Source organism: Mastigoproctus giganteus, chromosome 5 (assembly GCF_048544385.1).
Source record: "Mastigoproctus giganteus isolate SK-2022 chromosome 5, ASM4854438v1, whole genome shotgun sequence".
Taxonomy (NCBI): domain Eukaryota; kingdom Metazoa; phylum Arthropoda; class Arachnida; order Uropygi; family Thelyphonidae; genus Mastigoproctus; species Mastigoproctus giganteus.
The window spans coordinates 227024324-227262947 of NC_143579.1; the positions used below are offsets into that span (position 1 = coordinate 227024324).

Here is a 238624-nt window from a genome sequence, read left to right on the forward strand (position 1 = left end):
ATTGAATTTTGGACTGATCCTGTTCGAGTTGTCGAGTTTGATCCCAGTTTAGGTCATTTGAGAGTACAGACAGGTTCGCACGACCAGTTTCGCAATAGATCCATCCATCACAATGTTCAATCGACAGGTAAAATTATAATTAAAAATATGCCTCTAAATTTTGTACATTTAAAACTTACAGTACTTTTTAATTTTTAATTAAAATTATTTTGAATATCCATTTCAAATTATTTAATAACATACTTCCCAAATAACGATAAGAAATAATTTATTTATTAAGGTTATAATTTAAATCTTGAGTAAAACGCGTTATTATTTTATATCTATTAATATTTTAATTTTAAATTTATTAAATAAATTTTAAATGTTTATTAATTTAAATTTTAATCTAATAAACTATAAAAGCATAAAATAAATTATTTTAAAATTAACCTAATTTAAATTAATTTAATTTATGTCAATTTTAATTAAATTCATTACAATTAGTTCAAACTTAAATTAACTGAACGTTAATATCGAAATTATAATAGGGTAATTTATAATTAGATTTAAAATTTATTAAATTAAAATGAAAAATTATTATTATTAAATTAAACTAAATTAAATTAAAATTTTTAATCAAATAAATTTTAAATTAAAATTAAAAATTATTATTTTATTTTAAAAATTATTATTTTATTTTAAAAATTATTTTGATTAATTTTAATTTATTAATTTAAAATATATTTTATATGGTAAGATTTTACGTTATTCACAATAAATAGATTTTATTGAATAATGTAGACGAAATAGAATTTATATAAATTATTTTTATATATATATAATTTTTATATATAATTTTTATATATAATAATATATAAATATATAAATAATATATTAATAATAAAATATATAAATAATAAATATATAAATTTATATATAATTTTTATCCCACAAAACAAAAATTCATCATGGAATGTGGGAACCTTTAGTGGTTTTTTTTTTGTAATATTTTTATTATTGATATTGTTAAAGGTAGTGTAATTAAATATAATTTAATTTTTGGCAGGATCCAACAAAACTCCATCTTCTGAAGTCACGATTAATAGAATCCAAGAACTGCCTGAAGCATTTCCATCAAAGGATTGACATTGTACATACACTAGCGCCATCCTTTGAGTTATTTATTTATTATTCCATCTCAGCAGAAATGTTTTTCAGAAATTGGAAAAAAAAAACCCGGAACTTTTGGTTTTCACGTCATCTATTCTATGAGAAGATTCTTTTTGTAATTTTTGTACAATAAATAAAAATTCTGAAATTTATGTTATTTACACAATTTTCCAAAAATTTGTTTTTAAATGACGTATTTTCATAATTTCTGAACCTATGAAATAAATGAATGATAGACAGCCTTAGCAGATCGAGATTTACTTGTTTTTAATCCTTTATACTTTTATCTTTCAAAAAATATTACACATTAATAAAATTAAACATTTATTTATCGTTATTTTATATTATTATTGAAATTGGATCAATTATTATTTTTCCCAAATAGAGTACAAAAATATGCACGGGTGCTGCCATCTATCGGAATATAACAATATTCCGTGTGGAAACCATTAATTAGCATTAGTAGAGGCATTTGATGCAAGAAAGCAAGCTTATGCAGCATCAGCCAAAAAAAAAAAAAAAAAAACCACTTCCACTTCACCCCTCTGTTCGTTCAAAATACCTGTCCAGCTGAGCCTTAAACTTATTTAGGCTATCAACCTCCACCACAAGGGATGGCAGTCTGTTCCACCAACCAACCACCCGCTGGCTAAAGGCAAATTTCCGCACGTCTATCCTACATCTGTCTTTCCTCAATTTGAATTTATGCCCTCTCAGGTGATTTTTCTGAGCTAGAGGAAGAATCCCATCAGCATTGAGCATGCTTAAACCATTCAAGGCTTTATACACCTCTATCAGATCACCTCGCTGGTGCCTAGTCTCCAGACACTGTAATTTGCAAAACTTAAGCCTTTCTTCGTAAGAGCACCCCTTTGTTCCATTCACTAATCTTGTTGCCCTTCTCTGTACTCGTTCCAGCAGCTCTACATCCTTCTTGAAATGAGGCCTCCAGACCTGTATACAGTACTCTAGGTGTGGCCTGACCATTGCCTTATACAATGGAATAATCACCTCCTTATCCCTGCTGGAAAAATTCCTGTATATCATTGACAATACTCCATGAGCTACTCTTGCAGCCCGTCTGCACTGCTCAGAGAACTTCATATCTGCCTGTACAACCACCCCCAAGTCCCTTTCATTCTCTACCACTGTCAGTGTAGTACCACAGAGTTGATACGTTGCTCTGGGGTTGCTGTTTCCCATGTGTAGTACTTTACATTTGTCAATGTTAAACTTCATTTGCCACCTCTCAGCCCATCTGCTCAACCTTTCCAGATCCTGTTGCAGCAGCATAGTGTCAGTAGTGTCCTTGACAACCCTGCCAACCTTTGTATCATCTGCAAACTTGGACATTAAGCTTGATATACCCTCATCAATATCATTTATAAATACAGAAAACAATAATGGACCCAACACTGAGCCCTGAGGGACTCCACTAATAACGTTAGTCCACGATGAGCAGTGTCCATTGATTACCACTCTCTGTCTTCTCCCCTTCAACCACCCCTTTATCCATAGCAGCAATTTGCCTCCAATGTCACACTGCTCCAATTTGTGTAGCAGTCTTCCATGTGCAACAGTATCAAAAGCCTTTCTAAGATCCAAGTATATAATATCAAAGTTATTCCCTGCATCCAGTTCTTTTGTGACTGCATCATAGTATCCAATCAAGTTGGTCAGGCAAGACTTCCCCTTAACAAAACCATGCTGTGTTTGAGCTATAACTGAAGTCTTGTCTAAATGATCCTGCAGTGCTTCTTTAACCAGTGCCTCCATTAATTTTCCTGGAACAGAAGTTAAGCTCACAGGTCTATAATTACTTGTGTCAGCCTTTGATCCTCCTTTGTGAATTGGGGTAACATTTGCACATTTCCAGTCTATGGGTACCTCCCCTCAGTCCAAGGAAGCTCTCATAATTATGGCTAAGGGTTTGCTTACTTCCTTTGCTGCCTCCTTTAATATAACTGGATAGATCCCATCCACCCCGGGTGCCTTTCTTGTGTTTATCTTCAACAGTTTCTCCTCCACTTTACTCCCAGTTATTTCAAGATTCCGTAGCTTACTGCTAGAGTTGAATACACCTCTGGCATTCCCCTCGCTGAATAACTCCTCATGTGTGAATGTCGATGCAAAATATTCATTTAGTTTGTTAGCTACCTGAGCAGGATCATCAACAGTTGACCCATCAATATCAAGTGGACCAATCTGATTCATCCCCTTCCTTCTAGAGTTTACATAAGTAAAGAACTCTTTGCTGTTTTTCTTTGCATCCCTTGCCAAGGATTTCTCGTAATCTGCCTTCGCCTGCCTAACCTCCTTTGTAACTTGGTTACAGATCAACTTGTATCTATCATAGGCTTCTGTGTCATGTGTTAATTTGTAAGTATCCCATGCATTTTTCTTCTCTGCTATATGCCTCATTAGTTCATCTGACATCCATTTTGGCCTAAACCTTGAACAATATTTCTTAGTTGGTATGTAAAGCCTAGTAGCTTCCAAGATAAGTTCTTTGAATGCTTCCCATTTTGAATTTGCTGTTGGTAACATCATCAGTTGGTCCCACTGTATAGAATTTAAATACTGTCTCAGTCCATCGTAGTCGCCTTTACGGAAGCAATAACCCTTCCCTTTACCCCTAATGGTAGTTACCTCTTTCAGTAAATCCCACTTCAGCACACTGTGATCACTGCCACCTAGTGGTTCATTTATCTGCAGATTCTTAATGCATGAAGAATCACTGCTGATAATCAAATCAAGAGTATTCCTCCCTCTAGTTGCCTCCCGAACATGCTGATGCAGAAAACAATCATCCAATAAATCCACAAAAGCCCTGCTAGTGTGTGAGCGACCAGCCCCCAAATTCCAGTCAATATCTGGGAAATTAAAATCCCCCATTATAAGACTCTCTGATGTAATGGCCCACTCTATTTCCCTGTACAGTTTCTTATTATACTCATCAGAGTCATTAGGCCTATAGCACACTCCTACTCTCAATTTTGATCTCCCAATGCTTATGTCACACCAAACTGACTCAAAACTGCACTGTCCAGCGATGTCGACTGGCTTCACTTCCTTGGTTTTTATGTGTTTCTTAACTAATAGCATAACCCCTCCCCCCTTCCTATCCTGTCTATCCTTTCTGTAGACGTTGTACTCCCCAAATTGCAGTTCTGCATCCCTTATATCTGTGTGACACCACGTCTCTGATATCCCAACAATATCTGCCTTCGATGTTTTGAGCAATACCTCAAATTCATCAAATTTATTTACTAAACTCCTAGCATTGGTGTACACGCAAGTATACCTGCACCTGTTTCTATTCTTAGCTACCCTAACACAACCCATGTCTAATGTCTAATATTAGTCTAATGTCTTTATTAATGTCTAATAAAGTATTATTGTAGATCACCTGACATTCTCTCACTGCAATAATAAGGATATTATGGCCCCCTCGTAGGTTTTCTGGAGGTTGGAGGGAGAAAAAAAGATGGTCTGGGAAGCAGTGGGTAACAGAATTAAATTTAAAGGAGTCATAATAATAAATAACAAAAATAAAGAAAATAATTCCGCATCTTATTGAAGGAAACTTTTCAACGCCAGCAAAGAAGGAAAAATATTACCATCGGAGGAAAATCCATGTCTCTTGAATACAGTACTCTCTTATGGCAAGAGGACACAGTCCATCAGCAGCAAGTACATAACCATCCCAAAAAGAGAATAAGAATACTTGGGAGCGTGAGGCAGAAGAAAGATTTCTCGGTATTCAAACTTTCAGTGGTCAGTACTAAGGGCAGCCGGAAGTCATCATACAAAGATACCATGGGCCAAAGCACTGAATAACTACGGCATGGACAGAAAGCCTCGTTCAGTCTATGGCATGGATCCAGAGAGATTTCATTCCTGGTTGGGCAAAAACTTTCATTAGAAATGTTTTCATTTAAATTTCTCTTATTGTTGCAATCCATTGTTGAACTCTAGAAGAAGCCTTTGGACGCTGATTTACAACAATTACCAAATAATTGTAAAAATGAACTTCAAAGAGATGCAATGCAAGTTTGACGCAAATTATGGCCGAGCTACAAAATTCTACCGTTTTCATCATCGAGCCTCTGAATTTATGGGAAGAAATTCTCGCAGCTGTTAGCAACCTTCTGAATTCTCCTGATAATAACGAACAAAGCCAAAGTAAAGATTCAGGACAAAGAGTCGAACAGGATATTCAAAATGTTCTGAATTTATATTACAAGTGGAAGCGTGAGATGCAAACTGACCTTTATGGCTTTTGGGGATACAACGAGAAATGGGAAATTTTAAAGAATGTGGGTTACTCTCTGGCTAAGGTCTGCTTTTGGAAGAATATTACTAACACGAGAATAGTCACTGAGGTTTTGGTATGCATGAGGGACTATAATCACTGTTTGAGTCTTCAACAACAAGAGATAGTTTATCCTAGACAGATTACGCAGATGTGGGCGTGGCCAGGACATGATGATCCTAAAGGGAGACCAATGCAGGATTCTCCGCTTTCCTATTTCCTCCGAGCAGCCAATTTGAACAGGCTGATGATTAGTAGTTACAGGTTTGTTGATGGTTTTTGTTTGGATACTGGACTATTTTATGATGTGTACACTCCATCATGCACTCTGCTTCTAGTGCTGAGATATGGAGCGAACATAATGTTTTCCGTTTTGGAGCACACAGACATTCGCGTGTGCAGATTCGTTTTCTATTGCATGGAAAAACTCATTTTAAACTCGCTGAAAGATGCCGAAGAGGTAGACGTCCACCATTTCCAGGAGAGAATCAAGTGTGCTCAAATAATTCTTCGGGCAGCCCCTCAACTCTCTCTTACTTCACTACAGAAGGCCACTAACCACGAAATCCAATATTACAGAGAGATATATCCTGACATGTGGGATATTTCCGGCCGACAGTTCCTTGATATAACATTTCCCTGGCTGCCATTGATGAAACAAAGATGTTTGAATCCATCCGAACTCGCCCATCTTTGTCGATTGAAAATTAGAAGTTGTCTCTACGGAAACTGGCAGCTTCCAGATGGTATACAAAGACTTCCCCTCCCTCGGTATCTTCGAAGATATCTTGATCTTCTGCAGGACTGAGGTCTGTTGGTTCTTTGCCATTTGGATAAATAATTTATTTATGTTAAGTGCGTCATCCAATTTTACCAATAAATCGGTTTCCCCGTGTAGTTCTCTGTAATATTGATTTGCAAATACTTTTGATTAGTTGATAGCAGATACTGGAACCATAAGGGGAAATTTATAAATTTTAGGCACCATAAACAAAGTATTCATACAAGGGACTCAGATAAAACAAATGTACACAGCCCTCACAAGGGGGTTCCAGAAAAAATGAAATAGTCAAGTGTTTTAAATATGCGTTTTAAAAGAGAAGTGTTTTAAATATGCCATACCGTAAAATTTATTCCAAATGGTTGATGTTAGTAGGTAGTTTTAGGCACATGGGCCACAACTTTGGCCATATTGCGCCGCGTATAACATGTCTATAAGCTGCATGGTTTGGTCGATTTGCTGTTTGATGGGATGGTAAACCATGCTACCCTCACCTGAACCAGACTAACTCAGCCACATTGTGAAAAAGACCAATAAAAATTCCTCGCGTCATTAGCGGGATTCGAACTCAGGTCTTTTCTGCCAACTGTGCTACCCACAAGGGCATTCCAAATGTAACCAATTACACCCCAACATCAGGAAGTGGTTCCTTATGTCACATTCTTGTTGAGAACCATGGTTCGTTCAAAGATCAAAGCAAAATTGGTCGACCTAGGCATGAATAACATACAAATCTGCAACTGCCGAGAACCTGAGATTGGGTTTAAAATTCTGTGCCCTCGCCCCTATACACAGTATAAAGGCACCAGCTAATAGTTTCACTGGGGACGTTAGACCTTATTGAAAAAAGAGACGTGTTACAAGCAAAACCATCAAGCTGATACCCTTGCAGTCGTTCGTGAGTAGCACAGTTGATATAATTATTGTCCTCCCCACACCGGTAGAAAAGACATGAGTTCGAACAGGGGCGGCTCGTCCATAGGCACTGCAGCCCCCAGCTATTTAAATCAGGATATACACAGTAAATGAAGTTATATGAAATTTTGTGAAAAAAATTGTGAAAATATTCATTGCAACGCAATGAATGTTTTTATCAACAGGACCTGCATATAGTATGCGCATTTAAAATGTGCATAATTACCATTACAAAAATGCACATTTTATTCACTGCTGTTCACACCAACTGAATCTGATGAGAAATGCAGCAAGTAGTACCAGAGATTCAAGAATATTCTTTTCGAACCTCATGTCGATACCAACGTTTTTCTCGAGATCACCACAGCGTCTGTCTATTCTCAGAAAGCATATGGACAGCAGTGTTGCCCGACCTTACCCTACAAGGTGGAACTTCAATATACGCCCGTGAACAGAGTTTATGAAAATTTTGAATCCTTAAAAAAGTGCATGGAGAAACTACAAACGACAGCAAACGCAGATAAGACGATTTCAGAAGCAACTGGAATTTTGCACATCTTGAGTAATTAAAAATTCGAGTTCTGGTTAGAACTTATCCATCAGATAAAGCCTCACGTAGAAGTTATTTATAATTAAATGCAATCTCGAGAAATTGAGGCAGTTAAAATACATGAATACATAGGAAACTTTAAAAATGCCATTATCAAAATCAGGAATTCAATGAACTGTGAAAATCGTTCAAAAACACTCATGAGTGAAGCGAAGGAAGAGAAAAACTTACGAAATTACAAGTTTTCTATAGCAGACATAAACTACATGATCTACACAATTATTGAAAATTAACTGACTGGCTGAAATTTATCTGAGAAAATAATCTAGCTGAAGTCAGTTGGTCTCAGGTGAAGGTAGTATAGTTTTTCTACAGTAAACTCAGGTGTTTCGTCCCCTTTTCTTTACTGATCATTCTCATTGCAACCCCAAGGTTGTGACGAAAGGTCCAAAACGATGTTTCATTTATGTGCAGAAGACGATCCGCCTCCTCATGGCAAGGACGGGAGCCAGCCAGATAATTTCCAGGTGACTTTTGATGGCTGGTTACTAAGAGACCAGGCACCACAAGAGCAAAATATGTCACTAAGCATACAAACCAACACAACGCACAGGACTAACGTTTTTCAGATATGCTCAACACAAAGCGGCTTGGAAGGAATCCTCAGGAGTGGTTGTAATGAAGCTAAATATACATTACATACAATGAACAACTGCTGGCTGGGCCAGCATGTATTTATACATGCTGTAAATATTTGGTTCTTCAGAATATCATAGATGGTATTTTTGGCATGTGAAATTCCAAGCTGGTACTACTCAGACTTTTCGGCGTACCATAAAATTTCTTTCCAAATGCCGGCATCTGTTGACCCACACATAATTATTACTGCTTGTAGCCGACCGGGCTAGCCAGGTAGGTAAAGTGCCTGCCTGGCAACCCAAAGGTCGCGGGTTCGAATCTCCCCTCGGGCTTGGATCACCGTAAAATGCAAAAACTTTGGGAGGTGCATTATGGCCACAGAAGCCGATGCGCCAACAACTAACAAAAAAAAAAAAAAAAAACTTGTAGACAGTCCATGAGACATAGGAAAAGGAAGCCCTACCATGTGCCGTGGTGGTCCTCAGAATTGACACAATTAAAATCATTGACGAAACAGGCAAGAAGAGATTTTCAGAAAGCGAAGAGGGACAGATCTCGTCCCACTTTGGAGGTTGTACTTTTGCAAAACAGACATAAACAAGTAGAAACTATCATCAGGAAATCCACAAGAGGAAAAAAAGCTTCGTGGGTGCAACTAGTGAGCACCCAGGGAAACAGTTCTCCCTGGGGGCTCGTCTACAGATTAATAACCAATAAAATTCCAACTGGTGAAGTGTTTGCCGCGATTACAACTGATGATCAAGAAACCATATCTTGGGTACCCACCATAAATAGGATCCTGGATGTTATTACTTATCAAGAAGAAGAAGTATGCACGGATCCAAAACAGATAGACATTAGAGTGAAAAACGCTTGTTATTCGGGCTCGCCTCTTGAACACCCTTTTGCCTTTGTGGAGATTGATATTGCTAACCAGTCCATGCGTTCGGGCAAATGTCCTGGACTTGATGGCATGGAAGTGGAAGTGCTCAAGCGCGTATGGAAAACGGTTCCTCTAGTTATTGCAACATTATTCAACTGTTGTCTTAATCAAGGTAATTTCCCTGCAATTTGGAAAGTTGCTAACTTAAAAAAATTCTTCTTAAAAATCTAAAGAAGCCAGAATCTGATCCGCTGTCATATAGGCCTATTGCCTTGTTCCCTGTTGTGGGCAAGGCTCTTGAAAAAGTTATTGTGAGTCGACTTCTCACTACCTATGTTAAGAAAGGACTTTCTTCGCCTGTAGAGTTCGTTTTTACAAAGGGTAGAGGAACCGAAGATGCCATTGCTTCGCTTTTACAGATACAGCGGGAAACTACGACTAAATATCTGCTCGGTCTCTTTGTGGACTTCAAAGGGGCCTTTGACACCCTTTGGTGGCAAAGTGCCCTGGAGAGGTTCCGGGAGGCCGAAGTGTCTTAACCCATATATCGGTTGCTGATGAGCTATTTTTTGCAGCGCTCGCTTGTTAAGTGTGGTTGCATTCAAGCGTCAAGAAAAGTTACCAGAGGATACCCACAGGGGTCTATTCTTGGGCTCCTGTGCTGGAACTTAGTATTCAACTCCTGGTTAAATAAACATTTTGATGCAACAACCATGATCTCATATGCAGACGACCTAACCATCATGGTCCAAGGAAACTCCAGGAAGTCTCTTGAAGATGTTGCCAACCGGGTACTGCAGGAGCTGTCTGTGTGGTCTGACGAGCATAAATTCCAGATATCTACAGGTAAAACGGCCCAAATGTTGCTTAAAGGCAGGTTAGACGGAGGCCGTTCCCCTCAAATAAAATATAAAGGACAAGCTATTAAATACAGTTCAACCACAAAATACTTGGGAATTATTCTGGATGATGGTTTGAGTTTTATACCCCATGCAAAATACATTAAAGAAAAATGCAAGTCATTATTATCTAGATTGAGACAAGTAACACGACAAGAGTGGGGCCTTAAAGGTCACTCACTAAGATTGTATTATAACTGTATATTCCTGTCCATTATCACATATGGTGCTGGCGCCTGGGGTTATAGGGCAACCAAGTGTGTCATTATCAAACAGCTATTGCAAGCACAGCGTGCTGCCCTTCTTATGTTATCCAGAGCTTGTAGGACAATTTCTACTCAGCTTTGCAGCTCCTGACAGGAAGGATGCCAATACAATATGAGGTCCGGTATAGATATTTGAGATACCACCTGAAAAAGGCACATCCTACTTCTCTTGATAACGTGGAACTTGACCTGAATGTTCCAATAACAACCGAAAAGGAAAGATTGCGCACTATGTATGTTAATAAGTGGCAGGCTGATTGGTCTGTATCGGAGACAGGAAAGGTGACAAGAGAGTATTTGCCGAATGTAAGGGAATTCAGGAAAAGGGAACTATTGTGGTTTGCTCCTGGACTATATGGAACATACCTTTTGTCAGGTCATGGCAGCCTCAATAGCAAGCTGTATAAACTTGGACTGTCTCTTTCCCCTCTTTGTCTCTGTAGAGGTGAAGAGGACGCAGATCATATCCTTTTGGAGTGCCACTATTATACCGACTTACGGAATGAACTACAACTCATTACTGGTTCCTATGACAGGGAGAATAAACATCTTCTGATCCAATCACAAGATGCATTTGAAGCTTTTAACTTATTTGCAACACGAGCATTTAAACGACGAGAGGAAACGAGAGATGCTGCCCTGAGATATCCTGAATCTGGATCAAGAGAAAGACTTGAACAAGGACTGAAATTATCTCTGAAGACTTGATCAAGGACTGACATTCTCTTTGCAGACTTTCATAGGAACTGCTATCTAGAAAGAATTGATTAATATATTGTATCTCAAAATTTCATAAAAGCTTCAACTGCTACTTCCTGCATTTTGTCTCACGAGGTGATACATCGTGATGGAAATTAAATCCTTATTGATTGGAGTGACGAACCTACTGTGTTAGAAATCGTAAATAGTGTATAGAGTACGTAGTTTGACTCTAGTGCTTCAGTTGGGCCATGCCATTGAATACCTATCTAACAATGAAATTAAGGATTGCTGCAACTACCGAACCTTCTCCTGGTCCGTTGTAGAGTTCTGATATGCCTTTGCTCCAAGAGGATCTATCAAACGATGGAAGTGCCAAAGAAATCTTCAACGTCGGAAGAGCTACCTTTCAAGCTGAAGGATCTATTGAGGATGCGCCTCGACATCTCCTAATCCTGCTCACAGGATAGGAATTGCTAATCCTTAATTAGGATAGGTTTGCACCACGACATGTGGTTCTACAAAGGCTGAAATTGCCTCCACCTCCTCCTTTTCTTTCTTTTTTTTTCTTTCTCTTTTATCTTTTCTCAATTTCTCTTAACTTCCTTTTATTACGGCGGGTCCCTTCTCTGACCCCCCGCTGCACTTCTTTCCTTCCCCACCACCCCTAACTTTTCCAGCTATTCCCATTTTCCTTTTCTCATAACTTTGTCTATCCTGGAACTTTGTTCCGGTATAGACTAGCATGAAGGTAGTAGATCCTGGCCGCCTCCACGTGGCGGGGATGGGGGGTGGGACGCTGTGACCAGGTGTTGCTGCTTCCCACCTGCTATGAGCCAGGTACCGGCCAACTACATAACAACAGAACACATCATAACATTTACACACCCAACACACTACATACAAATGGCCGATTCTGGCGTGAGCCTCAACACAAGGAGTACAATAGCGGCTAATGGGGGGGATCCCTGGGGTCCGCCACAATATCCCCTGACCCACGTAATCCCAGGGACGATCTATGGAATTCATATCCAGCGAATTCGGCGGCCAAGGTGGCACCTGGAAGAAACTTTCACATTTGGCGAAACACTCTCGAACAATACCGGCAGCGTTGCAGGGTGCATTATCCTGCTGGAACGCACCTGTGCCTTCCGCGAAGACAGTCATCGAGGAAGGGCAGTACCTGATCACCTACAATGGGTAGCTGATTTAAGTCCTGGTGAAGCAGCACAGAAGATTACATCGAAAAGGTCTCCAATTTACTAAAAGACATGTTTATTTACCAGGCTATAAAAAAAGAGCAAACCAGAAAAATTAAAAGAAAAGTAAAATATAAACTCGGTGCTCTGTTAGAAGAGAAGGAAACAAATGATCTGTACAAACAGCTAACTCCTACCACTCAGAACCTTCATATATGTTTGCTACCATAAAAGAACACAAAGATTTCCCATCCAGACCGATTATCAGTGGAATATTTCATCAGGAAAAGATGTCTCAGTTAGTAAAGCTATTATCTCGCCTTGTCCCAAAAGCAGTACCTCATACATAAAATCAAAGATGTGCAAAGGTTGGACATCATCAACATAACGCCAGAAGATATATTAGTATTCTTATATGCGAACTTGATGTTTGCCAGTGTTTCTCTGAGGAAGCAAAGTTTGTCTCATAGAAACGGTGGAAGATAAATTCCACAATGTTCAACGAAGACCTGTGTGTAGCAAAGATATTATCTCTTTGACCTACCAATTAGAGAGAGGCATACTTTATGTTAATATAGGTCTGCAAGGAAATCAATTTATCTGCATTCGATTTCAATCGCAGAGAAATTTTCTGCTCTGACTGAGGACAGAGCATCGACCAGAAAACTTCAAAACAGCTGCCCTGATGAAGTCTCAGATTTTTAAATATATAGCGAATTGATCTATTCTAGTGATAATATAAAATTTAAAGAGAGATTAGCAACTTAGGTAGGACAGTGGAGAAAGGTATTTGTCTCGAAGGCTGAGCCTTAGTGCCGAGTACTTAGCTTAGAGCTTGGCCTGAGTTCGAAAGCCGTGAGTCAATTAATCAATCAATTTTTATGGATTTTTTCTCAGCGTGGCTAGGTTAGTCAGTCTCAGGCGAAGGTCGCGTGGATTTTCTTAAGGAAACTCCGTTTTTTTCCACGCAAACTGCAAACCAACCGAAGAATATGCACAATGAATATACACTGGTGTTCAAAGAAAGTGCATCACCCCTTAAAATTGTAATTGTCGTCCGAATAACGTAAGTATATGGCAATATTTCTTACAGATTGCATCAGATAAGATTGACACGCGTAGGTGATGACGTAATATTGCATAAGCTATTACTTTCAGCTATATAAGCACGCTCTGCAAGAGTTGCAGTCATTCCTTGCTTGTGCCAGGATGGAGAGTTACATGCAGCGGACGTCACGAAGAAAGAGTTGCTTTAGGTGAGGAAGGATGTTCTTCCTGTCATATTGCTTATAGAGTGTCTCGTCATCAGTTGACAGTGAGTCAATTTATTTCCAAACTCAAGAATACTGGTTCTGCTGATAGGAAAAAAGGAACGGGACGCAAACTACGCCAAAACAGGACCACGTTTTGAAGGGCTTATGCCTTAAAAACCATCGCGAAAAAGGATTAGAAATGTGATATTCCTAGGTGATGCACTTTCTTTGAACACCAGTGTACACAATTTTGGTGCTTTGGCTCAAACATACATCTATCTGTATTATACGAAGCACATTCAGTTAGAGGATTATATCGTTATTGTAGAATAGCATTGTTTTTGAAGTCCCAATGTTAACAATGGTTATTGAAAGAATGAGCTTTAAAATACATCGAAGTGGCGGTTTAATTCTACACAAGCAAAGATGTCTGAAGTATCAGACTCCATCAGTTCCATTATAGAACCATTGAACTTATGGGAAGAAATTCTCTCGGCTCTTAAGGTACTTCTTAGATCTTCAGAAGACAGCGAACAAACTGAGAGCCGGTATGAAGAAGAAATCATTCGAAACATATTAGATTTGTATTACCAATTTAAGAATGAAATAAGTGAACACAATTCAACTGCGATACTCAACCACAGGGCGGCTTGCCTGATGAACTTGAGTTACTCTCTTGCTAAGGTGTGTTTCTGGAAGAATTTGAGAGATATGAGGCTCGTCGCTGAAGTTTTGTTATGCATGAGGGCATGCGATCGCTGCTGGGCTCTGCGGGAACAAGAGGTAGTGTATCCTATGGAAATCACACATCTGTGGGAATGGCCTGGGCACGACAATCCTAACGCCAGACCAGGGCAGGACTCTCCCCTCTCCTATTTTCTTCGAGCGGCTAATATCAGCAGGCTGATTATTAGTAACCATAGATTTGTTGATACCATGTCTTTAGAAATGTCTCTATTTTATTTCAGCGTTCAATCCAATACCCTCCTTTTGTTATTAAGGTACGGCGCTAGCATAAGAAGAGACGAATTCTGCTATAAGTTAGACCAGGAGGAAACTCGTATTTGTAGATTTATTTCATTTTGTATGGGAAAAATTATTTTGAATGAACTCAGTGATGCCGAAGAAGATGACATCATTAATTTCCATGACAGGATAAAGTGTGCTCAATTGATTCTTCGTACTGCTCCTCAGCTCTCCCTTTCGCCACTGAAAACTGTTGCCCGCGATGTGGTAGTGTCCCTTAGAGAGATGGGTCAGTTTATTTGGAATTTCTCTGCCAGACAGCTTCTTGATATAGCATTTCCCTGGCTGCCACTGCTGAAACAGCGATGTTTGAATCCATCAGAACTAGTCCATCTTTGTCGATTGAAAATCAGAAGATGTCTGTTTGAAAACTGGCAGCTTCCAGATGGCATTCAGAGACTTCCACTCCCTCGGTATCTTCAAAGATATCTTGATCTTATGAATGATTGAGGACTGTCCTGTTTCGATTAGGACAGACCATAACCCAAAATTAATTTATGTATTTTTATTGTATTAAAGAAAAATGGTGATTATAATGCCTTTATTTTTAAAAATATTCCTGAGTATTTTTTCTATGAACAAAAATTCCAAGGTTCACAAACAAATGTTAACTCAATATGGGAGGACTATATTAGTTAAAAAAGCTGTAGACGTGTTCAGAAGGTGATGGATGGACCAAAAGCTATTTGATAAGGAACCAGAATATCCTAAAACAGGATCACATATCATTGCCTCATATTTTAAATAAATGGAGGATTAACCTTAACAAGTGCTACCAAGGCAATGCATGGTAAACATGTAGTTCGTTCTACGTTCGTTTTGCACATGGAGAACAGAAATCCAGAACTTACAGCCATAACTAAATTACTTATAGCGTGATTTAAAAGTGGTTCAGTATGAAAAGAACTTAGGAGTTACGATTCAATCAGACACGGCACCCATGCAGTGTAAACAAGAAGCAAGGAAGGAAAACGGCGTCATGTCCATGATATATAGGACTTTCTCAACTAGGAAAAAAAGCGAATCAGATCGGACCATTGTGCACTGGATGAGGGAAAGTCTTAGACAACCCAGCTGATGATGGGGATGAATTGAATAGGTACTTTGCATCGGTCTTTACCGACAAAAGACCCTCCAAGCTGAGAAGAGACTGAGCCACATGAAATTAGTGATTTCGAAATTACAGATGATTGTTTATTTGAATAACATTTGAGCATAAAAGCAAGTAAGGGGCACATACTCTCTCGTTTCCTCTGTTCAATGAAGACCCTTGAGGTTTGCCAGCTTCCAGGTCCTGGGGAAGGTGCCAGAAAGGAGACAAGAGTTGAGGGCACTTTTGATGGCACGGGGGTCACTTTCCACTCCCTCTTCAGGACCTCCACCTCCAAGGCGTCATGCCCCAGGTATTTCCCATTCCTCATAGTGGCTATGGTTTGGCATATCTCCTCCAAGGTGAATGGCAGTTACCTGGGGGTCCTTGATATGCTCTGTTTTGTCGTCTCATTTCTTTTTGGTGTCATGTCTCTTCATGTTCCAGGTCTTGATAGGTGATCGTGTCCAGGATCACATTGATGTTTTCTGCCCAGCCATTTGTGGAGGTATTTACCTGGACATCCATGGTAGCATATATTTCCTGTGAGGGGATCTTGCTGTTGAGCAGTTTATAGACTAAACCCCATAGATCTGTGTTTCCTTTCGTTTGGATTAGCCTTTCCCAGGCTGCTTTTTTCTGTTGTATGGTTTGATGGTAGCGTCTTTTTGCCTGTCTGTACGTGTCTTGCAAGTTATTGAGTTCGTCTTGTGGCCTAGTTGGTACTCGTCGAGCTCTTTGATACTCCCTTCTTGTTGTCCTGCATTGTAGTTTCAATTAAGTGAGGGTCACCTTCCACCAAGGGACGTGATACTTTTTTTCTTTTTCTCAGCTTCATCGATGCTTTGCATGCTTTGGTGATCTTATCTTGTAATTACAGTATGTGTCGTTCTGTGTTCAGAGTTTGTAGGGCAGCTACTTGTTCCTCTGTTAATACCTCCTTTAGGGAGGTATCAAATTTCTCCCAGTTTGCTGTTTTTGTTTGGAATCTGTATTGATCCGTGTGGTCTGTTCTTGTACTCTTTGTCTGCTGAAGTACAGAGAAGGTTATGGCATTGTGGTCGCTTGGTGAGATTGCTGGTTGTACCTTCCAGTTTTGCACCTTCTGTCCCACAGATGGGGTAGCTAAGGAGACATCAATGTATGAGGTACCACGTGATGTGTACCTGCAGTCTGTGTGTGAGAATGATTTCTTCTATGGCCTGTCATTTTTCATCCGTTTGCGGTCTGTTCCAGAGGGTCGAGTTAGCGTTGACATCAGCCAGAATAAGCCCCCTTTTGTTCATAAGCTTGTTGAGTGGCACCTACAAGTAGTCCGCGTACGGCTGTATTGGATTAGCTGATTGTGAGTACTGGCAGTAGAGGGATATGACAAAGAGCTGGCCAAAACTGCCCTCCAGGCAGGCACAAGCAGCGTGCATCGTGCACAGCGAGGTGACCCTGGTTACTGTGATGGTGGGATCTGATATGACAATGGTAGCCCAGATCCATCTTCTGGCATTGCCGCCATGTCCCACTGTTATTGGGTTTGATTGGATTAGCCGATATGACTGGGGTATCCCCTTAACCAGGCCCTTGTATGAGTATGGCTCTTGAATTGCTGCAATGTGTGTGGTTTGCTCTATGATGGTTTTTGTTAGATCACTGGTGACAGCTATTGAGTGTTGGCAATTTAGTTGAAGAATTTTTAGGTTTTTGAGATTGCTCTCGTTTCCTCTTCTTGTGTTATTCTTATTAATTGGTGTGTCGTTCATAATCGGTTTTTGATCTGATGAATTCAACTGCTTTGGTATATTCTGGGCATTTGGGATCTTTAAAGTGATGATTATTATTTAGTTTCCTTTTAGTGCAGCTGGGACAGCTTGGTGGTTTTTCTTTGTCAGGACTATCCTGGGTGCCGTATCCCTCCTGCGCACAGTGGCCACATGTGCGGAATTCCTGAGTACACTGTGCTACCTGATAACCACATCCCAGGCAGTTAAAACAACTTGGGACCACAGTGTAGTCTTTAACCGCATGGGCTGTCCATTCAATGTAGACCCTCTTGGCGTTTGTGAGTGGCTTTCTTCTTATTTCCCCTCTTACTTGGAGGATCCAATTTACATTCGTTTTCTTTTCCTTGGGCCTAGTAGAAAAGTCAGGTTTAATTTGTAGCTTGACTTCCTTCTCTGTGTATCCATGATCCTTTAGGTTTTTGTGGTGCAGATCACTTATTATTTGCTCATATTTTATATCTTTATGAATGTCATAGATGGCCACTGTGGGGCCAAGTTTTTAGGGACCTCTGCTTGTAGCCCTGCCTGGTGCAGCTCCGGGCATTCTTTGATCTTTAGGTAGGTGGTAGACGTAACAGCGCCCAGCTCATGGTTGACTGAACCCAGGATATCCCAGCAGGACATCACCCAAAGCATGACACCGCTGCCACCGGTTTGTTTTCGTTCCACAGTGCATCCAGGTGCCATCACTTTCCCAGGTAAACGACGCACACGTACCCGGCCGTCCACATGGTGTAACAGGAAACGTGATTCATCGGACCAGACGACCTTCTTCCAATCACTCAAGGTCCAGTTTCGATTCTCGCGTGCCCATTGTAGGCGCTGTCGCCAGTGAACCGTGGTTATCATGGGCACTCGGAGCAGCCTGCGGCTATGCAGCCCCACTTTCAGCAGGGTTCGATGTACTGTGTGTTGTGACACATTATTCCCATCACCTACATTCCAAATACCAGTGAGTTGCGCCACAGTCGCCCTTCTGTTGCCACGTACCATCCATGAGAGCCTGCACTCACCTCGAGCATCGATGAGCCGTGGTCGTCCAACAACTCGCCGCCGGTTGATGAGTTTTCCCTCCTCAGACCACTTTTGGTAGATACTAACCACGGCTGACTGTGAGCATCCCACCAGCCGTGCCGTTTCGGATATGCTTTGACTGTCGTCTGACCATTACAATTTTGTCAAACTCACTGAAGTCTGCTGCCTTTCCCATCTGAAGAACAAGAGTAACACTCATTAACGGAGCTTAGTATCAGGTGTTTTTTATATATCTCGACCAGCGCACGCGCCGTAGTACACCTGCAGTTGTTTTGATTTGCATAACGACTCGCTGGTCGTGTTTTGGCTCATCGGTGTAGGTTTGCAAGGAAATCAATTCAAAATTTGTACGCTAGCTACACAGCTATTGTTCCAGTATTTCTTCAAATTGTTTATCCTTATCAACGAAAAATATTCAATTAAGCAATCCTTTCTTCTTTCAATGTTAGGACTTTTTATAAATCTTTACATTACATTCCTTATTCAATAACGGGTTACGATTTTTGGACTTTAGAAATTGAGACATTAAATGTCCCATAAACAGTTACTTTGAAGCAAACAGAATTCAAGTTGCAGTAAAAAAAAAAAAAAAAAACCTGTTAAAATTAAACCAAAAAGGAGCATATTTGGCGTTAAGGCGTTAGCACTCGCAATTGGACTTTGTAATCGAAATCAATAGTGAACAATTTAGGTCACATTGTGCCAGCGTTTTTTGTCTAACTAGAAACTAAACTATTATTGTATATTGTATTTTGTCTATAGAAGTGTTCGTTTCCAAGCACATTTGCATTTGTGTGGGCCAAAAACCCCCATAAATTCATGGAGAAACTTCTGCTTATATAGATACTGCAGAAGGATAGCGGTTATAGTCACGGTACTATTCACAGAGATGTAAAATAAGATAAGATAATCTTCACAGCTGTAATTTCTATGGGCAACCTCTTCATAAAGTCTTCAATATAGAGATGCTTAGAGAATAATAGTAGGTTATCCAAGTCCAATTTTCAGACACAAAGATACATATGACAGCAAATTCTCATATATCGAGGGATACATAAACTCCATTTTTTTTTTCTTTTAGCGTGAAACTTGACTTTCGTACACGCTGGGGGAAACACTCACTACAAACTAAGCCAATTTACGGCAGATTTGGGCAGTTTAAGAGTAGAGGTTGTATCAGTAAGTCAGGTCGCTCCAATCCACCGATGAAATAGGGGAATACATGTGAGGTCCTTCAGCGAAGATCGCAAAAGTCCACCACAACGCAACCACGAATTGAGTATGCTTCAAACAACAGTATTTGGAATGAATGGAGGGGTGAAATGGAAGCGTTTTTTTTTATATTTTTGGCTGATGCTGCATAAGCTTGCTTTCTTGCATCGTATGCCTCTACTAATGCTAACAGTTCATCTCTTCTCTGGAACTGTTTATAAGTTTCATTTATAAGAAACTACTTCACCACTGAAGCTACTTTTCATTAGAGAGGGAAAGTCAACCGCCACAATTGTGAGGCACTGAAAATCCATAACAAATCACCGAGCTTGATCGAAACTACTGCAAGGTTTTGGACTGTTTCAGATCAGAAAATTTAAGGCGCTTTCCTTTTTTATGGAAAAGATGATTAATGAGAATGTTTGTTTGAACACACTGGTTTCTGCCCCAACTTTGTTGTTGGTTAGTTATTTAATGGCACAAGGGTTGCTAAGGCCATATTGTGCCTCCCAACTTTGTGTAGACTCCACTGATTTCATCTAAAGTTTGCTTGTTGACTTTCACATGTACGTGCATATACAATTATATAGAACACATCTATAAAAAAAACTCCACTTGTGATGGATGGGACAAGGCACTGGTGGCACGAGGTACTCCTAGGTCTTCAGGCTTCTAGACTTACACTATGTACTTCTTTGTGGAGGTAGGCAAAGAATGCCGTGCGTTTTCCACCATTGGCAATACATATCCTGAGCTGAAATGTAGAATCACCGAGGTAGTAGCATCAATTGTCAGATACAGAGCTAAGAGTTTATGAAGAATAAGCTTGCTTTCTTGCATCATTTGCCCTACTAATACTAAGAAGGGCACTATCGATTCGACGTCTGCTGAGTGACTCATATCGAGGGCCTACGGAGGCCACAAGAAAGTTTTAAACTATTTCTTTTTTCGAATCATTCTGTACACGTTTCAAAAGATAGATGCATTGAGATTAAAAATCGTATAAGCTATATGACTAGAATTCATTGTTCAAAGATTGCAGAAAAATATACCATCTTGCAAGTGCTGTTTTTTTTTCCCCACGATGATCATGTAATAAAATTAAGCTGGTTTAGTAGACAGACCTAGTTGAACTAGATTTTCTTTGCAACCAATATAAGGAGTGTATCAATCTCAAATTAGAACTTGGTGCGCTGCAAAAATTTGAATCACCGAAGGACTCATCTTATGACCTGCCGAGTGATGCACCCATGATTCGGGTCCCAGAAAAGAAGTCAAGTGCAGACTGCTCTGGTCGAAGGTGATTTAGTTTTATTGGTTTTTTTGATTTGGTAGTTGTTGGCGCATTGGCTTCTGTGGCCATATTGCACCTCCCATGGTTTTTGCAGTACTTTGATCCAAGCCCGAGGCGGGAATCGAACCCGCGACCTTTGGGTTGCCGGGCAGGTACTTTACCCACTCGGCTAGCCCGGTCGGCCAGTTTTTTGGGAGACTTTATTTTCAGAGAAATGGGCAATAAAGCTCTGTTTTTGAATAATGGTATTTTTTGTAATAAAGATAGGTGGTCCAAACCAGTGTTTTGCCAGGAGCAACAATTGATGATGTTACTAACAGATTATCAGATTTTAAGGGAGGTAAAGAGAGTATTATTATTCATGTAGACTAATGATATTAAATGAATATGACCTGCCCATTTGTTGGATAAATACAGGACTATGCTGAAAAAATGCTGCATTAGGACAGAATGCGTGTGTGTGTTTGCAATTCTGCTTAGACACGATAGGTGAGATTATAGGCTGAAAGTCTTGTAGATTAACTCCAGACTTGAGAAAATCTGCAAGACTCTGGGGGAAATTTTTATCAGTGTGGCCCACAGTCTGAGGTTTTAGCGTCAAACGTCAACTACAAATCATTTTGTACTGAACGTTTTTCTAATTAACGAAGAAAAAGTCATTTGACATTTTCTTAGTTTACTAGAAATTTACTTAACAGCGCAAGCTAACTTGTAAAGTACTAGATAGATACAGTTCTATGACATGACATGCATTGTTATTTGTATGAAGTAAAACTAGTCATCTCAAAAAAAAAAAAAAAAAAGTGCAATTTTGTAGTTAATATTCTTTGTAGGTAGAAGGAATCTATTTTGTAGAGCTGGTATTCATTTGACCAAAGGGAGTGCAAGGAATTTTTGCCAGTACCATTGAGGATACCCTAAGGGTTAAAGTAAACTGCTAGTTAGAGGGGGAAAAGGGTAATTTAGATCCAAATTTCTTTTTTTTTTTTTTTTTTTTTTATGAAAACCCCAACACGAAAGGTATCAAAACCTATAGTACTTAGTACCGTGCATGGGTTGAAGGAGAAGTATGGGTGGAGGGGGATGCCGGAAACTTTGCTCTAGAGACTAAACATGGGTTTCACCACTTCAAGCCTCCAATAAGCAAAGTGGTGGTATTTCACCGGTTGATGAAAGTCATCTACCACCTTAGATATGGGTCAAATTATTCCTGGAACTTGCCTCAAGAATCCTTGTTTGTTACCGCAACAGCCAATGCCGTTAAGATGTTCTAAGGGTAGCAACGTTTCAAGTGAAATGGAAAATAAAGCTTAGGATAAAAACCTAAATAATTTCAAGGGGTATGTTAAGATAGTAAACTCTAATCTGATCTCACCATTCAACTTGCGTGTCTTTGGACCCTTTCAAGAAGCTCAATGTCTTTTTTCAGATAGTCTCCATACTTGAACACAGTATTCGAAATGTGGTCTTACAATTGCCTTATACAGTGGGATTATGACCTCCCTATCTCTACAGGATAGTGTTCAATAAACCATCAATAGGATTGCGGGTTGCTATTCCCCAAGTGTAAGACCTTGCATTTAGCAAGGTCTTACACTGCATAAGTAGATAACGAGGTAAGCAACAACAAGCTTCTTTTCCAGTATATTTAACCCTAGAACCCCACTGATAAATGAAAAGATATTAATACTGCTACTCCAGAAATCTTTTAATGATTCAGTCAAAAAAAACCCAGAAAACTATTTAGAGGTATAATTTTTTATTTAATAAGGATATTAAAGATGGAAACTGTGTACATATCTGAAGCTATTTGACATTGGTATCACACTGAAGGGTGTGATATTTTTGGTCAAAAACATTTTGCTCAAATCTGTCCACACCTTCTAATTCTCACAGCATCAAGCAAAATGCTACCCTAAGTGGTGGTTATTCCCTGCAGTCTTGATGGGCAGAAAGTGCACATTATGTCAGGGGGAAAAAGGATCAACAGCTGACATAATCCAGAAGTGATGAAACATCACTTCTGGATTTTTTTTCTGAGACATTATTGAAAAAAATCTTTTTATATAAAAAATAAGTTACAACTTTAAATATAATATATTAAAATTTCCAACATATCGATGCACCACTAACTGGAGAGAAAAGAATATCTATTAATAAAATATGATCATGCCATTGCATATGAAACAATGAAATATGAGAATACACGCATGATGATATGTTTGTTTAAATTGATGTATACCACTGCTGAACTATTTTATGACATCTAGTTTTCAATGGTTAAATATCCATCCATTATAAGCGGAAAGGGATATTTGTACAAGGAGAGACTCCAATTTTGTAAGTTACAAAGTACAATATAATCTTGCAGAGCTGGAAAGCTGGTGTAAATTTAAGGAGAAAATTGAATCTAATGCTTCGGTAGTGGCGGAGAGGACAATAGTCATCCATCATATTTTAAATCGTTGCCAATAATTAATGGTGCTTGAATTTGAAGGGGTGAAGCTCTCGGTACCTTCCTATCTTGAGCTAATTTATAGTTTCCACATGATTCAAGGTCAACCGGCAGTCATTCAACAGAGTAATTAGTGTGCAAACTGTGGTTGTTTTATTTGTGTGTAAGCAGATTTTGCTAAGTTGTGTTCTAAAAGAGAGTTGAGGCTTGAAGTGCTGAGGATGAAGATTATTATTACAGTGCATAAATAAATGTACACATAACAAATTGAATTCTGAAGATGGAGAGAATGATGTTGATACCGACAATACTGGATGTAGTGACCACAACTTTGATCTGCAACGGATCAAGGAATAAATGAAACAGTCAACTAGATGATGACAATGAAAGGTGAGAAGAAACAGCTTTATTTTAGTGGTGCTTTCAGATGCAGTCGACAAAATATATTATAGCTATGATTTCAAAGATAGTGGTATTGAAGCATGCTATTTCACAATAAGTGAATCAAATTGTTTATCCTTATCAATTAAAAATATTCAATTAAGCAATTCTTTCTTCTTTCAATGTTAGGACTTTTTATAAATCTTTACATTCATGACTATGGACTGTAATTATAATTGCATATGAATAAAAATCAGTTACATTCTAGCCTAAATTTCCTCATTTTGTTTTACCTGTGTGTTCCGTTTCTGCACTTTTACTGTAATAAAATATAATGCGGTTATCATGTCTCAAAAGAAGTATTTCTTCAAAATATATAGTACTCACATATTGGAACCCAATATCTTTCTCTTTGTTCAACATCAGGAAGTACTTAAAGATATTCTAACAATACTGATCATCAAATAATTCCATTATGAACATTCTATCATTGATAGAATATCACCATCAATGCTCAATACAAATATTCTATCAATTCTGAATGTTAGATGATTATTTACAGCAGTACTTTTTCTCCCAAGAACTTAAAAAAATTTGTTTACAGTGTTTCTAAATAGATTGCTAAGAACACGTATAATGATATTACAAAGAGAAAAAAATAAAACTTGCAAGTGTAAAAGGGAATTTTAAATTGGTGAACAATAGTCATTGTTCACCAATGACCATTTTCATTGAGCATCTTGAGGCTTATGTATCCTGAAAGTACTGTAAATTACTTTACTTAATGAGTTTTATAACCAGGTGAGACATGTAACAAAGCCAAATAATGGCAGCACACTAAACATAAATAAGTCTACATATTTTATTTGTATCATACACTGATTAAAAATTTCAAAATTTCAAAAACTGTACAGTCAATTATTTAAAACTGAAATTCCAAAAATGTTCCTTAGCATGGTAAATGAAAAGTCAAAATGACTATTTTTGTGACACCATGGAGTCTTTTGGCTAAGAATATATATAATGTTCATGAATAATTAAGAACAAGTATCCTATTAGTTTATCAAGTTTCTGTCTGAAAGGGTTACCCTATATAAACATACAAAAACAAACAAATTTATGCTGTTCAATATCTTCTGTAAGTATAATAACTTTCCTTGCAAAAATGAAGTTAACATTTTGATTCTCTTAATTAATACGTGCTCACTTATCAACTAACCCATGCAAACAAATGCAATGTCGGAATGGTTGGTTACTCACACACTAGCAGGGCTTTTGTGGATTTATTGGATGATTGTTTTCTACATCAGCATGTTCGGGAGGCAACTAGAGGGAGTAATACTCTTGATTTGATTATCAGCAGTGATTCTTCATGCATTAAGAATCTGCAGATAAATAAACCACCAGGTGGCAGTGATCACAGTGTGCTGAAGTGGGATTTACTCAAAGAGGTAACTACCATTAGGGGTAAAGGAAAGGGTTATTGCTTCCGTAAAGGCGACTACGATGGACTGAGACAGTATTTAAATTCTATACAGTGGGACCAACTGATGATGTTACCAACAGCAAATTCAAAATGGGAAGCATTCAAAGAACTTATCTTGGAAGCTACTAGGCTTTACATACCAACTAAGAAATATTGTTCAAGGTTTAGGCCAAAATGGATGTCAGATGAACTAATGAGGCATATGGCAGAGAAGAAAAATGCATGGGATACTTACAAATTAACACATGACACAGAAGCCTATGATAGATACAAGTTGATATGCAACCAAGTTACAAAGGAGGTTAGGCAGGCGAAGGCAGATTACGAGAAATCCTTGGCAAGGGATGCAAAGAAAAACAGCAAAGAGTTCTTTACTTATGTAAACTCTAGAAGGCAGGGGATGAATCAGATTGGTCCACTTGATATTGATGGGTCAACTGTTGATGATCCTGCTCAGGTAGCTAACAAACTAAATGAATATTTTGCATCGACATTCACACATGAGGAGATATTCAGCAAGGGGAAAGCCAGAGGTGTATTCAACTCTAGCAGTAAGCTACAGAATCTTGAAATAACTGGGAGTAAAGTGGAGGAGAAACTGTTGAAGATAAACACAAGAAAGGCACCCGGGGTGGATGGGATCTATCCAGTTATATTAAAGGAGGCAGCAAAGGAAGTAAGCAAACCCTTAGCCATAATTATGAGAGCTTCCTTGGACTCAGGGGAGGTACCCATAGACTGGAAATGTGCAAATGTGACCCCAATTCATATTCGAGGAGGATCAAAGGCTGACACAAGTAATTATAGACCTGTGAGCTTAACTTCTGTTCCAGGAAAATTAATGGAGGCACTGGTTAAAGAAGCACTGCAGGATCATTTAGACAAGACTTCAGTTATAGCTCAGACACAGCATGGTTTTGTTAAGGGGAAGTCTTGCCTGACCAACTTGATTGGATACTATGATGCAGTCACAAAAGAACTGGATGCAGGGAATAACTTTGATATTATATACTTGGATCTTAGAAAGGCTTTTGATACTGTTGCACATGGAAGACTGCTACACAAATTGGAGCAGTGTGACATTGGAGGCAAATTGCTGCTATGGATAAAGGGGTGGTTGAGGGGGAGAAGACAGAGAGTGGTAATCAATGGACACTGCTCATCGTGGACTAATGTTATTAGTGGAGTCCCTCAGGGCTCAGTGTTGGGTCCATTGTTGTTTTCTGTATTTATAAATGATATTGATGATGGTATATCAAGCTTAATGTCCAAGTTTGCAGACGATACAAAGGTTCGCAGGGTTGTCAAGGACACTACTGACACTATGCTGCTGCAACAGGATCTGGAAAGGTTGAGCAGATGGGCTGAGAGGTGGCAAATGAAGTTTAACATTGACAAATGTAAAGTACTACACATGGGAAACAGCAACCCCAGAGCAATGTATCAACTCTGTGGTACTACACTGACAGTGGTAGAGAATAAAAGGGACTTGGGGGTGGTTGTGCAGGCAGATATGAAGTTCTCTGAGCAGTGCAGACGGGCTGCAAGAGTAGCTCATGGAGTATTGTCAATGATATACAGGAATTTTTCCAGCAGGGATAAGGAGGTGATTATTCCATTGTATAAGGCAATGGTCAGGCCACACCTAGAGTACTGTATACAGGTTTGGAGGCCTCATTTCAAGAAGGATGTAGAGTTGCTGGAACGAGTACAGAGAAGGGCAACAAGATTAGTGAATGGAACAAAGGGGTGCTCTTACGAAGAAAGGCTTAAGTTTTGCAAATTACAGTGTCTGGAGACTAGGCACCAGCGAGGTGATCTGATAGAGGTGTATAAAGCCTTGAATGGTTTAAGCATGCTCAATGCTGATGGGATTCTTCCTCTAGCTCAGGAAAATCACCTGAGAGGGCATAAATTCAAATTGAGGAAAGACAGATGTAGGATAGACGTGCGGAAATTTGCCTTTAGCCAGCGGGTGGTTGGTTGGTGGAACAGACTTCCATCCCTTATGGTGGAGGTTGATAGCCTAAATAAGTTTAAGGCTCAGCTGGACAGGTATTTTGATCGAACAGAGGGATGAAGTGGAAGTGGGTTTTTTTTTTTTTTTTTTTTTTTTTGGCTGATGCTGCATAAGCTTGCTTTCTTGCATCAAATGCCTCTACTAATGCTAATGCTAAATGCTTACACTAACACAATGACCAACTGTAAATCTCATTTTTCACCATTTTGACAGTGCTCCAACATATTTAAAATGATGTAAAATTTTAAACAAGTAAAACAGTATTTCTTAATATGTTATATCTTAATGTGTCGAGAGAAGTACATTAAATTGTTGTTCACAATGTTAAATATTGAATAACACTAATCAAAATATGCTAATTGTTATCAAGTAAATTTTACTATGCACAAAGTATTACAATAAGTTAAACTCCCATACAACAGAACTAATAACTGATAATTAACAGATCTTGAAGGTAGGCTGTGGCTATGCAGCAGAGGTTGTGACATTTAAGTATAGATGGCTCCCAATCAACATGCACCAAAATGATAATCCATACCTTCAGTGTGGTTTATTGTCTTTGTAAGAAGAGAAGTCATATTACAATTGGTAATGATTATGACTTTTAGATATGCTGTGAACATAGTGATGTAGAGAATCTCATGCTGTACACATATTGGGTGTCTGAGTGCGGTGTTGTGGACCTACTAGATGTCTGGTGTTGACATTGCTGCAAGTTGGTAATTATCCACAGCAAGTCTTCTCCTAGCAACTGCTTCACTGTCCATAACCCCAATTTCTAATAGGATCAAATACCCACAACTCTAATTTTAAACTAGGAATATATACAGATATACAAAGCTTTTTGTTGTATGGTGTAGAGACATGGACAGTCATTTAAAACATTTAAAAGCATTTGAAATGTAGACATACAGAAGAATGTTAAAGATACCATGGACAGCAAGGCTGACCAATGAGAGTGTTCTGCAGAGAACTGGAAAAACCTGTGAATTGCTGAAGAACGTAAAGGTAAAAAAAAAACCAACAAACAAAAAAAAAAAAAAAAAAAAAACGGCATATCTTGGGTACCTAATGCGGAACAACAAATATGCAATCCCACGGTAATTATTGAGGGGAGAATAAAGGGAAGAAGAAAGCCTGGGAGAAGATGCACATAATGGCTAGATAACGTCAAGAATTAAATGGGACCAAACACCAAGCAGTTGTTCAGAGCTACCAGTGACTGAGAATTATTTGCAGCAGTGGTTGCCAATCTCCGTTAGGTGCTGGCACACTGAGAAGAAAAGAAGATAAGAAGCATTCCATTACATGCTCTGCAATGGAGAGATTCTCACACCAGTGCAATTTTCACATGAGTAGAAGAAAATTAGAAAATTAGAAGCTGAGAGAAAAATCACGTTTCCTATCAATGTACAGGCTAGATACCTGAGTCATAATAAGTTGGTCTGAATGTACTGCCTGTCTGTCTCACAGGTGATATCTATCTGTGCTCCTGAAAGATATTTCTATTGGCCATGTCTTCAGAGCTTTCCATCATGCAGGGTTACTGTATGATGGAAAACCTGCCATGCTTCAGCTATCAAATGCACATGGTGCCTTTAGTAGTTGAATTCTGGCAGACCATAATACAAGACCTGTAGCCTTTTAAAAATAGGATTCTGTAAGGGATATTTGATATTACAATAAAACATAACCATGGATAAGAAATGAAACAAGCATAGCTCTCTCTTCCATAATGTTCTAATGCATGTGTGTATTCTGGTGGTATTCATTTTGATAACTACTGAAATAGTGAATGAAATCTCATGACAGACCTGCATTATATTTTCTAAATCTCGCTGGATACATTCTGACATGGGCTGCCAACTTCATGTCACTATATCCCACAGGTAGTAACTTTTAAGTGACTCATTTTGTAGATGTTTTTGCTAGTCATTCCATAATAATGTTGTGACAATAAAGTTCCCGGACTGGTGCTGCTGCAGTCATGTTTGATGAGTTTGAAAATAAACAGAAGTGGTATGTTGTAGTTCAACCTTCCTCCAACACTCCAACAGATGTGGGTACAGATATTGTCCAGTAGGCTGACAAGTTGCAAGTAACAACCAGTTCCGTTAGTAGCATCAATGTTCAGTGTCACAATTTTGCAATGGAGCAACAAACGAATATCAAATTTTGCATTAAACTGGGAAAATTTGCAACAGAAATGTATGAAATGTTAAAAACTGTTTATAGTGATGAAACATTAAGTCATACTAGTGTGTCTGAATGACATAAGTGTTTCAAAGATAGATGTGAGGATGTTCACAATACCCAAGATGTGGACATTTGTCAACCTCTCAAAATGAGGACAGAGTTGAAAATTTCAGAAAATTGTGGTGAGATCATCATTTCTCTTCCATTTTCCTTTCAGTTATCACAAAGTCATTTAGCTTCTCATTAGAGTCTGATAAACATCCTCTTCCCTAAAGAATTCCTCATGTGTGAATGTAGATGCAAAATACCTATTCAATTTGTCTGCAACCTGAGCAGGGTCATCAATAGTTAACTTAAAGACATCAAGTGGCCAAATGTGATTCAACCTGTACCTTCTACTGTTAATATAAGCACAGAAGTCTTTGCTGTTTTTTTTTTTTTTTTTTGCATTCTCTGCCCCAGACTTTTCATAATCTCTATTAGCTTGCATAACCTCCTTTGTGACTTGATTACAGACTAATTTATATCTACCATATACTTCTGTATCACCTGATAATTTATGTACATCCTATGCACTTTTCTTCTCTACCATGTGTGTCAATAGTTCATCTGACATCCATTCAGGTGTAAGCCTTGAGCAGTAAACAAGGTCATTTCAAATACATTTCAAATAATATGTCTTTAAATGTACAAACTGTTTTGAAATCTTCCAATATGTTCTGCTATTGCTTATGTGTTTTCAATTAATAGATCTGAAAATTGTAAGAGGAGATCAGAACTGTTAGCCTCGGCTGGGTCTGAAATTGAAGAAATTTTCTGTAATTCAGAACCACAAATTGATGAAATTGAATAAAGTTAAAATAGATGCAGAAGATATTACTTCATCAAGGAAAAAAATGAGTGTTTTTTTTTTACAATTTTTTTCTTTAAATTTTTTAGTTTTCTTTTTTTTTACTTGATAATTTTATTCTAATGTTGGACAATTATGTCAACAAAAGAAGAAATTAATAGTTAAAACTATTTACATGCAAAGTTTTCATTTTTACAAACTTGTAAAATTTCATGAAAAAATTTACTCCACAGAACCAGCCCGCCCCCAGTGCAAAACTCAAATATCATTAAGTCTTAAATCTAAAGTCTAAAAGCTTAAGTCTAAAAGGCTTAAACTATGATAGTTGTTTCAATAACAATGAAAACTATTTACCAGCTGAAGAAGAAAAAAAATTATCATCTTATAATTCTCACAATCGGTTGGAAGCCAATCACAAGCCAATTATACGAATAACTATCCATGTGCACAAATAACTAGCCATGTGCAAAAACGGTTCAAATTATTATTTTACAGGAACTTTAATTATCTGCTCTCATGTTCCAGGAGAAAATAGATGTGCCATGTAAACAGCTTCGAGAACATATCTGTTTGTTTATGTTACAGTTCACTCTTCAAGAGTTTTGATGAAGGAGCATGGTATTAATTTTAATAAATAAATGAAATGGGGATACAGTCGGTCCTCGTATAACACGTGTTTACATTACACGAATTCGATCATACACGATTTATAAATAGGGGAACGTTATCTTATATAACACGAACCGAATTCGCTTATGCACGATTCGCCTTTGTGTTTACAAGAAATGGCAGTCGAACGCGGAATCACCCCAACTGAACGCAACACGATAGGAATGAAGAAGATTCTGAAAATGTATTTATATCAGTGAAGGGGAAACACATTTCACATAACACACAAATAACGTAAAAACCCACACAATTCCAGCTATCGATAATTTGCAATTGCAATTAGATCGAGTTTACGACCAGTTTATAACAGATTCCACTAGCAGAAACGCAACTGGAAATTGTTTTATGGTAGTAACCCCCAGAAATGTGCTTTAGTAAAACGTGGGGTGTTAACAGTGTATCTCGGCCTTTACGGTGTTGTTTATTCATTTGCTACACGTGCTCAGCTTTGTTTATGTGTATCAAGCGTGCCTCCTCGTTTTGTAATTGCGCTTTATTCCCTAAAAATTAGTAAAATACTTAAAAGGTGTGAAAAGGAAGCGTCCTGGCGAAGACACTGCAGATTCAGAGAGAAAAAAAAAAAAAAAAAGCAATATCGATAAACAGAGGCAGACTGGGTCAAAAATTCTTACCCGGGAAAATTTATAGTGGCCTCATACTACGGTTTATGGACAAAATCACACAGGCCTCCGGCCCACCGAGGTTTCCCCGGTAAAGCTTATGGCCAGTCCGCCTCTGTCGATAGAGAAAAAAATATGAAATTGTGAAACGCTTTGAGCGAAATGAAAGACCATATGATATTGCACGTGCTACAGACCTAAATGAGGCAACGCCGAAAATTACAAAGAATGCGGAGAAAATAAAAACAACTTTCATAGCAGGAACAACTCAAAGTGTAATTAAAATCGATTAGATTAAGACACAAAGAATTGGAAGAGATGGAACGGCTGTCATCTGTTTGGATAGAAAATCAAACAAAAAACAAGTTTGCTTACGATAGAAGCGAAAGCATTAGCAATATTTTATTATGTAATAAAATACGTAAGTATTTTATTACGACTATTTTATTTAATATAATAAATTTTTTACAAATAAAATACGTATTTTATTCGTAAAAAATACTTTTTTAGTATTAAAAAATACTAAAAATACTTTATTATAATATAATAAATAATAAAAAAATAAATATTTTTTATTATTTATTATATTATAATAAAAAAATATATTATTTTTTATTACGTATTTTAATCGTTATAAAATACGTAAGTATTTTTTAACGATTAAAATTACCCGATTATTTATTGTGTTTGGTAATGTTTTGGTTCCAAATGTGTGTTCAATCTTGGGTGGTCGGCACCTAACCCCACTTTTCCCATAGGGCCTGTTGTTTATATTGCACGATTTTGCATTGCACGAGGTTTTCTAGGAACACAACTATCGTGCTATACGAGGACAGACTGTACTTGTATAAAAAAATTTCTTAAAAAACAGCTATTGTAATTATGGATAGTACTGTTCACATTTTCTGGAAAAATGATTGAAAAATATTCATTATGCAGCCACATTATAAGCATCTTCTAAGTTGATTTTTTTATGAAATTTTAAAAATTTCATAAAAAAATAACTACAGCAGTCATGAAAAGAACATTTCATATTCAAAAGCTTTTACTGTTCCTGACCAACAAGAAAAAATTCAATGAGAAATACACCATTAATACTCCTTGCTGCATTACTGGATTTTAAAAATACATTGTACTAGCACCACTATACCTTTATGCTATATACATGCCAAAAATAATCTGACATCCAAGAATTTTGTAGTTAATTGACACCCCAATCTTTTTGTTCCTTATTTTAAGTGATGATAAAAATAAAAGGTACACAATTTTTCTTTGCTTCATGTTAAAAACATGTAAAAAAAAAAGTAAGAGAGAAAAGGAAGATTTGCATTACTAAGTACAAGTATAACTAATGCAATCTGAAATTCCTTACATCAGTTATTAACTTTCAAAGAAAAGAAGCTTGTGAAGAAATAAAAGAAATTCCTTACATCAGTTATTAACTTTCCAGAAGCTTGTGAAGAAATAAATGTCAGTTTTTAAAGTATTACTAAATAATTGTATTTTCAACAATCAGGTACATCAATATATGCAGTGAAAGAAAATCAGCATAAACAATGCTGATATGATTTCAAAATTTGACCAAAATTTGGGATATCACATAACATCTTGGGGTGTGGCACAACAGCCATTTTGGAAAAAAATCTCTGTATTAGTGATATCAAAATGATATTTTTCATTACAGTTCATATAGCATTGTTGACCAATAATAAAATGGCGAATGAAATATACTTATAAATGGCTACACTATATGCATTTAAAAAGTCATGTGTTCAATAAATTAAGGCTGTTGAACTTCATAGAGAACAATATTCGTTTTTGTAAAAAATACACAGACACTAAAATACACTTTTAAGAATAGTTTTATTGTGTTTTTTCTCTGCACAATGTTTTCAAAAATTTTCTACATATTATGCATATATCGATACATGCACATCTAACAGAAAACAATGTAACGTATTAATAAGCATTACTACTGGTCTGTTAAACTGGCTAGTAATGTCACATAAGTTTCCAGAATCACAATAAATTCTTGCACATATAACAGAAAACAATGTAACATATTAATAAGAATTACTACTGGTCTGTTAAACTGGCTAGTAATGTCACATAGGTTTCCAGAATCACAATAAATTCTATCTAATCAGGACTTTCCTAGTTTAAGGCTGAATGCACACTTTATTAAAGCTGATTAATCACTCTTCAAAGGCTTATAATGGACCAGTTCATCACATTAAGATTAAGACCAATTATTATATAATGTTGCTTTCTATCACCTACACGTGTGAGCAAGGACCTGGCAAAACTCTTAAAACACTGTGCTGAGCCTGTGAAATTATTACAGAACAAAGCTATTCTTAAAAACAATATCATAATGTGTGTGTATGAATTTTCAAGGTGATTTATTTATTTATTTTAATAATTTGAAATCTACATGAAATATGGTAATCTACAATGAAGCCAATGTATAAAAATCATTATGAAATTAAAATAAAAACATAACAAGAGATCAAATAAGAAGTATAATACATGCCACTTGTTTTAACATTTACATCACATCCCATTATGCACACCTGCTATTTACAACCAGAAATCTTCAATCTTTCTAGTCCTAGACATTTTCAGCTACCAGACTGCATATTCAACAGAACCATTGTTTCACAGATTTGAGGTGATGTGTTGATATTTGTTGTTATGCCAACTGTAAATGCTTTCTGCAGTAACAGAACAGCATGCTCTGTGAAAGAGTGAATATTATGATACAGTAATTGGATAAATACTTCAAACTTAATACAACTTTAAAATATTCTAAAAGAATTCTTGACTAAATGCTTATGAGTATGAAGGAGTTTGTTTATGCATGGGTAATGTACGCACATCATTTCTACTACTAACATTAACATGCATTAAAATTACTACTAAAGGTAATTTTAATGTATCATTTTAATTATGTCTCATATTGTGAATACCTTCACAATATGTTGCAATGGTATTGCACTACCTTGAATAAGTAACACTTAACCTATGGAGAAGACTATTGTTACTTATTCTCGGCGGATACAACCACCCAGACGTCACCGTTTAAAGGCTTTTTGGCCCCTTTTCGATGGGTGGGTACCCACTGATGCAATAGTGACAACCCAGTTATGAAATACACTAGAGTGCAAAACTTAAGGACCAGTCAGATTTTCACCTGTAGCTTCTCATAGGAGTGGCCTGGATATGGGAAAAGCATACCAAAGGAACCTCGTAAGGTACAGAAATCATGAAGGAAACAACATCAACACAACAACGGAAACAAATCGGCACAGAGGGACTTTATTCAAAAATGGCAACATAGCACTGGCTGCCATGATACAGATGCATCACTGCCAAAGATGGAACAAAGGGAAGAGGTGGTCCTCAGTGGGAGATATGGCCACCCCTAATGTCGATGCAGGCTTTGTACCACCTGTCCATACCTCTGTCAGCGCCATCTTCAGCCGGTGAACATTTTCTGGTGGGTATGAACGTGCCACTAGGCGTCTCCCCAGAGCAATATGTGTTCGATGGGATTTAGATCGGTGGAACGGGTAGACCAATGCATATGAACAATGTCTTCACTTTCCAAAACCTCTGGGCCAATGGCACCTGGAACAGATGCACATGGGGAAGGATTACCTCAGCAGAGTAGCATGCACCGGTTATAGTACCGCCTTCCAGTATCTAGAGTCGTCTATGTCCATCCAAGATAACACCTCGACCGCCATATTGATCCCTTTCAGTGATGTTTGCAGGGTGATACCATGTACCAACCTCTCGCCAGATTAGCTGACGTCCAGAATTACTGCTGAGACTGAATCGACTCTCATCAATAAAGAGTACCTTACCCCATTGCACTTCTGTCCAGTCCTTGTGTTCTATGCACCACTGTAAACATGTCTCCGATGGGCAGGTGTTAAAGGGACACAGCATACTGGCTGTCGAGAAAACAGTCCACCTTTGTGGAGTCGCCTGGTCACAGTAAAGCATGATATCCTGCGTCCTGTGCAGCTGGTTTGCAATGGATCGGCTGTCTGGTGTCAGTCCCTCTTGACCTGTAGGAGTATATAGGGTCATCATTGTGCGTTGTTTTTCATGGACAACCACCACTGGTCCTTCGAACAGCTGTACCTGTCGTTCTCAACCACGCATGTGAGATGATGCTATGGGTGATACCGAATTCTGCAGCCACACAGGGAAAAGTCATCCAGATGTTGTCTACTGGCCATTTCGTTGTCTGTAGCACTGTATGAAACCAATTGAATGTCTGTAACAATTGTGCTCACCATTCAGTAATTTGCATATAACTGCTGAACTGCTGCTTTTATCTGTTTATGTGAGCCGTCTCATCACAATTCAAATTTCTGCATGTGCACCACCTTTCTACTGAATGGCCACAGTTATGCAAATCGCCACAGGCTGTTTTGTTTGATTTTATGGTTGTAACCTTTAAAAATAGTGTTGGTCCTTAAGTTTTGCACACCAGTGTACAACTCCACAATATGAGAGATGCATGATGGTGCATTTGGTTTAATCTAAAAGATATTTCTTGACTAAATGCCTAAGGGTATGAAGGAGTTTGTTTATGCATGAGTAATACACACACATCATTTCTAATACCAAGGTAGTTTTAATTCATCGTTTTAATAAAAAATATTAATCTATTTTGACTGGAGACTTCTATATAAATCTCCAATAAGCTTGAATATACCTGTGAGGAAGCACAATATGGTTGCTTTCTATGCTGAATCTTAAATCAAATACATGTGACAAATGTTAGGGGAAAAAAGCAAAAAAAAAAAAAACTTTCTTCACTTTACAATATAATTTTATTATATTATTATTATAATATTATATATTATTATTATTATATTAACATATAACTAGGGTGCTTCGTCCCCTGCTCGCTGAGCTCACTTCTTTTCATAAAGTAAAATAAAATACTTACAGAAGCTTTCACACTGTGTGTGTCTCTTTCTCTGCTATGAATACATAAATACGTTACATATGGAAATCAAGAATGGCACTGCATGGTCATGTTAGATAAGCATAGCACATAACCACACTTAAACCACACTAAGTGTTAGCCCAAAACAAGCTTCTGTTATGTATTTGTTACGTATTACCACATTACCTGCATCTCTCTTCTCCCATTGGTTGAATAAATATCACTAAGAGGAAAATTACTTTAATGTATAGAAAAATATCACTTTATAGTATAACTTTTATATCATAATTCTCATCAAAGTTTCACTCTCATGCAAAATCAAAATAAACTTTCTAACCTTTAAATGATGGAAAACAATCCTGATAGTAATGGTTAAATCAATTCATAATTTCTCCTAATTACTTACAGAACTTACCCACTGATCAAATATGTAATAAAGCATAACTTTTCAATGAGACCCTCTGATCCTCAATAAAAAAAAAAAAATGAAAAATGATTTTTCGTGTTATATTTAAATGAAAGTTGGAAGGAAAGGAAATTATGACAATTAAAATTTCAAGAAATTGTGATATAACACCAGCAGTAAAATCATTCACTAAGTGAAATTTTATTATTAGATCATATTACCAGAATATGAAAAACACAACAAATAAAATGCCTGACCTAAAGACATTGCTCCTGAATAATTTATTAGTTTTATCACCTCCACAATGGTTTGGTTAATCATTCATTTGAACAAGTCTGAGTTCAAATTTCCTAAAGGACTTTTTATTCAAGTGTAGCTAGTCAGTCTCTGGCATGTTCACGAAGTATCTTGGTTTTTTTCATCCCAAAAAGCAACCTACATTCAGTCTGCCCACATCCAATTTCTAAAACTTCCTTATAGAGAAATTTTGATACAGAAAAATGACTGAATTTTTTGAACATTATAGGATAAGTACTATATTAAGAAAAATAAATGGTACACATGCAATCTGTTTAGTATGAGCATGTATCAAAAAATGCTCCCTAAGTGTTAGCCCAAAGCTGACAGAGCTTTCTACCCAGACATTTAAAAAATATCAGACAGTGATATTGAGGAACAGCTTACAAATAGTGACTTGTTCATCTACTCATTGTATTATGCACAGTAATCATTCAAAAGGCAACTACACTGAAGGAAAAGATCTGTGAAGAAGTGTAAATAGTTATTCATTATCTGTGGGTTAAAGACTCAATACTGACAAAACAGACAAGCAATTAGCAAATATTAGTATTAGCAGTGACAAATGATACAAAAAAAGCAAACTTATACAGCATCAGCCAAAAAAAAAAAACAACAAAAAAAAAAAACACTCCATCCATACACTCCAATAGTTTGTCTAGTTCTTCCTTGAATGTAGCTATCAACTTTCACAACAACAGATGGAAGTCTGTTCCAGCAATCAACCACCCACTGGCAAAAGGTCAACTTCTGCACATCTGTTCTGTAACCATACTTCCCCAATTTAAATTTATGTCTCCTCACATGTGTAGTCTGAGCAAGAGGAAGAATCCCATTAGCACTGAGCTTGCTCAATTCATTCAAAGCCTAAACACCTCAATCATGCTGCAAATGCCTAGTCTCCAGATGCTGCAGAACTGAAGCCTTTCTTGATAAGAGCACCCCTTTGTTTCCCTCGCCAATCTCATTGCCCTTCTCTGTACCTGTTCCAGCAACTCTATATACGTCCTAAAATGAGGTCACCACACCTGTATGCAGTTCTCAAGATGTGATCACAAGGATGTGGCCTTATCCAATGGGATAATACCTCTTAATGCTAATGCTAAAATCGACATCGCAAAGAATAATGCTAATGCTAATGCTTAATGTTGCTAGCAAAATTCCTATATATCAGGGGTGGCAGAAAAGTCGATTGCGGCTTTAATTTCGGTTTTTTTTTTTTTTTTAGGAGCATTAGCAACTAAGGCCATATTGCTCTGGGGATATGCAGTGGTCAATCCCTGACCTTTCCGCATCCTCCGTATTTGGTGGTCACAAGCCTTTAATTCTGGTTGATCATGACGAATTTTAAATAAATATAAAAAATAGATTAATCAAAATCTAAATGTTATTATTATTATGCACTCCACTGTATTACAAATCCGTTGAACCACATGACTACTCTTGTTGCCTGGCAACAAGAGTAGTCATGTGGTTCAACGGATTTGTAATAAGCGTATGCAGTGGTAAACTTCATATCTGACTGCATAATTACCCCCAGGTTGCTTTCATTTTCCACTAACCTGAGTGTAGTACCACATAGTTGGTACATCACTGTCAGATTACTGCTACCCATATGTAGTACTTTGCACTTTGTCAACGTTAAACTTCAATTGCCATCTTTCAGCTCATCTACCTAACTTTTCTAGATCCTGTTGCAATAGCATATCATCATATTAACCAACCTGCCAACCTTTGTATCATTTTCAAACTTGGACATTAAGCCTGATATGCCTTCATCAATATTTCATCATTAATACTTCATCATATTTCATAAATGGTTGATCATGAATGTGGAAGTAGCTGTACTTGAACATCCAACAATCTCGTCCTGCAAGCTGATGTAGCCATTTATGGAAATCATCATATGACTCTGAATGACTATCAAAAATAGTCTAGCTGCTCTTACGACACCATCTAGAATACTATACATGAAGATCTGAAAGCTCTACTGGAAAGTTTCTGTCCTCTGTGGCAGCTCAATTGGCAAACATTTACATCTGCTACTTGGAGAGGATTTGGTCGCATGACCAACTGAAGGAATTTCTGAAGCCCATGTGATCATATCCTCTCCAAGTAGCAGATGGAAGTGTTTCATGCCAATTGATGAAATGAGATGAGACAAAATGTCTCCTTTTTTGCATGGATTACAAGTAATAAGCAGCAAATAATATCTTAAGACATACTCTCTCTCTCTCTCTCTCTCTCTCTCTCTTGTAGTTACATTCAATTATGCATAATAAACAACTTAATGTTTATTTTAATATATTAATATATTGTTTGTCTATGTCAAAACTTTCAGTATCACACATTCATTACTGGCCCACTGATTAGAGATGATGGTAAAAACCACTTAGCAACAATGTTAACATGAATGAGAAATTTATTGAATTTCTCCACAGCACCATAATTATCTTTCTCATATTGACTAAACTTACATGTTAACTACCTATTCATAAATGTCTACTACAACAACACTAAAAGATCATTAATATTTTAAATGGGAGTTATGAAAATTCTGCACAGTGCACAATGTTAATAGTATCTGACTAAAAATTTCACTTGATTAATTAATTCAAGGGACCAAAATGTTCAAGGGACATTTTGGTCCCTTGAACTTTGAATTCTATCTGGAATTTAGAAAAAAAAAAAAAAAAAGTTATATAAAATCACCCAAGATAATGAAAAACCTCACTCAGGCCAGTAATGAATGTGTGATACTGAAAAATGTAGCTTCAATGGTCTTCAATAGTGAACAAGAAGTTTAACAAGTAAGAATGTGATAAAAAGTAAAGGATGATGAAAGTGAAGGATGATGAAACCAGAGTAATTTTCTAAATGAAACTGCTGCAATCTCCCATCTAATTATACACCAAATTTGGTGAGTCATCTATATTTGTGAACTGGCTGATTATTTTACAAAGAACTAACTAAGATCACCAATGAAAATCATATAAATAATAATAATGTCAGTGACATGTGTGCGGAGTGATAACAACTGTGTATTATATTATCATACAATCTAAACCTTCATACACAGATACAATGATATTAAAGATACACATATTACAGATATAAGAAATTAAACAATTCTCATTAAAGGTTTGATTTTTTTTACCTTGAGCAAGTAAAACAAATTCTGGTAAATGTTCCAATGCTGTTAAAACAACATCAAGGTGATCACTTTCTAAGCACTGTAAATATGCTGAGATGAAATGTTTGGAATTTCTGCAAGATAAAATGTAGTATTACAAAGCATTATTATATTACATCAAAAGAATGATTTAATAATATTATTAAGCAAGCTGCTATTTGATAACTATAAAAAATAAAACAGATAGAAACTACAAGAAATAATAGCAGAATATGATTTAGTGCTCAAAAACAATACCACTGTTACCTACATTTAAATGCAAGTTTTTCAAATGTACTAAGAGAGGAGGGGGGGGAAATGGGGAGATGATCTAAATGACCTCTCATTTTTAGTCCCTGTTATCTATCTAAAGATTGATAGACAGCAGTGAAAATATTCCAGGTTTTAATGCTATTACCACCATCTATGATGAAACTGAATGCCTCCTGGTAAAGGCTTATTATCAGACTCTATTTTTGCTAATCACAGAACCAAAGGGCTATTTATCCAATATGGCAACTCTCAATGATACTCTAAAGTCCTCTTCAAGTAATACATTCTTATTGGTGGTGCTTAATGTTCATATAACAAACAAATACATTCACCTAATTTCTATCTTTTTTTTTTTTTTTTTTGCTCTGTTCGTATTACTGTTTATCTGTATCTATCATAAAGTTAGCAGTTTAGTAATGTTTCCATCCGACAGAACCAATATCTTCAATTTACAACTGATTTGATAATAAAAATATGCCAAAAAGAGAAAAGAATATGCTCAATAGAGAAGTGAGGTGCAAAGCCTGCAACTGTCAGCATAGTTTAAAAATAAAGAGAAATATAGCTGTACATTTATTATTAACATTGACCACATGATGTAAGGAGGCCAGAGGCTTTTACTGCATTAGAAAAAAAAAAAAAAAAAAAACACACACACACACACACACACATGCCCACACCAACTTATGTCTTTCTTCTTTTCCCATAAGCAACAATCTAGCAATTATTTGAATATCCACATGCTGTCAGCCTCAATTACTCATAGAGGCAACTTATTCCAAAGATTAACAACTCACCAGTCAAAGGAAAACTTCCCAGAATTCAGTCTATAATTACGTTTCTATCAAGTTCTCCATGGCAGCTTGGTCAATACGATACATTACCACATGCCACTAGTAGAGGTGTCTGGTTTCAATTCCCATCAATGACCAGGAAAAATTTCTAAAGTCCTCTTCAATCATGGCTGTAGTTAGTTGATCTGAGGTGGAAGTAGTATGCCTTCCACAAGTTATACCAGGTTTTTCAGTCCACACAATGTGCGTCTGCACATTGTGTGGACCATGAATACACAAATTCTACAGTTATGAGCATGTGCTTGGGCCCACTAATATCAATACTTATTTTATTTTCCATCATAAAGTTATTATCTTTATGATGGAAAATAATTACTGTTTCTATTATTTTCCACAAGAATCAATACCTTTAATTTATAATTGATTTATAAAGACAATAATTCACTAAAAAGGAAGTGCAAATCTTGCAATTGACAGTGTTATTCACAAGCTGCCAGCCTCAAATACTTATGGAGGCAACTTATTCAAATGATTAACACTGGAAAAATTAAAACTTTCTATAATTCAGTCTACAGTTCCACTCCCACATACAGTTTGAATTTATGCCTCCTTGTTTTAGCATTACTTAAGACCATGAAAATTTTACTTTCATTCTTCCATCTCACTCCTCACAGCCTTATAAACCTCAATCTGGTTCCCTGCTAAAGAACCTAGTTAACAAGTTCTGTAGTCCACGTATTCAAAGTTTCTCCTCACACAGGCATCTTTAGCAACTTCACCAAGCCTACTGCCCATCTTTTTTTATGCTTTCAAGACGCTCAATGCCCTTTTCAGGTGTGGCTTCCATACCTAGACAAAAGTATTCCAAGTGCAGTCTTAAAATTGCTTTACACAGTATAATTATAATCACCTTGCCTTTGTACAATAAATCATTGACACTATGGGCCCTCCTATTTACCTGCCTGAACTGAAAAGAAAATTTAGTGCCTGTTTGTATTAACCCCGAAATCCCTTTCTTCCAACACTGTTTTTAATTCAGTTACTTTAAGTGTTAAGTTATTTTGGTACTGCTATTCCCTGAATGTAAAACTTTGAATTTTGAAACATTAAAACACGGTTGCCACTTATCAAAGTCATTCAGAAGTAGTGCTACTTAGCACTGGTCATCCCACATCCCTTCATCAGAGCCACTTAAGAAAATCTGAAACAGGACAGATCTAAGCAATGATCTCTGGATCCCACTTCTAACCCACTATGAAAAGTAAGCATTAATGACAACCTTTTTGCTCATGTGGCCATCCTGTAAGGATCTTACCCAGGATCCCAACACGAGACTAAGTCAATTGAACAATATTACAGTTATTTCCTCCACACTTCATAATAGTATCAGATCAGTTAAGCATGCTTTTCGATTTACAAAACTGTACTGTATACCTTTAGAAAACTATTTCTATCCAGACAACAGTGTATTTCATTCATTTTCATTGCCTCCACAATTTTCCCTATCAGACTAACCAGTCTCTAGTTGCCCATTTCATTTTTTGAACCATCTATATGGAGTGATGATATATTGGCACTACTCCAATCCAAGGAAATTGTCAGAGTCTAACAAATCCCTCATTTGTCCAAATCCATAATTTAAGGTGGCAAGTATGGTTCTGAACAACTGTTATTCATAAGTACTAAAAATTTCTCCAAAAAAATATTTTTTGACTTTGTAATGAGTAACTTAAACCCTAATTTGGTGTAAGCCAATCAGATATGGGATTAGCCTTAAAATAAAATAAAAAAAAAAAAAAAAGAAAAAGAAATATTTAGTCATTTTGTTTGCCCATCCCTTCTAATAATTTGTCCAAACCTTCTTTAAATTTATTTAAATTATACAGTTCCACACCAGTTGGAACATGCTTCCACCTGGTGTCGTGCAAGTGGGTAGTTTCTAAATGGATAGTGGCTGAGTAACACAATGTTTAAATTTTTCATTAAATTTTATTTAGCATACCATTTGTTTTCCGAAGTGTATCTGTAATATTATTTGGTTTGTATTTCTGTATTTCAACCTTAAATAAAAATCATTATTTATTCAATGATGTATATTTTAATATAACTAATCTTATTATTTTCACAAAGTTGTGATATTATTCACATACATCTGTCATTGCAAATACATATACATTTAACTAAGAATGAAATGTAGTGCTTACTGTACTAGTGAAGACCAAGTCAATTATTGATAATAAATCATTAGTTGTTTCCCAGCTATTGAGAATAAATATATGGAAATTTTTATATTTATTTGGGCAAGTTAAAAAAAAAAAAAATATATATATATATAATCGCAATTTCATTAAAGATTATTCAAAAAAAAATTGGGAGGAAAACCATCTTCATGGGATGGTAAGAACAGAGAGACAAGCACCAAACAAATTTAGGTGAGGACTTTCTCACCTAAATTTGTTTGGTGCTTTTCTTGAGAGAGCTGGCTGTGTGGCCTCAGATAAATCATAGGACTTGAGTCTATTTGTTATAAAACAGGATGTTAACAAATTGAGGTTTGCTATAGAAAAAACATAGCTACTTCACACATTGTATACTATTTTGTGAAGCTATAACATAATGAGTTGTCTCAGTATTATGCTACAAAAAAAGCACTTCCCATAATAGACACATGTCGCTTAATTTGCAATGCTGTGTTCCATCGAGGAGGACATTTTGAGGGACACATCACTATCTTATTAGTGGAAGGCCTGATATCCCATCTCAAAAGCACTTTACAATCCCAGCAATGATTCGACTAGAAAGACCAGGGATACCAACTTAATTTTAATTTGAAAGCAGTTTAAAAAAGTGGTACTGATGGGATGCCTGAACACCCATTAGGATGGCAATAGCCATTTAAACAAATACACACATTGTAAATATATTTTATCATACTTCTCTTGTGGGAAATGTTATTTATTTGTATAGTCTAATGGCCTGATTTTTTCCCCATGATTTAGACCAGTCCCACTGATTATTATCTTTGAAGTCATGAACACTGACGACCAGTGTGATATCCCAAACAATTCTGTCTTGCCATGGGAATTCAATGGAGCACAATCTTAACAGGTCACTAAATCATTCAGGGCTTTGAGGAAACACTGCAGAAACTTACCTTGGCCACATCAAGATTCTAATCATGATCAAACTGAATGGGCTACCACAATTATTAAAGCCCATGACATCAAATACAAAGGGTTATCCATCTTGGACTGTTAATCGGTTCCTGAATTTTGAAGCATAAGACAGATGAGAATAAAAAGGATGCTGATTTGTAAACAATGCTGTAGGAATATGCATCTATGAGACTATGGCAGTGCCAGATTATGTATTCACCTCCCTGCCACCATCTCTTTGAATGCTTCTCACCAGATAGAGAATTCACTCAGAGCCATAAAAATTCTTACAATGCTCCAGTGAGCATACATTGTTCACTTTAAAGTGGTTGGAGCAAAGTACAGTGTATAATTAAATTTATGGTGGTGGAAGTTTGTCAAGAAGATGAGGAGAATCTCTTGTGACTCACTGATAATTAACAATGAACTACAAAGAGTTTATCGATCCCCCAGTTCTTAGAATTAGTCTGAACACCAACCAATTTTTGTAACTTTCACATTATGTTGCAATGCTTGTAAACAATTAATGCAAGAAATTTTATCCAGTTTATAAAGTTGGGAGGACTGTCTTGTCCTCTTATGTATTTTTGCCCCAGTTCTTAGAATTCCCTGAACACCAAACAATTTTTGTAACTTTCACATTATGTTGCAATGCTTGTAAACAATTAATGCAAGAAATTTTATCCAGTTTATAAAGTTGGGAGGACTGTCTTGTCCTCTTATGTATTTTTGCAGCAGCAGGATTTAAATTTGCTAATTAACATAATGTCTTATAGTTCACAACAGAACAAACTTTGCCCTCATAAGCTGTCCTGGTATTGCCTTACTTTCAAACAAATGGCACTGCCAAAAGATTAATCTGCCATTTATTTAAAATAAATTACCTCATATCAAATGAAGAATAATCAGGCTGTCATACAGTCTCTCATCTTTTACACAAATGATCAATTAACGTTTTTGTGATATCACTTGCCTGAAAGTATTGCAGTACCAGGGCAACACATTGTAAAGGCAAAGCTTGTTCTGAAGTGAGCAATACACCATGGCATTAACTTAGCAGTTTAAAATCTTCACAGTTTCAAAAACACATGGAGGACAAAATTAGTATAATTTCAAAGTTCTAACTTTGTATAATTAATTTAAAAAATAAAGCAACTCTGAAGCTTAAACGTTTCATGTACTTTTATTATTTTATTGCATAAAAACAGTTAAATGAAATATAAAATATATACCATACAGGAAAGAGAACACAAAAAAATGGAGGTTACTTAACAACTTCATAAAGTTTGAGCACTATTACGAATGGTAAGCAGAACTATTGTAGATGTAACAAATATTTTTAAGTGTTATCGTGGATGACAGCAACTCAAAGAGCATTACTGCAAATGTTCCATATTCAAATCCTGCTATTCTCAAATCACAATATATTTTTATAGTGTTCTGGTATATACTAAAGAAAAATATACATTTAGGAGTAATTTCCATATTGTTTTGTATGAATTTCTCAATTTATTTTTGGATGTTTCATGCATAGTGATAAAATTTCAGAGATAAAATGATTTTATACCATAGTTATACACCAGAATGGTAACTAATAGTTTTACTATAAGTTAGGTATTTTTCATAATTGTTATTACATTTTTTATTAAAAAATAAATCATAAATGTATTCAAATAATACCTTGGGTTATTTTTTAGATGTTTTAGAACCAAAGTGAATGCAACAGAACGACATGTGGTATTATTATCTTGAATTAGCCTCTTCAAATCATCCTGAAATGGAGTATTTATAATTTAAAAATTGATTCTTTTTATATTACAAAATAAAATTATAAAAATGAAGTCTAGTAACTTTTAAGGTGTTTTTTTCTTTATTTCATTTTTAATCAGAGGATATTTAATTTTTAAAAATTCACATTTCCTTAACAAAATTAGTAGTACTTTTATTTCTAACTGCTGCTTATGATGGTTTCCAAAGGCTAGAAATATCTGAAATCAAACTTGGTAACAACTTAATACACAACAGCTTTTAATTTATTTCTAAACCAACCTTTTTTTTTTAATTTTATTTTTTTATTTATGCCTCATACAGATGTCTATCTATAAATGCACAGAACTTAGGACTCAGAGACAGTGCAAATTGGGAATTCCTGTGCACAAACATATTATATAATAAATCTGAAATGTTAAGAAAAACGTTCTATCACAGAATACCAAAATCATCAAAAATTTCCTTCAGTACTGGAGCAACTCATTTAACCCACTTGCAGTCATGTGGAATCACATACTAGTAGGAAAACTTTGTAGCAACTTTCACACATATTCAATATTACCTCTCAAATTTTTAAAGGTGAGACTAGCAAGAAATTAACCTGCAATGCACTGTTGTTGTTATTTGGTTTTTAGGAGCATTAGCAACTAAGGCCATATTGCTCCGGGGATATGCGGTGGTCATTCCCTGACCTTTCTGCATCCTCCGTATTTGGTGGTCACAGGCTCGAACTCCGGTCTAATCAAGAAGCGCGTGCTACGCACTGCTGCTCCTGCCCACCTGGCCACAGAGGTGCAAACAATGCACTGTGAGTTATTCTAGTGAATGGAATAGTTTTTGAGAAATGTCAGAGTGAACTAGTTAAAATAAAAAAAAAAAAATGGAGAGATAAAATGATTCTCCACATTACCAATAGGTATGAATAACAAGGAGTTTGTAAAGGTTATGCTCCACTGACAATAAAAGAGAGGAGAGCTCTGAATACAACTAACAACAACTAACAATGTGTATTTTGCTGTAATTAGAGAGTAGGGCTCACTAGCCTGATTCTGGAAATGCTGCATTAAATTATAGCATGTCTTCACAGTTGTGATTCTTCCATAGGTTACTGAGATTGATATGGAAGACCAGACAAATTTTCAAAAGTAATTGATCAGGTTTAGCATAAAAGCAATATATTTTATAACACTTTATTTTTACACATTTTTTCACTGATTTCAGTGGACTTTTCTCAGAAATTGTTCCCACTGGAACAATTTCTGAGAAAAGTCCACACACATACTATTGATTTTGAAGGACTTTCTTTTGTACATTAATCTTTACTAATTGATATTTCTGTCAGGTTTTCCTGTAAACATCTCTGATTCAATTTCAATGAAGGCAAGCTCATTCAAAAGCTCCCGAGCTATACCTGTCCTGTGGAAAACCTTTTTGAAAGTTATGTCCTAAACAGGCCAAACATAATTTCACAATTAAGTACTAGGTGTGCTAGAGAAATTAAAATGCACAATCAAACTGATTCTGATATAATACTGATGGAAGAGTGTAATGTAAGGATTGACACAGTTTGATTCTGGGTTTCATTAATGATTTTTTTCCTTCATATTTTATTCTATGAATATTTAATTACACAAATAAAAGAAACATTTATAATCTATATATATTTCATTTATGAAATAACTATATCACACTATTATTCACAGAGTGATAGTCATTGTAGATTTCATTTGTAGATTAAGGAAGACTTCTGCAGACACAGATATTAGAAAATAAATCTTTGATCAAAAAAGGTTAGGTGAGGCTACTAAAACTAGTGATTAGTAGCATAACTTCAGAATAGCAGGAATCTCCTCCCCAAGTGTCATCTCCAATTACAAAGGTTAACCACCTTGAAGCATTGCCCCATGTTTATTAAGAGATAATTGATTCTAGTGCATTCCCAGAACCACTATAATATAATTAAGTGAAATATATCCATGAACATCTTCAAGAAACGTCTGTTTGTGGGAATGAAAATCTCTGGGGAACCTTTCAACTCTGCCTGAGAATAGTTAGTTCATCTCCATGTGAAAAGGCCACTAAAAGTTCCTCTAGTAAATTAAAGAACTGAACCAAGACATTTCCAAATGGGTAATGGTTGGCAATGCCATTATACCATCATAGAGAATGTAACAGGATTTAGGGGAAGGTTATTAATTTCTTAAAAAATACAGCTAAACAGCAGATTGGTACCAGAAGGCAGAGATGTGAAGAAACATCTAGGCTAGCTAGTGTAATCGTACTTTAATTTAGATTATATCATAAAAGGAATAGGATTGCATATGGCAATAACAACTAATACTTTCCTCAAAGCTTTCACTAATTTTAACAGACTTTTCTGATAGGAATTACTCTGTAATGTTTATGCAAACCATGGCTAATAACTTGTTTTTAAAGTTTTGGAGACTACATAAATACAAATTTTTCCTTTGTGCTCCATTTATAGACATATGAAATTATGTATAACATTTTTTTGATGATATAGCAGTCAGTGCCAAAACTTTCACTTATAGTTCCTTTTACCTGCAGCTAACTGCAGGTAAAAGGAACTGTCACTTATTGACAGATTTTTCATTCCAACTGTGCAAAGCATGAACAATCTGGATTAATGGATTAATAATTTCATACTCACAATAAAGTATTCCAAGATTGTCGGTTTCTTGTGTGCAACATTTTCTAAATCTTGCAAAGCAGAGCAGATATCTTAAGAAAGGGGAGGAAAAAAAACTGTAAAAATATATACACACATACATAAAGACTCAATATATACTGTGCCTTTAACTGCAACTAAATTTAATGGATTAAATTTCTCTCTCATGCACTGGAACAGGCAGGGAATGGTAGGGGGAGAGAGTTTAATTTTCACAAACAAAAATAAAACAGATACTAAACTTTTACTATATTACTTATGAAACAAGCTATGAATATTACTCTTGTTATATATTGGTCTGTTATTTCTATACCTTCATAATTTCCTGCCATTCTTTGCATTAGAGGAGCTAACTGAGATGGAGTCCAAGTGGGAGCTATTGAAGCTGATACAATACTAGTTGAACATGTTTCCTTTTCAGTATCTTTCTCTTCAAGAGGCAATACCATTCCAGGTGCACCCCAGTGTGGCAGCGAGGTTCCTGCTAACAGTACTCTCAAACTTGATAAGTCAGGCATAGCAGCTGACAGTTCCCTAATATAATTACAGAAGAATTATTCAATTCATTCATTCAACTGATTATTTGGACAATCAATCCAAACATTATCATTACAGATTTTAGCAGTATATTTAGAATCTGAATTATAATTCTATTAAAAACAAAATAAATGGAAACTTTAATTTCCATTTTGTCACTTTAATGGAAGTGACTGTTTTAGAGACAATTCCAATCAATTTTCTTTATTTCTGGTGGAATAAGTATGTCAAGAAAAAAAGATAATGTTCTTTCGGGAATGTTCTCAGAATTAGTAAATTGAAGCCTGCTTTGACCTTTTATGCATTTCATGGACAGCAGAATTAACTGTTTTAACATTAATGAAGAATTCAGGATATATTCTCCATGGCGCCAAGATATATTCTATATTTACTCAAAACTAAGGCAATTACTGAATTTAGAACTTACTAAAAAAAAAAAAAAAAACTTGAATACATAACCTAAATCCATCATCTTGTTTGCCAAATGATGCAATTCAATTCAGTATCCAAAGACCAATTAATCTCTAACAGATTATTTGAAGAAACTATTACGGAATGGGTTTGATTTTTATAGCTTTACACTGAAGCTGGTTGTTCTGAGGGTGGAGGATTTCTTTGGCACACTAATTACTTTAGTTACAGTGCACCAGTTTATATGTTATCATTATAATGTATTATATCTGTGCAAGTGTGTGTTCATGAACTAAATTTCATCATGCAGGTTGAAAAATGTGGAATAACTCATGGACAAAAACCTCCAGAGTTTGCAACAGGATTCAAAACCAGGCCTCTACAAATGAGTGACAAACCCACTGTACTCTCATGGAGAACAATGGCTTGAGATGTTTAGAATAAGCAATAAGACAGTTAATGGAATGAGGTATTAACTGTCTTGTAACACAATACTGTCTTATCAGTACATTGTGTTTATAACTCTGTATATTCTATGGTTTGTTTACCTGTATACAGGATGAATAACCAATGCAACTCAAGAGAGACAAATTTGCTCACAGTGAAAAATGTGTCTAAAAGTTCCTCCCATCCTGATGGGAATCAAATTCAAACCTTATCATTATCAATAAAGTCTGGATTCATAAGGACCATATGGGTTTATCACTGGAATGATTTCTCTATGTTTTATTCATTTTAAATTTCAAAATTTTAATATCTATGGAACTGGCACAACCAACTCGGCTCAGTAAAGTTGGTAACAGAAAAGTCAAGACACACAATGTAACTTCAATGTAAAGCTATAAAAATCAAAACATGGGAACTAATGAAGTAACAATGTAACTATGAATCGGCATAAATCAGAACAATGTATATTGGGGTAGGCCTATATTAGTAATATCACTATCATGAGAAGAACACATTTTAGAGAAATTAAATTACTTAATAAAAAAAAACTTACTGAAACATTTCACTGTGCTGCTGAATAAATGCTCTTGCATTTTGCGCTTTAGCAACTAAGTACTGATGTAACAATAATAAGAACCGATTTAACAAAGAAACAGCATCTCTGCTTGGTGCACCATAAGTCTGCAAAGGGGAAAAAAAAGAAATTACATAGACAAATAGACAGAGTATTGTCAAATTATTTGAAACACTTATCCATAAGCAATTCTGTATATGTAAATAATGTCAGCAGTTATTTTGAGGTACACAGGTAATATAAGAAAACACATATCATGTGCTGAGTAACTGCCATTGTGCATACACGGATGACAGATGAACCATATTCTAATTCTGAGATTTTTTTCCCATTACATTTTCACAACATCTGCCCCAGAAATTTATTTATTTTTTATTTTCAGCTTGCTATACAGAGGAAATATAACTTAAAAAGTTCACTTTCTTTCTTTCTTTTTTATTCAGTGCTATAAATAGAGGTAATTTTAAAATAACCTCTATTTATACATGTGATGCTTATCTTGCAGTCAAAGCATTTCACTGAGTTCTGTACAAATGTTCAGTATTGCTTCATCAGAATGATTTTACAAAGATAGTCATCATATACATCTACTTTCTGCTTTCACATACATCAATATAGCAAACTGAAAGTGAGATTGTCTATCAGCTGCAATGATATTTTATACCACCAGCAGCTCACAGGACTTGTATTATATTCTTTTCAAAAACACCTCATGAATAATATACAAAGAAATACCCAACTCTAAATTGGCATGGGTAGTTGACTTCTTAAGACTGCATTAACATCTCAAGAATATAGTCAGAAGTTTCCTCAGAGGTTCCCAGCCATCCTATAGATTTATGTTTCTCAATGCTTCCAGTCCCTTTAAGTTGCTTATACTACTACTAGATATACTGTATTAACCTGATATGTATGCCTAAATTCCTGTTATGATGTGTATATTCATGGATCAATCTGCGCATTGTGCACCAAATTTGGATCATGGACTCAAATTAGCATACAACAAAATCCCATATTTTTGTTGAATTGCCACCATCTTGAAACTAACGAACTACACATCTAGCAGCAAAAGCTCATGACGTGTTGCATACGTTCATGAAACTGAGCAGGAGAGCTGCATTTATTTTTAGATAAAATATATCACAGGTCGGGATAGATATTTATATTCAGAATATCAGCAGTTTTGTTTTTTTTATAGAAACCTCCTATAAGCAAACATACATAACAAGACTTAGTTGGTATTCATCAACATCTGCACTACCACAGTAGTTTTTTTCACATAATCTAAATCTAGAAAAAGAAAATAAACAATACTAATTCAACTGGGGCCAAACCCACATAAACACTTACTTGGAAAAGTTCAATATAAGAGGACAATGTGTCTTCTAGAGCACTTTTATATTCACTTTTAAAGAGATAGGGTGGAAGAAGCTCCAAAAGTCCCATCACACGAACAAATAGAGTCATGTGGTTCCTCCCTTTAAATACTGGGAATTCAAGATGCACTCGACCCCGAAGAAGAGCTGCTAACATTGGAAGTTGTCTGTTGAACAATAAAATAGCATTGCTTTAGTCAAAATATTAATTTTTATAAGAACACAAAACTTACTTTTTTGTACATAGGTACACATATAGCATTAGCATTAGTAGAGGCATTTGATGCAAGAAAGCAAGCTATGCAGCATCAGCCAAAAAAAAAAAAAAAAAAAAACCCCACTTCCACTTCACCCCTCTGTTCGTTCAAAATACCTGTCCAGCTCAGCCTTAAACTTATTTAGGCTATCAACCTCCACTACAAGGGATGGAAGTCTGTTCCACCAACCAACCACCCGCTGGCTAAAGGCAATTTTCCGCACGTCTATCCTACATCTGTCTTTCCTCAATTTGAATTTATGCCCTCTCAGGTGATTATTCTGAGCTAGAGGAAGAATCCCATCAGCATTGAGCATGCTCAAACCATTCAAGGCTTTATACACCTCTATCAGATCACCTCGCTGGTGCCTAGTCTCCAGACACTGTAATTTGCAAAACTTAAGCCTTTCTTCTATGTGTATATATGTGCAGGAAATTACACATCTGTATTAATTGAAACTGAACTATTAGTTGCATTTTGTTAAAATCTGGCATAGCCAGTTGTAGTTCTCTGATTTATTCTGGGACATTCCATTACATACAAAAGAATAATACAGATATAGGAAGTAAATGCAAACATTCTGGAATGTCTTAAATAATCACCAAAAGGAACATTTATGGGCACACATAGTCAATAATAAGTTATGTTCCCCCAGTCAATTTGTGTTATTTTTGTTACATCAGTTGTTATACTGCATGTGTCAGGATGTTGTAATGCATACAACAAACAAGTATAAATTTTTTTTCTAATCTGAGAGACTTTCTCATAAACTTCTGATATTTGGTGCTTCCTTACTGGTTTAAGTTATTTTCAAACTGCCAAGCAGTAAGAAAACAAACTCAATTTAAAGAAAAGTGCACAATGTTTACTTCTCACAGCCTCTACAAAAGTGACATTCCTGCATGCCCTGACAGATAATTTGACTATGCAACCTCTGATATCCACTTCAAAAGTTTTGAAACTTTAACTCTAATAATATATTATCATACTTAATTTTTTTATGATAAATGTTTCTTACCTCATCATTAATATAGGATGGGTACTTGCCATTTTGCGACATGAGAGATCAAGATCATCCATCCTTTCTAAACATTGTTTAGAGCCATCAGTTGCAGCCAGAGATGTCAACAAAGTATGGGAGATGGCATCCAACTTAAAAAAAAAATAAAAAATAAAATAAATAAATAAATAAATATATATATATATATTATATATATATAATTAATATATGTCATACCTAATTTATTAATCTTGTTTTCACTGAAACCATTTCATCTACTGTTTACCTCTTTTCTATGTGACTCTTTAAACTTTTCTTTTAAAGAGTTACATTGAAAACCCATTTATATATATATTATAATGAGTAGTACGGTAGTTAATCATTAATATACTGAATTTATGGACTAGTGCTATTGCAGTGGCAATGGATACATTACATCCATAATGTTAGCATTAGCATTAGTAGAGGCATTTGATGCAAGAAAGAAAGCTTATGCAGCATCAGCCAAAAAAAAAAAAAAAAAAAAAAAACCCACTTCCACTTCACCCCTCTGTTCGTTCAAAATACCTGTCCAGCTGAGCCTTAAACTTATTTAGGCTATCAACCTCCACCACAAGGGATGGAAGTCTGTTCCACCAACCAACCACCCGCTGGCTAAAGGCAAATTTCCGCACGTCTATCCTACATCTGTCTTTCCTCAATTTGAATTTATGCCCTCTCAGGTGATTTTTCTGAGCTAGAGGAAGAATCCCATCAGCATTGAGCATGCTTAAACCATTCAAGGCTTTATACACCTCTATCAGATCACCTCGCTGGTGCCTAGTCTCCAGACACTGTAATTTGCAAAACTTAAGCCTTTCTTCGTAAGAGCTCCCCTTTGTTCCATTCACTAATCTTGTTGCCCTTCTCTGTACTCGTTCCAGCAGCTCTACATCCTTCTTGAAATGAGGCCTCCAGACCTGTATACAGTACTCTAGGTGTGGCCTGACCATTGCCTTATACAAGGGAATAATCACCTCCTTATCCCTGCTGGAAAAATTCCTGTATATCATTGACAATACTCCATGAGCTACTCTTGCAGCCCGTCTGCACTGCTCAGAGAACTTCACATCTGCCTGCACAACCACCCCCAAGTCCCTTTCATTCTCTACCACTGTCAGTGTAGTACCACAGAGTTGATACGTTGCTCTGGGGTTGCTGTTTCCCATGTGTAGTACTTTACATTTGTCAATGTTAAACTTCATTTGCCACCTCTCAGCCCATCTGCTCAACCTTTCCAGATCCTGTTGCAGCAGCATAGTGTCAGTAGTGTCCTTGACAACCCTGCCAACCTTTGTATCGTCTGCAAACTTGGACATTAAGCTTGATATACCCTCATCAATATCATTTATAAATACAGAAAACAATAATGGACCCAACACTGAGCCCTGAGGGACTCCACTAATAACATTAGTCCACGATGAGCAGTGTCCATTGATTACCACTCTTTGTCTTCTCCCCCTCAACCACCCCTTTATCCATAGCAGCAATTTGCCTCCAATGTCACACTGCTCCAATTTGTGTAGCAGTCTTCCATGTGCAACAGTATCAAAGGCCTTTCTAAGATCCAAGTATATAATATCAAAGTTATTCCCTGCATCCAGTTCTTTTGTGACTGCATCATAGTATCCAATCAAGTTGGTCAGGCAAGACTTCCCCTTAACAAAACCATGCTGTGTCTGAGCTATAACTGAAGTCTTGTCTAAATGATCCTGCAGTGCTTCTTTAACCAGTGCCTCCATTAATTTTCCTGGAACAGAAGTTAAGCTCACAGGTCTATAATTACTTGTGTCAGCCTTTGATCCTACTTTGTGAATTGGGGTCACATTTGCACATTTCCAGTCTATGAGTACCTCCCCTGAGTCCAAGGAAGCTCTCATAATTATGGCTAAGGGTTTGCTTACTTCCTTTGCTGCCTCCTTTAATATAACTGGATAGATCCCATCTACCCCGGGTGCCTTTCTTGTGTTTATCTTCAACAGTTTCTCCTCCACTTTACTCCCAGTTATTTCAAGATTCTGTAGCTTACTGCTAGAGTTGAATACACCTCTGGCATTCCCCTTGCTGAATAACTCCTCATGTGTGAATGTCGATGCAAAATATTCATTTAGTTTGTTAGCTACCTGAGCAGGATCATCAACAGTTGACCCATCAATATCAAGTGGACCAATCTGATTCATCCCCTTCCTTCTAGAGTTTACATAAGTAAAGAACTCTTTGCTGTTTTTCTTTGCATCCCTTGCCAAGGATTTCTCGTAATCTGCCTTCGCCTGCCTAACCTCCTTTGTAACTTGGTTGCATATCAACTTGTATCTATCATAGGCTTCTGTGTCATGTGTTAATTTGTAAGTATCCCATGCATTTTTCTTCTCTGCCATATGCCTCATTAGTTCATCTGACATCCATTTTGGCCTAAACCTTGAACAATATTTCTTAGTTGGTATGTAAAGCCTAGTAGCTTCCAAGATAAGTTCTTTGAATGCTTCCCATTTTGAATTTGCTGTTGGTAACATCATCAGTTGGTCCCACTGTATAGAATTTAAATACTGTCTCAGTCCATCGTAGTCGCCTTTACGGAAGCAATAACCCTTCCCTTTACCCCTAATGGTAGTTACCTCTTTCAGTAAATCCCACTTCAGCACACTGTGATCACTGCCACCTAGTGGTTCATTTATCTGCAGATTCTTAATGCATGAAGAATCACTGCTGATAATCAAATCAAGAGTATTACTCCCTCTAGTTGCCTCCCGAACAGGCTGATGTAGAAAACAATCATCCAATAAATCCACAAAAGCCCTGCTAGTGTGTGAGTAACCAGCCCCCAAATTCCAGTCAATATCTGGGAAATTAAAATTTCCCATTATAAGACTCTCTGATTTACTGGCCCACTCTATTTCCCTGTACAGTTCCTTATTATACTCATCAGAGTCATTAGGCCTATAGCACACTCCTACTCTCAATTTTGATCTCCCAATGCTTATGTCACACCAAACTGACTCGACACTGCCCTGTCCATCGATGTCGACTGGCTTCACTTCCTTGGTTTTTATGTGTTTCTTAACTAATAGCATAACCCCTCCCCCCTTCCTATCCTGTCTATCCTTTCTGTAGACATTGTACTCCCCAAATTGCAGTTTTGCATCCCTTATATCTGTGTGACACCACGTCTCTGATATCCCAACAATATCTGCCTTTGATGTTTTGAGCAATACCTCAAATTCATCAAATTTATTTACTAAACTCCTAGCATTGGTGTACACACAAGTATACCTGCACCTGTTTCTATTCTTAGCTACCCTAACACAACCCATGTGTTTACTTGTACCGCAATGGCTCCCAGCAGTCTCTGAAATACCATGCATCTTGTTTTTCAGGCTTCTGCTCATTCTAATAGAAGCAGTGCAAGAATCTCTTTCACCTCTGCCAGTGGCTACTGTCAATCTATTGGTCTTTGTCTCCCCCCCAAGCTAGCAGTTTTCCGACCCACCTAACACTGCCTCGATAGCATCAGCAAATATTCTTGCACCCTTTCTATTTAAGTGTATCCCATCCCTGTAGAAGCAATCTCTCCTGTTAACAAGTACAGTCCAGGCTGAAAAAAATTCTACCCCTTGAGCCTTGCACAATCTTTCCAGGGCCGAATTGATCGACAAGGCTCTCATCATATACTCCCTCCTATCGTGTCTGGGCAGAATTGCAGACACTTTCAAATTCAACCCTAATTCTCGGCTTTTGTTCAGCAGTGACCTGTACTTGTTAAGTAATTCTGCCGGTCTCCTACTCTTAATATTATTAGTGCCAACGTGTACAACTATATCACCTTTTGTGCCCTTAAAAGATGATATTCGCTCTACAACGTCATCAACCTTTGCCCCTGGCAGACATACCCTGGTCCTGTTCCACCTATCTTTTTTACAAAGCATGTTCCCCGTTTCCCTGACAATAGAGTCACCAACAACTACTAGTTCCTTCGGGACCAGCGCATTCTGCCTTGGGGGTTGTCTCTGTATTGTATATCGTATTAATATATTGTGAGGAAGGCTATAGCATGATAATCATATTACGATATATACCTAGACAGATCTATGGAAATGCACAGTATATATACAAAAGGAAAATATACATAACTTATTGTTATATACCCAGAATTCGGGTGACTTTGTCTAGGGTCAACCACCTAAACTGAAAGTAAAACAACGATAAGGGGCTCTCTGTGTCTGTAATGATCAATATGCATTATGGCAAAATCAATTTTGAGGTTGAATAACCAATAATATAATATATAATAGAATTTTGAATACTAAACTAAATTATAATTTTGAATTATATAAACTAAAATATATTTTAAGAAAGTTATTTTAAAATACTACATAATGCACATTGATCATTGCTGACCCGACAGAGAATGTGGGATGTTAGTTTAGAAATTAGAGTTAAAATAAAGGGCCATCACTTTCTAATGGTCATATACAGCGATAAGTTATGTATATTTTCCTTTTGTATATATACTATGCATTTTCCATAGATCCGTCTAGGTATATATTGTAATATGATTATAATACTATAACCTTCCTCACAATATATTAATGCAATATATATATATATATATATATATATATATATATATATACACGCACACACATGCACAGAAAGATTTTCATATGTGTATATATTGAAAACATTTAATTTTTCATAGCAATTGCCAATACTACTAATTTCGAAATCAATACTTTTATATCATCATTATCCAAATATGTGATGAAAGTATAAATTAGCCCGTCACTTGAACGCAAGGACTTTCCATTTTACATTAATAAAAAAATAAATATGCAAATAAAATGAATTTTAAATAAAACTTACTTTACTGAATGAAGACTGAGTGACATGCACCTTACTGAAGACAGCAGTTTCCCATGCTTCTGTCAATAAGCTGGGCACCTGAAGGTACATATGTAATAATAAGTGCCTCCCCATATTGCTCTTATTACTGAAAACAAAAGAGATCAGTATAAGTTTCAGTAACAGTAAAACAGCAATTATTAGATTAGATGGCCTGCTTTAGATAGAATATATCAATTAAATTACTCAAAAAAATTGCAATACAGTAGAGTCTCGATTATCCAAGGTAATATGGACCGAGGAAACCTTGGATAATCAAAAACTTGGATAACACGGTAGGTTTGGTAAATTATTATTAAATAAACAGGATTTGAATACATTAAGGTAATGATGTACAGTCTATTTTCAGGTTAGACCTACTTATTGAACATAATTACTTTTAAATTATACAATAAAACACTTTTAATTTTATTTACAACTGTTTTATTACAAAAATTACAAAATTTTAAAAAATATAGTACATGTATAAAAATTAAAAGTAATAGACAAGAAAAATGTATACTTACAGTCATTAGCACCACACCTTAATATCATATAAAAAATTTCTTAATGGGTTTCTGTTTCATAGAAGCTCCTCACCTTTTAGCTGCTATATTTTGTAGGCACCTAAGTAACAAAACATCAGATGTGGTATCCTCCTGCTGTACAATATAACATAATGCTGACTCAATAGCATTTAGACCTTCTCTCTGTGTGTGTGTCATTTTTTTTTTTAGTTTCTGTGCACTCTTCATCATCATCATAAAACTTACTTTACTGAATCATCCACTCTTTACTATCCTCTGCAGTAAGAGTGTCCAAAACAGTAAGCATACTTACAGTCATTAGCACTACACCTTAATATATATTGGTTAGTTCTAAAAGGGTTTCCTCTTTCATTTGCCATCTCATTCTTGTTGGTTTCATTTTGGGAGCATAAAATATTTTTCAAGGATTTAATAAGAGTAGATGCTTTAACATCATTCCGTGCTTCTGCCAACCAGTAAATAACATCCTTGATGGTTTTATTTTTTTAAGATTTTGAATAACACTGGTCCCTGTTTGACGCAGATTTTTTAAGAGATGTCACCTATAGTTGCGATTCAAAGTCTCCAAAACACCTTGATCTAGAGGTTGAAGAAGGGATGTCACATTAGGTGGCAAAAACAGAGCTCTGATATCACCAAAAACTAGTTCACTTTCATCTGAATAGGATGGAGCATTGTCTAAAATTAAAAGTGCTTCATAGGGAAGTTTCTTCTCAAAGATTTTTTTTGTGCTAGGCCAAATTCTTCATGAAACCATGTTTTAAACAAACTTGAATCCATCCATGCATGTTTTTTGATTTGCATAGTTAACAGGCAAATATTTTACATTTTTTGTTAAAGCTTGGGGGTTCTTTGACTTTCCAATGAGAGTTAGTTTAAGCTTATGCCCCAATGATGAATTTGAACATGCCAGTACCATCATTCTCTCCTTGCTTCATTTATAACCAGAGGCTAATTTTTATTTTCTAGCTGCAAGTGTTTTGGATGGGAGCATTTTATAATTCAGGCCCGTTTTGTCACAACTGTAAATTTGATTGAAATTCAAATTTTCTTCTTGAATAATTATTGCTAATTTAGCAGTAAATGTTGCTATTTCTTCCATAGTAGCTGATAATTATTTTTCTCCAGTGATGCACAGATTTTTAACTCCAAACCTTTTTCTTCTAATAATCTAACCAACCAATACTTACATTAAATTGTTCTTCCCTTTCATTAAAATGTTTATGAAATTCTAAGGCCTTAGCCTGTAAAATCAGTCCAGAAATCGGGCTTCCTTTGTCTCTCATCTGTGTGAACCACAAAAAAGAGCTTCAGATGTTTGTTCAAATTCTCCTTTCTTCATCGTTTTTCTATTCAAATATTCACTATTGCATAGAGATTCCCTTTGTGAACACTATTTTTCAATTTCTGCTCTCTGTCTCCTCCAGTCGCTTCACCAATACCTAAGTTACTAGCTACTTTTTTTTATTGTTTTCCTTGATCCAAGCGTTTGATTGCATTCAACTTCATATCTAAAGATACAACAACATGCTTCCGTTTTATAGTGCTTACACTAACCCTAATAACAAAGAAGAAACATGACAAATAAAAAAATTAGAGAGTAAAATTTTTAAATCCTTTTTATTAAATCTTGAATTAAATCTCTAAATCTTTTTTATTAAATCTTTAAAATTAGAGAGTAAAAAGTCACGAAATCAACAAATGTAAAAGATCAGCATGGTTCAACAGTCAACTGGTGTGAGTTTCTGCTCTTGTACTGAACTATGTACTCTTGTTTTGGATGACAAAGTATTACAACTTTTCGACAATTCACTTCAGATAATTCAGAACCTGAGTTAAACAAGTCTCGGTTAATCGGGACTCTACTGTACTGGAATTCATATCATTAAATACTTTTTTAAAATCCCTATTAAAAGGCCCATCCCATCATCATCTCAATTTAAAAATTAGCACTATTATATTTGATTACTTTAATCTTTCTCTGCCTTCCTATTATGATTTACATTCACATTTGCTTCAATATTTTAGTGTTGTTAATTTATACAAAATTATTACTTTCCTACCAGAGAAGATTCTACAGCTGGAAATCTCTTATCTCTGACCACCATCCCATCTCTTTGTTCTTACCTAACTTAAAAATTCAGAGCTCCCTTTTACTTGAAGTCAAGAATAACTGATCTTCCCACTGTAAAAAACTTTACTTTTCTCCAAAATTCTTGAATAATCCCACAGCAATAGAACTGCTTAATATTTTTTCCTGGCACATGCTAGCTTCAAGCCTTTTTGACCTTGTATTTTTAAAATGGTTGGCCTGCACTGTACTGCTACCTCTAAGATGACAAAATTACCAAATGTCAGCAGAATGAGGAATGAGTGCTGCCTTTTCTTAATAAGCAGACATGCTTTTGGGCAAAACAAAAAGTCCCTATTGACCAAAAGTTTCCTCTGTATAGTCATACCTGTGCAACTTTTGTCTCTTAAAAAAAAAAAAGGAAAATTTCCAAATTCTTGGAGTCCCACCTCCCCCTTCTGTAAAAAGATTTTGTACTCTTGAAGTGATTGCTCCTCTCTGCCTGATCTTTTTGCATGACTTGAATATGTAGGCAGGTTTGACAACCCTTCCTTTCATTGTAATCTATGTTTTCTCCTCTAATTCTTTCTGTGGGGGTCATATTTAAATTTTCCTTAATGCATGTGATCTCAATGGGATCATTAATAACACACTACTCTCTAATACTGCTAGGCCTGATAATATCCTCAAATTTGTTATAAAAATTGCTATGTTACAGTTTAGATTTTTTCCCCTTTTTTCCTTCAGTCTTGGCATGATCATTCTATCTTTCCCATTCCTAAAGTACCTAATCCTAAAATTGTTTCAAAGATCCATTCTGCCTCTTCTAACTCACAAATTCTATCTCCCCTTTTTCTCTCACATTTACTATGGAAAAAAGGGTATCTCTACTATCACTAACCTTCCAGAAACTACCTTTCTTGTATTTGATGCTATAAACTGTAAGGGACAAGTTGACCAAGTTTACCCTGATTTATGCTTTACATTTGATGCTGTTTGTCCATCAGTGCTCCTTTACGTACTGAAAAAAGTTTATGGAAATACAAGGCAATTTGTTCTTTTTCATACAGGATCCCTTCCTTTTACTGTAAAAGAAGGAGAGAATCTTGCATGAAAAAGAACACAAAAAAATTATTCCTTTTATTATTAAAAAAGAATCTAGGAATTTTGCATATGGCACTCTTTCTACCTTTCTCTTTTGTTACCTTAATTCCACCACTTCTGCTTATGCAAGTGCCTCTCATTGCTTATGCTGATGATATATTAAAATTTGGGCATCTCTGCCTCACAAGAGGAAGCACAGCCAAGCAATTCACATATTAACAATACTGCTGCTGTGGTTACTAATTATTTTAGCATTTTTGGCCTTCATACTAATCCCAATAAGTGTACACATATTTCTTTCTCCAAGAAACTCTCTCCTTTTAATCTTACCCCTTTCACTGAAACTCAGCTTGTTAAATCAATTCTGTGCTATGAAATCTAAGAGTACTCTTTGATGCTAAACTTATTTTTCATTCTCACATCACCTTCCTTAAAACTATCTCTGCATAATATGTGGGTATTGGGATAAGAGTTTGTTTGTGTCTCTAATCTGGTTATTGCACCCTCTGCTATATACAAGCCAATCTTCTTTCTGTTGTGTTATATACAGCTGAAATCTGGTCATCTGCTGTACCTTCTCATGTTAAGAGTCTCCTAAAAACTGGCAGTGAATGTACAATCCTCTCATACCACAATAACAGAAAATTTAAATTGGTCTCCACCCAAAACGTTGTTGTTACTTGGTTTTTAGGAGCATTAGCAATTAAGGCCATATTGCTCCGGGATATGTGGTGGTCATTCCCTGACCTTTCCGCATCCTCAGTATTTGGTGGTGACAGGCTCGAACCCCGGTCTAATCAAGAAGCGCGTGCTACGCACTGCTGATCCTTCCCACCTGGCTACGGAGGTGCCTTACAAGAAGTTGCTTCAGATAAAATCATTATGTGCAGTGGCAAAACTCCTCTTGAATACTTGGTAGGCCCTTTCTCCTTGATTGGTTGGCATATCCCCCCCCACCCAGGAGTGCTATGCAGAAGCTTCATTAATTCCTAATCAAATCTTTCTCTAATTCTATCAAAATGTTCTTTCTTTATCTCTCATTCAAACTGATTCAGCATCTTAATGTAGTCATACTGTTATTCTCAGAAGACTAGCAACACTACAAGAAAACTTGTTTGTTTGTTTGTTATTTAGTTTTTAGGAGCATTAGCAACTAAGGCCATATTGCTCCGGGATATGCGGTGGTCATTCCCTGACATTTCCGCATCCTCCGTATTTGGTGGTGACAGGCTCGAACCCCGGTCTAATCAAGAAGCGTGTGCTATGCACTGCTGCTCCTTCCCACCTGGCTACGGAGGTGCCTTATAAGAAAACTATCAAATGCCATATTATCTTCTAATCTGTAGCATTTTTTTTTTTTTCTTGTTTTTAATATTAGTATTGGCAAATTATGCAAGGAAGCAAACTTATTTAGCATCAGTCAACAAAAAAAACTGCTCATTTTCCCTATCCCCTCTAATAATTTGTTCACCCTGCCCATTTCCACCACACCGTATGGAAGTTTGAATAATCACACTCTGGATGAAAGTAAATTTCACATATCATCCTACAACCATTCTTTTTCAATTTAAATTTATTTAACCCTTATGTGTCTCATCCAAGAAAGAGTAAGGATGCCATCAGTATTTAGTTTGCTCAATACACTTAGTCTTAAATTTGTATCAGATAACTTTGCAGGTGGTTACTTTTCAGATGCTGAAATTTACAGAAATCAAGCCTTTCTTGGTAAGAGAACTAAAATATTTCAGGTAAGGATGTAAAAGATTCTCCATCAGCTTGGCAAAATAATAGCTGCCTTGACCATTAGCAAAATGGTCAAGGCAGCTATTAACAGTCTTTTGTTCAGCAACACTTCTGGAACTGACACGATACCTATCTTTATAATGAAATTTACTAGTCCTTTAATTTTCATTTGTGACTGCTAGCTTAACTTGTGCCTAGATCCCCCTCACCCCTTTGTGACACATTTGCACATCTTCTAATCTGAGAACCTCCCCTGAATCTGAGGATAATTTTCATAATTATGGCTAAAGGTTTGCTTACCTCTTTAACTGCTTCTTTTAACATAATTGGATAGATATTGCCAGACTCAGGTGCCTTATTCACTTCAACAAAGTGAATAAGGCACCTGGATACTATATATTTATTGTGTGTCAGCAATCTGAATTGGATCACCGATAGTTATGCTAACTTCCTAATTTAACTTATGAGGTGTGGATCCATTGAATCTTGTCAAAGCACTCATTAGTAGAATTTTAGCCACTGCAGTAAATTTTCTTGTACAGCTTGTGTCTTGTATTTACTGTACACAAACAACACATGGAAACTGAAATTCAGTGGAAAATCTTCAAATACTGGTTCTAGTACTGCTTCAACTAAATTCATAATTTTCTCTCCCAATGAGAAGAAAATGTGTATTGAAAACCAGCAATGCTCAAAAAGAATTCAACTTTTATTCCTACTGTTTACCAATGAAGTTCATGATTAAACAGAATTAGATATTCTATCAATTTATCAATAAAAACAATCAATTTTTGATTTTGCCTATTGAAATGAAGAGGGCAAGAATCTACGTTGATGCTGAATTTTTTTCTGCTTGTTTTCGATTGAGAAACAAGCCCTCTTAATTGTGCCATATCATTATGAAATATGTTGTATATACACGCATACACATGTGCATAGTGAGCAAAAATATATAACATCCAGTATCTTTTAGTTTTCACTGTGCAAAAATATATTACAAATCAATCGATCAAATAATTATTTTACACTTAAATACCCATCTATTTGTAGTTGTAGTTTAATTATGGATAATATATGCTCTCATTTATGTATCATACAAAAAAAAAAGTGCAAAAGTTTGAAACAGCATTTTACTATGAGTGAAGGTTGTAGAGCTATTTACAAAAAACATTAAAAATGACCAAAACTTTCATCTTTAACACTGGCAATCACAAATTCTGTTTGGCACAGAATTAACTAAAGTTTTACAATCTCATCAAAAGGGTTGTTGTCTGTGGACCCTTTTAAGAAGCTCAATGTCTTTTTTTAGGTGTGGTCTCCATATTTAGACATAGAATTCCAAGTGGGGTCTCACAAAAGCTTTTATCCTGTGCCTACAGCACAAAACACAACAACAAATGGAAATTGAAATTCAGTGGACAACCCTGAAACGTTGGTTTCAGTATATCTGTTACAGCAGGATTATGACCTCCCTATCTCTTTAAGCAAATATTTGGAAAAGTAAATTTTGATATTTTTATTACTTAAATCTTTACTTTTAGTTAAATTATGGTTTCAACTGGAAAAGGTATGCATAACATGTCACAGGAGAATTGTCACTGACAATTCACCTACAAATTATGGCCTTTATCCTTGTATTTACTGTCATACATATGCTGAATTTTCTTTAACTGACGGTGATTCATTTTTGTGTGCCAAAACAACAAAATAACTACAAGTAAAAAGGAACTACGAATAACTGTTAAATATAAAAATAAAGCATACCCTCATTCACAAATGAATGAATGGTTTTCTTTGTGGTTAGATTCATCAAGTATATGAATTAGACAGCTATAATATTCTGCAGTATAACTGATACTATTTATTTATAGAAAAGTTAATCATTTACCAATCCCTTGATCACAAGCACTTGAACTACAATCAATACAATTAGCTACAAAAGAAATGCTTATGTAACAAAAATTATACAATTGATCCTAATTTAAGTGATATTGTTAGGTAATTATTATTATGAAAATTCGAATTGCAATTTATCTCACCTTGAAGAATTAGCTGTAATGTCAAGCAAATGGTTTACTGCAGAAGACAACAGGGATCTATCTATACAGCAACACCTTAGCAATAAAGGTAATCGTGATTTTATTATTGGAATATCATCGATATCTAATATTCCTTGCTGGACAGACTTAGGTTCTACTTTATCTTTAAGGTCCAAATTCTTATTTTCAACAGCTTCATCTAGGATGTAATCAACCACACACCTGATTTGGCCTTCTTTCAAGGCTAAAACATCCTCTTCACTGTAATGCTATAAAATGAATCCACACAGTTAGATGAATGTACACTCACTAAAATAAAAAATATATAATAATTTTTTTTAACTAACTTCAATGATTTTAGATTCACAATTTAGTAATATAAATATCCCAGACTCATCCTTCTTAGTTCTAAAATAGATGGTACCAGCTGCTTCCCATTCAACATATATATATATTATATTGTTAAAAGCACGTATGCCTAACAAAAAAAAAAAAAAAAAAAAAGTATATGACATCCTCATCCATTATAACTTGTATCACTACCATAAAAGAATTTAAATTTAAAAATAGTAGTAGAGGAAAATTATGAAAGAAAGTAAGCTTATACAGCATCACAGACTGAACCCCGATCTAATCAAGAAGCGTGTGCTACGCACTGCTGCTCCTGTCCACCTGGCTATGGAGGCGCCACTTCTCAAGATGTGACCAGGAAGAACTGATGTGAAAGCATAACTGCATTGATTGTACAGGTTAATGACTCAGCAAAAAATACTGTCTCCATAAGAATTGCTTGTAAAAAACAGTATATCTTTAGTAATCACAGACAGGTCGCTGTGTACATTACTCTCATTCCAATAACAAATGTGAGTCAAAAGACCATTGCAGATGGAGGGCAAAGGGAAAACTAATATGTAATAAATAATATCAGTCATGCCATCTCACTCACACGAACATAAGTCATCTGAAGGATTGATGATAGTGTGTCTGCAACCATTAAAGGAGGAAGCAGATCTCTTATGACTTGATTCCACTCATTCTTCATAGGAACATGCTTAATGCCACCAGCTATCATCAAATTTCATACAATGTAGCACTTAAGGTTCTCACTCAGTTCTATAGAACTGATCTTTTCCAAAAGGACACTAGCTTGTCATATTGCATATATGCCTAACAAAATGTCATATAAATGAAAATATCATACAAGAGTTTGTGAATAACAGCATTCATATGTTTTAATAGCAATCTAGAGACTCGACCACTCTTACTGAGGCAGTCAGAAAATCATAAAGCATCAGTTTCAAGTTTGATGCCAAATGACAATGAATCTTTTACATAACATAAAAACATAAAATGGAAATATATTAAAACCTTTAATCAAGTGACAAAAATAAAATTTATAAAAACATAGGGGCATCTATTTGGTGCCTTTTATAATCTGTACAAGTCCAACTGGAGCAGTGATTATAAATACACATATACAGCTTAGGATAATGGAATGTGTATGTGAAGTAACTGGAGGAAAAGTGAGGGGAATGGGAAGTCATGTAAAGTTAGAAAATGAAAAAAGGAACTGTGAGGGAAGAAAAAGCGGACAGAAGAAAATGAAGAAAAAGGAAAAGGAACTACACCTTGAATATCCGTAGGTTAGAGTAACCTGTAGATCATTTGCTGATTACCGAAAATGGAGAGGGAAAGAGCAAAGGGAAGGAGGAATAAGATTCCTCCTTTCCTTTTCAAATTCAAATTTTCTCAAAATTTTTTCGAATTTTGGCATGTGGAAACATGTCATTTATTTAAAAAAAGACGTTTCCACATGCCAAATTTTAAAACTTCACATGCCAAACAGCATGTGAAGTTTTAAATTACATAAGTTGCTTCCTTCTTGAACATGAAAGCTGATATTCTCTCAAGGTAACTGTTAAGCCATCTTTAGAGAATATCAGGATTCATGTTGTCGTCTTTACTATGTGAAAACAATAATAAATCTTTTAAAAACAAGCAGCCTGAAACTACAAACAAATACTTAAATCAAGACTTTGTGGGGGATCACCACACAGGTGACCTGCCATGCTAATAGCAAACAAAAAGTGATGGGTCACCTGATAGGTTCTTGCACTCAATTATTCTGTGAAAACTGTAAAAATCACTTCAGAGATGACTGAAATAAAAGTTTGTGTCTATATTTAGGAAGGTAGAAAAATTTTCAGATTTTTAATTACTAATTAACAGTTAATATGAGATCATTATTTTTGAGGGTTACCTGTCAGATGACCCAACACCACTGCCAGCTTAAATATAGTTCTTTCTTTCAGTTAAAGTGCATGCTAATGATGACCTTTCTGCTGAAACCTACCAGTACTCTGTTTTCTCCTCTAATACCTTCTTTATGTTCTAAGCATAAGCACTATATGTATACCTACCACTCATTTCATTCTGCCTAGTTTTCATTAGTTAAATAAATTCAGATTATTTTTATCTGATTATGTAATCTGGAGTTCATTTTTAGTTAATTTTATGCATTACAGGGATGAGTGATGGTATTCTGAAAAATTAGCAGAGAAAATATATTTAATTAATTAAATTAAATTAAATATGCGGCTGAACTGTAAAAGTCATTCGCTGATTATAGAAAGCAATGCATGATACCATCCACTTCCTCAGCGGTCCAGATACACAGGAAGTATGATGTAGTGTTGTAATGTACACTTCTTTTTTCCTATAATCAGTAAACAACCTTCCAATAAATTCAGTATCGTTTTAAATATATATATATATATATATATATATATTCTCAGTTAACATGCCTTTCAATTACTAAAATAAGGAAGAAAAACTAGATCTCTAAAGATTAGCCACCCATCTGTCTACTTTAGTAGTGGACAGATGGGTGTGCTAATCAGGGAAAAAAAATTTCAGTCACTAAAAGTATGATATATATTTTTAAAGTTCTTATTCAAATATTTAAAATGTACATATTATAAACTCACCTTTGGAGTTTTCTTATCTCTACCTTGCCATATTTTAGGTATATGAATGCAAGCCCAGAGAAAATCAAGCACAGAGGTGGCATCATACCTGCGAGTACATAATGAATACAACTGTAAAAAATGTAGTTAATTAGAAATTAAACATATTCCACATATATAGGTGATTAAAAAATGTAAACATTTTATGTTTACTTTTTTTAATCGCCAGACGCATTTACATTTGAAAGCTTACAAGTTGCAGTTAGTGCAATTGAATAACAAATGCAAGCCATATGAGCTTTTTTGGGACTTTTAACAGAAAGCAGAAGAGATATTGTGGTAGCACAGCTTGTTTTCAGTGACAAAGCTACTTTTTGCTTGAGTGCTCAAACACCATAATATTCAGGTCAGGCATTAAAAATCTTCACTAAGTCACCAGTGAATGGGGCTCCCCAAAAATACTGTTTTGTGACATTTCACATGTGAAAATTTATGGTCTTTTTTTTCTTGATTTTTTTTTTTTAAATGGAAAAGATGATCAATTGGAACATTTATCTGGATGTGAGGAGTGTGTTGATTTTGTCTTCCAACATGCCTGTGCATCTCCTCACTTTCATAAGAATATGAGAATATCTCAATAGCACACCTCAGTAACAAACATGATGAAGTATTAAAAAAAAATTACACTTGGTGCCTAACCCTCCCCAAGTCTCCAAACTTAATCCAATGTGTTTTTCTGTGGGGCTAGGTAAAAAATAACAATTTGTTAATGCTAGGGTTTTTTTTTTTTTAAAAATGTAAATTTCCAGAAGGATGAGAAAAGAGAGGAAGGTGGGAGTCTGTGGGTCCTCTCCAGGAAAATTTTCAGAAAATCATGGTGCCAAATGCACCAAATTTTCAAATTTGGGGGGTTTTTACAAAATCTTTAACAATTAGTGTTGAATAATTTTATTTTTTCTGAGATCTCAAGAAAAATATTATTTTATCATTTTGGGCTTGTTATTTTTGCCGCTCATCCTGTATTCTTGCAGTGCATTTAATAAAGTCACCTTTTCCTTTATTTGATACATCAGTAATATTGCACTTATACAATAAACAATAAGCATTCTTATTCCCCAGTGATGCTTTTAAATAATGGCATCATAAGTGTTAATTTGACATTTCAAATTACAGAAGTATAGTAAATTTGACAAAAGTAATTTAACACGTATTCTTTATTTATTATTCAATGTTTTTATAAAGATTTTCACAGTAAAAGCATGTTACCATATTTCTTATTGTGATTTCTTTTTTTACTGATTATATCCCTGAATAAGCCTGATGACCCTGAATAAGCCATGGTTTTATTAAGTGTTTTAATAATGAATTAAGTACTGTGATTGAAAAATACATGTGAAGGAAGGTTGTTTGAGAAAACAGAAGTTTAAGGGATAAATGAGGAAGAAAAGTTGGTTTTGTGAGTTTGAAGTTAACAGTAAAAGGATGTTAACTGGTTGTGGCACATGTTCAGACTGGTTTGTAAGGGAGAGAGAGCAAGAGAGAGAGTTTTGAATAGAGTCTAGAAGCCCAAGAGAAGCTTTGGGTGCACCATTCCAGATGTGGGAATAATATTCTATGGTAGGGAAGACTTGAGATTTGCACAATGAGAAGTTGTTTAGAAGAAAAGTAATGCAGAGAGAAAAAGAAGCAATATTTGTGATGCTAATAGATCTAGAGATCTGAGTGTCTTTGAAGATAAGCATAGGAGCAGTAGACTCCTTTCAGCGAGGTATAAGATGTGATTGAGTTTTAAAAGGATTGAAATTAACTAAGTTATCTTTGCCCCATTGGAGAATTACCTTGCGATCAGCATTTAAGGAATTGGTGGTAGATATTCACAATCATAAAACTGTTTGTGCAGAGCAAGGTTTCTCAAACTTGAAGGTGGAATGCAATATGCTATCATCAAAATTTTAGTATTACAACTGGCAAAAACCAATATTAACACTAAAAACTTATTAGATTATATGGCATCCAAAAAAGCACCAATCAATGTATAAATATACAAAGCAGTTATACAAGCAAACAAAAAATATACCTCTCTAAAACTCATAATGTAACTATAATGAAATGCTGTTGTACTAAGTAAATAAAAATACTGTTTTAATCACTGACAAAGAACTCATCACACTGACTATTTTTAAATTACAGTCAGAAAAACCATAAATTCTGTGACAGTAATTAAAATTGGGGATATGATATTTCAGTCAATACATTCCTTTGTCTTTCCTTAAATAAAAACAGAAATTAAGAAATAGTCACATTAAAAAGAGCCACATAAGAAATGACCAGTCCTCATATAATTTTTAAAATGATATGAGGACCAGTGATAAAAAATGACAAAAAACTTCAGCATAAACTTCAACTTTTTAGTGGTGAATTGTGGACTATTTCTTTCTCATGTGCATTTCAATGCAATTTATTGCTTAATTTGTTTTCATGTAAGAAGGCTATAATATCATGTTTAGTTAAATGGAATTTGATAACACAGAATAACAAAAAAGTTTATTACTCAAAAAGTTAATTGAAAACAGCACCTTTTAATACTGTACAATATATAAAATAAAAACTTTTGCAATCTTATTTTAAAATGACTCAATTTATGACACTTACATATTATTTGCTGAGGACTCTTGTAGTAAAAAATCAATACAGTAATGCAGTGTTCCCCAGCCAGCTTGATGTGTCAGTAAAGCAAGAAGGTATGGTCGAAAAGGTACAAAAATATTATTTTCTTGACTTCCAGAACCATATCTTTGCTTGGAAAAAAGAAGTTGACGTTGGGATTCAGGACACAATGCTATGAGATCTGGTTCACACTTCTCCAGCCAATCAACAAGCAAACAAAATTTAGATGACTCAAGAGGTTTTTTTCTAAAAGTAAAAAAAAAAAAAAAAAAAAATGTTAGCACTACATATTGTATAATTTGCATTATATCTATCAATACTATATAAAATCTGAATGGTGAATAGCTACATAAAAAAAAAAAATTTGAACATTTTTTTTTTTTTTTTTTTTTATGAGAACCCCAAACACGAGAGGTATTATAACCTATAGTACTTAGTACCGTGCTTGGAATGGAGGTTGAGAAGACGAAAGAAGATATTTGTTGATATTGGACTTGAACTTCTGTAGATTGTAATTTTCAGGAAATACGTATGAAGGAAGGTTGTTCCAGAAAACGGCAGTTGAATGAATAAATGAGGAGGATGAAAAGTTGGTTCTGTGGGTTTGAAGTTGGACAGTAAATGGATGTTGGCTGGTGGCGGCACGTGTTCGGACTGTTTTGAAAGAGAGAGCGGGAATTATAGAAGCCAATTCAGAAGAACAGTGCCCATGGAAGTATCTGTAGAAGAGGCATGCAGCAGAAACAGTGGGTCTATGAGAAAGCGAGTGGAGAGACTCTGTTAGAGATGAATCGTTAATTAACCTAACTGCCCTCTTCTGAATGGAATCAAGAAGCCTGAGAGAGGTTTTGGGGGCACCACCCCAGATGTGGGAACAATATTCCATGGCAGGGCGGATTTGCGATTTATACAGAGTGAGCAGCTGTTTGGGAGAAAAGTAACGCCGAGAGCGAAAGAGAAAACCAAGTTTTTTAGATGCAGAGGAAGCAATATTTGTAATGTGCTTGTGCCAAGAGAGATTAGAAATCAGGGTAATCCCCAAAAGAGATATATCATTTTGCCTAGAAATCGGAGTGTTACTAAAGATAAGCATAGGAGCAGAAGAATCCTTTTTGCGAGATATAAGACAAGATTGAGTTTTAGAAGGGTTGAAATCAACTAAGTTGTCTTTGCCCCACTGGAGAATTACCTGAAGATCGGCATTTACGGAATTGGCAGCAGATTTTCGAGAACTTGAAGCTGATTGAGCTGGACAAGGTTTCTCAAAATGGAAAGTTGAATGCAATGTGCTATCATCGGCAAAACTATGGATAGGATTTCCAGTCAATGGAAGAAGGTCATTGATATATAAGAGGAAAAGAGTGGGGGAAAGAAGTGAACCTTGGGGGACACCGGCACTAGTGGAGAAGTTAGAAGACAGAGAGCCATCTACCATCACCCTCAGTGAGCGATCAGAGAGAAAACTGGATAACCAATTACTAAAAACAGTTGGCAAACCATAAGATGGAAGCTTGTTTAGAAGACCTTTATGCCAAACACGATCAAAAGCCTTTGAGATGTCAAGAGCAACTACTTGTGTTTCACCGAACCTTTCCATTGAATTAGTCCATAAATGGGTAACATAAGCCAGAATATCACTAGTGGATCGACACTGACGGAATCCATACTGGCGATCGTTGATCAGACGGAAGGTTTCTAGGTAGTTTAAGAGTTGGCGGTTAATTGATTTCTCCATTACTTTAGAAAGAGTAGAAGTAATTGCAATGGGACGATAATTGGATGGGACGGATTTGTCACCCTTTTTAGGAACTGGCTGGATATGAGCAAATTTCCAAGCAGAAGGAAAAACACCTTTGGAATAAGAAAGTGAAAAAAGGCGGCAAAGAATAGGAGTAAGTTCAGGAGCACAGGTTTTGAGAACAAGTGGAGAAATACCATCAGGACCTGGAGCTTTCTTAGCATCAAGATTCATCAAAATCCTTCTGATATCCTTTTGACGGAAGACCACAGGAGGCATTGAATGGAGCGTGTTAGGAATGGTGGGAGGTGTTTTACCAAGATCATTAATACATGAGCTCAAAGAAAAATGGGATGCTAGCAGGTCAGCTTTATCCTTGACTGAAGTGACAACAGAACCATCTGGTTTGGACAGAGGTGGGAGCAGAGATGGGCAAAAGTTGCGGCCAATAGCTTTGGCAAGAGACCAGAATGCTCGGCTACCATTAGGGCAAGAAGCAAGTTTTCTACTCTTAGCCTGTTCAAACTCTAGTTTGGACTGATTAATAACTGCTTTACAATTGTTGCAAGCTTTGGTGTAGGCAGAAAATGAAACTGAAGAATTAGAAACAAGCCAATTACGATATGCAACGTTCTTCTCTTGGACAGCCTTAGCACATTTATTGGAAAACCAAGGTTTAGATAAAGGACGAGATTTTAAAGTGGAGTGTGGGATAAAGGATTCCATTCCTGCAAGAATAATTTCACTGACACGATCTGAACAAACGTTGACATCAGAAGTTTTGAAACAGTAATCAGACCAAGGAAAAGAAGAAAAGAAGTCTCGCAGGTCATCCCATTTTGCATTCTTGTAATGCCAAACAATACGAGGTTGGGAATAGCCATGAGATAAAGGTTCCACTGGAGAAGAGGCAATCACCAAGTTGTGATCTGAAGTGCCTAAAGGACCTCTCACTTCAACCTTGTACTTAGAAGGGTTGTTTGTGAGAAAAAGATCAAGCGTATTGGCTGTATGATTAGGATTGTCCGGTATTCTTGTAGGTAAATGAACAATCTGTGCTAGGTCATTAGTAATTGCAAAAGCCTCAGCATCTCGATCTGCTGGGTCGGTGTGACTAGAAAACGGAAGCCAGCTGGAGTTGTGAACGTTAAAATCACCAAGGAAAATTACCTCACTGTTAGGAAAGTTGGACTGGAGAAAGTCAAGTTGCAAAGAGAGGAAGTCAAAGAGCTCCAAGTGATTAGTGGAGTTGGGAGAACGGTAGAGACAACAGATGAATTTTACACAATGAGGTAGAGAGATTTTAGGCCAGAGAAGATCAAAGAGAGGAGATTCCAAATTGCCAAGTCTCTGACAGGGAATATCAGAACGGACATATGCACAAGTACCACCTTTGAGGCGAAAGGAATTATACAGCAAATAATTTGGACATCTGAGATGAGCAGTAGTTGAATCAACTGATAACTGAGATTCAGTCAGATAAAGTACATGGGGTTTGGAAGACTGCAAGTGGAAATGGACATCGTTGAGATTAGAATTGAGACCACGTATATTTGTGAAATGAATTAGGAAGTCCTTGGGAGGTTTAGATCTTTTCGCAGATAAGCTAGCTCTATTATTTTGACAATTCATGGTGTATTCAATAGTAACCAATGAACATTACCAATGATGAATAATAAAATCACAAATGGTACCATAAATGTGCTAAATGAAAAGTGGATAGCCTTGATATTTTTAACAGGAACCAAGAAACTGTTCTCCCATAAGCTCAAACATAGACCCAAAATGTATGCATAAAAATCGTAACAGTGTGATATAATTTAAATCGAAATTCATACACTTATGTTCAGTCTCTCCAAAAAGCATACGAATTTTGATTTGTTTTCGACTATTCTGTGCCAGTACAATTCTATAGTATTATGATATAATTCATTTTTTATCTCTGTAGCTGGAGTAAACATACCTGCCAATATCTACCACCATATGAAACAGGGTTTGGAAAGGAAGCATTACCAAGGAAGAATAGCTGTGTATAACTGGTCCTTTTACTAGACAAAATAGTGTGTCAGTTAGCCATTGCTCAAATTTTAAATGACACAAGGAATCAACCATTTTATATATATTTTTTTGAGTGATATTGATATTTGTGTTCACGTAGGATTTTTATTACTGATGATTGGTTGATCCCAGTATTTTGTTGAAGTGTAATCCAAAAAACTGCAATGGCCATTAAAGCCCATACCTATACAGATATTAAATTTTGGATTCCAAAAACCAGTTTCCATTTCTGGCAAGGTCCAAATACAAGTTGAAGACAGTATACAGGAACAAATTACATGGCAATATGTTCCAGGTATTTTTAAAATGCAAAAAACAAGTATCTTAAAAAGTTAAACCAGTTCCTGTTCAAGATTGCTCATTCAATTTGTCACTGCCACACAATAATTTAAATTTGGATAATTTTAAGATAATCTGTAAGAATATTTTGAAAAATAAAAAAAAGCTAATTCCTTACGAGAAATAAAATTTTCAAAATAACTGTTTATTAAATTTGTTAGCCAGCTTACCTGTTTGCAACCATTACAGTCTCCACAAGCAATCTTGTCATAGCAATTACAAGTTCCTGAGTATCTCCTTTAGCAACTCTGTCTCGTGCTACTTCTTTCAAAACTTCTTCTAATCTAGCTGGCTCCATTTGCTCCACTTTTCTAATTACTAGAATTCAAACAAAATAGAAGCACTAGAATTAAAATTTTAAATGAATAAACATCCGTTTAAAAAAGTTCTTTCAGACTTCCCTCTAGAAAAAAATCAGCTTTAATTTTATTTTTCACAGCACAATGGCCACTAGAAAAAGCATAACAATTTTTTCCAGATCTGATAATTTTCTTTTTGTTTTCTCTTTTACAAATTTATCATATGTATATCATAAATGTGTTTGTAAATGCATAAAGTGCCTTTGTCTCTATTTTCACCATGTCCGCCCATCCATTCACATGTAACAACCCAATCTCAGAGAGCTGATTTTCATTAAATTTTATATATGACTCCTTTTTTACAAAGTTTTGTTGGGCCATTCAAAATTTCATTAAATTGGACAAAGAGAAATTTGATAATTTTTTTACACATATCTATATGTAAATGAAAACATGTTTTGGATGTTTAGGCATTATTCAATAAGGAAAAGTTGGACTGACACCAAATTTTCATCAAATCATTTGTTGGCATTTTTATTACTTTTATATCAGGGTCAATAATAAATATTATCACTATTTCGAAAGATTTCAGTGCATCTGGCATGTGAATGTTATCAAAAAAGCATATATTAAAAATATATGCTTTTTTGATAACATTCACAGGCCAGGTGCACTGAAATCTTTTTAAAATTTTCTCACATATTTTTAATATTTTAAAGCTTTGGGATTGGCGTGTGTATTTCATGGATATTAGCATTAGTAGAGGCATATGATGCAAGAAAGAAAGCTTATGCAGCATCAGCCAAAAAAAAAAAAAAAAACACCTCCCATTTCACCACTCCATTTGTTCCAAATGCCTATCCAGCTCAGCTTTAAATTTATTTAGGCTATCAACTTCCACAACAAAGGATGGAAGTCTGTTACACCAATCAACTACTTGCTGGCTAAAGGCAAATTTCCACACATCTATTCTACAACTGTCTTTTCTCAACTTGAAACTGTGCCCCCTCAGGTTCTTAATCTGAGCAAGAGGAAGAATCCCATTAGCATTCAGCTTCCTCAACCCATTCAAGGCCTTATACACCTCAATCAGATCACCTCGCAGGTGTCTACTCTCCAGGCGCTGCAATTTGAAGAGCTTAAGCCTTTCTTGGTAAGAGCACCCTTTTGTTCCCCCTCACCAACCAACCTTGTTGACCTTCTTTGTACTCATTCTAGCAATTCTACATCCTTCCTAAAATGAGGCCTCCAGACCTGTACACAGTACTCTAGGTGTGGCCTGACCATTGCCTTGTATAACGGGATAATCACCTCCCTGTCCCTGCTAGAAAAATTCCTATATATCATTGACAAGACTCCATGACCTGCCCTGGCAGCCTGTCTGCACTGGTCAGCGAATATATGACTGCACAATTACCCCCAGGTCTATTTCGCTTTCCACTTCCCTGAGTGTACCACCATATAGTTGGTACATTTCTCTTTGGTTATTGCTATCCATATGCAGTACTTTGCATTTGTCAATGTTAAACTTCAGTTGCCACTTCTCAGCCCATTTGTCCAACTTATCTAGATCCAGTTGGAGTAGCATACTGTCTTTACTGTCATTAACAACCCTGCCAACCTTTGTATCATCTGCAAACTTGGACATTAAACCTGATATACCTTCATCAATATCATTGATAAATATACAAAACAACAATGGGTCTAACACTGAACCCTGGGGAACTCCACTAATAACATTTGTCCATGAAGAGTAGTGTCCATTGATTACCACTCTCTGTCGTCTCCCACTCAACCATCCCTTTATCCACTGTAGCAACTTATCCTTAATGCCATACCTCTCCAATATGTACAGCAGTCTTCCATGTGCAATAGTATCAAAAGCTTTCCTGAAATCGAGCATATGATATCAAAATTATTTTTGGAATTCAGTTCCTTTGTGACCACATCATAGTATCCAATCAAATTGGTCAGACAATACCTCCATTTAAAAAATCCATGCTGTGTCTTAACTATTACTGCAGTCTTGTCTAGATGATCCTGCAATGCTTCTTTAACCAGTGATTTCATTATTTCCCCCGGAACAGGTTAAACTAACACGTCTATAGTTACTTGTGTCAACTTTTGAACCCACTTTGTGAATTGGTGATAGATCTGCACACCTCCAGTTCATGGGGACTTCTCCCTCGAGTCCAAGGAAGCTCTCATAATTATGGCTAAGGGTTTGCTTACTTCCTTTGCTGTCTCCTTTAATATAACTGGATAGATCCCGTCCACCCCCAAGTGCCTTTTTTATGTTTAACTTCAACAATTTCTCCTCCACTTTACTCTCAGTTATTACAAAATCTCTTAGCTCCTTGTTAGAGTTTGAAAAACTTCTGGCACTCCCCCTCATTGAATAACTCCTCACGTGTGAATGTAGAGGCAAAATACTCATTCAGTTTATCAGCTATCTGAGCACGATCATCAATAGTCAACCCATCTATGTTAAGTGGTCCAATTTGATTCATCCCTTTCCTTCTAGAGTTTACATAAGTAAAGAACTCTTTCCTGTTTTTCTTTGCATCCTTTGCCAAAGATTTCTCATAATCTGCCTTTGCCTGCCTAACCTCCTTTGTGACTTGATTACAGACAAGCTTATATCTGCCATAGGTTTGTGTTACCTGATAATTTATACGCATCCCATACATTTTTCTTCTCTGCTACAAGCCTCATTAATTAATCTGACACACATTTAGGCCTGAACCTTGAACAGTATTTCTTAGTTAGAATGAAAAGCCTAGTAGCCTCCAAACCCCTGAAGGCTTCCCATTTAGAATTCAACATTGGTAACATCATCAGTTGATCCCACTGTACAGAATTTAAAAACTGTCTGAGAACCCTGCAGTCGCCTTTAAGAAAGCAAAAACCCTTCACTTTAGCCTTGGTGGTAGTTACATCTTTAAGTAATTCCCACATCAGTACATTGTGATCACTGTCACCCAGTGGTTCCTTTATCTGCAAATCCTTAATGCATGAATAATCACTGCTGATAATCAGATCAAGAGTATTACTCCCTCTGGTTGCCTCTCGAACATGTTGCTGTAGAAAACAGTCATCCAATAAATCCACAAAAGTCTTGCTAGTGTGTGAGTGATCAACCCACAAGTTCCAGTCAATATCTGGAAAGTTAAAATCCCCCATTATAAAACATTCTGATTTACTGGCCCACTCTGCACAATTTCTCATTATACTCATCAGATTCATTAGGCCTATAACACACACCTACTCTCATTTTTCCTTTCCCAGTGCTTATGTCACACCAAACAGACTCAACATTGCATTGTCCACCAGCATCAATTGGATGCACTTCCTTACATTTTATGTGTTTCTTAACTAACAGCATAACCCCTCCTCCTTTCCTGTCCTGTTTATCCTTTCTGTATGTATTGTACTCCCCAAATTCCAATTCTGCACTGCTTATGTCTGTGTGACACCATGTCTCTGATATCCCAACAATATTTGCATTTGATGTCTTGACTAGCACTTCAAGCTCATCAAATTCATTAACTATACTCCTAGCATTGGTGTACATGCAAGTATACATGCACTTGTTTCTACTCTTAGTTACCCTAACACAGCCCATATATTTATTTGCTCCACAATGATTCCTGGAAGTCTCCATTGCCTTGCTTTCCATGCTGCTCCTCATTCCAATAGAAGCAGTGCAAGAAATCACTTTTGCCTCTGCCTGCGGCCACTGTTAACCTTTTAATCTGTGTATCCCCCCCCCAAAGCTAGCAGTTTTCCGACCCACCTAAAACTGCCTCGATAGCATCAGAAAATATTCTTGCACCCTTTCTATTTAAGTCTACCCCATCCCTGTAGAAGCACTCTCCTGTCAACAATTTGTCTTAATTTTGAAAAATTAATAGTGATGATTTGGAGATTCTAAACTTTTGGTAATTTAAATGTAAAATTTCAGCTGAATCAGCAATCATGTACATTTTATGCCCTTCAAGCACATATATGGTAAGTGAAACATATATGTATGCAAAGTTATATTACGCAACTTATTGGTTCTAATTAATCACAAATTCATTAGTGAATTTATGATTAATGACAAGCTTCATTCTAAGCTTGTTAACACAAAGTTGCTAAAATGATAACACTGCTCAATAATAAATATCATATCAAAATTAGGAAAGAAAACCACATTTACTATAACTTTCAGGAATAAATATCCATTTTGTAAACATGAAGGAAGTGTGATTTCCTTTCCTTATTGTGAAGTTTTCAAACCAGATGATGCCCTACAAATCTCACATCTCTTATAATATCAATACACTTCAAAACTAAATTTCGTTCAAATGTAATCCTAAACATTAAAAATTAATAAACCAATATTCCACTGACATCATAAATGGGTTGAAAGGAAGACAATGGAAACTTATTAAAATTTTAATAATGCTTTTTTAATGTTTTTTTTTTTAAATATTTTTAAGTTACTAAATTAGAGCAATGACTAATTTTTACAATAATAAAAATCACCTTCAATTATATCCTCTGCCGAGGGATGGATGCTAGACTTGATTTTATGTAAAAGCTGTCTCCATTCTTGTGAGTCTGTTGGTCCTACTACACCTGTGTGCTTGGCCACAAAATGCTTCACTATAGCTAACAGTGGACTACTGCTCACTTCTTCAGAAAGAGATATGAACTGATGGCAAACCCAAAGTAATCGAGATACTAGTGGACTTGTTACATCTGATGTATCCTATGAAAGTAATAAATACACGCAGCAAAATAAAGGGAAGCATAGTTACATAAAGGAAGAGGAAAAAATAGAGAACAGTTAAAAGAAAGGAAGTACAGTCTCAGGTTTTATAGTAGTTACTGCTACTCTTGTTAAATATAACTCAAAAAAACAAATTTCTCTATTGATAAAAATCATAAAATAATAAATTTTGCTATTCAATCTGTAACCATACACAACAGTGATTTTCTTTTCCATATATGGTGGCATCCTCTTGCTAATGGGAAGTTATCCCAATCATAACCTTAAAAATCAGCAAGAAATAATTAAAAATTGTTCACTTTTTGATGCAACTTTTATTTTCAATCTTTTCTTAAGATAAATATTAAAAATTCATTTTCTTATAGTAAAAACAAATGTTTTAAATTATCTTTTGAAAATAAAACAGCCTCAGCAATTTGCACACATTTTTTTATTCCTTCTTATGTACACATATATATTATTTCCATTATTATCTTTAACTGAGAGCCATCAAAATGTTGATTGAAAAATATGTGCTCCAACCATCTGATAATAACCAGACTCTTCTGTGATGCAAAGTGAGAGGATGTGCAGATTGGCTGCATTGCCATAAAGCATTAAGAGCATGCACAGCAGTGACTAGAAGTGAGAGGTGCACACTAATTTTAAATTCATATTTTTCAGCACATCTATACAATTATCAAGTTATTAGTTCTGCTTCTTTTCTTTTTTTTTTTTTTTTTTTTTTTTTGTGCAATAACTAACAATGATTTCTGAAATTTTCTTTTGATAAAATTAGAGTAAACACTTTTGCTGAAAGTTATTGAGAATATCAGCTGTGTGTGGACTGAGTACACAAAGAGCAGGACATTGCTGAAGGTCATGTGGAGCTTCAAAAACCCTGCATGATCAGCTCCGTATGAATATAGGGAAAACAGCAGCTTCAATTTAAGCTATTATAAGAACACTGAAATATGTATACCAAAAATATTCTTTTTTTTTTTAAATGCTCAATATGACTAGATTTCTTGCTTTTCTTTCTTCTGATTTATGCCACTATATATATATATATATATAGTAGACTTAATTTTGAACTATTAAAAAATGGAGAATGCAAGCTCCGAGTTTTTTTTTTTTTTTTTTTTCAACATTACTTTGCATTCCAAACAAGTTGTTGTTGTTGTTGTTATTTGGTTTTTAGGAGCATTAGCAATTAAGGCCATACTGCTCTGGGGATATGCGGTGGTCATTCTCTAACCTTTCCGCATCCTCCGTATTTGGTGGATCATGGGCTCAAACCCCGGTCTAATCAAGAAGCATTTGCTACGCACTGCTGCTCCTGCCCACATGGCTATGGAGGTTCCTTTCCAAACAAGCTCACAATTGCAAATACACACTAATGCATTCACTTTATTCTCTATGATTTAAAACTCTAAATCTTTCAGTATATGCGTCCACTTTCTTAAAACTTTCCAAAAAAAAAAAAAAAGAAGATTCTTTATCACTAAGTTAGAAATGATTGATTAACACTGCCTAGTTTTGCATCATTTGTATATTCATGCATACCCCTACATTTACACATGGATTAATTACATCTGTTGTTTTATATATTTACCAATGATATTGATGAAGGTATATCAGGCTTAATGTCGAAGTTCGCAGATAATACAAAGGTTAGCAGGTTCATTAATGACAGTGTGCTACTGCAACAGGATCTAGAAAATTTGGGCATATAGGCTGATATGTGGCAACTGATGTTTAGCATGATACTACACTTAGGGTGGTAGAAAATGAAAAAGATCTGAGAGTAATTGTGCAGTCAGATATGAAGTTTTCTGAGCAATGCAAACAGGCTGCCAGAGCAGGTCATGGGGTATAGTCAATGATATACAGGAATGTTGCTAGTAGGGAAAAGGAGGTGATTAACCCTTTGTATAAGGCAATGGTCAGGCTACACCTTGAGTACTGCATACAAGTCTGGAGGCCTCATTTTAGGAAGGATGTAGAGTTGCTGAGTGAGTACAGAGAAGGGAAACAAGATTGGTGAGGGGAACGAAGGGGTGGTCTTATCAAGAAAGGCTTAAATTGTGCAAATTGCAGTGTCTGGAGACTAGGCACCTGCAAGGTGATCTGATTGAGGTGTATAAGGCCTCGAATGGGTTGAGCAGGCTCAATTCTGATGGGATTCTTCCTCTTGCTCGGATTACGAACCTTGAGGGAGCATAAATTCAAACTGAGGAAAGACAGTTGTAGAATAGATGTGTGAAAATTTGCTTTTAGCCAGCGTTGGTTAATTGCTGGAACAAACTTTCATCTGTCATTGTGGAAGTTGATAGCTTAAATAATTCAAGGAGGAACTGGACAAACTTTTAAAGAGAATGGACGTGTGAAATGTTTTTTTTTTTTTGGCTAATGCTACATAAGCTCATATTCTTGCTTGCTTGCATCACATGCCTCCATTACTACTACATAGTATAAACACAGCAAGGATGGTAAAGAACATTCACTGCACATGTTGCAGTAAATTACAATTTTTTTAAAGTCATTTGGAAACATAGAATAACCTGCATTTATTGAACTAATATATAGCTAACTAATTATATTTCTAAAGAATGCCTTCTTTGCAACCACATAAACACAAATAATTATTTATATGCCTCTATGGTAGTGGTTGCAATAGGCTTACTCTCAAACAAGGGCACTCCTAGAGACAAAATTAAGTGATATAATCTATTGGTGATATCAACTTAAGAGTTCATATAACCAATCAAACTTTATAAATCTGGATTAAGTTAGAATAACTGCTACTTTTGCATCTGAGACAATACAGGTTTCTGGATGCTTCCCGAATCATTTTTTCTGCAGGTGCCCTTTCTTCTCATTGGGAAGGAATCCTATACATCTACATGGTAATTATTCTGGATGAGTCAAGGAAAACTAAAGGTATAAATGACTCTTATAAGAGTATATAAAAGCTATTAGGTAAAAGAATACTGGCCGAGCGATCCCTATGTGCCCTGGATCTGCCCTACTGATCTTTCAAACTGAGGCTGTGGAATTTTGTCAGGAAAAGTGTAGTGAATTTCAACAAACAACATCTAAACTTACTCAAAGAACAGATTTTTGACTTCTTTAAAAATTCCAATCCATTAGGAAAATCCTAATAAGAGGATAACACTGAGGAATTGAGGAATAATAATGTTAAAAATAAACATTATTATTTATTATTTTTGGAAAGATTAAAATAAAAGGTTACCATTTGCTCTTTCTATTTTTTTTTTTTTTTTCAAAAACAAATTACAGAATCAGAATATTCCCAAAAAAAAACTGAAAGTAAAATTTTCCCTGCAGAGGGTCAAGTCTGTACTTTCTCAGGCTATGCTGACTGTGTGTGTGTGTGTGTGTGTGTGTGTGTGTGTGTGTGTGTGTGTGTGTGTGTGTGTGTGCATCACACGTGTATATGTAATACAATTCAACTGGTTTTTTTTGTTGTTGTTGTTGTTTCTGGGTCATAATAACATGCTCAGCTTTCATTCATAATAATATGATATTAAAATTCATCATCACCATCTACTTGAGAGTATTTAAAAACAAATTACTGAGTACAGGTCAATTTTTGTGCAATATTATCAAGTAAGATGCCAGTTTCATAAATAAACAAATAAACTACTCGGCCCATGTGTGGACAATTTTAAAAATGACTACAAACACTATTATTTAATAACTGAAATAAAATACAATTAATGCTTCTTAACAACCATAAATTAGCAATTAATAAATCACCATTAGCTTTTGGATGTCCTTGTACGTGCATTTTTGTAGTACAAAAGGTCCTCTAAAAACAGGTTATATAGGGTCTGTTCAAAAAGTATCCAAACTGCTACAATACAGTGACAATAAGCTTACTCACAGGGTGAGCAACTAATTAATCCCCTTTGAAATAATGCTCCTTTTGAGGCAATGCATTTGGCCCAATGATTTACTCATCCTTGGAAGCACTTCTGGAAAGTCAATTTTGATATTAGTTGAAAGCTGAGTCATTCCATTACTCTTTATTGTTTGCATATGTCGTCAAACTGATGTCTTTTCAGGGTAATTTTTTTTTTTTCAGTCTAAAAAAACAAAATTAACAAGGAACCATATCTTATGAATTGTAGGTTGCTGGACTTCAGTGTTTGGCCAAAAATTTGTTATAAGTAGTGACAAATGCAATAGCACATTACTGTGATGAAGATCAGTCTTTAGAATTCCACTTTCCATTCTTTTTCTTCAAACTTCATCACAAAGATATCTTAGAACTTCAATGCAGAACCCTTTATTAACTGTTTCTCCCTTTGGAGCATATTACTAGTGGACAACACCCTCACAGAAAATGCTAGAACATAGCCTTCATTTTTAAGAGTACTTGTTGCACTTTTTTTTTTCCAGCCAGTCAACAGCTTGTGTACATCCTATTGCAGAGTCCTCATATGCCATTTTGAGATCAAATGTTTCACTTCCAGTTTTCTGATATTAAAGCAAAATTTAACACACTTATGTTTAGTGCACTCCAACATTTTGAAACATGATGAGATGTGAAAACATGGTCTTGTGATTGGTTAAGAATAATAGAAATTATTCCATAAGTGAGTGAACAGCTTATTGAATGAAGTAACTCTGTTGTCCCAATCTTGAACAATACTTTCTGAATAGATCCTGTAATTGGTTTCCAACATAATAGAGAGAGAGAGAGAGAGAGAGAGAGAGAGAGAGAGAGAGAGAGAGAGAGAGAGAGAGAGAGAGAGAGAGAGAGAGAGAGAGAGATGAGCTTACCTGTGAAGCTGTAGCAAGACGAAACAAAACAGAAGAAAAGGATGACTTTCTGTGCAATGCGTATACAAAAGAATTTTTCTGTGCTCCTTGTAATAGCTAAAGACCGTAAAAAGACTAATTAAAACTCATTAAAATATTACCATGAAATGTAGCTTTTTTTTAAAATGCAAAAACAGAAGAATCACATAAATCACTTTGTGCCTTGTGATTACAGAAAAAAAACGCAGGAAATAAACTGTATATACAGTAGAACATCGGTTATCCAGAATAATTTGAAAGGCTGATTTTTTTTTTTCTTCTTCTTCTTTTTTTATTAATGGTAGTATTTGAGACAAATCTTTATTATGCTACGAGAGTATTTCTGCCTGTTTTTTTTTTTTTTTTAGTTTAAGTTGTATATCTCGTGAAATGTCAGATTGGGACTGATGGGTTTTCTCGGAAACCATGAGTGATAGAGTTTAGTCATTCGCTTTCATGAACCCAATTTTCTATGACATATTTTGTTCTCTTCATTTCATATTATGTTTAGTTTAGTTCCAGATTCGATAAGAATAATATTGGCCCGAAACTGTGTGATTTTTTTTTTTTTTTTTTTAAGGTAAAATGTCAACGAAAAGAAAGAGCACTGAAATGTGCAGAAAACCAGGAAGAATGCGGCATAATCAATTTGATATCATTAAGGAAATTGAGAGATTTAGCAAACAAATAGGTCACAACAAATGAAACAAAAAATTATCGAAGATTATTTTTAAAAATTACTTTAAATTTTTTCCACATAAAATTTGCAGTAAAATTATTTTAAATTTTTTCCACATTAAATTTGCATATTTGAATATACATACATATGTAAATTTTCAAATTTTTATGTATAAGTTATTATTAATTTTTTAATTAACTAAATTCATTTTTTTCACATTATTTAAAGTATTTTTGTTTTATTTTAATACATTATAACAGAATTTATTTAATTTTACCTTATGTTTGATTATCCAGAAAATTTTCCTATCCAGAAGACGTCTGACATTAATTATTCGAAATAACTGATGCTCTACTGTATCTACTACTACCACTGACAAAGTTTTCCAAACTGTGAGCAGGACTTATATTCCTGGGGTGGGTCAGAATCCCAACAATACTGATTTACTGCAAAATTATTATATTTCTCAGATAAAAACATTATATATACACTTCTGCCTAAAAGTTTGGAATCACAGCATATGCCAACAGTTTTCATTAATTTTTTTTTAAAATTAGTTACGACAATGTAAGGCTTAATATAAAAAAATAACACACTACAAAGTATTTTAAGATTTTTTATTAAAGCACTGAAAAATTTACAGCAAAAAATATTGAAATGATTAATATTAACAGCTATGCTGATTTTTCATAAAAATATCCTCTGTGAGATTTTATTACTGCCTTACACAGATATGGCATTCCTGGTGATTAATTTTATAATAGTTTCTTGATTAACATTATTCCAAGCAATCTGCAAGGTTTCCCATAAATTTTGTGAAGATAGGCAGACTTCACAAACTTGACAGTCTAGATGATCCCATAAAAGGTCTATTGGGTCAGGCAACTGGGGTGGCCACACCATGATTTACAATACCACCTCCTGTTGTTTAGGTGCCAGAAAGTACCCTGCACAGCAGCTTAAAGTTGTGCTTCAGGTGTTGTAACATAAAATTTCTTCCACAAAGTCAAAGACCAAAGGATGTTACATTATGTTTAAGAATGTCTTTATAGCCTTCTTTTCTTAAAATTTCTTCAATTCTGACAATGTCGCCCACTCCAGAAAAACAGAAATACCCCAGATCATGATGGAACTACCACTGTGCTTGAATGTAGGCACTAAACAAAAGTCATACTATTTTTTTTTTTCTTCAGCTGATCATCTCTCAAACTCCATGCCTGGATCCAAAAATTTCAAATTTGAATTCATTTGTCTACAGTGCATTTTTACACTCTTCAATTGTCCAATGTTGATGGCTCTTAGTCTACAGCAACCATTTATTTTGATTTTGACTTTACAGTTTTAATAAGGGTTTTTGAACTGCTATATGACCATGAAGTCCTACTTATGACAAAGTTTTACAGTGGATGTAGACATGGAAGTTTCTCTGTTCCTATCAAACTCAGCTTGGATATTACATGCAGTAAGTGTAAGTTGTCGAATGCATTTAGAAATCAGTTATGGTCATATCTTGCGCTTCTGTTGTTACGTGTGGTCATCCTGATTGTGGTTTATCTTTTAAACTGCTAGTCTCCTTGAATCATCGAACAGTAGCTTGTACTACTTTAAATGAAATAACTAATTTTTTGTCAATACTTCTCATCAAATAACTTTCTTTATACAGAGTTATAATAGCATTTATTTTTCAACACTCAGTTTCTTATTTCTTGTCACATTTATCACAAAACATATAAATCTTACACCAAATAATCTTATTGAGTGATGGGTGTTCAATTTTATAAATTACTGCTCATACTCCTTAATTTATATTATTAACACTCTAGAAACACAACAGTCTATAATATTGAAATACTTTCACTTTCTAGATATTCTACAATGTTCTATCACATTAAAGAGTCTTCTACACCTTTCTGGCATATTCTCAAATATTCTAGAAATTTCTTAAATATTATTTAAGTTTTTTGACTTTTATACATAACAGAAAATATTTTAATAAAAATTGGTAAACAAGTTGGTCCTATTTTAATAAAAACTTTGAAAATTATGAAAAATGAAATTTGATTCCAAACTTTTAGGCAGGAATGTATATGGAGGAGGGCAAAGAGAAGGAGAAACATATATATTAGAAATATAAAATAAGTTATCCAGTTTGCCTCAAACCTCCTCCTATTTTACTATCAATTTTGCCTGCTTCATTGTCATGTTTATCCATTACTGGAAAAAGTAAGTTTCGGTCAGCAAGTGTTTTAGACAGCTCACAATGGAAAACAACATAGCATGAAATGTGCTATATATTAGATGTTTTTTTTGTAAATGCTTGTTTGGTATATGTTATCCAGTTGTATAACTGTTTTTTCAGTTTTAATTTTATTCTTAATTATAGTTAAAAACTAATTAATTATAGCTAAAAACAATTAAATTATTAGAAAAAATACATACTTGTTATATCAAGGTAATTAGTATCTTCTCCATTACCTTGATATAACAACTTTTAACTTTCAGTGAGTGTTTTTCTTTAGTTTTGTTAAAAATTTTAAAACTGCAAAAACATAAGATATGAAAATCTGTCTCACTGCAAAAGTAAATGAGCATGCTGAAATATGACTTGGCAAACAACTAGGGAAAGGGTCAAGGTTAACTGCCGTGCCTTTGTTTCACAGGTGGTACTTGGTGTGGTTGCATGCACAGTCTTGTTATTAAATAGCCACACCTCATATATGGACTACACCATAAGTGAGGTTTATGAAATCCCTGAAGATCTCAATTCCATATCAATTATGGCAGATTCCAATTTCAAGGATATCACATTACTCTGAATTAGGATATGAAGGTGTCAATTTTTTTTTTTTTTCCCAGCCAAGATATAAAGTTCTTATAATAAAGAATGCAACATGATTGGTGTATTCTTTTTCATTGGTAAGTAACAAGTGGCATAATATTATCCTTCACCTTTCTCTCCTTTTTAGCTTATTAATGCATTGCATTTGAATTTTACGACCAAACTATTCTTCCTGATTATATTCACAAATAAGCACTGATTTACCCATAACCAATTCCTATTTCTGGACTGGATACTGTTTATTATACGGTTGGGCTTGTCTGTTTTTAAAATTCTTGCAAATTAAACATGGTCATGGTTTAAAATCAACCCAAAGTTGGGCAAAAACTAGTAACAATTTTGTCAAAATTTTAATCCCAAGCTTTGTTTCACATTAAATTATTAGTTAAAACAAATTACTTACATCCTTCATAATAAATAAAAACATGTAATTCCTATCTCTTTAAGATTACAGTCAAGTATTATGTCACCCATAAAATGAGAAAATTTATTAATCTAAAATATTAGATAATAATATTCATAACTAATACTTAAAATTAAATTTTAAATTAACAAGAATTTCATATTATCTCTGAATGGAATATCCCACCATTTTTTTCATGGCAGTGGATGGGGGTAGACCACATAACGGAAACATGTAACAAGAGCAGTTATTTGTGGTGGCAGTGATAGTGCTGAATACACTCAATAATAGTATTCATTTAATAACAATAAATAAATAAATACATTTCCATTTCTGCTCCAGATGGTTAAGGCCAGAAGAGTTTATAATATCATTGTAATTGTTTTATTCAGCTGATATACCAATGCAGTGGCTAATAATGTGCCATGCACTTTTTATGGTGGTGTATGGTTTTATTCTTGTAATGCACAAATTTGTGTCCATATATATTAACCCAGAACCACAACTTAATACTAACCTGTTCACATGTAGTTATAAATTCTGCAACTGCACCATGGTCTGTAGATTTTCTCAGAATGTCTTGGGACAATGCCTGCATTAAAAAAAAAAAAAAAAAACATAGAGTGAATGGTAAGATGGAAAAAAAATAACATACACTGAAATCCAAAAAAATTGAGGCATCAAGAAAAAGATGTACTTGACACAATGCTATCAAAAACCAATAAATAAAAACCAATACCCACAGACTTTTAGAAATCAGAATTTAGAAAGCTTTTAATACTAATCTGTTATCCAGCTGGCATTGACTGGAGAAGGACTCCAAAATCTTTTTTTCCAAATTAATAAGTAATTCATGTGTATCATACAATCCTATTGAGGAAATTACATGTATAAAATGCAGTAAACTGTATTTTAAACTTATTTCCTTCATTCATTATAAAATTATTATATTTTTTATTATATGTTATTTAGCTATTAATTTTTGTTTGATTACATAGCATCAGCTACAGAAAATTTATGCATTCTGGGACATTTTCTGAAAGGAAGTGGGATTAGAGGAGCCACTACTAAGTATAGCATATAAAAAGAGTCAAAATGATTAATTATTCAGGAAGGAACCCTGCTCTCTGCTTCAGACCAGCTACCTACAATCCTGATTGATGAGGCCTAAAGAATTCCTTCAGTCATTGTGTGAATGGAATCCAGACTTCTCCAAAGTGGTAGATGGCAATCTACTATGCTAAGCTGACATAAAGAACACAAGTATATTAAATTATAAAATCTGATAATGATGTTGCATACAAATGTCTCAGTATGAGTAGTCATCCATATATTGTAGTTAGCCAATATGGAAAATTTAGCAATAAGTCACAATTTAATGCTTTTTGAGTGAAAGGATGAGCTAAGTGAAAAATATACAATATAGCTGAAAAACACATCAGAAAGTGATGTATCACATTCAACTGTGATACATCACACTTTGTTGGTGATGGAAAATCTCAAACAAGGATGAGAGAACTTCAACACTCCTTATACTTGCCAAATGTAAAACAAAACATGAATATTACTTACCTTCTGTAATCCCTTAAAAAGCTCTTGCTCTTGTTTAGCACTTAAAATCCCTGAAGTAGTGTCAATCCCAAACAGCTGTAATGTAGACATAAAAATTGAATCCACACGAATTGGTACAGGTGGCTTAGGAGGAGCTCGTTGAATCACTGGGGTCTGGGCTGGAGGTGTTGCAACTTTCATCTCTGATTAGATTGGGACAAATTTGAAAAACAAAAATAAAATTCTTCAGTGAATGTGTTTCCATTTGCAAATATGAACACTTGAAAATATTTTTAATTGAATATTTTTATACAATGTATAGAGAAACTTTGTAATATAAATATACATATGTATATTTTATCTGTTATCTGATGAAATGTAAAAGATGAAGCAGAAGGGTTCTTTAATATCTTAGAAAGAGCAGTAAAAACTAATGACAAAGAAAGACTAGTGGTGGTTAGAGATTTAAAAGGGAAGACAGGAAATGACAATTGCATCAACAGAGATATTTTAGGGAAATATGGAGAATAAAGTAAAACTAACAATAATGGTAAAAGCGTACTAGAATGTTGTTCAAGCTATGCACTTTTAATTAAAAATCCTGTTTTAGCATAAAGATAGCCAGATGTGGATGGAGTATAACAGACAAAAATAGTATATCTGACTATATTATTACAAAAAATGATCTTAAGCAACTAGTTGAAGATAAAAAGGAATATACAGAAATTTAAGATAGCCATCATCTTGTAGTGAGCAATTAAAAATGTGCCAAAAACAAGAGGTATAAAAAAATTATTAAAATAAATAAATATTGAAACGTTCTCATGTTTGCCAACAGTCATTAAATATAGAAGGCATCTTGTTCAAAAGTTAAATGGCATTTCTGATGCTAACATGACTTTAGAGGAAGAAATTTTAGATGAAGATGAAGAGAATTTAGATGAAGAATTTCTTCATCTAAGTTCTCTTAAATCAAGAATTTAAGAGAACTTCCTAGTGGAAACTGCAATAGAGATATATGAGGAGGTCTGTAAAGACAGAAAATTCAGAACTTCATGATGGATCCAAGAAGCAATTAGAGAAGAGAAAAAGTATTAAAATAAACTTTTAGCAATTAAAATTGCTAAAATATTAAATTCTTATTGGAATATAAAGAAAAGTGCAAGAGCTCAGAAATACATTTCTGAAAGAGGCTAAAGAAAAATCTTGGAAAGATATTTTGAAAAAAATATGGAAAACAAATATCTTGAGGGTGGGAAAAGGTTTTGGTGTTTAGTTAAAATCTAAACAGTAAAAAAAAAAAAAAAAAATAGGTGGAAAAAACCATATCACTGAGGTAGAAAATGCCATGGAAGATATTAAGTGTGGAAGGGCAGTAAGTGTAGATGAAATCAGATGCCTCTATCTATATATAGTAAGAGTAATAGTAGAGGCATGTGATGCAAGGAAGCAAGCTTCCGTAGCATCAACCAAAAAAAAAAAAAAAAAATTCACACATCTCTTCCCTCTAAATATTTGTCCAGTTCCTCCTTGAATTTATTTAAGCTATCAACTTCCACAACAACAGATGGAAGTTTGTTCCAGCAATCAACCACCAGGTGACTAAAGGCAAATTTCCGCACATCTATTCTACAATGTCTTTCCTCAATTTGAATTTATGCCCCCCCAAGGTTCGTAATCTGAGCAAGAGGAAGAATTCCATCAGAATTGAGCTTGCTCAACCCATTCAAGGCCTTATACACCTCAATCAGATCACCTTGCAGGTGCCTATCTCCAGACACTGCAATTTGCACAATTTAAGCCTTTCTTGGTAAGACCACCCTTCGTTCCCTTCACCAATCTTACTGCCCTTCTCTGTACTTGCTCAAGCAACTCTACATCCTTCCTAAAATGAGACCTCCATGACCTGCTCTGGTAGCCTGTCTGCACTGCTCCGAAAATTTCATATCTGACTGCACAATTACTCCCAGGTCTTTTTCATTTTCTACCACCCCAAGTGTAGTTACACACAGTTGGTACATTTCTCTGGGGTTACTTCTACCCATATGCAGTACTTTGCATTTGTCAATGTTAAACTTCGGCTGCCGCTTTTCAGACCATCTGCCCAACTTTTCTAGATCGTGTTGCAGTAGCACACTGTCATTAACAACCCTGCAAACCTTTGTATCATCTGCAAACTTGGATATTAAGCCTGATATATATATATATATATATATATATATATATATATATATATATATATATATATATATATATATATATAATAGTAAAAGTATAATATGTATTATATAGATGCTGAATATGTATCTAAACATAACAGTATACAGTGGGCCTTAATATTGGCCACAGTATACAGTGGGCCAAAATAATTTATAAACACTAAGATAGCCTGTGTAGGTCTACAATGCCATACCCTGGAAATAAACATATAATTAGTGATAATATATAAATATATAATACAATAATGATTATGTAGCTAATTATTGATATATAGATACATTGAAAGGGACTTTTTCTAGGGCTAACCCCTTTCAAATATATTCCACCAATAATTAACAGAGCTATCTATTTTTGATTGCCATCTGCCTGTTTAACTAAGTCCAATTATTAAACTTAAACATAAAGGCTAATTTGGTTATAATTTAAATTTAGCAGCAAACAGGCAAGATAACAAGATAACAGTTAGCCCAACAGATAACTTCGAAACAAATATATAGAAAACAGAGGGTCAACCATAATTTTCAATTTCTGTTGTGGTAGTTTTATTTGATTTATATTTATGTAAAAGAAAGCTACTGCCGACTTAAGGAGAAAGGAAATAGGGATAAGTATAGTAACAGTACCCCAATTTCACTCGAGTATATATATATATATATATATATATAAAATTAAGTTAGAATAATAATTAAGAATAAATAAAAAAATAAATAAATAAAAATGCCAGCAGCATGGCAAGACAGAAAAGCGAAAATGTCAAAATTAAACATAACGATTAAACCAACATGGTTAGTCTATTTCTGTTTTATTTTATTTTATTGTAGTTGTTCACATCTCTGCTGGTGATATTTCACATAAATTTGGACCTGGTGCCCGTCAGAGGGGGTGCCGTTAAATTTAATTTAAGTGGCAATTCAAAATTTAATTGATTATATTTTATTATCTTTGTTTTTAAGATTTTCTAAATTACCTTGGAGAGGTTCTGCTACAATAAATTTACTCTTATCACCCTTCTCTTCCCTCCCTGTTGGTTTAATCGTTACATTTAATTTTGACATTTTCGCTCTTCTGTCTTGCCATGCTGCTGACATTTTTATTTATTTATTTTTTTATTTATTTTTAATCATTATTCTAACTTAATTTTATATCTCAAGCATCATGTAGAGGAAAATGTGTCTTGCTGCCTCTGATGTATGCTTTACCCTTTTTTTTTATGTAAGATTCAGTTTTAAATTATTTTAAACATTATTCAAATATAAGTGTATATATATATATATATATATATATATATATATAAAAAGATATAAAAAAAAATCTTATTTCCACTTTCTTGTTATTCATAACTTTATAGTTTTGGTTTTGTTTTGTCCTGTGTACAGTTGTGTTGCCATCTTTTCCTCACGTCTCTAATACGTAAGTTATTTTTTCTATTTTTTCACTGTTTTTTACTCTTAGAAATTTCTAGATTCTGGTTTAAAATTTAATTCCAGGTGCCACTATTGTTTAGTTTTATATCTATATTTCACTTTTTCTGGAAGCTGTTATTGCAACTTTGCCTATCTCAAATCTCTTGCTCTCTTTTAAGGCTACTTGCTTCTTACTGAGGGGAGTTATTCAATGAGGGGAGTGCCAGTAGTTTATCAAACACTAACAGGGAGGTAAATGATTTTGTAATAACTGAGAGCAAAGTGGAGGAGATATTGTTGAAGTTAAACATAAGGAAGGTATCTGGGGTGGACAGGATCTATCCAGTTATATTAAAGGAGGCAGCAAAGGAAGTAAGCAAATCCATAGTCATAATTACGAGAGCTTAACTGGACTCAGGGGAGGTCCCCATGGACTGAAGTTGTGCAAATGTATCACCAATTCACAAAGGGGGTTCAAAAGGTGACACAAGTAACTACAGACCTGTTAGTTTAACTTGTGTTCCGGGGAAAATAATGGAATCACTGGTTAAAGAAGCATTGCAGGATCATCTAGACAAGACTGCAGTAATAGTTAAGACACAGCATGGGTTTGTTAAAGGGCAGTTTATCTGACCAATCTGACTGGATACTATGATATGGTCACAAACGAACTGAATGTCAAAAATAATTTTGATATCATATACTTGGATTTCAGGAAACCTTTTGATACTGTTGCACATGGAAGACTGCTGTACAAATTGGAGAGGTATGGCATTAAGGGTAAGTTGCTACAATGGATAAAGGGATGGTTGAGTGGGAGACGACAGAGACTGGTAATCAATGGACACTGCTCTTCACGAACAAATGTTATTAGTGGAGTTCCCCAGAGTTCAGTGTTGGGCCCATTGTTGTTTTCAGTATTTATCAATGATATTGATGAAGGTATATCAGGTTTAATGTCCAAGTTTGCAGATGATACAAAGGTTGGCAGGGTTGTTAATGACTGTAAAGACAGTATGCTACTCCAACTGGATCTAGATAAGTTGGGAAAATGGGCTGAGAAGTAGAAGTTGAAGTTTAACATTGACAAATGCAAAGTACTGCTTACGGGTAGCAATAATCAAAGAGAAACGTATCCTCTCCTAAACAAGGTTCATTGGCGTAAAAGATTCGCCTACTGCAAAGAGCATGCAAGTTGGATGTTAGAAGACTGGAAGGTGTGCTGGTTGGATGAGTCACGTTATTTACTCCACACTGTGGATGGTCGTGTACAGATTTGGAATCAACAACATGAGGCTCTTTATCCATCATGCATGGTATCAAAAGTGCAGGCCGGTGGAGGTGGTTCTATGGAGTGGGGCTTGTTTCACTGGCAGGAACATGGATCCCTGGTGCATGTGGAACAACATATCACTGGTCTCCGCTATCGTCAACTGCTTGCTGACCGTGTACACCGCTGCTATGTTACACTTTTTTCCGAATGCTGATGGTGTCTTCCAAGATGACAATGCAGTGAGCCATCGGGCACTTATGCAGGAATGGTTTGAGGAACACAGTTCTGACTTCCAGCATATCGATTGGCCTCCAAATTCCCCCGATATCAATCCCATAGAGCACTTGTGGGACACTATGGAAAGGCATATCAGGCGTCTGGATACACCAATCACCTCCATACTTGCATTGCTAGCCGCATTACACACAGCTTGGTTGGCCATACCTCCCGAATGCTTCTGAAATCGTGCTGAATCAATGCCACATCGGATAGCTGTGTACTGAGGGCAAAAGGAGGATCTATGAAGTATTAGGTAGGTGGTTATAATTCAGTGATCACTCAGTGTATAAATAGTATGCTTGTCACCAAGAAATAAGAAAACATGGTTACCCAATAAATTCTGTTACTTTTTCTATGACAGTTTGCTTTCTCTTTAATTTTGGCTATTTTACTTATTTTTTTTTAATGCTGTCTCATATCAGCCATGGGAAAATGAAACTGACTTTCTGGATGAAAATCACCTCCACTTGGAATGTCAAGCTCATATACATTTGTGCTGCACAGATAAACTGAAAGATATTCCACATAGAGGAACAAAAGTTAAAAGCTAGGCTTCTTCTTTTAATATATAAAACTCCTGAAACATAAAATATTTCTATTCAATGTGTGCTAATTCAGACTGATTGCACATGAACATGTGATTCATGTGTCACCATGCATTTAGACAGAAGTGAATGGTTAGATTTATTGCACTGATTTACTGTTGACTGCACTGTAAAGTTTTGACAAGCAATAGGAGTTCTTCCTATATTTTAAAATTATATAAAAATTTTTTAATTCAATTCCAGTCTGATTAGTTTAGAGTCTGGACTAATATCTTAATATCAACATAGCCTAAGAAAAATATTTCTATTGTTATCTTGGACATTATGCAATGACATAGAAAAAACTTGGTTCAGAACCTTCAATTTCTCTATTAACTGTACATGCATCAATGACGAACAAAAAAAGAAAAATTAACAAACAAAAATTACAATGCATGACAACAAAGCTGGACATTCAGTAAATATTACTAAAGGAAATAGTTACAAGAATCATAGTATTTACTCACCAGGATCAGTTTCATCACCTTCCTCCAGAAATTGGGAAAATTTTTCTCCTCCTAAAGCACCTCTTCTATGCTGTACTTCCACTAATTGAGACATATAAGCCTTGTCTACAACAGCATCTGCTACAGCATAGCTATCATATTCCACTGCCAAATCCAAGGTGTTCAGTAATTTACTGGATTACAAAAAAAAAAAACAAAAAAAAAAAAAAAACATTATTTCTTGAATTATTAATAGATTAGGGCCTTAAAAATTATATCTTTAACTGTATCTTTAATTATATCTAAAGTACAACACTATTTATATTACTACTAGAATACCCATAGCAAATATTTTGCCAAAACTGTTTTTGAGAAGTAGAGATTAATATAGAAGTAACCTCTCTTTCGGCCGTTCCCTTCATTGTTAGCTAAGGTGTCAGTGGTACAGACTCGGGTAATAAAATGACCAAAAATGCAATTTTATCATTTTTTTTCATGTACAACTATATCATCCTTCAAAAAAATTACAATTATTGCACAACAATTATCAGGACCTGGAAACTGCTACATAAAGTTCTATATTCAAAAATGCCAACTTTGTTGAAAGTCTGACCCTGAGATTTGTTGATTGTGATGACAAAAGCTAAGAAATTGTCTTCGCTTCAAAGTAAATGGCAAGTTAGTTTCACCTCGTAGCATGAGGCCTTTGCCCTTAAATATTTTATAGTCTATATCATTCTGCACCATCAGGCATCTACCATATTGTGAAGTTATACTTCATAACTTCATAACTGGGTTGTCACTATTGCAACACCAGGGTACCTGCCCACCCACTGAGGAGAAGCCAAGAAGCTTTGAAACAGTGCTGTCTGGGAGGATGTATCCACTGAGAATAATACTTATTCGAGGTAGTACAATACAATGGCAACTCGTTGTCAAGGCATTCACAATGAGATATAACCAAAATGATGCCAATATAATTAATTAATTTAACTACTTTGGTGGATGGCTATGTTAAAACGATGCTTTTTCACTAACCTATATGTTAGTCAGTCTACCTCGTAGCATGAGGCCTTTGCCCTTAAATATTTTATAGTCTATTTCACTGGGAATTAAATCAGTTCTTGGGATTTGAAAATTGGTTGGAAAATTTTTTGGAATTTTTTTAAATTTCAGTTTTACTGCTAAATAAAACCTATTTAAAAATGAATCAGTTCAAAAAATTTGTTTAGTCTTAAGTTATTCAAGTTAAAGAGCATCATGGACAGAGAGACACAAGAAAATTATATATATAATAATAATATATCATCATTACAGGATACTTCAAATATACAACATACCTCATACTATGGACAGGGATTCCAAATGACTGAATAAATAATATCAGCTGTTGAGGATCCAGATCTTTCAATGCTAAGAAGAATAGTAAATGATACATGTTAAAAATTTTTCAATTATAATATTTCTAGTAAAATACACATGTTTCAAAACTATGCACTACCAAAGAACTGTAAACTCATAAAGATTACCATATTTCCCACTGGGATATAAGACACACTTCTAATTTAGCAGAGATTATTTCAGAAAAAAAAAATATAAATAATAAAAAAAACATTCTTGAGGAACTGATTTATTTTAGTGCACATATTGCATTATTTCTAATTTTTTTTAAAGAAAAGTATTTTATTATCCATGTCATTATTTTTATTAATACCATACATACTAAAGAACCCAAAATATTTTAATCATCTCAAAATTCATATACAAAAATATTCTAATTCATCTTTAAAGAAGAATAAAAAAAAATTGGAAAATTAAAAAGAAGCAAGTTTTTATTAATCACCAAAACCTGGAACTCCATCACTGCTATCATCCTCACCATGATGATCATCACATTCCTCATCCTCATGGTCACTGCTGCTATCTGATAGTGAACTGTCATTCTTATCAAAAGAAGTATCCTCTTCTGTGCTGTCCAAGATGTTACTGATGCCACACTTCTTAAATGACTTCATAACTGTCTTGGTCTTTATTGCCTCCCAAGGATTTTTTGCCTATTGGCACACCTGAGAAATTGTTGGTCTCTTCATATGACCAGTAGGTGCTAAGTCGTGTTGTGGCACCTTCATCCATTTAGTCCATTCTTCTTTCATGATAGCTTTAAAAGGCTTGTTAATAGATATATCTAGTGGCTGTAGCTGGCTAGTAAATTCACCTGGAATTACAGCAAGTTGTGTTTTTAACTTTTCAGAAAAGTTAAAAGAAAAGGTTACCAGGACACCATGGTAACCATTGTAACACTTTGCTGCTGCCATGACCACACTTTATCCAGTAATAATTTGACTCTATCTTCATCCACCCATCCCTTAGAATGAATATGGACAAAAATGCCCAATGGATTTTTTAAATTTATCAGAATTTTCCTCCTGAATATGAGGAGAGGTGGAAGTTTCATTCCATCAGCACAGCAAGCCAAAATAGCACTATAGTGTATCTTTTCGTGGCCTTATGTCTTTGTTACTGATTTTGTACCTTAACATTCACACTTCTGAGTATACATCAAATGTTAAAGGTAACTCATCCATATTACTAATTTGTCCGAGCTCAAAGTTTGTGTGCTTTCAAGCATTAATTATAAACATGTGTGAAATTCAGGATTAGGTTTTCATGCTGATCTGGTATTTTCTGTGCTACCCTTGTTTGTGTCCTCACAGCTAAGCCATTTCACTTCATAAAATCTATAACACCAACTTGTAGTATCATCAGGTCCCTTTGCTGCTGCCATGACTTTTGCCTCAAAAATTATTGTTTCTGTTGACATAGATATACCACAGTTACTCACCAGCGATTAACTTCTTTCTCAAGTCCACCCATTTTGCTATCCAAGAAGGTTATGCTTATTTTTAATTGCCATACTGAGTTTATATTCCTGTTTCTGCCACTCCCAGATCATCTTCTCTGTTGGTGGTGGCCCAAAATGTTTTTCTGCGGTTCTGTTTCCATGTTCCTATGCATAACTGATGACTTATAATTTGTACACAATTGTGTAAACAAGCCTTTTCTTTGTTGATGGCATCACAATAGAGCACTGGCAATCTGAAATTTATGATTAAAGTTGAATAAGTGTGCACATGCACAGTACTGCTACACTATGAAAAATTCATTACAGCTACACCATAAAAATAATATTCATTATGGTACCTTAACAGATCCAGCAAGATTTTTTCCCCCAAAGATCAAATTTATTAGGACATTTTTAATGTTTCAGCAAGAGTTTCATAAACTTACTGGTATATTGGCAAAAACTCTAAAATCATTGGCAAGACAAGACATAACAACATGCTCATTTATGATAGCCATGTACATCACTTATAAGATGCTAGAAGGAAGAAGGTTTTTGGTTTTTTTAGGAGCATCAACTAAGGCCATATTGCTCCAGGATATGAGGTGGTCATTCCTTGACTTTTCCGCATCCTCCATATTTGGTGGTGACGGGCTCGAACCCCGGTCTAATCAAGAAGCGTGTGCTATGCACTGTTGCTCCTTTCCACCTGGCTATGGAGGTGCCGCTTATAAGATGCAGGGCAATTTTTTGAAACAGATTTCTGGAAATAAAAAAGTGTGTCTTATATGGCAAAAATATATTTTACATAGTATATTATAACTGTGACAGTTGCATTCATTTGGATGACCAAGAAATGTATTTGACTACAGTTTATCAATGATGTGCTTTCAGTTTAGTACTGGATTTGTAAATAGGTCTCAAAAAATCAAAAAAAAAAAAAAAATCAATTTTATTAATTTCTACTCTTCTTTTATGTTATGATAATGGTTTGTAACAATGAATTTCCTAGTTCAACTATTACTTGAGTGCTATAATCAGCTGATAAGAATCTTTCTGCAGCACTATGGAAAATCCTAATACCTTGAATCATTAGTAAGTTTAGTCAAATGATTAAGTAGTATAAGAACAATCAACTCATACTTCTCGAAATGGATAAGGGGTACTTACAGCTGTCGCTAATTGGCATTAAAATTAGCAACAGCTGTAATTGAATATACACGAGATATCAGTATATTGTGTCTGTAAATTGCATGTATTATGTATTATCACTTTGTCTGCTTTAAGGAATAAAAACCCTGGGAGAAAACCAAGTATCCTTCATTTGAGACTGGCTATCTTGCAAGGTGAGAAAAAAAATCTCATAAGATTTCTCTTGACTATACAGGATTCAAACCAAGCCTTTTCCACAGAGTAGAAGTACAACAATGGTAACTACTGTGCTAGCTATGAGCACAGCTAGTGATGGATACCAAAACCAATATACCAAAGGAAGTTAGTTAGTTGGCAAAATGAGAATAGAGAATCCCATGGAATTCATTAAATTAACTGCACAAAAACTAATCACAAATACCAACAGCCACCTTCAGTAGGGCAGGCACATGATTCCATGCCAAAGGAGACCAATCCTCACACCAACTAAAGAGGAATATCAATGTTCACAATGAAGGAATGCAAATTAACTTACAAAAAGGAAAATGAAATATATTTTTGTGCATTTTGCACAAAATATGCAAAACAGCATCTGCATTATAAAGATATATGGAAGGTAAATCAGCATCCACTGGAACTGAGGTATCATGAGTTAAAGAGCTGATAGACCCTTAGAACAAAATAGTTATTGGCTACCATGCAGAGACATGACTGTTTACACAATTTATACCATTCCAAAGTTATCTACGGTAAATAAGAAATGGAAGGCTAGAAGTCATGCTAACAGCTAAAAGATCATCAATGTTATTAGCAAAGAGTAACAGCATTTCAGCCATCAAAACACACAAAGGTTTAATGAATGCACTACAAATGAGGACAGCCCATCCATAATTCTTGAAAAATGCACGTTGAAAGTTTTTATAGTTAAGCAATAAACCACATCTTTTCCTTACATGAAATTCATTGTGACCACTTTAAAAATAACCCCTGAAGTACTATATTATTATTATTTTTTTAAATTTTAATGCCAAAAATATTTTTAAAAGTGTTTAATTAATGATTAGCCAAGTCATGCAACAGGTCATCCACTGATACTCATCACCCTAACAAAGAATAGTATTATCTTGAGTCACAAAGGGGTTTTTCATTACATTCATTATCCGAATTTTCTGAGCCTATTTTCAGATAGCTACAGTAGCTATTGAAATTAAAAAGCCTGTGATTGATTTGGAAGATGCTAATTAGAGAAATATACATTAAACATTACAGCTTCATCTAGTAGAAACACAAACTATCCACTACAGAAGGATGACCCAATTACCTGCATCTACTAATGTATCCACAGAAGACCTAATCATTCGAAGTTTCAACCAGTCTGGTAAGAGCAGAGCTTCTTCTGATGTATCTACCAAAAATGCTTTTGGTGGTTCACCCTCAGATGGGAACCATGCTTCTAGCAGCTGGTCAAAATTGTATGTATTACCTGCAAGTAAGTTAAAACAGTGCTCATTTTAGTTTTCTTAAAAAGATATCTGTGATTTAATTAGAAGAGGAAGGACATATTATGTAGTAATATAACATAATTCACAATTTTTTGATATAAAAAAAAAAAACATTACCTTCAGGTGGACCATAAGTAAGAAGTATCACCATAGCATGCGCTACAAGAATGTGCATGGTTGCTGATTCTCCTGTAGTTGCCCATCGTACTATAATGTGATCTTGAGACTCTGACTAGAAAAAATCAATTTAGAAAACCTTGTATTATATGTTGAAAATAGGAGACTCAATATAAAAGCAACTATTAGTTAGCAATATTATTACACTTGACATAATGACAAAATAAATGTTCTCATTGTTTGGGTGATATATCACCAAAGATGCATAAGAAAATAAAGACAGTGTCTAAAAGAATAAAAAAAAAAGAGAAGTGAAATTAATAACTTAGGCAGGATAAAAATATATTCTGCAATATAGTCATACCTTTAACAGTCAAAATAATGTTACCAACTTGGGAGTAACTTTCTCATCCGACTAGAGTTTTAGTTCACATATTCCAAATTGAGAAGGAATTGACTAGGAAAGGAGCAGTCTGTAATTCAAATGTTTAATGGAGGGGGGGGGGTGAGAGAGAGCAGGCTGTTTTCTCCTTATGGCATTTGGCTATTAAGGTCAGACAGCGGTCATTCTGGAATGATGTTGCCATTTCTGTAAACTTGAAATTGTCATTCTTGATGCAATTATGACTCCACCTCAGCTTGCCAACAGGCATGCACAACTCCAAATTATCTGAATGTCTATTATATACTACTACTGTATTTTACAGAAAGAAAATCTAATCTAATGAGAAACTGAACACAATCAGATGTGTTCTATACCATATCTTGTTAGATTAGAAATTAGTGGTGCTGCTGTGGTGAGCATTTTGACTTGCAGGCTCTGGAGATTAATACTGTATTCTGACATCACATTCAGATTTATCGTGCTAAATTACATCAGAATGACAAATTCCATGTAAAAATATATTCAATTACATTACAAAACATATTTGTAACTCATCTTGTGGATATCAGCGTATATTTCTTTATGATTATCAAAATTGAAGTTTGTAGCAATTATTTCATCTCCACAAGTATCTACCAATATCACCTTGTTAAATTAAATATAAATTAATATAGTCATTAATACAGTCTTATTATTAAATGAGGCAAAAAGAAAAACTACTTTAAAAACATTTACAGTTAAATCTTATTAATTTGAAGTTCAAGACCAAAATATGTCTGTTTAAATTTAAACAGATTTGAAGTAACTGTACAAGATAAAATATCAGTTAAAGAGAAAGATTCAGTCCATTTGGTCAGATACACTTATTTTGAATAATATGGTGTAAAATTAACACGACATACTGTATATACATTTCTCCACACCAATGCATATTGCCTTTATTATAGCAAAGATGGCTCTTGTTAATCTGGAGATTAAAACAAATTCATATCAAGTTATATTAGAACACATATAAAAGGACATATACCAGAAAAATGAATGCAATAAGATTTGAACTTTTGCCTGGACTATAAACAATGCAATTAGTCTGTTTTATATTTTAAATGACAATAATAAAATGGTTTTTGATCTAAGTATATACAGAGATTTTGTTTCCTTTAGTAAGATACTATATGAATAATTATATATTTATTATAATTTATTATGATTTACAATTAAAGAATTGTAATTTTATTATTGAATAATGCATAATTTGGAGTTTTACATATCCTGTTTTGTATGTTTTTATAATAAAATTAAAATAAATATTCGTAATTAATGATGATTGTAAACAATATCCACATATACAGTAAACCCCTGCTATTCGCGGTATCTGTATTTGCGGTTTTGCGTATTCGCGATCGCCGATTTAATATAAAATGAAACCTAAAAAAAATGTGAATTTTAAAGTGCCGTGAATATTTTCCGCCATAAAAAACACGGGCGTGGCTAAAATTATCTTTCCTGGTCAAAACAGCACTCAGTGGGGGGGGGTGAAAAAATCGCGAGCGTGGATGTTTCTCGCTAATCCTTGTTCAGTATGTGTTATGCGTTTGTCATGGAAGGTTTCGTCGTTTGCTTTTAATTTATATGTTTATAAATTGAATAAATTTATCAATTTATAAATTGATATGCTTACAAAAATGATAAATCTACCGTTTTGCAGCGTAAAACAGACTTTTTCGAGTGTGTTAATGGAAGAAAGTGACTTTATTGTGGACAAGTTCTTTCTAACCCTACAAAAATATGGCTATGAATAACAAGAGAAATGTGAAAATATCAAAGAAGGTGATGACATTAGCGAATAAAATTGAGTTATTAGACAAAATTTCTAATGGTGAAAGTGTCTCCTCAGTGGCAAAACATTATAAAATCAATGAGTCAACGGTACGATCAATCAAGAAATCGGAAGAAAAAATCTGCCGTAGTGTCCGTGAAAACGCGCTGATTTGTTTCAAAAATTTGCTCTGTAACTCGTGATGTTAAATTAGAAAAAAATGGAAAAGCTTTAAATCTGTGGAGAGAAGACCAAGCTCAAAATAAAATTCCGTTAAGTTCACTCATCATTCGCGAAAAGGCAAAACTCCTTTATCAACACTATAGCGAAACTGGTGATAGCAGTGGCGGGATGTTTTTTTTGCTAGCAAGCAAAGGCGCTGGTTTGAAAGATTTGTTTGAAATTTCTAATAAATATTACATTTAATATTAAATTGCTTCTTATTTTCATTTCAATGCCATATGCTTGCATTTCGCTATGTACTGGCTATGTACATAGTCATATTATGAAGGTACATATAATACATACATAGACAAAATTTTAGACTAGTTTTTCTTATATATTTCATACTTTGGAACGGAACCCCTTTATTACTATGGGAGCCATAACTCAGTATTCGCGTTTTCGGTATTCGCGACATTTCTCAGGAACGTAACACCCGCGAATAGCGGGGGTTTACTGTATTTTGTTTTTAGTAGCAATAATGGTTGGGAAAAAATTTAACTGAAACATCCAACGTTATTAAGTACTTTTGTTCAGTATATATATCAACAACATGGAGCCAGATGAATGCTAATAAATAACTTGGGGATGGAAGTGAAATATGTACAAAAAAAATCATCATATCTTCAATCCTTCAAGAGGTCCTACTGCTCACAACTCATTTGAAAAAGACCTGAGGATCAGTTTTGGTTGCAAACCAAACTTAAATTTACAAGATTTTTACTCACACATATACAAACCAGCTTAGGATACATGCAATTTACAGACAGGGTATACCGATGTCCCTAGTTGTCTTGATGCTTATCTTAAGCAACCAAATTCTTATTAACCTCCCCCGAAAATAATCCCAGGAATTGAAATACAATGTTAAGTCCCTTCCTCTTCCCAGCCATCCACTTATTCACTGCAAGGCATTATCCATTTGTGTTTTAAATTATCATTAAAAATAAAAATCAGAAATGCTGTGTTATCAAATGGGTGGTAATAAAAAAAAAAATTTTTTTTTTTTTTTTTTTTAATTTTCATATTGAAAAATTAAAAGTATATTCTGTTTCAGTGCAAGAAAATAGTCTTCTAATAATTGGACAAAAGAAGAAAAATATCTCTGAAATGTAATAATATCTGACAGTGGTCAACAATAAAAAATGTATAGAAAAATTGTTTTAATAGTCAATTAATTAAGCATCTACACCAGGATTTTAATTAATATTACCATATTTTTTAAAAAAAATATATCATTTATATACAAATCAGTACTATTTACCTTTACAAATATAAGATTATATTTTCCTTCTGATATCTTTATTTAGTGCCTACCCAAGTACATCCCTTCTATTCCATACAGAGTGTTTAATTAGCATTTTCTCTGACCCCCAGGGCCAAAAGGAGCAAAACATGGAATATGACAACTTCCCCCCGATTAAGACTGCAAATCTGAATAATACGGATTTGCATCAACCTGATATTGACTCTACCAATCCAAAGAGACTGAAAACGGATACTCCTCGAATTGAACATCCGAGTTTTCTGATTCTCCATTCACTGACAAACCAGCCCTTAGGCAATCTATCGCCATTTCTCATTCAAAAATGTCTTGAGAACGTAGCTGGTTCCCCGAAAATGGTGAGGCGACTAAAATCTGGCGACCTGCTTGTAGAAACCACAAGCTCTAAACACTCTGAGTCTCTACTTAGACTCAACTCATTTGGTGGAAATCAAGTCAAGGTGTCCCCACATGCCACACTAAACACATCCAAAGGCGTAATTTCAGAATGGGACCTAATGAATGTTTCAGAGGAGGAAATTGTTCAGGAATTGCAGGAACAGAAAGTCACACAGGCCAAAAGAATCGTGATGAAAAAAGATGGCGAGCTAACTCCAACTCGGAGCATCATACTAACATTCAGCTCACCAAACCTACCTTCGTCAGTGAAAGCAGGGTATTTGCATTGTCGCATACGGCCATATATTCCAAACCCAATAAGATGTTATAAGTGTCAGAAATTTGGACACTCACAAACAGTCTGTCGAGGTGACCCAGTATGCCCAAACTGTGGATCGAAAGAGCATACCCAAACCGATTGTAATGCCCAGTCTTCTCTTTGTCCCAACTGTAAAGGCAACCATCCAGCCTTCTCCAAAAATTGTGAACAGTGGAAATACGAGAAAAAAATCCAGAAATATAAAATAGAAAAGAAAGTCTCGTTCCCAGAAGCACGAAAGCAACTGCAAATACAGATGCCTAGACGTACATATGCCGAAGCCTCTAAAAAATTTCATTCAGTATCCATCCAAACTGACACATCAATTCCACCAAACATCTCTATTGCTGAATGGGCTCGATCCTTGCTCTCTTCTGCACCACAATCATCAAAGCAACATATATCAAGCAGGGCTAACAACACGCCAATCACCATACCACCTGCTGTCCATGCAGCCCCTGTAATATCCGTTCAAACAGAGAAACCAGATCCCGTTAGCAAACAGCCAGTTGACTCCGTCCTTATGGATACCAATGAAATCCCCAGTCAGGAAGAAACAGAAACCATTCTGGAGATCCATCTGGAAGATGAAATAGACAAGAGACCAGTTTTCTCACAAAGAGATAAAATTAAAATTGACCGCGGCAAACAGACTTTTAAAAAACAGACAGACTCAGCTCCTTCATCTAAATCTAAACAATGAATAACGTAGTCCAGTGGAATTGCAGAGGCTTGCGTAGCAATACTGATGATATCCAGGAAATAATTAAACGTCATAATCCAGTTGGCATCTGTTTACAGGAGACATATTTAACTCCTAAGGTATCTCCCTCTATCAAAAATTATTCTCTTTTCAGAGAAGATAGACCAGTTACAAATAAAGCTCACGGTGGGGTTGCTATTCTCATAGATTCACGAGTCCCTTGCAGACATATTCCTTTGCAAACCTCTGTTGAAGCGGTTGCTGCGCGAATAGCAATTGGAGTCACTATAACACTTGTTTCTATCTATCTACCGCCCACTCAGCCTTGCACTATTCATGAACTTGAAGATCTAATACTGCAGTTGCCAACCCCTTTCTGTTTATAGGGCGACTTCAATGGACACCATCCATTGTGGGGCTCTCCCAATTCAGATGGATGGGGACAACTTATTGAAATGCTCATTGACAGGCAGAATTTATCCATCCTAAATACTGGTTCACCAACTTACATCCATCTCCAAACAGGAACTGTGTCCTCAATAGATCTATCTATATACTCTCCAATCCTTTTTCCTTGTATTGAGTGGACAGCTCTGGATGATCCACTGAACAGTGACCACTATCCACTAATCTGTAAAATTCAAACTTCACACTCTGTGACTTCAGAAAACTGCATGAAATGGAAATTTTCCAAGGCTGATTGGGCAAAATATTCTTATCATGTATCCTTTGATAATCAGATCATTGAATCTTGTCCAATTGACATAGTCACCAGCCATATCACTAAACAAATCTTAGCAGCTGCATCTATTGCCATTCCACAGTCACAGTCAAGCTCCCATAGATCCATAAATTATTGGTGGAATGAGGACTGTAGGAGTGCCAAAAAAGAAAAAAACCAAGCCTGGAATATATTCCGCAAACATCCTACTACCAATAATCTTATAAATTATAAAAAACTCAGAGCCAAGGCTCGCCATATCAGGAAGAAAGCAAAAAGAGACTCCTGGATCCGATTTGCAAATTCAGTTAATAAAAATACAGATTCTAGAATAATATGGAGAAAAATAAAACAATTAAATGGCAAATTTCCTCCTCCATCCTCCCCAATTCTCAACTGGAATGGACAGGAGCTGTGTACTCCTGCAGAAATTGCAAATGCTTTAGGCTCTGTATTCGCACAGCTGTCTGCATCGACTGCATACGACCAGTCATTTCAGAAGATTAAAGCTTCAGCTGAAAAATCTCAATTGAACTTCAAAACCAAATCGTGTCTATCATATAATCGGACCCTTACTATGATTGAACTTCAAGAAGCTATATATACCTCAAAGAACAGTGCTGCTGGTCCAGACGGAGTGTATTATACAATGCTTAAACACTTAGATACAAAGCATTATCCTTGCTGTTAACATTCTACAATCGTATTTTCACTGAACATTCATTCCCCACATGCTGGCATCACTCCTATGTACTGGCAATTCCCAAACCAGGGAAAGATCACTCTGTCCCTCACCACTATAGACCTATTTCTCTTACCAGCTGCTTGGGTAAAACCCTGGAAAAAATGATACACCGCCGACTGACCTGGTATCTTGACTCCAAAAATTTAATATCTGATAGCCAATTTGGCTTCAGGAAAAATCGATCATCCCTGGATCTCATGGTCAAAGCTGAAACAAACATCAGGAATGCGTTTATCCGAAATGAGCATCTCGTTATGGTATGCCTTGACAAAGAGAAGGCCTTTGACACCACTTGGCGTTTTGGCATCTTGAAAGATCTACATTCCCTTGAACTCAGAGGCCACTTACCATATTTCATACAAAACTTCCTTCAGCATAGAACTTTTCAAGTCCGCTATCGGCAAGTCCTCTCGCAAATCTATATACAAGAGGAAGGAGTCCCACAAGGCTCAGTTCTGAGTTCTACCTTATTTGCAATAAGAATAAATAATATAACCAAATGCATACCCGTCCCTGTAAACACATATCTCTAAGCCGATGACCTGACTGCTTCCTGCAGTTCACAGAATATGAACTTCATCGAAAGGCAACTACAAATCTCTCTTAACAATATTGAATTATGGATGAAACAGAATGGATACCGATTATCACATCAGAAATCCAGTGTCATTCATTTTTGTAACAAACGAAAGATGCATCCTAAACCAGAGCTTCACTTAACGAATCATCCTATATTAGTCATGAAAAGTATTTGTCTCCTGGGCCTCATTTTTGATAGTAAGCTTAATTTCTTAGAACATATCAAATATCTGCGGACTACTTGCCAGAAAAAAATGAATATACTCAGAGTTCTTTCTTCGACAACATGGGGTGCAGATCGCTATACCCTGCTTCAATTGTATAGAACTCTAATTAGGTCTCGTCTTGATTATGGTGCCCCAGTTTATGACTCTGCCAGGGAAAGCGTACTTACACGCCTTGCACCTATTCAACATTCTGCCCTCAGGATTGCTACAGGAGCTTTTAGGACATCGCCAGTACAAAGCCTTTATATTGAAGCCCATGAAGTTCCACTCTGTCTCAGAAGAAAGGTGTTACTTCTGAATTATGCAGCTAAAATTCGAAGCATGCCTACCCATCCAATTTGGCCTATACTTAGTGACCCACAGTTTAAAATTTTTTATAGAAATAAACCCAGTGCAGTTCAGCCTACTGGTATCAGATTACAAGCACTATCAGAAACTTGGAATGTCCATCTCGAAAAAGTCCTCCAAGATCCAACCTGTTCAGTCGCCCCATGGGCCTATACTATACCATCCTGCGACAATTACCTCCTAAACTGGGGGAAGCATTCCCTGGAAAATATCAATATACAACAACTCCATACTGCTCACACAGAAAATTATCCTCTTTTTACAAAAATATATACCGATGGATCAAAGTCTGATAGTGCAGTAGGTGCTGCAGCAGTGTTCCCTTTTAACACCATCTCTCTATCACTTCCCACCGAATGCAGCAGTTATACAGCTGAGTTATTCGTCATCAAGCTTGCCCTACAAAATATTCTCCATCTGTCCATCAAAAAGAGTATAATATATACGGACTCGCAGAGTGCACTTATAACCCTACAAAACACCTCCTCACCAAAGAATCCTTTAATAAAAACTATAAGAGATATGTTGATACATACTCAGGAACGCCAGATTGTAGTTATCTTTTGCTGGATCCCAGGCCACACTGGGATATCTGAAAATGAATGTGCAGATTATGCCGCCAAAACATCCTTCTAATTCAGATTCATCATGTGCTCTCGTTCCATATGCTGACTACAAATCTAATATACAAAGAATATGTAAGGAACAATGGACACTTATATGGCAAAATAAACCAGATAATAAGCTCTTTCAAATAAAACCAGATCGACAATTATGGGCCTCTAGCTTCCAGGAAAACAGAAAGGAAGAAGTAATCCTAGCCAGAGCAAGAATTGGTCACAGTCACATTACCCACCTATTTCTCCTCACAGGCAATGATCCTCCTCAGTGTACACACTGCAATTCTCAACTCACAATGAAGCACATTCTTGTTGAATGCACCTTATACTCGCATGCCCGGCAACTCTCATTCAGTTTTCTTCCTAATCTTAAAGAATCTTTGAACCTCTGTCATATCATAGGTAACGATGCCAACCTCACAGAATTTTTCTCATTTATCAAACGGATAAACTTATATGATCAGTTCTGACTGTTTGCAAAACAGTCATCATGAGTATCGTCCACCTCGCTGATCGGCGCAATATGGCCTGAGCAGCCCTTGCGCCAAAAATAACAATAACAACAACAACAACATTTTCTCTGAAGCTCTTTGCAGACTGTCTCCAAATCACCAAAATCTAATTACATTTCAGTAGGGTAAATTGATAAATTTTCTGATGAGATACACTCTCTCAACAACACTACTGGAATATAAATCTAAATAACCGATTTAAGGACACAGCAACAGACTGGCCAAACCCATCAAATGACTGCTGCTGCTGAAATATTTTCTCGGCATGCTAAACACCAAAACTCCAATGGATGCTAATAATTATTTTTTAGCACAAATAATTACATGTTATCCAGATTCTAGCATATACAGTACAGCAGGTCCCCGTTATAACGCAGTTCGCTTTACGCTGATTCGCTATAACGCTGTTCTTATATTATAACCCGTATCTGACTATAACGCTGTCACAGATCACTATAATGCTCTTTTACAGATTGCATTTTGGCATATTTAACGAAATTGTTTCATTTGATGGAGTCAATAGCTTGAAAATGAATAGCAAAACAGCATTAAAACGTTTCCCACGCCGACTTGAAAAATTTTCCCATGCTCAGTGAAATTTTCTCGCACGCTAATTTAATTGCAGTACAGTCACTTGTTACGTATTCTGAGATCAACATTTTAAAAAATGATCAAGTATATTGCTTGTAATATTTGCGTTATATGCACTTATCCGAAGTCTAGTCATCACTCAGTACAGTGTTAGACATTGTGTGTAACAGACAGTTTACTTGAACATTGTATCATAATTAATGCAACCAACCACAGTTACATTTTCAAAGAGTTAATAATGGCCGATAAGAATGAAAAAGCAACAACGTCTGGGCGCAGTACAAAGACTATAAATGTAAGAAAAAGACTAAATTTGAAAATTAAATTAGACGTTTTGAAGCGAATCGATTCCCGTCAACGACAAGCAGATGTGTGCCATAATTTAGGACTTGCAAGTTTAACTGTAAGAACAATTATAAAAAAATAAAGAATTAATTTTAGCAGCGGGAAAGATAGCTGTTCCACTGCAAGCTATCTTGCAGTGGAACAGCTAGGCCGGCTATTAGGATTGAAATGGAAAGACGTTAACTAAATTTATTGAAGATAATATCCAATGCAGAATTCAGTTAAGTTAAATATTATAAAAAAAAATAAATAAAAAAATAAGAGAGAGAGATTAGCCAATATGATGATCTGAAGAAAACTCATCTAAAAAAAAAAAGAAAAAAAGTGGAACCATTTAAAACTGGTAAGGGCTGGTTGAATAGATTTAAAATCTAGGGAGAAGCCGCAAGTGCAGATCAAGGAGCCGAAACTTTCAAAAAAAGAACTTGTTAAAATTATTGAAGAGGGGTATTGTGTGTTATACTTCTTAACAAGTTTATAACATAGATGAAGCAGGACTTTTGTGGAAACAAATGCCTAAAAGAAGTTTCATATTGAAAGAAGAAAAAAATATTCCAGGTTTCAAAGCAGCGAAGGATCGGGTGACTTTATTGTTGGGTGGTAACGCTGTGGGAGATTTAAAATTAATACCCCTTTTAGTTTATTTAGAAGAGAGCCAAAGTTCAACCCAAAATCGACACATTTTTCATGATTAAATTCATCAATTAAATTAAATCAATTAAAATCAATTTAGATCAATTAAATTCATGATTTTAATTGGAATTTTAAGTTTAATTTTGATACGTAAGTAGTTACCACATAATATTTTATATGTACAAATATTTGAATATTAAATATTTTGACCGACATTTGTGCATCTTTTCACTACTGTTTATTATTGATTAGGAAATATCCTATGGCACCGACCGCAACTTACAAATACATATGTTACCTTATGGGAATGCGGCGCTCGCTTAGCGCGGATTCACTTAGTGCGCTGTTTTTCCGGAACGAATTATCAGCGTTAAGCGGGGGTCACCTATATTTTATATCTAGTAACAAATATTTAACTCTTTCCACTCATAAAGATAAACAAATTTGCACTCTGTACCATCACTTACAAATCTAATATGATTTATAGTTCATCTGTGATTTTATGGGGTATAATATAATTTTAATGCTAATGTTTCAAATGGTAGAGTGCATTTTCTCTAGCTAAATGTTGATGTCAAATCATATTAAAATATTCTTTTTATATTAAAAATTAATGAATATTGTTCATTTTATTTACATCAGTAAGAAAACTATGAATTTTTAATGTGCAGTCTTGTAAATGCAAGCACTTGCTGTAGCTCTTAAAATGCAATTATTACAGAATACTTACATGGCAATTCAAGATAAAAATGCTTGTATCAAATTAAAACATTAAATGCTCAATAGTAATTGTATTATAAAAGCCACAAAAGTACATATAAGAAAAACATATAATAAGAACCCATATTTTCAGGAAGTAGCAAAAAAGATTTGTTAAAAATAAGAAATACTATTATAAACATATTGTGAAATATAAAAGATAGATTTATTTATAAAATTAATATGCATTTCAATATAAGTTATATAAGACAATCACAAATCCATTAATGGAGAATATGTTAATTCTGCATAAAAGAAATATATATGTTTCACAAGCACATACAGTAGAACCCGGATAAGAAGTTTTCCAAGGGACTGGACATTTAGAACTTCTTACACGGGAAAACTTCTTAGACGGGAAAATGACCTAAGGGTATGAAATATTAACTATACAAATAAAAATGAAAAGACAGGCATATATAACTTTAAAGATCATTTTTAAGTATTATTTCAGAATTTATAAATATTTTACTCTGCCTATGGGAAACATTTTTAAACCAAGGAGTTCTAATTGCTTAACATTCTGTTCATTAAACTCATTACCAAGTTGGAAGGATGAGTTCCTTTGGAGTTCCAACATATCTTAAAAGATCACAATTACAATAAGATTGAGCAACAATCCACTAAGTAATTCAGAACTTAACAGCATGTGTATCACTGTGCTTCATGTGGTCGACACTATACAATTATGGATATCAATGAAAACAATTGCACTATGTCACTTCCATTATATTAAAATGTGTATCCTAAAAAGGTTTAACCGCTGAAAGCTTGACTATGGAAAATTCACCAATCGAATAAGTTAGTGTGTAGTGTAATTTTAGATCAGTAAATCACTGAAGTAGGTGAAATGGCATTGTTTTTGTGATATCTCATATGGTGAATGCCTTCACGATGAGTTACCCTGATATTGCACTACCTTGAATAGGCAACACTTCGCCAGTGGATTCTCAGCGGTGGTATCTGCCGAGAATAAGTAACATTAGTATTTTCCATTGCAAAGCGTTGCGTATTAGAGGTAGTACAATATCAGGGCAATTCACTGTGAAGGTATTTACAATATGAGATACATGTATATCAAAAATAATGCCATTTCACCTACTTCAGTGATTTACTACAAACTAAAATGATGCTATGCAATAATTTGTTCGATTATCAAAATGTTCATATTGTTTAATATTTTTTAATATTAAACATAAAGAATTTGTATATTTAAAAAATTTATTTTTTTTGTTAGTTGTTGGTGCATTGGCTTCTGTGGCCATAATGCACCTCCAAAGGTTTTTGCCCTACTCTGATCCAAGCCCAAGGCGGGATTCGAATCCACGACCTTTGGGTTGCCAGGCAGGCACTTTACCCACCCGGCTAGACCGGTCGGGAAAAAAAAAAAAAATGTATTAAGTGGGAAAACATTATTATAATAATACACTGTGTATTCTCTATCGCAAACTTTTTATGCGGGAAAACTTTTTACCCGGGAAACTTCTTATGCGGGAAAATAATCCATTACAATATATAGAGTTGAAATTGGGACTTATGAAACCAAACCTAGTACAGGGGAAAACTTCTTATGTGGGAATTTCTTATCCAGGTTCTACTGAATATAATTTAAAAAGAACAGCATTTTTTTTCACCCCATTTTGTTTTTGGATAAAACAATTATCTTGATAATCAACATATTTTCTGCACTTAAAAAAATATGACAAAATACAGTTTTAAGTTAGTATAATTTCTTACCCATGCATAAACCTCTTTTGTAGGTTCCTTAGCTTTCATGAGGTAATTTAAGAAAATATCGGAGACAGCTATTAAGAATGCATTACTGCAAGAAGCACCACCGGAAGCACCACTATCCAATGGGAGTATACAACTGATAATGGTGGGTCTTTCAATAAGTAACTGTGCCATATCCTTAAAATAAAAATATGAATTCTGTAAAATACCACATAACATAAAATGAATTATGTAAAATGAATACAGGATATATTAGAATTATCTTTACAACTTTGATCATAAATAAAATTTTAATTGGGAGTTCCAGAACAATACTGAAGGTCTCATCTTATAGAAAAACTTTCGAAGTTTCACCGAGTACTGGTAGATGAAAGCACATATTGCGCCACATGTAACACCAGAAAAACAGCTCAAGTCAGTCAATTGCCATGAATTCACAGGAGAAAGCACAGTGCATGGAGTGGTTTATCAAAACGAGATCTGACATGCAGGTTCAATGAAATTTTAGAAAATGTCATAACAGAATGCCACCATCAAGACCATTGATACATGCTTGGTACAAAAAGATTAAAGACACCGGAAGTGTTGAACACAAGAAATGTGCAAAGTGGCCTTGTATGTCTGTTGAAAATGTCGAGGCACATGACAGGTTTTTCTTCATCCAAGGTTCTTGTTCTTCGGTCGTCGCAAGAAACTTGGATGATATGCAACCCGACACACAAGGCTTGTTTTCTAAGGTTTTTCTTCGCAGTCCATGCAAGTTGACAGGAGCTGCATCAGTTGCAGTTGCCTCATTCAACCGTGCATTAGGTCTTACTAAAATGTTTGAAGCTGCACCCTTACAAATTGCAATTGCTGCAAGCGATTACACAAGATGATAAGGCTGCTCATAAGGAATTTGCAATCACTATGCTTGATAGAGTCAACAAGAGTAATGAATTTCTGGAAAAAATCATGTTCACAGATAAAGCCACATTCCACGTTTCGGGAACAGTTAATAAACAAAATGTAGGAATCCAGGGATCAGAGGACCCACATGTCATGACAGAGCACATTAGAGACAGCCTCAAAGTTAATGTGTGGTGTGGTCTGTTTCATGATCGTGTGATTGGACCCGTTTTCTTTGTCGAATCAATGGTCAACTCTAACATCTACCTAGACACGCTGGAAGAACTGCACCTAGACACCCAGGTGCAGTTCTTCTATCCACAGCTAGAAGAACTGCACCTGGTTTCTTCTTCCAGCAAGATGCCATCCCACCACACTGGAGCTTGATTGGCGCGAATCTCTCAACAAGAAATTCCCGCATCAATGGATTGAGCATGGTGGTCCCATACCCTGGCCATCTAGATCACCTGATATCACGAATTCTTTCTATGTGGGTATGTTAAAGACCAGGTGTACAAAACTCCAGTGGCTGACATTAATGATTTGAAATTGAAAATGTTGATGCAAACATGCTGCAGCATACATGGCAGGAATTGGGATAGCATTTGGATATTTTGCATTTGACTAATGGTACCCTGTAACCATGACTAATAATGATAAATGGCTGGAAGTCAAGGGAAGAATAAATCTTGGATGGATAGCATTCAGGAAATTTAGGAGCAATATCCCAATTAGTCTGAAACGTAAAATAATAAATAAAAAAATAAAGGGATGGTTGAGTAGAAGACAAAAGAGAGTGGTAATCAATGAACACTGCTCTTTGTGGACAAATGTTATTAGTGGAGTTCCCCAGGGTTCGGTGCTGGGCCCATTGTTGTTTTGTGTATTCGCCAATGATATTGACGAAGGTATATCAGGATTAATGTCCACGTTTACAGATGATACAAAGGTTGGCAGGGTTGTTAACGACAGTAAAGACAGTATCCTACTCCAACTGGATATAGATAAGTTGGGCAAATGGGCTGAGAAGTGGCAACTGAAGTTTAACATTGACAAATGCAAAGTACTGCATATGGGTAACAATAACTCAAGAGAAACGTACCAACTGTGTGGTACTGCCCTCAGGGAAGTAGAAAGTGAAAAAGACCTGGGAGTAATTAAGCAATCAAATATGAAGTTTGCTGAGCAGTGCAGACAGGCTGCCAGGGCAGGTCATGGAGTCTTATCAATGATATATAGGAATTTTGCTAGCAGGGACAGGAAGGTGATTATCCCATTGTACAAGGCAATGGTCAGGCCACACCTAGAGTACTGTGTACAAGTCTGAAGGCCTCATTTTAGGAAGGATGTAGAGTTGCTAGAACAAGTACAAAGAAGGGCAACAAGATTGGTGAGGGAGACAAAGGGGTGCTCTTACCAAGAAAGGCTTAAGTTCTGCAAATTGCAGTGCCTGGAGAATAGACACCTGTGAGGTGATCTGATTGAGGTGTATAAGGCCTTGAATGGGTCGAGCAAGCTGAATGCTGATGGGATTCTTCCTCTTGCTCAGATTAAGAACCTGAGGGAGCATAGATTCAAATTGAGGAAAGACAGTTGTAGAACAGATGTACAGAAATTTGCCTTTAGCCAGCTGGTGATTGATTGGTGGAACAGACTTCCATCTTTTGTTGTGGAAGTTGATAGCCTAAATAAATTTAAGGCTGAGCTGGACAGGCATTTGGAATGAATGGAGGGGTGAAAAGGGAGGGTTTTTTTTTTTTTTTTGGCTGATGCTGCATAAGCTTGCTTTCTTGCATCGTATGTCTCTACTAATCTAATGCTAATAATGAACCAGTGTATACTCCGCACCATGACTTATGGAAGTGAAACTTGAGTGCTCAGCAAAAAAATGGAAGAGAAGTTAAAAACTACACAGTGAAGAATGGGAAAAATTATATTAGAAACCAGACTGTTGGATAAGAAGAGAAATACATGGATTAGGCAGCAAACTCAAGTAAAGGACATTCTTACCAAAACTAAAGAACTGAAATGGACTTGGGCAGGACATGTAGCTCAAAGATATGATGACAGATGGACTAAGAAAATAACAGAATGGTATCCAAGAGGAGCTAAAAGAAAACCTGGAAGACAACAGAGATGGACAGAAGAAATTCAAGCGTTTGTTGGCAGTAAATGGATGGCAGTGCACAAAACAGAAAGAACTGGAAAGTTGCTGGAGAGGCCTTCATCCTGCAGTGGATCAAAAATGGCTGATGATGATGTGAATGGTGCCCACATTGATGTGTTTGTGACTTTCAGAAAAAAACTTTGAAATTTTCTCTGATAGATGTTGCCTGAACAGCAATTCTAAGTCTTTCAATAAAGTTGTTATTTCAAAGTAAAGTTGTAAAGATAATTCTCACACCCTGTACATAGATTTTGTAAAATATAATGCATAATATTATGCAGGTTAAATTTTAAGGAATGATGAAAGCACGTAACACACAATCTGTTTGAAACATTCTGCCTTCAAACTAATGCTGAACCTTTTAAATCACGATATATTGGGACTTGATCCTTTTGGAATTTTCCAGATTTTAGGTGGTCATATTATAGTTCTACAGAAAAAAATTAAAGCAGAAAAATAAAATAAAAATTTAAGGTATTGTTGGCATGGAGCAGTGCCTTATTGTAGAGCATGTTCCGTAACTAGTAAATGTCATAAGAATGGAGCATTATAAATAATTTAGGACTAACTGAATGTGCTACACTAAAGAACCTGCTAGACAGTTAAATTCCAGGCCCAAAGGGCAAACATAAACCATACAAAACTCTAAAATAACAGAATTTTGTTTACCAGAGGCTCTCTTTTAAGTTTCAATAACTGAAAACCCAGTTATCAGGTTAAGCTGAGAGGCTACAGCCCTGTTTTTTGGCTACAACCTACCAAAATGGAACTTCGAAATTAAAAGAAAGGAAGATTTGGAATGACTTGGTTAATTTCTATAATAGACTTACTATGGTCATCCTAGAAGAGTTTCTTTCTGACTTCCAATCATTCCCAGTCCATTCTGCAGCATCACCCTAGTTCTCTTCTATTTAGAATATAAAAGGTAATGCTACACTTTATTTTTATCTGGAATATCCAAAATTCTTCTTTTTTTGGGGAAATTACATTTGGTTGGTATTTAATACCAATTTTGAGTGCATTAAGTGTTTCCTACACAACTCATAAAGGCAACAAAGGGATTACAACAGGCTTGCCAGACAGCTTGTTAGTGATTTTCAATCTACTTATAATATGCATCATTCAAGCAGTATACACCTGTGCAAATCTCTATTTTTATTTTTATTACATTTTAAAATGTTCATTAATTTTTCAAATTAATTTTTAAAATGGTGGAATCATGTTAGGAATGAAATTGAGATCCAATCCAACCATGTAGAGAAAGTTATGAGACAACATAATTAAAGAATATCGCTTCTTAGCTAAAGATGTTGCTTGTGGTTAAGAAAGCTTCAAAAGGGACCACACAAAATTTGACATTATACATTTAACAAATTGCAAGTGACTTAATCAATAATCTGGACTATAAAAAATATAAAATATTTTATATTTTAAATATAAAATATAAAAAAATATAAAATTAACATAATCCACCACCAAATGAACCTTTAAAATTTTTATGCAGAATCATTAATTGTGTACATTTTTAGATATATGTTTTAACTTCTTTGCCGTAAAGAGTTGAAACATTTGTTCTAGCTACAAAATAATAATATGAATCACCAGTAAATAAATTCTAAGCAATAAGATAATTTTGCATTTAAAATTGAATAGTGAAGCAATTTTTTAAATCATTTAGTTTTTACTGAATGCCAAATACTGGAGAATTTATATTTGAAATTTAAAAGACAGCATTCAATAAATTCCCATGCTTAAACTAATTAAAAAATTGTGACATTTCTGAGGTTGGCCAGGAACAAGGTTAATTTGGAGATACATTAGTGGAAAACGGTCTGATGAGAGTTTTCTGAAGAGGAATCAGGTATCTGAATGTACTGAGTGCTGGGCTTTAAATTTAAAATTTAAATTCAGTAGCATTTAGCATTCAATAAACTAATTAATCTTTATCATAAATGGAGTGAAGTACTTTTAATTTCACAAATAATTTAGTATCTCCCATGCCTTTCACACATCACAGAAACCAATTTATTATTTATATTTTTGCTTTTTTCTTTTAATTCCAGTTATCCAGAATAACTGTGAAGGGCAAACTAAATAATGGTAAAGAAAAATTCAGAAAAGCATTCAGAATTATCAGATATAATGGCAGAAACTTACCAGAACTAAGTCAGCAACATTCTGCAAACTGTCATCTAAGGTATGAGTAGAAAGAAAGCGAACATAAGCATTTACAGCACTTGGATCAGTTTCTACTTGGCAAGCCTATAAAAGAACAGAAAAAATATTACCTGGGTTGAAGGGCATGAGCAAAATGTTTAGAGATCTCACAATGCATATCATTAAAAAAATATAATAATAATACTAATAAATAAAATACTAAATAAAATTACAAAAAAAACTATGTGCATATAAACCTAAAATTTGTATAAATTATTTCTCCATTCATACAACTTGATAACCATAACATAAAACTTGATAGCATAACACATATCACTGCATTTAGGAATCTATTAGCGTAGTGTAGTATTGTTAATTAATCAATTAAATTTATTAATTTTCATTATTAATCAATCAAATTGTATTTAAAGATAAATTGTATTTATCAAATTGTATTCTGGGGAAATCATTCCCCAGAATACAGCAGCAAAGCAACGAGCACAAAGCAGCGGTAGTGGTGCAGCTTGGGGGAGAACTTAAGGGGTGATTCTCCAACATATCACAGCCTAACTAAATGTGTACCTTGTGAAATGTTTGCAGACTTTTGGGAACAGGACATGATCCAGCCAAGGGTGTGCTAGGTGCAAGGAGTGTGAAGAAAATAGGTGCCAACTCAGCATTCTGATGGCATTTATGTAAGTTGGAAGAGTAGGATAGATGCCCTCGAAAGAACTGAAATGGAGACCCATCAAGCTCTCAGCTGCCTAACTCAATGCCAGAGCTCACACTTGTGCATCAGCAGCAATCTCCAAGGCAGAATACACTAGTCCCACAGGAGGTGTTACTGTCGGCGATTCTATTGTCAGGAAAATGGGTAATATGTTGTGTAAGAAGGATAGGTGCACGTTGGTACTAATGATATTAAGAGCAGGAGATCTGAGGACTTTCTTAACAAATACAGGGAAACGTTCGGAAAAAGTGGTGAGTTAGGATTGAATTTGAAAGTGTTTGCAATTCTGCCCAAGCAGGATAGGAGGGAGTATATGTTGAGAGCTTTGTCAATCAATTCGGCCGTGGAGAGATTGTGCAAGGCTCGTGGGGTAGAATTTTTCTTAGCATGGTCTGTGCTTGTTAACAGGAGAGAGTGTTTTTCACAGGGATAGGATACACTTGAATATAAAGGGTGCAAGAATATTTGCTGATGCTATCAAAGCAGTGATAAGTGGGTCAGAACTACTAGCTTGTGGGGGATACACAGACTAATAGCTTAACTAGAGCTGCAGGCAGGGGCAAAAGTGATTCTTGCACTGGTATTATCGGAACATGCAGCAACCTGGAAAGCAAGGTGTTTAGGACTTCAGGCTCTGCTGGGGGTCATCATGGAACAAATAAATACATGGATTATGTTAGGATAACTAACAGTAAGAACATGTGCATGTATACTTGCATGTACACTAATGCTAGGAGCATTGTAAATAAATTTGATGAATTTGAAGTACTGATTAAGTCATTGAATGCAGACATTGTAGGAATAGTGGAAATGTGGTGTTACTGAGAATAAGTGATGAATTTGAATATGGGGAATACAATGTAATCAGGGAGGATAGACAGAACAGGAGAGATGGAGGGGTTAACTGTGTGGTACTACACTCAGGAAGTAGAGAATGAAAAAGACCTGGAGGTAATAGTGCAGTCAGACATTAAATTCTGTGGGCAGTGCAGACATGCTGCCAGCACAGCTCACGGGGTCTTGTCAATGATATACAGAAACTTTGCTAGCAGGGATAAGGAGGTGATTATCCTTTTGTATAAGACCATGGTTAGGCCACATCTTGAGTAATGTATACAGGTCTGGTGGCCTCACTTTACAAAGGATGTAGAACTGCTGGAACAAGTGCAGAGAAGGGCAACCAGACTGGTGAAGGGAACAAAAAGATGCTCTTGCCCAGAAAGGCTTCAGTTCTGCAAATTGCAGTGTCTTGAGAATAGGTACCTGCAGGGAGATCTGATTGAGGTGTTTAAAGCCTTGAATGGATTGAGTAGTTGTTGTTGTTGTTGTTCTTTGGTTTTTAGGAGCATTAGCAACTAAGGCCATATTGCTCTGGGGATATGCGGTGGTCATTCCCTGACCTTTCCGCATCCTCCGTATTTGGTGGCTCACAGGCTCGAACCCCGGTCTAATCAAGAAGCACATGCTACGCACTGCTGCTCCTGCCCACCTGGCTACGGAGGCGCCCTCAATGAATGGATTGAGTAAGCTTGATATTAATGGCATTCTTCCACTTGCCTGAGATTACACACGAGGGGCATAAATTCAAGTTGAGGAAGGATGGCTGCAGGATAGATGTGTGGAATTTGCCTTCAGCCAGAGGGTGGTTGAATGTTGGAACAGGTTTCCATCTGTTGTTGTAGAAGTCGATGAGCTGAATAAATTCAAGGAAGAACTAGGCAACTTACTGGAGGGTATGGATGGGTGAACCATGTAGATTGATTTTTTTTTATTATTTTTTTGCTGATGCTATGTAAGCTTGTTTTCTGGCATCATTTTTCACTACTACTATTCAAGCACCTATCTAATGAAAACAGCAATAACTGATTTATTTAATTTTCAATTAAAAATTTTAGTTAAAGCATCAAAACATAAATGGGAACTAAAAATTTATTACCTATTATGTAAGAAGTAACTACAGACTGGTGTCATGAAGTAGGTAACTAGACTGGTCTGTAGGTATCTACTTTGTTCTTAGAACCGGCTTTATGTATTGGTGGTACAGTAACACTTCCCTACTCCATAAGAATCTCTCCTGAGTCCAATGACGCCTTCATAATTACCACAAAAATGACTTAATGAACTCTTGCCACCTCCATCAAAATTATTGGGTAGGTATATGCCATCAACAACAGGAATATTACTTACCTTTAGACTAGAAAGTTTTTATAATAAACAATTTTCTGTAATTTCAATATTGCTAATTTCATACACCTCAGCCTCACTTGCGCAGCTGCTCCTCACTATGGATTTATTGAGGAGCAGCTGTCTTAAAACCTAGCATCAGTCTTTCATCTGTAAAGACTGATGAAAGGTACATGTTCAATTCATCAGTTGAGGTATCTAAGACTTTTCCACACCCATTACACAAGAGTCCAATCTGATTTGTTTTCTTCTCTTTTGTATTCTTATAGAAAAAACTCCTTCTGTTTCATCACTCTGTAACTTTCTCATGCCATTTTTTGATGCACTACTACACTGGCCAGCTCCATTTTCATCCAGATCAGCATCCTCCTCATGCTGCATTTTCTTAATGGTATATTTGCATTTGTGGCCTCTGTGGATTTAAAGATATTTCATAAATCTAATGTATTTGTCCTCCCTGTGCTAACTGCAGAGTTGATAGAGGCAATGCAAACTGTCACAGTCTTCTTTCCCAAAATTACAACCCATGCCTTTGACTTAAACAACTGCAACCTCTCTCCTCATCCTCCATCTTAGACCCCACTCTAATGGTTCCTATACCATCAGCCTTCTGATATCATCTGGTTCACAGTTGATGATGAGGTCTAGAATAGTCTTGCCCCTTTATTTTTCTCTAACATATTGATACCAATAATAATCATCTAGTTTATTTAAAAATGTCATGTAGTATGGAAATGTACCACAAGTTTGCCTGCAATGCAGGCAAATCAATAAAAATCCAAGGTTTTGGAAAAAAAAACTATGTAACCCTAGCCTAAGAGAAGCAACTGTACCATAGTATGAAGAAAGACAACAAAAGTTCCTCTCTACCATCCTAAAAGGTACTGAACTCTAGGCCTTTTCACATAGTGTAGAATAGAAAGTCACAGCCACAATGGTTTGACTTAGAATTGCACTTTTATGCTACCTTGCTGTTATTTCTTTTCACCGTGTGTGTGTGTGTGTGTGCGCGTTTTATCATACTTTTTTGTAAATGTCAAGTTACTAAAACAAAGGAGAAGGTAATATACCTAAAATGCAGTTTACAGTGTTTTAATTTATTATGGTATAAATAGTGTCATTTCACTGTATTAGACATTGTCACTCATATGTAATACAGTGACCTCAACCCAGAAAATAGAATAATTTTCTAACTCTGGAATAATATAAAGTTAGAATAATTCTTCTAACTTTATATTAAACAAACAAACAAATCTTTCATACATACATATTACAAGTAAACTTTATATTGTACTTTATAGCACAGGGAAACCATGTGCTACCTCCTTGGATGAATCAGAATAACAGTCTTATAAATTATTTCTTTTGGTATTCTCTGAAACGTTATCATAAAAATATACCTAGATGACTTAGCAATAAACGTCAGTAACTAATTAAAAGATGTGCTTACCCGTCTAAGTGCACTTATTGCTTGCAGTTTAACAGTATCAAAATGGGGCAAAAGTGGCATGAATTTAAGAAGCCAACTATATTCACTACAAGAATCCTTTTCCAACAAATCATCATCATCTGACTCGGGGGATCTATTAGGCTGTGAAAGTACCAAATGAAGCCCCTGAAAAACAAACACAAAAAGAATGCATTAAAATTTTAAATTCATCAATTATTTAGAACTTTATCATATACCAGTTAAGAGCCATTAACTTCCTTTCTGTGTATATTTACAGAATTTCAGCATTTATAGAATACAAAAAGAATGCATTAAAATTTTAAATTCATCAATTATTTAGAACTTTATCATATACCAGTTAAGAGCCATTAACTTCCTTTCCTTTCTGTATATATTTACAGAATTTCAGCATTTATAGAATATAAAATAACTATAATTTTAAGAAAATCCAGTTTTAAATGAACACAATGAATTAAACAGAAAAAAATATGCCTGTTGTAAATTTTTAGTCTTAAAGTCTTAAAAGCTGTGAAGTTGATGGCTCAGAAGAAAAAAAACATCATTAATGCCCATGAATCCAAAAAAACAATCAAGGTTTGGATGAAATCAGGAACAAACAAATAAAAGTTCCTTCCACCGCTAACACACACACACACATACGCACACACAAATATATTCTAAATATTTTAGAATATATTTAGAGTATTATTAGTATTAGCCATATAGTGCTTTCTTCAGCAAAGAAAATGAACTGCTTGTTTTTCTGTCCTCATGTAGGTAACTAACAAAGTGCCCTCTGAATTTTCCCAAGCTGTCAGCCTCAACTACCCACAGAGGTAATTTATTCCTGTAACAACTTGCTGGCATATGTAATAAAGTTTAAACCTCTTTCCCCAAAATTTAAACTTTGGTTCCTAGTTTTGGAATCATTTATAAGAGAGAAAATTCTGCCTTCATTCATTTTACTATCCCCTCTCAGAGCCTTACGGACCTCAGCCAGGTCCTCCTCTAAGGTTCCCAGTTGCCAAGCTGTGTAAGCCTACATATTCAATTTCTTCAGAGCAAAACATATATTGCATTTTAAAAAAAATATATATATATATATTTTTTTAAATTATGATGTATAATGATATGAATAAGTTCCTCAAGTTTAACAATGTTTAAAAAAATTTAAGTTTAAAAAGTACAAAATGATTTTAAAGCTTACCTTCTTATTTATTTATTAGAAACTGAAGGACTATATATGAAGTCCAATGCAGCTTCAATTTTAATTTAATATACTATAAATGATTTGAAAGCTTATATCAAGTTATAAAGGCATTCCTAGACATCAGTGTGTAGAATGAAATCATACATTCTGGAGATAAGTTTCCCACCAAATGTAATAAAGCAAGGGTTGGTTTCATTCTAGATCAGAATAACTATTTTTGGATAACCAAAAATTCTGAACTAATCAAAACTCCACTTAACCAAAAGTCCAGATAACTAGGATTCTCTGGCGTGTTAAAAGAAAATAAGTAGCCTCCAGATCATAGTAAGCATACTATTCTTTCATATTATTATTTTTGGTTAAAAATTTTCTAATCATAAGATGTAATAAGTACCTTTGCTGCCAGCACCCTAGCAGCAATCTGCTGTGAGCTCAGTCTTCTCAAGAAATAATCCAGTACTTCAACAGTAACAGTAGCATCTTCTGATGGATCATGAAGCAATGCTTGAAGATGAAATAGCAGTTGCTGCTGTTTTATTTTTTTCTAAAATAAGACAAAATTAAAGTCATTAATTAGTTAATAATAATTATTAATTAATTAGAATTTACAATTTAAATTTAAATTTACTTGAGTTACCACTAATTAAAAAAATTACTACAGGGTGTTCCCATAAGTGGAATCATAGGGAAATATAAAAAGTGGAAATACAAACACTTTTATTCACAGAATGTGCCCATTATTCCTGATACACAAATCTAGATGAGATACCCAGTCAGAAAGCACATAGTAAATGAGGTCAGGAGCAACTGTGTTGCATGCATCAATAATGCACTACTACAAATGTTCAACACTGAATTTTCTCTGCATAGACCAGCACCTTCAAGTGACCAAAGATATCATAAGGTGTAATAAATCTAGCAGTGTGAGATCCAAACTTCTTGCTGGCCATTCCACAGGCCTTCACCATCCTATCCGATTACCAGGAAACTGTTCATGCAGAAACTCTTTTACATGGATGCTGTAATGTGTGCACCATCTTGCTGGAACAATGTCGGAAAATCTCCATTCTCGTTAAATACACTGGAGAATGGTTCCTCATCGAGCATACATAAATAGTCATCTGCAGTGACATTTACTTGAAAAAAGAAGAGGCCTGTGATTTTGTCTTTACATGTGCCACACCATACCATTACACAAGTAGCACCTTATTTCCTCGAAGGAGTAAACCAGTGATGGTTGTTTTGATCCCAGTAGCAGGTGTTCTGTTGATCTATCTCACTGTTTCCATATAGAAAACAGCCTCGCCACTAAACAGAATTGTGGACGGGAAATTGCATGTTGAGCATATCATTCTCTAGCCCATTCATAAAATTCCATCAATTGGTCTAGTTCACCTTTGCTTAATTTCTGCAAGATCTGCAGTTTGTATGGTTTGTAAGTCTTAAGGATGTGGTGAATACTGCTTTTTGACACTCTTGTCTCAGAGAACAATCTTTGAAGAGACTTTTTTTTGGGATGTTTGCATAAACGAGTAAGGATGGCAGTGGCTGTGTCCTCATTGGTGGCCCTTCTCAAAGGTCCACTGTGTGGTTTATCCTCTATGGATCCAGTTTTCCTAAACTTTGCAACAAGTTTGCTAACACAGTTCTGTGTTATTGGCTTGCAATCTGGATGCAGTCCATTAAACTCTGTGGCTCTGACTCTGATTTCCTATGAGAAGAATTATTGTTATTTGGTTTTTAGGAGCATTAGCAACTAAGGCCATATTGCTCCGGGAATATGCGGTGGTCGTTCCCTGACTTTTTCGCATCCTCCGTTTTTGGTGGTGATGGGCTCGAACCCCAGTCTAACCAAGAAGTGTGTGCTATGCACTGCTGCTCCTTCCCACCTGGCTACGGAGGCGCCTAGAAGAATTATCTGGGATCATTCTTCCTTATTCAGAGATATCTTGGGACTGTAAAGATGAAAATATATGAATTAGTTATTTTTTCCCTATGATTCTAGACTTATGGGATGCCCTGTATTAACAGTAATTTTATTAAGAAAGTGTAAATGCACACAATGCACACATGCACACACATCATTATCATCCTGAATCATCTGCTGCTATGCGAAAATTAATGAAAGAACAAAATGAGCAACATTTATTCTATTAATATGAGTAAAATAATCTAGAATCTAAGAAAATGGCACACATCCCATCATAAATCAAAATTTCAATGCATTAAAAGAGGCTAACATACCTTATTTTTTGTTTTTTCTCCTTTCCCATCATCTCCTCTTCCATCTTCTGCAAGACCATCAAATGAACAAGAATTCACTGGGCTTTCGTTTAAAAGAAACTCACAAAGACACTGAACAGGTAGCATTCTGAAAGAGCCTTCATTAGATTCTACAAGTTCTGCTAACCAAGGCATAGACTGTGATGTTCCCTAAAATAAAATGTATTCATCTTAATACTATCTGCCAAACCACATTCACATTTAAATTATATATATAAAAAAAATAATAATAATAAACTAAAATTAACAGGCGTTAATAGTATACTACTAAAAAATAAAAAAGAGAGAGAAAAGCAGTCTTTGGATTCAAGACACCTTCACATCAGATGTTACTATAGTCTCCATTTTTGAAAGGTCTTTTATAGTAAGTATGCTAAATCTAAAAACATTCAATTTTGCCCATCATGTAAGATTTTTTATAGAGCTATGTTAATTTTATATATATCTAGCTAGATCCTCATATATTACATACATTAAAATATATTTTTATACAGGTTTATGTCTCCAAGACTACAAGCCAAGAACTTGTATGATCCAGGTATACCTGGAGAAAGCAAGGTACACTTGCATAGGTATCAAAATCCATTCAGAAAAAACAGATCAGTAACAATGATGAAAAACAAAAATTGCATATCAATAATAAGATATAAATACCTGTCGTTGAATTATATCCAATAAGAAATCTGGATTACGGCTTCGGCATAGCAAATGTCCCAATTTCAGTTTCTGATTTAATGATTTCAGTAGATCTAATACTGCAGATGGTGGTTTACGGGCTACACCCCTATTTTAAAAAAAATAATAATAAAAAATCATTTAAGTTTTTAAGAATTATGCTTTACAGGCAGTTCTCACTTTACGAGTTACAGGTTTATGAGTTTTTTTTCCCCAAGTATCAACAAAATTGAAAATATGAACATTAATTGCCAAAAATGAATGTTAAACATTTATAGTTAACACATTCCAAATTCCTTTAAGGTCACGAGTGTGACCTTAAAGGCCATATAAAAGGTAATGAGCATGTTTTGTAAATTGTATTAGTTACCAATTCAAATCATTAAAATGCACTACACTTTCATCGTTATCATATGTTCAGTTATAAGAATCAATTTTAAATGCCTTTGTGATATTTTTCTAAAGCACATTTCTGGAGGTCATTACCATAAAACAACAAAAACAATTTGCACTTTTCAGTTTATTGGGCTTTTTCTGTTACTGCAAGCAATTATAAATGGGTAGTAAACTTGATCTTCTTGCATTTGCGAAAATACCAATGCTGGAATTGAGTGGCTTTTTACGTTATTATGGTGAAATGTGTTTCCCCTTTACTGAAATCTTCAATCGTATAAAAACATAAATAAATTTTCAGAATCTTCTCTTCATTCTTTTTTTTTTTAAGCTTTGTAAACTTATTACTCCACACGAATTGTGTTAGTTGCAATTTGTGTGTGCCGTTAAAAAATACTTATGCATGCAATCGTGAAATTTAAAATTAAAAGAGAAGATTATCTTGGAAACAAATACCTCTTGAAACATTTCTGAAGAAGATGACTCCTTGTGCAACAAACCAATGAGTGCGGAGCCAATAATGAGTGTGCATTTAGTTGATGATGTTGATAATCAACAAGTGTGCATTTAGTTGATGATGATGAAGAATAAACATTCTTTAACATTTGTAAGTCGTAAATAATTTCTCTATTATTATAATTTGCTTGATTTTACAGGCTACGTTTTCATTTCTTTCGATAAATCAATCATTGTTTAAACATAAACTAATTAGCTAACTAATTTCATTGTTGAGAACGTAACCCCTATTTTTAATCTTAAGTCTATGGGAAATAAATTCCTGCTTTACGAGTTTTCGCTTTATGAGCGCGCTCTAGGAACGAATTAACTCGTAAAGTCAAGAAGTACCTGTATATTAGCATTAGCATTAGTAGAGGCATTTGATGCAAGAAAGCAAGCTTATGCAGCATCAGCCAAAAAAAAAAAAAAAAAAACCCGCTTCCACTTCACCCCTCTGTTCGTTCAAAATACCTGTCCAGCTGAGCCTTAAACTTATTTAGGCTATCAACCTCCACCACAAGGGATGGCAGTCTGTTCCACCAACCAACCACCCGCTGGCTAAAGGCAAATTTCCGCACGTCTATCCTACATCTGTCTTTCCTCAATTTGAATTTATGCCCTCTCAGGTGATTTTTCTGAGCTAGAGGAAGAATCCCATCAGCATTGAGCATGCTTAAACCATTCAAGGCTTTATACACCTCTATCAGATCACCTCGCTGGTGCCTAGTCTCCAGACACTGTAATTTGCAAAACTTAAGCCTTTCTTCGTAAGAGCACCCCTTTGTTCCATTCACTAATCTTGTTGCCCTTCTCTGTACTCGTTCCAGCAGCTCTACATCCTTCTTGAAATGAGGCCTCCAGACCTGTATACAGTACTCTAGGTGTGGCCTGACCATTGCCTTATACAATGGAATAATCACCTCCTTATCCCTGCTGGAAAAATTCCTGTATATCATTGACAATACTCCATGAGCTACTCTTGCAGCCCGTCTGCACTGCTCAGAGAACTTCATATCTGCCTGCACAACCACCCCCAAGTCCCTTTCATTCTCTACCACTGTCAGTGTAGTACCACAGAGTTGATACGTTGCTCTGGGGTTGCTGTTTCCCATGTGTAGTACTTTACATTTGTCAATGTTAAACTTCATTTGCCACCTCTCAGCCCATCTGCTCAACCTTTCCAGATCCTGTTGCAGCAGCATAGTGTCAGTAGTGTCCTTGACAACCCTGCCAACCTTTGTATCATATGCAAACTTGGACATTAAGCTTGATATACCCTCATCAATATCATTTATAAATACAGAAAACAATAATGGACCCAACACTGAGCCCTGAGGGACTCCACTAATAACGTTAGTCCACGATGAGCAGTGTCCATTGATTACCACTCTCTGTCTTCTCCCCCTCAACCACCCCTTTATCCATAGCAGCAATTTGCCTCCTGTCACACTGCTCCAATTTGTGTAGCAGTCTTCCATGTGCAACAGTATCAAAAGCCTTTCTAAGATCCAAGTATATAATATCAAAGTTATTCCCTGCATCCAGTTCTTTTGTGACTGCATCATAGTATCCAATCAAGTTGGTCAGGCAAGACTTCCCCTTAACAAAACCATGCTGTGTCTGAGCTATAACTGAAGTCTTGTCTAAATGATCCTGCAGTGCTTCTTTAACCAGTGCCTCCATTAATTTTCCTGGAACAGAAGTTAAGCTCACAGGTCTATAATTACTTGTGTCAGCCTTTGATCCTCCTTTGTGAATTGGGGTCACATTTGCACATTTCCAGTCTATGGGTACCTCCCCTCAGTCCAAGGAAGCTCTCATAATTATGGCTAAGGGTTTGCTTACTTCCTTTGCTGCCTCCTTTAATATAACTGGATAGATCCCATCCACCCCGGGTGCCTTTCTTGTGTTTATCTTCAACAGTTTCTCCTCCACTTTCCTCCCAGTTATTTCAAGATTCTGTAGCTTACTGCTAGAGTTGAATACACCTCTGGCATTCCCCTCGCTGAATAACTCCTCATGTGTGAATGTCGATGCAAAATATTCATTTAGTTTGTTAGCTACCTGAGCAGGATCATCAACAGTTGACCCATCAATATCAAGTGGACCAATCTGATTCATCCCCTTCCTTCTAGAGTTTACATAAGTAAAGAACTCTTTGCTGTTTTTCTTTGCATCCCTTGCCAAGGATTTCTCGTAATCTGCCTTCGCCTGCCTAACCTCCTTTGTAACTTGGTTGCATATCAACTTGTATCTATCATAGGCTTCTGTGTCATGTGTTAATTTATATGTATCCCATGCATTTTTCTTCTCTGCCATATGCCTCATTAGTTCATCTGACATCCATTTTGGCCTAAACCTTGAACAATATTTCTTAGTTGGTATGTAAAGCCTAGTAGCTTCCAAGATAAGTTCTTTGAATGCTTCCCATTTTGAATTTGCTGTTGGTAACATCATCAGTTGGTCCCACTGTATAGAATTTAAATACTGTCTCAGTCCATCGTAGTCGCCTTTACGGAAGCAATAACCCTTCCCTTTACCCCTAATGGTAGTTACCTCTTTCAGTAAATCCCACTTCAGCACACTGTGATCACTGCCACCTAGTGGTTCATTTATCTGCAGATTCTTAATGCATGAAGAATCACTGCTGATAATCAAATCAAGAGTATTACTCCCTCTAGTTTCCTCCCGAACATGCTGATGTAGAAAACAATCATCCAATAAATCCACAAAAGCCCTGCTAGTGTGTGAGTAACCAGCCCCCAAATTCCAGTCAATATCTGGGAAATTAAAATCTCCCATTATAAGACTCTCTGATTTACTGGCCCACTCTATTTCCCTGTACAGTTCCTTATTATACTCATCAGAGTCATTAGGCCTATAGCACACTCCTACTCTCAATTTTGATCTCCCAATGCTTATGTCACACCAAAATGACTCAACACTGCACTGTCCAGCGATGTCGACTGGCTTCACTTCCTTGGTTTTTATGTGCTTCTTAACTAATAGCATAACCCCTCCCCCCTTCCTATCCTGTCTATCCTTTCTGTAGACGTTGTACTCCCCAAATTGCAGTTCTGCATCCCTTATATCTGTGTGACACCACGTCTCTGATATCCCAACAATATCTGCCGTCGATGTTTTGAGCAATACCTCAAATTCATCAAATTTATTTACTAAACTCCTAGCATTGGTGTACACGCAAGTATACCTGCACCTGTTTCTATTCTTAGCTACCCTAACACAACCCATGTGTTTACTTGTACCGCAATGTCTCCCAGCAGTCTCTGAAATACCATGCATCTTGTTTTTCAGGCTTCTGCTCATTCTAATAGAAGCAGTGCAAGAATCTCTTTCACCTCTGCCAGTGGCTACTGTCAATCTATTGGTCTTTGTCTCCCCCCAAGCTAGCAGTTTTCCGAACCACCTAACACTGCCTCGATAGCATCAGCAAATATTCTTGCACCCTTTCTATTTAAGTGTATCCCATCCCTGTAGAAGCAATCTCTCCCGTTAACAAGTACAGTCCAGGCTGAAAAAAATTCTACCCCTTGAGCCTTGCACAATCTTTCCAGGGCCGAATTGATCGACAAGGCTCTCATCATATACTCCCTCCTATCGTGTCTGGGCAGAATTGCAGACACTTTCAAATTCAACCCTAATTCTCGGCTTTTGTTCAACAGTGACCTGTACTTGTTAAGTAATTCTGCCGGTCTCCTACTCTTAATATTATTAGTGCCAACGTGTACAACTATATCACCTTTTGTGCCCTTAAAAGATGATATTCGCTCTACAACGTCATCAACCTTTGCCCCTGGCAGACATACCCTGGTCCTGTTTATATTTAATCTAATAAATATATAAGATATATTTAATCTTATTTTAGTAATGTTTAAAGCTATCAAAAGTCTCACGATAAGGTTAAATATATCATTAATAATGAAGGACTTAAAAAAAATTCTTATTTGTATTCAATTTAAAACAGTTGAAAATTTAAAACAGTTTAAAACAGTTGAAAACAAAATTATATGTGAGAATATTAATAATATTAACAATAGTTACACAAAGAGAATATATAGAGTGAGCAGATAAGAAAAAACTGCCCAGAAACTAAGAGGTCACATTGTGCTCTTGACTGGATATCAGGGAATGCCTATGGGCTGGGGCGCCTCCATAGCCAGGTGGGAAGGAGCAGCAGTGCGTAGCACACTCTTCTTGATTAGACCGGGGTTCGAGCCCATGACCACCAAATACGTAGGATGCAGAAAGGTCAGGGAATGACCACCGCATATCCCTGAAGCAATATGGCCTTAGTTGCTAATGCTCCTAAAAACAAACCAAAACCAGCCTATGAGCTGAACTGGTTTCCTCTTTGCTAACCATTGGGGAGGGTGGAGAAAGGAAGAGAATCATGTGACTCATTCTCCTCTATGGTATTAAGATGTCATCAGCATTCAGTTTACTCAATCTGTTCTATAAATTGCAGCAACCTAGACAACTAGGATGCAGAAACTAGGCAACTGCAAGGAGATCTGATTGAAGTGTTTAAGGCTTTAAATAGATTGAGTTAAATTTTGTTGCTCATCTCTACACTTGTTTCAACGAAGCCACATCTTCCAGACTTGTATGCAGCACTCAAAGTGTAGCCTAACCATTGCCTTATGCAATGAGACAATCATCCCCTAGTGATGATTGTCTCATTAGGATACAGGAATTTTGCCAGGGGGAGGGTCCTTGGCAAAATTCCTGTATGCAATTGGCAGAGCCCCACATACCATCTTAGCAATGTGTCTGTACTGCTCAGAAAACTTCATGTCAGACTGTACAATTACCCACAAGTCTTTTGTACTTTTCCCAACCATGAGGTGGTACTAGTCAAATGGTATTTTATTCTGGAATTATTGCTACTGAAATGCAGTATCTTGAATTCACAAATGTTAAACCTCAATTGCCACTTTCCATCCTGTCTGCTTAATTTATCCAGGTCGCCTTGTTGGAGTAGCATATGCTGATTACGCTCATTAATGAAGGGCATGCTATGCTACTCCAATCTTTGCATTATTCAACAAACCTATACATGAAGTATGATAAGCCTTCTAGATATTAAAACCACAAACAGCAGCGGTCATTAATAAGCACTCAAATATCTCTATCTATAACAGTAACTTGCCTCTAAATATGTAAATATAAATCTGTTATTTAAATTTTTAAATAAGATTTTAATTTCGTATCTCTAAATTATGTTCACACAATGCCACATCCTTCAACTCTCTCATTTTCAATAAAATATTTAAGACAATAAAACCATCACAGGCCTGTGTGTTATTTTAAACACTGTATTATTTACATATATTAGCATTAGTACAGCACATGATGCAAGAAAGCAAGCTTATATAGCATTAGCCAAAAAAAAAAAAAAAACGCCCTTCCCTTTTCACCCATCCATTTACTTCAAATGTTGTCTAGTTCTGCTTTGAACTTATTTAAGTTGCTGCTTCCATTACAACAAACAAGTTTGTTCCAACTATCAATTACCCGCTGGCTAAAGGCAAATTTCTGCACATCTATTCTGCAACTGTCTTTCCTCAATTTGAATTTATGCCCACTCAAGTGAGTAATCTGAGCAAGAGGAAGAATCCCATTAGCACTGAGCTTGCTCAATTCATTCAAGGCCTTATACACCTCAATTAGATCACCTCATAGGCCTAGTCTCCAGAAACTGCAATTTGCAGATTTAATTTGGATATTTGGATTCCTTTCAGAGAGCCCAACCCTTTGTTTCACTCACCAATCTTGCTGCGCATCTCTGTAATCGTTCCAGCGGCTCTACATCTTTCCTGAAATGAGGCCTCCAGACCTGTATACAGTACTCAAGATGTGGCCTGACCATTGATTATACAAGGGGATAATCACCCCTTTATTCCTGTTGGCAAAATTCCTGTATATCATTGACAAGACACCATGAACTACTCCTGCCACCTTTTTGCACTGCTCAGAAAACTTCATATCTGACTGCACAATTACCCCCAGGTCCTTTTCATTCTCTACTACCCTGAGTGTAGCACGACCCAGTTGATACATTACCCTGGGGTTACTGCTGCCCATATACAGTAATTTAAATTTGTTAATGTTAAACTTCAGTTGCCACCTCTCAGCCTATCTGCTCAACTTTTCCAGATCCTGTTGCAGTAGTGTACTACCATTACTGTCATTAACAACCCTGCCAACCTTCGTATTGTCTGTAAACTTAGATATTAACCCTGATATACCTTCATCAATATCATTGATAAGTACCGAAAACAACAATGGTCCCAACACCGAACCCTGGGGTACTGCACTAATAACATTAGTCCATGAAGAGCAGTGTCCATTGATAACCACTCTCTGTCTTCTCCCACTCAACCATCCTTTTATCCATTGTAGCAACTTGCCCTTAATGCCATACTGCTCCAATTTGTACAGTAGTCTTCCATATGTCACAGTATCAAAAGCTATCCTGAAATCCAAGTATATGATATCAAAATTATTTTTTGCATCCAGTTCCTTTGTGACCACATCGTAGTATCCAATCAAATTTGTCTGGCAAAACTTCCCCTTAACAAACCCATACTGTGTCTGAACTATTACTGCAGGCGATACTGCATCACTTCTTTAACCAGTAACGCCATCCTTTTCCCCAGAACAGAAGGTAAACTAACAGGTCTATAATCATTTGTGTCACCCTCAGAATCCCCTTTAAGAATTGGGGACACATTTGCACATCTCCAGTCCATGGGGTCCTCCCCTGAGTCCAAGGAAGCTTTCATAATTACAGCTAAGGATTTGCTTACTTCCTTTGCTGCCTCCTTTAATAAAACTGGATAGATTCCATCCACCCCAGGTCCCTTTCTTACGTTTAACTTCAACAATTTCTCCCCCACTTTGCTCTCAATTATTACAAAATCACTCAGCTTCCTGTTAGAGTTTGATAAACATCTGGCATTCCCCTCCTTGAATAACTTCCCATGGGTGAATGTACATGCAAAATACTCATTCAGTTTATCAGCTACCTGAACATGATCATCAATAGTCAAACCATCTATGTTAAGTGGACCAATCTGATTCATCCCTTTCCTTCTAGAGTTTATATAAGTAAAGAACTCTTTGCTGTTTTTCTTTGCATCCTTTGCCAAAGATTTCTCATAATCTGCCTTTGCCTGCCTAACCTCCTTTGTGACTTCATTACAGACTAGTTAATATCTGGCATAGTCTTCTGTGTCGCCTGATAATTTATATGCATTCCATGCATTTTTCTTCTCTGCCACGGGCCACATTAATTCATCTACTATCCATTTAGGCCTAAACCTTGAACAGTATGTCTTAGTTGGTATGAAAAGCCTAGTACCCTCCAAGATTATGCCCCTAAAGGCTTCCCACTTAGAATTCACCGCTGGTAACATCATCAGTTGGTCCCACTGTATAGAATTTAAAAACTCTCTGAGACCACTGTAGTCACCTTTATGAAAGCAAAAACCCTCCCCCTTACCCCTGATGGTGGTAGTTACATCTTTAAGTAAATCCCACATCAGTACACTTTGATCACTGCCACCTAGTGGTTCCTTTATCTGTAGATTCTTAATGCATGAAGAATCACTGCTGATAATCAGATCAAGAGTATTACTCCCCCTGGTTGCCTCTCAAACACTTTGCTGTAGAAAACAGTCATCCAATAAATCCACAAAAGTCTTGCTAGTGTGCGAGTGACCAATCCACAAGTTCCAGTCAATATCTGGAAAGTTAAAATCCCCCATTATAAGACATTCTGATTTACTGGCCCACTCTATTTCTCTGCACATTGTTCATTATACTCATTGGATTCATTAGGCCTATAACATATACCTACTCTCATTTTCCCTTTCCCAGTGCTTATGTCACACCACACTGGCTCAACATTGCATTGTCCACCAATGTCAATTGGATTCACTTCCTCAGATTTTATGTGTTTCTTAACTAACAGCATAATCCCTCCTCCCTTCCTGTCCTATCTATCCTTTCTGTACACATTGTATTCCCCAAATTCCAATTCTGTACTGCTTAAATCCGTGTGGCACCACGTCTCTGATATCCCAACAATATTCATTTTTGATGTCTTGATTAGCACTTAAAATTCATCAAATTTATTAACTATACTCCTAGCATTGGTGTACATGCAAGTATACATGCACCTGTTCCTACACTTAGTTACCCTAACACAGCCCATGTATTTACTTGTTCCACTATGACTCCCTGCAGGTCTGGAAATCTCCATTACCTTGCTTTCCAGGCTGCTGCTGAGTCTAATAGAAGCAGTGCAAGAATCACTTTTGCCTTTGCCTGCGGCCACTGTTAACCTTTTAGTCCGTGTATCCCCCCCCCCCCCAAGCTAGCAGTTTTCCGACCCATCTAACCCTGCCTCGATAGCATCAGCAAATATTCTTGCATCCTTTCCATTTAAATGTATCCCATCCTTGTAGAAACAACACATTTCTTAGTTAACTTATAATTTCAATATTACAATTTTTGGCTTTATTCCCGTTAACTATGTAACCCTTATTCATAATATTGCAGCTATGAAAATTAAGTTCTGAATTTCAACTGTCTGACTGGTGAGATATTTTCTGAAAATGCATCCCTGACATATGTCACAAATGCCATATTATAAGCATATACTAGGCTTTGGATGAAATTTTGAAATGTCTTCCCCTTAGCTAACATACTCTCAGTTGTCCTGAGCTTGCTAAAGAAGAGGACCAGTACTGCACCTACAAAAAAATGCTCTGTCAAAACATATTATGCATGAATATATCAAAGTGTAATTTATCTATAATTATATGAAATATTATTAAATCACCCTTTTATTTATGTTAACTATAATATTTTGCCAATAAAATAGGAAACAATTTTTTTATCCAATGAAATTAATTTTTCCACATTTAAAACTGCAAATTGTCTGAAATATTACTCAAATGAGAAACACTACTTACAAAGGATTCATTGTAATTAATTTTGAAAGCAGAAGGCTATTGGCTTCTGTAATAGTAACTTTGGTGGATGCTGCTGCCAAGTGGCTCTCGAATTCCAAAATCTGATCTTTCTCTAACTGAGACATCTGAATATAAAAGAAAACTATGTAAGATTAAAAGGTAGATGCATACTAACCAAAATATTAAAAACTTTGGTTTACTATGAGAATTCCTGCACATCACTTAAACATCACTTCATGATGTTAGCATCAGCAAAACATAAATGATTCCACTGCTAGAACTATGGTTAAGGAGAGACAGCCCACAAATTCTCTTTGAGATTAAGATTTATGAGGTGCTAATCAGAAGTAACTAACCTAATTTTGTACTCCCCCCCCCAAAGCACTTCCCTTGTAACTTAATATACTGAACCCAGTGATCCATCTGTTGTGGAGATTCAATCTTTTTGTTGAATCTCCACCAAATAGCTCTTTAAATTTTTTTCCCTTTTAGCTTTAGATTCACCTTTGGAAACAAGGTAATAGGGAAGCTGTTTTCTGAAGCTGTTTTACTAAGCTTGAAACAAAACTTTATGTATACTCTTCATTCTTTTGAATTGTCCACGTACATGTCAATAACTGAAGAAACTGCCGCATTCCTTTAATCTGGCAAAGTCAATTAATTTTTGTGTAAATTTTAGTGGGTTTTGATTTCTTACTGCTTCAAATTTGCAGTGTTATAGTTTTTAGGTGTTTTAATATACAGGGTGATTCACTACCAGTGCGACAAACTTGCAGGAGGTGTAGGGGGCACAAAGACGAATTGGAATCACATAGCATTGCAGGGTCCGAAATGCTTTCGTCATGCGGTAGAGGATGTTGAACGGGAGGTCGCATGAACAACGATCCCGCTGGAAGTCAGCATTTGTGAACCGGTTCTCGAGGCAGTAGGATGGACGAGTATTCAAACGTTGAACTGGCCGATATGCACCTCGCGTATGGAGCTGCGGACTGTAACAGGCGCGCTGCTCTGCGCTTGTACCAGGAACGTTTCCCGCACAGGCGTGCTCCTCATCATACGATTTTCGCACGTGTGCACAGAAGGTTATGTGAGACTGGTTGTTTCATGAGAGGTACCATGAATAGAGAGCGAACCACGAGGATGCCAGACAATGAGGAGAATGTCCTACGTCTTGCAGAAGGCAATCCGAGTACGAGTACTCAAGTGATAGGCCAACGATTGGGTATTTCCCAATCTACTGTATGGATTGGGAAACCACTGTCAACAAACCAAATGAGTTCATACCATCTGCAACACGTCCAATCATTGGAGCCTGCGGGTTATCCACTCCGGAGGACTTTTGCTACTTGGTTCCTTCAACAGAGTGCGGCAGACAGCGCATTTGCTGCGTCCGTATTGTTCACAGATGAGGCAAGTTTCACAAGAGAGGGGAACCTTCAATCAACATAACGCCCATTTGTGGGCTTTGGAGAACCCCAATGGTACTCGAACACGTGCAACTCAACGCTGTTTCTCTGTCAATGTTTGGGCCGGCATTGTTGGAGGCCACCTCATTGGACCGTACCTTCTGCCCTCTTGTCTGGACAGTAGGGCATACTTGATCTTTCTACAGCAAGTCCTGCCTGAGTTTATTGAAGAAGCACATGTTCCTCAGTCGTTGTGCCACTCAATGTGGTTCCAGCATGATGGGGCTCCCCCACATTACACCAATGACATCCGCCCACACCTAAATGTTACATTTGGACAGCATTGGATAGGTCGTGGTGGTCCGGTTCATTGGCCTGCTAGATCGCTGGACCTATCATGCCTGGACTTCTTCTGCTGGGGTCAAATGAAGACATTGGTGTACGAGACCCCGTTGATTCAGTTGAAGACCTCGTCGCTCGCATCTCTGTAGCTGCCAGGGAGATTCGAGACACACCAGGAATCTTCCAGAATGTTAGGGATTCCATGCGGCGGCGCTGTGAAGCCTGTGTGACTGCTTCTGGTCAAACTTTCGAACACCTTCTGTAGCATGGCTTTTTGCCAATGTAAAACTTGTCATTAAAATGATTTCTGTTACACTAACGAGTTGCTGTTTCTGTTCTTTTTCTTTGCTTCTCTGTTCACGTGACTTCCCGCATGACGAAGGCATTTCGGACCCTGCAATGCTATGTGATTCCGATTCGTCTTTGTGCCCCTTACACCTCCTGCAAGTTTGTCACACTGGTAGTGAATCACCCTGTATACATGCATACAGTGCTTATTGTTTTCACCATGTCCATCCATCTATTCACATGTAATATTTTACTGCCATTATATGGATTTTCATGAAATTTTATTTTTGGCTCTTTCAGAAAGATTTATCAAGCAATCCCAATTTTCATTAAAATTGGACCAATTGGACCAATAGCAATTATTATTTCTTTATCCATCTATCTGAATGTAATAACTTGACTTTCATTGAATTTTCATGAAATTTTATATTTGGATTCCTTTCAGAGAGCCTAAACATGGATGCCTGTCATGTTAGGGCTCTCTGAAAGCCTTGCATGTGCAAACTGTTACTATGCCTTATCTTTATAGAATGATTTGTTGAGCCTTCCCAATTTCATTAAAATTGGACCAATACAAATTCAACAATTACTTTTTTCCCCCACACTTATCACACAAGCTATCCATGTACTGTATATCGTATCTGAAGCACTAGATATTGTTTGTTGCAGTGAGGTGAAAACAATTACTTTATATTATTAGTTAATCAATTAGTACTTAATTGTAATAAGATAATTAGTTATTTTTCACTTCTATTAATTGCAGAAAGAAAAAAAATTCAATTAATTTAAGAGATAAAAATCTAATTCACCTCAAATATAACACTGTACGTTAACTAACTTATTATTATTATGATCACATGAGTGGTTTATTTTTTTTATTTGGACAAGTAGTTTAAAAGTTACATTGATATTAAAATTCTTGTGTCAGCTTAGGACCATTGTCTATTTAAGGTAGGTCAACATTTTATTGTCATTTTTTACAGATTTATAAAAAAAACATGATATACCTACACAACTCACTATAAGTATACTATAACACTATTCACTAAGAATAGTATTATAGTATACTTACACATTGTTTGATACTGTAGTTCTAAACAATTCACAGAAGTACCTGAAAAGGTTATGATAATCAGCACTGGAAAACACACCCATCAAAAAATGTAACAATCAGTAGCAGGAAATGAGTTTATGAATAACTTTAAGTACAAAGGCAAGTCAAATGAAAACAAGATTTTGACTGTTTAAACTTAAATTATACACAATCATGGGAGTAAATTTTCATTTTGTGCTAATGCTTTTACTACACAGTAAGACACATTAGCCATCCTGTATACGAAATTTTTAGAAATCTTCAAGTACCGTGTTAATAGACTAGAAAAGAATAGCGAAAGCTTAAAAAGCGGTACTCACCTTGAAATTAATCTGCGATGGTTTACTTAGGTAGCGTGGTTAATGTTTAAGTTGAATTGTTAAATTGAAAAATTAAAAGGGAGGGAAGTAGGTAAAAGTTGACTGAGTTAAATAGGCGCAAGGAAATAGAAGTGTACACATCCAATCCTTGGTTGTCATCGAAATAAAAGAAAAGAAGAATAATTAAAAACTATGTAAGTGAATCCGGTGAAGCCAATAGTCTTTACGAGGACTTTCGTTAGTTAAAGAACGTCTTCAGTTGGCAATGTGTGGGGAGAGAACGCGCATGGTATTTTAAGAATAAAAAATTATACTCTCGTGATGCCTTTTTTGACATGTGGGAACTTTAATCTCGAGAGGTTCCAAATTGGGGAAAGATTGAAGGGGAGTTTAGAATTTAGAATTTTGAGGTTAGAGTGGTGCTTGTACCATTCAATAACTAGGGCTTCGTATTGAAGTATTCTGTAGCTGGATTTTAGTTTAATGATGGAAATGGCAGAGTCGATGAGCGGGTTGTGGTTGTGAGTCTGGGCATGAGTTGTAAGTTCTGTGACAGATTGGTTAGACATGAGACTATGGAAATGGTAGTATGCACGGGTGTTGGATGTTTTTGATGAGCCAAATTTAGTAGTGGTACTTCCGATATAACATGTGTTGCAGTTTGGTTGACAATTAATGAGGTATATAATATTATTAAGGTCGTTTGTAGGATATTTGTATGTGTCTTTATAGGTGCTGAAGAAGGATCCTAATTTGTTGTAGGTGGAAAAAACAAGGGAGATATCAGTGTTGTTAAATAGGCGTCGGAACTGTCCTGCTAGTTCATTGTGGTAAGGGAGGACTATGCGGATGTTTGTTTTATTTTTGTCTTTGGTTGGGGTGTTAGATTTAATTTTATTTTTAGCATTAAGGATTGTATTTAAAATAAGTTGGTGGGGGTAACCTCTGGATATAAATTTGTCGGTGATATACTGTATTTCATTGTGAAGGTCAGTGGGTAAGGAACTGTACTTTAGTGCGTTGTGAATTTGGTTATATAAAACTGCCTTTTTAGTGTTTAGAGGGTGATGAGAAGCAAAATGTAAGTATTTACCGGTGTTTGTATTTTTCCTGAAAATTTTCGTATTTAATTTTGTGCCTGTTATATAGATAGTGAGATTAAGGAAATTTATCTGATTATTTTGTCCAATTTCAAGAGTGAATTTAAGTCTATCGTGTACAGAGTTAAGTTTTACGAAGAGGTTATCAATAATGGATCTGTTGCCTATTACAAGAATGTCGTCGGCATAGCGCATGTATAGTTTTAGTTCAGGGGGAAAGGGGTGTAGAATTTGGCTTTCAATGGCGGCTAGGTAGATTTCGGATAATGGGGCCGAAATCCCTAGTCCCATTGGTAAGCCAAATATTTGTTGGAAGATTTTTTCGTTGAATCTAAAAAATCTTGCTTTTAATAGAAGGGTGGTGAGTTCAAGGATATGGTCTATAGAAAGGGAGGTACGTTTTGTTAAGGTATCGTCTGTTTCTAAGAATTTGCGTAAGGCTTGTAAAGTAAATGGAATATGGACATTTGTGTAAAGTAAATGGAATATGGACATTTGTGTAAAGTAAATGGAATATGGACATTCGGCCCCATTATCCGAAATCTACCTAGCCGCCATTGAAAGCCAAATTCTACACCCCTTTCCCCCCTGAACTAAAACTATACATGCGCTATGCCGACGACATTCTTGTAATAGGCAACAAATCCATTATTGATAACCTCTTCGTAAAACTTAACTCTGTACACGATAGACTTAAATTCACCCTTGAAATTGGACAAAATAATCAGATAAATTTCCTTAATCTCACTATCTATATAACAGGCACAAAATTAAATACGAAAATTTTCAGGAAAAATACAAACACCGGTAAATACTTACATTTTGCTTCTCATCACCCTCTAAACACTAAAAAGGCAGTTTTATATAACCAAATTCACAACGCACTAAAGTACAGTTCCTTACCCACTGACCTTCACAATGAAATACAGTATATCACCGACAAATTTATATCCAGAGGTTACCCCCACCAACTTATTTTAAATACAATCCTTAATGCTAAAAATAAAATTAAATCTAACACCCCAACCAAAGACAAAAATAAAACAAACATCCGCATAGTCCTCCCTTACCACAATGAACTAGCAGGACAGTTCCGACGCCTATTTAACAACACTGATATCTCCCTTGTTTTTTCCACCTACAACAAATTAGGATCCTTCTTCAGCACCTATAAAGACACATACAAATATCCTACAAACGACCTTAATAATATTATATACCTCATTAATTGTCAACCAAACTGCAACACATGTTATATCGGAAGTACCACTACTAAATTTGGCTCATCAAAAACATCCAACACCCGTGCATACTACCATTTCCATAGTCTCATGTCTAACCAATCTGTCACAGAACTTACAACTCATGCCCAGACTCACAACCACAACCCGCTCATCGACTCTGCCATTTCCATCATTAAACTAAAATCCAGCTACAGAATACTTCAATACGAAGCCCTAGTTATTGAATGGTACAAGCACCACTCTAACCTCAAAATTCTAAATTCTAAACTCCCCTTCAATCTTTCCCCAATTTGGAACCTCTCAAGATTAAAGTTCCCACATGTCAAAAAAGGCATCACGAGAGTATAATTTTTTATTCTTAAAATACCATGCGCGTTCTCTCCCCACACATTGCCAACTGAAGACGTTCTTTAACTAACGAAAGTCCTCGTAAAGACTATTGGCTTCACCGGATTCACTTACATAGTTTTTAATTATTCTTCTTTTCTTTTATTTCGATGACAACCAAGGATTGGATGTGTACACTTCTATTTCCTTGCGCCTATTTAACTCAGTCAATTTTTACCTACTTCCCTCCCTTTTAATTTTTCAATTTAACAATTCAACTTAAACATTAACCACGCTACCTAAGTAAACCATCGCAGATTAATTTCAAGGTGAGTACCGCTTTTTAAGCTTTCGCCATCCTGTATACTTGGGGAGCAATGTGCAACAGAAACAGCATAATGTTCAGAGTGGCAGTTTGGATGCATTAGTGCATCCAAACTAATGCAACACAGTGTGATTCAGTTTCTCATAACAGAGGTATGTATCTCTTCAGCAGAAATTCACTGGTACATGGAAAAGGTGTACAATGACAACTATACACATGTCAGGCCTACAGGCATGTGAATGGGAACATTTTTACCACATACCACAAAGGGATAAAAATTCTCAGAGAATGACCCTGACCAGGATAAGCTCATAGAATAAAATATTGTTGGCAAACAACTTCATCATCATCATCAGGATTGATTAGTGTATGACAGCTGACATTATAACTTACAGCAGTGGCAGGCAACCTAAGAATATCAGTCATGGGTCTGCTATCATATCTATACTATCATTGATAATTTTCATGTTTTTGGAAGAATGAAAAATTTGGCAGGACAACAATTCCACATAGATGATAAGTGAAGGACACTTATCAGATCTCTTGTGTACAGATCTGATAAGTGTCTAAACTGTGGGGAGGTTTTTTTCGAAAAATACAGTACCAATTGTTAGTAAAAAAAAAAATTCTCATTTTCATTTAACTTACCCTTGTATAATTAGCATGTGGTTTTTTATATTGTTGGATATTTTTGAAAGTGCTTCATCCTATTATAATTAGTATTTTATTCAACATTTTGTGGGTTTTTTTTTTTTTTTGTAATTTCAATTTAACTTTATCTAGCAGTAAATGTGGATTCCATCGTAAAATGGAAGTATAGCATAACTAATTTAACTGTTTGCTGATTTGAACTTTTAACACTGATGCTGCCTATCTTTATGATTGCATAATTGTGATATTTCCATAATAAAACTTTCACGTCTAATTGGGCTACTGAAAAACATATCTAACATGTACCATGTTATTATCATAACTGTAATCAATTGAATGTAAATTCACTTGTAAGATATGTTTCAGTTCGCATCTCTAAGAAAAAATTTATAAAAATATCATATGAAACAGAAAATAGTCTACCTACTTGTAGCTCTCTGGAAAGCATTTCATCAGCTTTTTCTCTCATTGCCATTGTAGGAGGAGGAAATGTAAAGTGACTATTAAAAAAAAACTTTTGGGCATTAGTAATGCAGACATAGCATTAAAAAGGACAGACATAGATCTATACATTTTACAAAGTTACTGTTCACTCTAATAGTCATTTTTCATTTAATTATTAAAGCATATTATAAAATAAAATTATGCATACCTTCTCAAGTTTTTGGTCACCAGTAATGATAAGAATGTATTCAATATAATGTTTGATCAATTTTTTAAGTATCACACATCAAATTAAGGAAACTTACAAAAATGAAAAATTAAATAATTATTTTATGTACAAATTAATGATTAGGTTCAGATTACTTGCAGCCAGTAAAGAAATCATTGGTAGTCTAAAAGTAGATCGTGGTCCTCCAATTAGTGATCATGATGTATGTATATATATATATATATATATATGTGCAGTAATTACATATGTAATTACTGCACACATTCTCCCTTCATGTGCATATTTCGTTAAGCTTCACGTTAAGTAGGCACAATATCTTCTTTGATTTTTTAACTTTTAATTACACACAAAACAGCCATAAAGTCATGTAAACATAGAACAAAGTTTTATATAATTACAAGTAATACTGATAATTCCATAATACAAAACAGACCAATTAAAAAAAATCATTAAAATGATCAGAATAAGGTTTCCATCAAAATATTATTAAACAACTGTGAAATAAAATGATTCCCATTTTCAAGATTCATTAGATACAGGAATACCTCGCATAGCGCAGTTAATTCGTGCCAAAAAATATACCATGCTATGCGAAACTGCACTAATCGAAGTATTATTTGTATGTATTTTAATGTAATGCGTTCTGACAATATGATTATATGGGTTGAGTTGCAAAAATATATGGGTGTGTGTTTACTATAAATTGATGCACATAAAGTTCTTGCAAAAAAAAAAAAGCGATAAAAATGAAAAATACTAGTAAGTACAGTACAAATGATTTTTATTGCAGTATGTACATAACAAAAGGATATAAGTAAAGTATGTACTGTATTTTTATTTTGAAAAATAACTGATCAGCTTAGTTTGCACAGTTTTTTTTTTTTATTCTTTTTATCTGCATACATCTCTTTAAAACATCGAATGTCATTTTGCAATGGCTGCCTTACTTTCATACCTCGTTTGATGTTTGGATCTAGAAGAACACTCAGCGCCATTACATTTCTTCTTTCCACTCACATTTGTGTATAAAGGCATAACGTTTTAAAAAAATAATCTTAAATAAAAATATTTGTACAGCTTACACACAGTCAATGACTTCACCGATCGGAATCTAGTGTTTACTAATGTATGAATGCTAGCAGAGTCTGTATATAATGTGAGTTGCGACAACAGTCAGCATGGCCTCGAATCCATAACGCATTGGCCTACATGCTGGCATAATACACACATACATATGAAATGTATTGGTGTTTAACGCAGTTAATTTTTTTTAAATTTGTAAACCGCGCTGTTTGAAACCGTGCTATGCGAGGTATTCCTGATTCCTGTATAGGTAAAGTTACAGATTCTATAGTTTATATAAATCAGCCATTTAATGTAAATTCAAATCAGACACAAATTTCAGAGGTGCATAATGCAGTAAAGAGGAAAAAAATAATAACTTTAATGCTTAAGAAATTATGCAAAAAAAAAAAAAAAAAAAAAATCAAATTCTATCTAAATGAGTTTTTAAATTTTTGTTATTTTGACAGGATATATTAAAATCAATATCACTATTAAGTTAAACACTTACAGTATATTTATACATAAAATTAATTACTAATTCTTCCTATTTATGTTATTTCAAAACTGTTTCTGTGTTTTCTAACTCATCTGGAACATACCCCTGTCCCCCCCCCAAAAAAAACCCCACTCCTTATTCCCCAACAAAATTATACGGGTAGTCTTATTTGCCAGAATGAGTAAAATAGTGTGTCCAATTCTGAATGGTTATGAAACCATGGCTATTTAAATTTCAAAAATGTCTCTAGTTCTAAATGGTAAAAAATAATAAAAGATAAAAAAAAAAATAAACAAACAAGAATAAGAAGGTATATACTAAGTTTGAATAAACACATTTTACTAAGTACATATCTGCTTATTTTTATTATTTTACTCTTTTTCCCATTCAAACTTCACAGCCATTTTTTTTAAAATTCAGTCATAGCTCCATAACTGTTCAGAATTGGAGATATGTTTACGTAATTTTATATACATGTATTTTGGCGTGAACTACCAAAACAGACATATACAAAGTGAACTACCACAGTTTCCAAATCTACACCAGCATTCACTTTGATGTAGACTGGGAAGCAAAATGTTTAAACTCCATTTTCAATCTGACATCTGCAGTGAAGACAATATCAGACTGTTATCCCCAAATCTAAAAATACTGTGGGGGTTGCTGTTTCACATGTCTCACCCTATTTGTAAGCAAAAAACTCATTTCATGCATAGTTCCTTATCCCAACACGCTGTTAAACTCTTATTTTTTTTTTCAATTACTTACTTAGTAATGCACATTTCCATTAGACTCCTTAGTGTAGGATAGTTATCCCATGCAGTATTACCTATGCAAAAATTGAAAACACTACATGAATATAAAAAAGAATAAACACTCATATTTATGACATTTACAAAACTTTCATATATAATTTCATACAAAGTTAACTGAGGATGACTATAATAAGGAATTGGACTTTTTCTGCATCTGCCAATAGTAAAAAAAAAAAAAAAAAAAAAAATCCTGATCCCTCCCACTTCACCAAGGAGCATTGGCTGGAGCTACCTTGCCACCAGTCCAAATAACCAAACCCATCCTAAACATAAAAAAATGAGAAACATTATAAAACTCTGAAAGATAAATCACAGCATTTTCATATACTGCAAGTCATATTAACTGCTTAAACCATCTTTATTACGATGCAGTATGTAAAAATGCTATATCATTAATTCAGCAGTTTTATACTGGATTAGGCTGTCTGGATTAGCAGCAAGGCAAGCTTGAGCAACTGATATTAGCCACTGCTCTCTAATGGATCAACGGTACTAATAAGATATTCCTCTAAAATTTTGAGAACAACCAATTTAATATAACTTTAAATAAATAAAATATAAGAAAAGTACTTACCAAAGTTAACTGGATTATGTGCTACAACAATTAACAACATTACCCATCCCTTCCAATACAATTCGGAAATAGCCAAACTAGGGGGTTGATATCTATAAAAATAAATGAATCGCAAATAAAATTTTACATCAATTTATTCGCATATAAAACAGAATTCTCAACTGTTTTGTTTTTTATTTAAAAAGAACATCTAAAAACATATTAAAAACAAATATCCTAGTGATGCAACAAATTAAGCACGTGCAAATTTGTCTCCATTAAAACCTTAATTTACAATAATATATATATATATATATACTTTACAAACTCCAACTGAGCTAATTCAGTACCAGATGAAAAATATTTATTAGACAGTAAATAGATATAAACAATGATGACTTAAAACCTCTAAAGAAACTTACCCTTGTGGAAGAGTTATATTTTCTGGATGATGATATGCACACAGATTAAAAACAGCATCAAACAAATCAGGTCTTTCAACATGAACAACAGGAAAATCTAAAAAGCAAGAAAGAATTATGATTAAATTTTTTTTTTTAAATAATGTTTTCATAATTTCTTCAAGGTTCCTATGTATGAGGTGGCAATCTCAACAAATCAGTCTCAAAATACCACAAACAAAATTTAAGATGGATTCAGTTGTCTATGTGCATGACTATCCATCTGTTAATAATTTAGTAAAGTTACTGCTAGATAATAGTAATATAGTTAAAGGAGACATATTAAGTAAAATGCATTAATTGTTGATATTGGATCCAGTGCATGTTTATAAGTGACATCCTTAATGAAAGTTCATACCATTCAAATTAAAACATCCTAACACCTACATCAGATCTTTAGTCAATTACTGATATCAGAGGACTGATATTAGCAACACTGATGCACAGGTAGACAAGAATAGGTACATGTATACCAATGCTAGAAGTATAGTAAATAAATTTGATGAATTTGAAGTGTTGGTCAAAACATCAAAGGCAGATATTGTTAGGATAGCAGAGACGTGGTGTCACACAGATATAAGGAATGCAGAACTGGAATTTGGGGAGTACAATGTGTACAGAAAGGATAGGAAGGGAGGAGGTGTGCTGTTAGGAAAAACATAAAATCAAAAGAAGTGTATCCAGTTGATATAGATGAACAGTGCACTGTTGAGTCAGTTTGGTGTGACATAAGCACTACGAAAGCAAAATTAAGAGTAGGAGTGTGTTATAAGCCTAATGACTCAAATGAGTACAATGAACAATTGTACAAAGAAATAGAGTGGGCTAGTAAATCAAAATGTCTTATAATAAGGGATTTTAACTTCCCAGATATATACTGGAACTTATGGGTTGGTCACTCGCACATTAGTAAGACTTTTGTGGATTTATTGGATGACTGTTTTCTGCAGCAGCATGTTCGAGAGGCAACCAGAGAGGGTAATACTCTTGATCTGGTTATCAGCAGTGATCATGATCATTTGTGTATTAAGAATTTGCAGATAAAGGAACCATTAGGTGGCAGTGATCACGGTGTACTGATGTGGGATTTACTTAAAGATATAATTACCATCAGGGGTAAAGGAAGGGGTTTTTGCTTCCGTAAAGGTGACTATAGTGGTCTCAGACAGTTTTTAAATTCTGTACAGTGGGACCAACTGATGATGTTACCAACAGCAAATTCTAAGTGGGAAGCATTCAAGGAATTAATAGTGGAAGCTGCTAAACGTTTCATACCTATTAAGAAATATTGTTCAAGGTTTAGGCCTAAATGGTTGTCAAATGAACTAATGAGACTTGTGGTAGAGAAGAAAAATGCATGAGATGCATATAAATTATCAGGCGACACAGAAGCCTATGATATATAAGCTAGTCTGTAATCAAGTCACAAAGGAGGTTAGGCTGGCAAAGGCAGATTACGAGAAATCTTTGGCAAAGGATGCTAAGAAAAACAGCAAGGATTTCTTTACTTATATCAACTCTAAAAGGAAGGGGACGAATCTGGTTGGTCCACTTGATATCAATGGTCCGACTGTTGATGATCCTGCTCAGATAGCAAACAAACTGAATGAGTATTTTGCATCTACATTCACACATGAGGAGTTATTAAGATTTGAAAATGCCACAAGGTAATCAAATTGTAACAGGGTGCTTAATGATTTTTTAATAACTGAGAACAAAGGGGGGGAGAAATTATTGAAGTTAAACATAAGAAAGGCACCTGGGGTGGATGGGATCTATCCAGTTATATTAAAGGAGGCAGCAAAGGAAGTAAGCAAACCCTTAGCCATAATTATGAGAGCATCCTTGGACTCAGGGGAGGTCCCTACGGACTGGAGATGTGCAAATGTGTCCCCAATTCACAAAGGGAGATTGAAGGGTGACATGAATAATTACAGACCAATTAGTTTAACTTCTGTTTGGGGTAAAATAATGGAGTCACTGGTTAAAGATGCATTGCAGGATCATCTAGACAAGACTACAGCAATAATTCAGACACAGCATGGGTTTGTTAAGGGAAAGTCTTGTCTGACAAATTTGATTGGTTATTATGATGTGGTTACAAAGGAACTGGATGCAAAAAATATTTTTGATATCATATACTTGGATTTCAGGAAAGCTTTTGACACTGTTGCACATAGAAGACTACCGTACAAATTGGAGCAGAATGGTATTAAGGGTAAGTTGCTATAATGGATAAAAGGATGGTTGAGCGGGAGAAGACAGAGGGTGGTAATCAATGGGTGCTGCTCTTCGTGGACTAATGATATTAGTGGAGTCCCACAGGGTTCGGTGCTGGGTCCACTGTTGTTTTGTATATTTATCAATTATATTGATGAAGGTATATCAGGCTTAGTATCGAAGTTTGCAGATGATACAAAGGTTGGCAGGGTTGTTAATGACAGTAATGGCAGTGTGTTACAGCAACAGGATCTAGAAAATTTGGGCAGATGGGCTGAGAAGTGGCAACTGAAGTTTAACATGGTCCGACTGTTAAACCCCAGAGAAACGTACCAATTGTGTGGTACTACACTTAAGGAGCTAGAAAATAAAAAAGACCTGGGAGTAATTGTGCAGTCAGATATGAAGTTTTCTGAGCAATGAAGACAGGCTGCTAGGGCAGGTCATGGGGTGTTGTCAATGATATACAGGAATTTTGTTAGCAGATAAAAGGAGGTGATTGTCCCTCTGTATAAGGCAATGGTCAGGCCATGCCTTGAGTACTGCGTGCAGGTCTGGAGGCCTCATTTTAGGAAGGATGTAGATTTGATTGAGCGTGTACAGAGAAGGGCAACAAGATTGGCAAGGGGAATGAAGGGATCCTCTTACCAGGAGAGGCTGAAGTTCTGCAAATTGCAGCAGTGGAGACTAGGCACCTGCGGGGTGATCTGATTGAGGTGTATAAGGCCTTGAATGGGTTGAGCACTGAATTCTGATGGGATTCTTCCACTTGTTCAGATTACGAACCTAAGGGGGCATAAATTGAAATTGAGTAAGGACAGATGTAGAATAGATGTGCGGAAATTTGCCTTTAGCCAGCGAGTGGTTAATTGCTGGAACAAACTTCCATCTGTCATTGTGGAAGTTGATAGGTTAAATAAATTTAAGGAGGAACTGGACAAATATTTAGAGGGGATTGTTTTGTAATTTTTTTTTTTTTTTTGGCTGATGCTGCATAAGCTCATACGTTTGCTTTCCTGCATCACATGCTACTACTACTACATATGAAGCAGTTGCATGTTGAGTTCCTGAATGTTGAGAACATTGAGACCATTAAGGTTCACTGATATCTGAAGAACATTTACAGAGAAATGACAGTTGATGTGATCACAGGCAGATGATGAGTTACACGTCAGTGATGGTGGTAGTGGTTCAAAGGACAAGCCAAGGTCAGCCCATCCTCACAAGGCAGAAAATGAGTAGATTGTAGATAAACTGATTCATGAAGACTGATACCTTTGCAGATCAAGGAAATGCACGTGAGAGTGGGAATAGGCTATGATGCACTGAAAACAATTCTGGACAATCTGAGATGCAGAATGTGTAGTAGATGGGTTCCACAAACGCTAATGCCAGATCACAAGGAGCAGAGAGTGCAGGCTTCTAGTGATCCTCCAGAGCAGTATGAGACTATGGGTGATAATTTTTGTGACAGCATAACTGAGATGGCACCTGTGTGAACTATTATGAACTAGAATCAAAACAGCTGTCTGTGGAATGGTGACACAAGGATTAACTGATAAAGAAAAAAAAAAATTAAGGTGCTGGAAAAATCATGTTTTCCATTTTTCATGGAATTAATCCTTGTGGATTTCCTACAACATGAAAATGCAACTGATTCTGCTTATGTGGACACTGAAGACATGAATTTCAAGGGTGAGGCCAGAGAAAAAAAGGAAAATTTCTCCTTCAACACAACAATGGCAGACCCCACACTATCATCCTGACAAGGAAGACCACTGTGGAATTCAGATGGATTGTTTTGCCACATTCCCCATACAGTCCTGACCTTGTACCATCAGACTTTCATTTGTTTAGCACTATGAAGGATGGGATGGCCTTCATGAGAAACACTTTGCAATGATAGTGTAATCATTCCAGCTGTCAAGAAGTGGCTCCTGGTATACCTGATGTGGTACCGAAGAAAAATATTTAAAGGAATTAGTTTCGGAGCAACCCTAGTAGTTTCAGGGTATGCAGCACTACCCTTCCATGCAGAAAGGAAATCTTTTGGACAAAGTGAGAAAATATATTTATGAAGTCAAATTGCTTGAAAACATAGGGAGATCATAAAAAGGGAGCTAAACATAAGTACGTAATTCTAACAATACATATAGATAAAATCAATCTACAACATCTTAATAAGAGCGAAGTAATTGAATAAATTAGTGACTGATGGAATAAATGATATTTCTTTGAGAAAGTAACTGGATTAGATGTGAGTGGTTTAGATTACTGCAGGAGAATAAATCAATTCACTTGTTATAAATGTTGAGCAAAACTGATTAAACTTATCTCAAGGAAGAAAATTACTCTAAAAAATTGCCCTTTGAAAAAATAAAGCATGCATTTTTGCTTCAAATTTGCAAACTGAGGTGAATACTAAATTTCAAAACAATGGGTAATGCTGAAGAAGCATTACAATTATGTTTCTATGGTTCTGATGATAATGGAGTAAATCAGACATTTAATGAAGAAAGAAAAATAAGACTGATAATTCTTCATCAGAAGTTTGATTAAAAAAATTTTTTATTTTAGTAAAGTGCTATCCTTTTGTACATACGGTAAAACCTGTCAATGGCAGAATTGTAAGGGACAAGACTACTTTTTCTGGCTTAAGCAGGTTTTCTTTCTTAGGCAGATTGATACAATGGACATGGATTTATTATACAGGTGACCCCCGCTTAACGCTGATCATTCGTTCCGGAAAAACAGAGCGCTAAGTGAATCCGCGCTAAGCGAGTGCCGCTTTCCCATAAGGTAACATATGTATTTATGAGCTGCGGTCGGTGCCATAGGATATTTCCTAATGAATAATAAACAGTAATGAAAAGATGCACAAATGTAGGTCAAAATATTTAATATTCAAATATTTGCACATATAAAATATTCTGCATTGCATACGTATAATTATGTGGTAACTACTTGCGTATCAAAAGTAAATTTAAAATTACAATTAAAATAATGAATTTAATTTAATTGATGAATTTAATCATGAAAAATGTGTGGATTTTGAGTTGGACTTTGGCCCTCTTCCAAATAAACTAAAAGGGGTATTAATTTTAAATCCCCCGCAGCGTTACAACCAACAATAAAGTCAACCGATCCTTCGCCGCTTTGAAACCTGGCATGTTTTTTTCTTCTTTCAATATGAAACTTCTTTTAGGCATTCGTTTCCACAAAAGTCCTGCTTCATCTATGTTAAAAACTTGTTGAGAAGTATAACACATAATATCCCTCTTCAATAATTTTAACAAGTTCTTTTTTGAAAGTTTCGGCTCCTTGATCTGCACTTGCGGCTTCTCCCTGGATTTTAAATCTATTCAACCAGCCCTTACCAGTTTTAAATGGTTCCACATTTTTTTTTTTTTTTTTTTTTTTAGGCGACTTTTCTTCAGATCATCATATTGGCTAATCTCTTTCTCTCTTTTTTTAATATTTAACTTAACTCAATTCTGCATTGGAATATTATCTTCAATAAAATTAAAGTCTTTCCATTTCAATCCTAATAGCGGGCCTAGTCCTATAGAATAGAATAGAATAGAATCTTTAATTGCAGCAATGATAGACATACAATTAGTCCCGTCACGGCATGGTGGTGCCAGGGGTTTACAAAACATATTTACAAAAGATACATGAGAAAGTTGCTTGCAGTGGAACAGCTATCTTTCCCGCTGCAAAAATTAATTCTTTATTTTTTTATAATTGTTCTTACAGTTAAACTTACAAGTCCTAAATTATGGCACACATCCATTTGTCGTTGACCGGAATCGATTTGCTTCAAAACGTCTAATTTAATTTTCAAATTCAATCTTTTTCTTACATTTATAGTCTTCGTACTGCCCCAGACGTTGTTGCTTTTTCATTCCTATCAGTCATTATTAGCTCTTCGAAAATGTAACTGCGTTGGTTGAATTAATTACGATACAATGTTCAAGTAAACTTTCCGTTACGCACGATGTCTAATCTACTGAGTGATGACTAGACTTCGGATAAATGCATATAACGCAAATATTACAAGCAATATACTTGATCATTTTTTAAAATGTTGATCTCGGAACTACGTAACAAGTCACTGTACTGAAACTAAATTAGCGTGCGAGAAAATTTCACTGAGCGTGGGAAAATTTCTCAAGTCGGCGTGGGAAACGTTTTAATGCTGTTTTGCTATTCATTTTCAAGCTATCGACTCCATCAAATGAAACGATTTCGTTAATATGTCAAAAATGTAATCTGTAAAAGAGCGTTATAGTGATCTGTGACAGCGTTATAGTCAGATACGGGTTATAATATAAGAACAGCGTTATAGCGAACCACGTTATAACGGGGGCCTGCTGTACATATTAATATATTTTAAGTAGAACGTGGATATTTCTGTGGACCTCAGGAGAAGGGAAAGCAATAATACCATAAAATTTGATGCTACATAATATGAAATATAAATATAGTAAAAAATTATGCAAAAGACTAAATTTATTAGAGTTAAATCATTTTCCTAAAAAAAAAAAAAAACAGAACTGATACATTCTGTGCCAAACAGCTAAAAATTACAATAACACATCCTTACCTAGTTGACTAAGTAAGGATAATTTTTTTACCTCCAGCAGGAAAATCATTATTACTTCATAACTAAAGTTTCCAAATTTAATTTTTTTAAATGTAGTAATAATGAATTAACATTGTTAAAAAAAAAAAAAAGAAAAGAAAGAAGAGCATAATTAATATCACCTTCCCTCCCCTCATTTCATTTATCTATTTCTTTCAAATATTTGTCTTCTTTAAAATGAGATAAACTCTTAACCTCCTCAAGATGATTAAACTCTAAATGAAAGAGTATACATTAAATGAAAAAAAAAAAAAAAAAAAAAATCTTAGCTATTCTATAATAAAATGCCCTCTGTAATTTTGGTTTACTCAATCTTTAAGGCCTTAAAAACCTCAATAAGATCATCCTGAGGATGCCCGATTTCCAAACACTACAGCCAAAGTAATAAGGATATTCTCTTTGTGATCTTAACAATCTTGTTGCTATTCTTTGTACCCTTTCCAAAAAAAGTCCACATCTTTCCAAAAATGGAGTTTTAAAACATATATGCAATATTTAAGATATAGTTTAACCACTGTTTTATATAACTGAATGGCATATATGCTTAATTCTCAAAAACAACCTGGCACACAGCTGCCATCAATGGGGATAAAACACAGTATTGGATTGAGTTACAAAATTAAAATTAGAAACTAATAAATGTCTATCACTGCATTTTCAGACCCTTCAAATTACTATAAGTTCTGAAAAAGCAAGAGAACTAATGTAGATGAAAAATATATGCAAGAGCAAGGAAATAACCAAATGGTTTAATAAGTATAATCACAAGACTTGAAACACAAAGAATACAACATACACAAACTTAGCTAATATTATGCATTATTGTTAGAGATTGATATGCCAACTACTAATTTTGCTTCTAATGGGTTTCAAGAAAGAAATTCAAGCATCTGTTCATTTAATTTTGAAAACCAGTGCATTTTTAAAATTATTTATAGGTATGGATTTAATTTTTCATTACCATCTGTATATATTACAGCAGCTCTTTTAATTATCTGATCAGCAAGCTCAAGAGAATCAGGAGGGTTGAGAGGGTGATCTTTAGACAAACCAATGATCAAAATTCTCATGAGAGTATCCTCCAAGATAGGAACTTCAGAAGCAAGCCGCAACATAAGCCTGAAAGTAATATATATATGTATATAAATATGAATCATTATGGTACACAAAATCTAATTAATATAACAAGTTATATTTAGTATATTAGTATATTACTGGACAAAACTAAGGTATAGACAAGTTTACATGCCAACATTTTTGAAATAATCTCAAATTGTACACACAAATGAAATAACTGATGAAATGCAAATGAGCACACATGTACATCATTCTGATATGCAAATATGAATGACGACAGATATAGTGGTCTAACCACGTGACACTCAGTTTGAGTGCACAGATGCCAAACACATCTGATTAAAATTTCATGATCCAATGATGCAGAAACACCATATGAGTAATTCATTGTTGTGGAGAGTAGGTGACAGGATCGATGCAGGTCTCTTGTAGGAAGAAATAAAAAGGGCCTAAAACTGTTGACCCAGATGCAATATTCTAATTGTGTAGATAGCTCCAGAAGCCAGCAAAAGTATTCCAAAGAGCTGTACGGGGTTTAACTAGAGTCACAATGCCTAAATCAACTTATACTACACAAATAACCAATATCTGACCCTAGCTGTCACATGATATGGGGAGATAACAGCAAAGCAACTCTTGAATTTGCAGCCACTGCACAACAAAATATCTCCTGACAACTTGCATCCCATATACTAAGAGAAGCCTGTAAGCAAGATGACCCATAATTTCTTTCTCTCTTTCCCTACCTAACACAGACAGGAGCCCATTTCAACTAACTTTATTAACATATCAGTTTGCCCTGAGACAAATTACCCAATGTGATGTTTGCAGATGGCTCCAGATTCAGTCTACAGCCCAATTCCCAAAGTGCCCTCATCTGGGGAGGACATGAAACCAACCCATAAACACCAGGGCAAGAGACTGTTACAGAGGAGATAGTCTGATAATTTAAGCAGGTATAATATGCAATGCATGTACAGAACTGCACATCACTGAGAGAGAAACTGTGACTACCGTGAAGTATGAAAATGAAATCCTTGAGCCCCCCATGTCAGACTTTATTGGGGTGCAGTAGGCCCTTAGTTCCTTCTAATGCTCATGCCTATAGAGCACAACTGGACAAGGTCCTACATCAGTACATCAGAGTGAGGATATTTTTTTGAGGATAAGTGGTCTTCAAGTTCTCCAAACATGAATCCCACTGAGTAGGATGCTCTTGGAGAAGATAAACTGGGTTGTCAAACACCCCTCAGAACCTTACATGAATTATGAACTGCTCTTCCAAAAGAGTAGCCTTCAATATCACCAAGACCTTTGAACACTATCATTAATACTATGAGAGCCAACTGTGAGTGTTGCCTGGCTGTCCAAGGTAATACCTCCTTCTCCTCCTCTGCTGGATACTCATTTTCAGGTATGTATGAGCTAATCTTCGAACTTCAGGAATGACATGCTTTACCCAAATGGTACTGGTGATCATAACATAATGTACTTCCATTCCAAATTTCATTGACTTGTATCCATTATTTTTCTAACTATTGCATTTTTATAAGAGTATAATAAGTAAAATATAGTAATCTAACAAGTATATCAGAAATGTATGCAATAAAGGTTGCAGGATTATATTTTAACAAAGGAACTGAAATAATTTAAAAATTGTATACACCTCAGCATTCAACTTCCATTTTGGGGATGCTTCATTCCCTCCAGTGACAAAGCCCACCCTTTGGCCATCACAACTTGGGCTTCTCACAAGTTGATCAAATTGCTAATGATGTTTTATACAAATAGCATTATCAAAAAGATTAATCTATTATTTGTCTTAGGTACCATCATAACCAAAGCTTAACAAACATATTTGCCACAGAGACTAAGAAATCAAGCTTGATAACTAGTATTTTACAGGTGTCTCACAGCTGTAAAGTTGCACTGCCAATTCTTTGTTGTGATATCATTAGTATCTGTATCTAGCAAGTACTGGCACGAATTTCAACAAAAGTACAGTAAGGATGCTCATTTTAAGGAAAAAATATATCGTACCCTTATTAATGATATTAATCATTAATCAGGGTATGCTATATTAACAAAGTCTACATAAACTTAACTAATTTCCATTTTTCAGATGGACTGAAAAAACAAAAATTGAGGTTTAAGCTTTATAAATGAAAAGTACTGTATTTGGATATCACTAAGCATAATGAAAAAGACCCAGGGGAAACTATGTAGTCCAATATAAGGTTCTCTGAGCAGTACAGATAGGCTGCTAGGAGAGGTCTGGGGGGGGGGATTCTGTTAATGCCATAAAAGGACTTTGCCAGCAGAGACAAAGAAGTGATTAGTCCAATATATAAAGCAATATTACGCAAAATCTTGAATCTAGGCTACATACAGGTAAGGAAGCCTCATTTCAGGAAGGACACAAATCTGATGGGAAATTGTATAGAAAAAAGCAAAAAGATCAATTAGGATGTCAAAGGACCCAAATACAGAATCTTACAATTTACCAAATCCAAACCTTTCTTATCAAGGAAGATATGGGTTCTGTAAATTACAGCATCTGGAAACTAAGATGCATGGTGACCCAGCTGAAGTGCTTAAGGATTTATACACCTCTGTTAGGCCTAAAGACTAAATGCTAATAGCATATTTTTCTTTCTCATCTCAGAAAGACAAACATGCCAAACAAGGGGTTTCAAAACTAAGCAAATTAACAACTGCTTCACACTAAGCAAAATACCCTATACACACAATGCATATAGCTAATTCACTAATTTTCCAAAAACAAGAATTATTATGGTACAATCTTGGTTTTTAGATAAACAAAGTATTTAATAATCTTTTGTGAAGCCTTATTAGAAAAAAAAAGAAGGAAAGGAAACATGAATTTGGTCAAATGACCACTCACTTCCTATAAATATCATTATCCATGTAATCAAAAAATAAACTCACATTCTTTCTCCTTCTGGTGGCCAGTTATCCTTATTATAGTAATGTTCAGCTTGTTCCATAAATAACAGCTTGTGAAAACTAATAAAAACAACAAAATATAATATGTTTAAGGTGAAAATGAATTTATATACAAATGCTGAACAGCAAAAGTGTAGTATTTACTTAAATTGAATTACTTTAAAAAATATCTAAAACCTCAATTCTATACTTAATTATGCAAAATCATCAAATTTATTTCTAAAATTCTGAAATGGTACAAGACTAATGTAATTGTCTGAATAGAATTCAGAAAACAGGATTCAAATAAAGTATTAATATAATATGATAAATTTATTAATCAAGAATCACATTATAAATATTTGTTTTCTTAGAAAGCTTGATCACCTTTTCCCTGGTCCAATGAAAAACTATACAGCATAAAAATTACATTTTTATAGGGTGGGGGTTAAATTTTTTAAAAAAAATTCTGCTTCAATGACCAAAAAATTATCCTAGCAAATTCAACAATCATAATATTATTTTCTCTTTAATCTGTTAAAAATTTAGTTCCCCTTTTTAAATTCTTTAAATACTAGTCCCCCATATATTAAAAATGCTAGCTGATTGCTGACCAGGAAATGTCATCTGCCACCACAGCAGCAAACACAACTGATGGCCAAAGCACTGAATTTAACCAGAATTTAACCCTAATGCATGGAAGAAGGCTGATTTTCCATTAAAATGATGGCTGAGAGAATCTCAGCACCCAATTTGGGACACTTGTCTGACAGATGATTCCCCAACCAGTGATCCACTTCAACCCCTAGCTTCTTCCTTCTACTTTACATTTAATTGATTGCTTCCTCCCTTATCAAAAGCTAGATATCAAAACTAGCCCAATCCCTGGGATGCCAACCTGTATAAATTCACAAATGACCAAAAGTATGGTAATGCACAGGTTTTCCATAGCCGAGTGGTCAGGAGCGAGAGTGCAGTAGCACACGCTCTTTGAGTAGACCGGGGTTGAAGCCCCTGACTGCTGAATACGATCGATCTGCCAACCCGCACTGGACCAGCGTGGCAGATTATGGTCCATTTCCCTCAGCATGAATTGTTGAGGAGGTTTCCATCCTGCAGTGGGTTGATAATGGCTGTAATTTACTTTTTTTTTTATATGGTAATGCACATAATAACTCCCCCCCCCCCCCAATATCAACTGATCTCAGATATACCAACTGAACAAAAATGTGTTAAGAAAATCCAATTCAAGGAAATAGTCATGTTCCAGTTCAAATTTATTTGGACTTTCACTTTTTTTTTTAAATTCATTTACTATGTTTTTATTTTTCTTAATATATTTAATTTTATTTTATTATAACTCTTATATGTTACCCTGTATAGTACTTCTGGTGAGGTAACACCTCTGCTGCTTGTTAACATGAAGGGTTTTGTAAAATTTGAATGTTGTTGTGTTTGCAGCCAAACCCAACAACTTTAATCCATAACTAAATTTACATGTTCAAAAATCATCATCTGGATAAACATATTTATCAGATTTGTATTTTGAACATGTAACAGGGTCATCAGCATACAAAATAACATCTGTTCTATTGCAGATTAGCCAGCTATAAAAAGAATGCCAAACAGGATGCCTCTTTTTGGCATGCCTGCTTGTATATGTCTAGTTAGCATATGTTTGATTTCCTATGGATAGCTGGGTGACTTTGTTGTCAAGGGAGGATGTTAACCTTCAATACTTGACCTGTGATGTGATGATAATTTTGAAGAAGTAGAAGCAAGTTGGGGTGTGACACTATCAACAGCAGCTTGTAATTCAGATATGTAACTGCTATTTCTGCTTTCTCTTCAAATGGTCTAAGGATCATTGGTAGTCACAAGAAGATTACTGATTGTTAATCTATCATGCAACACAAACAATTTTCTGAGGCCTGTGAGGGAGTATCTAGTTGGTTAGCACTTTCAGCACTGTTTCCTCAAGAAACATCAATAAATGCAAGGAAGAAATGGGTCTAAACTCCTTGGCTGGGAAACCTTTGGGAGTGGCCAAACAGAATACATATTCCAAGTTGAAGGAATAATACAGTGTTGAAAATTATTAGGAGGGACTAAATTAGATACAGGCTGAACCATTTAATGATGAACTGTGGAATTTTGCTGATTCTTGGAGTATGAGTAACAGGCAACTGACTAATAGCCAATACAAGGTTCATGTCTTATTAAGACGGCTGCAAGTACATGTCTGGGCACATCAAATTTTCTTTAAACTGGAAAAATCTGCAACACAAACATACGAAATGTTAAAAACCATTTGTACTTCAGATCTTCTATTAGCCTTTTGAGGTCAATTCCAATTTGAGATAAGCAGCAGACTGATTCCAATGCCCTGGCTGGTATGAACCTATCAGCCATCTTCAGCCTGTTTGCTTTCATCCTCAGGGATTTGGTGCCTCTTAAGACAGATGGTGGGATGTGCAACTCATAAATCTGCCAGAAGCATGGTGAGGATATCATGCCTGTCATCACCTTTATTGTAGTTATGAGTCATTTCCAGGCAATGATGTCTGGCAAACGCTGTAGTTTCAGTTGTTCTGCAAGCTGTGTGTCCTTAACTGATGGGGGAGATAATGCTTATTGTTGGCCCACTTCAGCAGCCAGAATTCAGTCCTATATATTCTCCTAATGTGGGTAGGAGTGGCAGACATCCACAATTCAGCACTGTACAATATGGCCGAATACATTGTTGTTCTTATGTATCATCGCAGCTTGTCTCATGTGCAAAAGGTGTCACTTGGATGTCCAACATAGATAGTTCATCCTCTTTACAAGTAAATCAATATGTGATGTGAACGTAAGTTTCGTATCAAATATTATTCCCAGATCTCCTATGAGCTGTGACAATTGGGATAGGTGTTCGATTTATTTTTGGATGTACGAGCGTTGGTGATTTTTTGAGCGAGTACAACATCATTACAGTCTTCTGTGGATTTAGGGCCAGGCCAAATTAATCTAAGTATATGAATATCTCCATAAGCGATTGATCTGGTCACACACTGCACTGTTAGACAAGGACGGCTGAATGGTCATTAAGATCTTAATGTCATCTGCATATGTGTATACATCATCCCTGCTCTTACAGAATGGGGATCATCATTGCAGTAAATAGAAGTCCAGATAAGATGCCATCATGTGGAACTTGTGCATGGACTGGTCGTTGGAGGATCAGACTGTCTGTATGGAAGTAAATGGAATGGTAAGTTAGAAGGGACTGCAGGAATTTCAGCAAGTTTTCTTTTATTCGGAAGGCGTGTTGCAGCAGACATAGTAGGGCATATACATCCATATATTTATGTGTCAGCATATATTATTGCAACTTCATTTCCAGATTGGAAAGTGTTCAGTATCACGATTTGCACGGTAAGGAGGTTCATAATTGTTGATCTGTTAGATATTGCAAAATGAATTTGTTGAGGCTCACTGGCCAGGATCTGTTGCATCAACTTTGGCAGTACAGCTTAGAGCTTTCTCCAGTAGTTTCAAGAGTGTAGATGAAGTCAATATAGGCTTATAGTGCTCCATGAGGTTAGGGTTAGTAATTTTTGGCATAGGGATTACAGCATACTTATTCCAGTTTTCTGGGAAAACTCTATTAGCAAAGATAGAGTTATAAATAGCTTGCAGTGGTTCAATTAGATATGGGCTGAGACACTTTACCATAAAGTAAGCAACCCAATCGACTCCAGCTGTCTTACTGGCCTTGAAGGAGTTAATACTCTGTATCAGCACTTCTTTTGTGATAAAAACAGACTCCAGCTCATTATCAATCAACGGAACCCACTCAAACTCTATAACTTGTGACTGATGATGCATGTTGGAGAATCTACTTATGTGGTCCATCCAAGCTTCACCGTCAATTCGCTGATATGTGTCATTCCTATGCCTGCCTCAGGATAGCTTTCCCTTGTCAAGTGTATCTTTCATGTAGCGGTTGATTTCTTTAGATTTTTCCCTAATAAATGTTGCTCTGGCTAATGAGTAGTTAATTCTGTTTGTGTACTGTTTGACAGTTTCCATTTAGTGTGCAGAGTCTGCTTTAATTTAAAGAGGACAGTTAGGCTGAGTTCCACCAGGCTCTTGATCTTGATGAGATCCTTACAAGTTTGGAAGCTGCAAATTCTGCAACAGAGTTGATCCAACTGGTTAAGAGAGATATTGCGAGTAAGGCATCACATGTGAATAGACAATTCCATGGAATACAGTTAGCAGCATATAAGCATTTATTCCGGTCCAGAAAGGCTAGCAAAGTCACAAACAGGATCTTCATTTGGCATTTGTCCTTAACAATGAAGTCAATACAGGGTTGCATTATGAGGATAGCGAATGGACTATGATTGGATAGAAAAAAACGTTTCTGGCCGTACATCAATTAGACATTTACTGGAAGACAGAATCAGGTCTAGTCTATTTTCATCTCTTGTGGGTTGGTCATTGATAAGAGAGATGGAGCATGGCTGCAGCCTATTTATGATGAAGTATCAGAGCATGCAGTGGACTTCAGAATCATCACTAAAGCCCAAAAAGTTTCGTTTACAGAAGTCCAGGACTAAGATGATGCTGATCATGTTTTTCAACAAACAGGGTGCAATTCACAAGGAATTTGTAACTGAAAGGAACAGAGTCAATGGTGTGTTCTATGTACAAGTGCTTCAAAGACTATTGAAGTGCATTTCACATGTGAGGCTGCAATTTCAAGAGAAAAGCAACTGGTTCTTGTTGCATGACAATGTCCCTACCCATTAGGCACTTGTTGCAAATATGTTTCTAATGAAACATGGCATTGTACAGATAAACCATCCACCCTACTTTCCCAATCTAGCACCAGCAGACTTTTCCTCTTTTCCAAGGTTAAAACTGCCCTCAAAGGAAAGAGATTCTGGGATGTTGAGGACAAAGAAAAACATAACCCCTGAACTGAATATCACTTCTTTGGATGCCTTCAATGATTCTTTTCAGAAACGTTTAGAATGGTGTAAATAAGTGCATCCAATCAGATGGTGATTACTTTCAATAAAAATAAAGCATTTCTGAGTTACTTCACTTTGCATGCTTTTTATTGCACCAGTCTGGAACTCAATGACAATTAAGGGATCATGATACGTACACAATTAACGGATCATGGTATGTACACAATTTTTGTAGACATGGTATGTATACAAAAATGTTTGCACACATACCATAGGCGCATTATAGCCTCAGTTGCTGATGCGCCAATAAAACCCAAACCAAACACATACCATGATCCCTTAATTGTTTTTATTCGTGCACATGGCTAATATCAATATTGTTAACTAAACCTCCAGGGTTCTGCATGGAAAGGAGAGAATTAAGAGCATATAAGTCATTTAAACTATTACTACTAGTGATAAATTTAATATATCAGTATAGGGATGATTTTAATAAATCAGCATGATTATCCCAAAGTATTTCATATAGAAGTCAACAGTTCTATTATAGTTGTAATGAATCTAAAAGAAGTAACTTAGACCAAGTAGTCTTGAGCAAAATTATTACTATTCTTTGAAATCTCATGGATTTCAATGAGTTACTTATTTCAAATATAATATCACTCTCCTTGTCAAATGCATTATTAATACTAAAATTATAAAGTTACTGTATTCATTTTTCTGCATCCAATTTCTATTTTCCTCCTTATATGATTCCATTACAGAATATTCTTAATTAGAATTTCTGCCTAAAATACAATCTATTCTTAAGTGATTTTAAATTGTGTTAGGGCACAATTCTCACATAACATATAACTGCAGAAAACATGTAGAACAGAATTCAACTCTAGCAAGACATCTTTAGCAAGTATTCATTTCAACCGCTTTCAGCAGTGCCATATGATGAATGCTAAATCTTGATACTTGGAGAGCATTTGCAAAAGAATATGATCTTTATACTCCTTTTGAAATTCCTTTTCAGTTCATATACCTTTAAGGCATATTGCATTAAGGGAAAAGGTGGGGGTTTTGGGAGAAACAAAATTAATGAATTATTGAGATACTGATGAACCATGCAGAGCATTCTTAGATATCCTGAGTTATCTATATGACTGTTTTATAACTATTAATGTGGTCATTTGAAATGACAAACTGAATTTTTTTCATATTCATAAATCAATGCATTTCATCAATAAACAAACATGGCTGTTAATACATTAAAATATTAAATAATAAATTGTTAAAAAGTTAAATTACCAATGTATGAATTCATTTCTTCCAGGTTTGAACATTTTTGGTACTATAGTATGTAGCCACCAAACAGCATCTCTCTGAATTGTTGCTACTTGCATCTGATAATTCCTCAACTGCTGAATATCTATATATAAAAATAAATGGAAATGTGCATTATTTATTTTATTTTATTTTTTTTTCAAATATGCACTTGTATCTATCTTGTATTCACAATAAATCTACTCTGGCAAAATGAGACAGAGATTTTCTTCAGAATTTTATACAGCATTATAAAACTTGGATATTATCACAATTCTAATGGCAAAGTTGAATTGCATTAACAAAGAAAACAATCATATAAAAGAATAAACTAAGCCTTTTACAAATTAATGAGACTTACATCCTTTATAACTAAGGTTTGATGCAAAGAAAGCAATTCAAAACTTTTTATTGTTTCGAAGTGATTTGCCTTGCATTCGAGCATATTTTTATTGTGTTTTTTTGCATTAAAATTTTTATTAAAAATTTAATTACAGAGAATCTCAAAAAATTAAAGGAAAACCTCTTTCTGATTACAACTGATCCAACTATAACTTTGGCTTTATAACTAGAAGGTCCATTACAATAAATTTAATTAAATTACACAGTATTGTAAAATATTGTGCATTATAGTAAGAGGGCAACATTTATTAATAAAGAACTGATTTATTTAAAAGGAATGACTTGTGAAGTAAGTAATTTAGATTTTGAAACATAATCCCATCATGGTGAAGAATGAAGTAGTCTAGCATAATAAAAGAAAAGTCAAGCCACTAACGTCAATTTTTGATTTCTTTGGCCATTAGTAACTGATAATATTACCAAGCATGAGAAAAATTAGATTTATCAGCAGTTGAAAGAGGACTGACTGCTGGTACCAGAAGTGCCCCACCCAAAAAAACATGTTGAGCACAGGCTGTTCTTCCAAAGTTGTTGTGAAGCTACACAAGAACTGACAAACTGAGAGCATGAAAAGCAGCCACCAAAAGAAATATGTTAGGAAATCAAAAATGAATATTACTATTAACCCACACATTGGAATACATACAATGCTGGGCAGTTCAATTCATTATCTGACCTGAATAATATTATGATGTGTCTCCCTTCTCCACCAGTTGCAGCATAAAAGCAGATATCCCATACTGCTATAGTAACCCAACATAACTGTGACTTTTATGGTGAGAGGAACATTGTGAATGGATGGGCAAACTCTTGTCTGTTTTGGAGGATTTTGATACAGACTACTTTGGCCAAAGTGCTTTAGTCCAGTCCAGCTAATTTGCATTGCATGGTCTTTATTGTGTTTTCACAAGCTGATCTGCATGTTATGGAATCTGAAAAAACCCAGAATAACAGCACTAGGAGAAAACCCCACTCTCTCTACTTGAGATTTGCTAGCTACAACTTCAAAAAAGGCCACATGTATGCAGATACAGTTTTCAGAACATTAAGAGGACTTTGCCTTCCTTCCTTCATTCACTCACTAACTTACCAGATCCCCACTGAGCAATCAAGGGAAAAGCTCAAACAGATGATATCACTGAAAGAGAATGATATGGCAGTTGACGTGTTCTCATCTGGATAGACGTTATCTTGATGGACGTACACAACTCCAGATACTGGAAGTAGTACTGTAACCGGTGCACACTACTGTACTGAGGTAATCCTTCCACGTGTGCATCTGTTCAGAGGTGCCATTGGTCCCGAGTTCGTGTTTATGGATGATAACGCCACACCCCATCGCACTGCAGCTGTTGATGCGCTTTTGGAAAGTGAGGACATTGTTCGTATGGATTGGCCTGCCTGTTTCTTCCAACCTAAATCCCATCGAACACATATGGGACGCCCTGGGGAGATGCCTAGCTGCATGTCCACACCCACCAGAATATGTTCACTAGCTGAAGATGCCGCTGACAGAGGAATGGACGATGTCACCGCAAGAACTCATCAACAACACTGTTCTAAGTATGGACAGGTGGTGCAAAGCCTGCATCAACATTAGGGGTGGCCATATCTCCCACTGAGAACCACCTCTTCCCTTTGTTCCATCTTTGGCAGCGATGCATCTGTATCATAGCAGCCAGTACTATGTTGCCATTTTTGAATAAAGTCCCTCTGTACCATTTTGTTTCCATTGTTGTGTCGGTGTTGTTTCCTTCATCATTTCTGTACCTCATGAGGTTCCTTTGGTATGCTTTTCCCATATCTAGGCCACTCCTATGAGAAGCTACAGGTGAAAACCTGACTGGTCTTTAAATTTTGCACACCAATGTATGAATCCACCAAGGCCAGTGCAGTGAAATTGTGGGATGCTTTGCAAGCAATATGGCAGGACATAGTAAATACCACTTTTATAATTTCTAAAACTTACTCTGTGGTACATTAAAGCCACTATCCAAGTTTTGGAAGGTCCAACACATTATTAGTCACCAATGAGTGTGCATGATCCAAAATTCAAATCTGTTTCAAATGCTGAAATAATAATTAAATTGAAATAATAAACTGAAAAAAACTAAGTGCTTACCTTTCTTATCTTCCCTATTATAAGCAGCAACTGCTTCTCTAACTGACGGACTGATCGCTAAAAATATGGCAAGAACAACCAGATCTGTTATTGAGAGGAAAAGCCTTTCCTAAAAATCAAAGACAGAAAAAAAATGCAATAATACTAACTTTTAATTATATTTTAAGTTAATAAATTTTTTAATTTAATAATAATTTTAACGTTTAATAATAATATAATAATACAGGTTATGAAATTGCAATGAATTAAACAAATTTTTAAATACCAACACTGACAGAATATTAATAATGCTAAACGGTAATTCCAACATTATAACTGCTTAACAGAACTTTAGATGATGCAGAAGCAGAAATGTAGATGACTGATAATGGAATAGTTTTTATTTTTCTATTAAAGTTATGAAGACTGACGACATTTATAAAGATAATCCTTACAAACCAATTAGTTTAGTTAAAGTTTGCCATACAGATCCACTAACAATAATAAAAAAAAAAAAAAAAAAAAAATGCAAATCACATTATGAATTTTAAGTTTTTCCAATCCTGGTCCAGAATATCTGGACGTCACTCACTAACTTACCAGATCCCCACTTACCCAAATCTGTTACATTCATTTGCTGTATCATATCGGTGTAGATACACCATAGTTTACCCATGAATTAAGCTATGTACATAGTGTGAAGGCATCGTTTTTAATTGTATCTCATATTGTGGCTACCTTCACAATGAGATACCAGGTGTTGCACTACTTCAAATAAGTAATGCTTCTCTAGTAGAAAAGACTACTATTATTTATTCTCAGTGGATACCACCACCCAGACGGTAACCATTTCAAAGCTGTTGGCCTATAATCGGTGGGTGGGCAGGTACTCTGATAATGCAAACATGCCATCACAGTTGCGAAGTGTATGAGATACAATTAAAAACGATGCCTTCACACTACGTACATAGTTTAATTTATGGGTAAACTATGGTGTATCTACACCGATATTATATAGTTAATCTGATCCAATCTCACCCTTCATTCAAAGATTTACACATTGAGCTTATCTAATTATCTAGAGCATTATTTGCATTAAAACTGAAGTATGAAGTAAATATTCCTCGATGCTCTACTTACAGTTTATCTTCAAAAATAAAATTAAGAAATTCACACAAAAAAACTGACAAAGTTTACCTTAAATTGAGTTTCCAGATCTCTGAAACTAGCTTCTCGTCTCTCTTGCAGCAGTCCAAGGCAAAATGTAGAAAAGTTAAAATCATAACGTACTGTTCTTACAATTTCACGAAGCAGCACTCTTAGGGCTCTGAGATAATCATCTCTGTTAGTAAGCAAATCTTGAAATACTTCTGATAATACCTGGCATTTAAAGGAATAAAATAATAAAAACTTAATTATGAAGATAATATGAAAAAATTGTAAAACCCAATAATAACTACAATAATTTTAAAAAATAAGCATACAATAACTTTAAAATTTAGTGTACTTTCATATCTATCATGACTTTTAGAGGAAAACTTCTTTTAGAACTATTTTAATGCTGAAAATAAAAATGTTTAAGAAAGGTTAGTAAATTATAAAAAATTCTATATTTGATTATTACAGTTGTTATAACAGAAATAACATAACACGACATAACTGTCTTATAATCATTGTGCTTTGTGAATCAAACCATTCAATGTATATTAATAACATTGCAATTTTATATAACACTAAAGGCAACAGAAACTGGAACACAGCAAATGGGCAACCCAATTTTGACTAAAGTTGGTGATTATGTTAAGAGGATTGTTGGTAATATTAAGAGGGATTATAGGAATAAATTATTAAATTTTCAGGGAATTTGATTCATTAATCAAGAGATATAACACTATGCACAAATTCTAGAGTTGATATTACTGTTTCTTTTAACATAAAAAAAAAAAAAAAAAAAAAGGAAACTGTAGCCATTATCAACCCACTGCAGGATGGAAGTCTCCTCAACAATTGATGCTGAGGGAAATGGACCATAATCTGCCATGCTGGTCCAGTGCAGGTTGGCATAGACCGTATTTAGCAGTCAGAGGCTTGAACCCCAGTCTACTCAAAGAGTGCATGCTACTGCACTCCCACTCCTGACCACTCAGCTACGGAGGCCGTTTCTTTTAACATAAAAAATTATAAATTTTTTGAAAGCTTATAATTAAAATTTATTTTATTCCTAGAATAATGCCAAGAGGAAGCCAAATTGTTCTGTATTTCAAATGATGGATTTCGAGATAGGATGGGTAATTGGACTACAAGAGGACAGAATGTCATTTTGTGATGTTGCTGAATGAGTTAGACGAGAAGTATGTACAATTCACTGATTTTGAATACACTGAGAAGAGGTAAGCAAATATGTTCAAAGACATGGAACTTTCCAGAAATATCAATGGAAGGTAGGATCAGCGTATCTGACAGATCTCTTTGACAAACAGGTAAGCTGCTTCTGCTCAAACTATGAGCACTGTTGTGCACCATGGAACATCTTGCATAGTTTACAATCATTTTCTGGAAGTGAGACTGTGAACTCAAGTCCCAATGAACTGTTTTCCCCTTGCTCCTGCTCACCAGTGGTGTTGTGCACGGGTCAATCGGAGAGTGAAATGGCATTCGTTAGTGTTTAGTGATGCAAGCCACATCAGCCTTGATGTGAGTGATGGATGGTCAGATGTTGGGGGAGGGGGCAGACTGTACAAGAGCAAGATATGTATATTGCAAGCTGCCAGTGTAACAGGTTGGGAAACCATATGGATATGGCACGAAAACAACTCTCATGTTTGTGAAGGGCAGTACGATAGCCTACTATTATGTTAAAAATGTCATAACCAAGTGATTATCCCATTTTTGGAAAATATCAATAATGTAATATTCCAAAAAAGATAATGCCCATCCACAAACCACTAACATTACCAGACTGCTCTTCAACAGACTACAATAGATTGTGAGTTTACCAGGTCTGTTTCCAATTGAACCTGGAATGACTGGAAGGCTCCTTACACCAAATTTGGTATCAGCTCTTTCAATCCCTCAAATTTAGAGTGCAAGTGGAAGGCCTGGAATGACATACTGCAAAATGATATCCACCACCTCTTTGATCAAATGCATGCCAGAGCCATTGCTTATACTTAAGCACATGGGTATCACATCTGATATTAATTTTCAATAATGTAAACATTTTTCATTGATATATCAAATAAAACTTACTACTTCAATTTGAAAATTTAATCATTTATTCCTATAATTGCTCTTAACTTTGGTTAAAATCAGATCGCTCTTTCGTGGTGTTCCAGTTTTCATTTCCTTTAGTGCAAATACTTTTTAACCCATAAGTTACAAACCAATGAAACAGGAAATATGTTACATAAAAAAAATAAAAAATATATGTATCCCAATCTTGAAATTCAACAAAAATAATCCCATGTATTCTTCATGAAGATTGCATGGGATTATTTCATTATTAATAAAATATTTAAAAATAATAATGAATGCAAGCATGAAGGAGAAACAAATAAATTGGTTTTCTGTAAATTACAAGTCAGTGCAATTGCATCATTTCTGTACATAGCCAACTACTTAAGTAGTTATAAATTGGCATCATTAAGTATATCTCATATTGTGAATACCTTCACAACGAGTTGCCATGATATTGCACTGCCTCGAATAAGTAACACTTCGCCATAGGAGAAGACTGTTGTTACTTATTCTCAGCAGATACCATCACACATATATACGGCACCATTTCGGAGCTTATTGGCTCCTCATCTGTTTTCAATTGAACCTGGAATGACTGGAAGGCTCCTTACACCAAATTTGGTAGCAGCCCTTTCACTCCCTCAAATTTAGAGTGCAAGTGGAAAAGGCCTGGAATGACATACTGCAAAATGATATCCACCACCTCTTTGGTGGGGCAGGTACCCTGGTGTTGCAATGATGACAACCCAGTTGCAAAGTATAAATCCACAATATGAGAGATGCAGTAATTTAGATTATGATATAGTTTAGGGCTAAAGCCTCAGGTTACGTAAAGAGTTTAACTAGTAGAGGCTTTAGCCCTAAACTATATCGTAATCTAAATTACTCCACACCATCTTTCGTATTGTGGATTTATACTTAACAACTGGGTTGTCATCATTGCAACACCAGGGTACCTGCCCACCCACTGATGAGGAGCCAATAAGCTCCGAAATGGTGCCATATGGGTGATAGTATCCGCTGAGAATAAGTAACAATAGTCTTCTCCTATGGTGAAGCGTTACTTATTCGAGATAGTGCAAAATCGTGGTAACTCGTGAAGGTATTCACAATATGAGATATACTTAATGATGCCAATTTATAACTACAGGCAACCCCCGTATAACAAGGTACTTCTACAACACGGTTTTGCTCTAACACAATTGATAAATTGCGGCATTCCTCACACAACATGGTACTTACATAACATGGTTAGAGAATTTCAGTAAAACTCGCATAACAGGGTATTTTTGAGCTTTTTTTTTTTGCGGGGAAAACCCTGCTATTATGTTGGATGTCATTTTTTAACATTTCCACATTTTGAATTCCCGTTGTTGACGTGCTAGTCAAAAAATTATTGAGAAATCCCTGTATTTTATTTTGTTGGGAATTCCCGTGTTACGTTCGGTGCTATTGAACTTGTGGAAAAATATAAATTTCAAAGTTTTATTACTATTAGACAGCACATCAGGCCATCTAAACGATTTAAGTCATCCAAACGTTGAAGTTATGTTCCTACCACCAAAGTTGTACTGGTTTAATACAACTTCTTTCATTCAGCCATTAGATCAAGGCATTAAATCCACCTTTAAAATCCATCACTCATTACATCAGAAAATCGTTACAATGGCTTTTGCAAAAAAATTGATTCTGAATCTATTGAAGTAATGGAAATATTTCTCAATTTTGGACTGTATCAGAATCATAGCTTTATCGCCGAAAGAAGTAAAATTGTCAATAGGTGCGTGTTGGAAAATTGTATGGCCAGAGTCAGTTCATTCAGGAAATATGATCGAACAGCCAGATAACGGAATCGGTGCTATAGTAGAACTTGCTATGCCGGTAAGAGGGTAAGGTTTTGATGATATGACTACTGAAGCCCTTGTGGGTAGCACAGTTGATAGAATAGCCTTCCTCCCCACACCGGGTGAAAAAGACCTGAGTTCAAATCCCATCGATGAAGGGAGGAATTTTTATGGGTCTTTTTCACAACATAGCTGAGTTAGTCAGGCGAGGGTAGCATGGTTTTTCCTTCTGGAAACTCTGGTTTTCGTCCAGCAAAACAGAAAATCAACCTCAGGACCCATCCAATTTATCGACAATATACACAGAGTAACATGGCCTTAGTCACCAATGCTCCTAAAAAAACAAAAAAAGATATGATTACTGAAGATGTCCAAGAATTACTGGTAGAAAACGAAACCAGCATAGTGGATTTGGTGCAAATGGCATCGAAGTTAAAACCAAATCAATTAAGAAGATGTTAGCGCAGATGAAAATTCTAAACTTCCAAATTTTACACTAAAAAGCATAGTGGGAAGACAAAGTCAGCCAAGCAATTAGAATCTTATTTTTTAGATGCAGATTCTTGAATGAAAGGAACCCAAAGTTCAAAATGGACTTCAAAAAATTCCATACGATGAAATTCACAAAGATTTACCAAGCAAAAACAAACAAACCCAGATTACTGATTTTTTAAAGAAAACAGAAGATATATGAAATCTAGAATGGTGTATTTTTGTTAGTTTTGTTAACATTTTGTTAACAAAATAGTGTATTTTTGTTAGTTTTGGAACATAACCCCCCCCTTTTGGTACTTTTTCTTAGTCCTATATAACACGGTTTCGCACAACATGACATTTTATAGGAACCTAATAACCATGTTATACGAGGGTTCATCATCATCATCAGCCATTTTCAATCCACTGCAGGATGAAGGTCTCTCCAGCAACTTTCCAGTTCCTTCTGTTTTCAGCACTGGCCATCCATTTCCTACCCACAAACTCACGAATTTCATCTATCCATCTCTGCCTTTGTCTTCCAGGATTTCTTCTAGCTCCTCTTGGGTACCTTTCTGTTATTTTTTTAGTCCATCTGTCATCATGTCTTTGAGCTATGTGTCCTGTCCAAGACCATTTTAGTTCTTTAGTTTTGATAAGAATGTCCTTTACTTGAGTTTGCTGCCTAATCCATGTGTTTCTCTTCTTATCTAACAGTCTGATTCCCAATATAATTCATTACATTCTTTGCTGTGTAGTTCTCAGCTTCTCTTCCATTCTTTTGGTGAGTGCCCAAGTTTCACTTCCATAAGTCATGGTGGGGAGTATACATTGGTTCATTATTTTACGTTTCAGACAAACTGGGATATTGCTCTTCAATATGTGACTATATTTCCTGAATGCTATCCATCCAAAATTTATTCTTCTCTTGACTTCCAGCCATTTATCATTATTACAGCTAATAACTTGTCCCAGATAAGTACATGACTCCACCTTTTCAATTACTGCTCCTTCAATCATTATTTCCCTTTCTGTGGCATACTTGTTCATCATTACTTTTGTTTTAGCCATATTCATCTTTAGTCCAAAATCCTTACTAACCGTACATAACTGATTAAGATTTTCCTCTAATTCTTTGGGATCGTGGCTTATGACCACAATGTCATCTGCAAATCGTAAATGGTTTAGGCACTCTCCGTTCGCATTGACTCCTTTCTGCGACCAGTCTAATCTTGTGAAAGCTTCCTCAAGGGCAGCAGTAAACAGCTTCAGAGATATTGTCTCCTTGTCGAACTCCTTTCTCGATTTTAAATTTCCTACTGTCTTTGTCTAGTCTAAATAATACAAAGGTCTTTGAGATAACAGAAGAGGAGAAAAAGCAGTATGTACTGGAACTTAAGAACAAGTTTGAGCTTCTGCAGACTGTTCAGGACCAAGATATCGATGAGGAATATTACAACTTTCTGAAAGTGATAAAGCCCAAGAAACCTATAGGGAAAAAGAAATCCAAAGAAGAAAAAATTAGTCAAGAAACACTTGTTATGATGAACCGAAGACGACAAATGAAGAGCAAGAAAAACACTGACAGGGAGAAAATTGAGTATACTGAGTTATGCAAAGCCATTAGAAAGAGACTCAGAGAGGACATAAGAAGATTTAACACAAGAAAAGTAGAACAAGCATTAAGGGAAAACAAAGGATTTAAATCAGCAGCCATGAGCAGTAATACAGAAACACAAATGATACTGAAACTGAAGAATAGCGATGGTGTACTTATAAACAGCAGAGAAGGCATAATTCAAATAGCAGAAGACTACTATAAAGAATTATACAAGGAGCGAGGGAATGATGGATTGCAAATTAGCAACACATACAACATACCTGATATTCTTCCTGATGAGGTAGAACATGCATTGAAGAAAACGAAGAATCAGAAAGCCCCGGGGGAAGATGAAGTTACTGTAGAGTTGTTAAAATTGGGAGGAAGAGACATAATACAAAAACTGGCAAGGCTCTTCACAAAGTGCATTAGAAAAGTTGTGACGCCTAAGCAGTGGAATAATGCAATCATAGTTTTGCTGCATAAGAAAGGAGATAAATCAGAAATTGGAAATTATAGACCAATTAGCTTGTTATCCCACATCTACAAGTTGTTCGCAAGGGTCATTACTAACAGATTAGAAAGAATACTTGATGAGAATCAACCGAAAGAGCAAGCTGGCTTTAGGACAGGATTCTCAACTATGGATCACCTTCACGTAATATCACAGCTAATGGAGAAAGCAAATGAATATAAAACACCATTATGCCTGGGATTTGTAGATTATGAAAAGGCATTTGACTCCATACAGCATAAGGCAATGTTTCGGGCAGTGGAAAGACAAGACATATATATTCCACATATTATGATTTTGAAGAAAATATATGAGAATGCTACCTCCTTTATTAGACTAGACAAAGACAGTAGGAAATTTAAAATCGAGAAAGGAGTTCGACAAGGAGACACAATATCTCCGAAGCTGTTTACTGCTGCCCTTGAGAAAGCTTTCAGAAGATTAGACTGGTCACAGAAAGGAGTCAATATGAAAGGAGAGTACCTAAACCATTTACGACTTGCAGGTGACATTGTGGTGATAAGCCACGATCCCAAAGAATTAGAGGAAAATCTTAATCAGTTATGCACAGTTAGTAAGGATTTAGGACTAAAGATGAATATGACTAAAACAAAAGTAATGATGAACAAGTATGCCACAGAAAGGGAAATAATGATTGAAGGAGCAGTAATCGAAAAGGTGGAGTCATATACTTATCTGGGACAAGTCATTAGCTGTAATAATGATAAATGGCTGGAAGTCAAAGAAGAATAAATTTTGGATGGATAACATTCAGGAAATATAGTCACATAGAGCAATATCCCAGTTTGTCTGAAACGTAAAATAATGAACCAATGTATACTCCCCACCATGATTTATGGAAGTAAAACTTGGGCACTCACCAAAAGAATGGAAGAGAAGCTGAGAACTACACAGCAAAGAATGGAACAAATTATATTGGGAATCAGACTGTTAGATAAGAAGAGAAACTCATGGATTAGGCAGCAAACTCAAGTAAAGGACATTCTTATCAAAACTAAAGAACTAAAATAGTCTTGGGCAGGACACATAGCTCGAAGACATGATGACAGATGGTCTTAGAAAATAACAGAATGGTACCCAAGAGGAGCTAGAAGAAAACCTGGAAGACAAAGGCAGAGATGGATAGATGAAATTCATGAGTTTGTGGGTAGTAAATTGGATGGCCAGTGCTCAAAACAGAAGGAACTGGAAAGTTGCTGGAGAGGCCTTCATCCTGCAGTGGATTGAAAATGGCTGATGATGATGATTTGATTGGATACTATGATGTGGTTACAAAGGAAATGGATGCAAAAAAATAATTTTAATATCATACTTGGATTTCAGAAAAGCTTTTGACACTGTTGCACATGGAAGACTACTGTACAAATTGGAGCAGAATGGTATTAAGGGTAAGTTGCTACAATGGATAAAAGTGTGGTTGAGTGGGAGAAGACAGAGAGTGGTAATCAATGGACGCTGCTCTTTGTGAACTAATGTTATTAGTGGAGCCCCACTGTTGTTTTGTATATTTATCAATGATATTGATGAAGGTATATCTGGCTTAATGTCGAAGTTTGCAGAGGATATAAAGGTTGGCAGGGTTGTTAATGACAGTTATGGCAGTGTGCTACTGCAACACGATATAGAAAATTTGGGCAGATGGGCTGAGAAGTGGCAACTGAAGTTTATCATTGACGAATGAAAAATACTGCATATGGGTAGAAGTAACCCCAGAGGAACATACTAACTGTGTGGTACTACACTTAGGGTGGTAGGAAATGAAAAAGACCTGGGAGTAATTGTGCAGTCAGATATGAAGTTTTCTGAGCAATGCAGACAGGCTGCCAGACTAGGTCATGGGGTTTTGTCAATGATATACAGGAATTTTGTTGGCAGGGAAAAGGAGGTGATGTCCCGCTGTATAAGGCAATGGTCAGGCCATGCCTTGAATACTGTGTGCAGGTCTTGGAGGCCTCATTTAGGAAGGATGGAGAGTTGTTTGAGCATGTATAGAGCAGGGCAACAAGATTGGTGAGGGGAATGAAGGGATCCTCTTACCAAGAGAGGCTTAAGTTCTGCAAACTGCTGTGGCTGAAGACTAGGCACCTGTGAGGTGATCTGATTGAGGTGTATATGGCTTTGAATGGGTTGAGCACACTGAATTCTGATGGGATTCTTCCACTTGCTCAGATTACAAACCTAAGGGGGCATAGGTTCAAACTGAGGAAAGACAGTTGTAGAATAGATGTGCAGAAATTTGCCTTTAGCCAGTGGGTGGTCAACTGCTGGAACAAACTTTCATCTGTCATTATTGAAGTTGATAGCTTAAATAAATTCAAGAAGTAACTGAAAAAACTTTTAGAGGGAATAGCTGTGTGAATTTTTTTTGGCTGATGCTACATAAGCTCATATGCTTGCTTTCTTGCATCATATGCCTCTATTACTATCACTATATTATGATTCTTGGAGTTCAATTTGCAGGTTTTTGACGAATGCAGAAAAGAATAATTTTCATAGAGTTTGCCATATATGAACCTCCCTGTCACACTTCCCAGCAGAACCTTGGCTCATCACTAAAGACCACATGTCACTATTTTTCATCATTCCAGGTAGTTTTATCTTTGCACTACTAAAACTAGTATACATGATGAAATGTGGTGAGCAGATATTGGCACAATGTCAATACAATCCTGCCTCTAATGCTTGTTGATATTTGTTGTTCCAAAGGTGAATAAACATAATTTCTAATCTTTCTCAGAGAGGTAAGTCTGCCAGACAGTTTATTTTGGTGCTCATTAACCTAGACAATGGTTGTAGATGTGTTCTGCAATCTACTGACACTAACATCAACAAAATAACCTAAGATCTTGTCTGACATGAACAGCAATTTACAAGATGGATCATTCGGTTTCACAAAGCAAAACTATATGACAGTTGAAACTCATTCCATTGGGGATACACTGCTAATACACAACCTTAAAATCTTTAAAAATATATTTTTGACGATCTGTTTCACCAACATTTTCTTCTTTTGAAATTAATAACAGAATATGTTGCAATGACCACTACAATTACTCTGTACTTTGTTTACTTTCACTTCCAACTTACAGTCCATTTGATCATTTGTATATCATCATGTTTCCATGGTCCATTAACTCTTTTAGGGTGGTGCAAAGTTCCTGGCACTAAATTCTGTATATTAATTATATTTTAAAAGATATAAACAATTCAGAAATTAAACTTAAAATTTAAAAATCACCTGGAAGTGAACCTTTAATAACTTACCTTTGCTGCTCTGTCAGATGAATGCTGAAAAATAATTGACAATAACTGCATGTTGTTGGGATTGCGAGAATTTGATAATTCATTATAAATGGCATGTTTCAGCACAGTACTTGGATTATCTGAATGTTGACCAAGGAGTTCCCTGTAATGTAATTCAAGTATAAAAAAGAACTTAATGACTGATAACATCAAAATGAAACTACTTAAAAATGAATAACATATTTGGAAAATGCATTTTATGCAGACTAAGCAAATACAAGAAATCAATAACTAGCTGTATAAAATAATAGGCTTTTAATAATTTTTAAATTTTTTGTTTACTTAAGTTTAACAGCACCTACAACTGAATGACAGTCTCCCTTTAGAATTATTATTCAAAGACTTCTCGGATTAGGAAATGAACTTTAATAGGCATGAATCATTATTCCACAGAGTGTTTTACACTGAAGCACTAAGTACCTGAGCCTCTGTGATGATGTCAGACCATTACTTGTGATAAGTATATAGCACATTCATATTTATACATAAGATTTTCTAATTTCCTTATTGTTATTCTTATTATGATGTAACCTCCACAGCTTAAAATGCATATCACATTACTGCTATTTCTAATTTAATATTTTCTCAGGTTAATAATACTTATAATGCTACCAATAATAATCATATGCCACTTTATTTTAGTTCTTTTAACTACAATATTATTGGAATATGTTAAATAAACTCAACTAGATACTCCATAATTACAATCTTCATTTTGAAATATCACAAAGAAATGCAACTCAAAAACTGATACTGCTGATAGCTATGTGCTGTTGTTTTTAAAAAGTACAGTTGCAATTAACTGTTGCATCTTATTCAATGTTAACAGCAATCAAAGTTACTTCTCTTTAATGCAATAAAGATGCCTAATATTAAAATACAGTGGAGAAATGGAAATTAATAAATACATAACTTACTTCATGCATAGCAGAAAGTGACTGATCACAGGCTTAGTCTTGGTACGAATCTTGATTAGCAAGCTAATGACATCAACATCATGTTGATTATGCTGGCAACAATTCAGACAAACTGCAAGCAACAGATCTTGTGCGGGTCGTGTTAACTGATAAAAGTAAAGAAATTATACAAAATCAGAAGCACCCTAACTATGTTTGGATCTAATATGGTTGTTACATGTTTATCATGTGTGCTTCAAAAATTAAAAAAAAGGTGAAAAATCATTTATTTCGTATTTACTTCTCAACATTGAAAAATACATATTTACTTAATTTAGTTCTGCATTACAATAATAAACAAATAAAATTAAGCAAGCATGCTTTTTTGTAACTAAAACACAAACATATTTTTGTTATTGTTATCTGGTTTTTTTTTAAGGAGCATTAGCAACTAAGGCCATATTGCTCCTGGAATATGTGGTGGTCATTCCCTGATCTTTCTGCTTCCTCTGTATTTGGTGGTCACGGGCTCGAACCCCAGTCTAATCAAGAAGCATGTGCTACGCACTGCTGCTCCTGCCCACCTGGCTACGGAGGCGGCACATACATATTTTTGTAGTACATCTATTAGAATGTATTAGATGTGCAGAAATCTGCCTTTAGCCAGTGGGTGGTTAATTGCTGAAACAAACTTCCATCTGTTGTTATGGAAGTTGATAGCTTAAATAAATTCAAGGAGGAACCGAACAAACTTTTAGAGAGAATGGATGTGTGAAATTGTTTTTTTTTTTGGCTGATGCTACATAAGCTCATACGCTTGCTTTCTTGCATCACATGCCTCCATTACTACTATTACATGCAAAGAATGTATATATGAAAAGAACCATTCATATAACTCTATACATGAGTACAATCTCACAAGCAGCATGTTTACTGAAGACAGACTCAAGATGTATGGCTATATAGTGCACTGATAATTAATCCTTTCAGCAATGAGTTTTCCCTCTGTGTGCGTGTGTCCCTCATAGTGAATTTTCATAGTGGAAGGCCCTGTGGAGTAAGTCATTCATGGTATTTAAAAATTTTGTAAAATGAAAACTATTATATAAAAATAATTTTATATAAAAAAAATTATTTTTTTTTATCTATTAATATTTTTTTGTCTTCCCTCTTCATTTTTGAGGTAGGATTATGCTGGCTGAGATAAGGGCCCCCCCAAATCTCAATGTTTGTGGGATTTTCTTGATTCTTCATGTTTGCATTGGCACTCGTGGAGAGCCAGTACATGTAGATCTGACTTGATTGTTGTTGGGTTTTATTGGCGCATTAGCAACTAAGGCTAGTAGATCTGACCTGTCTCCCATGGAGGATACACACACAGATGTGGCATGGATTGGTATTGGGCAGACTTTCCTGGTAGCAAAGTAGTCAGAAACAACTAAACAACACACAGACACTGCACGACATAGCACTATACACATTTCTGGCCTTTTACAGAGTTATGTATCATGACAATGTACTATGGTGGAGTTGAACTAATGTTTAGGAGTCACCCTACATAAGATACAACACATGTAAGCACACAGTTTGTTTTTTTGCATTGCCAAATAATAATGCAACAATAATAGACAAATAATAGTACAATCTAATATACACATGTGAATATAGTTTGTACTATTATTCAGTACAAACTTCAAATTTTACACAGAGTAATGTTCTATATTTTATACTTCTTCCATTATTTGTTTCTACATTAGTTTCAAATTTTAGAAAGTTTTTCAAGAGACAAGTACATTATATTTTGTTTTATATTATGTATGTTATTTAATTTTTTTTTTTCATGTGAGAGACTGTTTACAAAGACTAAATGAATCAGAAACAGCTAATATCTTATAAGAAAGTGAGAATGAAGACATTTTTGAAGATGATTCAGATGATTATAATGATTTATCCAGACTTTATCATCAAAGGAAGAAACACAAATTACATCCTTGAGGTTGTCACAGACATTCTCTCAGATATTCCAGACAAGCTGTACTTGCTACCTGGGAGTCTAAAAAGCTGATGGAACTGATATTCGGGTGACACTCAAGTCAAGTGGACCCAATTTCAGCGAAGTCCGGACAGTCTGTGGCAGCCAAATCGTCTGCTTGCACCTTCATGATGGTGGGACTGTAAGTAATCCTGGGTATAACCACCATGCACAGGCACATGGTGGGTGATCACCCAGGTGTGAACCAACGTAAGCAGGGGTCAAGGTGTGGCACCCACAACACATGGAGGAATGCCACCCCTCTGTGTTACCAGGCAGTACTAGGTAGTAGATGACTCTCATCAACCGGTGCAATACCACCACTTTGCTTATTGGAGGCTTGAAATGGTGGAACCCATGTTTAGTCTCAAGAGCTAAGTTCCGGTCAACCCTTCCCCATCTCTTCCACCATCATGCAGTGTGATTGATGACTTTTGAGGTGATGATGAACATCGTGGCGAGAACAAATCTTCCTTACATTTTGAGGGTACAGCTCTAAAATGGTGTTCGCAGGCCGGCCACTAGTTAGTACACCGGACCGGACCGAACCGATTGGTAACTCTCTAGGAGGCTTCTGGATCAGCTAGTGTATAATCTTGCTACCTCTACTCTGCCAGAGAGTGACTGGAGGGAATCCGAGTAGTGTGTATACGGGGGGGGGGGCATTGTCCAGGCCACGTTATATCAAGGATCTGGGTATATTCTTACCATGTGTACGCCATATCCAAAAATTTCATTACTTCATACAGCATGTCCCACCCACTTTTTCTTACCATTGAATACACCATGAATTGTCAAACTAATAGAGTAAGCTTATCTGCGAAAAGATCTAAACCTCCCAAGCACTTCCTAATTCATTTCACAAATATACGTGGTCTCAATTCTAATCTCAACGATGTCCATTTCCACTTGCCAAACCCCATGTACTTTTTCTGACAGAATTTCAGTTATCAGTTGATTCAACTACTGCTCACCTCAGTTGCCCAAATTATTCGCTGTATGATTCCTTTCGCCTCAAAGGTGGTACTTGTGCATATGTCCATTCCGATATTCCCTGTCAGAGACTTGGCAATTTGGAATCTTCTCTTTTCGATCCTCTCTGGCTTAAAAGCTCTCTACCTCACTGTGTCAAATTCATCTGTTGTCTCTACCGTTCTCCCAACTCCACTAATCACTTGAAGCTCTTTGACTTCCTCTCTTTGCAACTTCACTTTCTCCAGTCCAACTTTCCTAACAGTGAGGTAATTTTCCTTAGTGATTTTAATGTTCACAACTCCAGCTGGCTTCCATTTCCTAGTCACACCGACCCAGCTGGTCAAGATGCTGAGGTTTTTGCAATTACTAATGACCTTGTACAGATTGTTCATTTACCTACAAGAATACCAGACAATCCTAACCATACAGCCAACATGCTTGACCTTTTTCTCACAAACCACCCTTCTAAGTACACGTTCGAAGCGAGAGGTCCTTTAGGCGCCTCAGATCACAACTTGGCGATTGTCTCTTCTCCAATGGAGCCTTTATCTCATGGCTATTCCCAACCTCGTATTGTTTGGCATTACAAGAATGCAAATTGGGATGACCTGCGAGATTCCTTTTCTTCTTTTCCTTGGTCAGATTACTGTTTCAAAACTTCTGATGTCAACATTCGCTCAGATCATGTCAGCGAAATTATTCTTACAGGAATGGAATCCTTTATCCCACATTCCACTTTAAAATCTCGTGCTTTATCTAAACCTTGGTTTTCCAATAAATGTGCTAAGGCTGTTCAAGAGAAGAACGTTGCATACTGTAATTGGCTTGTTTCTAATTCTTCAGTTTCATTTTCTGCCTACACCAAAGCTTGCAACAATTGTAAACCAGTCATTAATCAGTCCAAACTAGAGTTTGAACAGGCTAAGAGTAGAAAACTTGTTTCTTGCCCTAATGTAAGCCAAGCATTCTGGTCTCTTGCCAAAGCTATTGGCCGCAACTTTTGCCTATCTCTGTTCCCACCTCTATCCAAACCAGATGGTTCTGTTGTCACTTCGGCCAAGGATAAAGCTGACCTGCTAGCATCCCATTTTTCTTCCAACTCATGTATTAATGATCTTGGTAAAACACCTCCCACCATTCCCAACACGCTCCATTCAATGCCCCTGTGGTCTTCCATCAAAAGGATTCAAAAAGATTTTGACGAATCTTGATGCTAAGAAAGCTCCAGGTCCTGATGGTATTTCTCCAATTGTTCTCAAAACCTGTGCTCCTGAACTTACTCCTGTTCTTTGCCACCTTTTTTCACTTTCTTATTATAATGATGTTTTTCCTTCTTCTTGGAAATTTGCTCATGTTCAGCCAGTTCGTAAAAAGGGTGACAAATCCCTCCCATCCAATTATCGCCTCATTGCAATTACTTCTACTCTTTCTAAAGTAATGGAGAAATCAATTAAACTATCTAGACACCTTCCGTCTGATCAACGATCGCTAGTATGGATTCCGTCAGGGTCGATCCACTTGTGATATTCTGGCTTATCCATTTATGGGCAAATTCATTGGAAAAGTTCAGTGAAACATAAGCAGTTCCTGTTGACATCTCAAAGGCTTTTGATCGTGTTTGGCATAAAGGTCTTCTAAACAAGCTTCCATCTTATGGTTTGCCAACTGTTTTTAGTAATTGGTTATCCAGTTTTCTCTCTAATCGTTCACTGAGGGTGATGGTAGATGGCTCTCTGTCTTCTAACTTCACTAATGCTGGTGTCCCCCAAGGTTCAATTCTTTCCCCCACTCTTTTCCTCTTGTATATTAATGACCTTTTTGCATTGACTGGAAATCCTATCCATAGTTTTACTAATGATAGCACACTGCATTCCACTTTCCATTTTGAGAAACCTTGTCCTGCTCAATCCGCTTCAACTTCTTGAAAATCTGCTACCAATTCCTTAAATGCCAATCTTCAGGTAATTCTCCAGTGGGGCAAAGACAACTTAGTTGATTTCAATCCTTCTAAAACTCAGTCTTGTGTCATATCTCACAAAAAGGATTCTTCTGCTCCTATGCTTATCTTTGGTGACACTCCGATTTCTAGGCAAAATTATATATCTCTTTTGGGGATTACCCCGACTTCTAATCTCTCTTGGCACAAGCACATTACAAATATTGCTTCCTCTGCATCTAAAAAACTTGGGTGCTATAGTTTTTTAGATGCAGAGGAACACAAGCAGTTGCAGGTGAAACACACACAGTTGCTCTTGACATCTCAAAGACTTTCGATCATGTTTGGCATAAAGGTCTTCTAAACAAGCTTCCATCTTATGGTTTGCCAACTGTTTTTGTAATTGGTTATCCAGTTTTCCCTCTGATGGCAGATTGCTCTCTGTCTTCTAACTTCTCCACTAATGCTGGTGTCCCCCAGGGTTCAGTTCTTTCACCCACTCTTTTCCTCTTGTATATTAATGACCTTCTTCCATTGACTGGCAATCCTATCCATAGTTTTGCCGATGATAGCACACTGCATTCCACTTTCCATTTTGAGAAACCTTGTCCTGCTCAATCCGCTTCAACTTCTTGAAAATCTGCTACCAATTCCTTAAATGCCAATCTTCAGGTAATTCTCCAGTGGGGCAAAGACAACTTAGTTGATTTCAATCCTTCTAAAACTCAGTCTTGTGTCATATCTCACAAAAAGGATTCTTCTGCTCCTATGCTTATCTTTGGTGACACTCCGATTTCTAGGCAAAATTATATATCTCTTTTGGGGATTACCCCGACTTCTAATCTCTCTTGGCACAAGCACATTACAAAGATTGCTTCCTCTGCATCTAAAAAACTTGATTTTCTCTTTCACTCTCGGCATTACTTTTCTTCCAAACAGCTGTTCACTCTTTACAAATCACAAATCCACCCTACCATGGAATATTGTTCCCACATCTGGAGTGGTGCCCCCAAAACCTCTCTCAGGCTTCTTAATTCCATTCAGAAGAGGGCAGTTAGGTTAATTAATGATTCATCTCTAACAGAGTCTCTCCACTTCCTGTCTCATAGACGTACTGTTTCTGCTGCATGCCTCTTCTACAGATACTTCCATGGGCACTGTTCTTCTGAATTATAATTCCTGCTCTCTCTTTCAAAACAGTCCGAACACGTGCTGCCACCAGCCAACATCCATTTACTGTCCAACTTCAAACTCAGTACCAACTTTTCATCTTCCTCATTTATTCATTCAAGTGCCATTTTCTGGAACAACCTTCCTTCGTACGTATTTCCTGAAAATTACAGTCTACAGAAGTTCAAGTCTAATGTCAAAAAATATCTTCTTTCGTTTTCTCAACCTCCAACCCAAGCACGGTACTAAGTGCTATAGGTTCCAATACCCCTTGTGTTTGGGATTTACATAAAAAAAAAAAGTGACCTAAGTGACGAGGAGGAGGAGGATGGTGGTGATGATGAACAGGCATTACTAACTACTGAAACCTTGTTTTCTGTAAGAAAGTGGCATCAATGGACCATGTGTTCTATTATGTGTTCTAGCACAAAATACTGTAACATACCTTCCAGGAGTTACACATACAAAATTAGTTTGTCATATCACAACAAAAGAAATTAAGGCGTGCATAGGTTTGTGTTTCATAACTAGGGTTTTGCAAACTTCTAATGTGAATTGTGGTCCAAAGATTTTGGTATACTGGTATACAATGAACCTCAGATGCTTTCTTTTTCTATCAGTATGTTTGTGATTTAATGACAAAAACACAAGACCAGAAATGAGAGCATCTGATAAATTCACTGCTATCAGTGCAGACATGGAAAACTGTAGGCTCTACTATAATCCATTCGAATAATGTAGGACAGATGAGCAACTTGTAAGCACCCATTTCATGATGTGTATTCAAAATGCATGTGTCACAAAAGCCTGGCAAGAACGGGATGATCGTGCCAAATAACACCAAAACATATTGCATGGTGAATGCTATTCCTTACATTTATTGTTATTTCTAAGGAGAAAAATGAAACTGTACCCAAATATTATGTGCATAAACTCACAGAGCCTATTTATGGATCAAACAATGGAAAACTGGTTTGCTAATATTCCTGTCACAGAAAGGATGCTAGCAATTCATAAACTGACAATCCTAGGATCATTGGGGCAAAAAAAAGGGGGGGGGGCAATACCCCAATCATTTTTGGGTAACAAACCAACTGGACATGTTTCACTTGCTTTTGGTGCCTTATAGCAACAAAAACAAAAAAGTATTCCTCTTGAGCATTATGTAACATGATGACTCAGTTGATCCGAAGATTAGAAGCTTCTGTGATACTGGCCTAAAATATGACTAAAGGAGGAACTAATTCACTCGTTCAGCTGTGCAGGTCATAGGAGAATCAGTAGTCTCATAGATTTTGCTATATTAGATCATGCTAGAATAAACTCAGTAATTTCATCTCTAATGGCGAATCCAGGTTGGAAAGAAACTCAAGAAATAACAGATGTCAATATTCAAAGGATTTAGGAATGTAGTGTCAAAAATTTTATAATATATCTTTTAGAAATACCAGGTATCCAGCATTTACTATGAACTTAGAAAACCTTTTTGCTGAAACAATGTCTAATGAACCCCAAACATATGGGAAAAGGAAAAGGTAATTTCTTTCCAATTTCTAAGGATAAAAAAACATCACTCATATAATTTTAAAAAATGCATCATTTGAAATTAATATCACTCCAACTTGTGTGTTGAGTGTTTGGAGAAAAATGAGTGAACTTTTGATACCATGACTCATGACTCTATATAAAGCAATGTAATGTTCCTCAAGTTTTTTTTTTCTTTTATAAAAAAATAAGTGAACATTATTCTAAAGAATAATCATTTAATTTTTTTGAGTAATTAAATTATTTGAATTTCCTTTCCTTTTTGTGTATTTTGCAATTTTTTATTCTCTTAATAGGAGGATAATGCGCATATGGCAGTTCCAGATGACTCCTTCCCCCACCTAGCAGCTAACTTTCACAAATGATGACCATATCTTGGCTGAACCATGATCACAACCATCTTCAATCATAGAGTTTTCAGTGGGTAATGCTTACAAAGATTACAAGATTACAAAAATTTCCAACTTGAATAAGTAATGTTATAAAAAAAAACTGTAAATAAACAGATGTTCATTTACAGTTATTTTTCTTTAGTCTACAGGAAAAATAATTGTAAAATAACTTTAGTTGCTTATAGTTTATTACTATAAGAGAAAAGTCTAATGTGAATTTATATATCGTCTAAAATTTGGTCATAGTCAATTAAATCAACTGGATAGTTACCTACAGGAGGAGGGAAATGCATAGATTGTCTATTTCCTTTTCTTTCATTAATTATTTATTTTCTAAATTTTCTTATTATTATTTTATTCTTTTTTTTGGCTAGTGCAGCATAAGCCATAGGCTACCCTGCACCACGTGGCCATTAGTAATACTAAATAAATTATCAAAATATATAAACGAAAAAAAAAAATAATAATAATGTAAATAAAACTTAATTTTAATTATCACAAAATATTCTAATAATTTTTCATCTCACCTTTGGATTTTGAAGCCACATTTCCAGCTTTTGGGATACAAGGTATCGAACTTCGCTAACTCCACATGTAGACATTAAAAGTCGTAATGTATTACGGGAAACTTCCATTGGCTGTCTTCTTGTCAGCTGCTCACGGATCACTTCTAATATATAATGCTCTATAGTTTCCTCACTGTGAAGATATCTGAAATAGATAAATCTTAGCTATTTACATTATCTAATAATGCATATATGACTCCTTTTAATACTGCATATTAATTAATTAAAACTATAGATGGCATCATACATTTCTTGAAAGTGAACACCATGTTTAAATAAATAAAGAGATAAAGAAGTTATCTCTTTAAAGACCAGGATAATGTAATGGAAGCAAGTATCTGAACTTTTTACCTGTAAGTGGCATAGTTTATGTAATACAGTTGCTCTAAATATACCTCTCATCAGTGAACCACAAAATGAAGAAAGATGAATCTATAATAATGCATATCATTTTCTTAATTTCATTATTTCTTTCACTTTTCATGTCTTTTTATAAGGATTGTAATGAACTTTTCAAGAAATGCTTTATCCTTCATATTGAGAACATAATCTTATACATTTTGATAGTAATGTAACACTGTATTTTTAAATATTCCTAAGCTTTGAGTTTTGTTTGTTTCACAAGTGCACTTTCTCTTACTATAGGAATACAATCATGATTTTACGTGCCAAACAAATGAAGTCAGTAACTTACAAAATATGTTTTTAATTGAATGTTCTGATATAGAAATGTCATTATAATAAGAACATCAAACTACTTTTTACTGTTGTTATTTATATAGCACATTAGCATCTACAGTCATATTGCACTGTGGATATTGTGTATGAGTGTATATCCATAGATAATTTTGCATGAATAAAAAAAGAATCAGATAAACAGGAAAGAAAGAAGAAAAAAAAAAAAAAAAAACAGGAAACAAAATTAAAGCAGGTCAAAGCACCAGTGAAACAGAAAGCTCATGAGATTACGTGGAATGCAGAACCTAATCAGAAAATCTATCCGAAGAAAATCACACCTGGAACTGGAAAGCTGTAAATAGTGGCTATATATAAGCTGGTATTTGCAGCTTTACTTAATCTTCTGCTGATAGTATGGTATCTGACAAATGTCACCCTTTCTCTTCTTTTTTTTTAAAATTTATAAATCAAATCAAATTTATAAATGAAATCACACCTTTACTCACCAAAATTCTCTAACTGTTTATACAAATATTTTCTGTTTTCATTTTGATATACTATAGACAATAATTACAAGACAATAATTTTTTTTCTCGATTTTTAAAAATGATCTGCCAGGCAAGCAAAAGGAGCTATCGTTCTTCTAGGCCAATGTTTCCCAAACTGGGGTCCACAGACCCCTGGGGATCCAGAGACCAGTTCCAGGGGGTCTGCGAAACAGTGTTGACCATATATATATATAAAACATATGCATTTGTTATATATAAGGGTCCACAAACTTTTTTTGATTTTTGAAAGGGTTCGTAGATCTCAGCAGTTTGGGAGCCACTGTTCTAGGCAATTCCCATTCCCATGTGGTGTCTGTGAGATGCCAGTAACATGTGGCTAATTTTGTTGTAGAGCTTTGGTTTTGCTGGCTAAACATGAACAGCTTACAAAAATACAAATGTTTGGCATACACAATGTTTTGGCAAACAATGTGTATGCCAAAAGTCACACCGGCATTTGTGTTTCAATCTGGGAGATGAGTGACCTTGACAATTCTAATAAAATATGATAAAAACTATTATTATTAGTGGTTTCTCTCATTATTAACACTCGATATTTTTAACTAAGTTTAGAAAATCATAATTAATAGATCACCATTTTCAATTCAGCAAAAAAAGCTAAAAATTTATTTTTTTTATAATCAAAACAAAAAGGGTGTCTCACAGATGCTATGCAAGGATCTTGGTTAAATCGAGTGAGCAAATGACAGAAGGTTAATAATAAGGAATTTTCTTAACAAATGGCAAACTCATGTAAGGGATTTGTTAATAAAGGGCAAAGATATGCAAGGAATTTTCTTAATAAAGGGCAAAGAGATGTAAGGAATTTGCTTAATAGAGGCAAACTGATGTAAGCATGCCACCTGGTTTCATCTGGTATTTGACCAATTCATCCTTAAATCAACATAATAGAAAACCCGTTTACTGTGTATAACAAAAGAAAATAATATAATTCAATTAGCTATAATAAAATAATAAATAAATAAAAAATATGGTTGGATGGAGAATAATAGTAAACAAGAAAATTACAATATCTTCAATAAAATATTGAACTATTTACAATGAAATATTTACAAGAAAACATAATAAAAATATTAGCACAGATTAATTTTACAGAGAGCCAATAAACAAAACAGTAGAACTGTCAAGTGAAACAATTAAATTAGCCATGTGGTTATCGTACCAACTGGACAATGTCCTGACCCTAGAGCAGAATATGACCAGTCTGAATGAATTTGAGGTTTTGTAGATCAGAAAAATCAATCAGAAAACTGTACTGATTGATGTCAAGTCGAATATTGGAATCTGGGTATATGGAACATGAGCTGTTACCTTGTGTTCAGCTGCTGGAATGTGGAAAGGGAGAGAAAGATGCTGAAGGAGACTGAGAGCCAGAATAATTCTGGTGAAGATTCAATAGAGTAGTTTTAGATTAAACAAAGCCTTGCAAATTTCAAGAGACTCTGATCTGAAGTAATTGCACAGTTGCTTGTAGAATATCCTGTGGTAAAATAGTGGTCTTCTTTTGAAGAGATAATCGAAGTGACTTTGAACTTGTCCCACTGGTGTTTCAGATGACTGGTTTGTGTGTTTGTGTTATTTGGTTTTTAGGAGCATTAGCAACTAAGGCCATATTGCTCCGGGATATACGGTGGTCATTCCATGACCTTTCCGCATTCTCCATATTTGGTGGTGACGGGCTCGAACCCCGGTCTAATCAAGAAGCGTGTGCTATGCACTGCTGCTCCTTCCCACCTGGCTACGGAGGCGCCTCAGATGACTGGTGTGGATTCCAAAGCAGTGAGACAAATTCAATGATTGGTAGAGAAATGCAGATTTCTCAATACATGTGTGTCTGTCCTTTAATAAATCCTACTTGTTTACTTTCTTGGTGATTATATTGCTGATGTGGTGATCAAACTTAGTTTGAAAACAAAACTCTCACTAAGAGCTCTGACAAATGAAACCAGAGAAATATTATTGTAGTAGTATTATGGTTTTAGGAGCATCGGTGACTAAGATCATATTGCTCCGTGTATAAGGCACCTCTGTAGCCAGGTGGGCAGGAGCAGCAGTGCATAGCACATGCTTCTTGATTAAACCGGGGTTCGTGGTTTAATCAATGATGCAGAAAGGTCAGGGAATGACCACCACATATCCCCGGAGCAATATGGCCTTAGTTGCTAATGCTCCTAAAAACCAAATAACAAACAAACAGACAGCTCTGTGTATATCGTTTGTAAATTGCATGTGTTCTAAGGTTGATTTTCTGTTTGCTAGACGAAAAACCTGAGTTTCCAGGAAAAAACCAGGCTACTCTTGCCTGAGACTGATTAACTCAGCCACGTTGTGAAAAAGCCCTATAAAAACTTTCATGTCAACGACAGGACTCGAACTCAGGTCTTTTCAACCTAGTGTGGGGATGATGGCAATTCTACCAACTGTGCCACCCACGAGGACTGAAACCAGGTCAATACCTAATCATATACTTGAAGGAAGTGATCTTTCTCCTTAGGACCAGAAAATGAGAGAGAAAGAAGCATTTACTAGTTTACCATAAACCCTCTGTCCATTCAGAGAAAAGCAAAGGAATTTAATTTATTATTTTCTAAAGACAACTAGCATCAGAGACATTGTTTGTAGACCCAAAAATTCTTGATGTACATCTATGTAGGTCAAGATTTTAACTTGTGTTGACATTTGCACTGGCAAGGTTACTGATAAATATGTTGAAAAGAAAGAGACCTTGCAGTACCTTGCTCTCAGGAGAAAAGGACCTCAATTTAGATCTTGGACAAAGACACAGTTGCACCTGTTCCTGAGTTTATTCATAATCTATGTATGCAGAGGCTCCAGAATTCCATAGTATGCAAGTTTGGTACAAGAAAGTACCGTGGAACTTTGCCAAAGGCTTTGGTAAGGTCTATGTAGACAACATCAACAGTTAATTGATATAACTTAATGAAATCTGGTGTGGAAGTACATTGTATTATGATGAAGCAGTAGAGTGTGAACTTACAGATAAAACATGTCATTTCTGAAATATGCATATTATTTCATGCATACCTGAAAATGGGCATCTAGAAAAGAAGAAGGGTGTCAAACTTAATAAGCAGTGTAATTGCAAATGGGTTCTCACCCTGTTAATGAGAGTGTTCAAGAGTCTTAGTGGCATCCACTCTTTCAGGAGAGTTGTTCATAACTAATGTATGGTTCTGGGCAGCAGTTGACAACTCTAAAATTAAGTCACCAAAGCATACCATACATTCAGAAAAATATGATAATTTCAATAATTTCGCATTAGCATTAGTAGAGGCACATGATGCAAGAAAGCAAGTTTATACAACATCAGTCAAACTCCCCCCTTCCCATTTCACTGATCCATTCATTCCAAATGTTTGTCTAGTTCGGCCTTGAATTTATTTAAGCTATCAACTTTCACAACAACAGATGGAAGTTTGTTCCAGCAATCAACTACCCACTGGCTAAAGGCAAACTTCTGCACATCTATTCTACAACTGTCTTTCCTCAGTTTGAATCTATGCCCCCTCAGGTTTGTAATGTGAGAAAGCAGAAGAATCCCATCAGCATTAAGCCGGCACCGACCGGGCTAGCCAGGTGGGTAAAGTGCCTGCCTGGCAACCAAAAGGTCGTGGGTTCGAATCCCGCCTTGGGCTTGGATCAGAGTAAAATGGAAAAACCTTGGGAGGTGCATTATGGCCACAGAAGACGATGCAGCAACAACTAACAAAAAAAAAAAAAAAAAAAAATTAAGCCTGCTCAATCCATTCAAGGCATTATACACCTCAATCAGATCCCCTCGCAGGTGCCTAGTCTCCAGAAGCTGGATTTTGCAGAACTTAAACCTTTCTTCATAGGAGCACCCCCTTTGTTCCCTTCACCAGTCTTGTTGCCCTTCTCCTTACTCATTCTAGCAACTCTACATCCTTCCTAAAATGAGGCTTCCAGACCTGTACGCAGTATTCAAGGTGTGGCCTGACCACTGCCTTATACAAGGGAATAATCACCTCTTTATCCCTGCTCGCAAAATTCCTGTATATCATTGACAAGACCCCATGACCTACTCTGGCGGCCTGTCTGCATTGCTTAGAAAACGTCATATCTGATTACACAATTACCCCAAGATCTCTTTCATTCTCCACTACCCTGAGTGTAACACCACATAGTTGGTACATTTCTCTGGAGTTGCTGCTACCCATATGCAGTACTTTGCATTTGTCTAAGCTAAACTTCAGCTGCCACTTCTCAGCCCATCTACCCAACTTTTCCAGATCCTGTTGCAGCAGCATACTGTTATTAACAACCCTGCCAACCTTTGTATCATCTGCAAACTTTGACATTAAGCTTGATATACCTTCATCAATATCATTGATAAACATACAAAATAACAATGGGCCCAACACCAACCCCTGAGGGACACCACTAATAACATTAGTCTGCCCATCGACCACCACTCTCTGTCTTCTCCCACTCAACCATCCTTTTATCCATTGTAGCAACTTGCCCTTAATGCCATACTGCTCCAATTTGTACAGTAGTCTTCCATGTGTCACAGTATCAAAAGCTTTCCTGAAATCCAAGTATATGATATCAAAATTATTTTTTGCATCCAGTTCCTTTGTGACCACATCGTAGCATCCAATCAAGACTTCCCCTTAACAAACCCATGCTGTGTCTGAATTATTGCTGGAGTCTTGTCTAAATGATCCTGCAATGCTTCTTTAACCAGTGACTCCATTATTTTCCCTGGAACAGAAGTCAAACTAACAGGTCTGTAATTACTTGTGTCACTCTTTGATCCCCCTTTGTGAATTGGAGATACATTTGCACATCTCCAGTCCACGGGGACTATCCCGAGTCCAAGGAAGCTCTCATAATTATGGCTAAGGGTTTGCTTACTTCCTTTGCTGCCTCCTTTAATATAGCTGGATAGATCCCATCCACCCTAGGTGCCTTTCTTATGTTTAACTTCAACAATTTCTCCTCCACTTTGCTCTCAGTTATTACAAAATCATTTAACTTCCTGTTAGAGTTTCATAAACATCTGGCACTTTACTCCTTGAATAACTCCTCATGTGTGAACATAGATGCAAACTACTCATTTAGTTCAGCAGCTATCTGAGAATGATCATCTACAGTCAACCCATTAATATCAAGTGGACCAATCTGATTCATCCCCTTCCTTTTATAGTTTATATAAGTAAAGAAGTCTTTGATGTTTTTCTTTGCATCCTCTGCCAAAGATTTTTCATAATCTGCCTTTGCTTGCCAAACCTCCTTCGTGACTTGATTACAGGCTAGCTTGTATCTACCATAGGCTTCTGTGTCACCTGACAATTTATGTGTATCCCATGCATTTTTCTTCTCTGCCATGAGTCTCATTAGTTCATCTAACATCCATTTGGGTCTGAACCTAGAGCAGTATTTCTTAGTTGGAACAAAAAGCCTAGTAGCTTCAAAGATTACTTCCTTGAATGCTTCCCATTTAGAATTTGCTGTTGGTAACATCATCAGTTGGTCCCACTGTATAGAACCTAAAAAATCTCTGAGACACTGTAGCCCTTTTACAAAAGCAAAAACCCTTCCCTTCAACCCTTATGGTAGTTACATCTTTAAGTAAATCCCACATCAGTACACTGTGATCACTGCTACCTAGTGGTTCCTTTATCTGTAAAAGCTTTATGCATAAATGCTTTAAAATATTAATTTTATGTTTCATATTTAAATTTTATTAGACCAACACTAGATTAAAATTGTTGTCAAAAATTTTTAAAAATTGAAAAAAAATTTCAAATAAAATGCAGTTCCTTTTTTTTTTTATGCAATTATATTTTTACATCTATTCATGTATCACTTGATTTGATTTTATGAACTTCAGGATCTGAAGTGCAAAGAAATTCTTCAATTTTGGCTTTTAATAAATCCAGAATATTTATTTTATTATTATTATATATTTTTTTTTTATTTATTTTGACCAGGGCAGAAAAAGCCAGCAGCTTCCTTGTATTACACAGCAAATACTAAATTAGTAAACTGAGGTCAACAGGTATGATCTATGATATTCAGAGCTATTTTCATCTATTGTCATCCATTATGTCTAAAATTAGTTGTAAACACAGAGAAATAGCAACGTATAATGGAAAATTTCAAGTTGGTTTGTACATTAATGTTTGAAGGGTGCTTCGAACATCATTAATGTTTGAAGCATCCTTAAAAATGAAGATCAACATATAAACCTCCCCCCAAGGTCCTGCACACAAAAAACGCAGAAAATATTTTAGAAAATAATACAACTCTGCTTCAGACTTTTCCCATAGCTACCTGAGGAATCAGTCTCTCCTGTGGCAGTGACAGATCTTGAGTTTAGGCTCTTTAGAAATAACTAGATTTATCCCCGAGTTGACCTAAAGAAACTAACAACATTTTTTAATAAATAATATCATCTGTTATTCATTAAAAACACAAAGACAACATTGTGACTGGTTAACTGTTTGGTTCATTGTTAGACAAATATATCTTTAATTAGCGACCCTGCATTAAGTGAGAATTAGTATTAGCATTAGTCATATAATGCAAGGAAACCAGAGGCTTTTGCTGCACTGGTCAGAAAAAAAAACAAGATAAGAAAATACAAATTATGCACTTCTCTCCTCACAATAGGTACCTATTCAGTTAATCTTTGAATTTCTTAAAACTGTTTGCCTCAACTACCTGCAGAGGCAACTTGTTCCAGTAATCAACAACTCACTGGCTAAAAGAAAACGCCCTACAATCTAGACTAAACCTCTTCCCTATAACTTGAATTTATGGCCCCTAGTTCTGGAATTCTTGATAACAGCAAAAATCCCACCTTCAATCACTAACCCCTCTCAGAGCCTTATATACCTCAAATCAGTGCCCTCTAACGTGCTTGGTTGTCAAGTTCTCTAGCCCACATAATTTAAGTCTTTTCTCATACAGTCATCCTTTACATCTTTTTTCAGATGAGGTCTCCATACATGAATACAATATTTCAAATGTGGTCTTACAATTTCCTTATACAGTGGGATTATGACCTCCTACTAGTAGAAATCCATAGGACATCATTCGATAAATCATCGATAGGACACCATGGGTTTTCCTGGCGGCCTGTTTACATTGCTCAGAAAACTTCATATCTGCCTGTATTTTAAATGTTTTTAATTCAACTGTTTTTCAACTGTTTATACTGTTTTTAATTCAACCCCATCAAGTGGTATAAGTTATTCTGGGATTACTATCCCCCAAGTGTAAAATCTTGAATTTTGCTGCATTAAAAAAAATTAACATACTGAATCTAAACCAGGTTAAAACCAATTAATTAATTGAATATAAACAAGCAGACAAGTGGTGTTCAGAAAAAAAACTTCTGGTTAAAAATGTAAATTTTGTTACATGTAAATTAAAACCCTTATTAATAGGCTATCCAGCCCAATGCAGCAAGCAAGTAAATTGGAGTACTATTTTAATGTAGGTATTGAATTTCATGCATTTTCATGCATGTAATGAAAGTTAGGTTTTTAATTGAAAGTTTTTCTTCTGAATACCACTTGTTTAGATTCAAATGTTAATTCACCAGTTAACACAAAGTTGCTAATTAAGGCTACCTGTTGTCTTATGATGGAACCAAATAGTTCCAAAACTGGTCACAACAGTGCCTTTGAGTTTTTAATGAATAACCAATTCATCTACTGTTAATGTCATTTGATTAAAAATTATATTAATTACTTTAAGTCAACTTGTGGATAAGATAAACATAGTTGTTTCTAAAGTGCCTAAGACCAAGCTCTTTTGCTGTTATATTTTTTTTTTTTTTTTTTTTTTTTTGATTTGGTAGTTGTTGGCGCATCGGCTTCTGTGGCCATATTGCACCTCCCAAGGTTTTTGTAGTACTTTGATCCAAGCCCGAGGCGGGAATCGAACCCGCGACCTTTGGGTTGCCGGGCAGGTACTTTACCCACTCGGCTAGCCCGGTCGGCTTTGCTGTTATAGTAAGGACAATATGGTCCACAATCAATAATGGCAGAAAGTAGAATTAATTTCTAAAACTACTTCATTACCTGTGTTGAAAATAATACCCTACTTCTTTACTTGATTGTAAAAAGGGTTAATCAGGATTTTAAAATCAGCCCTCCATAAGAGTACAGTGGTTTTCCACTTGTCATGTTATTCTATGTGAAAGCTCTGGGTTCACATCTTGGAATCTGGAGAAATTTTTAAAGTCCTGTTCTGGAATTGTAGTTAGCTGCTCTCAGGTGGAAGGAGTAGGTTTTCCCTCCAACAATGAGCCATTCTAGGTTTTACGGTTATCACAGATATAATATATGATTCAGGGAACAGATATAATACATGACAAACCACATGAATTGGTACACTATCACCAAAGTATTCAATATGCTATAAAACCATAATCCAAACAATCCAACAGTGCTGGATTAAAGCACGAGATAGCAGGGCCCTTGCACGGGGCACCAAATTTTACAAATCATGAAAAAATAAATAAATAAATATATATATATATATATATATCCTTAGTGAAGGGGCACATAAAAATCTTTCTGCCCAGGGCACGGAAATACCTTGGTCCAGGTCTGCAATACAAACCACTCATTATACAAAGAATTCATTCCATTACCATAGCAACCACAACTTCCTAAATTAATTGTTTTTTATCTGTAACAATTTATTCATTACCTTGGTAACACAGCAATATTTTCTAAATTTTCTTTGCTTTCTAGACTTAGACTAGAACATGATGCTTCATCATCATCAGTACCAACTGTAGGAGGACTAGGACCTTGCAAGAAAAGAAAGTTGATAGTTACATCATAAATGGAAGATTAATTTCAAAATGTACAGATATTACATTTAAATAGCACACTTAGCATAATATAAAAATAATCTATTAAAAACCAAGAGAAATCACTGCTCAGTGTGCCCTATGTTTAAATCAAATTTAATTCATAAGAGTTACCTCTATTTTTCTTCATAGGATTGCTTGTCTTCCAAACTCTCCTTGTTTACGTGTGATTCGAAATTTAAAATGATTATAAATATATACTATATTTAAAATCAAATAAATGCCTTCAATTCTCCAAGCTCATGAATGCCTAGACATCCTCAGGATCATAACCTAAGACCCCAATCCGACCCCAGATTCATCCCAAACAACTCACAACTCTGAGAAATTGAATGCATTGTGTCAAAGTATTTAAAAATAAATGTCGTTAAAATTCCACTAATGTATAAATATATGATAATAAATATTTAAAATTACTCAAAATTACTTTCCTTCCTAAAGGGACAAAACTTTTTGATTTGAAGTCGTGATCACAGGTAGGAAACTAATTAATGTGAATTGTCCCCCATGCTATTTATTACTACGAGATTACTTACTAACTCGGATGCGCGAAAAAGTCCACGAATCCGATATGAGGAAAAGTCACCAAATGTTAATCGCATTGTTTTTTATTTTCATTTCTAAGGTTTCAGCTATTAAAAGTCTTGTGCAATCATGTTGTAAGCTCAAAACCTTAGCTTCATTAAACAAAAAGACATGATCCTTGTTTATCAAATGAAATAACAGTTCAGATGCCGCAGCCCTCATTGCCCTAATCGATGCTGCATGTTGCTTTAAACGAATATCTAAAGGGCACCTAGTAGAACTGACATATGAAGAACCACAATTACTGCATGGAATATTATAGACTACATCGTGTAGCTCCATAACTGGAGAGGAAAGTGCAGAGCACCATTTCAGTACGAAATGCGGTTTTTGAGTGGGCTTTGCTATTACTTTGAAATCAGTGTCCCTAAAAAGAATACTGAGCTGTTTGTACCATTGTTGGACATATGGAATCATAATAAAATGTTTTTTTTTCCCTCTTATTGTTGCCATTATTAACCAACCTTTCTTTAGCCTGTATCCTAATTTTGTTTATGGTTTGTTTGTTTGTTTGTTGTTTGTTATTTGGTTTTTAGGAGCATTAGCAACTAAGGCCATATTGCTCTGGGAATATGCGGTGGTCATTCCCTGACCTTTCCGCATCCTCCGTATTTGGTGGTGACAGGCTCGAACCCCGGTCTAATCAAGAAGCGTGTGCTATGCACTGCTGCTCCTTCCCACCTGGCTACCGAGGCGCCTTTTGTTTATGGTACTTAATGAATACCTTCTATTTAGAAACCTGTATGTAAGCTCTTCAATTTCATGGCCTAATGCATTTGTGAATTTATTTAAAATAATAGAACATTTATAAGCGAAACAATGATAACTTGAATAATGTAATGGCATACCTGTGTTTGTCGACTTTATTCGAGTTATCATCCTTTCGCTTATAAAAATTCTATTATTTTAAATAAATTCACAAATGCATTTAAATATATGGCAACACAGACAGCATTAGGCCATGAAATTGAAGAGCTTATATACAGGTTTCTAAATAGGAGGTATTTGTTAAGTACCATAAACAAAATTAGAATACAGGCTAAAGAAAGGTTGGTTAATAATGGAAACAACAACAGAGAGGGAAAAAAAAACATTTTATTATGATTCCTGTCCAACAATGGTACAAACAGCTCAATATTCTTTTTAGGGACACTGATTCCAAAGCCCACTCAAAAAGCACATTCCGTGCTGAAAAGGTGCTCCGCACTTTCCTCTTCAGTTATGGAACTACACGATGTAGTTTATAATATTCCATGCAGTAATTGTGATTCTTTGTATATCAGTTGTACTAGGTGCCTTTTAAATATTCATTTAAAACAATATGCGGCATTGGTTAGGGCAATGAGGGCTGTGGCATCTGAACTGTCATTTTATTCGATAAACAAGGATCAAGTCTTCTTGTTTAATGAAGCTAAGGTTTTGAGCATACAACATGATTGCACAAGACTTTTAATAGCTGAAACCTTAGAAATGAAAATAAAAAAAAAAACAATGCAATTAACATTCGGAGACCTTTCCTCATATTGGATTCGTGGAATTTTTCGTGCATGTGGGTTAGTAGTAATCTCGTAGTAATAAATAGCATGGGGACAATTCACATTAATCAGTTTCCTACCTATGATCACGACTTAAAGTTGGAAAGTTTTGTCCCTTTAGGAAGGAAAGTAATTTTGAGTAATTTTAAATATTTATCATATATTTATACATTTTTAACAACATTTATTTTTAAATACTTTGACACAATATGTTCAATTTTTCAGGGTTGTGAGTTGTTTTGGATGGATCTGGGGTAGGATTGGGGGTCTTCAGTTATGATCCCGGGGATGTCTAGGCATTCATGAGCTTGGAGAATTGAATGCATTTATTTGATTTTAAGTATAGTATATTTTTAATCCTTTTAAATTTTGAATCGTGCGTAAACAAGGAGAGTTTGGAAGAGAAGCAATCCTATGAAGAAAAACAGAGGTAACCCTTATGAATTTTTAAAAATAATCTATATAATTTTGAAGCAAATTAAATCTAGATGTAAGCCAATGTGCCTTTCATCTTACTTATCTGAAATGTAAAGTCTGGAATATAACTACTCAATTAAAAATTACTCACATGCATCAGGTTTAAAAATTCGGTCAGGAACTAGCATGCTTTTAGGTGGCATTTTTGTATTAAATGCTGTAAGAATATTGTCAACAAATCCTTTGCAATCGTCATGGTCAACCCATATTCTCTCACCAAGGGAATCTTCTACATATACCTAAAATGAGAAAATTGATCAATATAATCTGAAATAAAATTAGATTTGAAAAAAAAAAAAAAGCAATGTGTATACTTTAAACCAAAAAATTTTTAAATTAAAGTGTTGTTTTCTCAGTTCCAACTAAAATTACCTTTTTATATTGTTAGAATAATTATCAAAGCATCAGTAAATTTAAATAAACAGAATGAATCAATTAAATGAAAATGGTAAGCATTCCTGTTAGTACCAACAACAGGCAAATGCTAGGCAACAAAATGCTTTGAAAAATCTAGTATCAGGCAAATACAACAAATGAGTAAAAAACTCTTCATTAGTAGTAGGATGGTGCACACAACAACTCCACTTCATAAAATCAAATAATGAGTTACTTATTATTTCTTTCTTTATATGAAAAAACAAAGGAATAATAATCATAAAATTTAGAATTTGGTAGTAGACAGACTAAAAATGATCATGCAAGTGTTTAAATAGCTGACAAATCCTGTTAAAAATAAAAATACATTCATAATGAAATTTTGTAATACAAATAAAAAGTTCATAAATCATAGATAAATGAAACACTATAAATATGGCAAGTTATAAATTATTCAAACTAGTTGATTAAATACCAAGTTTTAATCAACTTTTCTGAAAAGTTTACAAATAAACGGAATACAGTGTTGCATATCATAAGTAGAATATAAAATCCATGATAAGTATTTTATTCAGTAGTTAGCAGTAAATAAAGTATAGACGAGTTGTGTCAAGTAGTTAGTAATTTCATATGAAAACTAAGTAACATCATCTAGTGCTAGAGTGGACTTGAATAATTGATGCTCCACTGTATTCTTCAATGGGATTTTCCTGTAATTTTCAATGGGATCAAAAACCAGGTTATCATCAAAATAGTTTGCTTGAAAGCATAAAAGAATAATAATGATAAAATAAAATCATTAGTTGAAACAATTTTATGCTAAAAACTCGTCCTTGTCAACATTTCATTTTTCTGGAAATTAATGTATACAACAAAAAGCACACTGGTCTCCAGTCCCCAATCCTATTTAAAATCTGGTAAAGTAAAATTTAAAATCTCTATTTAAAATCTGGTAAAGCCAAAATATTACTGATTACCATATACTGTATATGGTAATCGGTCTTACTCTATATTTATTTTAAACTAGTGAATGTGTTAAAGTAGGAAATCTACTAATGTATATCATACAGCCAGAAACTAGGAATCCTCCTTAATACCTAAATAATAATTTTGTCTGTTATCAAGGTAAATTTGGCAGATGAACTGAGGATTGGCAACTGATGTTTAACAATGAAAATAGAGGTACTGCACATGTGTTGCAGTAATCCAAAATTATATCAATTGTGTGATACAGAAACAACACAGGGTAGTGGAGAATGAAAAAGACCTGGGGTTAATTGTACTAATATATGAAGTTTTCTGAGCAGTGAAGACAGGTTGCCAGGACAGTTCGTGGAGTTTTGTTAATGATATACAATACTTTTGCCAGCAGGGGCAAGAATATGATTATCCATTGGTAAGGTACAGTTAGGCCACATCTTGAGTATTGCATACAGGCCGGAAAGCCTTTTTTTAAGAAAGATATTGATCTATTGGAACAGATGCAGAGAGGGAGACGAGATTAGTCAAGTATAAAAGGATACTCTTACCGTAAACATCACTTCTGCAAGGTGCAGAGTCTAGAGATTGGGCATCTGTGAGGAGATCTGATTGAGATGTTTAAGGCTCTAATGGATTGAGTAAGCTAAATACCAATGGCACCCTCCTCTTGCTCAGACAACACATGAGGTGGCGCCTCTGTAGCCAGGTGGGCAGGAGCAGCAGTGCGTAGCACATGCTTCTTGATTAGACCGGGGTTCGAGCCCGTGACCACCAAATACGGAGGATGTGGAAAGGTCAGGGAATGACCACCGCATATCCCCGGAGCAATATGGCCTTAGTTGCTAATGCTCCTAAAAACCAAAACAACAACAACACATGAGGAGACATAAATTTAAATTGAAGAAGGATGTTTGCTGGATAGATGTGTTGAAATTTGCTTTCAATCAGAAGGTAGCTGATTGTTGGAACAAACTTCCATCTGTTACTGTGGAAAAGAGTAATTTGAATAAATTTAAAGAGGAACTAGTCAAATTATTAGGGAGGTCATACTGGTGATATGGAAGCATTTATTTATTTATTCTTTTTTTGACTGATGTATAACCTTTCTTTCTTGCATCATGTGCCACTGCTAATACTAATCTACAATTAAATTTTTACTCTGGTTTAAAATTTTAAATCTACATAACACCCTATTCACAAATTACAATATATTTTGTTATCCGAAGTGAGTTTAATCAATTAAACTCACTAGATAAGGGGATGGTTGAGTGGCAGAAGACAGAGAGTGGTAATCAATGGACACTGCTCAACGTGGACTAATGTTATTAGTGGAGTTCCTCAAGGTTCAGTGTTGGGTCCGTTGTTGTTTTCGGTGTTTATGAATGATATTGATGATGGGATATCAAGTTTAATGTCCAAGTTTGCAGATGATACAAAGGTTGGCAGGGTCGTTAAGGACAATACTGACGCTATGCTGCTGCAACAGGATCTGGACAGGTTGAACAGATGGGCTGAGAGGTGGCAAATGAGGTTTAACATCGACAAATGTAAAGTGCTGCATATGGGAAACAGTAACCCCAGAGCAACGTATCAACTCTGCGGTACTACACTGACAGTGGTGGAGAATGAAAAGGACCTGGGGGTAATTGTGCAGGCAGATATGAAGTTCTCTGAGCAGTGCAGACGAGCTGCAAGAGTAGCTCATGGTGTCTTGTCAATGATATACAGGAATTTTTCTAGCAGGGATAAGGAGGTGATTATTCCATTGTATAAGGCAATGGTAAGGCCACATCTTGAGTACTGTATACAGGTCTGGAGGCCTCATTTCAAGAAGGATGTAGAGCTGCTGGAACGGGTACAGAGAAGGGCAACAAGATTAGTAAATGGAACAAAGGGTTGCTCTTACGAAGAAAGGCTTAAGTTTTGCAAATTACAGAGTCTGGAGACTAGGCACCGGCGAGGTGATCTGATAGAGGTGTATAAGGCTTTGAATGGTTTGAGCATGCTCAATGCCAATGGGATTCTTCATCTTTCTCAGAATAATCACCTCAGAGGGCATAAATTCGAATTGAGGAAGGACGGATGTCGGATAGATGTGCGGAAATTTGCCTTTGGCCAGCGGGTGGTTGGTTGGTGGAACCGACTTCCATCACTGGTTGTTGAAGTTGATAGCCTAAACAAATTTAAAGCTCAACTGGACAGGTATTTCGAACGAACGGAGGGGTGAAATGGGAGTGGGTTTTTTTTTTTTTTTTTGTTTTTTTTGGCTGATGCTGAATAAGCTTGCTTTCTTGCATCATATGCCTCTGCTAATGCTAATGCTAATGCTAATTATGTTAGAAAATCTGATAATATGTTTAAATCAGACTTGTTAGCATTAAAACAAATGTTTAACTCATAATAACTGCCATACAACATACTAACTGTCTATAATAATATTATAAGACCAGATCAAATTTTGTAAAAATAAAAGTATACAAATAAAATACACTGATTATACAATTAAAGGCGATAAAATGATAGATAAAAATAAAATATGAAATTACACTATACAGAATTAAAAGCGGTAAAAACAACCACAGCTTTCAGAGGCGACCACCTCCTTTATCAACAGTAAGACTTAACTGTTATGGTACATCCTTAAACAACTGCTGGATCACAGCTCACAGTACATGTTATTGTAGGAGCATGGCCATTATCCTTCCCACGAGAACAGAAACCAGAAATGGTTCGGGAGCATGACAGGCAGAATCGTTTATCCCTTCCAAGAATTAGTTTCAAAGAGGGAATGAACACGGATTAATGGTATTATATTCCAAAGAACAAATCTGCAAGCTCTCAAGCCATTTGCAGTTCCAATATCTGTGCGAATGATCAACTATGACAGCATCACCTGAAGAAATTTGGTGCTTCTCCTCCCAGAAATGTTCAGCCACAGCAGATTTCCCATAATCTGAGGCCTTTATTGCACTAATATTGCTAGTTGTGCTGTTAAACAAATGTTTAACATCACAGCTGGTAATTATAGCCAAGGAAAAGAAAATTACAATTTTCATACACAGAGTTAACTTATCTTTAATATGGTAAAATAAATACAAATATAAATAAATAAACTACAGTAGAACCTCAAAACGAAGACATTCAAAAATTTGGAATTATCAAAAATGTGGCATTTTTTAAATATACCTGGGAGGATAGTTACCCATGCAAAAGCAGAAGGAAAATAGGCAGGCTGGATTTAAAAAAAAAAAGCAGTTCAGGTGCTGGATTTCTGCACTATGTTCCATTAATAATTTCCAAACACAAATTTATTTCTGTTTTATATGCATACATTCAGCAGTAGCATACATTCCTAGAACGTATGCTACTGCTACCATGTATTTGTAACATATTACATAATGATATAGCAACAAGACCTCGAACAGTTAGGCAGATGTACTGAGAAGTGGCACTTAAAGTTTAACACTGATAAATACAAGGTACTGCCTATAGGCAGTAGTAATCCCAGAATAATATACCAATTGGGTGGTACAGGCTCAAAGCAGTAGAGTATGAAAGATATGTAGGGGTAACTGTACAGTCTGATACAAAGTTTTCTGAGCAGTGCAGACGGGCTGCTAGGATAGCTCATGGAATTCTGTCAATGATATATAGGAATTTTTCCATTTGGTAAAAGGTGATTATCCCATTAACCTGTACAGAGAAGTGCAACAAGATTAGTCAAGAACAAAACAAAGGGTATTTCTACAATGAAAGACTTCATTCTGCAATTTGTAGCACTTGGAAACCAGGTTATCTTTGTTTTCAGAAAAAACACATAAGTGAATATAAGCTTAAATCAAAAAAAGGATGGCTGCAGGATAGAAGGGCAAAAATTTGCTTTCAGCCAGAGAATAATTGACTGTTGGAATAAACTTTCATCTGGTGTTGTAGACGTGAACAGTTTGAATAAATTTAAGAAAGCATTAGAAAAATTACTAGAGGGGGATGAACAGATGAGGTGGGTAGTTCAGGTAGGGTTTTTTTTTTTTTTTTTGGCTAATGCTGTATAAGCTTGCTTCTTTGCATCATTTGCCACTATCAATACTAATAAAATCATTCATTTTGTGAGATATTCAATACTAGTTCACACTATAATACTTGGTAGCATAGTAATATATATTTAAAGACTATTTGAATCATGAAAATCATGCTGCACCATTTATACTTCATATTTAAAAATATTGGACAATCATACTGGAAGTGGAATTTGAACCTGCAATCTTTATTTATTTAATAAATTAAATAAAGATTTAATTTATTTCTAAGGTTTAATGCTGGTAGTTATCTATCCCTCTGTGGAGATTAGGGATCAGAACTACTGCATTATCTAATAAAATATTCAAATGTTATTTCTGACAATATTTTTATATTACTTAGTTAGCAAAAAGCATGCTTATTTTATTATGCAACTGAAGGATCTCTCCAAATTCACATCAGTAAATTAAATTTGTCTCTGATCATGTGACTGCATTATATTATGCTATCTGCTCACCTCAGCTTGCCAAGTATAAAATACATACATAATACAAACTACTCATGAATATTTAGGCTATGTACATAACTTTCAAAATCCAAAATTTTCAAAAATCTGACATGTGTTATGTTCAGAGGATGCCAAATTTATGAGATTCTACTGTAAATATAAATATGGTTTTATCTTGTAAATTCAATAATGATCAGGGGGATGATTTAAATGTAAGTCAAAAGGAGAAAGTGTCTACAAATTGCAAATTCAATTTATCCTCTGATGAAAATGCAAACAGTGATGCTCATGAAAAGGCACATACTTGATATGCATGCTTTGTTCCAAAACCTTAATTAATATTAATATAGTCATCTTCTCCCTTACTAACAGTCAATCTATTATCATGAAACAACATTTACAATCTCAATAAATCTTCCCACATATTATCAGCCATCTTCCTAATGTAATTTCCTATGCCATATACCTTTAATAATAAGAAATATATAATATAAGAAATTATAATAATATTAATTATTGTTGTTATTATTATACTTGTTATGCTCATTTCAAGAATTATTTTTATTATTTGCCATAATTGTTATGCAGGTTATTTTCTTCAAAAATATTTATGCAAATATTAATGCATCTAATACTTATCAAGAAAAAAAAAGGAGCAAGAAAAAAATAACTTTCTCTATATTACCTTAACAAACAAGTCTGGCCAGTTGCTTTCATCATGGAATGCTGACAGCAAAACATTTGCTGCCAAAACAGACACCAAACTGTTTCCTTTAGTCTTAAAATTCACCGAAACATCTCTTTTCAAAAGACCGCAGAATGCCTTCAAAATAAATGTGAAAAAAATAAAATAAAATAATTTTATTGAAAAAAATTAATAAACACAAATGACTTTATTAAATGGTGTATAAAATTTATATCATGAATCTAAATATCCGATTAGTCTAATCTATTATTTTTTCTAAATTTCTTAATTATTATTAACAAATTAGTTAACAATAAATTATTCATTAAAAGAAGCATTAATAGCTTTCATTTTAATGCAAGACAGATCAAAAAGATTAAAATATAATTATTTCAAATATCCATCATTTTGTTTAATGCAGAATCTAATTCAGAAAGTGAAACATGGAAAAACAAATGATTAAGTGCATTCCTAAATACAGAATAATGTGAGGTGAACCATCACTAGCACTGAATAGGTTTAACTTATTTTAGAGAGAGAGAGAGAGAGAGAGAGAGAGAGAGAGAGAATCTTTTATTGCACCACCTTCAATTGTGACAGTTACATGATTGGATAATGTTGCAATGTCCCTTCACGGCCAAAAGGCCAGGGCCAGGCTTTATGTACCTTAAGCTAAAAATTCAATTCACATTGAATTTTTTTTAGCACATCCGCACTACTTTTTTTTAACATATTCTTTTCTTTGGGAAAATCCGTGAATCAATAAAATAAAAGCTTCTTATGAAGCACTTTCCAAATTCAAAATAAAATATGGTATCTGAAGATCAAAAGGACATTGTGTATATTTCTGACATTTGAGATGAATAAAAAACCATTATTAACAAAAAAAATCAAAAAATTGATTAGTAAAGAGCAGGTTAGTGAATTTTATTTTGTAGTTTAATTGCAATAGAGAGCCAAAATATAATACTAGCAAAATGTATAAACTTAATCCTTAATTAATCTTCAATAGATATATGCCTAGAATTTTTCAATAATTGATAAAGTTGTAGAAATGATAAAACAGAAAATAGAATAAAATTTAATTGAATGCATAAACTCTTTGTTGAATGAAAATTGAAGGTTTTAACCTGTTGCAGGGAATGTCAAATGAAATGACAGAGGAACCAATAAGAATAGCAGTTATATAATTCTACTGTACTTGTGCCTATTGTAACCTATATGTTTATAATTTGCAATTGATGAGATGATCTCTGGAAATTTTGTCTGGAACTCAGTAGCCCATCACTTCTTTGCCACCAAATAATTTTAACAAAGGTACGTATTCTTTGAAAGTTGTTTGTTAAGTTAGAATTCGTTAAAGTGAATTTCCTAGATTTAAAAGGTAGTAATCAGTGGTATAGTGACCCGAGACTATGGATATATATGCATATATATATAAATTACAGTAAAGAATATCGTATTTATTAAAATGAATGATAAGTTTAAATGAGCTGTAACAAATTAAAACAAACATACAGTACAAAACAAAAAAGGAAAATGATGATTCATTTACTGATTGAAATTGATGGCTCAGGTTCTGAAGCCAAAATGATGAGTCACTGGATCCCTTGGCTCAAAAAAACGTATCAACTGATATCTGCTTAGCTTGTGTCTTCATTTTATTGAGCTTCTTATAGAAATGAAGAGTATCTACTTATGCCAAGAATACATTCCATCATCTTTCAAAATCTATTTCAGAAAGGGTGGGGTTGTCACGTAAGGAAAAGATACCACTTGAAACAAAAGTTCTTCCTCACCAAATAAATATAAGGGCATTATTAAATGGTGCATCGTTGCCCTTCCTGTATGTTTGTTCTATAGTGAATCCCTGAAATCCTTGTGCACACTGTAGACTGTCAGAGAACCAAAGAATAACAAGGTTAATAAGACCACTCTCACTGCCAATGATGACAAATGAAAGTATTATTACCCTCATTAAAATTTAATGCAACTAAAGTGGACAAAGGGATATGGAGGGGGAGAGGACAAGAGTTAAGCATTTGATCTTAAGAGAGTAAACATTCATAAATGTTGACTCTCTTAAGATCAAAATTTCAATTTCAGGAAACTGTTCATAATCCACTAAGTGAAATTTCTTATTACTTAAATTTACAATATGAAAAACAATGTCACATTATCACGGAATGTAGAAGGCGCCTCCGTAGCCAGATGGGCAGGAGTGGCAGTGCGTAGCACACTTCTTGATTAGACTGGGGTTCGAGCCCGTGATCACCAAATACGGAGGATGCAGAAAGGTCAGGGAATGACCACCGCATATCCCTGGAGCAATATGGCCTTAGTTGCTAATGCTCCTAAAAACCAAACAAACAAACAGAATGTAGAATGATAAACCTTTTCATTATACTGATGCATCATTGAATAAGAGAAAATAGCAAGAAAACAGATCAAATGTTGAAAGTTCCGTTCATTAGGTCAAGAAGTACTTTAATTATAATAAATATTTTATGTAATATGAAAAGTACTTACCTCTACTACCAATTCAGTGCAAAACATAAGAGGCCTTGTCTTTGCTAGGTACATTAAACTTAAGTATAAGGAAGATTCTGGTTTGGCTCTACACATTTTTAACTTTTTCACAGCTCCACAAAGCAAAGCTTCAACTCTTTCATCATCACTGTTATCTTCTGATTCCAGAATCTTACTCAACAATTCAAAAGGTTCCACTAAGGAGAGAGGAGAAAAAATAGGAGATAAACTACATTTCTTAAAACTTATTTTTGAAAAAATAAAATTTTGAAAATGGCCATATACAATGTACAATTATGAAGTTCACACTACTGAGATGTTATTCGATACCATCAGAGACCGATCGAGCTAGCCTGGTGGGTAAAGTGCCTGCCTGGCAATCCAAAGGTCGTGTGTTCGAATCCTGCCTCGGGTTTGGATCAGAGTAAATGCAAAAACTTTGGGAGGTGCATTATGGCCACAGAAGCCAATGCACCAACAACTAACAAAAAAAAAAAAAAAAAAAATACTGTTGAAAAAAAAAAAAAAATTACTGCCTCCTTATGTGATTAACTGCTTTAGCCATGTGTGGCAACTTTGATATCAACTATTTTGGAAAATTTTCTAATTTCTTCAAGCATATGTTTAAACCTCTGATCAATACCATATTAAATAATATATATTCATATCAATCACTTCAGGCACCTCCGTAGCCAGGTGGGAAGGAGCAGCAGTGCGTAGCACACGCTTCTTGATTAGACCGGGGTTTGAGCCCATCACCACCAAATACAGAGGATGTGGAAAGGTCAGGGAATGACCACCGCATATCCCGCAGCAATATGGCCTTAGCTGCTAATGCTCCTAAAAACCAAATAACAACAAATAAAATCACCTCAGCTTCCTGCTTTGGAGAGCTCTTTTTGGTTAGCACTAAAGCAACATAAGCCATGAATTACTTGCATTATATCTATAAAACTGCATGTGTTGGAACGTCTCTAAAGTGAAAGACTTAAAATCATAAAAACACTTAAGTCCCTTTTGCTTTTGTGCCATATCTGATTTTCTTTGATTTCAGCAAATTCTTTTTGTTTCTAGAAATAAAAATATATACACTAGTATGCAAATGCGTCATCTCACAGACACATCACACATATTATATTTTTTAATGAAAACAAAAGTTTTCATCTTGTTTCAAAAAAATTTCAAACAAAAAAAAAGTCACCTAAGTGTTACAAAAAAGTTGCAACTTGCTTGAATGCTGCAATTTCAAGATACAAGATCGGTTCCCAAACTTTTTGATCGCACTTCATATTGCTAAAAATTTTAACAAAAGAAATTCAAGTCCAATGTTGACAAGTCTCTTCTGACTTTCCAACCCTCAGTAAATCCCATAGTAAACTAGGCACCACAGGTTAAAAAAAAAAAAAAAAAAAAAAAAAAAGAGTCCAATGTGCTGCTGAAAATGAATAAGGTTACAATTTAAATATCTCCCAGATTCATGATCTTTTTTCTCACAAATATTTATAATTATTTATCTTATCTTATATTCTGAAAAAATTTATATACAAAAAGGGTAAAGTTTCATCAAATAAGAATAACATTCTTATACCAGAAATAAATCGTAACTGAAATTTATTTGAATGAAATTCAAAAGTAAGACATTAAGCGTCACCTCCTCAAATCTCTGTGAATATATATCTACAATGAGTGGTGAGCATAGTTATCCATACTTGACTCTTCTTTTTAGTGGCGGGAAATATTTTCGAAATACCTCTTTTCCAGAACAAATGCTGATAATTATCTCATCAGAAGTCAATATTTTCTGAATGAGTTAGATAAATTCACTCCTAAATAAGTAACACAGCTCTTACACATCTTAACACACAACTTATTTTCAAAGAAACATGTGATCAATGCTATATTTAGCCTTTTATGTATCTTATAAATCAAGTGCTTACCTTCTAATGCTACAGAATCCCACTGATCAGACTTTGTGACCTCTCGTTTTACCTGAGTGGCTACCCTACCAATTGGAGTAATAGCAGGGGCAGTTGAAAGTTTTGGTTTCTTTGTTGGAATAGTTGCAGAAGAAGCAGATGGAGAATTACCATCTCTCTTTCTTTCAGAGGATGGGCCACTTGTTGAAAGGGATGACTGCTTGGACTGAACTTTGGAATCAGCTCCATCATTAGATCCTCGTGATGACTTTGTTCCTTTTAAAAATTAAAAGTGCCCATATATCAAATATATATAACAAACAAATTATTTATAATATATTGAAATAAGTAGATGATACACAGAAACTTTAAAAGATATTCAATAACAAATTAAATTCCAATAGCAAATATTTGGTGGCACAAATAAAACTTAATGAAACTGACTTACAAGATTTTGCATGCAATTTAAAATAAAATTTAAAAATTTAAAGTCAATAAAATTTAAAATTACTTTGTAAATCAAAATAAGTTCAATTAAGGTACCTTGATCTTGTTTTTCTTAGTTTTTTTTTTTATATAATTACTTTATAGTATTAGCTTTAGGGTGATATCCTAATGTCACTTATTATTTATGATGAAATAAATTATTTGAACCTGATATTGCAGCAGCCTGAAAGCATACAATGTAAGTTGACACTGACTGAATACTCACCATCTAATGTTATTATCAAAATGTTTCATAATACAATGATAATTACATTACTAATCCTCCTGTTCCTGGTGGTTTCTTAACCAGAACCAAACATCAACAAGGCATGGCATCCATTATTCTCAGAGTACTAAATTGGTCTGACATGTTTCCAGTTCATGTTTGTAGTAGTGAGTATGAGGTGGGGGGGAAATAATTGTCATTCCAACTTTCCGTAGCTTTTATGTGTACTGATGGCACACCTGTATGAGTCTGTTTTAAGTAGTAAACAAACATTCACAGTAAAAAATTCTTAATTAGTTTTAAATATCAGGTAGCTTGAAAAGTTTTGTAAGAAAAGAAAATACAGTGACATCATGGTAGGCAGACTGGAGTGAGCCTACTGCACATAATAATACATGCATGTCCCTTACAAACATTAGCAGAAATATTACATTGCTGTATTAGTTGGTTTTAATAGGCCCCAGAGGAGAGCACAGTGCATCAAAGGTTACAAGTGAGAAAATTTGCAGTGACTGTGAACAGAAACATTGTAGATACATTGAAGAGAGTACAGCAAACAATTAATGTATCAGTTCATGGTGTTTGAATGGCATCACAGGTTTGGAAAATTGTGATTTGTTGTAAAACAACTGTACACTGAAAAAACTGGAATATCACAGAATGAGAGCAATGCAAAATAGGCATAGAAAGATGCATGTTCTGATCAAGGGCAGTGCCAAGTAGGGACTAAAGGGGCTATATATCTCCCCCTTGATCAAAATAATGTGAATTTTTATTACTACTATATGATGATTAGGCTTAAAGATTCCCTAAAACACTGCGCTAGCTCCATCCTTTAAAAAATCCTGCAACCATCCCTGGTTCTGATCACTGTCAGATGACAGACAATTTCAGCACATGCCAACTTTTACTTGCTAGGTGTGGAACCATCCTCAGTAATGATCTAATGAATTACATTTGTCAAGACATCATACCAAGAATGATGGTGCAGGAACAATGCAATGACCTCATGGTGATCAGTAGTCACTGCTTGTATAATACCACAACGATTCCACATTTTCTCTGTACTGTATAACCTGCAACAGATGATAAAACCTGGTGTTTCCTGCAATCCCCAAGATAAATGCAATTCTCCATGAGGAAATCATTCTTCTTGTTGACAGTTTCTAGAAATTCCAGCAAGATTGTTTAAAAGGAAAAGTGATGTTGGAAGAATTTTTCAACTGAGTGGGTACTAAATACCACAAATTTATTCTTGAGGGTTAACCAACAAGGAGAGGTACATATCTCTCTATGAAAGACAATTCATTTGAAGATCCTGAAATTTAGATGACCAAAGACTGATGTTCCTGAATGATAAAGCCTCAGCAAAATGGTAACTGTTTGTGCAGAAGTAACTCAATATGTTGTTGATATGAGAGCTTAACAACACAAGGACAAAGGCCAAAATGGGTCTTTCTATAATTCATTTGATAGAAAGCTTTCAATCTAAATATCAAGGCAAATGAGATGCAGGTATAGCGCTGTATTTGTTGAATGAACAGGGAAAGTTCATCAAAATTTACTGCTTCCTAGAATGTGTTCTAATGTTGGAGGGGTTTTTGCAAGTTTCAAAGAGTTCAGAAGTTGCAAGATGAAGCAACTCATTAAACATGATAAGGTAGTGTTCCCTGCCTACCATACTTTCCCAATCTGAAACCATACAATTTTATCCTTTTTCTGGGAGTTGCTTGAGAGATGCAAGAGAGGCTCAAAAGGTTTGAAAATGGTGTTGCAGTAGGTTGCATATAGTGGCTTCAAAAAATGTTTGAACAACTGTGTGAATGCTGACAGAATTGTGTAGCTGCTGAAGGACAGATGGTAATTTGAAGGTGCTGGATTCGAGATATGTCACACCTGTCCAAGAACTTTTAAATGTTCTGTGTGGTTTTCCTCTGGTTGCATAATAAATATCTGTACAATATACAAATTCATCCCACACTTTATTTAATAAATCAATACCTATATATGGAGTGTATATACCATCCATGTAAAATTGCATGGATGGGTATGTAAATTATCTATCATGACCCCCATTCCCTCCCCAAAAGCAAAAGTCCATTGGTTTAAATTGGATCATCTGAGTAGTAACTGGTTAAAACTGAACCAAAAAACTAAAATTATGATTTAATATATAAATAGCAGTAAAAGAATCAAAGTTATCAAGTTTAATTTTAGGAGTATAATAATACTTACCTAGGGCAATGAAGTCAGAGACATATGGAGCTATACAACCAGAAAAATAAAATTTAAATTATTAGCACAGATCTGTTATACTTGCAGTAATATATATATCAATTATAGCAGTTATTAAAATTATGGTATTTATTACTGCTAGCTTTTTAAAACTAACACATTCATCAAATTGGACATTATACACCAGTACACATAAATACAGCTCTATTATACATTTTAATTCAGCAAATGGAGTCCCCCAGAGTTCGGTGTTGGGCCCATTGTTGTTTTGATTTTTTATATCAATGATACTGATGAAGGTATATCAGGCTTAATGTCCAAGTTTGCAGATGATACAAAGGTTGGCAGGGTTACTAATGAAAGTATGCTACTGCAACAGGATTTAAAAAAGTTGAGCAGATGTGTTGAGAAGTGGCAACTGAAGTTTAACATTGACAAAGGAAAAGTACTGCATATGGCTAGAAGTAACTACACTCAGGATGGTAGAGAATGAAAAAGACCTGGGGGTAATTGTGCAGTCAGATATGAAGTTTTCTGAGCAGTGCAAACAGATTGCCAGAGCAAGTCGTAGGGTCTTGTAATGATATACAGGAATTTTGCTAGTAGGGAAAAGGTGATTATCCCTTTGTACAAGGCAATGGTCAGGCCATGCCTTGAGTACTGCGTACAGGTCTGGAGGCCTCAGTTTAGGAAGGATGTAGAGTTACTTGAGCATATACAGAAAAGGGCAACAAGATTGATGAGGGAAACGAAGGAGCCTTGTTACCAAGAGAGGCTTAAGTTCTGCAAATTGCAGTGTCTGGAGACTAGTCACCTGCAAGGTGATCTAATTGAGGTGTATAAGATCTTGAATGGGTTGTGCAGGCTCAATGCTGATGGAATTCTTCCTCTTGCTCAAATTATGAACCTGAGGGGGCACAAATTCAAATTGAGGAAAGAAAGTTATAGAACAGATGTGCAGAAATTTACCTTTAGCCAGCAGATAGTCAATTGCTGGAACAGATTTCCACCTGTCTTTGTGGAAGTTGATAGCTTAAATAAATTCAAGGAAGAACTGGACAAACTTTTAGAGCGAATGGATATACAAAATGGGATTTTGTTTTTTTTTTTTGGCTGAAGCTGTATAAGCTTCCTTTCTTTCACCATAATGCTAAATGTTCAATAATTTATATGAATTAAATTTGACATTATCAATGATGATGGACAGAAATGCAATAAGCAACATACATCACAAGGCCATGCAGCATTGTCTTTGAGGTGTGTTAGCAGAAAAAACAAAACACATAGTAAAACACTTGTGGTAGAATGCTACAGCAGAAAGATAGGCAACCTTTGTGACTAAAAAGGCATGCTTTAACCTGCACCAATAAAATAGAGAAACTAGAGCTGTAAAAGAATGCATATATACATTGTATCAAAAAATGGGGGAAAAAATGCTTTAACAATAAAAAGAAAGAAAGATCATCCAGTGATTTCAAAAAAAAAAAAAAATGTATACCTGATTTAATGGGTTCAACTTCACACTTTCTCATCAACTGGTTTGGTAATAAGATTGCAAACAGTTATGAACTCTGTTCCTTTTACCTTTAAATATCAAAGCAAATGGCTACTCATTATCTCAATTGATTTCATATGCTTCATGTGTGTGTTTTATGGGTGTTTAATGGCAGATAAGCTACACTGGCTATAGTGCACAATTTTTAAAAGAGAGAAAGACCAAGCAAGGATGAGGAAATCCATTCAGATCATTTAGAAATGGTTTTAAAAGCATAAGGCTGGCAATAAATCTGCCTAATTATTATTCAGTAGGCATTCTTTTAAAAGCTGACTACAAATATAAAATAAGACAAACCATTACAGTCTAAGCAACAGACATCCTCTAAATTTCAACTAAGATCTGGCAATGTGACAAAATTAATGCAAACAAAAAGTGTATATATTCCTCTATGTTCTTGGTGGAATGCTGCAACAGAAAGCTGACTAACTTATATGACTAGAAAGGCAAAGTTTAATCTACAGCAATAAAATCAGAAAACTACAGTTATCAAGGCATGCATACACACACACAGAACTTTCAATACAATTTGATTTCAATAAATTACTGCTATATAATGCATAATCAATCTAGAAAAGAATACATAAACTTTTTGAAATTATACTTGCCTGATTTGTTCAGTAAGTCTGTGGCGGATTTAGCACTTGAGAGGCCCCAGGCGCAATTCAATTTCGAGGCCCCCCCCTCTAAATATTTTCAGTACCACCACATTCTACGTGCACGTTTTTACTATAGCACGCGCTCTAGATTTGATGTTGCAGTTTTAATCATTTTGGTTGCGCAATTCTTTCATACATATTTTAACTAATGTTTAAATGAAAAAATAGCACAACTAAGCATTAATGATAATACGTATCTACTTCAGATTCACTTAGTTCGCATAGATATTTCCTATAATATGTAGGGATATTCGCATAAGAGTTTACTAACTTCTCATATTAAATTATAGTTTTATTCAGTAACGGTAATAATGATGAGTGTAAATATTAAAAATGGAACAATTTTATTTTTTTTTTGAGACCTGAGTTTGAGGCACCCTCTATTTAAGAGTCCCCATTTAAGTGTGGAAATCCGCCACTGCAGTAAGTTATCAAAATATCTTGATAAAACATGTATCAAAAGTAATTAGATATCCCAAGGTATGTTTGCTTTTTTGTAGAGAAAAAATCCAGTGAAATCTATTATTCTATAATTACAAGTGTTTGTTAGTAACTTTCCCATGGATTCACTACTATCCCATAGAGTTAGCTATTATTTGAAATCAGTGAAACAAATTCCTGTCACCTAACTTAAAATAACATATTAGGATCATTTAGAGGCCAAATACAGCCAATTTTATGAAAAAAATATAGGACTCATAATCAGAAAAGCAAGTGCTGAAATTTTGGAAGAAAAGTCAATCCAAAATCATGAATCAGAATCATTCCCCACCAGGGCCTTGATAACCAATGATCAGTATCAGTGATTGACAACTCATCCTTATCTGAGGTAGAGTCCTCTCTGAAGGACTAAAAATTTCACCAGAAGTATTTTCACCGATAGAATTCAGTACTCTCTCAAAGGAAGAGAGGTCACAAGAGGATCCCCAATTCGGCCAACAGATGGAAAGAAACTGATTATACATTAAAGAAACATTTCTTTAAAAAAAAACTGCACCACCAAACTGAGATATATAAAAAAATCACAATTAGAATTTCACCACATGCAAAACACAAGAAAAACAAAACTATCAGAATATCCAATGCACATCACAGAACAACCATGGTATTGATTAATCACAAAGACAACAACAAGCTGAACTACTTAATGGCCTCCTACAATTTACTACACCAAATGAGACCTACCGTACTCATCAAAAGCAAAGTGAAGACCCAACTACTAAAAATGCCAAACTCACAAGATTTACACTACAAATTAAATCTGAATCATTTGTAAATCTCTGATGAAATTAAAAAATAATCAATTTTCACTAATCAGGGTAGCACGTTGGTGGCTATATAAGGGTAGCTCAGAAAGAGCTTAATTAGTTTGGTTCCAATTCGATTTTGATAAGAAGTAATGTAGGTTAATGAACAAAAGACATTCAGAAGAGTGAAATTGTAACCATTTCTTATTCATATTACCAAGCCCAACCAATGGTGAATACATGTCAATATTTTTGTTAATAGAAAAGTCAGTTCTTGATGTCTTTATAACTAACATCTGCCCACAGATACAGGTAGAAGAACAAAGTTTCAGGATTAAATCAATAACATGAAGAAATTGGAATATCTTACACAACAGAACTTACCTCCTTACTGTTAAAATGAGATTAAATTAGAAAGAATATAAGCATTAAAAACTTATTAAAATGAAACCCCGTTGAGGAAAGAGCACCTTTCTCTAATGTTCGTTATGGAGAATTGGTCTGCGTTTAAAACCATACTGCAGAACCAAGGGTTCGAATGGTGAACTTTCAAAAAACATCATCAGTTGGTTTGTGAATGATAAGAGGAAAGAGTGTTTTGAATATGTCTTAGTTCCCACGGTGGCATCTCTGTATCCAGGTGAGCAGGAGCAGCAGTGCGTAGCACACGCTTCTTGATTAGACCGGAGCGAGCCCGTGACCACCAAATACGGAGGATGCGGAAAGGTCAGGGAATGACCACCGCATATCCCTGGAGCAATATGGCCTTAGTTGCTAATGCTCCTAAAAACCAAATAACAAACAAACAGTTCCTATGGTGCAACTTAGACATGTACATTGAGAATTTTATATTATTTAAATGCCATATTAATGAAAAGGTTGTAGGTAGTTCAGTATTGATAACTGAAAACTGTATTGTTTCTTCAAGGTGGTTAATTTATTTAATATATTAACTAATGCTTCATAGATGGTTAATTTATAACTAGAAGAAATTTAACTAACATTATGGCAGAGTTAATCTGAGGTTGGTGGGATGTTATTTGGATGTGTTGGCTGAGTTCAGTTCTATGATACTCTGTAAGCTGACTTGGTGATAATAAGCTCCGCTATTGGATATGTTGGAGGTGCCATATTTAACTGTGGTACTAGGTGGTCTGCGCGGGTAGCACAGTGATATCATCCCTGTCCTCCCTACACTGGATGGAAAAGGCCTGGGTTTGAATCCCGTCGATGATGTGAGGAACTTTAATGGGCTTTTTTCACTCTGTGGCTGAGTTAGTCGGTCTCAGGCATAGATAGCAAGGTTTTCCCCCCCAGAAACTGGGTTTTTTTAGCATTAGTAGAGGCATATGATGCAAGAAAGAAAATTTTCGTCCAGCAAAACAGACAAATCGACCATAGAACACATGCAATTAACAGACATAAGACAAACAGCACGGCAGATGAATTTAATTATTTGGGTAGCTTAAAAATAATAGTTTGGTTTTTTTGTGGTATTAGGTGGCGCCTGACCCTAATACTATGTGGTACTAGCTATATAAAATGTGTTACATTCCTGTTAATAAGGAATAAAATACATATGTTTTTAGTGTCTTGAATACTGTGTTTAAAGGTATCTTTGTAATTGTTAAAGTATATGTTAATTTTATTGTAGGACGAAAAAACTAAAGTAAGGTCGGTGTTAGAGAATGCATCTTTAAGTTAATCTGTCAAGTTGAAAATGATAAGGTACAACTATTTTTATACTGGTAACTGATTGTTTTATTATCGGAGGACTCTTTAATCTATTTTAATGTCTGACCCATTGTATCGTACAGACACTCCGCCTTTGCTAATTTATCTTATTACGTCATCAAAATCATATCTCCGTTACAAAATTTTTGGAGTTCAGAGTACTTAATACAGCCCATGTTTATATGTTAATTAGCAACATTAAATTATCCAACACAAACATTTTAATGTTATTTGATATTGTGTAATTATACACCAATGTTGATGTAGATTACACAATATCTAATCTTAAAGAATGGCTAACATGTGATACTAGCTTTAAAAAAACACACGACTCTTTCCATGGATAATATTATCATACTCACATCTTTCCTCATTAGATTTATTTCAGATATTTATAAACAAATATATGGTCTACCAATGGGATTAAGAATTTCAGCTCCATTGATTGTATTAGTGACCTCTTGGTTCTGCAGTATGATTTTAAACACAGAACAATTCTCCATAATGAACATTAGACAAGGGTATACTTCCTCTATGGGATTTCATTTTAATAAATTTTTTAACCCATTCTTTCTAACCTAATCTCATCCTAACCGTATGAAAGCAGTAAGGAGGTAAGTTCCATTATATAAGGTATTCCAATTTCTTCATGTCAATTTACTTCCAGAACTTAAGGTTATCCAAAAATATTTATAAGGACTAAATCAATATAAAATTTTATGAATTTATCAATTATGTTTTGCAATCACATTCAAAGTAATCTACCTGTGAGTGTACTCAAACATACTTTCATTTATATGAAAAACCATCCAAATATACTTTAATTTATATGTGTAGATTTCTACAGGAAAATGGAGGATATGGGAACTATGAAATTGAAATTGGCCTAAAACTCTTTCCATAAACCAGAATTCAGGCATTACCTTATTAAGTAATGCCTGAAAACCTAAGACACACACACATTAATATTTCTATCTGCCACATTTTAATGAAATTTGGAATGACTTAAATCTTTCTAATAACTAAAATATAATTTTATTACAAAAATCAGCACACTTAAAATAGAGCTGTTACACACCTGGACAGACATGATGAATGGCTACTTTGGGCATTTTTGAATGCACCGAAAAAGTGATCAAAATTTTTACAAGTTGATAAAAATACCTGGTCTCAGATACAGTCCTCTATGCACATAAAATTCTTAAAACAAAAAGGTCAACCAAGTATGATAATCATCATTAAGTAATTTATATGATCTGCAGATTACTATTCATATGTGATGATTACTATTCATATGATCTGCAGTAACTATATAAATATTTTGTTTAAAAAAAAACAATTTTAGTTGATGTCATCATATATAATACCAAAATATACGATAAATACACAATGGTATATATATAATCTACATACCTTTAACCTTTGAGGTCGGGCCTCTTTTCAATCCTTTATTTTTATCTCGATCCATACCACTAATAAGTTACTGCCTACAACATTAAAAGAAATTTAGCTTTAACACATTCAATCAGTTAAATCAATAATTACTCAATAAGAAAAAAATAACAAAGGAAGCTTGGTATTATTTAAATAACATTATTCTGCACGTTAAATTTTATATATATATATATATATATAAATTTATATATATATTTATCTTTTTCCTGTATTCCTATTTTGTTTGTTTTATATATCAATTTTTCTTATGCGGCTAGTTTACTGTATTTTATTTGTGATATTTCACACTATTTTGGCTTCGGCACTGTTTGGGTTGGGCACCAGTCTAAATTTGTTGTTTATTGGCTTGTAATCCTGGCTACATTTTTCTTCTATTTAATATATTTAACATTTTATATAAATACTCCTTCCACATCCCCCTTTATTTTTATCTTGGTTCAACTATTGTCCTTGTTTATTTGTTTGTTTCTTTGCTTATTTACTGCACTTTTCCATTCTGCCTACCTCTTTTTTATGTTATATGCATGTGTATATGCATACACATAAACACAAATATTCCGGCTTATTTTAAGTGTCAGCATCACCAGAATACACATAATATACATAAAAATGAAATGTATAAAAATGAAACACATAAAAATGAGAGAGGAGGGCATCTGTATCAATATTTCAGTAAAAAAAAAAAATTATGCATCTTCATATGGAGTGTCAGAAACACATTAAGAGGGCAATGGAACACTGGAAAAAATTTAAAAAATCCAAAAATATATAAAACTAAAGTATAAAAATGGAATTCTAGTACCCCCTTCATAATATGTTTATTTACTTTTCAAGGTACATTCTGTATAAAACAGTATGTTGATGTGTGAGTATCTAGTGGGAGAGGGTCCCTGTTGTTATTACTGTAGTGTTTTAGGTGCATTAGTTACTTCAACTATATTCCACCACACATGTCTGTAAATTTTGTGTTCTGTGGTCAATTTGTGGATGAAAAACCAGTTACCAAGAGGAAAGAACCATGCAACCATTGTCTAGAAATAACTAACTGAGCTAAATTGTGAAAATGCCTAGAATATTCTTCATATCATTAAGAGGATTTGAACCTGGGCTTTTTCTCCACCCAGTGTGGGGGGGATGGTGAATACATGCACTGTGCTACTAGAGAGGAGCACCACAGGCAATAACTTTCATTGTATCAGACAGACAATTTAGCTTCACATGATACAGTGTCATATTTAGCATTCTGTCACATCCCTAAAAGGAACACATCTGCTCTTGTGGCCTGTCAGACATAGTTTTTTTTAATTTTTTTTTTTATTACTATAAAAGCTCATTTTTAGCTTTTACACTGAATTGAAAATGGTATTTTAATGCCTGTGATTTATATAATTTATCCCGGTTTCGATTTTTTTTTTTTTTTTGATATTTTTTGTATTGTTTCAATTTTGTTTTCATCCATCAGAGCCATTACACATTACGAGAATAAATTTATACCTCAAGCGGAGGACTATATGACATAAACAATATACAGTCCTGCTGATTTTTCATCGATGCCACAGACTCCATCACTAAATCCGTCTATCTTAGATGCTTTTAGTTCTTCAGTTGTGTAACAATACTTCTGGCTGACCTGAGGTCAGGCTTCCCCCCCCCCTAACATCTTGTCATATAATGGCAGATTCAGAAAAAAATTACAGGAGCACAGGGGGGGACACCATTGTGTGCCTTGTTTGTGCACAAACAAGGCACAAAATAATGCACAGAACAAAACAAATATGACACTCAAAAATAATGCGACTGGCGGACATAGGCACACAGCTAGCCTGAATTACTTTGAAGTAAACATTATGCACGAACAAACTGCGTGATGCCTCGAACTGAAGTGTCGATCACATCAGCATCAGCTGTTGTTGTTTAGTTTTTAGGAGCATTAGCAATTAGCATTAGCATTAATAGAGGTATATGATGCAAGAAAGCAAGCTTATTCAGCATCAGCCAAAAAAAAAAAAGACAACCACTACTCCCATTTCACCCCTCCGTTCGTTCGAAATACCTGTCCAGCTGAGCCTTAAATTTGTTTAGGCTATCAACTTCAACAACAAATGATGGAAGTCTATTCCACAAACCAACTGACCGCTGGCTAAAGGCAAATTTCCGCACATCTATCAAACATCCGTCCTTCCTCAATTTGAATTTATGCCCTCTCAGGCGATTATTCTGAGCAAGAGGAAGAATCCCATTGGCATTGAGCATGCTCAAGCCATTCAAAGCCTTATACACCTCTATCAGATCACCTCGCCGATGCCTAGTCTCCAGACTGTAATTTGCAAAACTTAAGCCTTTCTTCGTAAGAGCAACCCTTTGTTCCATTCACTAATCTTGTTGCCCTTCTCTGTACTCATTCCAGGAGCTCTACATCCTTCTTGAAATGAGGCCTCCAGACCTGTATACAGTACTCAAGGTGTGGCCTGACCAATGCCTTATACAAGGGAATAATCACATCCCTATCCCTGCTAGAAAAATTCCTGTATATCATTGACAAGACACCATGAGCTACTCTTGCAGCTCGTCTGCACTGCTCAGAGAACTTCATATCTGCCTGCACAATTACCCCCAGGTCCTTTTCATTCTCTACCACTGTCAGCGTAGTACCACAGAGTTGATACGTTGATCTGGGGTTACTGTTTCCCACATGTAGTACTTAACATTTGTCAATGTTAAACTTCATTTTCCACCTCTCAGCCCATCTGCTCAACCTTTCCAGATCCTGTTGCAGCAGCATAGCATCACTAGTGTCCTTAACAACCCTGCCAACCTTTGTATCGTCTGCAAACTTGGACATTAAGCTTGATATACCATCATCAATATCATTTATAAATACAGAAAACAACAATGGACCCAACACCGAACCCTGAGGAACTCCACTAATAACATTAGTCCACGTTGAGCAGTGTCCATTGATTACCACTCTCTGTCTTCTGCCACTCAACCATCCCTTTATCCATAGCAGCAATTTGCCTGCAATGCCACACTGCTCCAATTTGTGCAGCAGTCTTCCATGTGCAACAGTATCAAAAGCCTTTCTAAGATCCAAATATATAATATCAAAGTTATTCCCTGCATCCAGTTCTTTTGTGACTACATCATAGTATCCAATCAAACTGGTCAGACAAGACCTGCCCTTAACAAAACCATGCTGTGTCTGAGCTATAACTGAATTCTTGTCTAGATGATCCTGCAGTGCTTCTTTAACCAGTGCCTCCATTAATTTTCCTGGAACCGAAGTTAAATTAACAGGTCTATAATTACTTGTGTCAGCCTTTGATCCTCCTTTGTGAATTGGGGTTACTAAGGCCATATTGCTCCGAGGATATGCGGTGGTCATTCCCTGACCTTTCCACATCCTCCGTATTTGGTGGTCACAGGCTCGAACCCCAGTCTAATCAAGAAGAGTGTGCTATGCACTGCCGCTCCTGCCCACCAGGCTACGGAGGCGCCTCAGCATCAGCGTTGCCAACTGCAGTCAGTTGAAAATTGCTAAGCCACAATGCAAAAATAGATTTAAAAATAAAAAATAAAAAATTTTGTAGCTAAAGCGAATTTAAACGATTGATGTATATTTCACGAAAAACGATAGGGGAACATGTTCCCCAGTGCCCCTACCCTGAATTCGCCACTGTGCATAACAAACACGTTCTGGCACACGTCACTGATCATTCCGGTACCGATGAAAAATCAGGAGGGCCTCATCTTGTTTATACCAATTAGTCCCCCGCCTGAGGTATAAATTTAGTCTTGTAATATGTAAAGGCAAGTTGTTTGTTTGTCAGGATTTCGAAAAAATAAAGACTAAAATTCAGAAATAACGGCTGGAACCAACAAATCCCATTAGGAAGTTTGTGTACTTCTAACAGGTGTGTAGTAACTCTAAACAAAGCAGCATGGAATTCACTTAAAATCTGCATGATACCTAAAAGGATGCGAATAGCTTTACTCCCTAGTATAAGCACCCTATTTTGCAAACGCAACCAAATAATTAACTGATCACATATCAAATTTTTGAAAGGAATACAAAAGCTCACCACACGAGCAAAAACACTACACCGTACGATTGGAACCATAATTATCAACGTGCTACGCCACCTAGTGAGTTGGGAGTAGTATATTATTATAATTATTAGCCATATGGTGCAAGGAAGCCTGAGGCTTAAAAAAAAAATTCGAGTTACGCCGAGAGAGAGAGAAGTAGAAAGGAATCACCAAGAAAGAGAAGAATGATGATAACCAGCTCAAGACCATTGGTGCGCCAATGGTCTTGACATAAACAAGTCCATACTCACCAGAGGTGAGCCCCTGGGGTTAAATATTATAATATATACGATGTACACTCCTGCCTAAAAGTTTGGAATCACAGTGTATGACAACAGTTTATGAAGGATGTTGAGCTGCTAGATCGGGTACAGAGAAGGGAAATGAGATTGGCGAGGGGGAAACAAAGGGGTGCTCTTATCAAGAAAGGCTGAGCCGCAATGCAAATTGCAGCGTCTGGAGATTAGGCACCTGACAGGCGATCCGATCGAGGTGTTGCAGAATTTGAATGGATTGAGAAAGCTCAGTACTGATGGGATTCTTCCTCTTGCACAGATTACGCATATGAGAAATATATCTAAAGATGTCGAAACGGATGAAAATATATCTAATGTTGTGGAAATTGTTTTTTTGCCTCAATAAATTCAAGGAAGAACTAGAGATAAACTGTTGAAGGGAGTGGATAGGTTTTTTTGCCTCAATAAATTCAAGGAAGAACTAGAGATAAACTGTTGAAGGGAGTGGATAGGTGAAACAAGAAGGTCTTTTTTTGCTAATGCTCTATAAGTTAGTTTCCTTGCATCGTTTGCCACTACTGATACTAATGACAATGTAAGGTTTAATATAAAAAAATAAATAATAACACACATTAAGTATTTTAAGATTTTTTATTAAACATTGAAAACTTTACGACAAACAATATTGAAATGATTAATATTAACAACTATACTGATTCCTCATCAACATACCCTTAATTTTATTATAGTGAATTGAATAACATTGTTCAACGCGATCTGAAATGTTTCCTATAAATTTTATGAAGATGGGCAGATTTCACGGACTGATGAGGGTTTAGATGAACCCATAAAAGAAGGTCCCTGCATAGCTTAGAGCTGTGCTTCGAGCTATTATCTTGTTGTAAAGTAAAGTCGAAGTGCAGAGGACATTGCATTATGTTCAAGAATTTCTTTAAAGGCTTCTTTTCTTAAATTCCTTCAATCCCGACGATGTAACCCGCTTCAGAAAACAGAAGCGACGCCAGGTAATGATGAAACCACCACCATGATTGACAGTAGGCACTAAACAATGTAGCACCACTCTATTTTTCAGTCCATCATCTCACATAAACTCTACTCTTGGATCCAAAAATTTAACACTTGGATTCATCCAACTACAGTACATTTTACCACCTTCAATTGTCCAATGTTGATTGGACGAAGATTTACAGTGGATGCAGACAATTTATATTATCCCAAATATAATTTGGGATAATATAAAATTTATATTATCCCAAATCCTCAATTTATATTATCCCAAAAGCACTTTAGAATTATCTAAATTCTTCTAATATTAAAATATAAATGCACAAGTCATAAAACGATATGAGCTTAAAATATACTACAAAATATCGGTGTATTTACACCGATATTTTATAGTATATGCTGCAACACCAGAGTACTTGCCCATCCACCAAGGATAGGCCAACAAGCCTTGAAACGGTGCCGTATGGGTGGTGGTGCCCACTGAGAATAAGTAACAATAGTCTTCTCTATTAGTGAAGCGTTACTTATTCGAGGTAGTGCAATACATGGTAACTCGTTGTGAAGGTAGTCAATAATATGAGAGGTAGACAATACGAAATACAATTAAATCGATACCTTTACACTACAATTATAGTTTTTATTTTATGAGCTATCTACTAAATTCTTCTATAATATTGAAACAATACTTCCACTTTCTAGAATCATCTACAACGTTCTGCCACATTCAGGAATCTTTTGGAATGTTCTACCACATTCATGAGTCTTCCACACTTTTTTGGAATATTCTAGAAATTTCTTAAATAATATTTTTAAGTTTTTTTTTTATTTTTATACATATTAGAAAATATCTTAATAAAAATCATCCAGGGAGATGCCCGAGTCCACTATTTTCCTATCTCTCTCTCTCTCTCTCTCTCTCTCTCTCTCTCTCTCTGGTCCCAGGGTAACTCAGATTTTCTTTTGGCTGGTTCAGCATAAGCCTCAAGCTTCCTTGCACCATATGGCTAATAATAATAAGTACAGATATACATTAAAAGATGGGAAGAAGAACCTGTACACCCTATCTCACCTGGTGTACTTGAATTGCATCAAACTCTGTGCCGTAACCGAGAATTGGCTTTAAAAGCTATTCCAGATCACCAAAGAGTGTAGTATGATATCAGGATGCAATTTGGTCTAGACAAATGCGAGACACATGGATTTCATCAAATATATCCAGTCGGACTAGAGGGGGGATAAAGAATTCTTCACATATATAAATGCCAAGAAGAGCAGGACAAACCAGATCGGACCTTTACGTAAGGGAAAGGGGATAGTAATAAATACACCAGCTGCCGTTGCAGATGAACTCAACAGTTATTTTGCATCGATATTTACAAATGAAAAGCCTTTTGTGGCAATGGGAAATTGTGGGAGCGAAGTTAAAAAATATGTAATTAATGATATTGAAATTTCGCAAGATTATTTAATGAAAAAACTTTCAAGCCTACAGACTAGTAAGGCTCCTGGAGTTGATGGAATATACCCTATAATCTTGAGAGAGGCGGCAAGCGAGTGCATTGAACCACTGAGGCTGGTTATGCGAGCATCACTAGACTCTGGGGAGATTCCCTTGGATTGGAAAAGTGCAAATGTATCTCCCATACATAAGGGTGGCTCTAAAAGTGAAGTGGGAAATTATCGACCTGTCAGTCTGACTTCAGTAGTAGGGAAAATCATGGAGGCATTGATCAAGGGTGGAATTCAGGATCATTTGGATAGAATTGAAATTCTCAAGGATACTCAGCATGGTTTTGTAAAGGGAAAATCATGTTTAACAAATCTGGTTCGCTATTTCGAAAGGGTCACTCACGAGCTAGATTTAGGGAATAATTTCGACATTGTTTATTTAGATTTCAGCAAAGCTTTTGACTCAGTCCCACATGAGCGGTTGCTTTATAAGCTGGAACAGGTTGGAATCACTGGGAAAATCCTTAGATGGATAGAAGGATGGCTTCAGGGCAGGAGGCAGAGGGTTGTGATAAATGGCTATTCCTCAGATTGGGTTGATGTAAGAAGTGGGGTTCCCCAAGGATCAGTATTAGGACCACTGTTGTTTTTAATTTTCATAAACGACATTGATGAAGGGATAGAGGGCGTGATGTCTAAATTTGCAGATGATGTTAAAATTGGTAGAGTAGTTAATGATCACTGTCAAGCTGAGCTTCTTCAGAGAGACCTGGATAGACTTCAAGAATGGTCAGAAAAATGGCAGCTGTGCTTTAATCCAACAAAGTGTAAGGTATTACACCTGGGAAACAGTAATCCCAAAATAACTTATTCACTTGGTGGAGTTCAACTAAACCCAGTACTGGAGGAAAGGGACTTGGGTGTTACGATACGGTCAGACATGAAATTCTCTGAGCATTGTAAACAGGTTGCAAGGAAGGCCCATGGTGTCCTATCGATGATCTATCGAACTTTTGTAAGTAGAGATAGGGACGTGATAATCCCATTATATAAGGCCTATGTTAGACCACACTTGGAATACTGTGTTCAAGTATGGAGACCGCACCTAAAGAAAGACATCGAGCTTCTTGAAAGGGTGCAAAGAAGGGTAACTCGCCTGGTGAGATCGGCAAAAGGGCGTCCTTATGAAGAAAGACTTCGAATATGTGGGTTGCAGAGTTTGGAAACTAGACACCTTAGAGGAGATTTGATTGAGGTGTTTAAGGCTCTGAGAGGCATCAGTAAAATGAATGAGAACAAAATTTTCAAGATTATAAATGATGCTAGAACTAGGGGACATAAATTCAAGTTACGCGGGGAAATGTTTAGATTGGACTGCAGGAAGTTTTATTTTAGCCAGCGAGTTATAAATTACTGGAATAAGTTGCCTTCATGGGTGGTAGAGGCCGACAGTTTGGGGAAATTCAAAGGTCATCTGGATAGTACTTTCGGGTAAGGGAAGCGCATAGGATGATAGGTTTAATTTCCTTTTTATTTATTTTTTTATTTTATTATTATTTTTTTTATTTATTAATTATTATTATTTAGTTATTTATTTATTTTTTGTTTTTATCATTGTTTTGTTCGGATTTTTTTTTTTTTTTTTTTTTTTGGCTGGTGCTGCATAAGCCATAGGCTTTCTTGCACCATGCGGCCGTTACTAATACTAATACTAATACTAATACTAACTAGCTGAAGGCTGCTGAAGATGTGTGTAGGCATGACAGAGGAAGAGACCTGCAAATATCTGCAGATGATTCAAGCTCACCTATTAGAACACATGGAGATCAAAGCCTGCTTAACTGAAAAATACTATCAGAGACTGTTGTTGTCGTTGTAGGATTTAGGAAAATCTGCAACTACGGTCATATTACTCCTTATAAACTGTGTATATTCCGTTGTCGATTTTCTGTTCGCTACACGAAACACCCGAGTTTTCGGGAGAAAAACTAAGCATTTCTCACGTCATCGACGGGACCAGAACGCAGGTTTTTTCCACCAGGTGTGGCGAAGACAGCGATTCTATCAATGTGGTACTCATGCGGGCATCATCATGAGAGACTGAGAAGTCTGCTAAAACCAAAGCTGAATGGCCGGAACATGTTCGCAGTTCCGGCCATTCAGTCCCAGTACTGAAAAAAACAAAAATAAAAATTATTATTTTAGGGTCACCCATAATTCATTACATCTACCCATATGTATTTTATATGTAAATTTCGTGTGTTCTCTGGCCGATATGCCTGTTTGCTAGATGAAAAGAACTCCAGTTTCTGGGGGGAAAAACTTTGCTATCTACTCCTGAGACCGATTAACTCAGCCACAGAGTGAAAAAAGCCCATTAAAGTTCCATGCGTCATCGACGGGATTCGAACCCGGGCTTTTCTATCCGGTATGGAGAGGATGGTGACGATACCACTGTCCTATCCGCGCAGTTAAAGTCCAAGTACTCAAAAAAAAAAAAAAAAAAAAAAATTTATTACATTAGGGTTTCCCGTAAATGATTGCATATACCCGTTTATGTATTGTCTGTAAATGGCGTATGTTCTCTGGTCGATTTGCCTGATTTTCTGGATGAAAAAACTCCAGTTTCTAGGGGGGGGGGGGAGAGGAACCTTTCTATCTACGCTTGAAACCGACTAATTCAGCCACGGAGTGGAAAAATGCCCATTAAAGTTCCTCGCCTCATCGAAGGAATTTGAACCCAGGCCTTTTCCACCCGGTGTGGGGAGGACCGTACGATACCACTGTGCTACCCACGCAAACCTACCAGGAACTATAGGAAATACATCATCAAGGACCCCAGGGTGACAGATGACACATGTTGACGATATCACCTGGCCCTGGAAATAATACAACCCATCACCGCGGGATGCAAGGTGATCATCCGGACGGACTACTCACAGACCCAACCATGTCACCATAATAATACATCAGAAACCAATGCAAAAATACCAGTTGATCAATGTAATTGTACCGTATTACAAATAGAATCTGAGGCTGTACTACAGACTCCTACTCACATGCTATTCTGGGACTGTGCCATAACAACGGACAAGACAATCCCGCACAATAGATCAGACTTAACTTTTATTGATAAAAAGGAAAATGCTACCTACCTGATCAACAAATGGTGTCCCACACTAGCCACCTTCAGGAAACCTTCAAGGAAAAATGAGAAAGATTTAAGGCAGGAAGTCAAGGAATTGTAGCAATCGGAACAAGTAATAACCATCCCATTCGCCGTGTCAACCATCAGCATGAAGCCAAAGATCTTCTTCAAGAACCTAGCAGTAGTAGGTCTATCACAGACCACTTACATGGAACTCCAGAAAGCTGTGAACTCTCTGACTTTCCCATAATCATATCCGTGCGGAGGGTGAGGCGAACAAGACTCTTGCCACAGGTTAAAAGCTGAAAGGGGCGCCACAAGAAAGATTAACTAATTGCCAACGTTTTCAATTTTATGTTTTGATTATTCCAATTCGTTTATCATCTTGCTTTTGCAAGACGAAAATCTTAAATGTAAAATTATTCATGAATATGAACTTTTAGAATTGTTTCCCGACCTGGAAGTGGCATTCAGAATATATTTAACGATTCCAGTGGCAGTTGCGTCAGGTGAAAGAGGTTTCAGCAAGCTGAAATTGATTAAAAACTATTTACAGTCAACGTTAAGCCAAGAAAAATTATCTGATATGGCCATTTTCTCAATTGAGAGGTCCATATGAAATTAAATAAATTTGGATAAAATTATTGATGACTTTTCGTCACTCAAAGCTCGCGAAATAAAATTGTAATCTGTAAATATAAATGTCTGTCTGTAATATATTATTGTTAATTTCTTAAAGAGATATTATTTATTTATAATTTAAATTATTGTAATTTGTAATATTTTTTAAGAAACATTTGTTTCAGGTATTATTTATAATAATGTTGTTATTATTTTTTAAATGAATGACGATAAATCTGCTATATATTTATTATAAATACTGTTTATGAGAATAAAAATCACTTTAAACAGGTTTTATTTTATTATTTTTTTGTCATCCTTTTATTTTTATTAAAACGTGTACCAGAAATATATTTTAAATAAGTCATATATTTTTAAATATTTTAGAGGAGGGCGCAATTTTTCATTCTTGCCTCAGGTACTAAGATAGCTGGAAACGACTCTGGACTATTCTACACCTATAGGTTAGTCAGAGAGCTCCTCGACCAACAATAATAATAGTATCGGCACTCAACAGCCCTTCCCCCCATGTACTTGGTAATAGTATACCTAACGGGATGGGAAAAATCCCATAAAAGAGAATTAAAAATTAAAAATTAATCACTGTTACCCTGTTCTTCAGATTGGAAAGGCAGCCGACTTAAACGAGTTTGACAAAGGCCAAATTGTAATGGCCAGACGACTGGATAAGAGCATATCCGAAATGGCACGGATTGTGGATGCTCACGGTCAGCCGTGGTTAGCATCTACCGAAAGTTGTCCGAGTAGGGGGAACCCACTAACCGTCGGCGAGGTGTTGGACGACAACGGCTCATTGATGCTCGAGGTGAGCGAAGCCTCTCCCGGATGGTACATGGCAACAGATGGGCGACTGTGATGCAACTCCCCGGTAATTGGAATGCTGATGACGGCAGTAATGTGTCTCAACACACAGTACATCGAACCCTGCTGAAAATGGGGCTGCGTAGCCGCAGGCCGCTCCGAGTGCCCATGCTAATCACGATTCACCGACGACAGCGCCTACAGTGGGCACGCGATCATCGAAACTGGATGGGTGATTGGAAGAAGGTCGTCTGGTGCGATGAATCACGTTTCCTGTTGCATCATGTGGATGGCTGGGTCGTTGTGCGTCGTTTATATGGGGAAGTGATGGCACTTGGATGCACCATGGGACGAAAACAAGCCGGTGGCGGCGGTGTCATGCTTTGAGCGATGTTCTGCTGGGACACTCTAAGTCTGGTCATCCCTGTGCAGGGCACCCACCCGAATAGACAGCAAATCGAGTCTACGCAGGTAGCACAGTACTATCGTCACCATCGTCTCCACACCACGTGGAAAAGGCAGGGGTTCGAGTCCCGTCGAAAAGGCGAGGAACTTTAATGGGCTTTTTTCACTCAGTGGCCGAGTTAGTCGGTCTTAGGCGTAAATAGCAAGGTTTTTCCACCAGAAACTGGGGTTTTTCGTTCAGCAAAACAGACCATAAAACACATGCAATTAACAGACATAAGACACACAGCATAAATACAATAACCCACTACCATGAAAACTACAGTGCAACAAACCCAAGCAGCAATGGCTTGTTGCCTCACGAAAATCAGTGCAAACCAGATTAAGACATATCCGTCCCATGGATGTGATTCAAAATCGGAGGCGACGAAGCCTGAAGTGGACTCCACTTCCCTGACAAGTCATCATGAAATGTGACTAACTGAAACACGACCACTGAATGAACAACAAACCCGGCCAGTAAACTCCACTTCCCGGACAAGAATGATGAAAATGTGACAAACACTGGACCTGACTACCACTTGCAAGAACTACACTAAAGATAGCATGGATGGGTCCTGAGTCTCATGAATGACAACTACCTCTGTGAAGGCTAGACGGATACTACTGGACCTGAAGTGCAGCTCTGTTGCAAAGTGCCTTATTGGCGATCTAAATTGAGCTCCCTCTCTTGATTTACTTTATACCCTTCTCCCCCGCGGGGGAAGACGGTTCTCCGTCGACACTCCTCCTTTCCTCTGGTGGGGGCCTGGGCAGGCCACACTGACCACTGGGGTAATCTTCTCTATCGTCCCCATTCTTCTGTCTTTCCTCCCCAGTCTTCAGTCTCCCTCAGACATCCAGAGTATGCCCCACACGTCAAAATTGAACCTTACACGAGTTTTGGCTACCAATTCTAGCGTTTTCCCATTTTTATTTTATTTAATTGTTTCATTTTTTATTTTATTTAATTATTTTTTATTTTATCATTATTTTTATTTTTTAAAGGTCCTAGCCACTGAAATCTCAGGAAACTAGGTGGCAGGACCTGGCACCAAATAATATGTAAACTACTAGGTACTTGGTCTGCCACCACGGGGTAGAGTGTGGACAATGTTGGGTCCCATTAGGGGCCCAGCGGCTAAATGACCAGAGGAACAACGGTACACGACACTACACATATACAAAACCGTACACTTTTAAACCTCCGGCATTGACAGTGTTCTGTTTCACACCCACAATGTATACTATGCAGAGATGGGAAACCCCTGGTGTCGTTTGACACTAAACACACTCCACCTAAACATCATTGCTGACCAGGTACACCCTTTCATGGCGACTGTCTTCCCCTCTGGTGGTGCTATCTTTCAGCAGGATAATGCACCATGCCGCACCGCTCGAATTGTTCGAGACTGGTTCCCGGAACATAAGGAAGACTTCCAGGTATTGCCGTGGCCTCCAAATTTCACATACATCAATCTCATCGAGCATCTGTGGTTTGTTTTGGAACAGCAACTCCGATCTGCTGCGTCTCAACCAAGGGGCTTACAGGAATTAAAGGATCCGCTGGTTAAGTGTTGGTACCAGATACCACAAGACACATTTAGAAATCTTGTAGCGTCCATGCCTCGTGGGGTACGAGCTATTTTGGCAGCACGTGGAGGACCAACATCATATTAGGTAGGTGGTCATAATGTTTTGGCTCATCAGCGTATATGTCTGTAAATTTAAATATTGTTTCTGGTAGAATAAACTGTGCTACCCTCGATCGAGACTAACTAACTTTGCCACTTTGTGAAAAAGACTAAAAATTTCTCACCAGATTGACTGTATTCGAACTCATTTCTTTTCCACCTGGTGTAGGGAGGGCGGTGATTGTACCAGTTGTGCTACCTGAATGGATTGAGCTAACTAATTGTTGATGGGAATTTTGCTCATTCCCAGACTATGCACATGAGGGTGAATTAAATCAAATTGACAAAGGACGGTTGCAGAATAGATGTGCGGAAGTTTGCCTTTAGCCAGCGGTGGTTGATTGCTGGAACAAACTACCATCTGTTGTTATGGAAGATGATAGCTTAAATAAATTCAAGCAAGAACTAGACAAACTACTGAAGGGAATGGATAGATGAAATAGGAAGTAGGTTTTTTTTTTTTTTTTTTTGGCTGATGCTGTTTAAGCTTCTTTTCCTGCATCATATGCTATTGCTAATGGTAATACACAGTATAATATAACTAATGGTAATAGAACAGCTTGTTTTGATCACCCTCCAATTTGAAGGAACTCCAGCGCTCATGAGTAGCGTAGTCAGTATTATTGCCGCCCCTTCCCCACACGGTTGAAAAGAACTTAGTTCGAATACCGTCAATGACGCGATGATTTTGATGGGGTTTGCTACAACATGGTGAGTTAGTCGG

At 35.6% G+C, this 238624-nt stretch overlaps 1 protein-coding gene across 1 annotated transcript; it reads right to left on the bottom strand.

Moving 5' to 3' along the window:
• Positions 1-34197: 34197 nt before the first annotated feature.
• Positions 34198-228432, bottom strand: IntS1 (integrator complex subunit 1). Its single transcript, XM_090373768.1, has 48 exons — positions 228342-228432; positions 224330-224403; positions 217722-217751; positions 214796-215050; positions 212859-213055; positions 210330-210467; positions 203855-204002; positions 201001-201103; positions 191003-191186; positions 182447-182592; positions 181491-181632; positions 171734-171916; positions 170558-170666; positions 168019-168139; positions 161762-161839; positions 158697-158854; positions 150832-150928; positions 150431-150522; positions 149810-149870; positions 147235-147307; positions 139712-139836; positions 129798-129927; positions 129105-129293; positions 127255-127404; positions 125651-125815; positions 121287-121391; positions 116078-116251; positions 103153-103267; positions 102855-103016; positions 98880-98952; positions 97561-97733; positions 91356-91537; positions 90301-90375; positions 85845-85940; positions 80807-81032; positions 76148-76295; positions 71828-72088; positions 69197-69284; positions 66210-66478; positions 58687-58813; positions 53806-53939; positions 52505-52697; positions 51134-51261; positions 49499-49719; positions 49168-49238; positions 46407-46498; positions 40490-40599; positions 34198-34397 (listed from the first exon to the last, which is right to left on the bottom strand). Exons 2-48 carry the CDS (start codon positions 224382-224384, stop codon positions 34282-34284), a joined length of 6468 nt encoding a protein of 2155 aa, XP_090229894.1. The 5' UTR covers positions 224385-224403; positions 228342-228432; the 3' UTR covers positions 34198-34281.
• Between the last annotated feature and the right edge of the window lie 10192 nt (positions 228433-238624).

Excerpts from the sequence above, each read along its gene's own strand:
- IntS1 (XM_090373768.1), bottom strand. The coding sequence starts at position 224,384 with ATGGATCGAGATAAAAATAAAGGATTGAAAAGAGGCCCGACCTCAAAG. Across the intron at positions 191,187-201,000 it reads AATATTGCTGTGTTACCAAG|ATATCTTCACAGTGAGGAAA; the intron begins GTAATGAATAAA and ends TATCTATTTCAG. Across the intron at positions 53,940-58,686 it reads CTCAGTCTTCATTCAGTAAA|TTGGATGCCATCTCCCATAC; the intron begins GTAAGTTTTATT and ends TTTTTTTTTAAG.